Below are 288,358 nucleotides of genomic sequence, written 5' to 3' on the forward strand. Positions count from 1 at the left end.
GTATCACTACACAGCCATGTAAAAGGTCCCACTCTGTTTTGTAGCTCCCCTCAGGTACTGGAAGGCTGCAATTAGGTCAGGCTGATGCCTTCTCTTCTCCTGGCTGAACAACCCAAATTCTCTCAGCCTTTCATTGCAGGGGACATGCTCCATCCCTCTGATCATCCTGAGCCCTCCTCTGGAGTCACTCCAGCAGCTCCATGTCCTTGCCCTGTTAAACCTGTCAGGCTACTTTTGTACAATGTAGGAGACATGTTTTAGTGCAAAAAATATGTTCCAATCAGTGTTAAATGTTAGGTGTATTTAAATAAATAATTTTGACCATTACATTTTCATATTACAATGTCAATACATCAATATACATATTTTATATTTAGGTGGGATGTTGCACTAACTTTTGAAATGTAACTGTGGGGTGTTTTTGAGTCACATTACTATTTCTTTGAATTCTTGTCACTATTTCTCAGAAGTGTAAATGTTCAGGAGAAAAGAAAGATAAAGAAAGATCCAAAGAAATTCCACTCTCTGTGGACTGATAAATTATGGGATGACTAAAATGTGCAAATCCAATGGTGTTCAGTAACATAATTTTCTTTACTGCTTTGGTTCCATCTAGGTCTGTTTCTACAGACTTTTACTATACCTGCAATGCACTCAAGTCACCCACTGGCATGAAAGAGGTACAGAAATAGTCACTGGTGTAATAATTTATAAACTATATGTCTTTGAATAAGTGAAAGTGCACCTCTGTACTGTTAGTTTTGAAGTGGATATTTCAACAGGAGAAAAGATAAAGCCATCAATTCTGAGACTTTTTGCCATTTCCATACGCTCTGTGGCTGGTCAAAACTTCAAGTTAGTAATCACATGTGTGTATATCATGAAAGTAGAATAACACATGTAAATTGGAACTTAACAGATGGCTAAACAGAGCAGAGATTGTGTCATTAAAAATTTTTGACAAAACACATTTTTTCCCCAAATAAATTTGGACTTATATTGCATTTTCTACCTGGTAAATCAGGCTCCCGAAGACCTATCCCTGACTGGAGTTTACAAAACTGAAAGGAGAGAAATGTGTCTTTTATCTCATCCTAATAAGCACAGTCACACATGCTGTGCAATTCAGAATTCTGTGAAGGTTTTCCCCCAGTTCCATATGAAGAACAAGTAAGCAGAATAATGTTTTTCCTCTATTTTCTGTGCAACTGAACAGTTTACTAAATACTTGACTACTTGCCACACAAAAATAAATCACATTTATAAAATGTGAAGTGTCCTGCTGGATAAGACCCCTGTGTATTTGGAAAGAAAAAGTGGTGGAGTAGTTCCTCCTCCATTCACAAATGGCTGCAGGTATTTTAAAGCAAGAGCTGTAATTCCTGCTACTTCTAGGAACTGGCATCCACTCTGAAGGAAAACACCTTAAATAGAACTTTATGAGTTGTTTTGAGTGAAGCTTCCAGTCTAATGCTACTTTTTTAAACTTCTTTTGGTGTAGTTGTTGGAATTGAGGTCTGAGCATTCCCAAGTGATGATCCTGAAATTTCAGGTATCTGTAGGTTCCATAACATCATGTTTGTTTTTCCATCTGTCTGAACAAAAACTTGAGTTTTCAGGCAGAAATTCAGTATTTTTACTTATGCTGAAAACCCATGTTTGTTGTGTTACTGCAGCCATCACAGCTGCATGGTTTAGTGCAGCGCAGGTTGGCAACAGCATGTAACTAAATTGAAACTCTCCAAGGACTATTTCAGAACAGCCTTGAGAAAGCAGTTTAACATGTTCTGAACTTTTTAGTGGGTTTTTAAGCCTTTTACTCACCTCCAAATTCCTTGACTTAGTTCAGAAACGAATAAGTGTCATGGAAGAAATGATATTTTGTGAACATTTCAAAACTAAAAAGCAGTGACATCTGGTGGGAGGAAGTCTCATGGAATTCTAATCCCAATTTCTGGACTAAAAGCCACACAGAGCATAAACAGATACAGAGTATTTTCAATACAGAATTTGCTGTTTAAGGTTGGAAAGCACATAGAGGATGGCATGATTTTTTACAATTTCAGTCATTTCATGCTTAAAAAATTATTATTGAAATTGCATCTGAGATTGCAATCATTACCATACATCTGCATGGACCATACATACAGTTCTAAAATGACTGTGCATTATTTTTCTACCTTTTAGTACATTTCCATAGTAACTTTTTTTCTGGAAGAATAAAATCTCCTGCATGCATACAGTTCACAGCTGCATGTTTACACAGGTGTCTGAACAAATGTTGCCTATGTAACTTTGCTTTTCCTGAGCAAAAATTAGAACTAAAAAAATAGCCCATAAATTGAAGACTTGTAACAGTATGTTCAAAAAACTGTCATAAATGTATTTTTTGAACCAGGTGTTATTTCATCATAATGGGCAATTTTTTAATGTACAAAATTTGAAGGTCAAACAGAACAAGAATAAAACTGTAAATAATAACAAGGGCAATAATTGCTATTACCATTCTGGGTAAGTGACTATTTCTCCATTCTGCCCATTTTTAGTCTACCTTTGTCATGCCCTTTACACATAATTGGTAGTAGGGTGGAAAAGTTGCTGAACTGGAAATAGCAGTAATATATATATATATATATATATATATATTATATATATACACTGACTTGAAATGTAACCAAACAAAACCACCAGTTCATACAATTATTTCAGTTTTTCAATAAGTGTTTAGATCCTATTGGTTTTTTAGGTGCTTGATCTAAAATCCAATTTACATAGCAAATTAAGGGACCTCCTGTGGACTGCTTTATGGCATCTCTGTTAATTGATTAATATTATTAACTTGTTCAGTACAATTCTGAAAATAATAATAAAATCATGTGATTTGTACAAATTGACTAAAAGTGTACACCATATATACATGGAGAAGGGGGAGTTTGCAGCTCTTTTATTCTTAAAATATGCTGGTGCAAATATCACCTGTTGGTGGCAGCAGATGGGGTAAGAGCTGTCATTCTCTAGCTACTCCTATGAAGAAAGTGGTGCCTTAATATCCTATTTACTGAGTATAATTATTTCTGATCCTGGAAAATTTAATATAAATCTCCAGTTACATTCCTAGGAGAATCTTCAGTGCTTGAAAGCATTCAGAGAAGTCTCAGAACATGATGCTACATGTATTTTTATATCAGGAGGAAAAAACAATAAACCAAAACGAACATCCATAGCTGTCTGCACATTCTCACTGTGCAGCAGGACATTGTATAGCCCAGTCATCATGAGGCAGAAAGCAAAGGCAATGTTTTCCAAGTTACAGGGATTCAAGGATCTGAATCAGAAATATCCAAACCTGCTTATTCTCACATACAAGTAGCTTCTCTAGCTGTAGCCTGACATCTTTCTCTTCCATGCCAGCCCACAGATACTATGAAAATCAAGCTGCAGCCTACTGTGCAGGTGGTCAGGTTCTGTGATATCTGTTCTTACACTGCAGTTTGTTCAGGAGCCATTGTGCAAGGTAATCCTTGAGATGGCTTTTAGTACTCTAATGTGATCTCTTCACCACCTTATCTGTTGGGTCTTACAAAGAAGTTTTTGTATTTGGATGTCTCTTTGTCCTGTTATCATAGAATAAGAGTCAAAATCTTTGAGGAAGTCAGGACGAAAGAAAAAAGTTACCTGGATTAGGTTGAATTCCTATTCAGTCCTTGTTCCCTGTAGTGACACACTGAGCTTTCAGTCTATATCCTTCCCCTTCCCTTCCCTTCCCCTCATTCTAGCCATATTTTCTAGAGTTCTTTGTCATTTCTTAAGTACAGTTCTAATATCATCTTGTCCACCATGTAAAGCCTTAGAATGGAGAGAGGTGCTTCCCATCATAACAAGAGACTGTGTGCAAACAATCAAAACAACCTTATAATTTTATAGATTATGCTGAATAGTACTGACTTTTCCCTCCTGTGCTTGCCTTTAGGAAGTAAAGACTTCTAACCTCAAAAGTTTGTAACTGCAGGTAAGGTTGATCTTTAAACCAAGAGTTTTACTCACAACAGTTTGCAGTTTTGGGATTGTTAACTTATGTTAACATCTTTTAACTAGTTAAGCTTTTGAAGAAATAATTTTGTACCATGAATTTTCAGAGCCATCAAAATTTTTACTCCTCTTCTAATTCAATCTAATTTTGGTGTACCTGATCAAGTTTATGTCAAAAGAAAGCAGTGTATTATATGAGAGCTACTTAAAAGGGTAAAAACATTTGTCCCTTAATTTTGTGTGCTGTTGTCAATTGACTGATTACACAACAGGACTAGATATCTATTTTTAGCTGACCAGTAAATCAACGTGAGGTGGAGGATTTTATCCACATCATGAGTGAGGAGGAAAGAATAGTTATTGAAGCTATGGGTCATCCTTGTAGTACACCAAGTATTTTAATGTATATTAAAAATTAATCCCCAAAATAAAGAAACCATTTTACACCTCCCTATTACTGTGATAGCTGAATGTCTGAAACAATGGCATGCACGCATTTGATAGTGTGTTACTGACATGAGACACCACCATGAACCAAAACAACACAGCAGAACCTTTCACGAGCATGACTCAGTACAAAAAAACAGCTTCAGGTCCAAACAACTTCGTCTATTTCTGTGAATCTCCAAATTGAGAAAAAAAAGCAATTTCTTTGGTGTTCTTCTAAAAAAGACCTGAGAAAATATTATACTGAACAGCTAAATTATTTATAGTTAAACTTTACATGACAGTGAGAATTTACAGGGGCAGTTAGTCACAGAGTGTTGTCTCATATTACACAGAATACTGATTTTTGTAAGGGCTCTCCAGTCTCAACATCTGCCTTGTGCATAATTCCAAAAAAAGTAGCAGTTTCTCCAAAATTCTATTTTTATTATGAAAAATTTTTTTAAATTTAACTTAACAAAACTAGTTTCAGAAATGATGGCATGTCTTGTGGCTATTTTAATCTATTTTAACTTTAGGATTGGGGCTGGGGCAATTTAAATGCTTCAAGTTGCACTGTTGGGTCTGACATACTAATGTTGTGCCCTGAAGAATTCTGCAGGTAGATTGTTGTTGGTTTGGGGTTTTTTTTTAATAACTTTTCTACTGATTGCCAGAACATCCACCGTTTCAGTACCTGTAAGATATTTAAGGAAGAGGCTGAAATTATGGTCTTTCTGCTAGAGAAAGATGTAAGATGTGCAAGACAGTGAGACATTGGCCATGACTGACATACTTTGTACAGTACATGTGAGAAAGTTCTTCTTATCTGATCTATTATGAGGTCATATTGCTCCTTGATATATGTAATTAATTTCTTATAATCATCATCCATAATTAAAATGAATAATCTCATTTAGCCCCTGGAAAATTTTCTCAGAAAAAGAGTTAAGATTTCTCTGAAGTGATTAGCATTTATTTGCAATGAAACTGGAGTGTGAAATTGAAGTGAAACATTATTTTTATTTGCCCTAACTTTGAGCTGAGAGTTGCACCAGTTTCTTTCATTCTGCTGTGATAGGAGAAACAGCTCAGAATGTTCTCACTTATATCTCACTGCCTCTGTCTATACTGAAATACCATTTAAAATCCAGATTAATATTGGGCTAAGCCTAATCTTGATTTTGCTATCTTCCAATTTAGAAGATGTTTCACACTGTATATTGGGAGAAAAACTTTGGAACAAGACACCATCTTCTTGCTAGAGTAGTTATTATGCATCCTTCACCATCTGACTTTTGTAGCTGAAGGGAAAAATTATTTTATATTTGCAAGTATTTTGCTCACTCTTAGCCACTAGAATGACAAGAAGGACCAGGAAACACAACTGCTCATCACAATATGTTTGACTCTGAATACATTTCTCTGTATGAGTCTGGCACTACACAATTGTTTTCAATGTCTGTATATGTCGTAGTGTAGAATTTTTTTCTGATGTACCTCATGGCAGTTGTCTAGTGGAATAATTTCCAGCTAGCCTCCCTGCTTTTTTATAAGTGAGAACATAAAATTATATGAGCTAGGAGCAGATAAATTTAATGTACTGGTTTGGGCAAGACTTCACCTTTTTTGTGGTTGGATTGGTTTTTCTTTTTCACATACATAACTTTATATTTGTCTATTTAAGTTTAGTCTTGCATGTTATTGCTCACTTTTTTTTGCCTTGTGACATCTTTCATTTACTCTGAGTTTATATTTGTCCCAATACCTCCCACAAACCTTTTCCACCTGATTTTTCACCCATTTTTTCAGGTCATTAATCCATTTATTGAGAAGCATGGTGCGTAGCAGAGGTTTCTGTGAAACCCTGCTTGTGATCTGCATTTGCTCTTCATTCCACTGTTTACTGTATTCATTATTTATCCATTCAAGGACCTTCCTTCTTATGCCATGGCTATTTGGACTCATTTAACCTTTGGCACTGGATTTTGTCTAAAGCATTTTGTTGGAAAACACCAGTACTATGCTTTTCAGGAACAGTAGGGGAGGGTCCTCCTCTAAAAAAATGGTGTTGCCTCATTCTGCTACAGTTTCTACAAGTTTTCATGACATAAACATCATGTGAAAGGATCTGCAAAACCTTTCTTTACAGTCTGACATCCAAAGAACAAAGGAAGTTCCAGATGGAAGGTCATGCACACCCCAACCAGCAATTGGCCTGTTTTACCCATGGCTTCTTGGAGATTGCCTGGGTATGAAATGCCTGGACCTTACGGACTGTTGGTTTGTTTCATAGTCTCTCCTGCTAGGCCATCACTTTCACACAGATCCTTTGCTAAATACTCCAGTAGAATTCCCACTTTCCCTCATTTGCCACAATAATTTTCAGCTTCTGTTTGAACACTTGCCTTTGACTTCCACATTTTCCTTCACCTCATATTAGAAAAAGAAACCGTAAATAAAAAAGATTATGTTGGGTCATTGCAGTGTCTTAAATTCTGATTTATTCCCATAATCAGGAACTTGAATGGCCATGGTTGGATTTCCTCAGTTAAAAATTGATGGTCTGGCTTTGCTGCCATTAAAGCCTTGGGGGCAGACTTTTTAATGGACTTTAAATCAGTCACATTAAAAACTGTAATCATGATTCATGTTAGTGTTCATGTTTAATACTGGAATTACTGTGCAAGCCTCTTTGGTCTGTATCCTGAAGGAATTGAGGCATCATCCTGTTCCCTATCAGATATACTTTCTGAGAGTGTCATATACAGAATAGGAGGCTGAGCAGTCCTAAAAGAAAAATTGTCCAATTTGTTCAGAATTTTAAGTACAATAATAGGATAATTGCAAAGGAGGTATTTCTGAAACACTCTCACTAGGAATGATATGAAGAGAGAAACCTAAACTGGGTCCGTTAAAATTCAGTTATTTCAAAACTTTTTGAAATGGTTTTATTTCTTAAATCATATAGGAAATCAGCAACAATATCAGTGTAGCATGTGATATTAAATTCAATTTGCTCTATATGTAACTGACATGATATATTTCAGGTTTTTTGGGTACTGACATAATTTATCTTTGTAGTTGATACAGTTAATTGCATTTTCAAGGAAAAGTATAATGAGCCTTATAACTTGGCAGAGAATTCCTGAGATTACTGAAATGGAAAATACATTACAATATAACTTGTCTGTGTGAGACATTTGTTTTCACTGTATCTATTGAAGAAAATTCAGCATCAATGAGCTCGTTAAATCTGATGTTAAAATTTACATCATTAGATTTCAAAGTCATCAAGCAGACAAAATTATTTAGTGCTGGAGTTTCTCTGGGTTTTTGTGGCATTTTTGGGATTGAAATAAATTATTTACGTGGCAGTCAGGTGCCTGTATAGTGATTGTGGCTGATTTTAACACTATGTGACAGTAAGGGAAATTAGAGCTCATTAACATTCATTCGACCCAGTGTCTGCACCACTGATCAATGACTGGACTCCTCTGTGGCTTAAAATGCTTAATGATGCTTTGTTTGACAGGAGCTAACTGCTGCTGGAGGAAAAGGTGGATGATCTGATGTTGGCAGAGTGAATGTGGCCTGCAATTTACAGACAAGGGAAATGTGAACAACTGGGGAGCAGAATGAGTGCGAGAAGCCTTCCAAGGCTTGTGGTGATTGATGAACTGTATTGTGGTTGACACAGGCGTTCTGTGTTTGGTGTAAGAGTGGTAGCATCTGAGTGAGCAGAAAAGCAGGGGAAAGTGAGATTGTCTGTGTGATTAGTGGAAGGTAATCAGCCATCTGCTCCGTGTAATGCACTTACTGAAGATGAAGAAAGCAAGCATATGTGTGCATGTGCTTACACAGGATCTCTCACCTTTTATACAAGGATCCATGACAATGTAAAACTGTATATAAAGAATTAACACAAGGCAAAAAAATATGCTCATTTCATCTATTTTTTTTTTCTCCCACCAGAAGGGATGCAAGCTGGTAGCTGTGTTATACAGCTCTTAAATGTGCCCCTCAGCAGACTGAAACAGTAGCTTTTGAAGTGGCAGAAATAAATAATTGGAGAAGTATTTGTAGAAATAATGGTATCATAACTCTCAATCTGATGATGATCAAAATAAGGTTATGCCCTGCACATGTTGAAAGATTGAACCTTTTTATTGATCAGGACATTTGACATTGCATTTTCATCTGTTCACCGGCAAATTTAAAATCAGCTGGTTTGTATAACTCTTCTGGGTACAGAAAAGGTTTGGCTTAGAAAAAAGTCGGAATGTGATTTAGTATGGCTTGCCCACCTAAAACTGTCATTGATGCTAGCAGGATTTTGTGATGCACAAAATGAGGCTGAGCATAGCTTTTGAGTTTTATAAAAAAATTTGGAGTGATAAGGTCCTGCTTAGAAGGAAAGAAAATCCCTTCTTTACCTTGTTTCAAAAATTATTTTTGCAAGGTATCAAGATCACTTCTAAAAGAATTTATTCGGTTTTGATGTATTCTAACACATATTGTAGTGGTTTGCAATCCACTATTTGTCCATTTTGTCACAAAATCTGGAAAAACAATACTCCAGAAATATAACCAAATTTAAGACCAGCATTTAAATCAGTCACTTAAAATATCAATATAGGACCCCAAAGTATTGTTGATTTTTTCTAGCAGAACCTACTTCTGATCCCACAGTGTTTCGGCAAGTTTTATAACCCGTGAATTGCATAAAGTGGATATGTCCATGAGGTTGACTGTGCTGCTGGGCCTTGCTGTCTGCTATTCCGTACTCCAGCAGTGGAAATTTGTAAAAGCCCCTCTGCCGGGGGATGTCCCTGTGCTCGGTCGGTGCCCGGGGCGGGGCGGAGGTCTGGCTTTCCCCGCCGGCTGCGGGAGCTGCAGCGCCGCCGCGCTCCTCCCGCGCGGAGCTCCTGGAGAGCGAGGGAGAACCTTGCCCTGTTCCTTTCTCGCAGCACAGCTGGATGAGGATGCCTTCTTGTTCTGCCAAGAATCAGTATAAAGAAATGTGTGTGTCTTAGTGTTTGGATTCAGTCATTTATAGCTGCAAGTTTCTGCTTTCAAGAATTTGGGAGCTTTTTAAAGCTTTTTAAACCTTGCTAATTAGTGTCCACTGTATTTTATTATTTCGTAGATTCTTTTTTTAAGAAGATGAAAAGAATTATTTATTTTAACATTTCTCCGCATATTCTTAATTGAAGAGTTGCAACTTGCGATCTGGCAGAGAGGGAAGAATGCAAAGGACTTGACTGTAAGAGCTGCTGGGATTAAGGAGGCATTAGCTGTAATGCTGGAGAGGCACTCTTACAGAGTCAAGCACACCGTAACAAAAGCCAGGTCAGCAGGTTCCTAAGGGCTGCTAATTACCCACTCAGTGCATGAAAGCCAGAGGGGCGCTCTGCATGCAGCATGGAGCAGCTTTTGTTTGCTTCCGCAGGAGCATGGTTTCGTTTCTGTTTGCTAATTGCTTTAATGTCCTTACTGGAGCTGAGTCATACTGAAAAACTCTGCAAGAGTGCCAGGGTTGCTTTGTTTTGGTTTTTTTTTTTTTTTTTTTCTAGGAAGCAAGCACTGCTCTTCCTGTGCTTTGGTATCATTTAGTGATTCACAACTGTTTCTCTGGTAGGCATTTTTGACAGTAAACTTGCAGAAATAAGGACCACATGTGTTTCAGCGAAACTTCACTTTCAGGAGGAAATAATGTGAAGAATATGTTTAAAACATTAAGATAGTTTCAGCTGTTAGGTGAATTCTGTGCTTTAGAACTGGGGCTATGATCAGCAGTGTCTCAGACAATAATGTTATTACTCTGTTTTTTTTCTAACAATTTATGTTGAGTACTTATGGCAACAGAGTTTAAGCTGAAAAATAGGTAAAGAGATGAACTTAGGAAATACTCAGCACCCTGAAATGTTGCTTTACCCTAGCTTTGCTGCACAACTTTCTATTTAACACAATTTAATTAACAATTTTTCAAAATTTGAGCTAAAAGAGTTGGAAATTGTACAGCAGGCACTGAGAATATTTGGATTCTTCTTTCGCTTCCTTTGCTTGATTGCACTGACAGAAAATTTTGTTCTGAAGTGCCAAATTTATATTTAGTGTTAATATTTAGTATAACTTTAACATTTTGTTTTGTGAGTGTGATAGATGTGCAAACACTGATTTACTAAGTAGTGGTGGGGTAGAAAAAAAATCAAATTAATACAAAATATAATTTTTTGTCCTTCCTAGCTATGACAAATGAAATTGTGACTGGATACTTCTTTGGTACTCTCACTGCCTGCAGGAGTAGTCTCTGAATGCTGAGGCTCCTCTTGAAATATTTAGGAATATAACTCAGTAGTCATAGTGTTGATTTAACATTGAAAAGTCTGTTTTTCTCACAACCTTCTAGATTTTATGCTAAGCAAGTAAAGTTGTTTGGGGTTATTTTTTGCTTTGTTTGTTTTTGTGGGTTTTGGTTTTTTTTCCTTTTTTTTTATGCGTATAGGGTTTATGGAAACCTTCTTCATGTGTAGTACACAAGTAACTAGAACATACAGAGGAAGAGGTACAAAGTAAAATGTTTTATTTACTTTTTTTAGTGGATCTCATAAGTGAATATTGAAGACACAGCATTTGGCCTTTCATAAAGCCACTTTGTAAAATGGTGTTTTAATTTTAAGTACATGTTTTAACCTTGGGAATTATTATATCTATGTTTTGTTAAAGTTGTTGCTTATTGCAACAGTTCTTAATCTAACAAAATTTACTATAATCTACTATAATTTAAAGTTCAAAAGGAAAATCAATAAATCAACCAAGCGTCCTCAATAATTGCTTCAAGTTTGTGTGCAAATTTTTTGTTGTATGTGATCAATAGTCAGGTGGACAGTAGGGAAATTTAAATAAATCTTGAAATATTCTGTGTTTAGTCTTAAATTTCAGGCCAGGGAATATGGTCCAATGTGTACTGGTTTATGAATACCAGTCTTGTATTAACTTGTGGAGTTCAGTAAAGTTCTGCTGACTTTGTCAATGTTCATTTATTTACGTTACGGTGTAAAAAATCAGAAAGTATTTTTCATTAATGAAAACTATAATTTCCAAGGTGATTGGAAATTAGATGAAAAATTATGATCGGAAAATAAAATGAGAGAAATGCAGTATTTGTTATTTTTCACATAGAAGAATCGTGTTTAAATCAACAAGGTTATTTTGAAAAAATCTATTTGGTCTAGAACTTCAGTATAGACTTTTAGGGTGAAGAATTTATTTAGATGTGCAATAAATCTCAGACATCATCAATTCTTGTCTTTGAGCATTTTGTTGCTAAATTTGGTCTCAAAACAGCGGTGTGTTTTCTTTTTGTCTTTGCAGCTGGTTTTGAGAGAAGTATGGTTTAGGCTTTGGGGCGTCAGCCATGGATGTAGCACTTTCTCCCATGAGGACACAAGAACTGGATCCCATGCCATCTGATGCCTCTCCCATGCTCATAAACATGACTCCTACAGTGGAACAAGAAGGGGAAGGGGATGTCATGAAGGACCTAGACTCTGGCCAGCAGTATGAAAAGCCCCCTCCCCTGCACACCGGGGCTGACTGGAAGATTGTTCTGCACTTGCCGGAAATCGAGACCTGGCTGCGGATGACGTCGGAGCGGGTCCGGGACCTGACCTACTCCGTGCAGCAGGACTCGGACAGCAAGCACGTGGATGTGCACCTGGTGCAGCTGAAGGTAGGATGGGTTTCTCATTCAACTCTGCTGCTAGTAAAATCAACAAAAGGGCTTTTCCTGACTGCTGAAGCATATCTGGCAGCCTGTGTTAAAAAGTGAATAAATCCTTTTAAGGGAGATAATAGAAAGCACGCAATTATCAGATTTTTTGCAACCTTATTTGCTCATCACTTAATTCAACAGTCATAACCATATTCATGAACATGTTCATACTCCAAAAGCAAGCAATAAAACATTATCAGTAACCTGACTGGACATTTCACAAGTGCCCAGAAATATTCCCACTGATTCTAATGGGCTTCTGTACCTAAAATTCCCAAATAAAATTCCAATAAAATTCCAGTAAAAGAGGACACTCATTTAAAATTCAAGGCAAAATTCAAATAATTGGTGCCTGGGACCATAAGTGTATGTTCGTTTGCATGGGCTGGTTTGCTGCAGGAGATGAAGCATACTTTTGAGGGTAGCAGTCTCCAAAAATAGCACAAATGTTATCTCTTCAGAGTGAGCTGTCTTCAGAGTTGCATTCTGAAGCCTGTTTATGAGAGCACATTCTTCCTTCACACTCAGTGCATTGGTATTCTATTTGTGTTTATTTTGGGACTGTAGCTGTAAGCTGTCTTAAAATACAACACTGTGTACTAACACCAACCAGGGTGATTGTACTGTAACCAGTCCTAACCAAATAGAGAGCTGATCTTGATTTATTAATGGTCCCACCATTTTCCTAAAAATATTAGGATAGACATTGCCAGTTTTTGACAAGAAGAAAGGACTAAATCCACAATGTGCAGTAAGTTTTTAGCAGATACCGTGGAAAGACTTCTGCAGGCAGGCATGAGGATTCTCGCTGGGCTTGGTGCTAGTTCTGATCTGGAATTGCTTGTATTAATGCAGCACTGAGGTGAAACTGGAGCTCTGTGGAGCTTGTGGGTGGTGTTTGCACCCAGCTTTGGGCTGGTTCAGAGCACAAGCAGAACTGATTTGTGCCTGCTTATGAAATGAGAATGTTCTGTACGTATAGCTCACCCTTTTATGTCCACTAATACATTTTATTTCTAAATGGAAGTCAGTGAATGAATAGCACTCCTCATGGTTTTTCTTCTTTGTAGAGTTTATTTGTGAAGTCACATGAGTCAATGGGAGTTCATAAAATACTGTCCTAAGGGTTTTAGCTATGTAAACACATTAGGAAGACAGAACTTCTGTAACTTGCTGACCTGTAAAACTGTATACAGACAAAAAGAAATATGACTGTAGAAACAAGTGTTGTTAAATGATCTTATATGGTATAACACAGATTTTGGATACATTTTGAATAGTTTATCTACTATACAACAAAAACTAAGCAAAAGAGAAAACAAACCCAAAAAATCCAAACCAAACAAAAAATCCAACTACAGCTTGATACAGATATTGTTTTTCTTCTGCCCTCTGTTATTATTCCTTAGGGGCTACTTCCCAATGATGCGTGTCCTTCTGGAACTGTTGTGCCCAGGCTTGACAGTGGGCTCGGTGTGAAGCTTGACCATTGCTGAGTAGAGTGGAAAAAGTGTTTCACATATCTCTCAGACAATACATACCAGTTTAGTATTTTCTTGCTTTCCAAAACAGCAGGATACGCCTAATTCAAGTTCAGCTTGTAGTTCACTGCAACTCCCAATCTCCTTTCCCACAATGTGGTGTTTTCTCCTCTCTTTTATCCATGAAATTTTACATGTAGGATTTTACTTTTGTCTATTATTTATTTAAATTTTATTTTCTTTTATCTCATTCCACAAGTATCTTCTCCAAGCACTCTCATTGTTTTCATCTGCCAATTTAAGAAATCTTCTTTCTGCTCCTTTGTCCAAATCACAGTGAGAAAAAATTAATTATATGGACACTGATAAAAGTCTATAACATAATGGTTACTGAATAGAATTTTCAAAATGCAAATGTAGCAGTAATACAAACAATTTTTCATTTTCTCATAGTTTGTTTTCTTCAGCCAGGAGATGTCTGATTCCATTTTCATGAATCTTTCTATTTGTTTTGGATGCTTAGAGTTGATTTTCCTCTGGCTGTCAGTTGGCTTGTGGTGATGAGACTGGTTTGGGGATCCAGGCTACAGCAGATTCTTTGTATTATTCCTTGGAAAAATTGCTCAGCACACAGATCATCTCTTTATCTTATGAAAATTTTCTCAATATCTCAGTTGCAGATCTGTCTGTGCCTCTGCTCTTTCTGTGATCAAGAGCATTGTTTCTTTATTGTGGCTTGTTCCCTAGGGATTTTGGTGTTTGCTGCTGGTCTCTTTTCGTGCTACATGACTTTGGGCTTCACTAGCCACCACTGATCCTTTGAAAATTCTTGTTTGTCTCACTTTTGCAATGCCCTTTCTCAGAACTAGCCACATAGCATGAGTGGGAGGTTTTTCTTATATTGTCCCTTGAGAAATTTCCTGGAAAGCTCAGCTTCACATGAGTGCTTCAGGAATACAGTTGGATGAACTGTAACTCTTCAGATTCCAGAATGCCCCAATTTAGTCATTCATCTGGCATCACACTTCAGTCAAGCTGTTCCATGATACTTTTACATTGCTTTAACACATTCACTGTAGCTGTTAGCAGCTGCAAATATGGTAAAAGAGATTTTTAAAAATTATGAATTTGCTACAAGCAAATATAGAAGTGCTCTCTGTGTCCTTGTATTGTCTTAAAATGCTGAGATGTTTTCATGATCCATTTAGTTTTTATATTTTTAATAAAATATATTTGCTTTAACAGCAAAATCTTCCTTGGAATCCTTCTGAAGTGTAACTTGGATTCAGCTCCTGTTCTGCTTTACTTTATATACCTTAACTCTCACAAGGAATGGTCTGCTGTTTCAAACTATTGATAGCTGCTTTGTATCTTTTGGAGAAAAAAAAAGGCAATTTGGGATGATCTAGTGTAATATTCTGTATCTGAGATGTCTGTTAATTTATAACCTATTTTAGAGTAAAGCAGACTGGCTGTCTGCTTTGTGATTTTAATATCTGAACCATGTATCATATGTTGACCTAGAAACAAACACAGTTTATGCTATGACAGTGTCTTTTGTGCAGACACTTCTGTTGTCTCTCTTTCCTAGTAGAGAGGCTTCAGTCATCTTTTTCCAGGATTCCTGGGTCAGTCACAAGCACTTTTTGACTGAATCTCTCACCTTTTCCTCTTGACTCCTACCAGAAAATTTTCATGAACTTTGGATAGAGATCAAAAATCCTGTAACCATTATCCTTTCACTGTCTCTGTTTCTACTGTTTTGAGGGACAAAGACTTTTCAGCTGCTCTTTTTCCTTGAACTTAAATCCTGGCTAAGAGGACAGTGTGAGAAATTGTCAAAACAAGTTCTTAAAGATATTAAAGCATATTAGAGTGTAATATATCTACAGTTAGGTAGAGGTTATTCCTTTCTCCATTACACTATGAGCATTTTGAAAAACTGTAAAACCCAGGGTACAGTAGATCTCTTTCTCATCCCCTCCTCTTTAATTAGCTTTTTAAAATTTTCCGAATAGTTTAGTAGGCCTACATTTTTTTAAATGTTCAGTTTTCCCCTGTGGCTTGAGCATACTCCTTGATTTGGGAAAAAGTCAAGAAATAGCAGAAATAGATCAGTGTTTTTCAAATGTTATCTGGTCAAACAATCAGATTGCTTAGAAACCTTCCAGCTTGTCTGGCAATTCTACGGTCTTGCTCAGAGTGAAACTCTTATGGAAAAAGATGTGACTTGTTTACCACATCCTAATGTGCTCTATGACAATAACAGTGCACCTGTAAAAGCCATCTTGGTTTTGTAGCTCTTGGGCTAACTTCTCTTCTGCCTAAGAGAGGAAAAATCACGTTCCCCGCATCGCTCAAAACCTGTCCAAATCCCTTGTTATGTTTTATCAAGCATAAACAGAGGCTACTTCTGTGCAGAGGGCAATTCTGGGCTGCTCACTTGCCTACCAGGTCGGTGCCTCCAAGCATGAAAGTGATTACCAAGCCAATTTTCTAGGTACTAATTAACTTTACAAATTAGGTGCAAAGTTCCTTGTCTGCATTCATGGCAGCCTGAGCTCAGAAAAGCAAAATTTTAGGCAGTGGAATACTTACACTGAAATGAGCAACAGAGGTGTTTTTGTGGTGTTTAGAAATCTATAAGCTAAATGACAACTGAGCAAGATGGTGCAGGACTGCTTTGTATGAACACAGAAAGAGCAGATGTATTTTACCAGAGACTCAGTTGCCTTCTAAAGAAAGCTGGATCAAATTAAGTTAGAAAGCTGTTGGTTAGAACAAAATTAGAGGCTCAAAGAATTGGGAGCTAATGAAAAGTAGAAAAAATTGAGAAACAATAAGAGGTTACTATCTGTTTCTGAGTAGAGAAGTGAGTACTGTTTGGTTAGTCTGCTGTTATCTGTGTATCAAGGGAATAAAAATAGCTAAAAGCTGGAGAAGCCTTAACTGGTAGCCCCAGAGATAATGGAAGATCTGGCTTGCATAATTTATCAGGAGAAATGAATAATTAAAAAATGTTGCAGACGGCATTCTGGACCCTTTTAAGCTGGGACTATCTTTCTGAAGAGGCAGGAAAGGTGACCGATAAAAATTGTTGGAATTAGTGTTCTTGTGACGAAGGGATTTGAAAATTCTTTGGAGGGGTAGAACATCAGCACTGGATATTCCATCCAGGCTTGGGCAAAACAGATTAAAAAAAAAAAAATAGGAGAAAAGAAAATGCATAGGTTACCTGATAGACTGACTTGAGGTCACAGACATGGCCTTTGGAAAGGAATTTTGAATGATGTGTGGAGTATCTAAGCCCTTCCCTTAAAGCAAGGGACAATATGAATAGCTCCTTAAATCAACTTGAGTTTCTAAACACCTAACGACACACTGAGCAAAAATTCTGCAACCTATGATATTTTTTTTCCAAGGATAGAGATGCATTCATTAGTTCTTAGTGACATATTTGGACAGAGAAGGGTGATGTGTAATTCAGGGAGTTTGTAGATATGAGTACAGCAGCATCTGCAGTGCTGTGGAGGTGTTGAGGTTGTCCTAAAATAGACATTTAGATTGTTCAGCAGTCAGAAGACTGGGAAGAAAAAAGTGAACGTTTGCCTGTGATGAGGAAAAAAGTGGATCTTCTACCACTCACAATTTCTTCTAGTTCTAAAATAAAAACTCTGCAAAATCTCATTTTCATTTAGATATTTACACTTTTGAAACATACTTACTCCAAAATTTCTGTTGTAGATATCACCAAGACATGAATGCATCTAAGTGCACTTTGAACCAATACAATTATTATTTCTTCCTCTCCTCTCTCCATATTGCTCCTACATTAAAATATGTTAATGCTGGCTGTAGAAAATGAGCTAATATGCTCTACCAGTGGTCTCTGGAGAAATATTAAAGTGACTATCATATTCCAGCACAGATGTTGCCTATTGCAGTCTCCTCTAGCCAATATCTTAGTCTGATTAAAGTTTAAATATTTACTGGATACAATGCTGTAATGATATAAATTTCATCATGATGAAAAAATTTTGTATGTCAAGCCATTGGGAAAATTCATTAACTGAGAGAATGTAATTCATTTGCTGAGAGAATGTATTGTGTTGTTTAATATTTGTGTATGTGATGATTATGACACATGCTGATGTTCAGATTTCCTGGAAAACCATAAATTAATACTGTTTCAGTGGTGTGAGTAAGATTTAGAACTATCAAATTTTAAAATGAGAGGTCATTGACAGTATATAATTATCTTTATACAAAAGTAAGTGACAGGAATTTGTTAGATAGCTGTGATGGTTGCAAGAATTTTTAATGGATATCTATGCAAGAAGAGATGTGTGTGTAAACAAAAGCAGACACAGAAAAGCAATGCCACATAAATCCTAGTGGGGATTCTTTTCTTGATGATTTGTGTGAGTCTCTATGCTACAAGGTAGAATAATATTATGTATTATGACAGTCACCTGTTTCTGATCTGCATTGAGAACAATGATGTTCACAGGTGTTTTCTTGCTTTGTGTATTTCAGAAGTCTTTGTGGATGTATTTCTTATTGGCCATTATAGGGGCTGAGTTTCTTACTTTTTCAATTTATAATTATGTGTCACTTATAATAGATATCTAAAAACTCTCATATGGCATAAGGGAACAGTCACAGAAAGGCATAGAAAATTGCACAAAATGTAAGAAATTTTTATTTTTTAGTTTGTTACATTACACTTAAAATTTCCTTATGAGCTTTTATTATGGAGAGTTGACTGAAGAAATTTCAGTTTATAGGATGATTGCTGTCTGAATGCCAAGAATACAGCATGAATATCTCAATTACATAACAAACTTGTATTTTAGTAAGAACAGGTTCTGAAAAGTTGGTGATTTTTAAACAACCTTGGGTATTTGCCTCTTGCATTATGTGCAAGAATGAAATCCCTTTTTCAGTAGCTAAGTATTGGAAACCCTGCTGTGGATTGATGTGATTGCTTTGTAAGTCAGCAAAACAAACAGGTTCTATGTATTTTTTTTGTGGAGAAGGCAAAAAGAAAACTAATACCTGCCAGTTTCTCCCTGTAAATTATTCCCTGGAGAAATACAGCAGTTTTCATGCAGTCAGTTATGATTCTAACCCTTGCATTTCAAAAGATGGAGCTCTTCTTTTTTTTTTTGGACTTGTTTCTATTCGTTTTTGGAAAACACATGTAATTCAAAAGTCATAAAGCAGCACTGCATTACAGTGCTACTACTACAGCAATCACAGCACTCCAAAGTTCTGACAGAACATTTATAAGCTTTCACAAAATAGAAAATCTACTAGTAGTACATTGCAATGTTCCTTTCCCACTGAGCAGTGTACTTCCTTTCCCTAATCTGTGTTAGCAGAGAAAAGGCATCACACAAATGTCTGAGCCATATTCTTTTATTCTCCTCAGCTGGCTCTGGAGCCATACACGCCCTTCACTGTGGTTCCACACTTCAAAAGGGCCTTGAAGCAAGCTTCAGGATACAGCCTTCTCTTTTGCTGTGGCCTTTCATCTCTTTGTGTAGAGATGAATACACTTGCTACTGATAAAAAACAATGCAGATATTCCACAGGCAAGAAAGCAAGTTTCTTCATAATAGGTTCTGTAGATTTAATCATAGCTTATCTGCTAACGTATAGGGAAAAGATGATTTTAAACGTGCATTTCCAGTGTGATTGTGATCTGAAATGATGAAATGTTATTTTTATAACTGACATACATATATGGGCATGTGTAAGTGTATGACATACATATATGGGCATGTGTATGTATGGGCATGTAAGTTGTATGTGTATGTTTGTAGCACCATAACAGAAATACAGCGCCACTACTACCTCAGTGTTTGCATATGCACTTATTCCTCATGCACTTCTGGTTTTTCTCAAAAATTCTTCTGAATTACCTGCACTATAACACTAGAGAAACGATACTGCAGTTCACATTAGTGCACCATTAATGTTTGTAAGACCTCTGTGTTTGCAGTTGACCTTGTGCCTCACAGATATTGAGGGGGTACTCTGTGTCTGTATGTCTGTTTATATATACACTGATGTGATGGAATATGGTTAGTACCTTTTGGGAAAAAGAAATTATAGTCAAGGAGAAATGTTTTATTTTAAATGGTCCCAAGTATCTGTACTTTAGGGTGCAGTAAACTATCCAAAAGACCCCACAAAATAAAGAAATAGAATTGTATTTTAAGACCATCAAGCTGTGTGGGATGAGCGAAGTGGTTGATCATACAATCAGCCTGTATGGAAGGTGTCACCAACACGTTCTATGAAAAATCCTTTCCTTAGGATTTTTCCCTCCTGAGAAGCTGAGAGGCCTCAAGAACAAAATGCAAACAATTCTTATCTGCTGCTGTGGAATGCAACAGGTGGATCTGTGATTGGTCTCATCTGGTTGTTTCTAATTAATAACCAATCACAGTCCACCTGCCCAGACTGTCTCGGTCAGAGACAAGCCTTTGTTATTCATTCCTTTTCTATTCTGATGAAATCCTTTCTTCTATTCTTTTAGTATAGTTTTTAACATCATATAGATCATAAAATAATAACCCAAGCCTTCTGAACATGGAGTCAACTTTCTCGTTGCTTCCCTCATCCTAAGACCCCTGTGAACAATGGATCAGGAAGGCATGGCTCACATCTCTTTCTACAGCTGAGCACTGTCCAGCAGCCAAGCAGACAAAACCATCAAACAGAAGTCTGCAAAGTAATTAGTTAACTATGCTCTAACATCATGGAGCTAAGATCCTAAACTGAACATTCTTGCTCTTCCACGGCTATTTTGAGGAAGAAGACAAGGCTAAAATACTTTTAAATAAATCTGGGATTTTTAGGCCCTAAATGAATTTCACAATCTGGACATTTAAGAATATTATCAGGTACTGTAAGACTCATGATAAAACAAAGGGAAAAGGGCTATTTCCAAAGGCAATACAGTAGGATTTGTACAGACGTGGCACCACTGCAGCTAGCCTGTGTTTTCCTTGCTAAGGCCATCTGCACTTCTTTCATACAGTATTTAGGGGGACTTCCCAATAGTTCAGATGCTTGGTCTAACTGTTTAATTGTGACAAAACAATTACTACACAATTGTTTATCTGTTATCAGGTACAGGATCCCTTTTTCACACGGGACTAGAATCTTAACTTGAAATAGATAATTTTGATACATTGGATTAAAAGACCAGATTTTACACAGTAAAATGGATAGCCTCATATGTATTATTACAAATATAACCTTCTCTTCAAAGAGTACTTTGAAGAGTACTCTTTGAAGAGAGTACTCTTCCTAAACAAGTATCCACCTTGTTTAGGAATCTAGACCAGCAGTTCAGTAGAAGGAATTAAAACAGAGGTAAATTGAAGAACACATGGGAAGGGAGCCCACTCTCTTTTCTCCCAAGGAACATTGCATTTCTGGTTACAAATAGGATTGTTTGCTTTCAAAGACCTCTCAAAATCCTGAATGCTGTATTACTTTCAAACTTCAGAACTTCAGGTAGAATAAGATGTGATGAAGACATTTTTAAAGCCACATTACAATTTAAGTGATATGCTTTTGATTTTCGGCTGAAATCTGCAAGACTAACTTCTCAAATCTGTTAAAGATTCAGTTTTGATCCTAAGTATGAATGAAAATAGTTATAGTACCTGTCAATGTTGGTTTTATCTTTTTTAAGCTAACGAATAGCTAAATCACCAAACTGACCATTTGAGCAGCAAAGACTTCATGGTGACCTCCACTGCAATTTAAATTACTGTGCTCAGGCGTGTAGTTACAGTGTTTGGGTGTGATTTGTGAATTTTGATAAATTCCCAATTATTAGATGGATTTTCTTTTCTATTGTGTTATCTGACACAGGAGACGGCAAATCAGAATCTGTAAGAGCCACATCTGAAGTTATTAAAGAGGTTGCTTGAAAATTGCCAAGAAAAAGCCCATGTTATATGGGTGTCTTACAAAACATCTGAAAAATGCCTTTTCCTTTATTCACAAGATGTGTCAGATTCAGGTGCAGATTGGCTTGGGACTTTTATTTGTTAGGTTGCAAATCACGTTCTAGCTGTTGGTTACTAGCTTTAATTTCCAGCCTCTCTCTCCTGCTTTATTTTCCTTTCAGCCGTTTTCAGGTTCTCTCTCAAAGATTTTGTTTTCCAAAACTCCCATCTGATTCCTGTCCTTTTTAATTTTCTTCTTCCTGTTTGTCCTTGGCTGAAGCACAATGCTGAGTCATCTGCTGCCATGCTGAATGGCTGCTTCAAAAATCCCTGCTTCCTTCCCTAACCTGGACCAGCACCACATTCTGGGGAAAGAGCAGGAGTCTGACAGAGCACATGTTTAGGAATGCTTGCTGCACTAAAAGTGAAGGAGGGAAGTAGATGACAGTACTACACATGGATCTTCTGTATAGAGCATTTTTGTTTTAAAATCTGGTCTTGTGTAATGTCTATGACCAGAAAGGAGTGAAAAAAATCAGTTTAAAGTGTTTAATATGTTTTCTAGTATGCTCAAATCAATGAATGCATAGGTTATTAGGGTGCAGGACTTGCTTTTACTTCAGAGTTTTGAGTGTGGCCCTGGTATGTTCCTGCACCATCCTGGCTTTGTGTTGACACTGTCCTGCATTACTAGAATCTGACCTTGTCAATTTTATTGGAGGTTTTATGCTTAGTTTTGTTTGTTCCCCTATGAAAGATGACGATTCTGTTGTTATAATTGACTAATGATTTTGTTGCCTTGATGATTGAATAATTTGTCCTTGAATAGGAAATACAGCTTTTAGCATTTCTGGAAGGGAGGTGATTTAATTTTGGTAGTGAAATTCTGCAAATGAGAAGGAACTATAAATTTAACAGCTACAAAATTTCTGGGAATTCTTCATTAAACAACAATTATTAGATGCTTCAAGTCTTCTTTGAAGGCCTCACTTCATCAAACTGTTCCCAGCAAATGGACTGTGCTCTTTGCAGAACCAGTTGCAATTGACAAATTACCAGCGCATGGAAGTCTACTTAGCAAGGCCAACTGAACAGAAATAATAATAACAACAATAATGATAACAGCAACAGTAACAATAGCAAAAAATACAACAATAATTGTAATAAATTAAAAAGAAATACACAAAGTAAAAATATTTGCATTTAGTAACACAAGGAAAGCCAGAAAACTAATAAGGTTAAATATAGTTTTGCAAATGCACACATAGGGAACTTTATACTCCTGGGAAGCTGTTAAACTGTATGGAAGTACAGAAATGGGGAGTTTAAGAACACATTTGAATTACTTTTTAAATTGTAAATAATATATTTCTAATGATTTGCTTTTTTTAGTTACTTCTGTGACTAATGTATTTCATTGTATTTCTATTAGAAAAAATTACTTTCACAAGGTGAAAGTTTTGTGTCGTAGTATTTTAGGAATGTCTTTGCTATTTGTCTTCTTGGTTCGCTGTATAAGATAAAGTATCTAAGTGATAACCTTAAAAATTACTTTGTGTGTAATTAATTGTATTTATTATGTATGTCAATTTACTTCTTGTTCCTTATTTCTATTCTTAAAGCATGGGCAAGAAAACTACACAAAGCATAGGGTCCTAGAAAGCTAGAACTTATGTTAAAACAAAGAAAAAACCAGAAAAAAACAACAACATGAAAACCTGGAGGGCCTGGGCAATAGTATTTAGTAGCATGTTTAGTAACTTCAATATTAAAAAGAGCAGTGGGACATTTCAGGTCCAGCAGATGTCAGAGGCAGCAGGTTCTGCTGCAGCTGTGCTGTAGCACCATCTAGTGCTGCAGGAGCTGCCTGGTGCTGCTGAGGAGGGAAGAAAGAAATAAGGAGGGATGGGAAAAGTTTGCTGTCTCATGCACAGAACTTTGGAGCATTACTAATAGTGATTGGCAAGTTTTTAAAAATATTTATGTGAAGAAAATTTTCTTTACTAATGTCAGTTTTAGCATACTTGTGAAATTAAATGCTTGATCTTGTAGTGGTAAAGATGACATTGAACCCTCAGAGAATAATGTGAGCATTTATGTACATATATATATATATTTTTTTTTTTTTTTTTCTGCAACCTTGAACCAATCAGTATCTACAGTGAATTTCTGCTATCTTTCTATATCAGAAAAATACCAGCCTGGAAATACCACTAGCAGGAGACAGTGTTTAAATTAAGGGTGTCCCTGAAGAAGGAGATAGCTATAACCCAGCCCTTCCTTCTTGGATACAAAATTAAAGCTTCTTCAGGTTTCCATGGATTACTGGGTAACTTAATATTTTAGTAGGTTTTGCCTACTGTTTTGAAGCTGTTTACACGACACCCTCACTGTATACTTGATGCAGTGCAGACCACACAGGCACAATAGGGCTTGTAGGATGTCCAAAGTAAACTGGCAGGGAAATCAGAGGTAAGAGCAAGTTAGGGCAGTTCAACCCATCGTGAGACCACTGCTGTTATCACCCCTCACCCTGCCAGGCAGCCCCTAAGGCAAGCTCTGTCTCTGCAGCATGGTTCTCTTACAGTTCCAAATTTATTTAAACCGAAATGAGCAGTCAATGACCATTTTGTGGTAAGGGTTGTTACAAAATCAGTTTTCTGGAAGAGGTGTAGGCATCAATTTAGCAACATCCTAGAAACATAATGGACCCAGCATGATAAAATTTCAGCATGAGAAATGTCCTTATGTATTAAGGAGACTAATGGATTTTGTTTAACTTCCTTTGATAAGTTTAGGACCATCTAAATATCTATTATCTAAATATCTAAACTCCTTTCATCCAAACGTACTCATCATTCACTGAAAAAGCCAAAACAATCCAAACAAAACCAGTGAAAAAGATGGAAGGTAGGCTAAATTTGAGGTAGCTGATTATGAGAGCTGGCATGGATCTTCAAAAGTTGTCTGTGCTCTGTCTTAAAACTCTCTGTGTGAGTTTTCCACTCCTTAGTTTCTGTCTGTGAAGTTCTGTAAGAATTATCCTCCCATAGCACATACAGCTGTGCACATCAAATGCTAATAAGAAGCAATGTGAAATATGCAACAAAATACTGTACTGATTTTGTGTGTGGGTTGAATAAGGGGCTTCCAGTCCACTGAAGCATTGATAAGACCAAGATTTTTGTAGGCTTTGTTTTCTTTCTGTTGCTTTGGAACAATATGGGCATTGATTTAACTATGGAATTAAACGATTTGGTCTTCTGCACAGTTTCATTTCACTGCAACTCACATGGACTGAAAGAACAGCTGAATAACTTGATATGGAAAACTTACAGGTCATGAATATTGGATGTAACAGCTGTTTTCTTTAAAAAAATATTGAATGATGTAATCCCACTGCTTAGAAATGTCTAGAATGTGACAATCAATTGCTTGGAATAGGAGAAAGAAAACCAGTTTTAGCCAGCCTTTTATTTCCTAAGAAATATCATGCTTAGAGTTTGTCATTATTAAATCCTTCAGAACAAAATAGAAAACTGTTTTTGTATTATGAACTCAATATTTTTTATATAGAAGACTGAAAGTGCAGTCCTTGTTCAACCTATTTATTCTATTTGTTCTCTGTGAAATTTTAGAAATGCAATTTAGTGAAGTGTTCCTCTGCAGTAACCTTACTTATCTTTTGGTTTTTCAGGAGGATGATGAAATGTTATAACAGAGAAGTCTGACTCCACTTAGAATCTTTGAATTGCAGTATATGTCTTCAAATATGTCAGCTCATACTTTGTAATGATAATGCACTGAGGATTTTTTAAATAGGACTCTAAGCTTGAATTGTGTGAGTGAAATCTGCAGCCCCAACTGTTTTCAAGTTCAGCTGTTTGCTAGAATAACAAGGGAGTCAATGTGTGCACTCCAAGCTGGTCTGTTTAATTCCTTGTTTCCTGAAAGAAAGAATTTGAAAGTGTGGGGAGGAAGAGCTTAAACCTTCAGCCTGGCTGGGTACTAATGGAAGACAGGCTGCAGCCAAGGGGAACCTAATAGGTATGCAGTGAAAAAAGTGATTCTCAATGATTCTCCATTTAAATTACTGTAACAAAATTGCCAAAGGTGGTATTCACTATTTCCTTTGTCAAAAGGAGATGTTAGTGTCTGCTCCCTCTCTTTGTCTCACATAGGTGCCTGTATTTGCATATATTTAATATTCTGAAGATATTAAATAAATGCAAATACAGGCAATTGGACAAACACTTGGGAGAGATTTGCTGTTAAACTTTAATTTTTAATTATGGAGGTAGATGTCAAAAAGAGTATTTTTAAAATTTATCTGTTTTGCTTTCAATCTATTTGTTGTTTATAAGTGAGATGTTTTCCATTTCTGCTTATAATGACTTGGTGAGGTGTTTAGGGAAAATTTTAGGGGAAATAATAAAACTGTCTGTTAATTGAATCTTCATTAAGTTTGAACATTCCCACTTATGTATTTAGGCTTGCTTATATTACCTGCAAGAGAATAAAACCATCCTATTCTGCTATTTTCAAATCCATTGAATTTTATCTTAGATTTTTTATCTTAAAACTTTTAGAAGAAGACCATGCATCCAACATTTGTCTTGATACCCACCTTGAATTATTGTGTATAGGTCTTTGATGTACTCCAAGGATAGTTACACTTGTGTGATTCAGTAAATGACAAGTAGAAAAAAGACCTGAATTTTGGTCTATTTTATTGCCATTGAGAATCACAGAAATGTAATAGAATGTTGTAAAACAATTTTCAAAATCATGCACATTTGAGTCACCTATACAAAGTGGATATTATGGAGAGAAAGCCTATTCTGCTTTTGAGAAGCTTTTCCAGTTGAAATTTCTTAGCAAAATTTTGATTTAAATCAATACTTTTTTTTTTTCCAGTGAAGATTTCTTTAACTGGAAAGTTTGAAACTAGCTTAACTCTTCTTATCCAAGTCAGTTGGCTATACTTATAAAAGATCAAGTTAGTTGCAAACAAGGACTGCATTTTTAGTCTTTTATATAAAAAAATGTTGAGTTCATAAAACAAATTTTGTAGGCTGTCTGATTTGTAAAGCTTAGCTCAAGGGGAAAAGCATAGGAATTAAACCTCAAGCAAAAGTATGTAATTGAAAAAAGTTACAGTGATGTTACAAGTTTGAAATTAGAAGCCTTTCATAAAAGTTCAGAAATTTTTTCCTCTAAAATAACTGCCAACCCCCTCATTTTCAGCAAATAAATATATAAATCAGTAATAATAATACCCACACCCTCAGTAATTTCATTTACACTGCGTAAGTCAACACAAGTGATGAAATCAATTGTGGGTGTCACTTCATTGAGCATTTTACCTAACCCTTCCACAAGTGTGTTTGCATTTCAGGGAAAACATATGACTCATTCATTTATGCCAACCTCATGTTTTCCTTCTGGCCTTCTCTCTTTTCCATCTCCAGAATAACTCACTAAAAACATGTCCTGTTTTGCAGTTAGCAATAAAGATCTTTCAAAACACTTATGATGAAACCTTGCACCTTTGCTGAATTGTCTTCCTACTATGCAGTGTTTGTTATTAACATAATGTACATTATTCTGCTTGTATTCCTTTCACCATGGTATGATTTTATGATTTTTGTAGTTTTCCTTATTAAGATGGTTGTCCATTTCCAACTCCTCAGTAGTCTAAGTGCCTTTCTCACCCAACTTGACTCATCTCCTGCTCCCTCTTGAAACAGGGATTGCAATCAACGAGTAAAAACTACCTAGTAATGCAAATAACATTCTGAGATGTTTCTTGGAGTTACCTGATATTCACAAAAAATGGATTTCCTGCTAATAGGCAGGTATGAATCAAGTTTCAAAGGGAGAACTGAGCAATTCACCCTCAGTTATTCTTTCTCAGTATTTTACAATTTAAGCCCCAAACCAGAGGAAACCCTGGTAGAATCATAGTATCTCAATGTGTCACGCTGTTGTTTTCCATAAATAAAATTACAGTTTTAACTAATTTAGAGAATCTATTTCACATTGCTACAAGGATACAATCTACTGTAGCCTATGCAGCTGCCTGTTTAAACACTAGTAGCTGATGAAAGCTGAAGTTTTTCTAGGAAAGATACAATATTTCTAAAGCCAGATTATCTAAGCTGAAACTGAAGAAATTATTAACTGAAATTGTTTTAAATAATTTTGAGCAAGGATTTTTTTTTTAATTTAGCCAGAAATTGTTCTAAACTTCATTATAGTATTTACTGACTGAGGCAATGCTGCAATAGCAAGCCAATGCTTTAATGATGTCTTCAAATTGTTATGTTATGGTATTTAATAAGAAATGTTCTCTCATAAAGTTACTCTTCTGAAGGAAGGTAGTTATGTAATAATGTTTCTGATATTTATGTTTAGATTTCAGCCCTGTGTATGTGTTCAGGTGCTGTGTACTATCTGGGGTGACTGCAGTATCTTTCTGAGAGCTGACCATCTCAAAAGTATATGAATGGTCAGTTCATTCAAAAACTCCAGCTCTTCATCTTGTGATATATTTGAAGATTTTGACTGCTGCCTATATTTTATTTTGAATTTTGCTATTTGGGATATCTCTAATGGTTAGCTAGTTGCTAATTGTTTTGAGTGCCGTCTCAAGTTTGTACGTAACTCAGGATACCTTTGATATTTTAAAAGGACAGCAGGAGTTTATGTTGTTTTCACCATTGTTTTCTTAGTGCTTTAGTATTCTTAAAAGTGCATTTTGCCTATTTTGCCTCCAGTGAATTTTGCTACAACATCAAAGGAGTAGTTTCATTGTGATAAGTGATGTGTAGAAGTTATGAAATAGTTTGCAGAAGCAGCATCTTTTCTTAGATTTTGTTTGGCTGGTTGGTTTTGTAGTTTGTTTTTTCTTCTCTTAGTTTCATCTCCTTTAAAGGAAACTCTCTCATTACATAGCATTTCTGGTTGTAGTGCCTTCAGAACAGCTTCTCTTGGGTGTGTGTGCACACAGATGGAATGGCTGACCAGTACAGCTCCAACCTATACAGTCAGATGAGCTCCTTGTCGTGGCTCCCTGTGTGAGGTTAGGTCTGCCACTACTGGAAGTGTGAGGATGGGTGGGAGCAGGAAAGCTGATCCATGAATTAGAAAAAAAGAAAGGAGGGGGGAAAGGGGAAGGAATGGGAATGAACACTAAATGAGGGCGTGGAGGTATGACTGAGCCTTTAAACATGACAGAAATAGTTAGACAGCCAGAGAATTCCAAAGGAATCCAGGGTTACCAAAGGCCTGTACAGAAGAGGGAGCCCTTTTCAAAATAACCAAGGGGAAACTAAAAGGTATTGTTAGAGAGTCCAGCTGTAATAAGTTCAACAACTCAAACTTATTTTCTTCTCGCGTTTAGAATGCAATAGTTAATAATTACAAATATGAACATTGCAAAAGTAACAGTCTCTGTTTTGTAAGTAATGAATCTCTCCTTTAGGGAAGTAATAACTTCCTATTAATACATTTGTTCCAAGCATATGATCTACCGGGTCCTAAAATAAGTTCTAAGCTTCCTAATATGAACCAAGTAGATATTTCCACTCTTTCCAAAGCTTAAAAACAAAAGCTGAAGTAAATTTGGGGTCAGTTATTCAATTTTATGCTGTGAATTAGAGGGTCTCGTCTCCAAGATCAGCTTTACAGGGTTACCAAGTGACTGATATGATACTGGATTCCTTCCTGTCATAATGCCATAAACATTCTGCTGGAACTTAGGTCAGTGCCTAAAATAACCTTGCTAATTACAAGTCTCCAAGTGCCGGCTGAAATTTCAGTGAGGTGCCACACAGCAGATCTGGATGTTGGGAAATCACTACTGTAGCTCAGAACGTGCAGGGGAAGAGCAGACAGGCCTAAACTTGATCTGCACATCAACACAGGTAGAGGCAGCAGACAATTCTCCACATTTCATGTAGAACAAAAGCTGTTGACTCTGTGCTGAAGATGGATTGGGTTACAGATCATCTATGGCTTACATCTGGCTTTTAAACAGACATCTATTTTTTGAATTGCTGGTTGCATGTAACTCCTTTAGCTGAGGAAAGGAAATGGGACATTCTTTTTTTTTGCAAAGCTGATAACTGAAAACTCTCCTTCCAGTATAAATGAGGTAAGACCCCGTTAAGCTGAAATATTTTACAAAATTTTAAAAAAAGTGTGAAGCAATAAATTTTCAGTTAGATTTTTTTTTTATGAATCAGTTGGGTTTTCAAATTCTTTAGAAGTACTGCATGATCTAAATGAGTTTGATTTGTGTTTGATTTGTGTTTCCTGTGTACTGTGAATCTAACTTGCAAAATTGACAGATTTTTTTTTTCTCTGTAGTTGTAGCTTTCTGAATTCTTCAGTCTCTTTCACTCACTGTTCTACACACTGTAAAGTTTCTGCAATCACAATCTTAGGCTTGAGCAACTAAAACTTTTCACTTCTGAAGGTAAAAAAATGTTTGCCATGTTTAAAGTTCTTGGTCTCCCGTTTCCATGTGGAGATTTTAGCTTTTTTCTGGGTGTTGAGGTGAAACCTAACGCTCAGTCTTCTCTAGTCTCTTAGACATTACTCAGCTAACTTTTTATAGGTCACAGTATAAATAGAAATAGACACTTTAAGATTCTAATTGCATTACTTTGGCTACAATTTTGACCTATATTGTAGAAAGTTTTAGGAAACCATCAGACTGAAAATCATGTAAGTAATAAAAAACAAGGAACTTCATCATTATATGCAGATTTTACTAATTCTATTAGAACCTTAATAAATTCTGTAGCTTTTCATAAGGAGACCAAATGTCCTGAAAAAATCTGTTGCTTATCACAGTTGCACTGGTTTAGCAGACCATTTAAAAAGTATTCTGAGCATTGTATGCTTTCCAAATGCCTTTTGTTTTAGTTTTGTTCTCAGCTAACAAAATTCTGTGTGTGCCATATCCTGAGGAATATGCTCAGACTGCTCAAAAGCATCTGTTCTCTCTGAAAAATTATTCATTCTTTTGAAATTGTGTCTACAGGAAAAGCTCAAGAATTTTTTGGTTAGCCAAGGCTGTTTTCTTTAAAGATTTGCATTGGCTTAAGATGATAAAGGTTTTTGACTTCTCTGAAGCAAAAGTTGGCAGTGGATAGAGAATTGTTGATGTGTAGCTTCTACAAGGTGCCAGACGAATGGGAAATCAGCCCATAGATAATGGCAGCAGTTGCATCTGTTATTTGGATAGGAATTTTTCGTTGACTTTTAAAAGGTTTTTATTTTTGCTCTTCAGCTGCCCATGCATCAGTGGCCGATTGCTCTTGTTTAGACTTTGCTGGCTAAACAAGTTAGTACTTTTCATCTCTGTAATGGCACTTGCCATATTCTTCTCCAAAGTGCTATTTGTGAAAGTTTCATTTAGAGCTCAGAAAGAAGGAGTGGAAAATTCTGCTACAGCTTTATGTGCTTAAGACTAGGCTATGTGTAGTAGGTGCCTATTCTCACTCCATTTCATATCCTTTTCTGATTGCTGCTTCTGATTGCTGTTGAGATGTGTCAGTAAAGTAGGAATCTGAATTAATTCTATTCCATATAAGTAAAACTGGAGAAGGGTTTTTGCTCTTCTGTAGGCATGTCCATATTACCATTTTATTTTGGATTGGGAGTGTGATTTTGAAGTGGATCTGCTGTTTATCCCTATTCAGCACTCCTGGGTTCCCGCTGGAGAGCAGTCCCTCCATGTGCAAACTACTTGCTATTGCTCACAGTCCCTGCCATGGAGAGGTTTCTTTTTAAAATTTTCTTACTCAATTCCCTTGTCTCTGCTTATGTTTCATTTATTGTCACATCTGTGGTGATATTTTCTTTTGCCTTTCTTCTGACTTGATAACTTTCTGGGCAGTCAGATTTTGCATTTAATGTTGATGTGATTGCCTTGAATGAGGTACATAATTGGTAGGGTAATTGCCTCTTCCATATCTATTGTCTCTACTGAAAAGTGAAGAAACTTTCTCAGGAATGAATACTTCTCCTGGTTTACTATTTTTCACTATGCTTACCTCAGGCACAAAATCAGAAAGTGTAGAGTCAAGTTCAATTCTGATTATTACCTGAATTTCATTTTGAGTCTGAAAAATTATTTTCATAAATTATAAACACATTCAGCTGAAATTTATGAATTATTTTGATGATCCTGTTTCCATCTGACATTGTAAAAAACATAATGAAATATAAACAGTAATGGTAAATTTTGGAAATTCTTCATACTTTGAAATTCAAGGGATGGTAGGATGAATGTTTTGGGAAAGGGTCATTACAATGAGCAATTGTAATGTTCATGCTTCAGTCTTGGACAGTGATTCACCTCGGTTAAGGACTGTGGCCTCCCTTGACCCCTTATTAAAGGAGCTAAACAGTTGCTTTGGGTTTTAGTACCTCTTCTTGCTGGCAGTTAATTTATAGTAATGGCTGAGAGGAATCACAATGTTCTATGTAACATATTAATATTTGATTAATGTAGGACATTTTTGAATAATATTGGGCAGGATACTGAATTATAGTCAGTGGTAGAATTTTAAGAGAATGGCTGTAGAGGGGATATATAAATACATTAGGTTTGACAGACTTGCTGTTATCAATACTATTTCAAGAATTTCTCAGCTGACTAAGATTCCCATTAGCTCAGGGTGACTCAGTGTCTCACAAAATTCTTGATGAGGTCTGTGAAAAGGCCTCAATATTTAGGAGCTTTAAGAGAAATAAAAAAGATTGTTTCAGAATATCAATGCTCCTTTCGTTTTACTCAAACTTGCCAATATTGGCTGATCTGACTATGGTTTATCAAGAAAAGGAAAATATTTTTTTGTTTTTCTATAGCCTTATGGATTTCATGTGTTGATAGAACATCACCTGCACAGAAATATATTGTATTTTTGAAATGTGTTGAAAATTCAAAATGTTCTTTTCAAGATTGTTGCACCGTAAAACCATAAAGATTACTGTACAGTAAAACCTACCAGAATTAGACAGTCCCTCAGTGTCCATGGGTGTTTTCTATGACCTGTGCAGCTGGGCAGGGTGAGCAGGCTCTGGCAGGGCTGTTGGCTGGAGCAGTGCGAGCAGGGGTTACTGTATTTCCAGGCTCACATCCAGCCCCTTCAGCTCAGAGGAAATCTTGTGACCCAGCTTGGGCTCTGCTGAGCCAGCCCAGTTGTTACAAGTAGAATATGGAAATATGAATACTTGCAATTTATGTGCCACTTACCTTTTCTATTCCCTGACCACAATTCAGGGATCCAGTGCCATTTATTGTGCATCTTATTATCACAGGAAGATTTGCCTTTGTCTAAATTCAGGATTCAATTCAAGGCTAAATTGATGATGGCTACTTTTGCAGGAGATATAAATTTTTACACATGATATAAAGGCACAAACACACATTAGAAGTTTGAAGCCACTAGGTTCATTAACTTCTGCACAGACAAGTTTGACTATTGAATTTCAAAGGGTTGCTTTACAAGCCCAGGCATGGAAACAACCATTCTCTTTCTCATTGAGCCTGCACAGTGGCAAGAGTTACACTCATCACTGAAAGCTACAGTCTAGACAAAGATAATTTATAACTTATCTCTTTAGCTTGAAAATAAAATGGCACATAAAGAAGCCTGTTCAGGGATAAAACTGTTTACTGTCAGCATAAGAAACAGTTTATCTCACAGGCTTTCCTAAAGATGGAAAGGACACTGACTATGAAATGCTTTATAAATCAAGGATTCTATTCCAGTATTCCAGTTAGCAACCTGTAATAAATTTTTTTCATATATATATATATATATATATATATATGTATATATGTATACATAAAAATGAATAAATATTTAGATAAACATTGCTCATTTCCTCCTTCTTTCAAAGCACTCCAGTCCTCCTGTGTAGTGCACAAGTACTTTCTCAAGCAGCAACATCTTAACAACCATTAAGTTTGTTAGTGCTTTACACCAGAAAATTCTCTTGTAAAGCAAAAAATCAGCACCGTTAGAATTATCCTAACAGAGCACAAGCTGTATTCTCAGACTGTCACACTGGAACATGCCTTGTAGGAACTGGTTTTTGGAATGTGCTCTACAGCGTTGTAACATGTTTCTGAATTACAAGTAGCGTGTATTTTAATAGTTCTAACTAAAATATTATGTCTAATTTAAATATTTAGACCCAATTCTAGTATTAAAATGCTAATGTCTATCATGCTTATATTTATAAGCAGCTAGAACAAACAACTATTATTGACAGAGAATTTTAGTTTCCTTAGAGACAATTTTTTTGTAAAGAAGTGCTTTATGTTGCAGATATGGCAATTTTACTGTATTATCTTAGGAGAATTTCTGACCAATTTTCTGCAAATATGGTGCAAAAACTGAGGTTTTGATCATTCATATACAGCACACTTTCCTACATCTAAATCAAAAATTTGAGGATACTATGGACATAATTTTTTAAAAGACACTGTACACAAAATTTTGAATATACATCTGTATTAATATTATAGCCATGTAGGATGACAGTGAGATTTGGAAATAATCAGAGAGCATGAAATACTAGCTAATATTAGTTAGTTGCTTTTGTTTGTAAAGTCCCATGTAAGCATGTGGTTTGAGTGGTTCAGATAGCTTTGAATGTCATGCCAGTCCCATAAGTACAGATTTCCAGTTTAATCTCCATGATATTTCTTCTAAAAAAGCTTGCAAAACCCCCTACCCTAGTTTTCCTTTTATGAGTGTGAACTTGGTGGGGGTATGGAGGGGGTGTAGTTTTTTCTTTATTGCATTTCAGGTCAAAAATGACAGGAACATTTTCTGTGACATGTTAAACATATCGGAGACTAATGAGGAACAATTTTTAATGTATCATCTAATCAGAAATCACACAAATCATGATCATCAGGAACTGTAGTGACAAGACAAGGGGAAATGGCTTCAAATTGGAGGAGAATGGGTTTAGGTTAGATATTAGGAAGAGATATTATTGGGGAGGTGGTGGGGCTCTGGCACAGGTTGCCCAGAGAGTCTGTGGCAGCCCCATCCCTGGAAGGGTTCAAGGCCGGGTTGGATGGGGCTCTGAGCAGCCAGGGCTAGTGGGAGGTGTCCCTGCCTGAGGCAGCAGGGTTGGAATGAAATGATCTTTATGGTACCTTTCAACCCAAACCATTCTCTGATTCTGTGATGAGGGACTTGATTAGTCTGCCCAAAGAGTTTTCTCCATAATTAAATAAATAAACTTCATATGCAATTACAGAATTGAAATTAGAAAAAAAAGTCTTGTACATTTTAGATGTCTTTAAGACATATCTTTTTTTCCTAAAATCAATTTCTTTATTTCTTCATTCACTTAAGACATTAAGTAGGTAAAATAGCTTTCTTCCAGTCATTTGAATAGTTTTTCCTCAAAATAGCAAATTTAGATGGTTTTTTTGTTTGTTTGTTTAATTGCTTGGTTTTTTTATTGTTTTTGGGGTTTTTTGTGTATGAATGTTTTTTAATGTTGTATGTGGAGATTATCTTATTTATTTATTTATTTCTGGCAGAGCTTTATACATTCTGCCCCTGACTCTTACAATATGGTAAGTGATATCCAGAATGGAAGAATCCTCCTGCTATGCTGGGTAGGTGGTAGCTGTTTCAGAGTGGTTCAGGAAGTGCCTCCAGATGCTCTGAGTGCTTTGTAATTGTTACTAACTCATTGGGAGATCTTCAGTGGCTTTCCAACTGACTTCAATATTTGTCATTCAGCAGAGAGGGCAGGAAGGTCACAAAAATCAAGCAGCATGCAAAATAGACTCCAAGACTTCTTTTCCATGTTTCTAAACCAAGCAAAAAAAAAAATCTCAGTAATTCCCATAAGATTGCATTATTAAATACTAGCTTTTGGTCTTTTCCAGTCAAAATGATTCTGTGATTCATTGAACAACATAAAAGTGGACCACTGTGCCAATAAAGTGAAGTCTGGTAATAAAGACCAAGAGAGATTGTGTCCCTGTTGCTGTCCTAAATAATGACTGATGGAAAATAACTTCAAAGACATGTCACAGAAGCTCTTGGAGGCTTAGCTGCAGTGATATAAACAGCCACTTATCTTGAAAACTTCCTATCATGCTATCAATTTTCATTATAGGAGACCTGGCACAGATGGTAGTTCTTCACTTCTGACTCTTCATATCTCATTTGAGATGAGAGTGGAGTCTCACCATCGTTTATTAAATTGTGTTATAGTCACTAAGCGTCAGTCAAAGAGAGTGAATGGAGTTAGTATTCTTTGGCTTAAGCAAGTCAAAATATTTTGATTTAAATTTTTCTGTTGTATTCTGCATGCCTCTGCAGAAGGCCTGAGTTTTTCTCGTGTGTGAACTTGAAGTTCCTTTCATTCAGCAGTTCCATGTTGTGCAAAGTACTTTGTGCTATTTATGTAAGGACACATTTTGTTTGTAATTCAAAACTTCATTATTTCAAGAACAAGACTTTTTTCCAATATTTTTTCTCTTTTACCTAAAGTCTTCTCTTGAGAGCAGCTGTTTTCAAAGACCCTAATTAAATCTATTGAATTTAATAAAAACCTGAGTCATTCTAAAGAAATCTATAAACTGAAAAAATAAGATAGAAGCACCTATTTTGATTCTATGACCAGAAAATAGAACTCAGACAATAAAGAACCTACGGCCCTGCAGAAAGCTTAAGCAATTATTGAAATTTTCTTAGTCTATGGCAAGAGTAATTCCAAATCTTCAAACTGAAAATTATGAGAGAACAAGAGTGGGACACATTCAAAGCTGAACTGTCAGGGTTAATAATTTGCTAGCATAGATGTTTGAAGCTCACTATTTTCAAAAGGATAACCAGTTTTGTTGGAAAATTATTGAACAATTTGTGCACTAGCATTGAATTCTGCTAGCTACTTCATATTGTAGATAAAATGATAGAAATTATGATCAAATTATAGGAGTGGTCTTCTTTCTGATTCTTCATATAGCTGACATGATTTTTTATAGCATTAAGTTTTTGTCTGTATTGGCTGGAATGGTAGTTGGGGTTTCCTCACAGCCAGGAAAGTGTTCTCAACAGTTTGAGGTCGAAATCTGCCTCGTCCTGGCCAGGCTACCAGCAGCTGGTTGGCTTAGCTACAGCAGAGTTTAAATGTTCACTCTGAGGAAAATACACTTCCATTTGCATCCTCAATTTTTATTTCTGTGTGTTTATAATTAAAAAGAGTTAGAAATGCTTTTAAATTACACTTAGTAGATATGGTATACAGAAAGCAAGAAAGTGCTGAGTAAAGAGAGTAAAAACAGTAAGAATCAAAGGCAGCTATCCAGAGAGTTGGAAAATATATCCTACATTCTTCTATTATGGTAGAAAAAGTAGAGTTATGTGAAGAGGATGACAAGGTATTTGAAGGATGTTTTAATAAATCTCTCTTCCATTTAATAAATATGAATAGATATTCCATTTAGAGATATGTATATATAACTCATGATGAGTGTGCTTTGTGTAAAGCTAACTTTTTTTTCTTATTTCTTTGCAGTCTTAAATGATCAGTGTAATTTAGAAATAGATATATATATAATTACTATTATCCAATGAACTGGCATTTGAAGAATGTATTTTTTTTCCCAACTTGTCTCTACTACCACTTGGTTTACTAGGTTTTCATAGAAGTTTGGTATTTTTCCTTTTTTGTCAGAAGTAGCTGGAGACAAAACCTGCTACTCTATTGCACCGTTCAGCACTATTTATCTTCTTGTGTGAAGAACTGTTCTAGAGTACCCCTGCAATGATGCCTTCTAGAGTGTAGTGCAAAACCAGACTTAATTCAGCATAAATATGACATTTGATATCAAGTTTTAATTATTTAAAAATTTCAAAGTTAGGCCTTGGTAAAAATCAGTTTGCTTTATCACAACTGAAATAAATGAAAATTTGTACAGTTATGCATAGAAGGACTGTTATTCAGTGATAACTTTAATAGGAAAATTCTCCAAACACTGTGGGCACATTGCAGAGTAGAACCAGTGGAAGTTCAGGAATGTGAAAACAATATTTAGTTGCAGAGGTTACATCACTTCCCACAACAATTTTTTTGCTACATTCACCTTGGAATTGCAGTTTCTCTCACAAAGGTAATTCATGTCTGAGTGTTACCATTGTCAGGAATATCTCAGAAGTGGCTGGCCCAGACCTGTCTGCACAATTCTCTTTCCATACAGTTCTGATGTGCCTCATTTTATTGCCATAACTTTTCCTGTGACTCTCCAGTTTCACTGCTGGCCTTAAGAGTGATTTTGTGCTTCAGCTATTTGAAGATTCCTGGGTGATCCAAATACTTCCTTGTAATTAAGAATCTGGCCTGTGGTGAACACTGTCTTCAGAAAGTCTTTTTCCATTAAATTACTGATTAAATTTAGTAGGAGAAATAAGCATTTGATAGCAGCCTCTCTTCCCTGCAGCCATTCCCTCCTGCAGGAAAAGTGCAGGCTGGCCTAGGTTTGTAAGACAGTGCAGCTGGTCCTGGCAAGTGATCTGGAATAACTTCCAGCAGCAACTGCCCTGTTTCTGGACAAAAGGATCCTTTTGCATGTTCCCAGTATGTTTGATCCTTTGGCCCTAGCAATGGTCCATATGGCAAAACAAATGCAGATTGCTGGAATCCCAGCACAGGAGTTTCACCATTAACATTTCAGGCATTTTTCCTCAGCCTGAAGTGCTTGGCCAGTGATATCACATCTTTCTTCCATTCTTCTTGCTCATTTTCCTTGCAGAAAAATAGTCAACCAATGTACTTACACAACAAATAAACTAACAAAACACATAAACAACTAATACATTATCACAGAGACACTCTGTAACAGTTACATAGAAACCACTACTATTTCAGCAGCTCTGTCAAAGAACTGATGATATGACATCTTTTTCACATTATTTCTAAGTACAGGGATATAAGAATGTAACTCACCAATTCCTGAGATAACAAAGCACAGTTGAATCATGCCTACTTAGGGTTCACAAACCAAATATTTATTTTCAAAACTTTTTTGAGAATTTTTCAATTGCAATATTTGTTCAATAGAAAGTGGATCATCTTAGATTCCCCTTTCTGGAATTTTGCAATAATTTAAATGTTCCTCACTTAAAATAATGAGAGTAAATTAATAAAAATAAAAGCCAAGTGGGAAAAGAGAATAATGTGCAGAAAATTATGGCGGGCCAGGAAAAGAAACTCAGTAGCATGTGTGGTATCATGAGGGGGGAGCAGAAAAACTTTGGGGACCAAGGTATTTCCAAGGTGTCAGCAGAAGGCAAGGGTCAGTGGTCTCAGAGCCCTCCTGGTCGCTGCTTTCCTTTGCATTCTTCACCCAGTGTAATGCATTCATTTCCTTTAGTCACTGAGTGCCACAGCCATACAAGGTGCACTCCAGCACTTCAGGGGCTCTTGGACAGGCTGGTAACTCAAAGTCAGTCCAGGCCTTTCCCCTGCAGTTGATTTTGCTTAGTCAAAGTCTGGATTTTTCGTGTATGGTTATTTTCTTTGACTTGTTTACCTAAAAATAGCTGCAAAAAATTATATAATAAAAGAGAACAATTTTATTTTTATTGTAACACAATGTACAGCAGGTATGGATGAGAAAAATGAGAAAGTATTTCTTTGAGAAGTCAGAGTGCATTTTAAAGGAAAAATATCATTCTAAAAGATGTTCAGAAATAAAAATCTCTCTCTTTTCCTTTCTAATATATGCATAAGCATATAAGGGCATGCAGAGAGTTAATTTATAACTTTCAAGTCCAATTCAAGTAACAAATCTAAAAATTCTGTGTCATTTGTTCAACTTTTTTTTTTTTTCTGAAGAGAAGAATTTGTACATTCTGATTGGAATATTTGTCTTCTGAAGAATTAAAAAGCACTTAAAGACCAATTAGACATTTTCTTAAATCATAGATTATATTTACATGTGCAGCAGTTGTGAGATGCAGTACCAGTCTGTTTTTCCTGCTGAGGTTTTACTGCAAGATGAAGGAAAAAAATCTCCAATATAGCTTCTCTGTCACTGATACCAACTCTAAAGCAACATAGTCCAACCTTTCATCTTTCAGTAGTTTCTTATACATCTTAATACAATTTCTTAGGGACCAGAGAGAAAATACTTTTAAAGGTCAACATCAAAGTGGTTTTCATTGACTCTTGACTCTTGTTTATACTCTTTTTCTTCATCTACTGCAGTGTTTGCAATTCAGGTTATTTTAGTTGACATGGAGGGCTATGAGGAGGCTGAAGGATTCAGCAGCTGCAAATTACAAGATCAGCTGTCTGGAAGACTGAGTGAAGTGGGCAGTTGGCAGCCAAATGGGGTACAAGCCCTGTAGCCTTAGAAATTCCACAGTCAGTACTACAGGAAAGCCCATGAGAGGATGATAAAATCTTTACCTTGGTATTGCTATGAAACAGTGTAAAAATAAAAAAGCCTAGCTGACATATGAGATTAATGATTATAAAAATTGTTTAGGCAGTGGTGCTTTCTAAAAATCTAATTATATTATCTAAAAATTCCATTATCATGATATGAAACTATATACTATTAAAATGGGGAAGATTTTGTCTATATATGTATAGGCTTTATATTATTCCTGTTGACATGGAACTATGCTTATTTCCAAACAGATGCCAATAGATTATTACTTAAAAGTGCATGATTTATATTATCTATCTGCCACTTCTGGTAAGAGCAACTGGCACTCATGGCAGCATTTAGTTACTATCTCGTGACACTGCTGTTCTTTATTTTTAAATACAAAGTGCAGAAAGGCACAAAGCAGTGTTCTGCTGGTTTTGCTCTATCTAATGCTGTCACCTGCAAGGAGTTAGGAAGAATGAGTAGAATGAAACCACGTTGAACCAGGCCTTGATACTGAGCCTCAATAAAATCATGAACTTACCGTAATTTTACATAACTTTTTTGTGCACTATTTGAACTGTGTGAATTATTACAGAAAATTATTAAATTCAAAGCTGTGTTATTTGTAATTATTTAATTTTACTCAATTATATGTAAATCTATATATCAGGTACAGTAAAAAGAAAAAGTGTAACTAGAAAATGTCAACTGGATTTGACATTGCATTTTTTCCTCTCGATATGCTTGATTTGTGCCAGTCAAGTGTAGAGAAAAGATGCAAGTAAATAGGATGCAGATTTAATAATGCTGTTCTGCTGAACACTAATCAGCATTAACTTACATGGCAGAAGTTAGCATTTCTTTGTAATTATTTTCTTCTGAAGGCTAGCATTAACTTTTACACAGTTATTCTGTCATTGGCACAGCCTTCACCTTCACACCATCATGTGACAGCTAAAATCAAGGAAAGGGGTATCAGTAGGGCCCCAAATTCTTTTTTTACAAGCTTTATGTAAGCCACCCATACTGTCTATAACCTAAATCCTTTAAGAGCTGGTGCTTTGTCTTTTACTGACATGGTAGTCTTATATGATAAGACCAGAGAATGTGATTTGGGATGTGACCAAATTCGGGCTTAGGTCCTCTCCATGTTACTGAAGCTGTAAGGAGCTGTTAATTCCTAGTTAGTACATAAAGCATTTGGCTGTTGCTTTGTGCCACAGTGATCTGGAAGAAAGTAGATTTTGCTTTTTGAGGAAAAACGAGCAACTTCTAGCAAGCCATGCAAAAATTAACAGCATATGTTGAAAATCTACTTCTTTCAAACCTCAAGTGGTGCTGGGATTTGCATTTCAGTCCAAAGTTGGTTTGTCGTGGAAAGTTTGTCTGCTTCAGAGGCCAGAGATGCTTTTGTAGCTAGCATAATGGGACATCAAGAGAAAATTTATTTGAAGTGTGGGTCTGAATTTTGATTTAGAATATTATCTAGATGCATTAGCCAGTATTTTCAGTACGTTATCAAACAACTGTCAGAAGACACTTATTCATTGTTAGTTCTTCTTATGGCCTTATGTTTTCAACCACTTTGAGAATTCATGTGGTAGTTGAATTCAGCTTGTAACTGTATGTGTGAAGCTTGAAAAAATTAAAAACTTGTTTTGGAGTCTAGCACATCCTTAAGCTCGTTCACATAAATAGTCTAAATGGAGGTGTATTAAGTACTTTTCTGTAGACTGTATCTAATTTACAAAATTACTCTTACTGGACACAATCTATTTTTTAATCATTGAAATGAAAATGAAACTTATAGCCAAGAGGAAAAAACCATTAACAATCTTGAAGAAGTAAATGCAAATTGAGTTAAAGTAATTAATTAGAAATATTCTTTAAACATTTGAAGCAACATAGAATTACAGCTGTGCTTTTGAGTTGTGTATCAGTTATAGTTGGCTAAATGGATAATATGATCTTTTTCCAAAGCTCAGAGAGTTTTAGCTCTGTCTGCATGTCTGTAGCATAGATGTGCACACTAATCTGGTAACAGGAGTGTGCATTTACTCACCTGGAAGTGTGTGGGTATTGGAAGCCCTGAGCACTTGTAGCACTGCATGTTGGCAGGTGAGGCTGTCTGTGTTGTACTTGCAAACAGAGATGCTGATTGTTACAGCAAGGGACTGAGGGTACAGTCCCTTGCTGTAAGAGAAGGGTAAGAGATACTGCCTTTCTCTCAATGCATCTCCAGTGATCAGCTCATTGAAACCCCAAAGTTTTGTGCTCATCTGCCATTTCTGAGAACTACAGCAGAAGACTTGATGTAACTGCCAGTGCTTTATTAAAATGAGCCCTACCAATGGAACCTGATAACAGCTAATATTGTACTATCTGTTGAACAAAATTATTTAATATTATCTAGAGATTTGATTTTGGTTTAATTTCTTGCATACATGCAATTACATATGAAATACTTTGCCTTTACTTTAATATTGAAGATGCCAAATCTGAACTTAAAGAAAGTACTGTACTATATTATTAATTTAGAAATAATCAGGCTTTCTGATTTTCCTGTTATGCTACTGCTGTATAAAATGCCTAATCATCAGCGACATAAGGTGTCATTGTAATTGTCTGATAGAGTTGTTTCAATAGCAAATTTGAAATGCAAAATTATGATTATTTTAACTTTTATTTATATATACACATATAAAGGAGACTTCAGAAGGTTTGAATTAAATTAATTTTTTTAATAAGTAGCTCTTGGATTTAAATATTTTATTAAGTCACCTTAATCTTAGTCACCTTAAGTCACTGCCAGAGACATTGGATAAAAACTTCTAGGGTCCAGTGCCAATTTTTTTCAGTGTTTTTGTCACATTTCCTTGTATATAACATGCTTTTTCCACATAGTTTTCAAACAGAAGTGTTATATAGAGTGTTGTTGGCTCAATAGCATATGCCTAAATGTTCTTTAGCATTGTGATTTGTCCTTACACAAAGAGAACGAAGAGTAGATTGGAATTATTTTTCTCTGTATGCAACACAATCTTAATATTCTGTAACATTCATTTTAAATTTGGAGGACACCATCCTATACAAAGTTTAGCTTTGTAACCTGGTAACCCATATTTTCTTCCTTCTTTCTCAACATAGCTCTTTCCAGCTTCCCCGTTTCCCCTCTTTCTCCTTTTCCACCCATCTCCTGTTCAGTTTGGTGCCTAGACCAAAAGTCAGTGCCCTGTCACCACCACAGACAGCAATGGGTAGCAGAAGTAGCTTTTTCCCATTAAGTCTGTCCCAGACTTTTGTCCTTCTTGGTTTTAGAGGTTAGATTTAAATTCTGTCCAAATGAATTTTTTTTTGATCATGGCACAGACCAGGTTCTTTGCATTTTCACTAGTGGGTGTGTGTGTGTGTGTGTAGCAGAGAGGGAGATAGCTCCTGGCAATCTCATCACTTTCATTGCTATTGCTGTCTTCTAGGATGTCACTTTATGGTGTTAGTTTTCTGCTTGTGATCCATGTGATCTTGTTGTGCCATCCTTCTTTATTGTGTGCTGTCTCTGCACTTACTGAGCAGCACTGCCAAACAGGACAGCTGCTGGTACAGTTGCTGTAGCATTGCCATGAATTAAAAAAAAAAGAAAAAAAAAGTCTGGATGTAATAATTACAGTTTATTTCCTCTATGAAAAAATCTATTCTGCATTTAAGTAAAAGTACATGAAAAGTAGATCTGATCCATGAAAAGACCATGCCCGTAGCTAAATATCTACTTTATTTTTCCATTGCAGGATATTTGTGAAGATATATCTGATCATGTTGAACAAATTCATGCTCTACTAGAGACTGAGTTTTCCCTGAAGCTTCTGTCTTACTCTGTCAATGTGATAGTCGATATCCACACAGTGCAACTGCTCTGGCACCAGCTACGTGTTTCTGTCCTGGTTCTGAGAGAACGTATTCTGCAAGGACTACAGGACGCCAATGGAAACTACACCAGGCAGACTGATATTCTGCAAGCATTTTCTGAAGAGACTAAGGAGGTACAGTAACTAAATCCAATTTGAAGGGTTTTGTCTGTGTTCCAAGCACCTCATCCCTCTTGCACATTTAAAATTGGTAGGATGACAGTTTTAAGGATGACTTACTTCTAGATATTTTGCTAAATTGGTTTTAATTTGTAAAAAAAAAATTTAGCTGATACCTGTTATTTTGAACCAAATTAGTACAAATTAAGGTCAACTTTCAGAAATGTCATACTAGTGGCAATATTTTCTAGCAATGTTTCCTCTTGATTGAAATATTTTTCAGAAAGGATTTGAAAGACTTACAGAGGTGCATCTGTTCCAAAGCTAGTCATCATCTGGTCACTTGGATATTTAAGGTTTACAGCCAATTCAAAAGTTAATTTCAGTCTGCTGTGATTTCTTCAGTGAAAGTTTAGACATTTCCTTTCTGCATACACAAATGTGAAGCTTACAAAATGTTTCCAAAACTTTCCAGCTTAGGTCAACATTCCCCTATAGCAAGACGATGGTCTTTATTTGAGTGGCAATTCTGCATTATGCCTTTAAACAGTCATGCATTTTTTTCTGAGAAACAGTGATGCAAGAATCGTACACTGTTTACTCTGACCGTGTGCCAAATTTACATACCTGTAAATGGTTTGTGAAGTTGGTTCATTTAACTAAAATGCCTTTTCCTTTGAATTTATCATTACTAAATTAACTTAGTCAGAAGGACACTACTGGCCTACTTTTTTAAACTTAAAGATGAAGGACATTTTTGGTAGGGTAATTAATGGCTAATAGATAGGATGCCAAAGACTTATCATTTCAGTCCTAAATTTAAGATAAAATACTTTTGTAATTGTTAGGTGCATTTAAAGAAAGAGACCTCTAGGTCAGTGACGTGAATTCTGTGACCTGTGTTACAGAGGAAGTCAGAAGTCCCCTAGACATGTCCTGAGTTTCATATCACTCAAGTTCAAAGAGAATGTGAATACTTCTCTGCTCCATGTTGGGTTATATATTTTTCTTTGGCACAACGAAGGGGATGGTCCAGAAATCAATGCTCAGAGATGCCCAGGCCCATCTTTCACACCCCCTCTTCCTCGTGCGTACATACCTGGCTCTTTCAGATTCAGTTTCTGCTTTGCCCTTGCTGGTAAAATTCTGGCAGGGCTGAAGGAAATCTACTCTTGCCTTTGTACCCAGGTTTGCGACTCAGTGGGGAATTATTATTTTATGACAAGGACATGGTAATTTCAAGACATAAAGAAGCTGCATATTCAGATCCTAAGAAACAGGAAATGTTCCATCTGGATCTGATTGCAACTGCTGTAAAAAACATCCCTGCTATAGAGAGAAGGACTGACTGAGGAAGAAAAGATTATTTCTCAGTAGGGAAAACACATGTTGCCAGATAGGCTTACATGGTACTATGACATGAAATATGCTGACATTATTGTTTTATCCACCCCGATTAAAACATAAATAATATTTGATAAATTTAATGGCTAGCAATAGCAGGGACACAAAATTGATATCAAATTTCTGCCCTGTTGCTTGAATAGCTCCACAGAAATTGCTCTGCAGTTTCTAACCTTCAGGTACTCAAGCTTTTTATGAGTTATAATGATACTGGCTTCAGCTGATAACATAAAAAATAAATAAAATACAATGTAGGGGCAATTGTATCTACTGTTACCCATCTTTTTTTTTAGTGTTTGGATCTTTAAAGGAAGCATTACTATGTGTAAAGGAAAAAAAAAAACCTACGGCATTCCAATTGATGGCCATACAAATAAAAAATTTAATATTTTTTTGAGATAAAAGCAATAAAAGCATGATAATACTGGCATTAAATGAAATTCATATGAAGCACACAATTCAGAGGCTGCTTGGAAAATGATCAAGTAAGATGCTTTAATGCATAGGATTGTAAATTTTATTAATGTAAATAAACACATTTTTAAGAGACAAAGGAATGAAGCTCATTATTCAGAAAAAATAAAGGCCTTTAGGGCCTTGGAAAGGGTTTGATTTATATATGGTTTTACAGTTTCTAATAATTTCCTGAGATTAGAAGGACAATTCAGCTTGTGTAGTCACTATTTTCCTTAACAAATGCAGCTCTAATATATAAATTTGACAGATTTATAGAAAATTCCCCTTTTAATTCTGAGCTGTTGACAATGCCAAATTTGTGGCATGGGATCTACATCTGGATAGAATTTACTAAAGATACATGCAGTATCCAAGACTATGCCTGATAACTACCCTTCTAGTAAATTTTTCAACAAATATTTTTATCTTGATGATTTTGTTCTATTTTTGCTTTAAGTAAAGGGGGGGTGGATGGAGTACAGGGCTCAGATATTGTATGTTTTTATCTTTATGGGCATTGGCAAAAAATAGCCTTCTTTATCTATGTAATTCCTGTTCAGACCAAATCCATGTAGTTTACTGTGAGATGGAGAGATTACATGGTTACTGCAACTTCTTCAAGCATGATGCTAAGGGTCTTTAAGCTATGGATTTGGGCAGTGTAGTGAGACAAGTTGTTCCAGGGAATAATTCAGACATATAAACCTATCGCAGGTACTCAGGAGATTGCTTCAAAAAACTGTTATGAGAACAAACCTGGAAAGAAAGACCAGTATACTGATTTAGGCATGTAAAATTAGAATCCTAGAACATTAATTTTTCCCCTTTGTGATATTTTTATAAGTAGTCTCTATAAGCAAAAGTCCTGTGTATTAGCAGATCTACGGAAAATATGCTTTACACTGTATACTAAATATAATTTTGCTGTGAATGTTTTTTGTCATGCAGTTCTGGATCTTAATCTCATCAGATTTTTTTTTACTGTCCTTCAAAAAAAGACCACAATATTTATAAGCATTAATTTGGCTTTGATCTTAAAATCTCATTTACCACCAGAGATGGTCTCCTCTGGCTATGTCCATGTTTCTGAGACTGAAGGACTTCCATTGAGAAAATATTGACAAAGGAACATGTCAGGCTGGAGGCTTAACATTATAGTTTCTTTTCCTTGTGCCATTCTTCATTTGTGCTCTAAATATCTGGCAAATAAATCTTCAGGTGATAATGCTACAAAAAAAAAGTGAAATGTAATTAGCAGTCTCTATCTTATAATTATGAGGAAAAATGTCCATCATTGCTGCATGATGCTTGGAAAAAAGCATTCTTCCAGTCAACTGAAAGATGGTAGAACAGCATGGATTTTTGAGAAAACAAGATAACAAGGAGGCTGGTACACTCAGCAGCCCCCAAGGTGCCCTCCCTTCTGTTTGATGTAGTCAACACAGGAAATACTTCAAGTCTGCTGTATAGAATTTCTGAATCCCCACCTACACAGTAAGTAAAACTGAAAGCAGAATTAAATGAGGAAAATACCAATACAAAAGTGAGTTGCTGTTTTAGGTAACTTGCTGTACCAGACTGAAATAAAGGATTTTTCAACTTACTGCCATTTTTTTTTCCCAAATACTTCAGAATGGTTAGCTTATTACAGGGTACTGCAAAAAGACAGGTCAGTGATAAACCCTTCTCTAAATGTTAGACAGTGAAACACAGGAATTGGTTTTTAATTCATTACTTTGTGTGTTCTGTGCATGAAAATTAATTTTCAAAAAAAGAAAAAACAACATTTCTTTGTGTATTTCAGGATCGTCTTGACTCTTTAACTGAAGTTGATGATTCTGGACAGTTAACCATCAAATGTTCTCAAAATTACTTGTCCCTGGATTGTGGTATTACTGCATTTGAACTATCTGACTACAGTCCTAGTGAAGATTTGCTTGGTGCTCTGGATGACATGACCTCCAGTCAAGGGAAAGCAAAATCATTTGAATCCTGGAACTACAGTGAGATGGATAAGGAATTTCCAGGACTTATCAGAAGTGTGGGTTTACTTACAGTAGCAACAGATTCCATTGCTTCCCAGTGTAATGAATCTTTGGAGGAGAAAGAAAATCATGTACCTCTTTCAGCAGAAGATGGAGAAGAAACCAAAGACAAGAAAGCATCACATGATCTCTCACTATCATCTCCTTCTGGAAATTCCTCTCTTTCTAAAGGACCTTTCTCTGAAAATGGTGTTTTACCTACTGACAGCAAAGCAGTTTCCATATCAAAGAACCAGGAGTGCAATCCTCCACAGCACACTGGCGAAAATATCAAACATTCTCACTGTGAAAATTCAACACCTAAGAGGTCCATAAGAGACTGCTTTAACTATAATGAAGACTCTCCTACGCAGCCTACGTTGCCAAAAAGAGGTCTGTTTCTGAAAGATGATGTGTTCAAAGAGTACATGGAAGCCAATGATTTAAAAAGGCAAATCTCTCAAATAGTTAAGAATGAAATGAGTAGAAGTACACCCTCATTGTTAGATCCACCAGACAGGTCCAAGCTTTGCCTAGCTTTACAGCCACCATACACTAACAGTCCATCTGCAGTTAGTCAGTCATACGATTGCTTAAATACAATAAGTGATAAGAATCTTGAGTACTCAATAAATAATCACTTCAAAGACAGTCCCATAATTCTAGGAAAGTGTACTTTCTACAACAGTAAAGAAAAATCAAAGCACAAGAAGTCTCATGATTCTGCAGAGAAACTGAAAACTGACAGAACACCTGGAAGTACGTGTAAAACAGCTCCATACACCCAGGTCAAAAAAAGAGGGTGTTCTCTGCAGAATGGAATTACTTCTCATAGCTCTAAGTCTCTGGAGGAGACAGAAACAGATTCTTCTGCATCATCAGATTCTTGTAACCAGAGAGACCCAAATGGGCAATCACAAGGTAAAACCGAGCCCGTCAGCTCACCAACGCGTAGCCAAAACAGTGCTTCTTCAGCTGGTTCTGAGCTTTCCAGCTCATCCCCTCTTCTGCTGAGAAGAAAGAAAAATAAAAGTTTATCTTCAACACCACACTATACTCAAAAAACCCCTAAGGACAATGAGGTGTGGTATGGATCTGATGAATATTTAGCACTTCCTTCACATCTCAAACAGACTGAAGTATTAGCTTTAAAACTTGAAAATTTGACAAAGTTGCTGCCCCAAAAGCCCAGAAAAGAAACCATTCAAAATATTGATGACTGGGAGCTGTCAGAAATGAACTCAGATTCAGAAATGTATCCAACATACCAGACAAAAAAGCACAAAAAAAGGGGTAGAATTTCACCAAGTTCTTCAAGTGATATAGTATCCTCCTTAGGTGACAGTATTGAATCCGGGCCTCTCAGTGATATTCTCTCTGATGAAGATCTTTGTATGCCTGTATCTTGCATTAAAAAATACACTGAAGAAAAGGCCGAAAGGACTGCTGCCACTCAGCCCACAGGGAATGAGACTTCTCCTTCAAATAAATCAGCTTTAATCCATCAACTGATGCAAGATATACAACATCAAGAGAATTACGAAACCATATGGGAAAAAATTGAGGTAAGACAGTAATTCTATATTTTTTTACTATGTTCCTGAGAAGCCTGTATGTGGAGATGGAGCTGCTGGCAGGGATAAGGTTGCTTTTTTTTTGTTTTATTCTAATGCTGAAAATCATTTTATCTAGTGACTGCTGGGAGTAGAAAAGAGCAAAAATTATTGTAATTATAATGGAATGAACTTAACTTTAACTAACTAAACAGCATTTGCCTATATTATTTTATTTACATTAATGCCTTTAAACTTGGTAAAACATGATTTTACCAACAGCATTTCTCTTTGCAAGGATTGGTACATGACAAGTTATTTTTTGTAGGAAAGATAAAATAAAATTAAAGAATCAGGGATCTTTGCTGTATTTGAATGAAATTATATCGTCTGCACATTTTGTTCATTAAAATGATTTGCTTTAGTCCAAGAATAGGATTCTTGATTCCTGTCAAATTAGGTATAATAGCAACATTTCTTTTTAATTAGTTCTCTTCCCTTGCAGTGATTATTTTCCCTCCTGTGTTGGTGGAACTAAGCTTCACCTTATTTTTATTAACTTACATAATCCTTCTTAAATAATAGCAGTGTATTAGTGCAATATCCTAGAGCAATAATTGTAAACTATACCATTAAACTTCAGATGAGATGGGACTTCACTGAGAAGTCTTTTTTGAGAATAAAGATAAACTTTGGAAAGGGAGGTGAATTTGAATGAATAATCAAGTAAAGATCTAGCCATCTCACAAATACAATTCTTAGATTACATTCACAGTAAATGCTTCTTTCCGTTTTTTGACTAATTTGTCTTCCTGGCCATTGCAGAGAACTCTTCACCTCAGAACATTTCATGTCCATCCTCAATGGCATTTAAGCTTTTGGAAAAGAAAGCTCCATCTCTGTTTGATTTCAAAATGCTTTAAAATTCATAACACATATGTTAAAGGGTGATGTTGGCATCTAAATGCTAAATCTGATATCTGCAATATTTTCTGTGTTATCAGGTTGTGTATGAGCTGAGAAAAAAGGACTAGTTTCATATGGCCAGAAAGTCCCTCTTACCAAGCACAGTATCTATAACTTTTGAAGGCATGGGAAGTATTATGACTAGTAGGGAAATAGTTGAGCTAGAGATATTTGAATATAAAGTAGGGGTAGAAAATACAGAAAGAGAAATTTCTTCTAAAACAAATGAGGGTGCAGCAGCTGTCAGCTGTAAAGGGCAATGTGTAATGATACAAACTTCTCCCTCTGTCTTCATGGGTGAGGCTCATCTTCCAGATTTTGATGAAAGAACTGCCTTAGTAAGTGCAAATTGTTTCTGTCCTTGAGTCTGTGTAGTGTTGAAAATTAGTCCAGCTGAAGCTGACAGATATTGAGCCCTTCATTCTGTGAAAGCAACAAAGCCCATCAAAGCTGCTTGTGAATACATAAGATGCTGTTTTCAAATGGCACTTCAAGAGCCTGTTTAAGAATGGGATTGTTGAGTGTCTAGGGACCAGTGCCTTCCACTAGACACTGACTTCCTTTTGGCACGAAGCAGGAGGCAGAGAAACTTCTTGTATCATACTCTCAAATTACCATATTTGTTTTTATCTAACTTTTTGAAAAGGTAATTCTCTTTTGAGGGGCTGTCTTTGTGTGAGTCCTTGCAGCTGCAGTTCAATCCTACCAGAATGGAGGAGTAAGAATCTGCTGTAACAACTGGCTGCAGCTGTAAACACCCTCTCCTTCTCCATCCTTTCCTCACCTCCTCTGGAGAGTGGATTGAGCTTGTGACAGGAATTAAAAGTAGTTAGCTGTTCTGTGGCCAGGGTAAACCCTTCCAGCTAGTGACTCCAGCTGCTGCTCCTGTCCTTGAGAAACTTGACTGCTGCTGACACCGCACTTTCTACAATTTCTCATGTTTCTGGTTGTGATAAATGTTTGGAAAATGTTAATGTGGAATTTGAAAATAATCTCATGAAGTGTTTTTGGCTCATAGTAAAAGAAAGGCTTTAAACAGAAAGAAGAGCAGATGCAAAGAGGACTGCTAGGAAGAGAGAGCTCAGTATTCCATCAGCTTAAAAGTAGCTCATAAGTTTCATATTTCACTAAATGTGCTTCCTGAATAGTGAATAAAAATAACCAGGTGAAAATTTTTGAAATACTTGAGAAAAATGATACTATTTTAAAGAAATATAAGTTTTCTCCAAGCTGCTTATTTACCCAAGATTTTCTATTATTGCTAGTTATTAAATCTTCTTCTTATAAGACTAGTTAAAAACTGATTTTTCACTTTTTTCAAAAGCTCTGACCAAGGTAAATCCTGCCTCAGTGACAATATGATGCATTGCTGAGATACTTTAGTTTGACATAAGTAATAAGAAAATAGAAAATTCCTTCTTAATGTGATGCAATGAAATATTGTGAGCAAAGAGGAATGTAAAGAAAAATACCACACCTGTATCACAATTCAGTTCTTTCTTTTACTAGATCTCCTGTTTCACAATTCCCTAAGACAAGAATAAAAAATGTGTCATTGCTTTTTTCAATTATTGTAAATTGGCTCTTGTGTTAATTCTGTTATCTAAGAACAGGTATCCCACTCAAAAAAGGAGTTTCCTAATTTCACAAATATATGTCTTAGCAATAATTCAATACTGCTTTTGTTAGCAGTTTTGTGCTGAAGAAGTCAGATCTGAAAGGTGAACTTCATTTTGAGGACAGAAGAAGCATGCTTATTCCTATTAGTAATCCAATCCAGTTGCACTGCTGCAAATGTCTAGCATGATGTATTTTATTTATTAAGATTCTAAACAAAACTAAAGTAACTTAGTCTTGCATTTTGAGGTTAAACAACTGGAAGCCTCAAAATCATTGAAAGTAATATTTTAGCTAGGTAATAGGAAAAAACAAGTAAATTTTGGTATTTTATTATGATTATTATGGGAAAAATTTTGAATTAGTATAAATCTGGTAATAGCTTCAAAGAAGGAAATTTGTTGAAAATATGCTTAAGCATTTAAAAAAAGTTAATAATTTCTTAGTTATAGAAATGGTAGTCATGGGCAGAAACTGATAAATTATTTTTCATATTTGCAGATTAGGTTGATGTCCTTGTATAGGCATTATCATCCCATTTATATTCCTGTCTGTCTACAGATAGAACTCTGCTCAACAGCCCCATTTGCTGTTACATAGGGCCACTTTCTTGCTTTGCAATAAGTATTGCATAATCTTGTTATATTTTGTCTTCCACAGCAGGAAACACTCTGGCACATGTTTTTTGTACCCTTAGTAATGGGCACCTTTATTCTCGGGTGCAAAACAATTTATGTGGCTGTTACTTTTATGTTTCAGAAATTACTTTTTGGAGTTAAATGTGAAAACAAGTGATAGCAAATTCTGAAAGTTCCTCTCATTGTTTTAGTTCAGCTTTCAAGAGCTTCCCCCAATGAATTTTAGAATGCAGATTAAGCTCTATAGTTTCTGTTACAGTAGCTAAAGGAGGAACAGATATAACAGCAGCATTCTCACAGATAACAGCAACAGAATTCTTTGCTATAAGAATTTGGCTCTTTGCCACTTCTCAAATGTGACACTAGGACTTCAGAGTATCAGTTTGAGAATGCTTCAAGGTTTGCTTTCTGTGAGAAACCTAAGTTTTCCTTAAAATCATATTAATAATTGGGTTTTTCCCCCATTTTTATGTGCAAACCAAAAAACTGGGAGAAAAAACTTATTTTGGACTGATCAAATGGCAATATATTTTCAATCATTTTATGTGAATAAAATAATATAACAATAAAGTAACCTTGTTCAGGCAGTTTTATTTCTTTTTCCAGAAAGTGATACTAGATTAACTATACTGATATCCTTGTGCTGTAATATGTGGTCATTGGTAATTCCATCTACTTGTTTTTGGAGGGCACTATTAAAAAGGTTAGGAATGTAACCATTTGCAAGACACTTCATTTAAGTGAAGATGTGTTTGCTTTGTAGGCCTCAGGGTTAATTGTATAGAGCAAATAGCTGTTTTATTTTGGTTTTGTTATTGTGTTATTGTTGTTGTTGTTGTTGTATAGATTTATGGCTTGTTTTATCACAGGCTCCATTTTTGAAAGAGGCAGCTGAATTTCCTCTGCAAGAATCAATTGATCCCATATTTTCAGTACATCACATTTCATAAACTTGTCCTGAGCTCTATTAGCTCCATATTTTGTCTGTGTAGCCCAGTCAGTCTTAGCATTCTGCCTTCTGGATGTGATAAGGAGATAAAGTAATGCTGCCCTATGAGTTTTTCAGCTGTCATTTACAGCACGCCCCAGGGTTCCTACAGCAAAGAGATGGATAAAAATTTTAGTGCCTTCCAGGACCAGGCAGGGAGCACCTCAGCCTTCTGTAACCATTTACTGCTCCTGAACCCAGGATGCCCCAGGAGAGCAGAGATCTAAGACCCCTGTTTTAAATTGTGGTAATGGGAATAACTTTCCTGTTGAGGAGGATCTAAGGATCAGTGCAGCCTGCAGAGGAGAGTGCAATATCATATCTAAACTTGTTACTGTGACAGACAGCTGGTCAGTTGGGGTGGGAAAGATTACCATTTTTAGAGAATGTAAAAAGTAACTAAATGGTAGACTTCTGCAAGTGCTTAATGGACTTGGTAGAGCAAGTTTGTGTTGGAGATGTGGCTGGAAGTCCATTTGAGGAGTGGGAGAGACAGTTTGTTGGGAAATGGTTGGAGAGCTGACACAGAGGGGATATAATTTGTTTAGATTGAAAGAGGACAGAGTTGCTTCTGGAAAGAGAGTGGACTGAAAACACACCAGTATAGCTAAGGTAGAAGCTGGATTGCTTTAGGGGAAGTTCACTCATGTTTGGAGGTGATTAGAGGGAAAAGCTTGCAGAGAGTTCAAATGCAGTTTGACTGTCGGGCTAAGGTACTGAAAAACTAATAGGAACTGATAACTCTGATGAAGCTTGGTAACAAAGAGAAATGTGGAACTGAAATCAGTGATGTCAGAATGGGAGGAAAAAACCAAGCATAATCAAGATGGCACAGACCTGGCTTTTTCGAATTACCAGATAAAGGATTTTTAAAGTGTTGTAGTGCTCCCCTTATATCTCTTGCTTCCAATAACTTAGTGCTTCAATATTTGCTCCTTTAAAATAAATGGCTTTTCATAGTTTTCCTAACAGTATGCTTGCCAAAATCTGTTCATTTCTGAATCTTACTGCTTCATACAATTTAGATTGAAATACTGCTTTTGGTCGCTGACCAGTTTATAAAAAACAGTAAGTGAAAGAGGTATCAGATCCAGAAATTCCTTGGCAGCTCTGCAGTTTTCTCAGCAGTCTTGCTGCTTGGTGCAGCATAATTGAAAATGTCACTTCACATTTTGTTCAAGTTTGTGCTTTGCTGTTTTGAGTCTGATGATGCTCCCCTGCTTCAAAAGCCTTCAAGCTGGTTAAACCATTATTAAGCAATAATGTTGTATACATATGGAACTCTCTGATTTAGGCAGTCAAATAGAGCTTTGCTAGAAGATATTGAAATACAGTGAGCCCTCTGTTCCTCCAAAACACTTAGTTCTTAACAGTTTGCTTGAATTTTAAACAGCTCTTCCAAGTACATTCACTTTTCTTTGGCATTTGCTTTACCAGAAATAGTTTGAGCATGTTTGAAACCAGCAATTTCCAAAAAATGGCAGCTTCTTTCTAAGCTGTGAGTATTGTGCATTTTTAACTCGGCAACTGACTGCAGGAATTATGCTTCCTTAATGAAACATATCTATTGTGAAGCATCTGCTTGTTCAGAATGGTTTGAATTTCCACTGTAAAGACCTCAGAATGATTTGGCAGTGAGTAGTTTTAGATCAGGGATTTTTTACATTCATGATTTGGCAACTCATTCCAAATAATTTGTGGTGGGGGAAGGGAAGGGAGGAGGAGAGAGAGGGAGAGAAAGAAATAGAAAGAAATCTGCTCCCAAATAATTTTAGTGGCATTGCTTCGAGGGTATGTCTTCACTAGCATTTAGAACTGGTAGTAGTGGGTATGCCTATGTCCAATGTCTGGCTCACATCTGATGTGAGACCTTTAACTGCAAAAAGCCTCATAACTCTGTCCTTTTTCGTACATATTTAGAAACCACAGGGATGGCTATGAACAGTTTAGATGAACCAAGAAGCAGCTGCTTTGGCATAAATGTTTGTGAGCTCTCCATTTCCATTCTTCCACAGTCCGGTCAGCTTTATGTGACCATTGGCTTTATGACCCAGAGTCATATCCTAATCATCTATACCACAGCGTAGCCACAGGCCACAATCAGAGCATCCACATTCTTTATTTGTGAACTGGAAACTTTCTTGATATTGGTTGAGGATCTGTGGATCTCTGCTATTAGGCTAAAGGGTGTGAAAGGGTTGAAGGTGGAGAGATGGAAGAGTAAGACTGCAAGAGGTGAATTTCTTGCTCTCACTGTAGCCAAGGACAGGAGGAAGGTGAGCAGTGGGTACCAGGTGACATACCTGGACAGCCAACAGAGGCTTCAGATTCAACAGGGACACAGCAGTAATGACAATGAATCATTGGTGACTTCAAGGTGATCCTATGATATACTTGTTTCCATCAGTGCAGAGAAGCTCTGTCATCTGTGATTGTTTGGAGCATTCAGTTTTCTCATAAGGCAGAGAAAGACACACAGAAATCACTGAAGTAGGTTTGGAAGCTTTCAAAACAGAGTCAAATTGTGATTGGGAATTTACTTCAGTGTGAATGTGGTGGTTTAAGAAGGATCTTCAGTTATTTAGGATTGAATAATCTGTAACTGCTGTCTTACAGGTGCTGGTGCTGGGGAGAAGGTTGGTTCATTGTGAAGAGTGTGAGATAACTTCAGATCTGTCCTGTTACTTACTGTATTGATTTTATGGCTCCTTGAAGTGCCTCCATTATTAAACAGAAAACTATTACATTTGAAATTCCAGTTACTAATATTCCCTTAAAAATGGTAAATACAAAGGAGTGTGAGAAAAGGCTCACTGCCTTTTACATTCATACTGCCTTCCACAATGTTTTAAGGTCTAACTTACAATATTATGTTACATAATATACTTAGTCTCTGTGGTACTCATGTTTTATGTATCTTCTGTGAGGAAGTACAGGATATTCCAGAAACATACAGTATACTAAAATCACTATGCTCTATTCTAAATATTTAATATTTTAAATAATACATTGCTGCTAATTTTCACCTAAATCAAATTCCAGTCTATCTACTGTTAACACATCATTGCCTTAAAATGTGTACATGCTAGAGATGAGTCAGAGCAAGACAAATGAGCAAGGGTCTTGAGAGGATTAACCTGAAAGGAAAGATCAAATCCACTTACATAAGATTATTGCATAACTTCTCAAAATCTCTTAATATCTTTTTCTTCTTGTATGTCTTTATATATTTTGACAGCAACTAGTTTTCTGTCCTTCATCCTTTCCAGTACCTTATGATCAGGAATAAACCATTAAATCATGCAGACTCTCAAATCATAGTTGTCATCATTAGGCATCAGAGTGAATATAATTTGTGGTAAATATGGTCAGAAAACTGTCTCTCAGAGCCTTGTTTCTGACTGTCTGCTTGTGCAGTTTTTCTTTATTTATCTTGAAAGTAAACAAAAGGGCAAAAAATTGTTTTCTTGTATTCGCTTCACAGAGATAAACCTCACAAACAGCTGAGGTATTCTTCCTGTATCAAACTGGGTTGTATCTGAATTTGCCAAAATTCTCAATAAAGACTTATTTTGATCGCTGACTTAGATTCAGGTCAAGTAAGGTTTTCCCAAGCGAGAGCTAGATTTGCTTCTGGTTTCCTTTGTCAGTGTTTGGAGTCTCTCCAGACTAACACTGGGAGAACCACTAAGCAGACAGATTTTTGGTAGTAGACAGTGTAGTTGTTCAAGTCACAGTAACTTAATATTACCAAGTGCTTTTTCTCTGCTGATGCCAGCATGTGACTACATGAATGTTTCCTCATAGAGCTATATATGACTAAAGATACCCAGGGTAATTTAAAATCATCTGTTGCACCATTAGTTGCCAGACAATTATAGCAGCTAACCTAAAAATGTCTCAGGTAAGTCCAAACTAGGCTCATGTATTGCAGTTCAAATCTCTTGCAGCTTTGTTGAGCTAGAGAAAGCCAGGAGATAAAAAGTGAATGTGTAAAAAACCAGAAAATTTTCTGCAGTTGAAAATAAAGAAGACAAAAGGAAACAAGTACCAAGATTTTAAAAAAAAATTTGTTCCATAAATATGTCCAAATCTGTGGATAAAAAATGTTTAGAATTAGGGTGTAGAAGAAGGCCCCCTAGAGATCTCTAAAAAAAGAAGCTTTCTAAAATGGAAAGTTGATGAATTAGGAAGCAAATGAAAAGAAGTTAATGGAGGAACTAATAGTGACAGGATTTCTTTGGAGACTGCAGGTGAACAGGAACCGGGTGCATAACAGGAGGCTAAATGAGGAAACCAGAGGAATAATAATGGAGTAAAGAGAAGAGGTGGTGAATCTTAATCTCTCCTTACTGTTGCCATATTTAACAAAGAGTGGCAATCACGATTTCCCTTTTTAAAAATTCAGGAATCTTAACTGCAAAACAAGTTCATGGGTCAAAGAATTACAATATCTCTTGTGAGGTGACAGACTTAACCTCTTCTAACCAATTAGCCTTGAAAAATAGGAAATGCTGAATTAAACGTTCTGATTTCGAAAAGGAATGGTGGTCATTATATCCAAAGTCATGTCAGTGATACAGCAGAGGTCAATATATTTAGCACTTGCCCACAAGCAAACGCATCTGTTCTATTTTAGTAGAAAGTGATTTTTTCCTTCTTTTTCGAAAACTTTTCAGACGTGGTGATATATTGCCCTCTTGAGGGAAAAACTGCTTACTGCACTTATTTTACAGCTCTTTGATTTCCTTTTCAAACGAATGAGCCCCACACAACTTTACAAACGTGGTTGTTAGAAACTCGGAGAATAAATAAATCATAAGCTAAAAAATTTCCTCCTTGTTAATATAATTTTTTTCTCTAGTGTAGTCTCCAAGAAACTTTTTGCTATGTATTTTATCCCAACAAATTTAATGTTGAAATAGAGAACTAGAGTAATATTATCTAAATAAACAATGTTTGCCCTGGCTTTGCAACCATCAGGTCAAGAATATAGTGTATTTCTTTCTTTATCTGTCACTTAATGTCTTACTTACTAAAAATTTTATGTAAAAATAATGAACATAACTTTTATTCAAAAGTCACTGAAAATCCCATGGAATTAATTTTGTGCTATGGTGTAAGGGTATAAAATCTGACTACTTTCATTCTTCTAATGTGATATATTCTTTGTTTGTGAAAATGTAGCATTTTTGGGACTTCACAAAGCATGGTATAATTGACATAATTCCACTCAGACTTGAGGCTACAGGCGCAACATGGTGTGTGTATATCATGTGTACCTTTCAAGGAATTAAATGCTTGGGGAATGAGGTTAATTTCTAGCAACTGTGAGATCAAAGAGGAAAGAAATGTTGGGACCAGTTGTGGGGGTGCCACCATGGCTCAAATTGAGTGTCTCCAGTGCCCAACATGCACGTGCAAGGTAGCAGCTGACCATCAGCTGGAAATAGCAGCTGCACAAGGGCATTCCACCCCCAGTCCACTCTCTGAAGCCCAAACACTTGGTATGTAAACCAAGGAATGATGGCCATCCATAACTGCCTATTTTTCAGAGCAGAATACAGCTTTATATTAATCTACTACGTAAAGGATGTGATATGGATAAAGCTGTAAATGGAGATTAGTTTGTCTTTTGGATGCAGTTCATCTCATAATCAATACATACATTAGCTGTAAAAAAATCTGAAAATAAATTATGTTGTCAACACAACATTTAAAATAATTACATGAAGAGGAAGTGCAGCACTTCCAAGTACCCTTACCTCACTGTAAGTTGCTTCAACATCCATAGTTATATTGGCAGCACTTTTACACAAAGCATCAGGCCAAGTCCTAAATTTGCTGAAAATTAAGATCTTATTTAGAGACTTCCATTATCATTAGACTTTGATCTAGGTTTCTGAGTAACAAAAATTTCAAATTGAAAGAAAGGGAACAGTGCTTACCAGGAGACTTGGTTTTAGGTTTACCCGTAGAATAAATAATAAATGTGTATTTTCAAACAAGAGGTCCTGAACTAACTTCTATATTTTCTGTTCTAGTTGAGAGTGCACAAAAAACCCAGGGAATTTGGGACAGTGAAGTGGATGTGAATTTACTACAGTTTTGTGCTACTATCCTTTGTACAGTATATAATAGCTCATTTTGGTGTCTGGTATTTTTACCAAAGACAGGCCCCTCTCCTGTGCTGCTGTGCTCATGGTCCCTTCAGAATTCAGACACTCCTTCCAGCTGCTGCTGTTGCAGAGTTGAAGTCCACCTTTCTGGGAATTACTGGCATCATCTTTTGTGGCTCAGGCAGATTTATTTGCTGTTATCAACCTTTTCTTGATACATCCTTGGCTACAAATTTCTGGAGACATTCTCTCTCTCTAGTTTACTGAGTGAAACAAGAATATGTGACCTAAAAACATTCACATGTCTTAGCTGATCTCTGGATATGGCCATTGACTTAGACAGGATCACATAAAAAGTATCAGTGAAAAAGGCTTTAGTTTAGTATATTTGCTGCTGTGATACATAAGACAAAACTTATCCTGTATTAGATGCTTTGGGCATCTTTCTTTGTTTGCTAGATGCTACTTAGACCTCCTGAATTTTATGCAGAAAATAAATTACTCAGAAAAAAAAGTTGTTTTAAGAGCAGGGAGACATGACCAATAGAAGACATTTCTCTTTGTAAATAAATATATTTTCAGAAACTATATGTCAATCCTAGTAATATGATGTGCTTTGAAGACCAGACTTGTATGATACTTCAGAAATTTGTACATGACTCAGACCACTCAATATCATGACTTCTCACTGTTCCACTTTTAACTCTCAGAGCTTCTGCCTGCCTGTTTTATTGCCAAAGACCATCACACTTCCTTTTTTTTTTAAACTAACTATAAATAGCTATTTTTTATTTTCCTTGTATTTTTCTCCCTGCATAGACCCCATTTCCTTATAGTTTGTTCATTCTGTTTCTGTCTCATTTTCAGGGCTCTTGGTATCTTTCAACTCATGGGTTTCTCCTTTCTGCTGCTCATACTATTCACTCCATAGTTTCAATCTTGTTTCCTAAGGAACTTTTTTCCAGTGTACCCCAGCAATTTCACCCAGACTCAGAATGCTGAACGAGTTGAATGCTAGAAACATTTTAATATAGATCCACACTGTAGAGGGTTTCTGACAGAAGCCAGTGCTGATTAGAAGAGTGGAAAACTTTTGCTTCTTCAGCTGATACCTGTGTGCCTGTATAAGCCAGTGAAGATGAAGCTTGTCTGTGTACAGGGATGTGTTTTGGTCACGGTGCCTCCCCCTCTTCCCGATAGTTCAGCAGTGCTGGCAGGGGGCACGTGCTGCCTCCACCAGAGGGCTCATGCCCACTAGCCCACTTTGAAAAGAACTGGAATTCAAAGTAGAGGGCATGATAACTTAGGATGCAGACAAGCAAAATTATTGTCTGTCATCCAGAATGTGAATGCAGATGTAGGATTTCTCTGTACCATGAAGGAGGTGCTCATTAATTTACTCAGTCCCCAGGAGTGCTTTGAACCTCACATTGCTTTTGAGGTACAGCACCCATATTTTCTCAGCGTGACCTCAGTCCTTACCTGAATCAGTGCAGGAACTTTGGCTCTGTTTCTGTTAATGTTACATCTCAGGTGGGAAGCATGGCCATGTCAGCATGCAGAAGAGGCCCGCAGCCATTGCCATCAGAGCAGAGGGCATCTTTGGAGGTTTACAACCAGCCCATACTGCTCATACCAGAGGATTCTTTAAATGATGGAAGCATCAGGTGTTCCTGTCTTTCTGCTTCCTTCTTACTGCCAGTCCACCTTGCTCTTCAATCCATACAAAGCCACAATGACTCTGGCTTTTCCTATGCTGCTGTATTGCATTCCTATGCACAGCTCCCTTGCCTCATGGCTACATGCTTCTCCCCAGCACTGTCCTTCCAGCCCATGGATTTTGTTTCTGTGGTTCTGGGTGTTCACTGGTCCTTCAAAAGGCTGGGGGAAATGTTACTGATGGCGTTGGAATCTTCTCTGCTAATCTAAGAATTAGAACAGGGTTCTCTGGAAGCATTGGGTTAGTTTTCCCATATCTATCTTTGCTCCACTGTACTTTGCTCCACTCTACTTTGCTCTGCTGGTACTGAGAATCCCTTTTTTAGATCTTGCAAGTTTCCAACAGCAGTGAAGGCCTTGTGATAGTACTTTTAAAGAGAAAGTAGATCTTCACCTTGAGCCAAAGGTAAGACAATGCAAGGGGTAAAGAAAGAATTATGTTGGTAGCATCATAGAAAAGTTTAAGTATCTACAGAGGAACATTAAAGAGTGAATTGTAATATTCAGATTACAATAACCTGCTTTTTTGTCTAAAAGCAGAAACAAAGTCAGCAGTCCCACTGGGGCGGTGAACTTTCTATTGCACAATTGGATGCACCATTGTCAAATATAGCTGTTTATAGTGGATTAGAAAGTAACACTTAACACGTTTCTCTTCACTTTTCATGCTTTTCAAGCAAATCCTTCCTTTATAATTGTGGTTCTTTTACCAAAAGGCTTTAGGAAACTGAGAAATTAAACATCTTTTTTGCTATTCCTGCTATAGTCAGAATACAGTATGGAAAAATAGCTTGGACTCTAAACCCAGGAAAAATAATGAGCTATTGACTATCCTGTGGTAATGGAACAGAAAGTTCCATAACCATATAATTCATGGCCTATTCAATAGATGCCCATTAGAGAAAATGCATTTAATAATAATTTCTGTGTGTTGTAGGTGGGTACAAAGCCTAGAGATGGCACTCAGGAAAGATTTGTGTAATTGAACAATCTTTGAAATGCTTAACTAGACAATATATGGAAGTAGAAGTTGTCATGTCTTTACGTGTCCACTAGGAAAATTATTTGATCTTTACCAAGTTTGGAGGGAGCATTTAAGGCACACATTCGATAAACTGTGGTTATTGAGTAAATGTGGTGCTTCTTTAGGAGAAAGCCTCCAAGTTCTATTTCTGAATTGTTTGTGAATATATCCTGAACCTCATTTAATTATTTCCATCCTATGGATGTGTTTGGTCAGTTTTATGTTTCTGTGAGGTCACTGCCTGTCACAGCATCTTGACAATATCACACAAAGAATATTTTCCATTGTGGCATCTTGGTTCCTTTGGGATCCCTAACATCTGTATTGCTAATGGTTTTATTGTTGCCTCTGGCTCTACCTCCAATTAAATTGACCGTGGCAGTTTGTTGCAGCCTCATCCTCTTGAGTACCTGGATATCTCTGACTTACCTTTGCCTATGAAGAAAGCACACTTTTATCCTTTTGAAAATAAAGTCCATGGGCAGGAATGTGTTCCTCCTGAGACTAATATGCAAGTCCTTTTGTGGTTAGATAAAGGGTTTTCTTAATGTATTCTGTGATAGAAGTGCCCTAAGAGCCAGCCCATCCTTGTACACAGACACCTCTGTGAGCTCAGTCTTTTTGTAAATTGGGAACAAACTTTACAACACTGCTGGCTTGCAACAAAATTGGGCATTCATTTTTAAGCACACAGCCTCATAACCAATTCTTTTAAGAAGAGAACTCCCTTTGTGTAATAAAAGGGAAGGCAGAAAGAAAAAAGGTCTGGGGTAGTGATTTAACAAGCACTGTTGTCTGGTGCTTCCACGCTGAGGCTTGTGGAACAGAGTAGACCTTCCACCATCAGACTTAGCTGTCATGGCAGATAATTTTAGTATGTTTGCATTTTATGGTTTGGAGTGTTGCTTTTATTCTGATTTTAATCTTATTTTAGGTCCTTAGAAGGGCTTTTTACTTTTAGAAATGCAATAAGCAAAAGTGTCTTAAGTACAAGCCAGAATACATGTAAAATGAAAATGTAAGAGTAATAAATTGAGTGGTGTTAAAATTGCATAGCTTGAAATTACAGGCCAAAAAAATATTGAAATAAATTTGCTACCCATGACATGTAGGCACAATAAATCTGGGATTTTTTTCCTCAAAATGGAAACCCAAAATTGGATCTAGGATCAGTACTATAAAACTTTTCATAATGATGCTAGTTGGGTGTAGTTGCTTCCTCTGTTTTATGGCATAATTTTGGTGATATTAATTTTGGTATGTACACTTTCTTAAGTGTGTATATCCAAATTCCCCATCTAAAGGAATCCCATATGAAAAATCTACTAAAGGCATATAAAATACTGCTACTTTTAGTGTAAAAACAATAAAAAAAGGTTGCATGTTTCTACATTCTATTTTTTGTTAACCCTAAAAGTGCTTTTGGACTAAAGCTCTAAACTACAGAACTGGGCCTTGGTTTACTTCCATTCTAAATGTGGTCCAATAAAAGCTGGAGCTGTAAAGTGATAGCTGCAGCTGAGATAAAAACTGCCTCTTTTCCTATTCCATTCAATTAATGAAAGCTGAACTTCAAAGTCTAAATGAGATCATTTGAAGTGCTAAAATTATTGAACACCAGAACTGTTTACTTTCCTATGTGACTAAAAAAAAAAAAAAAAGGAGAGCTTGTAATGTAAAAGTAAAATTAAAGCACTGCCATGAAGTTAGGAAACTTTAAAATTTCTAGTGCAAGAAGTAGTGTTAACCTAGCTGAGAGGCATGTGTGCAAAGTTTTAAGTGACTCAATGGCCAACTTGGTTTTTTCATGACTGTGATGGTAAAGCTTTTCTGGGAGGTCTTAGTTGTGTGCTGCTAAGAAAATTGCAACCCAATGAAAAGATGTCTGAGCAACACCCCTGACAAGAGTGACAAGCATGAGAACATGCAAAGATATTGTCAGGAGCTGGAGCCTTTCTATAATCTCATAAGCACTTCAATAGTTACCACTAGCTTTCTAGTTGTTATCAGAAGTTTTTTGTTAGGTCAGCTCCTTGTTACTTTGCTGGCAGCCCATAATGTTTCTCCTGGGCTCTATTTTGTCCTTTTAAACCATGAGCATTGGCTGTCCCACCAACTCCAGAAGCATAGCTACGACCAGCAGATACCAAAGCTTATTTGATTGACTCACTTGGTGGCATTAACATCATTGCTGGTCTGTTATTGCAAACTAGGAAGTGGAAAGTTAATGGAAATATATTTCTGAAAGAGGATGGATGGTCTTTGGCCAGAGATGGGGTGAACTTCTGAAATTCAATGGGAAAGCATAGGAGGGGACTGTGGAAGTTGGAGAAATACAGGGAGTGAGGAAATCCTGGTCCATGCCAAGAGGCAGTAGTGGGGTGCAGGTAGTGAGCAGTGAGGTGTGCTGAACAGTCATCCTGACTAGGGAGGAATATCTAAACAGAATCCATCAAACAGGAGGAAGGGATGGAGTACTGTTTGGTTGCCAAAGGCTACCTACTTCTGTGTCCATTAAAAATATTCTACTCTTATGATGCACATTTGGGATAGAACACACACAGAGTCCTATTAAACGTAACAAATTGCATGTGAGACTTGTTCCACCTCTGGAGGCCTTGCCCCCATGCTCCAGGGTTTCCTCCACTGGTGGCACAGCACTGCAGCTGCTCTCCTGCTCTGTTATCCCACGTGCCAGACTTAACCAGGCTGCCTAAACCAAGATCCTTTGTGCAGCTGTACTGGGTATAGAGAGGCCTGCAGCCCTGTGCAGCAGGTGGGGCATCTGCATCTCCCATATGACCTTATGTTCAACAGAACAAGGGTAGGAGGCACATTTCCAGACACATCCTCCCTCAACCCAATATCTGTGCATGCCTTTGGCCTCTGAGCATGCCTTTGCATGACTCAGCAAATGAATTTTCATTCTTGTGATTCCAAAAATTTGAGTGTTCTGGTCATTAATAAGGAAGTGTCAAGATATTTTGTCAAATCCCATCAAATTTATATTTAATACTTCAGTTAATTAATTAATTCCTTAATTGTGCAGAACAATTGAATTAAGTATATTTTCATTTTATAAGATAATTAAGCAGACACACTGAGTTAAGCTTCCTCCCCCCTGCAATACTTAGAATTGTCTGTCTTTTTCATTCTTACCCATCCAGAGAAAATAGAATTAGACCACAAAAAACCCCAACTTTCTATGTGCTAAGTTTCAAATGAAGCCATTTTTGCTCTAGCTTTTTTTCAGGGGTGTGTGATCAGGACTTTCTTCTTCCCCCTTGGAGAATCTGTAAAATTGTCATGAAACAAAATGGAAAGCTGAAGGTTTTAAAGGTCAATGTATAAAAATTTCCCATGTGAGGCATGGCTTTATCATTATCTTCAAACTTTACTACAGAAGCAGCTACAAATCATCCAATAACAACCAGAAACATTTGTTACTCTACTAAGCAGTGTAGACTAAGAATAATTTTATGCTGCAGGAGCTCAAGTTTTTATGTCTAGCTTGCTAGCACAGTGCGAAACTATTATATTTGCAAAACTGAACCAGCTGCTCTAAAGGCAGAGACTGGATTATATTGGTGTGTCTTTTTTTCTGTTCGGTTCCCTTCTATTCTCTTTGAGGAATTGTGCAGTAATTTTTAGATTCAGTGTAGCCAGCTATGAGTTTTCAACTTCCAGTAAATTTTGATAGAAAATACAATGTTTTAATTTCCTGTTAATTTCTACCAAAGTTCAAGCTGGGTAGATTTGACAGTATTTTTATTCCTGTTTGATGTTGTGTAGATCAGACCCTTACACAGGAAAAATCAGCATACCTTTACTGAAGTTTTTACCTGTTGAAACTTCTTCCTTTTTCCCATCTTAAAAATTATGAAGAAAAATATCTAGAGAAAGAAAAACATCATCTCAATATTAAAAGGCAGAAAGGTAAGTGTCTAGAAAGGGACGTAAAGTGTTTTCATGAATGTCTTATTAAATGAAGAGAAAAAACAATTTCCTCTATTGGTTAAAGTTTGTCATCCTATGAATTTATTTATCTCACTGAATATTCCTGGACTAGGATTTAGAATTATCTATTTAGGTTGTCTATCCTTTATTTTAACATAATTTATCTTGTAATCTGTTTTCAAGAATATCTCTGTGAGAGAGTCACAATAGATTTTCTGTGTTGTAAGACAATGTTTTCCACATTATTTTTTAGAACTGGTTTTGTCTTCGCCTTTTATTTAAAACGTGTTCTGGGAAACATTTGAGATGGTAAGGAGAGGAACTGTTCGAATGCTGTTTGTGACCCTGACGACATGCACATTAATTGAACTCTAGTTACCTCGGCCACCTTGATTGCACAGAATTGGCTCTGTGGTGGTCAGTCTGCGGAGGGGCAGTGGCCTTTCAGTCAGGGATAAGTTATGTTTTCGGCTTCCACTCTGTTATGAGCCTTAAAGGGATTAAAGATCCGCATCTATACTTGTGACAGGGAGCACCGACACCGCTCCTTCTCTGAGCGTGGGAGAGCGGGCGGCGTTTGTTCCTGCCTTTGGCTGCCCAGGGCAGGGTCGTTCGTGCCAGGGCTCGGCCATAGCCGGCGGCGAGCGCTGGCCTCAGCCTCAGAGCCTGTGGGAAGGAGCAAGGGCCGCTCAGGGTCCGGCCGGCTCCGTGCCTGCCGAGCCGCTGCCTCGGGGATCCTGGCACGGGGCTCAGTGTCCGAGCCGGGGCTGCTCCTCCCTGCCAGAGGGAGCCGCGGCGCTGGCGGCTGGCTCATCAGGGCGGCTCCTTCCTTCCCCCCTGCCATCAGGCTGTTCCAATACGTAGGATGGAATCCTTGGCACGGCAGTGAAAAAGAGAACCCGGGGGCATTGTTTTGATCACTAATTCAGGGCGAATGAAGTGGGACCTGCATAGCTGAGATTTAATCTCACGTACAATTTGCGATACAAATAATTTTCTATTTCTCACGCTCTCTAGCAGCTGCAACCGGACCGTCTGTAATTTGTGCCGGGGTATGCACAGAGGGGTGTCCCTTCGTGGGCACGCTGGCGCTGCTGTCCCCGCCGCGCTGTCCCGGCGCCGGGAGGTGGCGCTGTGGGCCCAGGCACGGCGCGCGGGCGGGCGCGCGGCGCTCCCTCAGCCGGCGGCCCACGCCGCCCGTCCCGCCCTGCCCTTCCCGCGGCCCGCGCTCCGCCGCGCTCGGCTGCTACAGATGTGCGCTTGTGAATGGTTTCAATAAAATTTTATAGCCGTCATTTGAAAAATGGTAGGATTATTGTGATTTGTGCAGCCTGGCAGAAGACAGCCCGCCGGGGCTGGCCGCGGCCGCTGCTCCCCCTGCCGCGGGCTCCCCTCGGGCACAGTGTCCCCCGCCGCGGTCCCAACGTGCCAGGTGGCACTGGCGCTTCCAGCCTTTTTCTTTTTCTTTTTCTTTTTCTTTTTCTTTTTCTTTTTCTTTTTCTTTTTCTTTTTCTTTTTCTTTTTCTTTTTCTTTTTCTTTTTCTTTTTCTTTTTCTTTCCTCAGATAGCGTGTCTCATGGTGGTTTTGTAGCCGACTGTCTCTGGTTTTTCGTCCAGGCCTCCAGACGAGGCCCCCGTCATTCCCGGCTCCGCACTGGGGCCCGCAGCCCGCCTGGCCTGGGCGGTGTGGGGACACCCGAGGCTGCTGGAGCTGGATGCTTGCAAGAGTCTGAGCACCAGCGGGAAGTAGCAGACATTGCAACACAGGCAGGTTTTGTGAGAGGACAGAAGTAATTCCGTGGCTAATAGCTGCTTTTTATACTGCTGCAAGTTTTCAGTGTTTCCAAGCACCCTTTTGAAGGCATACAGACATTGAGTACTGCCAGCAGATGTTATACGTGTCTGTCTCTGTAAAATACATGACGCATGTACAAGAGAGAGCTTTTTTTTTTTTTTTTTTTTTTGCTTACCATATCACCTTGTCTCTCAAGGACAGCACATTGCTAAAATGCAGGCAGAGATTTATTGGAGGGACAAGAAGTACTTTACTCCTCCTGCTCTTCTCCTCCTCAGCTCACGTCTCCCACTCCTCTGCTAGTCTGGCATCTCATGCTCTACTGTGAGCTGTAGATTGGCATGAGGGAACCTAGCTCCTGTGGTATGATAGACTGCTGTTGGGAGACAGCAGATGTAGTTGCCTTCATCATTTGCCCCAGAATAAAGGCACGTTGTCTCAGTCACCATAGCCACTGGATTGCTTTCCCAGTCTTTCTTGCCTCTTTCTGGAATGTCCTGGAAAATAGCCTACCATGAAACCTGCACAATACCAGTTTTCTTCCTTATAGTGGTTTGATATACAGTGGATTCCATAAATAGAGACAGCAATAGTCTGCTTATCCTGAGGTCTTGTGTGGAGTCACATAAAAAAGTCCTCAGAGTGCTGAAGTGGATGCTATCATGCCTGCAATATGCACTGCAGCTTCCTGTCAGACTCTAGCTTTGGTTTAGAAGCACTGCTGTTTCACCTGGGTGCCAAGAGTTGGTTGCTGGACCCTGATTCTTGGCAGTGCTGGACCAAAATGGCTCTTCTGCATTGAATGTTGAAGGAAGTGTGATTCTGCTTGGTCTCGGTTATTACCTTTGCCCCTTTAAATAACATAGCTGTGCACCTACTGTTCAGTCTCAGACTCCTTCTTCTGCCTTGTTTAGAATTCCAGTTTCATGTGCAACTTTGGAAAAGAGGATTTGGGCTCCTGAGACACTTAGGAATGTTTAAAAGCAAACTAAAACTTAGTTTGCTTTTAGCCATCTGAGTGGACTAAAGCAGAAATCATTTAATAGAATGGGGAGACTGAGGTACTGAGTGTATATACTGTGTTGTTACCCAACTGGAAATTAAAATTCTCACTATGCTGGAAATTTGTAGCTAATGACTAATAATATAACCAGTATTAGACCTAACTTAATCTAGTCTTACAACACTTGTAATAGATGCACATTCCTCTTCAGAGTTAATTTTCAGGGTGCTTATAAACATCACGGTCAGTTTATTCCATTTACTCTCTTGCTTTGTGGTGGATAAGACTTCGGTAAAATTATCTGTGCTCAGTATGTGCTGATAGAATCATCCAATCATGTAAATTCAGGGGCACTATTTTTAATCAGACAATATAATTGGTACTAATCTTGAAATAAATGGTGCTCCTGAGAAGCAGGAGCTCCTGTCTTCTCCGGAGCACCATCTGTGTGGCTCAAATGCAATCAGCAATATTTATATTAAATGCTATATATTCTGCCTCATCTACTGTTTGATTTCCTCTCTCTGAGTCTCATGCTATGAACCAAAACAGGAATCACAACACCCAAGTTCTGACAAGTAATTTCTTCCCTCGGTGTGCTGTGTATACCTTGTTAATACAGCTTTGTTCAGTCCTTTTGTCAACATTCAGTGCTCATAGTACACCCAGTCTGCTCAGTGCAAGGTCTTAAGCTCAATTTTCATTATAAATTCTATGAAGCTTTTTATACATCTCCCTCATATTATCTCAAACTTTGCTGTTTTCTTTATTGCATTACAGTCATATGGATCTCTCATTGTCTTGTCCCAAAATAACACATTGGATTATTCCCAGAAACACTGTTCTGCTACTCAGTTACCAGAAGACCACTCTCTAATTGTTTTGTTTGTTTTTTTTAGGTTGTAAGAGGTAAAATTTACTCTTTTGGCTAAAAAAATATAATAAAATTGAGCATACATTTTTCACATTGCCATTTTACTAACCAGTGCTTTACTTGTTCTTTCTTTTTTCTCACATGGTAAGGGGTTTGTAAGCAAGCTGGATGAATTCATTCACTGGTTAAATGAAGCCATGGAAACAACAGAGAACTGGACTCCTCCTAAAGCAGAGACAGACAGCCTGAAACTGTACCTGGAGACACACTTGGTAGGACAAGATTATGCTATGATTGCTATCCGTAATTGAAGTGTTCTGCTGTGCTTTTTATTTGATTATTGCTTTTTAATTACTAGTGTGCATCTATATTTTAATGTAAGATTTGCAGCATTGCAGTTTGTTTTAATGAAAATGCCAACAAATTATTTTAATGAAGATACCAACAAATTATTTTCTGTACTTGAAATATGTATTGATAACTTTATAAAAATTAAACTGCTCTAGCTGGTAAAAAGAAAAAAAATGTACAGGAAATTAAACTAAGAAATTTCCTCTCTTTCTGCCAAAATCTTAGATTCTTACCAGTATGAAATGGAAGAAAATGTGGTGATAGCACTACTCTGAGCCAATGACCTAGACACCCCACTTATATGAAACAATACACTAGCTGAGGCCACATCTGATCATAAACCCCCAAAGCTCAGCCTCATTTCCAGTCTCTGATAATATTATGGTAGAACATATTTGACAGTCCCAGGAAGTCACATGATGCGTTACAGGAAAAAATGTCATCTTAATCCCTACCGTAATACTGGAGTCACCATTATTAAATTAATTAAGTATACATCAACTACATATACTGTTAAAACCAAGCTGAAAACTGTCTTTGGGGTTTCAGCTATGCAGAAAGCTCTTAAACATTTCTATTGTAGTAGTGCCTATGGGCAGTCACTGGATTAAGTGCCTGTCGTGGTAGTCTCTCCAGTGTGGTATGAAGACACTTCATTTTTCCTTATGTTGCAGATTTTGTTTTTTGTGGCAGTGTTCAGATTTTTGCCCTGCCTTCTGCACACACTCAGTCCCATGATTACCATTGTGTTTACAGGTGCTCTGAAGGCACAGAGCACGTCATGAAATGAGACCTCAGAAAAGGCATTGGTCACTTAAATTTGTTTTCTTTGTACTCTGCAACATGAAACTTCTGATGAGAAGCTTTTATGAGTAGAATCGCAATTTCTACTCTTGCCTGGATAAAAGGAAACATATTCCAGGTAACAGGGCAATCACCAGGCTGAGTAACTCTCACTCTCACATTCAGTTTCTTTTCCCCTTTCTTCCTTGGAGAGGAGCACAGTAGCTCATTTGCAGACAAATTACTTCAACTTTGCCATGTGGTTCTTGGGGAGGTGAGATCAAACCCATCTATATCAGAACTGGAATGCAGAATAGTAGCTCAGAGGCAACTCCATCATGGCTAGAGGTAGTCCCAAAAAATGGGGCACTTGTACTTTCCCCTGTCAGTAGTTAGGCTCCTAGGTGCCCTCTGTGTATCTGGGCTAAGAAAATCCTCATATGCTTTCAGGATCATTACGTTATGAAGCAAGATGGGAATTTTTTACTTCATTGCAGAAGTAAAATATCTAAAGAATGGTTCCTTTTCTATTTTATATTTGATAATGTTATAATTATTTAAGGGCATCTATATCCAGTGAAAAACTCACTGCATAACCTGAAAAACCATAACTGAGTTTTGTTTCTTGGATTTCAGAAAATGTATGCTATCATTCTAGTTTCTACACAGCAGAAAATACAGAGCATTTTGTAGCCTGGAAGATAGTTATTTATATTAACTAGATTGTCAGCCTTTCAGTGGCTTTTATCTGTCAGACATCCTAATCTGTGTTTAAACAGAAGTATATGAACTTCAGTTCATGTTAAGCTCACTGTTGAAATTTTCCTTAGTTGAGCATTGTAAGGCCGTGGTGATCATGGCTTGTGTGAGGGACTTATACTTCTCATTTTCTTCTTTTGCCAGTCAGGTTATCCATGTCAGACTCACCTAAGATATGCTGAAGTAAAGGATTTGGAACTTTACATGATTAGGTCCCAGATTTATGGGTTTATAGTACAGACACTGGTAGTAAGCTAGATGGGAAAACAAAGAAAATGTCTTGGTTGTTTCCTGTATAGTGCATCTACACCAGTATATCTCATAGCTGTTTCCTCACTGGTGCAGGGTTTCTCATCACAGAACGGATAAAAACTTGATGTAGTTGATTTTATTGGTAGGGACATATCCTTAGCCTTTGGCACAAGTTACCAATTTAATGAAATGTGATACTGTTTTCTTTGAAATATATTTGTTGTGATGACAAAATTAGTGCCATAAAGAGAGAATATTTTGCATTTATGAATGAAATATCTTCTGTCAAAATTTAAGAAAAGAAAATAACAGGAACAAGAAAACACAAAAATGCGCTTGTTCCCTTTGTCATTGGTTGGGAAAAGTTCTGCAGAGGACACAAGGAGAAGGTTGTGAACATCTTCCAAATTTTCCAGTATGTAAAATTATAGGCTGTCACTTTAGGATTTCAATGTAAACTGTTGAAAAAGATTTGAATTTTAAAATCTCTCCCCACTCAGCCTTGCTTTTCTTCATCTTTGACATTTCAAGAAATGGTGTGGCACAGACACATAAATAGAGTGTGTTTAAAAAAAAGGCATCACAAGAAACCTATAGCATCAACTTATGAAAATCTTTCCATAAAGTAATGCTCATGTGAGGCGTCAAATCTCTTGAACAGGATGGCAGTTCAAGTGTGTGCATGACATCAGCTTAAACTGGTACAATTCCTCAAACAATTGTTCTTGTTAATTCTTATACCTGGCCGGGCAATACTGTCCACAAGGATGTTAATCAATACTTTGAAACACATGAATAGTGTTTGTCTATTGCTCTTGGCTCAGCAAGAGCTGCATGCAGAAGAATCTTTGTGTGTCTGAAGGTTCTGCCTGGACAGCTCCTGAAACAGTGAAGCACACTGTGATGAAGGTGGAAGGTAGCCTCTCCTCAATTTGGTCTTTTTTTTCCAATTATCTCATCTGCACAGAGACTAGCTGGGGAGTTCCTGGGCCACCAAGGGAATTCACAACTAAATGCACTGTGTGTGCATGCAGGCACAGGCCTGATACCAAATACACCACAATTATAACTAGTAATTGTAAGATCTATTGGAATTTCATTCTTAAAATCACAGTTACAACTTACACTCCATAGATTTTGCCACGATGAGAAATCATACATTTTGCTAAAGAGTATGATTTTTTTCTTCAGACTGAAAGGTATTCTGCATCTTGAATGTGTGCTGGAATAGACAATTTTCAGCTTGGAGAACAGTTTTCTTGCAAATTTTAAAACCTAGCTCCCTGAAGTTGTGCAGAACAAAAGTTGCTATATGCTTCATTTTAGATAACACCAAAGCACAAATCTATAAATTGAAGTGCTCTCAGAGATCCCTGAAATAGTGACTGAAATTATTCTTTCAATTTTACAGGTCTTCACAACTCAGTAATGTTGGTTAAACTGATTTGGGAGCTGTGTGCTTCCCATTCATATGGAAGAGCTGACATGGAGCAGCCACCCCTTGAACATCTGGCACTCTGCAGGCAGCCACCCAAGCCAGCAGATGTTGAAAACATTAATATGTTTTCATAAAACAGGCGTGTTTTTCAGTAGAAATCTACTTTTCCACAAAGGTCTTAGTCAGTCCTACTAGAGAGAAAATGAAGCAGGTTTTAAATTTTTGAACAATTAGGTTAAAATCAGTTCCTAATGAAAAGATAGCTTCATTTGACTCACCAAAAAGGAACTTCTGAAAATGGTTCCTGATTCACTTCATCTTTTGTATCTCTCCTTTTCTGTTATGCTGATTCTTGCCCATTGATGCCCTGATCAAAATCAACTGCTAGCACACTCTCTGCTTAGACTTGGTGGTATGCAAATCAGTTTTCATTAAAAACAGTATCCTGAAGGCAGCTTAAGAGCTAAAAGCATCTGTCTAGGTGGTAGTGCTGTGCTTGTGAAACCAAGCAGACTTTCTAACCAGTTTGACAAAGAAGAATACACCTTGTATCTCCTGACCATTTTAGTTGGCTGAAAAAGACATTTAACTTTATCCATGGCCTGATAAGATATATTGTTTTAGCACGGTAAAGAAGTGAGCTTGCTGCTATGAAGAACCGCTGAGGAAAAGATTTAGACAAAAGGTACTCTATATATTTGCTGAGGCCTGGAACTTCTATTGTTTTAACTTTTTCCTTTGCTATTAACACAGTACTTTGTGTTTTTGTTACTGCACAACTCTTGCTTTTGCTCTGTAGTGTGGTGTGCTCTTAGGTCATTGTACTAAGCCATTTCTGTGTCTGGAATCATACCTAGGGCTAGGGAACGCAAGATATTTAAATGGGATCCTGCAAATGAAAAATAGAGTATCTTATACTTATTTAGGTGTAACTTTTTAAATACTTCTTGCATTATTAGTTGATGTTGGCAAACAATATTTTTTTCAGTAGAGATAGAACTAATTAAGGTAAAGTCTTGTTAGAAATTTGGAATTAGTAGTCAAGCATTTTTCTCTATTTTCCTCCAGTAAGACTGTTCTTGGTTCTTGGATATTTTAGGCAAAAATATGTGTTCTGTTTAGCTGAAACTAGAATAGCAAATATTGTTCTGTAAAACCACAGGTGGTGAGGATTGCAGTACAAAATGTGGTTTGGGTATACTAGTATACCCAATAACTACTATATGTAGTTATTGCAGTACAAAGTGTGGTTTGGGTATACTAACTGGTAATATCCATGAATAGTAATTTCTTAGTTTTCTTTTCAGATCCCTGTCAGTAATATTTACTCTGTTCTAGTCACAAGCTTTGTGCCACATTAAAATCCTTTTTAGCCCAGAATCAGTTCATTATATCAACCTTCTTAGTCACCATATTTACTTTACTGGTTAGAGTCTTAAAAAATATCATAGTGCAAGCATCATTAGTATTTCAAAGCAAATTAGACAAGTTGATTCACACTAGCATTTCCTTTCCTTCTGTACGTAGAGATATCATCTCCATTCAGAACCAAATTCTTCTTAAGATACAGGGGGCTTGAGTTTTATTATCCAAAGATAAATGAAATAAGAATTTTTCTGTCTCTGTTATAAATGTTTCTGGCCACATCATGGCTCAGCAATTTCCGAGCTGAAAATAGTAAATGCCTTCATACAGAAAATAGATTGTATTTTCACATTTAAGAAATTGTGTTGGTGAAGTAATGATGCCTCAGTGATATTTCATGATACCTGATTGTCTGTTTGTAACAAGACTGCTATGTCTGAAAAAAAAGATCATTCTCATCTCCCTGGAAAATCTCATTTTCTGAAAAATGTCAGTTTAGAGAAGTATTAAATATCTATTCTTATTGAAAATAAGGTTAAATACACATGCCTTGGGCTAATCTACCAACTGTCTTTGTAGTAGCAGTGGTAATGGTAATTTTATTAAAGGTATTAAAGCTTCTGAAATGGCTAAGTTATGTATTGTACTTTTGCTATATGGGAATTTCCAATGTGCACTGCAGCTAATTTAGATAATTTCCTCAAAATATAGAATACTTTCTTCAGGATCAAGGCACTAAAGAGTGTGCACCATGTGTGGCCTAAAATTTTGTTTCTCTAAGGATTTGGATTTGAATTTGTTCAGCCTACTATTATTTTTAATTTTTAAATTTTATGGTTTTTTTAATCTTGAAAGGTGTTTTGAGTGTGTGTGGCTTCCTGAATGTCTGTCCTTTTCCACTGGAAGCAGTCTGCAGAACATACTCATAAGAGATATAGACTAAACTCAGCAGATTTCATAGGCTAATAAAATGATTTAATAGGAAGTAAGACAGCAAACTTAAACAAATAGAATACAAGTATATTGTCAGTTTTGACTATTATTCAGCTTTCAAAATCTGTAAACCAAATAACCTCTATGTAAACTTTTCTGTTTCTTGAGTTAAAGCATAGGAAATGTTGCTGTCATTCCAATACATTTGGCTTTACCTGTATTATAGTCTGAACCCAGAGAATGTAAGTTGCAGACTGTGGGAAAAATAGAGGTTTTGGAACTGTTTGGACTATTCTTCAAATTTAAAAAACATTTTTGGTGACTAAGGAAGAGTAAAAGCAAGCATATAAGAAAGAAAATCCAGGTATATTGCCCTTCTAATAACAGCACTGATGTCCTGACCAATATAAAAATACTGCACATGATCTAAAGATGATTTCCATAAGGTCATGCCATGAAGAAAATCTGATACAAATCTTTTCTTTGTAAAGGAGAAAGAGTGGGCCATGGTTATTGTTCTAGGAGCACATAAGTAGATCTATTATGATTTGGGTCAGTTATTACTATATATGTTTTTAGTGAAGGAAGAGAATGTCCATTTACTGTTTTCCTGTACACATAGTCCCACTCCAGAGGTTTGTTTTGTGCAAGCTTGTAGTGTAAGAAATAGTTTCTTTGTAATTTTCCTAGAGACTTCATACTCTTAAGAGTACTACTTTTTTTTCTATCCTGTCTTTCAAATTTGTAAATACTTACCCTTGTGTAGGTATTTTATACAGCTGCAAATTAAAATAATATTGCATTTATTTTGGTTTTGGATGGGTTTGAACCTTCCCAGGACAGTCTTTGCTATCCCCCCAGATTTACACAGTTTTGCATAGGAAGGGGATAGGGCCCAATAATAAAATGTAGGTCTGCTGGGCCTGCCTGTAACATATTGATTGTTAACTATCTTCATGAATAACTGTGCCAGCTTTTCTAGTTGTGAGAGCTACGCTCATCTCTGGACAGAGGAGGCTTTAAACCAGAGGCAGAGCATATTAGGATGTCATCCTAAAATAGCTTTGCTTCTTCTACTGAAGGAAAAGAGAAATTGTAATGTTCAAAATCTGAACTCTCACTTGTGAGAATTTTGAAGTCTTGTATTCTACATGTATGAAAGTATAGCGTGTGATCTGTGCCTCAAAAACAAACGTGTTGCTCTCTTGTTTTGGTTTTTTTAATGCATGATATTTGAGGTTCAAAAAGTTAGAATTCAGACTTTGTGAAACTTTTAAATTCATTTGCACTTGTTGGTAAATCTGGGAGAGGCAGGATGACTTGATTTGGCAGTGTTGCAAATGTTCACTCCCTCTCAATTCTTAACCAAAACTGTAAAACTTTTAGGTCCTGAGGTATCCCAAAAAGGAGATATTGTAAGTCTGAGTGGTGAAAGGGATTCCACTGGGTCTGTTGGGTGTTTGGCCTGCAGAAGATATTATTTGCATATAGGTGATTCAGAGACTGAAATAATACAAGGAAATCAAATCACCACTATAAAATACTAGGCACTAACCTAAAAAGAAAATTTTAGTGAAAAGTATTTCACATAAGTTGTGACTTAGAAGCTTTGAAGCTTTGTGTATGACAACCTGGTCATTCTCTTTACACAAATTTATCATAGTAACTTTTGAAACACCTTTAAAAATTATTTGAAATTAATGTTTATTTTACTGATAAACTGCATCATGCTTATGTGGGAACTCTGTTAACTGTAATTTTTTTGTCTATTAAAATGCATGCTATTGCCTAAAATTTTAGTATTGTTAAGCTGGTATTATCAATATAGATGTAGTCAGTAATTTGTTTTTGGAAATGAAATTAAATTTATTTTTATTAAATTTGGAGATTGCAAATAATTAAAAAATATAATGCCAGCATCTCAGAGGACAAACAAGCACATTTTCAGCAACATTTAAATAGATGCCAAGAGCTATTGACCACTCCCATGGTTCTGTGCTATGTTACTCAGAGGCATAATATCATTCACATTTTAAGTACTCAAAATAGCACAAATATTGTCTGTGTTTTGGTGTTTTCAATGCTAAAGCATTCAGGAGATACACAGAAAATCCAGGAAATGAATGGAGGTTGTGATTAGTAAATATTTTTATTTGCATCTCCTGTGATACTTTTTTATCTTTCTTAATTCTACAAATTAATTTGGTTAATAATCTGGGATCTGAATTTATTAGTTATATTTTGCTAAGATGGAATTTTAGTTTACCTTCAAATTGCATGAAAACTTTTGTCTGTAATATATAATACAAACTGCATCTCCTTCATATTCCCCTGAAACTAAAGTCCTTCAAAAACTCTTTTAAAACTACATAGCGTTATTTAATTCCAGAGAGTACATTTTGGTCTGATAGTAAGTAAATTTAAATAAGATTTAAATAATATACAACTGTAAGTTATTTTCCCTTTGGTAACTCCATATTTGCCAAGTCTTCTATGCCCCATGAACGCATCTTTGGTTTCAAAAGCTGTTATGTCTTGGTTGGCTTTTTTTCTGCATGTGGTTGGGCAATACAACTTGGACATATTTTGATTAAATAGTTTTTGGACATGGTGTGTCTCTGGGTAGAAGAGATGTACCTAGAAATGTGTAAGATAAGACAGAACAACAAGTCAGAAAACTGTGGTTTCTGCATATTATTTTCTGAGTATCTCAAGAAGGCAAGAAATGATTAAGGGCAATTGTATACAGTGGGCTGCACGTGCAATTCACCATGATTATGGCAACTTAGCAATTGTTTCACTGTATAGCAATTTTACTCATGCCATCTCCTGCCTGTGTTCTTCCCTCATTGTCTCTTGATAATAGACAAACGGAGATTCAATTTAGGAAGCCTCATGTGAACTTTTTTTTTGACAATGAAATATGTTTGGACAGACACAATCAAAGAGAAATTTACATAGTGAATCACAGAAAAAAATAAATTAGAGCTGGCAGCAGAAGAATTTAAGTGAATTGAAACAAAAAATATCCGTAAAAATAGCCTCTATGTCTTCTAAATCTGCCAAATAGGCATCCTGGAGAGTAGGGCTAACTATCATTTTTCTCAATGTCTAAAATTATGCATTCAAAACTTGGCTAAATTACCTAAAAGGTGGCAAACACAATGAAGAGTGAGAAACAGAAATTGAGAGACCTAAAGCATTTAATGTGAGGAAGATTATGTTATTCATATTTAAGATGTAACAAGGGGAAAATCGCCACTGATTGTTTAATATCAGTATGGGAGAAGCTGTGACAGAGAAGAAACGGGTGAGGTGATTTTACAGAAGTATGAATTACTATGGGACTGCTGGAGTAGAGCCTGCCTCTTTGTATTTGGTTTTGCCCACCCAACACAAATTCTGTGGCCATGTGGTTACTGCTCTGTCAGTGCATTTGCAGCCCTTACTCCTACATTTTTATCCAGTCTCCATTTAATGGTCTCAAGGGATCCGGGCTTTCACTGTTTCCCTTAGGAGGTTATCATAGAATGTAATAGATCTGACTTTCATGGGAAATTTCCTATTTGTCTTAAATTTTCTCCTTCTTAATTTAACTCCATTAGTCCTATCTACTATACCTTCTGATACTGTGCTAAGTCTTTTTCCTGCTTGGTGTTCAGATTTATGAAGTATAAAAAAAAAGCAGGACCTTTATTTTAATCAACACTTAGTCTTGTTTATTTCTTATTTGTTCCACATTTCCACTTTTAAAGAGATTTTTCTTGTTGTTCACTAAATACCCAACAGTTTGTCTACTTGTAAATGCAGTTGATTCCAGACAAAAAGTACATTCAGATCAAGTGAAAGATGGAGAATGCATATGAATCATCAGAAGGTAAAATCATTCCCAGGGTTGCTATAGTTAGCTCATTACTAAGCATTTTGATCCCAGAATTTTCAGTTAATATTATGTTTAGATGAATGATAAACTTACAGAGAGAAATTATCTGAGCAGTCAAATGGTCTTACATCTGATCTACATCTACAGTAGCACAATGCCCATATCACATGATGATTATGGGATTTCAGTAGTGAGGTTCCCAGTTTTATGTCAATTTTAAAGGCATTTGAAATTATAATCTGGTATTGTGAACCAACATAAGAAGTGAAATATTTTGCCCATTTTTATCTGCCTACAGATGCCAGTGGAAGGAATTGCCCCCAGAAAAACTCAAAAAATTTTATCTTTAAAAACTTCTCATTGTAGCAGAGGCTAGAAGATGAAATCTGCGTTCCACTAACTATTCACTCTTAAAAAAATATCTAACAGTTTCCAGTGGTTACAGAAGAAAATGTGTGGTTCATCTAAGGCAAATGATGGTCATGTTGTGTTAGGCATTAAAGGTTTATTTAGCATTTGGTGATAATTTGCCATCATTGCTATAGGGAAGGCATGTTCTTAGTTTCAGAAAGAGAAGAAAAAACACATAGTGGGTGCTGCTGCTTCAGAGGAGGGTTCATCACTCTCTCCTTAAAAAGCAAAGGTAGAATCCCTGCTATTTTAAGGCTAACCTTGCCTATGGAGCTGCATAAAGCATTTCCATAGTGCTTGTGTTCCTTTTAGCAGGTGGAGTGTCAGTCAGATGAAAATGCAGCTTAAAAGAAAAGAAGAAAATTAAAAACTCTTTGTAGACACCTAGGTTTTATGGAAAGCATGAACAAAGGAGACATTGACTGAAACAATTTCACATGTAATATTTAGTTCCCAGAAAACATATCCTAGTGGTGCTTATTTAATAATAAGTAAGCTTAATTTAAAAAGTGAGGCTTTAGTAGAAGCTAAATGTGTAGCCATTTCCATGTTAATATAAGGACAACTTACACAGAAGTTCTTTTTTTGATTTACTGAATGTCATTGGAAGTTAGTAGTCAGGAATCAGAAAATACCACTAGGTTATTACATGGCTTATTAGGTTATTAACTCAAAATATTATCCTAAATTATTAACTCAAATTCTTAAAAAATAGGCACTGTCCAAACAGAGACTTTTTGTGTCATCAAAAATGCTGAAGGAAAAAAAAAGAAAAAGAAGAAGAAGAAAATAGACAGCTGCCATTGCATGACCAAAAACTGAGTTCAGAACTTGATATCTTGGTATTTTATCATAGAAAATTATTGGAAATAACTGTGCAAAAAACAGGAGCAATACAGCTACTTGCAAAAGTGCCTGTATATTAAGCATATAAAAATAATTTTTCAGGAATTGTTTCAAGTCATATTCCCTTTAAGACAAATGAAGTGGGCATCCCATATCTTATCTACCAGCAACTGTTCCCATTACTCTGAAATTTCACAATTGAATTATATCTGTCACAGTGGGTGTTATATTAAAAGTGCTACATTCTTAGCCAAATTATATATACAGCTATACCTAAATATAGAAGTCCATATTTCAGTAGTATAGATTTCTCAAAAACTCTATTAGGAAATTTTAATTAATCTTCCTTTTTCAAATTCTGACACCATAAAATCCAGGACAGATAATTTTTAATTGTCTGTACTATTGTTCTAAGAAATAAACACTCTAGAAAAAGTAATATTATTCATAAAGTTATTTAAAAATATAAAAAAATTAACCTCAAGAAAATTCTCTTTCAGGGTACCCCACTGTACCACACATTCTGATAGTATACTGAACTGAGAAAATTGAGATATTTCTTTTAATACATTGTCTTAATCTGACAATAGGTGTAAACTGCTGTGTCATCCAAACTAATCTATATTTATGTATACATTGTAGGTTCACATGATACCTAGTTGCTGATTTGTGTTTCAGAGACAGTACACTAGAAACAATCAACTGATACATTATGACTTGAAAAAAATCATGCTTATAGTAAGTCTCTGTGCCTCTGGAAAGAAACAAACAAAAAATTCTAGTTACCTGTCCTTACTGCAGATATAAACAAGTAAAGACCTGGGTGTTTTACCAAATTATTAAGATTTTCCAAGAAGAGAGGGGGGAAATGTTGCATATCAGAGCTCAATATCTGTACACAGTGTAGGATACCTACACAATAGAAGCATCCTAACTTTAAGTGTCTACAACCATCAAATAAATCCTCTGAGGAACTCAAAATATATTTTTTCCCCACAATTTTTTCTTCCCCTACTTTTACAGAAAAGTAAGATATGAAGGAGAGATTATTATATTCTGAGAAAGGGCTCTTTTATTTTTAGTGTTTTCAGAGTCCAGCATAGATCAGGAGGTGCTGCTTTTTTAACCCATAGATGTTCTGCACAATTGTAATCTTCCGGATCAATAAGTTTTCTGAAAGTCAGGGGACACCTTCATTTTGTGAAGGCTGGGCTCCTTTGCCCCATGCCATCAGCAGAAGATAAGCACTCCTGGCACCTTGTATTTACCCTGTTTTAATTTCATTTATTATAGTCGTGCAGCTTTTCTAAAACTGCATGATTCCTACCTCACTTTTCCTTTCTTGCTAAATTAGGGCAGTTGATAGTTATATATAGGTACATGATGATCACAAAAAGTGGAAAGAACTTTGTAAGGAAATTTGGCTTGTTGCAGCTTGTAAATGACATTTTATACACTGTAGTTCTAGGGATGACATTAATGTGTTGTTTAAAAAGCTGCTGTCAGGCCAATGCACATGCATTTTCCATAATGTATACGTGCTCATGTGTGATATTTAGACTGCTCTATAGCTGCAAATGTGCCTGGAAAAATGGCTTTGATTAATTGACTTCCCTCCTCTTCTTTCCTCTCTTCACGTGCAAAGGCTCCATTCATTATCAGGAAAGATCAGAGGAGGAGGGGAGCAGAGTACCTGGGTCACACGCTGTTAGAGTTACAATTTTCCAAATGCCATAAGTAAACGGTAGGGAACAGGAAATATCCAGGATGGGAGAGAACCTCTGTGTTTGAAGGTCTTCCTTCATTGCAAATATTTGGTCTGATTTCATCTTTAGCTGTGCAAATTTGCATTTCTTCATTGTATATACATGTAATACTTGTTATATTTTCAACTCTTGTCTTTTTCATGTGTCACATTTTCAGCCCCTCAGGTATGAGAAACCTTGAGCATTGATTGAGGCTTTTCCTTCCACTCTTCCTTGTCCAGTTATTTTTCCTTAGGAAATGACTAGGAATTATATATACATTTATAATTCTAAATTCAAAACTCATTGTGAACTACCTCAACATTTACTTTTGTTTATTTATACTTACATGAATGGTTCTCTCCTTTTAATGTGTGTTGATTTTGGATGGGATAGAGTTGATTTTCTTCATAGTAGGTAGTATGGGGCAATGCTCAATTTGTATTGATAATACAAGAATGTTTCAGTTACTGCTGAGCAGTGCTTCCACGGAGCCAAGGCTTTTTCTGCTCCTTGTACCACATCACCAGCAAGTAGGCTGGGGGTGCACAAGGAGTTGGATAGAGATGCCGCTGTGACAGCTCTGCCTGAGTGACCAAAGAGGTATTCCATACCATATGACATTATGTTCAGTACCTAAATTTGGGGGAATAAGGAGGAAGGAGGGGATGTTTGGAATTACAGCATTTGTCTTCCCAAGTCACCATTATGTGTGATGAAGCCCTGCTTTCCTGGAGATGGCTGAACCATAGGAAGTGAGAATGAATTTATCATTTTGTTTTGCGTGTGTGTACAGCATTTGGTTTTTCTATAAAACTGTCTTTATTTTAACTCACAAATTTTCTTGCTTTTACCCATCTGATTCTTTTCCTCATCCCACTGAGTGAGAGGCTTGCTTAGTGTGTGTGCTGCTTAGTTTCTGGCTAGGGTTAAACCATGACATGCTGCCTCACTGCTGGGAAAAGTTATTTCTGCTAAATTTCATGCATGTTCATGACATTTGTGCCACTCCTAATTTATCCATAAAATAAGAATTTTGCACAAGGAGAATATTGCTAGTCAGAAACCAAAAGTTTGGCCCCATCTTTATTCATCCTATTTTGCTTCTTCAGTTTAACGTTATTACTGGTTAATAGGTGCACCTGAAAATCAAGCTGTATTGTGGTAGCTGGTGCGTTATGTTAAATGAATCTTTTCTAGGACAGCAAGTCTCTTTTTTTTTTCCTAATGAAAGAGAATACCTCATCTTTTCCAATTTTCCTATCAAACACATCCACATCATCTTGAGACACTGCCACATCCAGCTGCATCTATACTCAACTTCAATTACATGAAATTACACAACCTACTCTCAGGTCCTTTAGGTTCTCTTTGCTGTGTGAGGCACACGCATAGTGCATTTCCTGTGAAGTGCATGATTACAAACTATTCAGTACAAGCCTGTTTTAAGTAAACAGTAAATTAAATATTGTCAGTGCTTGTTCAGACACGCTGTTATGAAAGAAAAAGAACTTGAAAATTTGGGTTCATAAAACTCTAGATTTAAGAAAGGGACAGACATAAACTAGGTATCTCTTTTCCTTCTTAACTTCTCTTGACTGGCCCAGTTGTTCAGAGCTGGTACAAAACAGTGTATTCAGATGTCCCTACAAGGAGAATTGGGCTAGTAAAAATGCTAAAGGTAGCAAAATTTCTGTTTATTGCTCTTTTTATGAATGGAAAATTCTCAAAAACATTCTGTCACTGTCATGTACAATGCTGCCTGAAAAACTGTTAAGACTCTGAGCAAAATGCCTTTTTCAAGCATGAAAAATTACAGTAGAAGTACTTAATTTTATTACTGTTCTGGCAATTTTTTTTTTTTTTTTTGCTATGCCAATCAACCTGACTGCAAGGGCTAGGAAGAAAGAAAATGGTTTCTTCCTTAAGAATTAAGGGCTCTTGAGTATTCTGTGCTACCTATCACTCCATTTCCAGCATGGTCACTACCATTTGAAGTATAAAGTTTTATAAAAACCAGAAGCTATGAATGTGCACTTGCAAAGTCTCCTTTCATCTCTGCCAGTTAACTTATTCCCAAGAGAAGGAAAAGCTCTTTTTTTTCAAGTGGTCAAATATTGTTTCCATTTATTCCATGGGCATTTCAAAGAGAAAATATGTTGCCTATATGCGTTTTAGGTCTGCACACAATTTATGATTAAATACAGCAAGTATCCTGTTCTCTATTGTATTGTGTTTCCCTTTCTTACAGGCAAGTATAGTGAGAAGGTCTGGAAAATGATTTAAAAATTTATCTGAGTTATCATTGGTGTATTAAATAGCATAACATATAGTAGATCATGTTTCCAGTTCCTTTATTACTAGATCTTAATACAATTTGTAAAAATAAAATAATAACTATTTATTGACTGTTAAAACAGAGATCCTTTGCAGACTACTAAAAATATTAGGAAAAAAAAGGTTGAAAATAGTTGCTTTAAAAAGTAAGAAGGCAGAGATCTGAAACAGACTGATTTGTTCTTTGAAAATGGATATGAATGTTAACTCAGGAACACAATATTAATAGATTTGTATAAGTGCACATAAGGCCAATATATTCAATGTTGTAATTTTTTTATGGTTTCATAAATAGTGCTATCACCAACATTTCAAAGAACTCTGAAAAAAACAGAGCTCATATGTGGTGGCATAAATTTAGTGTATTTTATAGAACACTGTTACTCCAGATATAGCCTACGGGTTGTGACTTTTCATAAAACCTAATGAATGTCTAGATTTGTCAGCTGTTTCAACACAGATGCACTTTGCTGATCTAATGGAAACATTTTGAGCCCAGATCCAAAATATCAATAGCTTTTAGTATCACAAATTAGTTTGGCTATTGGGTGAATTGGGATGTGGTTCTTGATGAAAACCAGCAAGTAATTTTGTATGTGTGTTTTATGATAACTGCCTCTCCAATGTCTGATGCTGAGGTTTCTTTCCCTCCCTCTTTTTTTTCCTTTTATTTCTGCAGAGTTTTAAGTTGAATGTAGATAGCCACTGCGCTTTGAAAGAAGCAGTGGTAGAGGAAGGACGCCAACTTCTTGAGCTTATTGTATCTCACAAATCAGGTAAATCCTTCTGAAATATTGCAAGTCTTTATGTCTCCAGACTATTAAAGAATGAAGAAGCATTGCTGTAAATTACTGCATATATTCACTTCCTTATGTATTATTAATATTTACATTATCAGATTGACCTTCAAGATTTATAAATGTTTCATATACTGCATACAATGCAGTGATACTTATAAAATGAAATACTGCCTGCAAATAGTCTGTTCATTTTATTTTGGTCTTGCTGTTCGACTGAGTTTCAATTGAAATCACATCACTGAAAACTTCACACTGACATATTCTTTGATGTAGGTGCTATGGAAATAACATTAAGATAATGAACTAGGATTTCAAATATATATATGTATTTACATACTCTGCATTGGTAAAGCTTTTTTTTACCACTTTAGCTAATTCTTACATTGATTTAAATATATTTATGAGGACTAGATTAAAATTAAAAATACCTTTTTCCTTTGGTTAGGCTTGACTTTTTCTTCAGAGGCCTTAAATTGAGAGGAGGGAGAGAGATATTCTTATTTCCCTTTATCCCTACCACCTCCTATATTTTTAGATTTTGCGTGACTTGTCTGCTAATAGGGTTTTAATCAGCATATACTGCTATGGAATGCCATCTTAATTTTGGCCTACTTAACATGCTTTTCATCCAGGTTGAAGTTATTCTTTGCTGTACTGTTTTCTCATCATGTTATATGTGTGCCTCTATTGTTTCACAGCATCAGACATATCTGTGTAATGTGAAAGCTATAGGAAATTACTGACTTCTGTGTAGAGTTTCAAAAAGATAGAGAAGCCATAGCTAAGGAAGGTAGTGCTTGTAATCACAGATGTAGGAAAAGGTAACGTGTAAATTACAGGAAATATTTAAAGGAGTTGGAGGTAAAGAAAATGTCTTTGGAGGATTACAAAATGTTTCAAGACAAAGCCTGGATATTTGAGGGAGAGATTTCTCTGCAGTGTTCCTGTCTGTGGAGAAATGACAGTTTATGTGGAATTTCTCTCTTGAAATTGTCAGCTGAAACTCAATCAAAATTTAACATGCTGGCTAAAAGAAGTGTTTGTCTCTATAGCATTGTTTTGCAGGCTGAACAATATTAAAGCTTGGATTTATTGATGAGAAAACACATTAAAACTCTTGTTGCATTTATTATTTTAAATATCCTTCTAATTATTTGAATAAAGGGCAATATTTAAAGATGCTGTTGAGTTTACAGCTTTTATTTTTCCCCCTTCATTTTGGAGAAGGACTGAAGGACATGCTGCAGATGATTGCAAGTCAATGGAAGGAACTACAGAGGCAAATCAAACGGCAACACAGCTGGATTCTTAGGGCTCTGGATATCATCAAAGCAGAGATACTGGCTACTGATGTGTCTGCAGAGAATGAGGAAGGGACTGGGAGCCCTAAGGTAAGTGGCTTGAAGTTTGCCTTATTTCCTCTTATTTCCGTCTTCTTTTGAACTAGGCACCACTGAAGTTTTCTTTCCACCCTAAGGCTTTTCATTTCTACTGGGTAAACTTTTTTTTTATAAACAAAATGAAATGCCTTACTCTGAAACAATAAAAAAAAATCTTAGAACTTTCAAGTTTTCCAGCAAGACCTGTCTTATTGTGTGTAGAGGGGCATGAGGGGAACATAAAACATTTAGTAAACAAAACATAAAGCATCTTTAACATGAATAATCAGAATGCTTTTAAATTGTTTTGTTGCAACTATAAATCACTATAATCAGTGCAATCACTCAGCTCTGACATCCATTAGCCGCTTGGTTACAGCAAATTAACAAAGAAGAGAGAAAGTGATTCATTATCTCATTCCTGTTAATGACTATCAGATGCATTGCTTAATTAGGGGATGGCCATTGTAGTAGGAAGAAGGTCATATGCCTTTCCACAAATCTTTTTGCTCCAAGTTTAAGTCATCCATAATAGTACTTGTGTTGAATACAAGTACATTAAGAGTAAGTTATTGACACCTGTCATAATTCTGTGGAAATTAATTATTAAAGGGGGCTATAGTAGTTACCAATTGCCAAACCTAGAGCACTTTAAATAAAGACCAGGCTTATTCAAATTGATGCAAGCAGTGTAGGGATACTGCACACAGTAGAAACTTCTGATTTAGGGTCCATGACCTTTCATCACCACCAATTGTAAGCAGAGCTGTTTCTTAAGTGAAGAAAATGCAGGAGAACAATCCAGTAACTCAATATCTTGGCACACATCTCGCTGAAATGTTTAGAAAAATTCATGGCTTTCTGGAAATTCTCTTTCTGGAAACAACAAAGATGATTGTGCTGAGTGGATTTTCTGGTTCTGATGCTAGACAGTTCTTAGCATTGGTATTCAGTGCTTCCAAGAGAGTAGTTTGTTGAGTGACTCTTGGCTATGATGATATGAAAAGTTCTGGTGATGTCTTACTATTATTCTATGTCGCAAGAATGGTCTTAGAGATGGAGGAAGAATCAAGGAGAAAAATGAAACAAAAATACAGAAAAATACACATATACAGGAGACAGAATTTGAACTGATATCCCTCATCACTTGCATGATAGAAAGTGCTCCTAGGCCATATAGCTCCTCCTTTATAAAGGAGGTTGTTGGAGTAACACTTGATTTCCTAATAGGATCTGTGAAACTAAACAACTAGCCCAAAGCTGTTTTTAGCCTGCCAGTAATATGATCCCATATCTCTGAACATTTTGACTCATCTAAGTCAATGTGGCCAAACGTTTAACAGCTTAATCAAAATTATCATGTAACAAATATTCTAAAATCCAGCTGGATTTTGTGATGAAAATTGTGGCATCCCTAGCTTGTAATGATTATATTCAAATCTTTTCTTGAAAAGATAGAAATGAAGGCAGGGTTTGTATTGCAGTAAATTTCTCATATATATAGGGGATAGCTCCTTGCCCTGAGCTTTTTATCATAGATATAGGAAACTGAAGAAATGCTTTTTTTTGTTTGGTTGGTTTGGGGGTTTTTGTTTGTTTGTTTGTGCCAAAAAATAAATTTAAAATAAAGTAGACCAAAAAAAGTAATCAAACAAAAAAATATGTGCAGGTTATTTCAGTGATGTAAGTATGTGCAGTAGAGCGGTTGAATACCATCTACTTCTTCACACTAAAAGATTAACTAAAACTAAAATATAGCTAATAATATAACTGCACATTTCAGTTTGTATTAGTTTCAAAAACCAAAAAGAGCCCAAGAAGTGTAATAGAAAATTGAAAGATTATACCTGGAGGGTATTTTTATTTTTGCCCTTTTTGAGAAACTACAGGAACAGTGTTGGTGTTAGAAATCTGTAAAGAAATAGGAAAAGGAGAAATTTCAAAGACCCTAGGAAACTTTTCCCTTAGGACTTTTTAAAACATGTTTTCATAGCACTGTGGCATCTTTAATGAGAAAAGTGAAGAGTGGGAGGGGGAAAGGGATGTCATGAACTATAGAAATATATTGTCCACATTTGTAGTAAAGAATTCAGATTTTGCCTAGGAAATTTTTCTCTTTTTTTTCATATGAATGTTTCCTAGTGGCTTAGAGTGATTGCCATAGAAAATTTAGAATTGATTTTAAACATTTCAGATACCTAATCTCTTCTACTATATTGTGTCCTCTGTAAAATCTTAGGAAAACAGTGAGTTCTTTAGGTATTTACTACAACTATTTTCCAGTCATTTTTATAAATGAAGAACTGATGACTGTATTCAGTTTAAATTGAAGGATATAAAGTTTTGCCTTCTTACTCCATTGAAAAGTGCTTTTAAAAATGACACAGTCCAACAAGTACTGATCTAACGATATGAGTAGTACATGAGATGTAAAATACACGTGACTGTCCTTTTGAATCTTGAGGCACTTAGCTGCAGTGTATGTTTCTTTTGATGGAAATCAAAATAATATTCAAAAATATCTGGAAAATAGGAAGAATGGTTTCATATATGTGTGTATTTTTAGTTTTTTTCACCTTCTGAAGATGTCTGAGACCACTTGTTTTGTAAGTGATCTCTTAAATCGGGTCACTTCTCCATCACAAAAGCAATACTGGAACAGTATTGCTTTAAATAAACAGTAAAGAGTGGTATTGAAAAATAACACAATTTACTTTCATATCTAGTGGCTGTGAGTGTAAATACCTGAATGTTACCCTGATCTATTTAATTCATAATTTGTTGGAAAAGTTCATTGCTTTCTGAAGAGCCTGCAAATTTGTCTTGTAACTGATGTCCTTTAAAAGCATACAAACCTTAATAGCATTTGCCCACATTGTACACATTCTCCTTCACTGAACATTGTATGGAATAATATTCTTAGTGTCAATTGCAAGTTCTGCTCCCAGCATGCATTTGTGCAGTTAGTTCTTTACTGTGATTTTTGAGATCTGGATATCTTTCTTCTGCAAGTAAATGTTTGAATTAAGTTTTATGGATTGTTTTGGTAACAGTTCAGAATATAACATCAGAACTTAAAGGCTGGTAGGTCAAAAGAATAATGGTATACTCTGCATATATATATACATACACACACACACACACACACACACACACACACACACACACATTGTTTCTCATTCCAGCTTCAGAAAACTAAGCATGTAACTGGTTAAGACTTAAAACACAGAACACTGAAATCTGATTCAGTTGTTCTAGGTAAAAAACAGTCTTGGGAAGAATGTGTTAGCTGTAAAATGGACTTGTCAGTGGGTTAATGATAAAAGCAGTCAGGATTTGAAGAGTATCCTACTTGGAGGAAGAGGTAAAAAAACCACATTTAACAAAATAAATGGAAAGTCACAGAAATAGTAGGTGGCTCAGGAACATAATTTGAAGTGTTTAAACAAGCCTTTGTATAAAGGGGAAAAGAAAACTCTTGTAATTTTCTCTTGATATGTAATTAAACATCACATGCTTCCAGGATCATTTCCCACTTAGTTGCATATAATTTTACAGCTTTTACAATCATTCTAAACAAACAGTCCGCAGTACACAGAAAAGTGATTTTCATTTAAAAATTGGAAACTTGGTGAAGCTGTTTTGTATTGATCACTGTTTGGGATTCTGGGAATGCTGCTTCACAGACAGGTTTATAGTGACACTGGTCTCAGTCCTAGTGGGTGGACTAAACACCACAGCTCGGAACAATTCTATCCTGCTCAGTCTTTTCATACAAAGATGAATTTGTGAAATGGGCAGCAAGGCAGAGCAAAGTTTAGAGAACAGTCTTTTTTACTTCAGACTTGTAACTTGTCCTGGCCATCTAATCAGGCTGCTATGACTTCCACATTTAAATTAATACTTTGATGTAAAAAGAATATACAAATGAAGTGTTTTGGCATCTTTGTGATTAGTGCAGAGAAATATCATACTTGTGAGTAGATAATTTTCTTTTCCTCAGTGTCTTTATCAATTCTGTATTTCATGAGTGTGGAGCATGGGCTGTAATATTAAAAGCAACATACCAGTATTTTTTTCTGACGTCTTTCATTGTTTTAAAACAGGGGAAGTTAATTACTGAGACAGATTTAAATATTATCAACAGATAACAGAGACTATGATTTCAGAATCTAATATTTTTACTTACATAGCCACTTTGAAAACTGGTGACCAATATATGCAACTGGAGTATTGCATATATTATTGTAGTGGGTAGGGCTTTGAAGTTGTCAAATGGCGAATGTAACTGGCCTTCATTCTCTTCTCCTTCACTTGCTTCTGGTGGAAGGGCAGGAATAACATATGCTGGAAAGATCATTTTACTTAGCTTGCTGGAGTTACTTAGATTGCAGCAGAATTTTAAAACTTTGCATCTCAAACTTAATTTTTTTGTTTAACTTACAGTCTCTCTTTCTCAATTTTTCAACATGCAAAAACTCAGGATCAGGCTTGTGGATTAAATCCTACATCTCACGTTCATAATACTGTGGAATAAAATGTCAAATAAATAGCCTTTACTTATTCAATAACTATTTGAAAAAATAATGAAACGGAAATAAGACTTTCCTCTGTGATGTACAAACATATGGAAAGGGTTTTCATCGGGTGATGCACATGCCATTCTGGTCTATCGTCTCATGGCTTAATCAAGTCTTTTTTTTTGGAAAAGAAATGTACAAGAAAAGTTGGTGTTTGTGCTTTAGAAGAGGTAATTTTTTCCTCTAATGTGTCCATAATGAGCCACATTCCCATCTAAATATGAGAGAGTTTTATCTCATGAGTGCAACACCTCATAGATGAGACATTAAAGTGAAGTTCTAACCACCTTTACCCAGGCTTACTTCCAGTATTGGTAATTACCATCTGCCGCCTTAATTCTTTGCAGTTTCAGTTGAATGTGTTACTTTCTTCTGTTCAGACCAACTGGATAGTCTTGGGCGCAGTTAAATAGTTGTTACCTTCCACTGGTAAAAACAATACTTTATAATATCCTGCAACGTATTTCTGTGCTGAAGAATATTACAGCAAATCCACAGTTCACTATTCACTACTTCAAAGATGGTTATAGGGAAATGCTTTCCGTTGATTAGAACTGAGGGCTCTGATATGCTCCCATTGAGCCATAGTCTCATATTGTTGAATATTTGAAATGCTATCTGTACATAAATACTATTGTTGTGCCTAACAGCTGAACAATTTAAAAGCAAAATGTGACATTTCAATTCTGAATCTTTGGAAACTTTGGAAGTCTAGAATAAAGCTACTGTCATCTCAGTCATAAGTACAAATGATGCTGTTAATTCTACTGTAATAGAAAAAATTAATTGCACTTACAATTTTGCTTGGCTTTAGGTATTTATTTATATGACATGACAGTAGTCTTGATCTGTCAGCTTCTTTGGTGGGGATTTGTACCATGTATGAATTGGCCAACAAGATTAAAAGGGTAGTGGTATTTACAAAATTTTCTGGAAATCAACAGATGTAATTTTGGTTTTGCGAGGAATAAGCCTGTCTTTTAGTGCTTTTACTGGATATGTGAAACATGACTAAGTTCTTTTGATATTAATTGTTATCCAAATACAGGATTGAAAACATTCATTAAGAATTTCCAAGCTAATCAAAACAAGCTATGTTGATGTAACTGTGAAAAGGACATAAAAAGGAAGCAAGAGGAAGTAAAGTGTGTGTCTTTCAGCACAGTTAGACATTTCACGTTCCTCTGTTTTCTGGGTTTTGATACCTTGCTTTATAAGTTATGTAATTACAATGTTACAGACATTATCTAGACTGTGCACAGACCTAGCTATCATTGTAACAAAAAGTATCTTCAAAAAGGATTTGAGAGATGACACCGTAATTCTACGCAACATTTTAGAGGGGAAGAATAAAAGGAAAGAGAAAGATGGTTTAAAATAAGTTTAGAAGGAGAAACTAGAATTGCTAAAAGGAGAGTCTGAATATGGATTATTGAATGGGACTGACTTATAGTGAGTCTTTGTTGAAGAAACAAGAAGAAAGGGTCTACTGAAGGATAAAAAGGATGTGACTGTGGCAACTGAGTAGAAAAGCTTTGTTGACTGTAGTACTGTGTTGCGCTCAGAATTAACTGAAATATTTTGTGTGATAATTTAAGTACAGATAGAAAGAAAACAGCTTTAGTGCTTTTTAATACCTTTGTGGTACAGGGCTCGTCAGGGCACAACCAGTGCCTTGACAAGAACATGTGACTCATCATGTTTTGAAGCAAAATTTTCTTCAACTGAGCAGAATCTTTCAAAAACCCAGGCAAAGCTATAGTGATCAGGTAACCTCTCATGTACAGTGTGTTTCCGTTAAGCTTCTAAATGTATATAAATTTAAGGTTATGTTTCATTCAGAATAATAGTCATAAAAATGCCATGATTCTTCTGTCTTGTATTTTATATCTATCCTTGAGTAAAGGAATTATGTAGCTGAACAAGTTCTTGCTTTGTTACAATACTTTACCTGAGCCTGTAATTTTTGGGTGATTTTTACATTTCCATGCTGATAAAATTCGAATTTTTGTGTTATTATACCATGGTCTTTTTACCAAACATAGGCATAAACAAACTGAACCTTGGTCAGCTCTTTTACAAGGGCTTACTCCTCAGTACACCCTGAGGGAAGCAGGGGTCAGAACTATTGTTTCTTTTCCAGAGGGTGAATGTTGCGTTTCATATGGCTGTTCAGAAGGATTTACACAGCTGAGATCTTCCAGGAAAGGCTGTAAATCAAATTATGTCATAGGTAGCCTCCTCTTTTGTCTCTGTGAGCCCATTGTGGATTGTGGTGGTGGTTGGCTGCTTCATAGGGAAAGAGGATGTGGGTTCTCCCCAAATGCCTTCCTCCTGATTGGCTGGAAGTCACAGTCTGTATTACTGAGGCCACCTGGGATAAATCTAATTCAATGTTTTGAGAGTAAAATGTTGCAAAAATAACTAAATTTTTGTTGTGTGATAATGCCTGGCTAAGGATCAGGATTATGCAGGTGGGCTTTTAAATGTAACACTAGACCACTGCTTTTGGAAGTAATTTTCAGTTGATAGATTTTAAGTGTTACATTTCTACAAAAGCTCTATTTTGAAAATGTTTCTGTTGTTCAAATAGTCATAGTTTTTTTCCAGAATGATTGAAGCAAAAGCATCAAATGTGCACAAAAAAAAAAAAAAAAAAACCAAACCCAAAAAACCATCAGGCTGTTAGATGTGTTGTCAGGTTCCACGTGGGAGATTAACTGTTTTTTATTGGAACCTGTTTCTCATGATTTCCTAATTGTATGCTTTTTAGTGGGCAGGAGGAATGATTTTGTGTTCAATTTAGAACCTCCCTTCACTGAAAAATGAATGAATCTAAGCAGTCACTCTTTGGGCTGCAATAAGACAAGACAAATGAATAATAACTCCATCCTCAACCTCATCTGTCAGGTTACATGAGCCCTGGTAAAACTTCTTTATATCACAACCTAACTAAATATTTTTCTAGTTTTTCAAGTAAAAACTAGAAAAGACTAGTCTTGATCAAACAAATCTGGGTCCCATTTTAAAACAGAGATATAGTTTTCTCCTATATCCATCAATCTCTTGCAAATTCTATATGACAGTATTGTTTTCATAGCATCTAAAATAATTTTAATAATTTTTAACAAGCAAATTTCTGAAAAGTGGTGAAGGTCCTCATTTTTTTCTTTCATTGAATCTGACAGTAATCTTATCTGTGGCTTATTTAGCTCACTACCAGGTTTAAAATTGGGAGAGCCACACTTTTAAAATCTTTTTTTTTTTTTTCAGCTAAATTGCAGCAACTATTAAGCACAATATTCAATCCTGTTATGAAACATAGGTGCTTTTAAAATCAGCATATTATAAAATTTACTACAAATATATCAAAAGTTATATTAGAACTGAAGATGTGAACAAGTACTCTGAGGTGTCTGTGGTACTTACAATATGCTTCTACAATTTTTACACTTTAGTGATTCTAAATATTTTATATTGATGACTTTTAGCAGATATTGCCTTGTTAACATCCATCTCTGTTAGTAGAAGCAGTTATGCTTACATAGTTAGCAAAGAAATTATGACTTTTTACTTCAGGAATAAGAAGGGCTACTTTCTATTAAAACATAGATCAAGTTCAGTTTGAAAGATATTTTAAATCTAAATGTCTCCTCTGAGAACAAGTACAGAATAAGAAGTTGATGAGAACAGATATTTAAACCAGCATACACCCAAGGGGCTTATTTTATTATAATGCTATTTGAATTTCAACATTATTACCTGGAATTCTGAAAGTAAGTTAGGCTGTTGTTACTTCACTTGCATAAGTGGACCAACTCTGACAAGTTTTATTTAGGCAAAAAATCCCATTTGGGTTTGGCCTGTATTTGAAAACATAAAAACAGAAGGGCATTGACTATGTGTTCATATGAACACATTTTCCTTAAGTGACATAAACAAAGTATTAACCACTCAAGGGCCTTGATTTCCTATTTTGCCAGTATTTGTTCATTTTGCTCTCTCTTCACAATCATATTGTGGCATTTTTGTTCTTTTATTTTTTATAGAACATTTTTCAGAATTGGTGGAAGCTTTCATGTATTCATATCTGCCCCATTGTTTCATGTGCTTAGTAGATTTCTAGAAAAATATACATTTAATAACTTTTAGTAACGTGCACACACAAATACAGACTTATTTTATTGAGACGTCAACGTCTCCCAGTCTACAGCAGAAATTTCTGGGATATCCTGTCAGAGCTATTACTTTTCTACTTCTCTGTAAGGGTTCAGAATCCCATGTGCTCATTCAAGGTTTTAGAACACAGCAGAAAGAGAGCTTTTTAAAAAAATTATTTTTGAGTTTGAGTTCAGAAGTTGATGGAACACAATAAATTAATAAATAAACAAGTGAAAATAAGAAAGCCTAGCTGACTAAAAATGCCTTGGTAAAGCAAGTTTGTGGTTGAATTTAAAGACCATGATCACTTAAAGCAAATTAGTTGAGATTCAGATCTTTTCAGTTCAGTTTCTCATATCTTATTCCTGCTCCCTCTCCCTCCATGCCATCTGTTGCTCCTCCACACAGTTCAGGATTTCAGCAGGATCACAAGTGAAATATAGGACAGGAGTGTGTGGGGAGACTCTCTCCCAGAGCTCACTGGTGGCGGTGCATGGGGACGGAACATCTGGCGCTCGCAGGCATGGTGTCTGACTTCTGACAAACGCGGTGCTGCCCAGATTGAGTGAGAAAGCTTGAATGTGTCTTCTAGCCAGGTGTTGTTTAGCAGCCATCACAATGATCAATATTTTTGACTTGATCAGCTGATGTGGCATAAGATCTAGGTGTTGGACTTAAAAGGTTATCTTCTATTTCCACTAGTCTGTTTCTTTTCTAGCTCTGGTAATAGCAGTGCAATATCAACTCATGCCTCTCATCCTAATTACCTCTGGTAATGCAGGATTTAGTGGCTTAAGCTAAGATTGCCTTCTGTACTGAGATACTTTCTTCTTTTCTTTTTGTGCCAGACTGTACCACCATGTTTTTCTTTTGGAAAAAAAAATCATGTTTGAAAATCTAATTTTTGCCTTTTCATATAGTCTGATAGAAAACTTGTACTTTAAATAGGACAGCTCAATAGGGATGCTGTTGTCAATTGTCATCTCTAAAGATTGTTGCTTCTGTTAATAACATTCTAACTTTGCCATTTTATTAAACTTACATTACTGGTCTGAAAACAAAAATTACTGCTTTATTCTAATAAAGAGTGACTGGCATGGCATGCCTCTGATCTTTAAAAAGAAATTTTACTTTCATTGTATTTGTATATTAAATTAATGCTTCTATCTACAGAATGACTTCTTATAAATATGATTGTGCTTAATTATCAGTTAGGTATTTGAGTTTTTGCTGTTATGGTTGATGTCCAAGAGTGATTAAATGTGTAATAGAGAACAAAAGAAACATTGATGTGAACAAAGATACTATGAGATAAAGGTAAATTTTATCTTCTTCATGCTTTTATTCTTTTAAAATTATTTTAATTACTTCTATACTCAGCATGATTTGATGGCGTTTCCCTTTATTTTTTTTTCAATTTGCTTCTTATTTTAGTCTTTCAGAACATCTAGCAATGATTTAACTTGTAGTATCTTTTAGTTCTAGCCTCAGCTGTGTACTTTAAACATCTATTCTTCATTAGGGAGGTCACAAAAGAGAAATCAGTTAAAACAATGTTTGTAGGAAAAATCTATTTGGACATCCTGCATTTTCAAACTGATTTATTCTTAAATGTCTCGTGGCATAGTATACTTTACTACACTTAAACTTTAAATGCAAAGTGATGTTACAGATTTTGCTAGTTTTTTAAGCCAGTCTATTAGAAGGCAACAGAATATGGTGCTGAGAATATATGTGTGACCTGATTTCTTTATGTGTATTTACATTGCGGAGAAAAAAATAATTCAGTAGAGCATTTGGTGAAATGTAGACTAACATTAAAAAGCCTGCAAGATGCTTATGTTAAAAGCATATGTACATTTGTATATCAGGTCTAGTAACTTTTGGGTTATACCTTTTTGTTTTGGTTTGGGTTTTTTTGTGGGTTTTTATTGTAGTATTTTGCCTGGCTTTTAAATTTAGCCTTTCTTAAAGTATCTTAGATGTTTTAAGATGCTCATTTAATTGGTAATTATACTTACCCAAAGTAATGTAACTAATGTGGGATATACAATGGAGACTGCATCACATTTAGCACTTTAAACTTGTTCCTTAAACACCTGGAAGTAACTGCAACAAAAATATGTGTGGTAGTGGTGTACTTTGTCATATCTCATGGGCAGCTGTAAATGTTAATTACAGTTAACCTAAGATGGCTTTAAATGCAAAATGGGTTTTCTGACCAGAAGACAGGTGGTATGCCATATTCTTTTATAATCGCCCCATAGCATGCTTTATGAACCATCATCACACCAGAGAGAAAGAACAGCTCATCTGGGCATGTACACATCATTTCTTCATCCTATTTTCCCTCTTTGCAGTCATGTTGTAGAAAGAAGACAGGCATTTAGCACAGAGTGCCTTAATCCTTGAGTTTATGAGCCCTAAGAAAATCACAAGTATGGTTGAAGCTGACAGTCTACATTATCCCTTACAAAATGAAGAAAAATCTTGAGAAAAGAGAAAAAAATTGCAAAGGAAAAAGTTCAGATCTGATTAAGGGCTCAGCACCATGTGTTCTGAAATACTTTGACTTAAAGCTATGATACACAACAGAAATTTAGAATGGTGCAGTTATGACTGCTTACATTCAAGGATTATCATTTCAGTTTGGCAGAAGGAGAAAAGAAAGGGATTGAGGTCAGGTCAGCATGTCTTTTCTGTCCTTGCTGTTGATTTGGCTAATTTTCCTGGAGACAACAAGGTTATTGAGTACCTCGTATTACTTTGTACAGTCTGCCCTTCCTATCTTAGATTTGAGGGGCAAGCAGTTAAAGCATTGCATAACTACCAAGTACTACTAGAACTGCAAAATACAAAAATAGATGGAAAACCAGGGTAAATTTACCTTTTAAAAATTCTGTGTGTGGTAAGATGAAATGGCCCTGAAACAAGGAACAGATGTATGTGCTCAATTTTTTTTAAATATGGCAATTAATGGGTTAGTTTGAAAATCTGTGTTTTTTTAAATATTAATTAATCAAGAACAATAAGGTTTAAAATTTCATACTTTTCTAATGTAATAAAATGCTTGTAGACAATGGATAGGAAATGTATTAAGTAAATAAACAGAATAAATATAAGTTCATCTTTTTGCTAGTTCATTTATTTGGGCATTGATTCTTACTCTTCAGTATAGGTACTGTATGAAGCATCCATATTTATCTCAGTAGACTTATTCCTGACACGTATAGCTACAAAGGCTTTTGTTTGTAGAGTATCAGCTAATTAAAATAAATCTATAATTAAACATGAAAAATGTTGATTTCCAATTCAGTGAATCCTAGCAATATTAAAATAAGTTTGGTTTTAATTCCCGAAAAACATATTAAAATTAACTTTTCTCCCATTTATGTAATGCATATAACTAAACTTCCTTCCTACTGTGAGACAGTTTCATTTATTGTTATTTGTAAACAGCTTAGTAAAGATGCATAGTGGATTGGTCTAGAAACTCCTTGAACAGTTTCTTTTGAAATAACACTACATACGTTAAGCTCAATTACACATCCAAACAGCCACAACACACTTTTGGTAATTTATTCATTGATTTAACATAGTACCCAGAAGAGTCATGCCTGCTGTCAATTTTGTAATATATTATGTTTTAAATATACTCATGCTCACCCATGCACGCCATTAAGGTGTGCATAAACCTGTGTTTTTCTCTCTTGACAGCTATAAATGTTTGTTATTATTACACAAAACATATGTTCATGTTGTTTTTGTCTAAATTATTCTATCTGGGGCTATAAAGTTTTAATGTTATTAGTTGCCCTTAGAATTTTAATGTTTCACTGCTGTAACCTTCTTAGGATTTCTCTGCAATTAAATAGAAACTATTTCACTACAGCCTGGAAGAACAATATATTTTATACAAATAAAAAAATCCTTCTTGCTACATTTTCTTCCATTGTAGTAAAATGTCTAGCTGACAAGGCTCTATAGACTACAGTCCTATCTGTAGTATTTTCTGGAACTGAACAGAATATTATTCTTTCCTGTGGTATTGTCATTATTAAAAATCCTAGCTTAAGTTGTCTAAGATAGAAGGCAAGTCATAAGCAGTTTGCTTTGAAAGCCCTCTCCCTGTTGTTCTCTGTTGTCCTCTTATTCAGAAAATAGAGAGGAACCTCAATCAATTTAACACTTATACTATGAAAAAAGCTAAGTCTTCAGGAGATGGAATATTAATGTAAAAAAATAATTTGGAGAATTTTCTCTTCTGTTTTCTTTTAAATAGCAGAAGTGTTTGCAATAGGAAAATGGTTCCCCCACCTTTCAGTTTTAGAGGCCTTTTTTCTAAAGACAGAGCAGATGGGAATTCATCTGAGACATTAAAGGATATTTATTGCTTTTAAATGAGCAAAGGCCTCACTTGGGCTATTCTTTTCTGCATACTGTTAAGGTATTATACGGACTTACCTTTTTTCTGGTGTTTTGGACCAAAATAGAGGAAGTAATGTAAAATTGTGCCATGCAGTCTTTAACCAGCTGACATTTTCTATCTTATCTATAAATATAGCACACTGGTATTTCTACTAGATTCTTCAGGCTTTATTCCACAATCTGACCATAACACTATTCATGTGAAGAGGTGCAAGAGTGGTCAGAATATTCAAAATAAACCAATTAGAAAATGCTCACTCTCTTAAATTTGTTAGGCAAGGTTTGTTTTAGGAAAAAGAAATAAGATATTTCTAAGTAAATTTGTGCAAAATGCTTGAGATGTTTGAGCCTGAGAATTTGAATTGGAAGGTGTTTCATGAATTTTTTATTAAAAACTGAGGAAGAAGACATGCTTAATGGCATTAGTAACTATTAATGCTTAGTATTTTTGAAGCACAGCATATGTAAACATCACAATGCCTTTTAAAAAAAGGTAATTTTCACAGAGAAACGAACAGAGGCAGAGAGGGGGAAGAGCCTTCCCCACAGCTACAGTGTGAGTTGTTAGGCCAGCTGGAATTAGAATTCAACAGTTTTGTCTCCCAGGTTTGTGTTGAGCTCATTCAACCAGTAATTCACACTTCTACAGTAACATCCTTTAACATTTAATGCTTCCAGGACTCTGCCAAGAAGACTTTTCTTTTTATGGAATTTAATTCTGTGCCCCCAGATTTAATTTGTCTTGCCTCTTTTCCTTGCTCTTTATTTGTTCTTCCATTCACATTTTTTCCTTTGGCTTCCATTATGCTCCCAAATATTTCTGTCTTATTATAATTAATTCTTCCTTTTCCTTCTTTTTCCACATGCCATTAAAGAATTGTGTCTTTTCATCCCCTACAATATTTCTTGATTTTGTTCCTCATTATCCCTTGGCATCTCAAACCTACCTTCAGAACTGCTCTGCTTTGCAGGGCCACAGTTGCAGCTCACAAACATTATTTCATAGCACCCTAATTTTCAAGATTTTAATTATATCTGAAGTTTTGCCAATTATATTGTGAACTTCTGCATTGGAAAGAATAAGACCACAGGCTTCTATACTCAGAACTGAAAAGCCTACAATAGAAAAAAAATGTACCATTTGTTGAAGAATAGAGATAACGGGGGAAAAGCAGTGTGTCAAGGTACTTGGTTAAACAATAATCTCTTACAGAGCCCTCATTACTGCTAAATAATTGCCTGTGTTGGGAGAAAGGTTTCTATGTGAAGAGAGGTTCAAGAAGGTCAGTTATCTAGTGGTAATGACCGTAGCGGTCATTAAAGGGTATTAATGTTATTAAGAACAGAACTTTAACTTTTTATTGAAGTTTTTATTTAAATTATATTAACTTTGATTCAACTTTTAATTGAGGTGCAACCATCCAAATTCTATAGTCAGGAACCAAGAAGTAATGAACATAAAATTACATGTTCTTCTGATAGGCTGATGAGTCTTTAATATATTATAATTTCAGGAGTCTCTACAGAGCAGTTATTAGTATAAAACTATTCAGAGGTATTCTATTAGAATTAGGGCTGGGTGACTGATTCAGGAAAAGATCCCATCTTGACCCGTAGCAAATGTAGCCAGTATATTTTCTGAATCAAAAAGAACTTCTTTTCATAAAAATAGTTGCATACAATCTCAAAACACTTGCTAAGTTAAAGCAATCCTCTGGTGCTTAAAATTATCTGGTTTATAAACCTGATACATGGTGGCAGCAGCACGGATTTCCTTCTGAAATTTATAGTTCCATTTTAAGTTCAGTGCTTGTTGTACAGAGAATCTCATACTGAAAGTCTGTAAGGACAGTACTACTCTTGTCCTTCCAGACACTACAAGAACCAGAGTCAGGGTTTGGCGGGGGCCCCCAGCAACCTGAAACAGCAGCTACTACATGGAAGAGGTGAACTAGTACTCAGTATTCCTTCTGGTACAACAAACTTCTTTTGTTGTATTTTTCTCTAGGACATTTCAGGACTAGGCTACTGAGTTAAGTCTAAAGGGCTGAAGTACTAGAGAAGAGATGTGAGACTGGAAAATTACCTCTTAGGGATCCAGAGGAGTCTCACTTGTCATACCACCTTCTACTCTTGCAACAGAATTTTTTGTCCTTGCCTTTCAAACCTGCGGATACAGTAACATGCTGTAAAATAAGAAATCAAACCCATCATGCTACCAGACCAAGATACTAAACAGTGCTTCATTCACATGGAGGAATGATAGGCAAAAGCATGGCTGATGTATGTTAGGAGTTAATCACATTGCCAAGTGCTTGTCTGGGCAGGTGCTAAGAGACTTGGGTAAGAAAGGAGCAGCATAGCCCTCTGAGGATTGCTAGCTGAACAGAATCCTCAATGCTGTCATGGCAACTTTTCAAGGTACTGTTTCAGAGCCAAAAGCTATATTGTATTTATGAAAACCTATGACATTGAGAGATCTAGCAGTCTTACAAAGTTGCAAGTAGGAAAGAATCTCAGGTTAAGGCATTTGTAACAAAGGAGAACATGCTATCCAAAAGATTTTTTGCTGCTTTTATGTTAGCACATTAGATAAAGCAAATGATGTCAAACAGTAGGTATTTATTGCATTCTTAGCTAAAAGGTTTTGATTTGCAGTGAGGAAAAGTGCCAATTGACCTTACTAGAGGAAAAAGAAGGTCTGGGTTTTGGAAATGTTCTGCGTGTTTCCAAAACTTCCACGAAAATATTAAACTTTCAGTTCCATTGTTGATTATATATTTCTGTAGTTTCACCATGTGGAGTTATGTACCTTTCTATGAAAGCATCTTCTACTTCTAAAATCCTTTGAACTTGTTTTATAATAATTACAGACTTGGGGAATACTTTGTATTAAATTGCTCTACTGTCATTTTCTTGCAGAGAAATTTACCATGGGAACAGATTATGGCTGTTTTCCTCTTTAAAAAAAAAGTAAGGGGCTTAAATTTTGGTGGGAAGCCAGGTTTGTGTCATTTAGACATGTCACATCATTATGAAAACATCATTCATCATAACACAATATAGCAATGAGATCTACTGAGCTGCTGACTCCTCTTGAAAAATTGGAAAGTGGCATGTGCATATTTCCATGCAAAGAACTATTTCAGTATTATAGAGCGTTTTCCTGGGGCTACCTGGTGGAGTGGTCTAATGTATTACCCATGTACCTGGCAGAAGATAGGTTCTAAAAGTGATGTGCAAGTCTTTGTGGTTCTAATTCATAGGTACATGACATTTACAAAAAAATCATAGAAGAAAGTGTTAATAGACATTCTGTAAGGTCATTTAGTTTTCTGCCCTGCCCAATGCACAAAAAGTTAAAAAGCATCTGAAATGTTTCTGCTGTTTGTCTGTTTTCTTACAATCAGCCAGTTGTGGGTATTCTGTGACATCCAAAACAATTTCTTCCAGTGCTTAGCAAACTTGAAAGCTTTTTCCTGCTCTCTTGACTATAAGACAAGTTGTTCTTGTCCTATCCCCAGAAGACAGAGAGAATTGTTACTTTATCCTGTCTGGCAAGCTCTGATGTATTTGAAGATCACCATCAATTTGATATTATATTTTACATTGTATGGGCTTGTTCTGTCAAACTATAATCAGAGTATGAAACTAATAATAAATGAAGGCCAAGATAACTTCCGTGGTAAACACACAAAAAAAAGAAGTGTTATCCTCTAAGGTCGAAGGTGTTTTAATACTTCACTGTTCAAAACTCCTATTTTCTTTAGTAGACAAGTAGACTTAGGACAAAGTTTCTTTTCCTTTGCTGAATGTGTGGAAATATTCCTTGATTGTACAAAGAATGAACCCCTGCATTTAACTTGCTAGTAAACAAATGTTTACTCAAGGAGTTGTACACTTTCTCTCCTATTCCTTTTTGTTGCTTTAAATTCTCCTCATTGTGTAATGTACCTTCTTCTGGACCTTGCATCTCATAGGAATATCTATGTTTAAAAAGGTATTTCTACTAGGTTCTTTTGTTAAGACAGTTGTTTTTAGTTTTTACTGTGTCTTGAGTAACTTCCATGTCAGTAACAGTTAATTTCTTTGGGATGTTTCCTCCAAAGGCTTATTCCTTTGAAGGAGACCTTAATTGAAGACAAATAGATGAGTAGGTAGGGAGGGAGGTGGAGCACTGGCCAGATAAAAGCAAAAATACTTTATAGTATTATTCACTGAAGTATTAGCACATGCATTATCTATGTATGATCTTATTAAAGATAAAGATTAACTTAAGTAGAGCTAAGAAAGTTCTCAAAGGCTGCCATAGTTGTGATGTCTGTATAAACACACCATGATTAAGGATAAAAAAAATTGTTGGTAGTAGGAGTTTGGAGAAATGGGGGGAAACAACAGTAGAAGGTGTACACATTCCATGTGTGCATTGTGGTAGCTAAAAGTTAGGGGTCAAACTCATGTTTGAATATTTGCAGTCCTTTCTCATTTGCCTGTTAGAACAGTAGTCTAGAGCAAAGAATTTGTGGAGAAGGAAGATGTCTGAAGCAGGCTGAATGTGTTTAAAAATTGAAAAGGTAATGATAAAAATATGAGGAATATAAGCAATATAAAGCAAAATAATGGGTCAAAAAATAAGGTTGCTGTCTTTTCTTGTTTAATGACTAGCCTATCTAGGCAAGAAAGAGGGCTCTAAGCTTGATGGAATCAGAGCTGCTCTGCATTACCTGTCATGAATGGGTACTGTTTTTCAGAGGTGGTAAAACAATGGGGAACATGCCTGACACCACCAAATGATGCTGGTATGAATGATACTGAAGATGTATCTGGAGAAGTTACAGTTACGAAAACACAGCATGGATGAACAGGCTAGGCAGACCTAAAACTTATTTCACTGGTGCAAACTGATGCTGGGATCAGGGCTTTCCTGGAAAAGCTCAGCTCCTCTCAGAAGCTCTTCCCAGAGGAGGTGGATATAGGGGCTGTATGAGCAGTCTGGAATGAGTAATAGTGCCCATCCTGTGGTAGTACTATGGCATGTGGTGCATTTAATGTTTTCTGGGTTTAAAGTGTGCTATGAAAATAAAAAAAGGCAAATTTTCATACCATCTAGTTTATTTTGAGAATTTTGTGAAAGATCAGCTTGAGTAGAGTTCCTTCCTTATAAGAGCACTAATATCCCCAAAAGACTGGGAAAAAACACCTTTAAAACTCATTGACTATATGAATAAATGAGTCATATTTTGACAACTCTCATATGAATTGCACCGTTAGGCTCACATGTGCTACGTGAGCAATATTGTCAGAAAAGTCAAATGACCACAAGTATTGATTTTTAACTGTAAATGAAATAGCTTATTGTCACATGGTATCTGGTTCCAATTTGTGACTTTGATTTGTAGGGATTGTGAACTAATTGTGCCATCACATGTTACATTTGTAAACCAAAGTTTTAAATTGTGCTGATCAGACATATGTAGAAAATCACAGCTGCACTGCAGACTTGCACCTGCAATTTCATCTTTTCTAGTCCCTATTCAGAGCACACATGTAAGCTATGAGAAAATTTATGGTGTGGGAAACCTGTATTAGTAGTATGTGTACCAGGAACAAGTGAATAGGAAGTAAGATGTAGTTCTGTTTTATAGTCAGGGAATCAGAGGCAAAGAGATGGCAGCATGATTAAGAAGTTCTCATAGCAGGTCAGAAACAAAGCAAAATCAGATACATATGTCCTGACTCTCTGTTGCTCTCTGTGACTCTTCAAGTCCAGTCTGCTTCAATTTCTAGCCCAGTGGTAGCTACCTAAACGTGGTAGAACGTAGTGCAATTTATCTTCAATTAGCAGAGAGTGCTGGAAGAGCTCCCACAGGGAGTGGTCAGCAGTGATACTGTTTCTTTTGCATTTAAAAGCTTGTTTACACTGTGAGCACGTAGGAAATCTTACTAAATTTATGAAGTTATTGTGCAAAAGTTAAAGAGCATTAAATTCCCATATGGATGTTATGAAGTCACTGTGGCTTGCTCTATCTCCTTCGAGAAGGATTAAGCTACAGGAAATTAAGACCACTTTAGTCCTGAATGAGTGTCCACGAGTGTTAATGCACTTTAACTCACACACATTAGTTTTGAAGCATTAGTTAATTAATCTTCCAAGTCTTTTTCCCTATTCTAGTAAGGGCACAGAGAGCTTCCAGAGATGTTGCTTCCCAAAGCAATAGTGAGTTTTTTTTTTTTTTCTTCATCTCTCCTTATACGACATTTTCTGAAGGCACATATTCTTAAATATTTCAAGTTCTGTATTTAAACACTTAATTTCTAAATGTGTGGTTTTATTATTTTGCTTATTTAAACTTCAAAAGCTCCATCTCTAATAGATTATGTCTGTTGACATCATAATTGTGTCAGAGTAGAACTCAGTACAATTCAGTAAATGGCAATCATTTTTAAAATGGGAAATGTCACATAAAAATACAGAGTTAGGTATACATTCTCCACAAAATACTATGATTTCTGATAAGTATAAAGAGACTTTTCAATATATCCTACACCAGGCATACCTGTATTTAGAACAGAAAACTGATATTGAAAATAAAGAATGAGTTCTAGTAGGTTGAATTGTCACTACCCATAATAAAAATAATTCCGTTAAAGGTGTTTGGAAGCTGGATGTTGAAAAGTAGCCAAATGGACATTAATTTAAATGGAGGCACTGTAAGAATGAAAAAAATGACAAATTGGTCTGAGTTCATTTATCTGTGATTATTTTCTTAAATGTTCATCTTGAGTGCAGCTGTTTGAATAGGAAGCTGTCTAGCTATAAAAAGGGAACTTTGAAAATGCTCTGGGTTTTTTTTTCTGTTGCCTAACCTAATACTGTGTAATTGATAAAAGTAACCCTGAGATAAAACTGCTTGAAAAATATGCTTGTTTTCTCCCGCCCAGACCAAGATAGATCCAGAACATTACTTTACAAAGCTGTTTATGTTGTTAAGCAGATATTAATTTATCCCCTTGTATACTTTGTTGCTCAGATTGTGGACCATACAGATAAAAACCCCAAAAATGAACAGAACAAAGCCCTAAAACAAAACCAAGATAAAGTCTCAAAGGGGAAAAGATAACACTTTATTCATCATGCATGCAGAGTTGTCTGTTCATTAAAGTATACCTATAATTAAAAACTTAAGTTAATTAAGTTTTTGGTTTTTTATATTCTCATTATCATAAAAGGGAAGAAAAGTCTGAAGGGATCTTAATGTCTCACAACTGTTGCTAGTTAGAAAAGATCCCACCTTTTTTCTCACAGAAAAAATTAGAGCGTGGTTTTGCAGGATGAAAACTGAAATGTTGTGGGTCACAATTTATACTAAAAAATGGTTATAAAACATTGTTGTAAAGTGCTTTTTACAAAACAACAAAATATATTGGTAAACAATCCAAGCAACTGTCCAGAAAATGAATACACAGCGTGACTTCTTGCTTTGTAGGCTGGTCCTCCATATACTTTTGTGTCCTAAATGATTTTTTCCAGTCCTAACATTGTTTTGTGCAAAGGAATAAATCAATTACTGCTGGTGACCATAGTTTGACATATGGAAAAATTCTATCTTTTCACCTCTAGGATTTAATCTCAATGATGAATGTAATATATTTGAGACTCTGTATGTTTTCCAAAATATATTGTTTAACACATTGAAAAAATGGAAGTGCTGGGACATTATCTACGTGTTTTACTCAGCATTCATTGCATTCAATTATTTTTAAGAAGTAGGTGTGAATGGGTTTGGGAATAACTGCTATTGACCAATTTGTACTTAACACTAGTAGCAGATTTTGCTGCCTTTTGCACCCGAAGTTTCATCAAAAAATCTTTCTAATGAACTTGCAAACTCAGACAATTTGTGGAGAAGGAAGTCAAGCTGGTTTCTACAGATCCTTTGGGAATGACAGTGTCGAAAGGAAGTCCTAGTTTTGAAAGCTGTCATTTATATACTTTATATCACTATTCAGCTTGTGATAAATCAGGAAAGGCAGCTATGTTTAAATTCTTCTTCACTTCGAATTGTTTAACAAGTAATCTTTACTTTTTTTCTGTGTGTTAGGTGTTCTGGTTCCAAAAATATAAAAGAAAAAAAATCTATTACATGTTGCAGAGTTTAAGTGCTCTCAAATTATTTAAAGCAAAAATGGAGATGAATGAGGAAATTTGTTTAGTTTTGAACTGATTTGTCTTCCGAGTATAATAAAGCTTTTCTGAGTGCAGGCCATTCACCAGATGCACACACAGGTGGACACACAGACACATCTATGGACACACATGCACATGGAGACACACATGCAGAGATACATTCCCATGAGGAATCAAATCCCTCAATATGAACAGTCCTATTCCAAGTGGCAATGGACAAGGGTTCTGGGATGGTGGCTTCAGCAGGTTTGTATGAGCTCCTCAATGTGCTGCTGAATTTTTATAATTAGCTGGCCCGTGGTCCCATGTGTGAAGGGGCCATTGCCACCAATTATTAGCAATTAGGTATAAAACATCTATTTGTTGTCTAAATTATGTACAAAGGAATGTCTTTCTGCATAAGCATTTCTTCATCTGCAGAGACAGTTTCTACTGACTATTTACAAGTGTATTATTTGTGTCCAATTCGGTCAGATATGCATCAGGAACTGCTGGACAGCCTCTGGTCCTGCCAGGTTATCCACCCAGGATGCAAATCAGCACTTTGAAGTGTACAAGTAGTATCTGTCAGTTGGTCTAGGCACAGCAGGAGCTGCCTGCAGGAATTTCCAAGACTGAGAGTCCCACCTGGAGAGCTTATGAAACAATTAGCGTAGCACTTTTTTGTGAAGGTGGCAAGGCAGTCAGGCACATCTATGGACACACATGCCTCTTAAGTTGGTCTGTTGTCTGCAATCAACCCGTTATCTCTCTTCAGAGACTGGGCAAGTTGTTCCTGGGCCATCCAGGAATTAATGACTAAGTGCCAGACCCATGAGATCCTTGATTTCCAGCTGCACCACAATTGCAGCTTTAGCAAAAGCTGAATTTTGTCCTTATATTACAACTGTATCTTAAATTCCATAGCCCTTGCCACAAATCTCTGCTGTGAAAGACTAATTTAATGTAGGAAGAAATTAAATATTTCTTGCAAAAGTATGAAACCATGAAGAAAAAAGAATTACAGAGGTGTTAGTACATAAGAAACAAAATTCTTTATTTTGTCATATTAAAATATAAGCATGAAAGAAAGAGGATTTGTATTTGTGTATTTCATTGTCTTTTTCTATTTAGGTATCTGTCACTCCAAAATCTGGACTGAGCGCACAATAGAGATTAATTAAAATCAGAGTTACTTCAGAAAGCACTTCCTATAATAGAGCTGTATTAGTAAATTAGTTGTGACTAATAGTCTTTTGTAGATGGATTAGAGGAATGAATTAAAATGTAATCTGAAATAGCATTGATAGAAATTATGTCTGATAAATCCAAGGTAACTTCTATCCTTGGCTGGAAATAGAATGTCATTATGCCATTGTGTACTCCTACAGCAACATAGACTACAAAATGCAACTGTGGTCAAGGCTGTTCATTTACAAAAAAATCATTAACAAGAATAATCACAAGCCCAAAAAATGCCCACTTATTGATTAGCTGAGCCTATCTTTGGATTCTACACACCTAATGCCCTCTGCTTGTGTATTTATACCAAGGCACAAATTAAGCTAATGTTATATGTATATGTATGTGTGTACATATTTTCTATTTATAATACAGTGTTTATCAGTGTCTAAGGGGTTTTTATGATTTAATTCATTACTTTGACTATTTATTACTACTTATCTGGTCTGAAAATCCCAAGTAATTTTTTAGAAAGAGTTCTATTTTGTAGAGGCAGATGAGGTGTTCCTCTTAAAATTTACTACTGTAGGTTATTACCTGCAGGATATTTTTCAGATTAGTTTCCATGTGAGAATAATGCATGATATAATAATTTTATAAACATTTTTTTGGGATATAATAAATCTGAGACAATATAATAAAAACCTCCATCCATTATATCTAGAAATACTTCTAAATTAAGAAACATTTCTGTACATACAAAGATGACTAATAAAATATGCAGGTTGCACATATCAAGTTTCTGAAATACCTTTCACAAACTAAAGCTGTTTGCACATCTCAAATTAATTTGCACGTTTTCAAGGTCTGTTTTGAATGACCATCATGAAACTAGTAAGTTAAAAGCACCTTGTATCATTAATTCACTGTTTGAACACCAAAACCATAGTTTACTTTGGGACACATACAAAGTTTAGCAACATTTCATTGTTTCCATGGAAGGCTGTTTCAGACTGAGCACTTTTCAAGTCCCAAATGCATTATGTATTTAGACATTGGAAGCAAGGGTGATTTTTTGAAAAAGATAGGTTTAAAGGGAGATTTGTATGAGGATTCAACTGCTGCTTGACACATAGGATTTGGGAGGCTGATGAAAGCGTTAAGAAGTAGTACGAAGAAAGTTTAAAGCTGGGAGTGGGACTTGATAGAAGATGAAATTCACTGCTATGGGAAAGGCCAGCACAAAATCTATACATCACTTAGATCTTAGTTAATCCCTCAACGTTGGGGTTTATATAGCTATGAACTGTTTGAAGAAATTATGATGGAGCTTAAGGAGGACTCATGCAGAGCACTGATCTTGTGCCAACTCACTGCAAAATGAGCACTTACCATATGGAGGAGGATTGTGGTGAGTCTTAGGATTCATATGGAAATATATATACATATATATATATATATATATATATATATATATATATGCTGAAATGAGAGTACAGGTATAGAAGGGGTCATGATGAAGACTTTAAAAGTATAACAGGATGAAAGGAAAATATATTAGGAAGTATAAAGAAAATAATATTTCAAGATGTACCTTCTTGAAGTAAATGGCAAGTTATGAGTCTCCTCTGACTAACATAAAAATGAAATTAAAATTTAAAAAAATATGATCTCTAACACCTATCTTGTTTATACTAATCAGGGTTAGCTTTATCCTAATCAACAATCTTAGATTAAATCTGAATAATATTTCATTAGCTTTTCAGATCTACCTTTCCTGTCTAGGTCTAATTATATCTAATGGAATGTAGCTCAACTCACTATATTAAATCATTAAAAAACCCTCATCATTTTAAATGATTATGGGGCCTTGGGAAAGAATCGTCCCTCCTTCTCCTAAGACCTTAAGGGCTTGCCCCAGATACTTGTCATCATTTTTCTCCAGCCTGTTGTATGTCTGGAAAGAAACTTAATATTTCCATTTTCATTTGTAACCATCTATAAACAGCCACATGAGTAAAAACATAAACATCTGTTCTAATCAATCCTTAGAGAAGGTTATTTATTCATAGAATTCTGCATTCTCTTAAATTGAGAGATTTGTACAATTATAATACTTTTATAATATACATTTTTGTCTGTTTAGTGTCTTGCATATTTTATTATTTATAAAAGGATTAAAACATGCCTTGACCTGTATCCAAATAAGCTGTGTATGAAATTGCCAAAATAGTCAGTACTGTTCACCTATGCTGTAAATATTAGAAATAGAGACATAAATCACTTAAAGGATGTTTGCCAGAGCAAGATATAGTATAAAATAATAATCTAAAAAAAAAGTTCAAAATATTTTAGAAATAATTATTCCTAGGCAGATTAGAAGTCTGTACAGTGACAAGGAATCCTTACTGGAGAATGCACAGAAAAACATAGCATACTGGTTGATCCCATGATATATCCTAGATACCTAGGAGAGCAGTGAAGCAGAAGTTGGAGAATAGTGGAAGATGTTTGAACCTTATCAGACAGGTTTAAGAAAATGATACATCTGTATTTCATCTCTTATTTTTTGAGTAGCTGCTAGCTGTGTCATGTTTTAAGGGCTAAAAATACACTTCAGGAATTCCCAAGAATTTAAGGAATTCAAGGAAAAAAAAGATATTGCAGGTTTTAGCACTGGTTATTTATCTTGCTGGCAAATATAATTCTGTATGTGTGACTGCTGTATTGTGAACCTGAAAGAATAAAGCAGTAAAACATAGTAATTCTATATTTTTATGTGTTAAAGTTGGAGACCAGATGCACAAATCTTAAGATGGGAGAGACCCAACTGTGTCATTCTAAGAAATCTTGTCTTGAGTTTAGAAATTTTATCTGTTTATGTGAAGAGGCACAGAAGTCATGTTAAGATATTTTTGCTGAAAAATGTGTTTCTAGCTCTTTGACCATTGAAGAGTTTGGCTCTATCATTAAGAAAAGAATTGTTTAAGAGTAGATTTCTGTAAATGTGCTATCATTTGTAGAGAAGAACAGGAGATCATTAATAGAGTCTTTTTATTTGAGAGAAGCTATTCCACAGCATAAAATGCTGTTCAGCTAGTTAACTAGGTATCAGTATTACTTTACTTAGGATTTTATTCATGTTTGAAACTAACTTTACTGTTATTTTGTTCTTGTTATATTTAGATATATATTGTTGATAAGAAAACAAAATTGAGATTAAAGATTACAACACAGTTGTTGGGTTTATATTTTGTAACTTTACCATTGCCCTTTTGGAGTCTTACCCTTATTCTGCACTTGCATTCAGTAATAGGCTTGCAGTCAGAAACTTTGTATTTGCAGTTTTGCCAAAACTGTTGTAGTTGGAAGAATTTTGTTTCTGTTTAAAATTTTAATGTAACTACTTGCCTCCCTCTTTCAGTCCAAAGGTGGGGTTTTTTCACTGATACTTCCTGTCTATAGCTGTCTATTTTTCTCATAGATTTTAATTGTAAATTTAATTCAAATAAAATGCAAAAAGGAAATCCTTTAAATTAGATATCTACCTCTAAAATAGATGGTACCAATAGCAGAAAATTGGACCAATGCCCATGCATAAAACTGTAGAAGTTACTTTTATGTTATACTATGTGAAAAGCTGTGTCCTGGCTACATGTAAAAGTGAATAGTTAAAAGTTGTTGAATAAGTCCCAATAAATTTATAATGAAGCCATTAAAGTACTTATAGTACTGTGATTACACTTCCCATGGTAAATGCATGATACTAGTAGTATACATTGGAAAATGGTCAGCTCAACTATCTTTTTAGTCTTCATTGTTTCATTTTTTTTTGTTAAAACAACCACAGCTGACATGAATTAGTGTACATACAAAGCTGCGAATATGGTTAAAGAATACATGTATGATATATGTAATATATATATTATCCATAACAATACATAAAGAAAGGAAGGAGAAATGATAGAGAAAATGCTCTTTCACTCTTGAAAAGGAGATATTTTAAGATTTTGTTTCTGTTTGAAACATACCTTTTTTTCAAAAATTCTTTGCTGAAAAATTACTATTGGTCTCTAGGTTGGGCCAGGAAAACAGGCTCTCTTTTGCTTTTTTTTCTTTACTCACAAGATTGTCCTTCTCACTGGATGATAGGCGGGCAACTCCCTTCTGCTCTGGCACCATGAATCCCACATTTCTGATTCTCACTGCCCAGCTTCAGAAGAAAGAGCAGACAATGCCTCTCATGCAGTCTATCTGAACAGTTACTATAAGAAATCAAATCCCTATTTTCAAGAGAAACGCTGTAATTAACAAGCTATCAAGAAACAGATTAATTGTAGCAGCTCCAATCCCAGATTTTTTTTTTCAAAGAAAACAGTGGTCTACATTTCCTGTAGAGCAACCTAGAGGGATATCTTATATACATTTTCTATGTTCAGGTGGCATTTTACGGTCTGAATTCCAGACCTCTGTGACCTCTATCTGAGGCTTATAGGTGACAGCAGGAAATTTGGCCTTTCTTCATCATTTCCTATTGATTCCATTTTTAATGTTATGCTCAGTACACTGAATGTCAGAAATCCCATTTTTGCTACCTAGCTATCTCCATGCTTTGCAAGGAGAAGTTGGCCACCTTGCCTGTACTTTGAACTCTATTTCTAAATTCTCTCCCATGTGTGTTTCTTGATCTGGGTCTGATATGTCTCTCTAATTTTACACAGCTTTTAGGTACATGCTATTTAACATGTGTATAAGTCATGGCAAATTCAGGATTTCAGTTACAACTTTGGGCTGAAAAAAAGATTAAACAGCAGGGAGCCTAATATTAAAGTGCTGAATTGAGTAGGTGTAAGTCAACAGAGAGTTATGCATAAAATTTTTCCTGACCTTGGAAAGGTCACTTAAGTAAAAATATTCAAACCAAAGTGTTTAAGACTGCATACTTAAATCAGCACTTCAATGCCTGAGTATCTCAGGCTTTTTTGGAAAGAGCTAGGGCTGAGAGGGACTAGTTCTGACAAGCAGGCTATTTATTGTAACATCCAGGTAATATTTTAGCTATATAATTGTATGGCTGAATGTTTTTATCTTATTATCTGTATCAGATTGTCTCCTGGAAAAAAAGGTTTTCCCTCTGAGGTCCTCTAGATCTCTTTACTGTTTGTTGGGCTGAAGTTTAATTTCTCTGCATTCAAGAGGAAAAGAAGTTAAAGAATATGAATCATAAGTATTCAAACAATATACAGGGACAGCTATATATCAGCTATGTATGTGCATATTGTTTGTAATCTTCTTAACTATTATTAGCAGTGGCTTTTCCTGTCAGCCACTGTATGAATAACTCATGGTTATTCATAGTAACACACCATCAAAGTTTATCCCTTTTCCTGTAGACAGTCCAGGGGGTTACCATAGGAAAGTACTCCTGGACCTAGCCTTCCATATCCTAATTTATAGTTTATAATTTTAAATTTGCTCTTGTTGCCCCTCCAAGTTGAAATATTTGCTACATATAAATCAGACTGTCTCCAAGATAATGTTCATTTCATAACCATACCTTTTTCTGATAGTGAGTAGGAATTACTTTCTGTTTTCAGCTATACAGAATCTGTCCATTTAGAAAAAGAGAATATCCTCCCTACAGTGATCTGGTCCTCAGGAGATCAGTAGTTCAATTTTATATTCTCTTTTCCTCTAGGAATATTCAAATGTGTACTAAGCAAGATGCTGATCTTCACTACTTTTTAAATATACTTTACACATCCTCCTCAGAATTCCATTTTCCCTGATTTACTTAATTTTATTTTCACTCCTCTCTTTCTCATAATCTTATGATGACATTTTCTTTGACAAGGGGCTGGATACTCCTTCACTTGGAGACCAGCTGAGAATGTCTAATGACATGAAAGGTTTTCTGGGAGTTATCATAGGGCTGCCAGCACTGAAGATATAGTTAGCATAAGCACCACTGTATTCAGCTGAAGAAGTCACAAAACAGTCAGCTCTGTTAAAGATTTATTTTGTGTGGCAAATACTGAAGCTAAATCCTTTATTATTATCTTGATCATAAAATGTTCACAAGCACATTACTTATATTTACACAGTTCCCCTATAAAAGAAGATCTGCTTTCTCAAAAGACTGTCCTTTCTAAAGGTCAAAAGAAGTCACTACCATTCTGACACTCTGCACCAAAAAAATAGAGCAGAAAAAGCTGTTATTAATTCCTATGGAAAAATCTGTGCACATTTTAAAAAGCAGTAGTGGCTAAAGCTTATTTTTAGCAGGTGCCATGTCATGCTAACGCTGAAAAAGTTCCTTTCATTAAAATGACTAGAATAATCAAGAATATTGTTTATATCTCCCTTTGCAAGAGTGCAAATGCCAAACTGCCAGTCCGAATCCAGACAGTCCTACATTCTGGAATAGGTTCTTTTTTACAGTTATATCTTGCCACATTTCTATAAAAGGCTACAAGAGATCTCAGTAGCCAACTATCACTATTTTTTCTCTCATGTTTATATATATTTTTAATTATATTTATTTCTAGTTACTATCTCATGATCCCCAAAGTATGCTGCAATGCCATAATCCTGTGCATTTAATATTACCTTTTGGGAAAATTAATTGCAATGAAACAGTGAGATATAATATAACAAAAAAAAAAAAAAGTGGCAGTTTTCTTAAAAGAAGAAAAGTTTGCAGGTATATATTGTGGTTGATAGCAAGCATAAGAGAGGAATTCAGATAGTCAAAGAACATATAGTTTTCAGGCTTCAAAAAATACTATGGTGCTTCAGTCACTGAAAGAGACAGTTGCTGAGGTACTTTAATGCCCAAACATCCCAAGGGTCTACAAACCTGTAGATGCTTTTTAAAGAAGTATCTGTACAAACTGGGCATTGATGACACCCAGAAAATGATGGGAATTTGGACACATGTATACATAGTTGTGAGTTTCTCAGTGTTAAAATCTTCATCTTGCAACTACTTATTCCTGAGCGGATATCTACTGATTGCAGTGGAGCTCTCTATACTGGGGTCCAAATGGGCTGGTCTGTCAATTTGTAGCAGACTGCAGGAACTGAAGATAAAAATTAAGGCATTCAGTCTCTGGGAAGTTCTCACAAAGGAAATTGAATTGAGGTGGTAAAAATTTGGGCTGATTAAGATCAACCATTTTAAAAGTATAAGTCAATATGGAAGAATAATAAATAAGAATTGGCAATAATTATGCTCTTTCTTGGTGTATAAAAGTTAATGTGGGCCTAAGTAGCTCTTAAATGATTGAAAATGCATTATCAGTAGAAAGAAAATGTTTCAGTGTCAAGAGCACATCAATAAAGACATGGAAACAGCCAGGGAAACTTGACTGAGCAAAAGAGATTTTATTCATCCCCTCAAATGAACAGGTAACTTTACCTGACACATTTTCCCTTACCTCTTGCATAAATGCTCAGAAAGAGACTGTGGCATGAATTCAGTGAAATGCTTAAACATGCACTAAACCTTAAAGAATATATGTTGCTGCACTGACCTTGCTGAAGCTGCTCATGAGTCTAAAGTTCCTCACTCCACTGGGGCCAACAAACACTGCACTTGAAGGACTGATTAAAGACAAAGGTTTTAGTGCAGCCTTCAGTTCTGGGTATAGTGAAGGTAGTTATATTTACCAATGGTAGTTAAGCTCCTGGGTGTTCCAGTTTCTCCAGAATAAGGAATTTTCAAGTACCAGTGGTACAGCCAGAGATGTGTCCAGTATTTCAAAATCCACTTTCTCTTTAAAATCTTGGCTTCGATTATTTAAGAATAAAAAAATTGTTAATGCAGCACCGAAATTATAAATAGAATAAATTATGACATATAACTGTTGTAAGCATTAAATCCTCTTTGATATTAAGCTCACATCTGTGTCTGATCATGAAACTGTTAAAATTAAACAGAATTATCTGTAAGACAGGTTGGATACTTTATAAAATTTAACCCTACTAGTACATGCATTTTGAATTGTATATCTCTACATCTGCATTATGGAATGTCTAAATTCCTTGTGCGTGTGTGTTCAGCAAAATAGTAAAGTGTTGTGGTGCTCTTGTTTACAGAAAAATCCTCAACAAAAACATAGGTACCACTTTTTCCAGTGTTCCTTTTGATAGTGAACTAAATTGTAAAGTTTTATGTTAGCATCCTGTGCCATTAACAGCCATAAAATACATTTTCCCACAGTTAAAATGAAAAGGCCTTAAAATCTTCTAGCATGCAATCCCTGAACACAGGTAGCCTAAAGGTCTCTCCTGAAGAGTGGGCTTTTATGCACTGGACCCTGAGAGGAACAAAAGGCAGCCTATACTGTCTTGGTAATAAACAAACTGCTCAGTGTTGAATTGCTACGTATCTACTGTGGAAGATGGCTGAGACTCTGTTTGGGTAAGGCACTGTCACCTTTCTTGCAGCTACTGTGCTAGTCCAGTACATTTAGAAAAAATAGGGTAGAATCCTTTTTTTGGTTTTGAAAGAAAGTTACTCCTTTTTTGAAGGAGCTGCAAATGTAAATTTTAGCTTTCACCTAATCCTAACTGCTTTCAAAATGCTTATGCATTGCGATCCAGAGTCTCAGTGAACATTTATGGTAAGCAATACCTAAAAAACCCATTCTTCTAACGTCTTTTAAATTAGTTGCCTTTTATTTCTGAAAAGCTAATATCCAAAATAGCAACAGTAAAGATGTCCAGGTTTCAATGAAATATATTTCATAAATTAGCTTATCATTGCACTGATTTAGCATGCCTAGCAGGTGAAAGACAAAAACATGTGTTATCTTCCCTAGGGAACCTTCAATGAATGTCATTCTAGCTTCATATGTCTTTCTTCTCTCCCCTTCTTGAACTGATATAAAATTCTAATGTGTGCCCTCTGGTTCCATCTTCATTGAAATCTAGCAAAACCGCTGAAGGTAAGATAGTGGCAATGGTGCATGAAAAAAGGGAAAAGGAATACAGTGCTTCATAGCATACTTGAAGAAAGTTGCAGTTGTTAACAGCACTACTTTTGTGTGTAGACAGGTTAAAATGTGTCATATATCAGTGTTAAAAATAAAGTTATTCATCTTAGCTATTTTTTCAAAGTTTTGGAAAAAAAAGCCATAAAACCTATGCCATGTGCATCTTTAAAAATTATTTCACATATCTCTGAAAACAAACAAATTCACTTGCTCCCAAAGGTGACAATAGTAAAGGCAGCATTTTTACATGGATTTGGTTGTGTAATTTCTGTAGTTTTGAATAGTGATTGCTCTTTACCGAACATGTTCATGTTTTCAATCCTTTATTGTCCACAGACATGAGTTACTAGTATTAAGTGACATACTTTTAATTTGAATTTTTCTTGGAAATCATAATTGAAAGTAGATGTGGAAAGCAATCAATAGATCATTGTCAGAATTTTAATGTATAGCCACCACATTGACAAAAATTCTTGCTTAACTTAATAAATTTGCAGAGTAAAGTAGAAAATTTAACCAAATAAGGCAAAATATCCTGTTAAAATTGAGCAAATCAATAGAAGAAAGTTAAATGAAAATAACACTGTTTCCTTGAAAACAGAGAAAATACTCTGTCTCCTTGCATTCACAGTAATGAAAATGGAGCAAGCAATAAAAGAGTAATTCAGAAATGAAGTGCTATGACCAAGTTCTTTCTTCCTTCTGTGAAAGAGGACAGGAATGTGTCTTGGTACTTGGTATGTCAAAGAAATGGAATCTTGATCAAAAGATTTGACAGGCCTTGCTGCCTTCACTGGTACAGGCAGAGTCTGTGGAAGTTGGCTGGTCCAACTTTACCATTCCATTTCACAGCTAGAGCAAAAAGTAGTAACAGCCTCATCTGGCAAACCTATACCTGTGGAAACAAGTGATCACTGGAGTAGCTGCCATGGATCTGGAAATAGGGCAATAGGAATTTTCTCCATTAGTCCATTTGTGGAGTCTGACTTGATGTCTTGGAGTCTGGCTTGGAGTCTGACTTGGAGTCTGACCTACTGAACTTGCACTGATGTCACAGAAAACTGCACATGTTAAACCATAGGCAGTGCTTTGAAAATATAACCGTGAGCACATCAGGGGAGTAGGACATCCAGTGACTTCTGACAGGCATTACCATGCTATTCATCTTCAGCTCCTCAGTTGAAGTCTTCTGCAGCTCACAAATGCACAAGCTGGTTTGGGGGTTTCGTCACTCGCTTTTCTCTGTTATTTGCTAAAAGCCAAGGATGACTTTTGGACGGTAAATCATTGAAAAGATCTCTAGCCATCCCATTCTTAAATGACTAATGACCCTATAAAAGCCACTATCCCCTAACTGTATTTCAGGCTTTCATGATATTTTAGAATAACTGTAAAGAAATGGAGGTCTGGAGACAAATATTTTGAATAAGGATATTTTAATTGATTCATTGGACTTGCAATCAGGCTATTTAATTTTTCTTCATTAAACACTTGAGGAAAGAGCAGAGAAATATAAACTGTACTGACTATGTGAAATAGGTCATTAATGTGTTTATGACAAGACTAAGAGTCCAGTGTCATATCTGTAGAGGAGAGCTTTCCTCTTTTTCAGACATGAAATAAAATCACCTACTGCAATTAGTCTTTCCATAATGGTGAATTTTTTCTTAGATTTTAGACCCATATTTAAGGAGGATTCAATTCACAAATAAATAACTCAAAAAGAAAAATAATAGATGTGGAGGCCTTGAGTCACCAAAACTTTTAAGCAAGTCCATGACTTGAAGCAGTAACTATGGAAATAATACTATTGCACTTCAATGGGACAGATGCATGCTTGAGGGTGTTTTACAGAATTAGGGTTTTAGCAATTTCATTTCTGTTTTTATTAGGAAAGTACTGTCACTTTTCACAGACAGTATTTTAGATCATATACTTTATAGCTAGCAAGTGGTAACAAACTATGCATTATAAGACCACATTAATACCATATCCTTATATGGTATGAAATTATGCAAACCAGTTTGATTTTAATCACTTTTTCACTAAAAGAAAAAAAGTAGGTTTTTCAGTGGAAAGTGGTCCACGTAGAAACCAAAACTTATATCAGCAAGACTATTGGATAGGAAAACAGTGAAATACACATGGTAGATAATTTTTTAAAAAAATATTTAAAATTAGAATTTCTAATATTTATTTGCTAATTATAAATTGAACTGAGTCCTTTTTATCCAGTAATGCATACAGAAAATAAATATTTTGCAAAAGGATTCCAGTTCATACTAAAAGTAATTATGGACACACTGCAGAGAGTTTGGTTAATATTAGTAACAATACATCCAAAATACTTGGAGGGACTCACTCCATCTTTGTTAGATTAGGGTTTCTAAATGGCTGGTAATGGATTCAAGTGTACAGCCAAATGAAGCTGCATTACTCATAAGCATATGTATCCTCATATTCAAATGTAGTAAATCCAGTTAAGCTTCAGCCCTTCTTAGTTTTTCATTCATGAGATGATACCTTTACAGCAAAAGCAAATAAGTAAAAAGTTTCTTTTACCCCAAATTAAAAAAAAACACAACATTTTTTAAATATAAGTTTGAAGTTAGTCTTCCACAGATAGCCAATTAAATTATGCTAAAAATGACATTTTTAATTAAACACCAAGGTAAGCATAAATGGATTTCAAAATAATTAATCAAACATCAAAAAATTGAAACCTTTTTCTGCTTGAGCAGCAGAAATGAAAGAACCAGTCTTCAGGTCTCATAGAGATTCAATCTAATTTAATTCTCTGTCTTCTCTAAATAAACATTCCTAAAACCTTTTTTTCATCTGGGGGAATAAGGATGAGAGGGGTAATCAATATTTCTAGCATTTTAATTAAAACCGTTAGTGGAATAAATCCATTTAATTATCAGTTAATGAAATACAAGGTCATTTACCTGACAGGAACTTTGAAGGTGGATTACTAGCTGGAATAAAGTAGAAGAACCCAATGTCACAGCCATTTAGCTTCTGTCAAATTTAAGGTTAAAATCCTTTTAGACTATTTAACCTATTCTCTACCATTTTATATTATGTATGTCAATTGGCAAGAAGAAATACATGATCAAAACTGGCCTATCTTTAATTATTTTTCTCCAGTTTCTGCTAAATTTCTAGACATCCTTTTCCTTTTTTTTTTTTTTTTTTTTTTTTTTTTTTTTTTTTTTTTTTTGTGTCTAGAGAGATGCAAAATGCCAATGAATCCTGGGGTATTTTGACTTATTGCAGGTCTTGCCCTTGAATTATATTAGCATACTATGCCTAAAGATTATCAGGAAATTATTATCAATTAACAAAATAAACACAGATGTAGTGTTTATATTTGTCATCAAGAAATATTGTGCTTCTCTATTTTTTTTACCTTATGTAGTAAAGAAAAAAAGGTAAGTTTTTTAAAGAGCCTTCTTACTGCTGATGTTCTCATTAGATGGGGAAGAAGGAAAATGGAAACAGAGAGTGTTCTCTTTCAGTACAGCAGCAAACTTCCCATGCTCCTGATAATGTTTCAATAGGACAGCAAATCATGTGGGGAACAAAAGTTCTGCCAGAGGCACAAATAGTGAATGCCAGCATTGGCTATCAGGAAGACCAGCACAGAAAGAAATACTCTTTCCAGGATCCTGGGACAGCCATGCAAACACAAGGGGGAAAAAATCAGCATGTAAGTGGATTGCTTCTACTTTGTGGTATGATGTTTAAGTTCAGGGTTGAGTTTATGCAATTAAAAAGGGTTATGTGCAACTCAGATATGAATGGGAATTAGATCACACTTCTCTGCTATCTTTAAAAAGTGTCTATCAGTGTGACTGTTTTTGATCTTCCAGTGTCTATACTATGACATTTTAAACATAGAAAAATAAAATGTAGGATTTAAAAATTGGTTTAGTAAGCTAACTTCCAAGGTGAATTCCCTTATTCACTGTTACTTTTTTAAGTGTAAGTCACATTCGCCAAATTAGTTATTAGCCTTCAAGAAACAAAAACAATAGTTATCATTCCACTTTATAGAAAATGTTAGCTATGTATTTTCATAGGCTAAGAAAAGTAGTGGTTCTTAACAAAAAGACATTGGGTGCTATATTGCACACACTTTTAATTTTTAGTCACTACAGAAGTGTTCCAGGTGTGTTTAAAGTTGTGCTTCAAAACATGTCAAACCCTATAGGGTAAAAGATTGCTCTAACTTTGGTGTGTAAGAAGTATGAACCATAGATAGGGAGGCAAAGTTTAGTCTCTTTTATCAGACCACCTACTAGAGTCAGAAAAAGGTAAGAAATCTTCAGGGATGGCTCTCAGTTCAGCCCAAGGTAGGTGGTTGGTTGTGCCAGGGATGACCCTGCTGTTTGCACCTCTCTGTGTCATGGTTCACCTATAGCTACAAATGACTAATTTGTGTTGGAAGGAGTGGCAGCTAGTACTGGAGGGCAAAATCCACTTCCCATAGGGAACAAAATAGATTTGGTATCCCCAGCCCTTCCTTCCTGCAGTATTGGAGGAGCAAGGCTGATATTTCAAGTTCTAGCCCAAGTCAGTAACTGAACATGATATTGTCCTGTTTATCTCATGATAAATGTGGCCTACATTATTCTTAGAGATGTGAAATTCTGACTGAATTTGCTGACTTCTCTGAATTTGCTTTCAAACTCGTATCATAACTAACCCCATCAGTTATGCAATTATATGAATTCCCCATCTTGAAAATGTGTAGGATATTGGTGTCCAGAATCCTTTGAAATTATGAATTTAGATAGATATTTATTTTTGTCACATGATTTGTAGGAGCATGTTCTGAGCTTGCTTGAAACAGTAATAATAAGAAACAATAATAATAAGAAAAATTCCATTGAATTTGACAGAATGCAACCCATTCTTCATTTTCTAGGTTTACCCAATTTTGTTAGGAGTGTTAGAAGATTTTTTTGCTTAGCACTTTAATGACCTCACTGGGGGGACAGAAAAAAAGGAGAAACATTTCAAGATGTCATGAATGCAATGCATTTCATTCCTTTCGTATTTATACTTGTGGCTGAAAACTTCTCTGAGGCAACTGTTTTTACAGAGATCACTGTGGTGAAGAAGGACATCCTACCTATAATGCTGACCAATCTGAGAGATTAATTTCTATATTTTAAAGATGATAGCTTTAGCAAATTTTGAAGTAGCATATTTATAATATTGTATGACCAGTGTGTGTTTTTACTATGTTAGGACTGTTTTACCCAGTTCATTTTTTAAAAAGGGCCTGAAAAAATTTGCATAAGGAAACTCAGAAATGGTGGAGCAGATTAATAAAGATTTGATATTTATATGATAGAATTTCTGGGTCAGTCAATCCAAATTTTTATTTTTATATTTAAAGGGGAAGTGTGCCTATTTCAACTTTGTGGTAATAGAATGAAGAGTATAGTGTTTGTAAAATCCAGCACCCAAACTTCATGCTCGTGGAAGTAGCAGCATGCTGTAAAAGCAAAAAGAAACCCTCCTTCACCCAAACTCAACACCACTTGCAGATTACTGCAATCAAGATTGAAGTATTTAATTGTATCTTTCTGTTGTCCCCATTGCCCAAAAATAGGGAGGATTCCTCTGAAACAGTAGAACCAACTATTTCATTAGGTTGTAATGATGACCCGAGAATGATTTTCTGATGGGGCTGTAGAGGTTCTGGCCTTTTGCAGAATTGGATTGTTCTTAAGAGGAACAGGAGCTTCTGTAGCTCCTTGATCGTTGTGTGGTCAAGACATTGTGAGTTCTCTACCTCAGGATAAGTCTATCTTGATTCTCATTGTGTTGCTTAGAATTTTTTAAGGTTGGTTTGACATATTTTATTCTTGTTTCTCTGTTACTTACCATGGGAAAAAATATATAGTCAAATTCAGTCAAGTAAATAAAAAAAATATGTATGGATTCATTCAGTATTACATGTAAATCTGAGTATGCACAGACCTGGAAGAACTCTGTGTTGTGAAAATCACTGTTTTTAATATGTCATCACATTGCTTTATAAGAAATATTTTTTTTCTCATCACTGTGAGTTTCTCAGATATAAGTCAGGACAGATTTTTTGTTATTTATGTTGGTTTTGGTTTAGCTGTGGTTTTGCAGGTTGTAAATTATGGTGAATTCAATGGGATGCCATGAAAAGGACACAGCAAAGTATTCTTTTAGCTGTAATACTCTTTTACTTTCAGGGAGAATTGTCAAAATTCCACAATATGTCCTGCAGACTCCCACAAAATCTGGCAAATTGCACCAAACAGACCTAGTTTTTTTAGCTGGAAGCATTTTACATTCAGTATCTGAAAAGCCTTACATTTGAGATGTGTGTGCGTATGTGCTACGAATATGAAACACAATGTAAGATTTCCTCCCATGGAGAAAAAGTGCTTAAAATTGCTTAAGTGAATCTTTCCAGTTTTAAATATTTTTTAAAAGTTGTGTTTCTTTCATTAGAAAGTTCTTTCCCATTTAACAAAAAGAAACAGAGCCCTGATGTGACATTGATGTGGAACTTGTAAGGAGCTTCAGAAAGGACATACTCTTTTCTCTGCACATGTGCATGCTGTCTTTGAGATCTTCAGATATTTGGATGCAATATGAATAGAGTATATATTTGTTCTTTAACATCCACCATTCCTTTCACTGCCAATTGCAATGGATGTTCAGAATGTGCAGAAATTGCAGAAAAGGATCTAGGTTTAAACTGACTATTATTCGAACTGACACATCTAGCATTCTGAGAATTATATAAAAAGAATTAATACATGTACCACCTGCACATATTAAGAAAGAAAACAAAGGAAATAATGTCAGTAGACTGGATCAGAAATCGTCTTTGTGATAATAATGAGTTTGTAGGAATGGAGCTTACTATGTTTAAAGCAAAGCTGTCAGGATCAAATGGATAAATACATAGCAGAAGGAAAGGATAAGGAAGTTGAAGGTATCTTTGCTTTATTTGGAAATGTATTTTGAAAGATACTGATGTTAAATTTTATTTCAATAATTTTAAGCTGGAACTCTGCAACATTTAATTTCATAAACTTGCAAGGAATTTCTTTATGTTGTATATGTCTGTAAACATACTATGGTTCTAAATAATTTTTAATTTTAATCCTGACTCAAAAGGAGATTGTCTGTATCAAAGAAAAATTCCTGCTTTTGGTCTGAAAGCATGAATTTGTTCCCTGCACTTGTTCCCTTCCTTGTGGAACTCCCTTGAATGCAGAGCTTGTACAGCTGTAAATGGGAGCTGCTGTGCAGAAAGGCTGATCTGGAACCAGCTCAGTGGTATCACTTCAGCTCTCCAGTTACTTGATGTCCCAGAGGTGATGGCACTCCACAGTGGGCTTTATGACACAGTTTGAAGCAACAGGCTAGTTCTTGAAGAAGTTAGCCAAATGTATTCACACACATTTGCAGTCATGGCATGATAAAACGAGCATGACTGAAACAAAGCTGGTGCTGCTGAAAGGACATTTGTTTTCAAAATACCAGTTCTGGAAAATGCTGTCTTGGATTCCACCTTAGAGTTAGAAGTAACCAGTGAATCTGATTACAATTGAGTTATTTTAATTTATAAAGTAACTTGATACACACGCGTACGTAATATTTATAAATTGCAGGCAAAAGTTTTGAAGTATTATGTGAGCTTACTTCATATTTTAGATATTCTTAAGACATATTTTCCACCATTTAAAATGTTCTTTTAAAACACAGGTATACATTTTGTATGTCTATTTTTATTTTTAAAATATCTTGATGTATTTAAGGAAAAAAAGAATTTATACGTTGTATGATTTACAGTCTTGGAAAAAATAACATAGTCATAACTCTACAGTTTTTGTGATGCATGAAGATCAGATTTTTTAATGTTGGTTAATGCTTTACTAATTAAAGTGTGCATGTTAATTAAAGCAGAGGCTAATGTTAATTACCTATATTAATGGAATCTCATGTAGCACCTGCCTGAAGCAATGGGTTCAATTTTCAAAATATCTCAATTAAGACTGAAACTTTTGATTTGCATCTAGTAGGGTTTCAATTAACTGCATTGCAAACTTAAATAACACACTTAAAGGGATAATATCACCAATCACATCCAGCACAGTGGAATTGGTCGGTTCAATTATCGACTACGGCTGTGAGAGCTTTCACAGTCGGTAGGTAAGTACTGTGGTATTGGCAAGTGATTATTGTCTAGGGCTGTCATCACTTCTGTGGCTGTTGTAAGAGAGATGTTAAATTGCTGTACTTGGGCCGCACAGCAATTCCATTGTTGAGGGAGACAGAAATAAAATGATGTTTTCTCACATCCAGCATTTAATGGTGAAGATTCAGCTTGTTCCTTTGAAATAAATGACCACTGTTCCATGACATGGTAAGGCATTTTATCAAATGGGAAAACAGCATTTGTGATAAAGTGCACATGTTGCAGAGTACTTCTCAGCCAAACCATGAGATGTGATTGTATTCCCAATCTGTGTTTCAGCCACCACAGCATTACGTGTTGACATAGGAGCTTTTAATGAGCAGCTTCAGGAAGCGATTAACAAAGCACTAGAAATAGATGCAATCATGCTGATTGGAAATTCTACCTAAGCTCCATAAATAAGACCATAATGTCCTGCTACCATACAACTTTCTAGGATAATTATTTCTGATAGCTCCAAGACTTGAACTTTTAATCTGAGCCTACTCCATTGAAATACTGATGGTTCAGTTACAAAAAAATCAAGATGCCCAAAAAAGCATGCTAAATTTTTCTGGTTTGGACAAACAATTGAAGAATAAGTGTAGGGTTTTGTGGTTGGATACAAATTTTGTATGTACGTGTAATGCAAAAGTACCTCTAAGCAGAATTTCTATGTGGCATCTGTGGAAACAGATTACTACAGAGTCAGTTTTCAACCATGCTCAGCAAAGAGGACCTGGAGCACAAGGTTACTTGTGTAGCTGTAATCTCTCACCAGTGCCTATCCATTTCCTGCTAAAAATACCCTTAGGCTTTAGACCATTCCACTACATGGGTCCTGACTTCTCTGTGTAATAGATTGCCTGTGCTTATTAATAAAATCTCTAATATAACCTTCCATTGTAACACTCAGGCTTAATGCCTGCATTTTAATTAATGATATGACAAAAGCAAAAGAAAATTCACAGTATCAGTTAATCTGTTTAAGAAATTTGTGAGACTATAATAAAGCCTTTTTACCAAACTGCATTTAAAATATTTATTTTTAAATATGTTAATAACCCTTGACTTATCAGTTTGTGACCTCTCTTAGGTCTAGATTAATCAGTGTGTAATGATTCTTGTCGATAATTTCACTTCTATAGAGCCTGTGTCCCACACCATTTTGTAAGGTCATTAGATGGTTTAGAACTCATGCTTGTTTTTGTCTCTGAAAACAGATTACTGTCTATTGTAACCTGAGTCCCCAGAATTCCCACGCAGTGATATTCAACTTTAACAGTTTAATGTAAAAATGTAATTTACGGCCTTGTTTGTGGTTACTGGAAATGTGCATCTTTTCATTAAAGGTTTCCCTTGACATATTTTTTGTAGTAATTGAACTTCAGATTCCTCGAATCACTATTCATCTTCTTTTAACTGCAGAAAAGTCACATTTTCATGGGTCAGTGTTAAACTAAAAAGATGCAGCAGATATGATTATTATACTGGGCTATGTTATTGTCATCTCAGTTATACTTCCGAATGTTTGAAGGAAAAAAAAATCTGTAAATGTGTAGTCACATGAACATTTGTTACACACATCTTTGGACATTATAACTTGAGAAGGGTGATTTTGCTGTTTTTCAGTCTATTTCCTTTTAATTTTGAAATGAAAATGTTTGTTCATATCCATTTAAACAGCTGTCTAAACTTTAATAAAATAGCTAAATATCTCCTTTTTGTTGACTTTCAGTAACACAGAACTCTGTCATAATAAATCTTATAATAAATAATATGGCAGTTTTAACTGCATTCTAAATGAGAAAGAATACAGCACCAAACAGGCAGAATCTCATGTAATGGTCATGTCTTTGATGAAAATCTGTTGAAATCATTGTATTTACAAGATTACTGAGATTAGGTCTCTCTGGGTATTAGCTGGCCCAAAGGCACTTAACCAATTAAGGCTATTGAAAAAAAATGAAAGCAATCCAACCTGAAGCTTTCTAAAAGGAATCTTTAACACCATTTATGTCTCCTGTATAGGGACTATAATACAACACTTCCAATATCTTGAGCATGCTTCATTTGGTTTTACGTAGCTGGAGTGTTTTTCTAAGTATGAGACAAAAAAAGTTTAATTTCTGTTTAAATTACAAAATAAAATTACTTAGAAAGCAAGCAATAATACTGAACAAGGAATGCTAGGGTATCATCGTATTAGAGAACAAGGAAGAAGGTAGCTATGCAAATTTGGATGGCTTTTTATTAATAGTGATTTGAAAAGCAGACCTGTAAAACTCTTATTCTTACATTTTGGCATTTATACTCCTCCTGGAATGCTTTCTTTCTAAGTTAAGAGTTTGGGTGCTTTAGCCAAATCAGCTGTGCAGGTTTGGCCTCTGGAATCATGACAAGCTTGTAACAGAGGCCTTGACAAAGAATAAAGCCACAAGTAAACAGAATGCAGTCTGTTATACTGCAGCATTTTCAACAAAAATGGAAATAGAATGTTGGTGAAGTCACATTAGACATGGGCTAGATAGGACAAGTGGTTTATTTTTTGAATATATAGGGTTCACCTATAGCCTTTGCTCGGCAAAAATTCCCTTATACACTGTGGAAAGCTTGCCTAAATAAAGCAGCTAAGGAATTTGAGTACTGGATATTGGCTTTACTTTTAAAGTTATTTTTGGAACTTTGATACATATAACATAGATGTGAATCAAAATCTACCTTAAACTGCTGAGAGAAAAGTTTCCACTGTATTTTGTCTTGCTAAGGCTATAAAGTGTTATCATACTGGAATTGTCAAAGTAAGGTGTCAGATATGTTTCTGAAAAGGCAACATTCACCAAAAAAGGGCATCTTTTATTGTTAGAAAAGGATGCCTCTTTTTGTACAATTTTGGGCTTTAATTATTCTGCTACTTTGTTTTAGCCTTGAATAGTCTCTCTACATGAGTGAATCTTATCTTAGTATTTTATATGTCTATATAAACACACTATTAAACATTTTTTTATCGCATCTGGTTTTACTGCATGTTGCTGCATGTCTCTAGAGGCATACAGAATTTTTATTTTCAAGCAAATTTATATTAGTTACAGTCTCCAGCTGTTTTAGATATAGAATCATTTCCTGTTGGTACAGTTTCCAGGACAATTCCCTTTTTTTCTTCTCGAAAGAATGAGAAATTTAATTTAACAAAGACATCCTATAATTGCCTTTGTATCTACCAAGGTATCTAGCAATCTAAATATTTTATTTTATTTAAAACATCTGTCTACATAATATCATATGACTGTACAAACCTATATCAGCCTTCTGAAAGACAGCTGCTGCCACTTTTATTTCATTTATAAGAGACCAACAAAATTGCTCAAGATAAAGCCCGTCAGCCACTGAGTCATATATAAAAAAACTTTGCAAGATGAAAAATTGCTTGCATTTACAGTTCTTGTAAAACTAATCTAGGTCTTTTACAAATTTAGAAGCATCGTTTTTCCTTTTTCCCTGTTCTCTTACCCCCACCCCAGTCACTATGGAAACATAGGAGTTTTACATATACTTTTTTTATAAACTCTTTTTTTTTGAGATTGTAGGCCCATTTCTTTGAAGGATGAAATGCAAACTAAAGTCATATCTTAATTGCCCACTTGTGGGATCTGTTTATCTCCTGCTATCTTCATTGTCACAAACATTTGGTGTGCATTATATTGGTTAGAATTTTTATGCAGTTTTTTTATAAAATATATAGGGGAAGTGATAATGTCAATATAGATCTTTATCTGCTTTGTGCTGCTAAGCTTTACTTGCAGTGATTGTAAACTGCTCCTTTGTATGTAGCAACTCATTTTGAAAAGAAAATATTTAATGGATAGTTTCAATATAGGCACAGCAGCTATCCTAGAAAAATAGACATAGGCATTTTAAAGTATGTCTAAATAAAACAAGTTTACCTTTTTCCAGGGAAGTAATCAAAATATTCCTTTTTGGAGAACTAAGAGTATGAAAGGAAAATGTTTATGGTTCCCTACTGGCACACAGTTATGATTGACAGGAAAAACCAACATGAATGCCACATGAGACATCTTGTTCAGGAACTTTCAGGAGGGTAGTAAATTGGTGTTGGCACAAACACAAAAAAAATAAAATGGCTTGATTCAGCAGTTTTCAATTCTAAATCCCCAGGCTCGAAAGAAAGAAGTAAATATTCATCAAATGATCAAAATTTATATTGATTTTTATTCTGCATTAGCAGCTCAAAGTCAAGATTCTTGACAGGGTGGATGTCGGTTTGAATGATTCTCTTTGAAATAAGGATACGGGCACTGGGCTGAGTGCTACTGTGCATTCCTGAACCATAGGAAAAGACTATTAGAACCCTAGGAAGCTAAATTTTTTAAAGAATAGTATAAAGGCATGCTTGTTCTGTACTGTTTTGATAACTAAATTGTTGTTATTAGTATGTAAAGTGATTCTTGTTGTTCCTGCTTTACTCCACCATTTCCATTATCATCTAAGGACAACTTTTTTTACAGTACTTCAAAGGAAACAGTACTTCTTGCACTGTAGTAACGGAGTTAATGCCAGTGCTTCCCAAAAGAAGCGCATTAGAGAGCTAGTCTGGCAGAGAAAAGGAAGCAGAGATTGTAGCTGCACATTATACATCTGTAATTTTGCAGTTTCTGCTAGGGAGTAAATAAAGATCTGAGGGAGGAGAGGAGGGAAGGAGGGTGGAAATCCAGGGAAGGAGAATGTGAGTGGGGATGAAGCACAAATTTGATTGTGATTACCGAGCTGTGAGATTTAATGAGAAAGCCTGTATTAGAGTGAAGTAGAAAATCATAGCCATCACCTCTAGACTATAGGAGTATAATTGGATCTCAGCCCCAGCAAAAGTAAATAGGTAAGTTAGTGACATTTTAACAAACTTAAATATATTGAGAATAAGAGGGGAAGTTATCTCGATTACTGTACTGTTGCAGTATAGTTTTTTTTTAAGTTTCTCAGCTTGCACTAAAAAGAGATTCATTGTCATAAAATGAAAGAAAATAGTGTGTTTTTGTGAGGGGATTAAATAAGAAGCAAAGTAGGGCAGAAATACTGTAACTATCACAGCATTAACAAATTTCCCAAATGTCCTAGGTGCTTACAATTCAGTAAACATCTTTAACAGCATAGCTTAAAATTAAATTTTACAAACATTATGGGTAATGCTTTAATAGTATGCAAATTGCAATGAAGTCAGCAGCAGCAAAGCTGACCTCTTAGCAATACAGATATTTTATGTTTAAAACAGTTATCTTTTTACAGTTCCCTCTACCTCAGTAAGTGTCAGGTGCGTCAAGAGGCTCCTCATCAGAGGAGCATAAATAAACTCAAAGGAGCAGCAGCCTGTGCCTGATTTTTACACATAGCAAGGCAGTTGTACAAATCAACATTTTAAGCTATGTGTTTTGTTTTTTTGCTAGAATAATTGCTAATATTTTCTCTAAAAATCATCTATACATATGGATAGGAAAAGTTATGTAAAGAGGAAAATGCTTAGCCTGCATTTCCCTGCTATTTTTAAATAAATTAATTGACATTAGTTGACATATCCTCCTTCAGAGTCTGACTATTCTTGCTTAATTGTGCAGTGGAGACAGAGTAGTGTTCATATTGCACAATTTTATGTTATTAATAGTTCAATATCTAAAAAGCTGATAAAAATTCCCAGTAATTTCTTCCTGTAGGAGGAAAAAATTGTGTAGTTAGAAAACATTCACATCTCTAGGGGTAACATAGCACCAAATAGACTATCAAGGCATGGAAAGAATCTCCTTCAATTTCAGAACATGTTAAATAAGCATTCCATGAGTGTCTTTCAGGAACACAGTGTAGGAGTTTTGACTTCAAAATGTTTGACACTATTGAACCTCTCAAAATATTTGACTCAAAACATTGAATCAAAAGAAGATTTTAGGTCAAAATTTCTGCATTTTTGTGAGTTGATATGTCTAGGAAATTTTGGAACAAGTTATTAAGCACAAACATATTTTTAATTATTAGGTTAATAATATGTAGCATTTCTCAAGCATATAGAAGTTTAAAATGGACCTACTAGGGGAAAAAATAAGATGCATTTGTGCTAGTAGTACAGCATGATAAAATTGCCAAGGAAAAGGCTGTAACATTTTTATGTTTGCTCTGCCATGCCTTCCTGGGCTGTTTTGCATAGTATTCCATAGGAAGCATTGGTTTTGAGACACTTACCTTTCCTTGCTATTTTTAAGTAGACATGTATGTGTCAATCTGCTGTGGGAACGGTGGGGTGGAATGTGCACCAGCGCTCTGGAATTTCTCTTGCACAAGTTGTGCTGCACTAAATCCTGAACCAGGGTAGCTTTAGCCTTAAGAGCATGGCCATTCTGAATGCCCAACCCTACAAACTGAGCTAGGTGCATTGCTGGTCCATGAGATTTGGTACAGAAGCCCTATAGAAATATGTGGCTTTTAGATGTATCTGTACATTGGATGATAGACAGACTCTTTAACCATCTTTTTTTTATGGCACTGCATTGCTTAGAAGTACAAACACAGAAAATGGTAGGAACAATAAGAACAGTGCAAACAATGGAGGATTTAATTAAGTAAGATTAAGTTTATAATTTTAGCACATTCTTTGCAAGACTAGTCTTTCCTCTCCTTGACTGTTTGAGGGTCCTGAGGCTGACACAGAAAGGTCTTGAATTGTCTTTATGTACAACATATTTTTCTTCTGGCCTTCTATAACAATTTTTTTTGTCTTCCTGACAGGGAAAAAAACAAGGTTGTGTTGATTAATTGCTAATTTAATAGGACAATTTCTGGGTTTGTAAGAATTGGGCTGTGTGGGTTTACAGTTGTTGTGGCATATGAAGAGGTGTCACTGAAGGAGATGAAAGGCATGTGGCAGCTACTCTATTATGTTGATGGGTTTGGCTGGATCTGCATCCTTGTTAATTTGTGTCTTCCACATGTCTTTAGCAAACACTGTTCTGTCATCCCAGCTCTTTCCACTGTCAGAGCAAGGCTGTTCCCCAGCTGGCCCCCAATTTTTAGACTTTCTGCAGGTTGGAGATGCAGGTCTGCATGACAAGAAAAGTAGAAAAGAGTCCCAGCCTTTGTTCGATTTCCACTCTTACATGAACTTTTTTTCACCTGGAAATTTTGGGATGCTGTTATCAGAAACTATTCAGTCTTAATTAACCTCTGGAGAGGTTAATTCTTTCATAATTTTCTTCAATACTTTTTGATATTTATGATGTCGAGAACTTCTCTGGGTTTATAACTGAGATCTGTATAATAGACAGAGCATGCCATGCTCTTGTATTGTGTTTAATGTTACCCTGAATGGAATGAGAGGCAGGTGAATAGTCAGGAATAAAGACACAAGAGGTGCAGATTTTAAATTAGCAGCATGATCATGGCATCTTCATGGATTTGGTCAGACAATGCTGCTGAGGCCACGCTACTGACTGCATTTGCACTCCCCAGTCCTGAAGTCACAGGTGATGGATTTCTGAAAGCCAAGGGAAACCCTGAAAAAAGGTATTACTATTATTTTATAGGCTTTCCCCTACCCCTCCCCCCACAATTTCTGATGGCTCTGAGAACTGCCTGAAGTTCTTCTTGCTATAACACAGCCCTAAGTATCTAAAAATTCATTTTAGAATATAAAGAAAGACCTAAAATTCACTGTGCTGTTACTTAAACTCTACATGGAGTTTAAGTACCTTGATATGTAGGAATGTTGTTGTCTTGTAATTTTGCTCATTCTCTGTGGCGGTTTCACATTGTTGTGATGGTTTTAGCACACTGAAAAACAAAGCAATAGCATTATTCTTAATATAAAAGCATTTCTGAGATTTGTGACAATAGAAACACTTAGCTAAGATTTTAACTGGTAACAAGCATGCCCTGATTAGCAGAATTAATTTCCTGCATGATCAAAACACAGTGTGTTCTTTTAAATAGGACTCTTAAATATTCAGCTCAAAGTAAACATATTTCATGGTACAGGATTTAAAAAAAAAATTGATTCAGTTCTGAAGGGAGAGTGCAAGTTGAAGAGTTAAGGAAGCCAAAAGCAGGAAGGGTAACAGACTAAGAAAGTATTCAATAGCAGCAAGGTCTCTGTTTTAATTATGCAGAGTAAGGGGGGAAAAACAAATGCCAAAACTTAGGGTAGAAGCAGTTGCTTGAAGTCCAAGAAGCTTAATGCTGCCAAATGATGGCCCAGTGGTCTTAAAGGTATTTCCAACCTAAATGATCCTATAATTCTGTTATACAATGCTTTTTAAAATGCTGGTGTGTCTTCTTGAAACTATTCCTTCCACCTTAGGTATTTTCTTCAATAGAAGACCTGTTGGCTGGGCATAGGGATAGCGTGATGTATGATTAAGTCTGTCTGTATAGAGTTTTTGGACAAACGCTTGCTTGCCAAAGAGTTTGGATGATTAAGTCTGTCTGTATAGAGTTTTTGGACAAACTCTTGCTTTCTGTAATCTACATCTTCATGGAAGATACTCTGAGCCATGAAATTCTCCACATCATTTTATTCAGTAGCTGTACTGGGACAGAGCCAGGATCTTTTTTGTGTTCTGTAATAAAGCCTCCAAATAAATACGAGGACAAGTATGCAGAATATTGTGACAGAAGAAAATGCACGAGTATTTAAGCACATAAATGCTACTTTTATCAACTTAATTCTGGAAAGAAATTATTCTCAATTTTAAATCTCAAGAAATTTCACCAATTGCAGATGTGCAGAATGACAAGCTGGAATGTGTATCCTTTTAGAAAGGGACATCTGAGTTTGCAGTTCTTTAAAATATACATACGGGTGAGTATTCTAAGTCTACCTGCTGCTTGGGGCCACCCGACCACTTCCTTGTTGGCACAAACTGGATCGTGTGTTTTAATTTCAGAGGCTGTTTTTATTCAGCTTAAGTTCTAATAATGGCAGCGGAACAAAATGTCTGTATTTCTTATCTAATTCTCACTAAAGACAATGTAGTGTGGCAGAAGTAAAGTTTCTCTACAGAACTGTAAAGAAAGGGTAATGCAAGATTGGATGTTTTCATAATTTAAATTTAATTGAATGTATTATATATAATTTGTATATTTAAAACAAAGAAGTATTTGCCTACAGTAACATGGTTCCTAACAAATCACTTTTGCTCCCTGGGCGACACTTTTGAAAATACTTTCCTTTAACACCAAATCAATGATATTTATTCTAGTAAATTCCAAAATAAAAAAAAAAAAAAAAACTGTTGCAGAAAATCACTGCCTCTGAGTTCATATCTCCAATTTACATTGTTGTAAATTTTGAGTCTCTTGTTTGACACATTATACAATATAACCTTTCTGTCTCCTTCCTCCTACAGTAAGAGTCATTATCCCTTGTCTTTCTCCACTTCAGAATTAGGTCATTCCAACATGTAGGACTAATAAGAAATACAATGTATTTTCATTGATTTGTATTGTCACTGATTACTCCTTCATGTTATATAGTGATCTGTATAGTAAAGGACATTTTATGTTGTCATGCAAAGCCAATCTTAAGGAACAGATTTGTACCCCAGGCTCTCCCGATTTATTTATAAGTTCTTGGTTTTTAGAAAATGAGCTTTAGAAAATAACCCTGAAATTATTTACCATTATTAATCAATCACTAGAACTGAGTATTAGGCACTAGTCTAGATTTGTTTTCACTTTTTTACCCCAGACTACAGTTTCTTCATAGTCTTGTTCAGAGACTGGTTCCCTCAGGCTCAGGAAAATGAGAGAATTTTGTCATTTGATTATTGGAAATATTTCTGTTTAATTTACAACAGAGTATTTTAAACTCATTCCATCCTAGTAGGTAGAGAATCCCTACAAGTGTGTAACAAGACTGTCATCAGCATCTTCATTGTCTTTTTATTGCAAAAATAGTCACTTAGAAGAGGAATATGAAGTGGAAAACTACTGCTGTGTATAATTCCTTGCCATTTTTTTCCTTCGTGTTCAATTTTGCACATATTCAGATACACTACATCCTCAAAAAAATTAAGGAAATGAATTTCAATTCTAAGATGGGGCACTAGGAGTAAGTGAATGATTACCTCCCACCCGATTTCTGTTAGCGATATTTGGGACTATGCATATCCAGTAGACTTTCAGAGGGTTTGCTAGATATCTGTGTCCATAAAGGTGTGTTTTTTATAGAGATTGTTCTTGAAGTTTGTGTTACGTAATGAAAATTATATGTAGGGAAAACTGAAAATGCACATAGTGTAGATTTAAATGTAATCAAGTAGCTTTTCTATATTTGATTAGGAATTTATGAAGTTGTTCCTTTATTCTCCCAGAATATTGCAAAACTAGTCCTTCATTACCACTAAAGATTTTAAGTTGCAAATAAACTACAGTAGGTTTATTGCATACCTTTGCTCTGTAATTTTTTGTGTATTGTGCCTTGTACCTTCTAGCTCAGTTGTGTAAAATGTAGTTTTTTGAGACTTAAACTGATCAATACCTACTCAAGGTCTTCAAAGCCTCTTTGGATTTGCAGTTGATAACAGAGACAAAAAAATGCTAAAGTACAACAGTGAGATAGATGAATACATAGAAAAAAGAAATCAGAGAGATCCATCTGAAACTCTGTGCTGTCTGAGTCTGAGTTGCTGTAATTGTTCACGAACGTTGAAGATAGAAATTGGGTTTAAAAATAAAAATAGTTGATTTATAGAGACATCATATTTCTGAAGTGAAGGAACTGGGTTGTATTCAGGCTTTGTAGGGTATGATGTTGATGGAGTTCATAATCCTTAGTATAAGAGGGCCTTATAGCTGCAAGGAAGAAATAGTGGATTCTTATTTATCACTCTTCATATATTTACATGCCCTTTACATCCTGCTTTTTCATTCCCCCACTATTCAATTTAATAATTCTTTTTCTTCTCCCATTTTCCATATTCATTATTGGTTTCCCTACAAATATTTTTGCAAGTGAATAGGGCACGACCAACCTGTGAAAAGCTGCTACCTTTATTTTTACCATTTTTTATTTTAAAATATTGAGGAAATTATAGGACGGGGAATTAGAAAATACAGGGGAAAAAAAACTATCTAAATTATTGTGATAGTTTTGCTATTTAAGAAATAGCCTATGTTCATACAATTCAGGGCTCAGTTTTAATTATGATGTGTGATGTTCCAGAGCTTAGGCTACTCCCTCTTTATAAAGTCTTGGGTTGGGAAGGGATAAGGAAGGTTGTGTACACAATTTCAATAACAGCCAAGAAAACCCCAAAACCTCTACCTAAACTCCAGCCAAAACCCATAGCTAAAAAAGTAGGAATTTCTTATCTTGATTTACAAACCTTTCCTGAAAATAAGGGAATTTTTTGCTTCAAGTTTTCCACAAGATTTCCCCTCTAGGCTTAAAACACTCACAGATTTTAACTGATAGATCTAATTGTTTTAGATAATTACTGGTCACTGACAACAGGGCTTTAGACTGAATGTCATGTCAACATATATAACAGAAATTAAAATTATAACAGTGGATTACTGCTTTGTGGTAAAAATAAATGAGCACATTCATGGCCTTATGTGCACAATGCAAAATACTCTGCTGAAAGATTATCCTTACTGGTGAAGAATCCTTCCAAAAAAAAGAAATTTGTTCGGGAACCTCTGTATACTGTGGAAGTGGACTGTTTATCAGTTCACAGGAAAATGCACTTGGGGGTAAAAGGGGAACAGGAAGGTGATGCAGGTTATTTGGTGGTGTGGTTGTTTCTGAGTTATATAAATGGCAATTTTAGTTATAGTTTCTGAGAAAGCAGAATAGTTTTATAGCTCTCTCAAACCTTAGCATTTTACTCTAACTGGACAGTTCCAGCTGGTTTAGATAATGTTTCTTCACTGGTAACTTCTGTGATTTAATTTTCCACGATTTTAAAATAGGTATGAAAGCCTTGAATTATATTTAAATACACAGTGAATGGCCTGCGTGGACTAGTCAGAATTTTTATCTTCTATATCCTTGGAAAATTGCTAGCATTTTCTGTATTTTCTAGGTTTTTTTTAACATGTTGGTTTGATTTTAGATTTCTCAAAAACATATTGGAATTTACTGAAAAACATAACTAATTTTGCTGTAAGAAGCAGTTGAGAGAGAAAGCTATAAAAGTTTGAATGAGAAATTTTAAAAGGAAATGGAAGTTCCAAATCACTTACATTATTTTTCAGCAAAAAATTACACCAAGCAAATATAGAAACTGTTATTGCCACTAGCTTATAAAGACATTCCAGTCTTCTTTCAGACTTTCCCTACTGACATTCTTCAGTGCCTGTTTCCCTTCACTTGCTTGCATTTTTCTTACAATTTACAGACTGCCCTTCTCTCTGGCCCTTTCACTACTTTCTCTTTATGACTTCTGTTGTTCCACAGATTGGTAGCTCTGCTGTGCTGTCAGCAAACAAATAAACTCCTTACTTCCCCGCCTTGCACAGCAGAAAATACAGGCGAGTCCTTGCACAAAATTTCCTCCATGCCATTTGCATTTACTTGCCAAAGCACCAAATAGTTAAGCAGGCATTCCACTCCTAATGGAAATAGCAGTATGTAGTTACACAGAAGTAGTGATTTTCGAAGCATTATCAGAATTTGTAATGTGTTTTTCTTTCAATGAAGTATATGAAAAGAAAACAATGGCATATCAGCCCCAAAGTGCTTTTGAACTTACTCTATGCTCTGTTCTTTCTGCTGTTCCTAGGGGCAAGTGTGGCCAACAGCAGATTTTATCCTTGTGTCATCTGGTTCTCTGAGCCTCAGAAGAATACTGATCACCACAGCTGCAATAAATAAAGTGTCTATTCAATAAGTTATGATGCCAAATATTATTCCACATTCTTCTGGACAGGCACAGTCTGATGAAAAACAGCACATCTCACTTATTGCCTTTTTCCTTGCAATTAAAGTTGTGGAGTAATCAGTCTGATCCAGATACAGGAAAGGAGAATGTGAATAATGCCAATCTGCTTGGGTTTGTTTACAATTACTGTTTAAAGGAAAAATACCTATAGCAATATGGCTTTCATTAATTATGAAGCACAGACAGTGTGTTAACAACATAAATCTTGAAGCCTGTAAGAACTATAACTTTATGTATCTACCTGTTCTATCACGGTGCTTGGTTTCTAATATATTTTTTATTCATGTCCAGACATTTTTATGCAGCATTTGATTGGATATACATCTCATGGAATATATAACACATTCTCTGATAGAAACTTCAATAGTTCATTTCTAGCATTTGGGATTATGCTGTAGTTCTTTGAATTAATGGTTCAGCCTTTTTCACTATGACATACAAAGAGATAACCAGTGGTGTGAATAATTTGATTAAAACTGTTGCAGTCCAAAAATATTTGTTTTAAATGTATTCTTTCTGAATTATTTTTTAATGTTCTGTTTTGTTTTTTCCCCTCTTTGTTTTCTTTTTCTAGGCTGAGGTTCAGCTATGCTATCTGGAAGCACAAAGAGATGCTGTTGAACAGATGTCCTTAAAACTGTACAGTGAGCAGTACAACAATAGTAGCAAGCGAAAGGAAGAGTTTGCTGATATGTCAAAAGTTCACACAGTGGGAAGTAATGGGTAGGGAACTATTCTTTTTGTTGTTTTATTCTCACTGATCTGTTTTGGATTTTTTTACACTATATACTTTTTCTTACTACTAGTTAACCAGGTTTTTTCTTCCTAGGCCAAGAGGCAGGGAAAAACTGTTTCTATTGCTCTCTTTTTTTTTTAATATATGGATGCAAAAATAATGGGCTCTGGATAATTTATCCAAATGATGGTTTGTTCATAGGAATACCTAATACTATCTAATAATAAACTGTTACCTAGATTTAAAAAAAATTATTTTGTCCTTTTTCTTTAGGCTTTTCTTCTCCAGTAGCTTCATTTATTTGATTTCTTAACATCTTCCAAGGAAGAATCTTGATAGTGTAATCGTATCTCTGCAAGACCTCTATAATCATTGTTCTCCTAGTGACTAAGAAATATGAATATGAAGCCATTCAATTGTTGTTCAAACATCCAGGGTTTTGTACTTCAAGAAAGCATTTATTTTAACTGTTTTGACTTTTTTTAGACTGTTTTTCCTCTACTTGTTTTTTCTTTTAATTAATGTTAGCACACATATACACGTGTTTATCATATATAAAAGTGTGCATTCAACAGCATTCTTTCTTAATATTTTGAACAAATTAATCACTGTAATATGCTAAAATGAGTTCTTGCTTTCCTCTCTTTTTCACAATCAAGGAAACTTTTAGTTCTGGAAGAAGACTTTTTCTTTAAGGTCTTCTGAAAACCATATCTTCCAACTACTAGTGCCCCAAAATGAACGTGTGGGATCATAATAGTGTAGGCAGGTTAAAGGACCCAACTAGTACTCATTGTTCGGGGATGCTCTCATCCTGATGGAAGTTTCCTTGTAACTGGCAAATAGACTAGAACTTTTGCCTGCAGTTTCCTATGCAAGAAAAGTCACTGACAAAGGTGTTCATGAGTTCTTTATCTCCAGAAATCCAATTGTTAACTCAATGTTCAGGTCTTGGAAACACAGTTTTATTAAATTACCAACTGCAAAGATAAATGAGCCTTGTAAACATCCCCTCTTATTATACAGAAAGGTGTCTGTTTTAGAAAAGTTGATGTGGGCTAATTATGTAGGATTACTGAGATCTTGATTACATATGCAGAAATCTGTCAGATTCTCAAACACGCCAGCACAGCTAGTGCCAACCATAAAAATAATTTGTTCAGGATTGGTGTGTATATGTATATAAATGTACACTGAGGGCTACATGTTCAAAACCAGCTTCTAATTTGGCACCCATCACTGAATGTGAGCAAGGCTTAAGGTTGGAATATCGAGGAGGATGTAAGACACATCAACAGACACTTGATTTTCCTGAGGGGAGGGGTTGTAACATGCTTCACAGAGAAATCCAGTTTGTAACTCTACATACCATATGTGATAATCAAATTCTTTCTTAAATGCACTTGTTTTCACTTGTAATTATATGCTTTGAACTAGAAATGACCATCTGCTAGTATTTCAAACCTTTTTAGTGCTGTGGCCACCTTTCCGGGCCCATAAGGCCATCTCAGACCTTAGAGCCTCAACAGTGTGTTCAGGGGCCAAAGGGCTGGAATCAGACCAGTACAACACCACTTTTTCAGCCATTGTAGAAACTAGTGGGGACTAAATTCAGCTGGAAAACTCTTAGTTAAACCCATCTGAGGTGCTGTGTTGAAAAAAATGGAAATTACTTTCAGCTATTTAAAAATATAACTCGTGCAACATTTCCTTACTGCATAAAAACCATGGACAGAAACTCCACAGTAGCATGACCTAACTAGGGTCCAAGATCTCTATAGAGAAGGGGACATTTGCACAAATGAGGGTATCTATCCATTTGTTATTGTGGAAGTTTGATTAGGAAAAAAAGAATGTCCACAGGGAGAACAAGAGCTATTTTAAACTTAAGAATTTTTTATATGATGAGTGCTTGTGTGTATGTATGTGTGTGTAGGAGATTTGGGAGATGACTTTGTGTAGGAAATAACTAAACTGAGATAGGTAGGGTAGTATTTGCAGAAAAGTGTGATTCTAGTGGGTGTGTAAGGAACCAGCGATTTCCTGCAAAACAGTAATCTTGTTAAAACAGCAATAGAGAAGGTTTTCATGTATTAGCATGAAAATGGCCAAAGTGACAAAGAAAGAGAAAAGAATGAGTATCCACTGCAGGAGAACACCAGCTAGCCAGGAGGTAAGAGGTATCCGAGAGTAGTTTAGGGCAGGTGCAAAATGTTATTGCAAATCGGGCTGGAATTACTGTATCCCCTCAAAACTGGAGATGAGTGCATTCAGGTCCTGTTGGGACATATGGACAGCGCCATTGCACAGCATGAAAGCCAGATCCTATCATCAGTGTGTATTGGGCCTTCCTTCATGAGATTTTGAGAGAAATGCATTAGAGGGGGCTTTAAGTATGTGCTGAACATTGCAAAGTTTTAAAACTGTTAAGGTGACAACTCTGAATTTGCCTATATCTCCCTAATAAAAACATGTGAAAAGAGTTCCATGAAATTATGACCGGGAAACTTGAAGGGACATTGTGTCTGGCTGAATTTTTTGGTGGGTGTACCAGTGTGTTTACAGTACTTCTAAACGCCGTGTGAGTTCTGCCATCAAAGAAATACTACAAACTGGAAGTGCATGTTAAACATGGGTGAAAAGGCTGATGGAAATAGCTTCACATTCCTTTTTATTTATTAATGCCACAGACGAACTGGTTTTCTCATGAGAAAGGTGCTCATGAATTTTCATTCAAAATAATAAATTGGTGTCCACATTTTAAGAAATATGTTTAGGGTTCAAGGGATTAGACATGCAACTCTGCATATCTGATTCCTGGTTTACCAAGACAAAATATACTTCTCAATGTAATTTTAGTTATTACACAGCTAATGGTTTTAGCTCATTAACCAACAAACTTCATCAAAGAAGCAGTTTTTACCTGCCCTTTAACTAATATTATAGCATTTTTGTTGGCAATGTTTGGGTACTTTTAATAGAGGATTTTTTTCTTTTTCAATAAACAGATGAACTAATTTATTCCTTTTTTAGTGTTTGGTGAATTCATATAATTAACCAAAATTGGATCTTTTCTGTGATAATTGTATCTTTGACACACATCGGTATTTCAAAAGTCATGCTTTCCCTGGTTCTGCCTGTGGCAGTATAAAAGAAAGATCTGCTAAGCTCAGGAAAAGTAGATTCTGAATAATAAAGAAATATTACATATACCCCAGAAGTACTGACAGATATGTTTCAATCTTAACCTCTCTCTAGTCCTACAAGTTCTTGATTTTTCTGAATATCTTTTTAGCAGCTTAGTAACTTGCATCCTCTTCCAAACAGTAATTTTATAGCGATCACTAAATTAATTCATTTAGATGCAAGATATTAATTTTAAAAAATCTCTTTTCAAAAATATGTACCAGAGATATTCTAAAACCATTGAAAGTATTGCAAACATATTAAAAAATATTGATGATGCTCTGTAGTCTTTGCTATCTTCAGGGTCAGACAAATTTCTGCTGTAGGCAGTTGCTGCTTAAAAACACTCTTAGATGACTTGACTTTATTTCAGAAAACAAGAAAAAACAATAAAAACCAAAACAAACAGACAAAAAAACCCCGCCAAAAACCCACCCCCCCAAATGAAAAAAAAAACCCCAACCAACAAAAAAAAAAAAAAAAAAAAACCAAAAAAAAAAAACCACTAAAAAAAAAAGAAAGAAAGAATAAGTCCATTATGTAAACTATTAGGAAGAAAACCAAATCTCTTTTGTCTTGTATCCCCTCCTGGGTTTTCTCCAGTGAATCCCGTTTCTCTTGCTCTTGGTTTTGTGTTGAGTTTCTGTTTAGAACATTACTTTGAAATCAAATTATTCAGTTGTTTTCTAATGCTTATCTATGTTTTATAAAGGTCAAAGAAAAGTGTGTTTCTGTTTCTTTAAAGGATTGGTTCATTTCAATACACAAATAAATAGACCAATTTGGACTGTAGGTAAGATGTGGATCTTTAGACACAAAGCAGATGTTTGGATCCAGCAGATCTCTTGCCTATTACAGAAAAATCTAAGTCCACCTCCTAGTGTATTTTCCAAAGGCATCCCAGCCATTCTGTATGTAGGCTTTGTTTCACATCATCTTCATATATTAATTTAGGATTTTCACTGGTACCAGTGAACCATCTGAAACCATCCAAGTCCAACTGAATACCGATTTACAAGTTATGAAATCTAACATCCTCTGTTAAAGAATATATGTTTTAATAACTGCCTGCCAGGTTTACATCTTTGAATAATATTTGGAGTAGATGGAAGAGAAGAAAAGGAACAGTAGGTACTGAAGATGCAGAATGGTAATACTGCTTTCTGAGGAAGGGATAAGATTCAGTAACACTGCCAAATACACAATTCAAAATGAGTTTAGTTTTATTTTAGTTTCCAAATGATATCTGTGGCAAACACCTCCTGAAACAGGAAAAAAGCCCTGAACTCTAAGTGAGACTTATATTTCAATAATAGTAACCTGATTTTTTTTGCTTGCTCTTCTTTCTTTATGGTAACACTGCTTACCTTCTTGGGGCAGCAAGCAGTTTTAAGTAAGTGCACCTCATAAATTATTGAGTAAAAGTATACTAAGTACAGTGGATTAAACTAGAGGGTTACTTCAGAAGCAGGACTCAGCACTCGTGCATTATACATTACTTTCTTTGTTGTCAATTCATTGAAAATAATACCACGGAAAGCAAACGCTTTCTTGGGCAGAGACAGTTCTGCTTGTCACAACTTTATCTATAACCTTTCAAAATTACCACGCACGTGGTACTCTCATTAATAGCAACTGAAACTGCAATAGGACTAATGACATTACAAGTCTGTTTAGCTTATTGTTTCTCTGTTGAACCACTCCTCATTTTTTAATGGAGTTGCTAAAAAAGTTCTTAATAATTGGAGAAATTAGTTTTAGTGGAACATGCGCTATTCTTTGATCGGTATGGGAGTTTTTTGATACTGGCAAGGCTTTTGTTGGTTCCAATTTTGCAAATTTGAAGATCCCTTTTCAAGAGGTATCTATTTGATGAATGTGCAGTTTTTCAGCATGTACTTTCTGTCTTGTATCACAGTGTTTTAGAAGAATCTATGCTTTGCTTATTCACTAGGCTTTCAATAGAGAATCACATTAATCCTTTTAAGCTCCTTATTCTAATGATTTATTTTGTTGAAAACCGTAGTGATCCTCCTTTGAATTTTAATGATTGCTGGCTATTCAAGGATTCATTGTTTTGACTTCCTGTCCTTACCTTTGTTTCTTACATGTCTGTAGGGAACACCTGTCTAATACTGTATCTGGCCTTAGTTCTCACTGGCTTACCATATTCACTCAAGCCTATCTTAAGGCATTAAGTTGAAATGCTAGCTACTCATCCATGAAAATAAATGTAGGATATTTACAAAGATAGGCAGATAGACAGCAGAGGGATGGCTGAATGGATTGAGTAATTTTTTGATGTAAATATTATTTTCATATGAATTATATCAAGGTGAACATTACAAAATTTGCTCAATATAAAGCTAGCACTGTAAAAATAATTAAACAACACCTATAGGGGATTTATATTTCAAAATTTTTGAAGCAAATGCAGTGTGCTAACAGTTGTCAGGATTTGGCATCAGCTGCTGAATTTAGGTCATGGCACTGGCTTAAATTGGATTTCAGGTTTCATTTTCATCCGCACTGTATAAATACAGAATGTCTCTTTAGAAATATAACTTGGAACATCATGAGTTTTCAAGAATATATTATTCTAATACAAGATTTTAACAACTACACAGTATTTATGCATAATACATTTTGTTCCTTATCTACAGCCTTTTGGACTTTGATTCAGAATACCAGGAGCTCTGGGATTGGCTGATTGACATGGAATCCATTGTGATGGACAGCCATGACCTGATGATGTCAGAGGAGCAGCAGCAGCATCTTTACAAGGTTAGCACTACCGTTACTGCCTTTACCTAGCTATAGAAGATCTGATTAGCTTGACAAGTCTTTCTCTCACAGGATATCGCTGCGTTCATTGTATGTATCATGGTGTCTATTAGAATTCCCTTCCCTGTCCCCAACCTCATTTCCATCCCCTGTGCACTGACAGGCTGCACCGACATCATAATTGCAAGAAAGTTCCCTTTATCACATTCTATTTGGTGTAATTCTATAGAAGGACAAAGATTTGTCTTCAAGATGAATAGAAATAAATGAAACTGCATTAATAAATAGACTGAAACAAAATGAAGGAAAAAAATGAAATGGGAACTTTTAACAAAATGTGTTTTGATTGGAGCTTTCAGCTGGATTTTTATCCACCTTTCAGACCTCATCTGGAAAGAAAGACATTTGCCTTGATTTTGGTTTGCTGCTGCCAGGATTCAGGACTCTTCCAATTTAATTTTTATTAGTTACACATAAAGTATATATTGTCATGTTAAGTCTTCACACTTGGTTGTGATTTGAGCAACATGATTTTGAACTTGTAGGGTGAATCTATAGGGTCTAATTCTAGCATATATATTTGTACATATATGCATGTGTATATATGTATATATGTATATGTACATACATGCATATAGACACACATGGTTTCTTTTATTTGTCATAGCAGTCTTAACCCAGATTTATCATTTCTTTAAGATAGATAATACTTGTAAGAACTTCCTCAAAATGTGTGACTTGATCCTAAAATTGATTCAGGCTTCACTGTGTGTCTGAGGAGCTATGGGTCTGAAGGGTGGGGGTGCAAGGAGGGGCTTTCAACAGAAATATCAGGCTGCAGTAAATCTTCCTCATTTAGGCAATTTTTATTGGAGTAATTCTGACAGTTGTCATCCTTGAATTGCTTTGAGCATATGGCATATTTCAAAGAGCAGATTGTGAATCATAAAAAATAAAATTAATAACTAACCACAGAATCAGCAACACTATAATGACAAGAAACAACTACCCTCTAGCTTTTTTTTATTTCTTATCAAATAAATGGTACATTCAAGGTCAAATAGAAGTTGTTCTCTTTCTCCTATGATTGCATGATTTGATAATTTCTTAACTACAATGATTTTTTTCTTGCTTTGGCATCCTGTTTTCTTGATAGTTTCTTTGAATTTTATTCTTTCTTATTTTAGTTATTCTATTTAAAATGCCCAGTAAGAAGGGGTTGTCATGTGAGTTAAAATATGTTTATAAATGCAAATACAGTTTGGATCCAAACTATTTTAGGCTGTGAGTTTCATTCACTGGCCTCCATTTCTTGCTTTGACAATTATCCTTTATTTTTTGCTATTGTCTTTTTCCTAACATGGTAAGTACTAAATCAGACTTAATTGCACATTAACAGACCTGGCCTTGGTCAGGCTCAGAAATAAACAATGTCAGAAATGAGTAAAGGTTTTCTTGTGACTCTAAAAGAAGGCATTTTGGTAGTTAGTTCCTGTCCGTATAAGGCCAGATTGTAGCATGACTGATTTAACCGCTAGTTTTAGACCTATACTAAAAAAAAAATAATTGATAAATATAAATTTTAACAATCCATCCATCAAAATGAAAAGGAACAAAGATTAAGCAGCCAGTTCAAGTATTTTAGATACTATTTAATATACTTCCTTTCTTATTTCCAAATGTAACCCCTAAGAATAATTATAGATGGTAAGGCTGAGATAATAGTGCATGATGAGAAGAGTAAAAAAGGGCAACAATTTAATAATATGTGCAGTATAATATGGTGAGAAAATGGGTAATATTATATATGCAAAATGGGAAGAGTTTCTTAATATTATGAAATTCTGAACCGTGATAGACATGACACTTCTGGAAGCAGAAAGTTTGTCTGATAGAGTAGCTCAGTCTGCAGCCTGTGCAGCAGAGACAAACCAGAAGTGATTCCAAAGGACAGGCAGCTTATTTTTCCTGCAATTTCTGCCAAGAGATCACAGGCTACTGTACCAGATTTGAACCCCTATCTCAATGCTGCTTATCTGGTGCTTGGTCACTACGAAACCACTTGAAGAAGGGTAGGAATAGACTCCTTGCCCTCCTGCAGTGAATATTCACTGCATTTACCTTTCTAGTAAGAGCAGCAAGGAAATTTTTAAGGACTGAATTAAAGCCCTAACTAGAGATGTGGAGTTTGCTTAAGAGTTAACTGAGAAGTGTCCACAAAGCAAGAGGAATATTTGCAGGTAATGTAAAATTCTTAAGTGCATTGCATTTAGAGTGATCATTCTTCCAAAAAAAAAAACCAAAAAAACAAAACCCAAAACAAAACAAAACAAAAAAAAAAAACAAGAAACCTCCAACACGACAGTGAGCAACCTCTCAAATTGTTGAAAGCCCGATAATTTCAGACATTTAAAAGTAGACAAAGGATAACATTAGCTAATGGAATCGAGGGAACAATTCTGCACTAGCAAAGGAACGACCAGATAAATCACTAGCTCTTTACCATCCCTAATTTTAGAGATTTGTGTGACAATGAATCATGCCCTCAAAAAGAGTATTAATAGTTTTATAAAACTAACCTAGTAAACCTCTCTTTTAATCAGTGGTGACACCCATTTTATTCAGAGGCTTTTTGAGAGTCGTGAATGGTCGAGTGCTCATGAGCACTGTCTGCTCTTCCCAGAGAGTGCAGCCGTTCTGGTCTGCAGGGACAGAAACCCAGGCAGCTATTATTGCCAGAGCTCCTCAGTGACGTGGGGTTTTATGAAAACACAGGTCTTGCTCTGGTTTCTCTTTATCAATTACAGCTTCAAACGTGAACCTGCTAATTGCACTCTCTGCATTTTCGTGGATTCTCCTAAAACCACAGATCTCTCTTCTCAGTTGCTGAGCTGACAAGTAATTGCAGCTCAGAGCCAGCTCAGCAAGCAGCCCCTGCCAGGGAACCTGCTGTGGTATCACTATTACCAACAGTAATCATTGCCCCTAAGGAGTCTATGAATGGGAAGGAGCAATGATGAAACAGGTAATTCAGAAGGGGCAAGCATACATTAAAGCAGCATAACACAATATATAAATGCTAATATTGTATATAGGAAAATGAAATATATTTTCATGGTTAGAGTATTTTCACAGTATCTATTTTCAGAGGCAATATATACTTAAGTCAACTCTCAGCTTAATTTTTTTTTCCTAATATTCCAGGAACTTCATAGTTTTTTACTAGGATCCCTGTTATCTCTCTTGACTAGGTTTTATTTTGGCCTTATAATAGGGAGAGCATAGCCATATTTTTTGTAATACTGAATATGAATATACTACTTTCTCCAGACCTCCTAGATTTCAGTTCATAGATTTAAAAAAAAGAGAACATAGACCTAAATGATTTCTGCGTTATAGCCCTAAACTAGCTAATGATTTTGAAAATCAGCTAGTCTTTGATAAAATGGCAGTAAAAGAATGAATTGATGACAGTTTATTTTTCCTCTAATGCTTTATCTATTAATTAAGAAAAAACTAAAAGGAACACTTCCATGTTTTGGATTCTTACTTCTTTGTACTTCTATAGCAGCTCAGTTTGATGCCAAATGTATCATGTTTATTTCATTTTAATCTACTGCATGTGAGCCTGATCTTATAAGCTCTAAGTACACAAAACTTGCATTGACTTCAGCTGTATTCATATGCCGTTACTGGAGGATCAAACCCAAAGAATTTAAACTCTGCTAATTAGCCCTTTAGTAGGAACTTGAGTGATTCTGTACCTTGAATGTTCAAAAATGAAGCAAATCAGTATTTACAAGAACTGTTGAGATTAGAAGTGAGTATACTGGCAGAAAAGTTAATGATAATTCTTTCCATTTTCCTCTGAAGATTAATTACAAAACTTAATTGTGTTAGATTAAAACCCTATTTAAATAAGTACAGTATGATTGTTAAAATTGTTAGTATGTTCAGAACAAAATTAACCAAGCATTTGAAAATATAAAATAAAATAAATATTTCTTTTTCTGATTACAAGCAGTGTATGGTGGATTTATTGCAACCTGCATAAGCCACAAGTCTTTTACTAGTAATTCTTCAGCAATGATTATGATAGATGGAAAAAGATCCATATGTACTAGTGCAAAGATTTTGAAAGCATTTAGTTGGTACAGCTTTTGAACAGGTTAACTGCTGAGCTCTTTCATCAAGGGGAAGTGGTCCACGGTATTAAATAACACAAAAATGCACATCAAAAACTAAGGATATATTTCAAAAAAAGTTGAGGGGGAAAAAAATCTCCCAGCAGTTTTTGTTTCCCTGCTGGAAGCTCTATCCCTGCTTGGAAGGTGCAGTTAATTTCCTCCTCTGGGTGTGCTGCTGCTCCATTGTGCCTTTCTCGCTGGCTCAGTGTGCTGTGGCCCGGAGTGGATCAAACAAACCGTGGTGAAAGTTTCCCTCATTTGCATCACTTCTAGACAGCCCTGTCGTACTCTTTGCTGACAGGAAATCACTGTCTTTGTCACCTTTTTTCAGTGATCTCCTTTTGGCAGAGATTGGCCATGTGACCAGGATTAATCACAACAACAGTTCTGGCTCAGAACTCAATGACATGTTTTCCTCAGCACTTCAATAATGGTGTAGAGGAGTCAGTAGGAAATGACTACATTAATTTCAGAGTGAAAAGATAATTAACACTTAAGGACTAGTGCTATAACCTATGGAGCTATTATTCAAATTAAAACTAATTTATTGCAAACTTGTGAAAAAAAAACCCACAAAAAACCTGGTTTTTAATGCAACTGTTAAAATAATCTCGCAAGAGTCCCTGAGTTTAAAAAGAAGCACAAACTATATTTAACGTGGTAATATAAATACATAAAGATTTCAACATTTGAAACTGGAGGCTAAAGTATGTAAAGTGCTTACTTAGATGATATGAATAGGATACTGGCAAACAAAAGCAGCAGTGTGCTCCTAGAATGCTGTGCTTCAAGGAGTTTCCTTGGCAACAGAAATGCAGTTCCAAAAGTAGACAGAACTTTCCTCAGAAAACATACTATTAATAACAACCTTCCGGAACAACTTGGAACAATTTGACTACTTGGCAATAAAATGCCAAGTGTTCTGCAAATTAATCTAACACATAAGAGTTATATGTTTCTCTTGCCCATAATTCTCCTGAACTGGGGGCCTGAGTTCTCTGCTGTTAGAGGATACAAATGTGCAAAGCGGTTCCAAATGCTGCACAAACAGAGAGACGGCTCAAATAGCAGCAGCCTATAAGGATCAATTAATGTTCTTCGTATCATTTTAACTTGTAAACCAGATTAGTTTAATTGGATTACTTTGTTCCATTTAAAGCAAGTTCTGTGTACCTACTGAAGCTGCATTGCAGTTCAGTCTTTATTTCAAGTAGATTTTCCATATAAAGAAAACTTATTAAAAGATTAAAAGCCTGCAGAGTGATATATTTGGACAATATGCTTAGGGGATTGGTTATAAACTATAAAATGTGAAGATATTTGCTCCTAAGCTGCATATTCTGCACAGTCCAGGATTCTTTCTGTCTGTCTGGTAACCCATCAGTGCCTGCATGGAATTGCTAAAACAGTCAGTTTTCGTCAGAAGAAAATGATGGTTGTCAGTTTAGAAGAAGCTCTCAGCACACGTCAGGATTGAGCACCTTGTAGGGAGTAACTACAAATCTGCTATGCATGCAGTATTTTTAGGCATGTCATAATTTCTGCATGAGCCAAAATAATTAACTAATTTCAGTTTTTCCTTGCCAATAGGAATCATTAGAATTCCACTAAAGGCCATAAGTTTACAAGACAGGAAAGGTAGGCTGTGCTAGTGCCTCGACTTTTCCTGAATTCTGAGCTCTAAAGGTTAAAAGTAATCAATATCTCATTGTGCAGCCTGATAATAAGTAATAACCATGATGTTAAAATCTAAATGACTGCAGATAGCACTTAGGTGTGTTGACCCATTTGGAAGGGCTTTTTAATTGCAATCAGAATAGTCATTATAGTTTGCTAATCAACTTTTAGGCTACCTTGCAAAAATCACTGCCTTTATGAAAAATTACTTTAATCCTGATAGCAAATTATGTCCCAAAGCAAAAGCTTTTATTTTATCTGACAAAGTTTAATCTGACAAAGTATGTGCTAAATAATGTCCATAGAGATACTCATTAACAATAGTATGTCTATTACTTAGATAATAGTATGTCTGTACTTAAGTCTACATACATGGGTTGATACATGCCTCAGTGGAAGTTAATCTTTGCTTCTTACACTGTAGTATGTTTTTAACTGTCATGTGTTTTAAAATGGCTTTGCACAAAACTGGCTTCAGTTACTGTTCTTCACAAAGTTCAGTAATTTTCATGTACTAGGCTGGATTTTTTTCCCCAGCAGATTAAGAACCCCAATGACTTTGTTCACTAGGTAGGAAAATCATGTTTTGTATGAGAAGTATCAAAAATGCATGATATACCAAACAACAGTAAAAGTCTGACTGCTATTACAGTGTTAACTAAATGAGTTCAAGACCTGACACAGCAAAGTTTCCCACTCTCTTATTAAGGGATGATGAAATTGGTTACATTTTTCTGCACATGTATTTTCACTTCAGTTGCACTGGGGAACAGAGTAAAAATTCCTTTGTCACCCATCCTATAACAACTAGTTCATTTTTCAGTGGTTCATATGTTCCTGTAATAGGATTAAATTCCTTGCTAATTCTGGCAAATTTTGTCTTTTTCAAAGCAGAAAATATAAATATTGTTGGGAAAATTCTTAAATGAATGTTAAGAAATAATGTAATGTAAGAAAAATGTTAAGTTTTAATGTCTTATATAATTACAATAGGAAAATACCGATTCCTACATCTACAGAATTAAAACATCTAGAAATTGAATACAAAAAGAATGTGAAAAATATTTTTACATTTTCTTGGTTGCTTTCACAATATATTTCAAATGTAAACAAGCATTTTGAAGACAGTGTTGTAATTTCTATGAAGCAGACTCCCTGTATTTCTGCAAGAAGTGGCTTCATGCATTTCCCAAGACTAAGTAGGTTTCTTCCACTTTTTCCCAGCATGATGTTGACGATGAACTTCACATTGTAGCAATGCAGTATTTACTGAGCTTGTAGCAAAAACCAGCACAGCTTTTTGGAGATTAAAGCAGTGTGTCTAGAATGAAAGAGGCATTTGACTTCAAACAAAAGTAAATGTGTACCACATAGCTGTCATCACCATTCCTTACTACAGCTGCAAAACATGGACAATTTACAGTCATCACGTCAAGCATCTTAGTCAACTCCACATGCTCTCTGTTTGTGCCCTTGCTGCTATAAAATAGCAAGATAAGGTCCTAAGCAGTGAGACTTTAAAGCTGCCTTCCACTGGTCTCTCCAGTTAATATATTGAAATAAGATAAAACGAGGAATGTTAATAACACAATGGTGACATGACACTGATTTTTTTTAGCAGCTTGGCAGATCCCTCTGTTTTAAAGCAGTGAAGATAAAAATATCATGCAAAAATTATAGGTGGCAATAGTATTATTACTCTATTCCTCAAGTTAGTTGCCAATTTTTTTCCCCTATTTTTCCACATCATAGTCCAGGAGAAAATATAAATTTTTTTAAACTCATAGGGACTACATGGTTTAGCTGTGATATTTTGCTTCATAAACATAATACAGGAACTACTATTTTCTTTCCAAATTAGTCCTCATCAGTATACCTCAAAAATAATCAATACTGTAATATTTCTTTCATAAAAATAAACAAAAAACAAATGACCACAGAATAGCTTTTTGGCAGGTTTTCTAGATGAAACCCAAATTCACTAAATCTCCATAAACTTTCAGTGGCAATATATACAATGAATTTATGTCTAAACGATAAAAAATAAGTTGCAGTGAAGTGTACCAGTTTATAATCTCCTGAATTTTTATTTGTATATGTAGTGTATTTTTATTTTTATAAATATATATGATAGACTGTATTTATATATTGAAAATATGTAAAATCTCAATATAAATTATTTATGTGTATATATTTGAAACCTTTTTACATACTTAAGGTTGGGTGATATTTTTACTTTGTGTGTATACACTTTTGATATATTGTACCAAAAAGGGCTACAGCATTTTGTCCAAATTTCTCATTCTAACAAGGTAAAATAAGCACTCTACTTTAATTCATAATTTTTTGCAGTTGTGGCTGCATTAGGTCCTGTGGAGGCTTAGGGCAGGCTGCAGCCAATTCCTGTGGCAAATGTGAAATACTTGTGGTTCTTAACTTCTTGTGGGTGCTGTTGTATTGCACAAATCATGGTTGCTATAGAATCCCAGTGATCATGAAACTGTGAATATTAAAGTTGGCTCTATGAAGAGATGCTTTTGGGGGGAAAGAGCTGTAGGGTCCTTCACATCCTGTTCTGGAATGACAGGTGCTATTACAGATGTGAAGGACATGTGCTAGCTATGTCACAAGCTGCAGGGAAAACTATGCAGAGGTTGTCATTTCCCCAGTAATACACTGGGACAAGGAGCCATGTGTGAAGACTACTTTAACTACTCTGGGAGCAAAGTAGAGCAGCCCCTATCATGAGGAGTTTTCTCTAAGGGGTAATTCAGAGCAGAAGCTTGTTAAGTACTCTGAAATATTTTCAGGAAAACACTTTCTCTCTTACCTCTTTCTCCACTGTTTGAATAAAGAGGCTATGAAGATCAGACTCTCTAAATTTACCACTCACTCATTCTGATATCACAAAAAGAGGGTATTTTTTTGTACCACTGTATAGTGTTTATGCAGTGCTCCAGTTTGAAACTCATTTGTGATACACCCAGATTTTGACAGACATTGCACTGGACTTTGATTATCTCTGCTTTACCCATTGCTTTTTCTCAAAAATAGGCTACATGTATTGAGACTAACATGCTTAGTTTTTGATGGCCTTCTTCCAGAAACATTTTACTGTGTCTACTATGTAGGTGGAGGAACAATAATTCCTAAGAACTCTAAGCTTGTTATAATGTGTTGAAAGATCAGTTAAACTCCATCAGAAGTCAGAAGTGGACAGTCCTGTGATCCCAGTTTATTGCCTAAAAATTTAATTGCTATTATTTTGGTTTTTCAGCAAGAGTATATAATTCTTACCCTCTAAGAAGACCTGGTCAGGGGGATACAAATAATGAAAAGTAAATTAAAAGCTATAAAAAGTTTTCTTAACCAAAACCAGAAACAAAAAAAAAAAAAGGGATATGGTAAGGTGCCAGGAACTAGAGCAACTGTGTGTAACTAAAGACATGAAACATTTCCTAATTTTATCTCTTTGCCAGGATCACTTGTGAAATACACAGTTCCCATTCAGTGGGAAGACATTAAGGTAAAACCAATCTAATATATGTCTCCAAACAGTGGGAGAGCTATCCGGAGAAGTGCCAGAACAGAAAGAGCAGAACACACATGTAGATGTAAGTTGAAAGAACCCATGAAGCAGGGCAGATGCAGACTGGCTGAAAATGTTGGCATTTCAGTGCAACATATTCAGTGTAACAGGCAACAGAAAAAGTAGAAATAGAAGTGTTCTTGACAAAAAAGAGGCAGGCAGCCAGATTGAATATCACAGTTACCTTTGAAATTAAAATATAGTGTCTGAAACCATTGACAATTTAAGGTTTTAATGAAGAAGTAGATATTGGTAATGTGGCTTGAGAAAATGTAAAGATTCTCAGTGCTCTGGCTGAGAATGTAAAGATTCTCAGGCTGCCAGGCATTCAATTGCTATATTTGCAACTATGCTATTAGATCAATGACTAATTTGATACCAGCTGGATTATAGAGTCAGCTGCAGAACAACACTGATAAGGAGCAAAATTAGACTGGAAAGATGCAACCAAGCACTGCAGATGGGCAATGAAATCATGATAAAACCAGTGAATAAGTGCAGTCAATCAACAAACAAGCCCTGAAATAAGAGATGCCATCTCTTAAAGTTTACTATAGTTGTTTTAGAAGAATTCTACTCACCCAAGCTCTGGTTTCAATTGAAAGACAATAATCAAAGCAGTACCTGAAAGAAACAGGAAAGTCACTGTGATTGCTCCCTGGCATTCCAGCTGAATATAACATATCTGAGGAAGATAAGCGCTTACATGGGAAATGGAAAATCCCCCAAATCACCCTAGAGAGAAGGAAAAGGGAATTCTGTTAGCCTAGTAAAAGTGCTGGAAAATGCAATGTGGCAAAGCAAAGACCCTGACCCCACAAAATGTAATGGACCGAACATTTACTATTGGTCAAAAAATCCTGTTATAAACTGATTCCAAAATACTTGTGCAAAATGCCAAAAACATGGGATATTTTACAATTTTTTTTCCAGGGCAACAGTGCTCACCATGGTGTCAAAAACTTATTTTGGAACAGTGATCTGAAAGAACAGCAGAGCATTCTGTTGTGCATTTTGTCAGGTATCTGTAGGCTTTTGTGCTCATCATTCTGATCTTCTAGGGGTATTCCAGTGTAACATGGACCTGACACCCTTCCTGTAGTGAGTAGCTGATGTCAGTCTAAGCATAGGAAAGAGAAATGTCAAAGAGGAGGCAATCCATAAACAACTCTTAAATGGAAACCTGGACAGGAATATTAATCTAAATGCAGAAAACATGAAAGAATGTGAGTCATTTATGGAGGCCATATGTTGATTATTGAAGGACTTTGCTGCTGGCCAGGAGAAACTAGGAGTACCCCAGGAAAACAGGCAGAACAGCTGGCAGACAATTCTGTCTTAAACAGACACAAACAAAGACTTTTAAAAATTTTTTGCACACTTGGCAAAAGCCTATGGATTTTTGCCTTGGTCAATACAAAGTGATGAATAAAACAAGTTAATGGCCGAGAGAAAATAAAAAAGAGGAGGGGGAGAGAGGAGAAGAGGGGTGGGCAATGCAGTAAGATACCAGTCATTTAATAGTACAAGTATTTGAAGAACTGGGCAGTAGGAGAATCTTCTGATGATACAGAGCTCCTGTACCAGTTTCTCTATAATTTTTCCTGGCACCATAGCAGAAGTAGTGAATGAGTATGGGATAAGTTGGAATTACAGTGGATTCCTTCCAACTGAGACCCTCAGAGAGCTCTGGTTTCTAAAATCAGTGAAACTAGAAATTTCTGTCTTGCCTGGAAGCAACAGCACAACTTTTCCCTTCTTATGCACATTGCACTTTTCTTCCAGGAGAAATAATTCCCCATGAGTTACCTGGTGGGCAATAGCTCACCTTTAAGACACCACCAGCTGCCTTCAGCTACAGACAGACCCACATCCTACCTGGCTTTTTTTCTCAATTGAAGTGCTGGATTTATCTCTACACATCAATGATCAATACTCAGTCCTCCATAAAATCAGATTAACATATTCAGGAATTTAGCATAGATGCAAAGAGAGAATATAGCTATTTAAAGAAGTGTGTTCTCATTTAGCTCAGTTGTGCATAAATATATATATATGTGTGTGTGTGTATGTATTTTGTTTAACAGCACAAATGCTAAGTAAGTGAGCTTTGCTCTTCTTGGCACATTTCAAAGTTACTCAGCATATTCAATATTGAGCAATAAAATGTGCATTTCATGGGAACATTTCTGTTTGGTTCATATTAATTAAATTCAACTCTTCCTGTTTGAAGCCAAATTAAAAGAGACATTGAATATTGCTGTCCAATTGCAACAAGCAACAGCAAGCATTGCCTGTTTTGCAGGGTATATGGGAAGAGTTTTTTGCATCTCTTCTAAAAGCCATGCCTGCCACAAGCTGTATCTTGTGTATTGGGCTGACTAAAGAACAGGGTATTCTCTCTGTGACCTAACCATTTTCATAGACAATGCTTTTTACTGCCACGGTAGGAAATCTTGCCTTTAGTGCTGAGGTATGCTCTAATGGTAGCTAAAATATTCTGATTTGCCCCTGTATGTTTAAATAGTGAGGAAAAATATTTCCTGTATTTTACCCTAGTGAATTCATGCCAGAAAATTAATCTTCTACCATTTTCCTGTTTCCTTCCCTTCAAGACATTCACTAGAAATATACTACTATAATAACTTGCACACTATTCAAAAACTGTTATGGTTATTGGTGCCTATATGTGTCATGAACAACTCTCCAAACTGGGAGACCCAGAGTGATGGGAGATCTGATGCTTCAGGTTTTGGTTTCATTAAAATCAGCATAGACCATTTGGATCATAAATATGATATTTTTTGTGAATTTCATGTAGAGGTCTTGTGAGGAAAGGCTTTTCTATTGATGTTAATGGTTTTATAAGGCTAAATATGGCACAGAACCCACACTTTTCCGGTCACATGCATTCTGCATTGCACTCTTGTGCTCTCTAAATTCTTCCATTCAAGAGCATAAGGTCAATTTTCCAGATTCTTCAGAAGCTGCTGCATCTTTGAATTCTTTTTGTAGCTATGTCTTTCAACTTGCTAACTTAACCTGCCATGGCCAGAATTTGTTACCCTATTGCTGCAGATTTTAACTCTACCAGATTCTGATTGAGTAAATCTCAAAACCAGGCACTTTCCCGTGTTTTGATCTCTAGTTGTGAGGTCATCCAGAAGTTGAGGGTCTTGCTGAAATTCTGAAAAGCATTCATCTGTTCAGGCATTTCTGCAACTTGTCAGTCCTTATATTTCACATGCTCTTCTTTTGTGAGTCTGAATGCACAGTGTGGTCAGTACATTGACTGTTGTCCTTGCTTTGTATGGTTATATTTGGATCCAGACCCATGGGCACAGTAGGCTTAGCTCCTACATCTTTCTAAGGAGTGACGCCAGCCAACATATTTTTGTTTAGCCTGTCTTCCCAGGGAAGATGCTTGCAAACCATATAGGATTTTCATATCCAGAGTCTCCTCTAGATCATTCCTGAGGAGCTGGCTGATATAGTGTGGCAGATGACCTGCCATGGAACCTTACTTTATAAAATGGTGTGTGAAAGCCTAAGAACATAGTTACTCTGTGTTTTTAACACAAGAGACCATTACTTCATCAATTGGTATCCAGAGTCAAGTGGTGACCACTTTTGGAAAACCGAAAATAAGATGAAGAATCACTCCCTTTTATATATACATTTATAATAGTTCCAATAGTCTTTAGTTGTTGGGGTTTATGCACTTGTATGTTTATCTCTTCTTTGTATGATCCTCTAATTATTAGATGAAAATTGCTAATTGGCTGATTTGGCCAGCAGGTGGCTTACTACACTGTGCTGTCAGCATGTGCACTGACGTCCTGAGAAGGGTCTGCAGTAACGTTTATTAGGATTTCTGATGTTCAGTGGTGTTATTCCATGAGAGCAAGTGTGACATTTGTACTCTGAACGTGGTCTTTTTTGTGGTACCAATCAAGTGTAAATGTATTCATACTAGTGGGACTTTTTCAGGCCTATGAAATGTTGGAAAATTAAAAACAAATATAATGTCCCTAAAGAATTTTGCATGGTTTAAATATTTGAACTTTTTTCTTAAGAGCTTAAGAGTTTTACCAAAGGACAGTTAAATCCTGCTTCTTCCATTTCTTTCACACTTTATTAAAGAAGCATAGAATAAAATCAATACAATGACAATTCTTCAAACATCAGTACCAAATGCCAATCACCAATGAGCTGTAAAAATTAACTTTAATAGGGTTAATGTACTGCTAGTGTAGTAATTTAATATACAAAAGCTCCATGGCCTGTTCTAAAATATGTATTCATTACTTCAGTTTCTTTGGACTTCAGTTCTATAGCAACATATTCTAGCTCTAGCAAAATAGCAAACAAAATGGCCTAAAATAGTTGACATAGACATTGATTTGAAAAAAGGTAGTGTAGTAGTGTTAAGGATGTGGAGTATTCAACAAGGTGTACTTTTTAATTTTTAGAATTGTTAGTAATTATAAAATGATTGTTAAGATAGGAAATACAGCTACTTAAACCTAGAAGTGAGACCACTTTATTCATGTTACTGAAGTGTAGATATCATTGACCAAAGTTCTGTCACCATAAAAATCAGTCACATATTTTGCTGATATTCTCAATAGAAGATAGTCCTTAAAATTTTTGAAAAAACACAGAATAGGAAATGGACTCTTTTTCTTTATCCATCATCCTTTCTGATTTGTTTTCTTACATTTTTCCATCTTTCTTTGGGACTACTAAATTCCCTACACATATTCCCATAACAAACATCTATTCAACAGACAGCAGTTAAAGTTGAAGATATCAATACACATTACTGTAAGCATAGATCTTTTTTTTAATGGCCACAGATCTTTTCTAATTTGTATTTGAACAGCCGGGCAGCTATTGTGGCATGCATGGTTACCAGAACAGGCTTTCCACAAAGCAGGACCAGAATCTCTTGAGAGAATGCCAGGAAGACAAAAGTTCATGTCTTCCCTAGGATTCACTATAGCTGATGTACATTCAAAATATCCTAAATTTGCTTTGTATTATATTACTTCTCTACCGGTTTTGTGTCCTGGTATTTCCTGCTGCTGCAGTCCTTTGAAGCATTTTTTTCCCCTCTCAGATATATGCATATCTTTTCCTATTTTCAAGACATGTCCTGTTTCATCTTCTAGAATTCAGACATTAAAATAGCAATAACTTACTTAAGTCTCTAGCAATAACTTAAGTCTCTATAGCCACTGACATTGCAAGTGTTACATAGATTTAAATATCAATGCTATAGCTATCAGTTTATCACTTTGTTTAGAGCACAGTTTAGCATTTCATTAAGACAACATAAGTCATCATAAACTTGTGATGGTTTTCTGCTGAAATCAATTTCTGCAATTTTTTTGCTGTATCTTTACAGAACTATTTTTTCTTTTAATTGTCTTAAGACAGATTCTTTTACTATGCGGGTGTTGTGCTGTTCATTACAAAGGGCTAAACACAAAGGGCAGATTCCTTGGTCTGTCAAGATCACTTTGCGTTCAACTTGACAGTTTCCAGAGTGAATCTTGAGCAGTTGATAGTGCCCAGAAGAAAATACTCATGTTGTGGATGAAACTCTCATTGATTATTAGGATTTCTGATGTTCAGTGGTATTATTCCATGGGAGCAAGTATGGCATTCATACTCTGAATTTGATCTTTTTTGTCATCAACTTCACCTGCTGCTATGTTCTCTTTCTCCTGCTCCCTATTCGCCTTTCCAGCATGAATAGCATCAATCTTTAGTGAACCAGGAGAATGCAACAAGCATAAGCCAAAATGGAAGTACAAGGCAATGCTGTCCAAAAGCACAAATTAAATCCAAATCCATAGTTTTTCATTTATATTAGGGCCAAGTTATCAAAAATTTGCTTCCTAGGAAAAACCACGCACCTTAAAAATCTCCAAAATGTGTGTATTTGAGTTTACTAGCCTCTGCAAAAATTGTTCATCTTCTCTATGTTATGGTTCTATAAATTGTAATCCCAGAAACACCAAACACAGATAACTCAAGATCAATGCAAGTCATCTATTTTTGTGTTTGATTCTTGTAGTGACTTCATACTTTCACAGACATCCAAGCTATTGGCAACTTTATAAGAAGATAAAACATCTGGAAGTTAAAAGTAAACAAGTTAAACCTAGGAATGAGGCATACGTTTTCTAACAGTGAAATAAGCTAGTTTATCATTTTACCAAGGAATTCTGTGAATTTACTATTGTTTGTGTCTTTAAGTACCGATGAAATAGCAAAAGATTTTCTCCAAGCCAGAAATCCGACAGCTTAATATAGGTCGAGATGATAAGATTAGGGTGCATTTTATACAAGTGGGGAGGCTAGATTATGACAAGTTTTGAACTTCAGATCTGTGAATCAACCCAAGTTTTGTCAGAGAATATTTTGGCAGAATGCCATTAGAGATGAGAAGAAGCTTTCAGCTTTCATCATGCCAACAAATAGCAGAGTTCACGTATAACAGCACCATAAATTCTTGAGAACAGACACCTGAATTGAGAGAAATAAAACGAATCAGAGGGAAAGTTTCTTTTATATCTGTCTCAATAGTTGTTCAGTCACAAAATGAGTTCAGTGTCACTACATTCTCATACTCTTTTAAAGGTAACTATTAGTGTTAGTTCCTAAATATCATTGAGAATGTAAGAATGTGTAGAGCTATTTTCTGCAGTGAATAAAATATACTGTAAGTGCTATAACTACTTTTTTTCTTTTTAGTCTAGTGTGAAACAGAGTGTTAACTAGTTCTGAGCTCAGAAAACATTGTCTTGGACAGAATAGTGGAGTGACTATGGGAAGACTTGTGTTCCCACATCAGAGATCTTTGCTCCCTGGGGCTGTACATGGTGTCCATCTGTACCTCAGTTTCCCATTTTTTATCAAAAATAATATTTCTCTATCTCACATGACTGGTGCAAGTCTGCAATTCATTGAAACATAGCAAGCTTGAGCCTGTGAAAGCCTGCATTAGGTATACCCTTGTTGGTGGCCCCTTGAAAGAGGCAAAGTGTCTCTCCTGGGCACAGCAGCTACTGGAGATACAGAGAGATGCTTTCAGCATGTCCTGCATTTAGTGTCCAACATTCCTGCACAGACTTGAAGTCCATAGTTGCATCTCATTCCATCACATCACAGTATAACAGCAGCAAATTTCTGCTTGTGGTGGTGTACAAGCACACTTCACATGCCTCTTGGAAGATACAGGGGTCTAAGAGAGCAGGCCCAATGCCTCATGCAGGTAGCCAGAGGTAGAATTTTTTTGTCTTTTTCCCTTTTTCCATTATATATGTGACAGTTCCTCTTATATTTATGGCTTTAGTTTTGTCTGTCTTAAATTATTTAAAATATTGAAATATTATTACATTCAGAAACTCCATTTTTACAAATGAATTCAGAGTCTAATTTTCAAAGACTCTGGAGGTTAAAAATAAATCATACAATTTATCATTTATATTAGCTTTTAGAAACAATGGCCACTGTGATATAGGCCTTTAAATATTATTCAGCAAATGTAGTGGTGTTGTTAATGTTCTAGAATTGGAATATATCTTGGAAAAAGTTCTATCACCTTCAGAATTCTGGTTTTTGCTGAAGAAACATAGTATTGTCCTGTTTTGATCACCAGTGAGAAAGATGGAAAGCATCTGTGTTAAATACTCACAGGTCCATCAGGGTGTTATCAGTCTCAGGTATCCTGAAGAAGTCTAGTCCTCAGTTCTTGCTGCTCAGTCATCTTTATATGCTTAGTTTGTTTCAGGGACTATTGAACTTCCTATTGATAAGGCTAAAAATGATCACTGCTGTAGCATTTGCTATCAAAGCTGTTAAAAGCATAAAAAATGAAATATTTTATTTTAATTTAAAATACTCCAGTGACATTTGTGAGGTGTACAACTTCTTGCCAACTCTTCTAATTTAAAACATTATCTGTTTGAGAAAAACATATGTTAGAAATTTTTAATTCAGTGATAGGAAAGACACTAATGAAATATGCATGTATGAATTTTGTATTGCATAACTTTCCTCTTTCTTGAAATATGATTAAAAGCCAAACATCTGGATTCTGTTTAAAAAGCTTGAATTTCCAGTTTTCAGAGAGATTCAATCTATATTGACACTGTACACTTAGCCTTAACATTTTCAGCATGCTGTTAACATTACTTGATATTGTAAAAAAAAAAAGTTCAGGTTTAAACAAAGTTGGACTTCTCCTATTGCTAAAAATGTTTTCTGAAATAGCTTTTTCTGCAGCATTCACACAGCCATACTTTAAGCTGTGTCAGCAGTTCTGTTATATATTTGCTCTTGAGAGCAGTTTGTATTTGATCATAAAAATAACATTCCAAATTGAGAATATTTTTTCTTTTGTATAAAAGTACTATGTTTTTTCCTAGAATAATACGAGAAATGAAATACTAAGTTCTTAACAACTTATAAAATTCTTCTAAAATGAGATTATTTCATTGTAAATACTAATAAGGTGGGGAGGTTAGGGTGCCAAATTTCTCCTTTTGTTTTAGTAACTAAATTAATCTGTACTAGAAAAGAGAATCACTATTGTTTGCTGTGTCTCTTAAAAGGTTCAGAGTATGGCTCTCTGCAGATGATCATAAGCAGTTAACTATAAGACTAACTTTTTAATGTGTTTTGCAATAGTTTTGATATCACTGTAATGGTATTGCTGTAACAGGAATTGCAGCATGTGCCAGTGTTTTAGATAGTGGAGATCTTTTTAGCACTTCCCATGGACCTGGTGCATGTCCCAGCTTTGCCATAGCACAAGGGACATTATAAGGAAAAAAATCAAATAGTACATTGTAAAAGCTATAGCTTTTGCTGTATTTAATACAGTACTGGATGAACATTTAAAATAAAAATAACATTTTTCATTACAACTGTAGGGAAAATTGAGAAATCTGCTGTCAGCACCCTTTCCAATCAGCACTTGGATGGCCAGTCAAACAGGTGTAAGTTCTGTTGTGTAGGAAAAGGTTCAATTACTTTAAAAATCACATTGTTACTCTAGATACTACAGGTAGTGGGAACTGAGATCCACATGGTCTGAGGTTGGAGACTGAGCAAGCTGATGCAGAGTTTTTCTGACCTTGACTTGAGGTCAGTCATCAGCCTGTGAAGACTGTAGGGCTGTTGTCACAGGCCAGGGATGACTTTCTTTTCTCTGAGTTGACAAGGTCTGGTTATTTGCATTACTAAAGCCACTGTGCCTGAAGCAGTGTGTGTACAGATCTTTGTGGAATTACCTGTGCCTTGGTGGAGACTGAGTTCTGCTTCTGTTGATCTGAGGAGCTTCAATTTCCATTTGGATGTTTTTCCAGCAGGGAATCCTCTTCTCCCATGAAAAAATATAGCAAATAGGTAAGAAGATGAGGATCCAGAGATATTCTACCCCAAATACATCCCAGTAGTGTTGCTGGAAGAGCGAACAACTTATTTGTGGATTTTCAGTCAAGCTTCTCTCATGGAAGGATATTACTGATCACCATTAGCAATCTAGTGGGGTAACAATGGAATAAGGACTTCAGATGAGCCAGTCTGTGAAAGATAAATGCACAAGAACATCCATTTCAAAACAGAATGATGCCTGTAATGTACAGCCTGACAATAGTAGGTGCATTTGGAATTAAATCTTTGTGTAGAAGAGTTCCAATTTTATGTTTCATGCATACTGCAACAGCAGGCACAGCAGAAGAGAGGATAACAGGTTATAAATTATTTTCTTTGAATATCTCCAAAAAATCTCCATAATCTTACAATGTTGTATTTTAGTTTGTAAAAATGTAAATGTAAAAGTGCATCAGTATGAGATTTCAAGAATATCCAGCCAAGGATGGAGCTGCAACTATACCTTTTTGGTTTCCAGGCCAAAATTTTTCTCCAACTTCAATTGCATTTTCTGCTCAATAATGGACTAACTGTAGTAATACACTAGTATTTTGGAATCTCCCTTACTCTTTGGAGATTTTTTTTCCCCTCAAAAAACTATACCTGAGCATTAACCCAACAGTATAGTAGCTATTAATTTCTAAAGAGCACCATTTAAAAAATTTTAATATCGATTCTCCAGGCAACTACATACATGTAAATTTAGCTGTAAATTTACCCTGATATGTTAAGCATGACTGTTGGTTGCATCTGTATTTGCCTGCACCAGAAGTCCCACCTAGCATTGTTGAAATCAGCGCAAGACCAGTCTCAGAAATTCCTTCATAAAGCAGCCAAGGATCCCAGTAAAACACATGGTTTACAAGATTGTTGGGTTGTTAAACATTAAGTGTACCAGCTCTGTGGCCTTACCTGCACTATAACCTGTGCAGTGGCACCATGTTCTAGCATACCTGCCAGGGTTTGCCTTTATTTGTAGGTGGGTGGCCAGCTGGATCTAGTGAGCTCTTATGCACCTGCTGCTGGATTACCCTCACCATATGAATTGAAGCAACTGTATTTTGGCTATGGGTTCTCAGAATTTAATTATGTTTAAAAACTGGTTAATAGAATAGTAAATAACTGGTATTGCTACAAAATTGCATTCTGAAGGTAATGGGATTGAAATTCAACGCAAGTTGACACTCAATTACAATTTCCATATATCTAGTGAATAAGCCAGTTCTTGGCTGCTATATTAGGGTGGATGTCTTCCTGCTTAACTGAACACTGTGCAAGACAGGCCAAATGCATACTAAAGCCAAATCAAGGCTTCATATACCCGCTCAAATTTTTTATTGTTTGTATAAAGTAGTAAGCTTGCAGAACAAACCCAGGGATGTGGTTTCAAAAACATTAAATAATCAATATTTGAGCAAAATTCTGCTATATTTAGAATAACAAAGCTTAAAAAAAAAGAAAAAAAAACCCAAAACAACCAAGCCTTTTAAACTTCTTACTGAATTACTGCCATCAACCAGTAGATCCATGGGGCTTGTTCGGCTAAAAGCCACAACAGACTTTGTAATGCAATGATGTAATCTTGGCTTTGTGTCATTTATATTCAACCTAAAAAAACAATTTTCCTGAATAGACAAGCTGACAACAATATTGTTCGGTGTTGGTTTTTATTTGGATTGTTTCCAAATGATTCATATGCCTCCACAGCAACACCCCATGCCTGCTTGAGTTTTTAGTCTGAATTCCGAAGTTTCCCCTTTTTCCTCAAGTTTTATTTTGCTTTTAAAGTCCCAGTTATGTTTGTGAAACTAACCAGCTCGGCCACAAAATTAGGATGTATCTTGCAGAGTGCATTCATTTTACTTTTTGCATATTTTTCCCGAGGTCATGTCAAGGTTAGTTTGAATTCCATCCTACATTAAGACTTCTTTCACAGCTATTTAGCTCTGCAGCCTGCGCCCCGCTGGGGTCTGCCCCTTGGGCACGTCAAAGCTTCAGACCTGACAAATCACACACAGATGAAGCTGTACAGTTTTTTAAACAGTTTCATCACTAACGTGGGGTTTTTTTGGGGTTGGGTTTTTTTTTCCTTTACACTACAATTCTCCCATCCCCCGCCCCCACCCTCCCCCCCACTGGAGTTTATTCTCTGAATTGCAATATCCTGAAGACTGATTTCCATATGGAAAATTCCCTTGCTCAGGCGAGTTGTAAAATAGAAATGGCGTTGTATAGTATGTGCCACTCACAGATCCCCAGAAACTGAAAGCGCTGCAGATCCTCTTTAATAACAAACTATAGCTCCTTGTCTGATATCTCTAATCATATTGTTAATGCCTATTTGCACAGAAGAGCCTAACACAATAAAGGCTGATAAATACTCAAAAATTGTCATCCATACTGTGAACCTGTTAGTTATCCAGGAGACCTGTTAGTAGTTCACAGGAATAAACTTCTGTCATGCTTGGGATTACTCAGATGAGTAAATGTTCATCGGTGTCAAGAAATGACGTTGTGCTTCAGCAGCAATCCTTAGGGGACTTAGGAAATTTTAAGTGGGTGTATATGTGTGTGTGTGTGTGTGTGTGTATTTATAATTAGCTTCACAACTATCTGCAGGGCTTTCACCACCTACGTTCATGCACAGACAGACCCACACACTCCCCATGTATATGTCGCTGCATAAAAATGGTTTGAAATGCATAATGCAGTTTGCAGGTTAAAATAGAATTTCTAAAATTCTTAACTGTAGTCTGCTATCTGTTTTTTAGCATTTTGTGAAACTAATGGTGCAACACCATTTCCTGTTTAATTGATGAAGTTAAAATGCCTGGCTGCTAATGAGTGTATTAGCAAACAATATACCCTTAACAAGCTTAAGCAGCTCAGGATTTTAAAAAGCAGCTTACTGTCCTCCTCATTTTTATAAGACAAAATGTACTGCCTTCCACAAATTGCTTGATCGACTGATGAAGTACTATAATTATAGTTGTATTGCAGTTTTGACAAAGCCACAATAACAGATTGTAGTTTAGTCCCCACTCTAGGCACACAACTCTTTGCATTACAAAACCCAGTTTTACTGGTCTAATTCTTTGAGAGAACAAAAGGCACCTGGAGATGTTAACTATATACTAAAAGAAGACTTGGAATCTGGGAAATAATAATATTGAAGCATGACTTTTCTTCTCGCAGTTAGTTCATTGGGAATGGTATCTAATGAAGACTTGTCTAAAGGCTTGCTTGTTTGGAACTAATTAAAGACAGATATCCTAAATAGAAAAAGGATCATGGGAATTACATTAGGTGTCTGGAGACTTGTTATTCTTTTGGTACTCTGAGTAGATTGTGGAAGTTGTTAGGGATTCAAGAAATAAGGCAAGCTAATAAAAAGTTCTATTTTTCTGGTTATTGGCCAACTATTGTATTTTTGTTTGCAATAAGATTTGTGCCAACAGGCTAGGGGCTTGAATAAAACATTTAAACATTTGTGCATTAACACATTATGGTGAAAAGAGAGTCTTGTGCTTTCACTCGGTGCATTTCAGCCTTCAATTAATGTGAAAGCACTACAATGCCTATGCAACTTCTCTTGCCTAGTGGTGCGCCATTTATCATTGCAGTTTTACATTGACCTTGACACCCACTTCATTAGAATAAAGATTGTCTACCATTTAGGTTACATTGTTCCTCTGCACAGAGACCCCATGCAAATTTCTGTTCAGATAGAAGAGCTGTGAGCCTGTCAGAGGTCATCTGCATTAAATGATTGCAGCTATTTTCCAACTGCTTCTTTTCATTCTACTCAATTCAGGCTAGGAGGATCAATCAAGCCCTCTGCCTGAAACAGTGGGACTGCTGGGAATATAACTGTTTTTGGTAGTAGTGGATATGCCCTAAACAGTATTAAATATTTAATATAAATTCATTAAAGGGCACAAAAAGTCTTCAAAAATATTACATATATAGTAAAATTTAAAGTGTTGGGATCACTTTTCTTAAAAAAAAAAAGGCAGAACAATGAATACCAACTGCATCATTTTTTAATGTAGGCAAAATTCAGTTCATGAAGTTGCTTAATATTTCTTTCGATGTGTTTATTTCTCAAGCTGCCGCAGAAGGAAATGCATAGCAGACGTGTAATCTGCATTTGTTACTTTCTGGAACAGAAAAACCTCAGGTGTCTGTGGGGGTTTAAGATGAAAGTGCTAAGATTTGTTTTGTCTTATAGGCGTGCGCCCATATGCACATGCACTCTCACACAAATACATATTGTGCTGTTGTGCTTATTTGTAGGGGAAAAAGGCAAATGGAAATAAGTTAACACTCTCCTTCTTGAGTTTTCCAAGTGATATAATTGGAATTAAATTATTAATGGGAGATACTTAAAAAAGATTGGTTTATGATCTTCTATTACAGAATTTGCAATTCATTTTAATATTTGTAGTTTGATTTATATCAAAGATAATGCAATCTATGTCCAATTAACAATACATAGCCAATGTAATATGATTTCCAGATCATGCAAATGGAATAAACTAGAAGAGGAAAAACTGATTCTTAACCTCAGATGTAATTTGCTCTGTGAGTTCTGGCAATTTTAAATGACATTGCACTTTTTAATTTTTCCAAAGGCTCAGCAGCAAATTTATCCCAATCAAGAAAGCCTATTATTAATTTACAAGGACAATTGTAGGAGTCTTTATAATTTCTCTGTGCAATTATTTGCCATAAATTGCTAATGCAGAAATACATGAAGTTTGAAAGAAACAGAAACCGCTTTTCATCTAGACAGATCACACTGCCCAGATCTTGAATGTTGTCCAGAGGTTCTAGTGCTATTGACAACATAAGAAATATAAGTAAGCTTCTGGACAGTGTCTAAAATGTTTCACACTGACAGTACCAAAAAGGTAGAAGCATTAAGAGCTATTGTGAAGGGTAGGCTGGCCTCTAGCAGATTCCTTCACTTTGCTTGTATACAGCTGAGCTTTGGACCCTGGACTTTAGAATAAAAAGACTCTTTGTTCACCACTGAATGGCATTAGGCATGGGCTTCCTAAGGGGCCACCATGAAGCCTAGCATGAAGAGTGCAAACATTATCCAGAAAGCAAAGTGAGAATGTGTGTGAAGAGATGATGGACAAATATTGCTATGTATGCATATATATGTGTGTGTGTCTGTGTGTGTGTCTGTGTATGTGTGTGCGTGTGTCTATATCTATATATATATATTTATGTTATGTATTTGGTGAATTTGCTGCAGAAAATTATTTACTCAATTTTATGCAGGCAGTATATTTTGCAAATGTGAGCCATTGCTGACTGTGCATCCACATGCAGCCACCGAGGGTATATGTCTGTATTTATTGGTGTCTGCCACAGTCAAAACACCCCAAAAGGCAAATCTTTAAAATTTAGAATTGCAATGCAGGTAAAACTAAGGCTGCAGGGCACTCAGTTCTGATCTCAGTTGTATATCCTACAGTGCCATGTGACTGAAGACACTTTGTTAGCATGTGAATGATGGAATGCAGAACATCTACAAATAGCACACCCTTATTCCAGTAATGGAGAAAGTTCATTGGCTTAATTCTTCTGTACTTCGTAGCCATAGCTCCACTGTGTGTTCAGTATGTCTGGTCTCTTTTCACTATAACCAACAGAAGCACCATACAAAAGTCTTACAATGGATGTCTTAATCTCTCTGTGTGCTTTTAGAGCATTATTTTGAATTCCATCATGCAGGCTTTTTTTTTTTTTTCTTTTCTCTTCTGAAGTTTTATTACAACAACAGAATTCCCAGGGAGCTTTAGGGGCAAGGTTCGCATAATATTGCCCTAAAGTTTTGCTCAAGGGGTGGAATCTGCTGATCTCCTGATCATCTTTTTGTGGTGTTTCTCTTTCTGAAAGATGCTGTGCGCAGTCTTACAGAGTTGTTAACTGTGTACAGATTTTTTTATTGTTTACCAGACAGTGCACATCTACGAACCTTTCATGATGATTTCTTTCTCTGACCTCTCAGTGACTAGGCATCTTGTTCCTTAACACCGAGGGAGGCTGAAAAATGCTTGAGTTGCTCAATGTGTGCCTTCTATACCAGTTTCAAAATGGCTTATTCTTCTGGTTTCCATGGTGACAATTAACACTGTTACAAGGCATTGTTCCAGTCTCCATTTGGACAGAATTTTCGGGTGTGATTTTTCACACAAAAAATGTTTTATATAATTTTTAAAGAAAATTAAAAAAGAGAAAAAAAGACAGAGTTTAGCATAAAGTGTCGAAAAATGTGTCTCAATCAGCCTGCCTGGATTTCTTAGAATGTTTTTATTAGAGGAAATAAGGTTTTAACTTGCTTTGTTTTGGAATTCAACTTCTTTTGGCTTAAATATTTTTGCCAAACTTCTTCATGGATAAATGGTACTGCATTTATTTTAATTCCTTTCTTTGTGCTTCTAGAAGTATTGATCTTATTGAGAGAGAAGGAATAAAAGGCCAAATTCTTTAACTTACGTAACAATGTCTTGGATTTATTTAGAGTGTCCTCGGGAACACAAAACCAAGCACACATGCACACAGCTAATCATGCTGTAAATATTTTGTAGCTTTTACAGTACATTTTTGTTTGGGTTTTTTTTCCCAGTTTATATGACAGGTGTTGTGGGAAATTAAATATTACCCATTTATTTATTGTTGTGGTTATTGCAAGAAAACTGCGACCTTAACTTGCTTAATCTCATTTTTGACTATTAAACAGTAATCTATATCATAACATCCACAGACTGTCACAATAGAGCAGTCTTTGCTCACTTAAAGCTGAGGAAAGAATGAATCTGAAGATTAAATTATCTTCTCACCACAGGATTAAGTAGTCCTACCAGACTAGGGTTGTGCAGCACTGATAGAGCCGGTAGCTAATTTTTCCATGCAACTGCTCAGAGTGTAGGTGTTTAATGGATTAAAAAATAGCATTAGCAAAAGCATCTCATGCTATCAGTTCTAAAACCATACCTCCTGTACATTAAGCTCTTCCCTTAACTTAAAGTATGCACTGCATATTAAATATCCAGGAGTGAAACAATACTGACTCTCAGTCATATACCAATACATCTGATAATCAACTGAAATCTCTCATCTTTTACTGTTACTGTATAATGCATTTTCTGTCAATCAGCAATTTTGTCATGCTTGTTTATACAGTAGGTTACACGGTGACAAAGACAGCACGTACATAAAACCTACCTTATTTAGTTTTTAATGTAATAACCTTTTGTAACATCTGTCACAGTGTTTGGATTATGCAGTGCTGAGTTATTTTATCTAGTCCAAAATTAAATGAAATGTCTTCTGTTTCTAAGTTAACAAGAGCATTGTAGTTATGAAACATGCAGTGTGTTTTATTTCGTCATCAGTCCGGCACTGCCCAGGAACATCCCCAGCCCAGGCAGCAGCCAGTGCCAGGCTGGAGCAGGTGATGAGCAGTCACTGGCTGTGCCTGCACCAGTGACACACAGCTAGAGGACTCCCTCAGTCTATTAATTCACTTGACAAAAGAAAGGGAGTCGCGCGTACTGGGTTTCAGCGCCTAGCAAATTGGACTCTGGATTCCCTTTGATATTACATGTACTTATGGAAATAATTATGCAAATCCTTTTCGGCTATATCATCTTTAAATAGAAATCAGATTACATAAAGAAGATTGTAATCTCCTCCAGCAGCCATTCTAGCCGAGAAGGCAATAAAACAGGACCAGGAATCTTACTTGTTGAACACATCAGTCGAATAAAATGGTGCTGCCTCTTGGGGTCCAGCCCTAGTGCACAGCCTGGTGTAGGCACTGCCTGCAGTTGTACACATCTCAAACCTCAGCCACAGCACAGCAAGTGTCAAAAGGCAGGTTCTTCATAAACAATTCCTTGGGTTTTACCATGCATATTCATGCAATTTTGGATACGCAGACACCTGATCAGTGTTCATTAATAATGAGAAATGGTTTAAATCACCTCATTTAAAACATTTGCTCTATGATCCACAAATGACTAATATTTGCTGAAGTTTACATAATACAAATGATGTGCATGTGTTGTGTAAATGAGAGATTAAAATATGAAACTAACAATATGCAAACATATGCATGGAAATGCTGAGAACCTGTTAGCTGAAACAGTGATTTCACACCTTTATTATTTTCTTTAAGCTGTCTGCAATTGTATTTTTGCTTTGTTTTCCTACAGAGCATACTCTTGGATCTGGCAAAGGCACCCATGTTTTAAACATTCCTAATTTTGGTTTAATTTTTTATATTTAGCCCAGTTATTAACATTTTCAGTAAGAGCTGCAATAGCAGTTTTCTTGACTGAATTTGAAGCAAAGAAAGCTTAATGTTTAGGAAGCAATTTTCTAATAGCTTTGCATAATTTATGTAAGTCTTGTAAACACCTTTGCAAGTATATGTACTGAACCCTCTTCTTTCAGTAAAAGGCACATTTTTGGCCATATCAGAAGTTTCATTTCAATGAGTCTTTTCACACTTGATTAGCTTAACTATATGGAGGGTATGTATATGTGGATGCCTATGTGTTTTTGGTTTTTTTTTTTAAATTTACTGTACCAACTATGAAAACATAATTAACCACTATGGTAACCTTTATATGTAATAGTTAGGTCAAGTTTTCAGAGAATACAGTTTTAAGAAAAACATTTATTTTCTAGTTGATCTGTATATTAGAGTACATTTTTAAATACTATGTAAATAATATAGACCTAAATATTTAGAAATTTAGAAACTCTTATTAAAGAATTTCTGAAAGAAGCTTCTAGTTTTCTCTGGGTGTCTTTTTTGTTTTTTTTTTAACAATAAATAACAGTGCACAAATAGAAGGTATTTTCAACTTGAAGAAACCATTGGACAGTATTAACATTTTGGCTGTTCTCATTTGTGTGCAAGTTCACTGTTCCTATTGGTTGATGCAAGAAAACTCAAGTAACTGCTATTGTGTTTTAGGGGAGCTATTTCTAATTGTTTTTCGAAGGTCAAACTCTCACATTTTCAGGCCCATGTGTGACACAGAAACCACAATGGGAGAGAGAATAAATAAACTCTAGAGGAAACATAAGTATGAAATTATTTCCTTGGGGTTTTTGTTTCATTTTGGTTTGTTTTCCATGAAGAACCTCAGTGTTACTTGCTGAAGCAGCATGTTTTAAAAATAAGATACCACTAACCTGGATGAGAAAAAGGCAGATCAAGATTCAGATGGGAGAGTGTTAGTAGATATTATTGTACAAGTGAATATTGTGAGAGAGTGAATATTACTATGTGCAATCAATTGCTAACCACCTGCATAGATGTGCCACCCAGGACTCTACATGCCTGGTGCCCAAATCTCTTATGATATGTTATGAGAAGGTTTTTTTGCTTAAAAAAAAAAATAAAATGAGAAAATGTCAGATGGAGCACGATCATAACCGGGCGCATACAATTAAAGTTTATTTTTCTATGGAAAAAACTCTCTACAGCAGCTAATACTGTACATTTCTTTTCCTTTTAGAGATACAATGTAGAAATGTCAATCAGACACCCAAAAAAGATGGAACTGCTTAGTAAGGTTGAAGCTCTGAAGAAAAGTGGTGTTTTACTACCAAACGATCTCCTTGAAAAAGTGGATTCAATTAATGAAAAATGGGAACTGCTTGGGGTATTTGCATTTTTATTACTGTTTGTGGGTTATGTGTACATTTTTGTGTGTTGAAGTACACTGTCTGTCTGATTTCTAATTTGGAGCACAAATATCTCTCTCTTTCAATCCACCGCGTATATTTCAAACAAGCTACTCATTCTATTATAAAAACTCCATAGCCTTTTCCTCTTCTGTTGATTTTTTTTTATTCCATGCTTGTCTCCTGTCTGGCTTTAATAATTTTAGTTCTTTAATACATAAAAAATGTAAGTAAAATATGCCATGTATTATGGGTATGCACCAAGTCAACTATAATGCAGTATATCTGATATACACTGACTGTCATGCTTGAGTGAATGTTAATAGAATTTATTCTGAAGGTACATGTTAGAGACATCTACTGTTTAACTATTTACTATACCTTTAAGATGAAAAGTGGGGTTGTCACTGCATATTTCAGGTCACACTGATGGCTCAAAAACAAATACACAGATTCAGTACAAATCTGCATACCTGAAGCTGAGAATACAGCCAGGATATGTTTCATGCTGCTGTATTCATCTCACTTTTGACAAAAGCCAAAAAAGTTTCATGTAATTCATTTCACGCTATGATGGGCTGGGTCTCAGCCAAAGAGTGAGATACAAGAATCTGGCAAAAAAAGCAATATAGGGATTCTGTTACCCAGAGACCGGTGATGGCACTGTGCAGGAGACACTATTGTCCTATTGTTGTAAAACAGCTGAGAGAGAGAGGTCAAACTATATATTTTTCCATCCACTTCTCTCCTTAATTGCCTTCACTTCAAATCAAGGGTAAGATAAATTTATAAATTACTTTAAATGATTAATTACAAATGTGTGATATTAGCAATACAGTTACATTGCATAATTTTGCATGCTATTATCCTACTTTAAAAAATATTTCTAATATATTATGAGTAAAATATACATGCAGCCTGCCAACAGCATTTTAAATACTGACTTAAGTCACTTTATGTGATGTGGTAATGCAATAGCCATTTCAGAGGGTGGGGCTTTTTTAGTTAAGCAGAGTTGCTTCTAATCTCTTGATTCTTGAAATGTGCAAGTTGTCAAAAAATGTTAAAATTTGCCTTACGAGCAGTGATCTAATTACTTTTAATTTTAATTTGCAGCATCAACATAAGCATTTTGATCTTGTTTGATTGTTAATAAATTTACTGATTTAGAAAGGACTTACTCAACCAGTCTTTTGCATCTGATCATGACAACTTGTTTTTTTAAATAATTTTAGATGTAAGCCTTAAATTTATGAAATTCAGTGTATTTAATCAGCTTAATTCCCTGGCACTGATTAAAGCTGGTAGGATATAAAACTATGAAATAAGATCATAATTCTTGAAATCTAGGAAAACTGTCTTAAAAAATTTTGAAGCTCTTTGCTTCTCAGTATGTTAAAATCAAAATAAACCTCCATATTAAGTTTTGCCATTAATTTCAGCATTTACAGAAAAATAAAATGTGACTATTACAGTGTTTCTGCTAAATGCAGTTTCATGAATAATAAGCAGAGTTTGATAGAGTTTTGTTTAATTTAATAAAAACCTCTGCAGAAACTAACAGCACTAGACATACTGTTTTAATTGGCATGATTACATTTTAATTGGCATGAAAAAAATTAAAGACAAGGATTTTAACTTCTAACAATGGCAAAATAGAGGGATATGGTTTTTAATATTACTTTCATCTAAGGTGAACACTGTGGAATGGAAATACATTAGAATGAAATGTCAGTGGTGCGTACAGTTTAATCTGTGAAATTTTGTCCCCTGTGCTGAATATTACTCTGTCTCAATTGCATATTAAACAACCCTATCAAGGCAAGCATTGGCATCTGCTGTGCTGACACAAATTGTGAATTAAATGAAATTGATGTCCTCTGTCGTATATTTATGAAGACGGACCATTCTCTGAAGTATTCTGTTTATGAAGAATTTATGATTGCAAACTGTTCCAGAACAAAAAAGTGGCAATAAATTCTTTTTTGTGACCCTACCCTCCAAGGGCATTGATTTCACCTCCTGCTGCTACTTTTGTTGCAGCATAAAAACAATAGCTAGTGCTGGATTCCACTGAGGGTCTTCAAATTATCAATATTTGCACCATGAAAATGGAAGGGTGTTGCCAAGAAAGCATGTTTTCAGTTATGATCTCCTAAAGATGTGATTTACAGAATGCCACATAGCAGATTAATATCTGTTGCTCTAATTTTATTTGTGTTTTAAAGCTTATTTTTGGAAGCTAATTTCATTGTTATAAATTATATTCCAGTAACTTTTATCGCATGCGCTTCCAACAGACAGACATACTGGATCACCTAAAACTGTATCTGCATGTTACAACAATTAACCACCACTAATTATTAGTTTAAAAGGTTATTGGATGTGAGTGTCAGTGTATATTCAATATTCTACAATCAGTAACACAGATCTAGTGCTTATAATAAGTGTCAACCTGACAGCCTCTTATAGGTCAGATAAAATACTGCTTGGCATAGGAGAAGCAGGCAACAGCACATCTCTCTTCTGATGTTAAAGGATTGCCTTTCAAAATACTGAAAAGGAAGATAACTTTCTATCCCTAGCCTCTTCAGAATATTTATTAAGCACCCAGTGTCCACTATCAAAATAATAGTCAGTGATTCTGTCATTAGAAATACTACTTTGAAAAGCTGGAGTAAATTAGTTTCATTAACAATAGCAGACAAACGTTTCGTCTGGTCCATTATCTCAAAGTGGCTGCTTAAGACAGAGAACAGAAATTCAAATTTAGTTGCCTAAAAAATTGGCCTTATGTTCAGGAACAGTGAGGATTTTTGGTGTCTGAATGAGTTCAACCACTTAAAAACAAACCAGCTTTTGTGACCTAACTGTTTCTCTATACAGCCTCAGGGATACATGAATGAAAATTATAACCTAACTGTTCAGACCTCAAAAAATATCTTAGTGTTTCTCCAAAAATTTAAATGCTACCTTGGATAGGAGTCTGGTGAACTCAGTAATTGTCATATTTTCTGTTGCTGCCTAGAAACCAGTAACTCTTATACTGGTTATATACTGGTATATACTGGTCTTATACTCTTAGCCATAAGTGTCTGAAGTCATCGACAAATTCTGTAGACTAACTAGTTGACAAAGTTATGAAGAATTTTGCTGCCTCTGTCCTTAATTATTCTTAGTAAACACTAACTTATAATCCTTCCAGCAAAGTCAGTGACCCAGAGAGAACAGCATAAGTGAGAAACAAGGGTAGGAAAATTGAAATGCATTGAAACAAGGAAATAAAGAATTAAATTGATTGATATTAGTCATAATTATTAAAAAACCACATCTCTAGTTATTTAACAGATCCTTCTTGTTGCACATTAACCTATATATGTTTTGGTACATAAGACTAATCTATGTTTTTTTTTTTTTTATCTGATGCATTAGAAAACCCTAGGAGAGAAGATCCAAGACACAATGGTAGGGCACAGTGGGTTAGGTCCACGTGACCTGCTCTCGCCTGAAAGCGGCAGCCTGGTAAGGCAGCTGGAGGTCAGGATCAAAGAGCTGAAAGGGTGGCTGAGAGATACAGAGCTTTTCATCTTCAATTCCTGCCTGAGACAAGAAAATGAAGGAACAATGAATGCTGAGAAACAACTGCAATATTTTAAGGTAATAAAAAAACTATCATAGCTTTTGTAGAGAAATTCTTCTTTATGGTGGGATAAAATATTTATCTTTTACATAACATGATGCAATGCTTGTATATATTTAATTATATATTTTCATCTTCATTTACATGTTCACTCATGTTTATTTTATTGAATTTTTACAATAATATTTATAAATATTTTTTGCAAAAGAGGTCTTTAGAGCGCTAATTGCACCACAATTGTAAAAGCAATAGTATTCTTTCCTTCTGTCTCAGTATAAAACATAGAATCATAGAATGGTTTGGGCTGGAGGAGACCCTAAGATGATCTATTTCCAACCCCCCTGAAATGGGGAGGGGCAAAAAAAAAGCAGCTGAATTTTGTCTCAGAAGTCTTCACTCTGAATTTCACTCTCAGCTTAAGGTAATAAAGGTCTTGTGTGATCATCAGTTTAATAACATATATCTCTGCACATATGAGTCAAGAACAACTTATCTGAGGTAACAATTACAGTGAGCTAAATTTAGCATAGATGAGAAAACATTCAAGGTTGTGGTGATGAGATACGTGGAAAAGACATATACACTATGAGATTTGCATTAATCTAGGCCACATCCTAAGCCTAAGCCTGAAGATTTATAGAAAAGAGGGAAAAGATTGTAGTCACAATGCTTTATTCAGATAAGTCCTTTCAACCCAAGGCCAGTGTTCAGCTTTGCAACTGACTTAGTGGAGGTTGCATGTTTTGTTCCATTCCCTGTAAGAAGTGGTAGCATTCAAGAAAGAGGGGTAATTTAGCAAACACACCTGGTAGAACTGTGCAATTTTCTTCTCTTCATACTTTCTAAATAAACCCTCACCCAAGTCATCATTACAGGTCACTTTACTCTGCAAGTGATCTTTGACCAAAGAATAAGAAAGGAATCACAAGTCATTGTTGAGCTTTAGAGGTAAAGAGGTTTTTTTCTCTTCCACTAGTACACCAGGGTGTCTAGGGCAACTGCAGTCCCAAGGGGATGGAAATTTCTTAAATATACACCTCAAAGAGTATGTTGCCAACACTTCTAAACGTACTTTGTTTTGTACAAGCATTGAAGAAAACAACAGCAGAAATATTATTTTCTTCCTGTGAAGTCATTTCCTTAACTCTTCATTTTTCAATAATGATGATTAGTGAGAAGGGTGTGTCAATGTAGATAAAGTCAGTGATTTTCAGGTTCCTGAACCTGTCCATTTGAAAGCAATTTCAAGTTTTCTTATGACATGAATACTATTTTTTAATATTTATTTAGATTTGCATTCTTCTGCTAATGGGGAAAAAAGTCATGGTGATTGTGTTTGATCTATCAGCAAACTTCAAAGCAAGTGATTAGGAAGGACTGTTGGTAGACCTGCAGAACTTCACAGCAACAGATGCATATTTTCCATAGGAAATGCTGTACGTTTTTATTCTGGTAGAAAATTACGGCATTTATTTAAGTGCAGAACTATGTACTTAAAAATCTAGTTTCAGGCAAGCTTTTTTAAAATAAATATTTTTAAAATAATCATTTATACACACACACACACGCACACACACACATGTAGTAGAACCATAACAATCTTACATATTTTTTGCATAAATCTCTCAAATTAAATCCTTTTATACATATATGATATGATATGATATCATGCCAAAAGCTCTAGAGATGTTAAACAGCATAGTATTATCCACCATGATGTAGCCAGAGTATTTCCTTACTTGGTTGATTATCTATTAATTACACAAATAATACATTAATTATTTTCAAAATGGTAGCCATTAGAGTATAAAAAATAATTACCTATCAAAAATGGCAAGAGCACATCATTTTGTCATATACATTGAACCATCTTTGTCTCATTAAATCTGAAATTCACTATAAGTAAGTTTTCCATTCTTCACTGATCTCCTGGGGAAGTGTATAAAAGAGAAAATGGATATAATTAACAATACTGCAATGTATAATACATATATTTGAGAGAGAACATTTAGAACATTTTCAAAAACATTAGCTATGCCACTAGTAGAAAACCTGCTGGGGTTTAGTTTGACTTGCTTTCCACTTAAGAGTTTAACCTTATTACTGCTTTCACTGTGGTAAGTGAATCATTGTTTCTTAATGGAAATTCACTGTGATGCACCATCCCAATACACACAGCCACTGTATACAGGGAAGCATTTTTAATAAAATAAACTCAACAATGCCATTGATTTTCATTCCATAATGTTATGCTTTAAATTACAGTTATGCCTTAGGAAAAACCACTGTTCCATTTTTGAGGTGTTTTCCTTCCATTTTGCAATTGGAGGCTGAATTGAATGTGTAGCTCCCATGCAGTTGGGACCCAAGAGGAGAGTGATGTGGGAGGAGTGATTGTTAAATTCACTAGTAGGAAACTATTTCGACTTCTTTGTCTTTTTCCTAGAAAATAATGCCATATAAATTTGAGTGTTCTTTTTATTAAAGAATTCACTACTGCATTATTTTCTTTTAGAATACTCCTGTGTAATAACAATACCTAGAATTTCTATAGTACTGTCCAGTCAAGGAGCTCTACATGCTGCACAGACATTACTGAACTAAGCCTGTCTAAACAGTTAAGGTAGCTATTATGATCATCCCCTTTTTGGAAATGAGGGAAATAAAATACATGGAGATTAAATCACTTTTCAAGGTTTTCGCAGAAATTCAAGTGTAGCCTCACCACAGCTTCTGTTTGAGAAGGGAGAAAGAATGAACACAAGTTACTGAGCTGTAAAGGGGGAAGCCAGGATGTCTGCCTGCAGTTATTTCTTCTGTTGCAACAAAAAATGTAGACTAAAAAAATTTTTAAAAATATTAAAAATTACTTCAAATTCTTGAGCTCATCCTAGCTACAAATAGATGTTTATTTTATTTATTCATGCTTTTTATTCATGTTTAAGTCCTTTGAGTTCATGTTTTTTAACTTTCCACAGAAAACTATGTGGATTTCATTTACTTTTTAAATGAAATCCAAAATGCTCAAGTGAACACATAGTTCTAGCCCCTGAAATACCAGATATAATGAGACTAATAATTGGCACAACTGATTTTCTAAGCTAACAATATGCAGCTATTTTGTGAATCAGGAGAGATTTGGAACTGTAAAGAATGAGAAGCAATAATAAAAAGAGTTTTCATTCTTTCATGAAAGTTTTACCAAGTTTCATTTGAGTAAGGTCTAGCCAGAAATTTATGTGCCTCTTAGCTTGTCAGTAGAAGTGGTTTGCCCCGTTTCTTTTATGTGTCTGTGACTTCAAAAAGCATACTTTTTTATCTGCAAAATTCCCTCAAAAAGCAGCAAGGGAGCCTAAATAATTGGTCATATATTTTTGTCACTTGCAATAAAACTTAGGATATTAAGTGTTTTATACAGAGAAATGATCAGCTTTCAAAAGTTGTTTTGGGTTTGGCTCACGGACCAGCTACTCGAGAACAAACTTAGACTTGTGAGTACCTGTCTGTCTCAGAAAACCTTCTCAGTCATGTATAACTGGGAAAGCCTCTAGTGTTTCCAGTAGTAAGATTTATAGAGGAACTTGTTCTCTTCTCCAAACTGGGATGGGGAACAAGATTTTCCTCTTCAGAACAGGATTTTAGCAGACATTTTCTGCTAAATTGTGTTTGGCAAAAATAATGTTGCATTTCATGTCATTTCCTGATGTGGTTTTATTTGAAGCAATAAGCAACATGCTATGTAGAGTCATACCAATCTCTTAAATCTTTATTTGTGTCTTTAACAAAAATAGTCTTGGTTTTCAGTAGTACTGAAGTCTTGTGGTTTTCATTCACTTTAGTAAATATATCCATTAAACAAATCAGACTACTTAATCATACAAAACATGTTGAAAATTTTTCCTCATTTGAAATTTCTAAAAGTCAACGGTTTATTGAATTCCAGCTAGTATTATTTGTTGCCATTTCTGCTTACCTTGTAAACAGTGTAAATTATGTGCTGGTTTTAACTATTTCTAATGACTAGACCCACTCAGAACTGTAAGTTTTCATCTTCCACTACGTTTATGACTTGAGCATACCAGATGATGCAGCATACAGTGATGCATTTAAAAAAATAAAGTATTTCTCAGCAGCATCTCTTCTTTCTCCAGTTCCTAAGGCAACTGAACTTTCTGATTAAATAATACAGGTTGCATTTGTAATTAATAGTCAATATGTCTTATGATGCTTTTTGTATTTACTGAAAAATTTGTAGAAGAACACTGTACATCATACAAAAAAAAAACCAGTTAAACATACTTCAGTCAAATAAAACACAAGTGAGTTTGGAAGCATTTAAGATTATGGCCAAAGTGAAGTATATTAATGTTGAATAAATGTTTGGAGACTCAGAAATTAAAGAAAATGCTGTCTGTTCCTACTGGTGGCAGGAATTGCTTTCACCATTGCATTCTGGATCCTTTACAGTTTTTAGAATGATGTTTCTGGCAGAGCTGCAATTAAAGAATTACAGAAGTTGAACATGCGTGTAACAAAATTATGCAAAACAGTCTGCCACAGAAATTCCAAAAGAAGTCAAGCTGGATTTAATCCTTTTCATACCTCCATGATGAAAAAAAGTTTTAATAATTTTCTCAAAAGGAGTGTGACTTCAGAGACCTAAAATTTTTCACAGATGAAGAATTGTTTACTGAGATTTTGTTTGGATTCAATTTTAGCAAACACAAAGGCATACAGTACTAAATCGTACAGAACCAGGTAGGTTTCTGAAGTTGAATGTAGCCTAATGCCTCTTACAAAGGTTTGAAGTGAATTTAGACTGAATTTTCATGACCCACCATCCCAAAGTAGCCCTTCTGTGGACCACTGAAATGGGAAGTTGCATCTTTATAGTAAAGCAGCTGTACATACATATTTTTTGGCCCTAATGCAATACATGGTTATATCTCTAAGTTGATTTAATTTACTAAAATATCAATGCACAATACTCTGTATATTTGCAAATATACATAGACATAAAACATTTAGATATTTACTGTACCTCAGATTTTTATTTAATATACTTTAAAAAAGTTCACTTTTCAGTAAGCTCTCCCTCCTTAAGGTAACACTGATATGACATCAAATTCCCATTTAAGAATAAATGCTTTGCTGAGAGAGCAGCTGTCATTCCATCATCTCATTTTGGCTTGAATCCTGAACTGTAAATTCTGGGGTTTTTTTTACAATGTTACTTACTTTCTGATTAATCAAAACATCATAATTAATCTTAAAGAATAGCTAGTTGTCTAAACCCTTTTTTCCCTCTCAATTGCTCCCTTTGCTGGGACAAATGGAGAGACAGAAGAGTCTCTGAACTAAGACTGGGGTGTGGGATAAAGCTTTCTCTAGTAATAGGAAGAGCTGAGCTCAGCAGAGCTAAGATACAGCAATATACTGAATGATTTGGTGAACAGAGAATGAGAGACTGGCTATTGTTAGGGTACAAATTTATATTTTACTTACTTCTTAGGTCTATTTTTGTGTACTGATCCCTTATTTCTGATACACCAAGATGTTTGTCCCACAAACAGTATAGGTAGAGGCATGTTAAAACAAACTAGCTACAGGGCAGAGATCTTCTCTGAGTTTCTTTTCTAGTAATTGGAAGGGAGAAAAGTACTTTTGGGATGCAATTAATCCATTCTGGTTTAGGCATCAAAAAACCAAAAACTTGAAAATTTAGGCTATGGACGTACTGTACCTCACAATACCTGCTTCTAAATTACTGTCTCAGGCTCACATTTTCCATTAGTTCAGATGAATCCCACTCAAGAAATTATCAGGAGTATCGTTAGGACACAGGGACTTGGGGATGAGACAGTTGCAATTCCAACTTAGAACGATTTACTTATGTCTGTGAGGTTCTTCTACTCTAATTACAGTTTTTTTTATTCTCCAGAAAGGTTAAGCCCAAATTCATCTTTCAGACCTCCTAGATGTGCAATAGGCTGCTCATTTGAATCAGCTTATTAATGGGAACTGTTGAGGAGGCAGTTGAGCCCTTGTCCTTGTCTTTCTTACTGTACTGAGAGGATCTATTTTTAATTCTTTTGTCATGGGTAAGCTTGAGAGACTTGAGGTCTCACTCAATTTGAGCAATACAGAAGACACTGGCTTACAGAGGAAGCTGTTCCAAACTGGCCATTACAAAGTAAAGCTTGCAATTTCATAGTTACAAATGGCTTACAGTTCCTTTCCCAAGACTTTCATATCAATGACACCTACAGACTCGGAGCTATATTTCCACCGCTAAGTCATGGCCTCTTGAAGACTCATATGTGTAGAAGTGAAAAAAATGGCAGCTTTTGAGAGAACATTCTTGGTTCTATCACTTATTATTTTCATTATGATTGAAGATATAATTGGCTTCTTTTTCTTTTGATCCATCCAAATGACTCCTTGAAAATAAGACTGCTTATTGTTCTGCTGGTTCCTTGAAGACTTATTTACTGCAAAATCAGAATCATTGTCTTCTGTTACTATCAACCTGGAAAAGGAAAATGAGAAAACGAGAAAAAAACAGAAGATGAGAAAAGAAAATGAGAAAGAAATATTTCCCCTAAAAATCAGCCAGGATATACTTGCTCAAATTTACAGAGAGGGTTGATACTTTGGTTGGCCTCAAAGCTTTACCTTTGTTACTGATACTATGTAGAAAAACAAGTAGAGCATGGACTGGAAATATAAGACAGTTAAGAAAAATTCACTGCACTATCTCCATCAAAGTTCACTTTGTACTACTGCCTGTGAATAGATGATTTATTTGATTGTCTATAACTGCCTCTTTGGAGTCATAGCATTTCATTTTCAGGTGCAAATCTATCCAATATTAGTGGATTATTGATTGGATAGTGTCTCTGGAGCCATTTAAATTCTACTAATGAGGTTTTTCTTTAATTGGTGGATCATACTGGAGAGTTTTTCCAAGTTTTGTCTTTATATGTAAGTTAAAAGATCATAGTCCCAATGGGGAGTACTTTTATGGACTGTATTTACCTGTATTAAAGTAAGTACCTTTACTTATAATGAAAATAATTTCATACTGCCAGGAAATCTATTGATTTTAGTAGAATTTGCAGGGTGAAGTGTAATTTATTATGAGTAAGAATATGAGTGTCAGAGAACAGGTCCTCTGCATACATTCCTTCATGTTTATTGCAGTCCTTTTTAGGTAAATTATGTATCACAAATATGAAATGTCAGTCAGGAATGGGATTTGTAGACTGGTACCATATTTCTAGGGACAGGAGAATGGCTTAGATAATACTTGCTGCATAAAGTCAGTGGGGAAAAAATATAATGTGTAGCTTCCTGTCCTTTGAAGGACGTCTCCTTTACTGTTCTCTTAGAGAAGAGGTACATTTCCTTGTGTCAGAATAAAACTGAAGGCCTGGCCCCTAATCTGATGGATTTTCTCTGCATTTTGTCAATGGCTGGTGTTGCAATGCCATTCTTATGGAACCATCTTTCCCTTTGTCACATTGATACTTATTTTCATATTTTGGTCACAATAAGAGGAACCTCATAATTTTCTAAGCATTAGTGAAGGAAGAAGTGGAGGGCTCTTTCATGGCCCCTTGTCTTTCACCCTATCTAGCCTTCTCACCCCAATCTTATTGTCCAGGCAATGGAAAAATGGCACTTGAAGGCACAATGCTATGAGTACCACTGAGTCTCTAAGACCATCACAGCAAGCAGTCACCATAGCCAGGCATTTGGTTTTTGATGACCCTTAGCTTTTTGATTGCCATTCACAGTTCATCTTGACCAAATCACTGCCTCTGTCCTTCCTTCTAATTTAAGCCTTCTTGTAGTCCTGGGACTACAGACATGACTGACACACTAAATTGTGTGTCAGTCATGTCTGTCTAACTGGTACAAGGGGCAAGTTAGTATTAATTTAAAACGTAGCATATTTATAGAATCACAGAATCATAAATTTTAGAAGAGACCTCCAAGGCCATCAAGTCCAACCTTTGGCTGCATACCACCATCTCAGCTAAACCATGGCACTAAGTTCCTTTCACCTGGTCATACAGAGTGATACTCTGAGCCTCTGTTCCTTCAGGCTGAACAATTCCAGCTCCTTCAGCCACTCCTCATATGATTTGCCTTCCAGACCTTTCACCAGCTCTGTTGCCCTTTTTTGGGCATGCTCCAGCAGCCCAATGTCTTTCTTGGAGTGAGAGGACCAGAACTGGACACAAGACTTGAGATGCAGCCTCACCAGTGACATGTAGAGAGGGACAACTACTTCCCTAGTCAATGTGATTACTTGTCTTAATCTTATTTACCCAGTTAGGTACTGAGGGAGCTACCCTACATCTGAGAGGGGTGAGCCTACCCCACCATAGTGCTGCCTGGGTCTGGTTGATTCTGCTCTAAGTAGCTTCTCTTGTTGGGGACTTTTAGTTTCTTCTTGAACTGAATCAAAAAACTGTGGGCATGACTGTAAATTTATGCTTAAGGTAAGGCAAAAGAATGTATATCCACCCTGAGGATGCACTGCTTTTGGAAATAAGATGAACACAATTTCTGGAAAAGCATGTTTGTTGCCCCTTTTCCACAATTTCTGGAAAAGCATGTTTGTGCATATGCAGATAGACATGAAAACATCACACTGTATTTTCCTGAGTTTACCCTGGCACAGCTCAACCTGTGTGTTTTTGTATCCAGGCAAAGTTTACTTCGTTGACATAAGAAAAAAGCCAGAGGAAATATCTTTTTCCTTACTTATTACATGTGTTTATTTTCCCTTTCCTGTTCTGAAGTCTCAAAAAGAATAGTCTAATCTATTTTATGTTTGCTGCTTTCCCATAAAAAAGGTAAAACCTATACACTGCAGGACATGTTTTTCCACAATTCAGAATAGGATCTAAACTCTCACTATATTTTGGAATATACTAGGCCCATTGCACAAGGACAGCAAAAATACATGTCTACCACCTATGAGGGAACTAGATTAAGAAAGGGAGTGAGTACACTATTAACATCTGAACCTCAGCTTGAGATTTACAGGTATTGATGTACACACATGCAAGGAAGTTTTTCCTTTTCCAGTATAGCTCCAAGATAGAATATGAAGTTTTAACAGTTTTAACTCTCCACAAAAAAATCCTGAAATTCATACCTACAGTTTTTAGCCAATCGGAGGTGGTTTCTTGGCATCTAATATGTGATATATGTGGAGAAACATCTTGATTTCTTTTAAAATGTAATTCTAAATGAATTTCAAAAACTGGAAGTCAAGTTGAACCTAAATGATTTTTAAGAAAAGTTTCCATCTGTACCTGAATTTGTTTACTGTCTTGAATTTATGCACATTTCATTTGAAACTCTACTCACTGGGGTGATCTAAAAAAAATTTCAAGTATGGGTGAACATATTTTTGATCAATGTAGTTCAGGATCCACCACAAAAGCAAAACACAACACTGATATTTATGCTACCTGTCTGATGATTAGCCAGCTTTTATCTTAGCATTTTCTGGGGCCAAAAAAAAGGAACTCTTGAAAATTGTGGCACTTCCTGCAATATTTCTCTTTTGAATCTTTTTCACTGGAAAGATAATTTCTCAAATTAACTGAGGACACAAACCAAAGGTATTTACAAACATGATGCTAGACTAGAAATATGAATCCTCCTGCCATCCCCTCTGTCTCCTCTGGCTTATTCCCTGAAAGTGAGTTAACCCCAACTTCAAAGTGGGCTGTATATAACTCTAAAATACTTCCGTTTGAAAATGAATCAAATTCCCTGCATGAAACACAAGAAAAATAAGTCTTGGAAAAGATTTGTTTTATTTCTGTAGGGAAGATTCATTTTCATCCAACAACACTTTACTTTGATTTTTAAAAGTTATATTTCTGTAATTGCACACTAGTTTAGAGTTAAGATAGGAGCATCTTAACAATAATGGGCCCTTTTTTTAACAGATTATTGCCAAAAGTGCATTCTTTATTCCAGGGAGACACTGTAATAGATACCAGCGCTTTCGTAATGATACAAGCAATCTGTAAGCTATTATAGTTTCTTTTATAGTAACTTAATCTTCATATTGTTTTATACGTCTGGAATTTTAATAGTGTTTTTAATTTATGAAGAGGAGTATATTACATATTACTAGTTACATGGGAGTATGAGCTAAATAAAAGACCATTGAATGGTGTTCTTACAAGCAAATATTTTGAAGTACTTAAACAGGCATAAGGAATAGAACAAAGAAGTGAAAGAATGCCATACACATATAATAGTAGCTTTTATGGAATGGGTCCAGAACTGTCTAATCTGAATTGCAACTGTTTTTAATGCATATATTTTACTTCTACAGAAAAATGGGAATGCTATTTAAAAGTAAATATTTTACTCTATAGAAATATATTTACCTATTTAATGAATTTATTATTAAAATAATAATAAAATATCATATAAATAATGTATTGTGTTATTAATACATATAATAATAAATAATTCAATTATTTATTCAACTAAGTACAGGTGCCCATGTAACTTTTTAAAGCTTATGAAAAGAATTCATTAAATCCTTGCTTATATGTAGAATGCAAACCCCCATGTACATTCCTAAAGCTAGTGCAAAAATGAAGTCTTTTTCCTTCTAGTTCATTGTCATTTTTAATATGTCTAGAAAGAGACACAGTTCTCTTGTAAGAGAAATATCGTAACGCTTTGCAGTGAGTTACTGAGATATGATCAGTGTAGCAATTTAGTGGTTGTAATACTATTAAAAGTAGGGCTTTTAAATGAAGAGAACCAGTTCACTATTTTGAAAGAAGTGATATTCTACTTTAAACTGTCATTCTGTATTTCTGACTTGCAATTAGATGATATTTCTAAAATGCCATTCCCAGATTCTGTTGTGACTGTGATCATAATAAAATGTGACAGGAAAGATATTATATCAATACTTTTTCCATAATTAGCATTACATTTCTCTCAAGGGTTAAGTACAAAGGTTTTTCGCTGAATGGTCTGCAAGCTTTGTGCCTTTAAAATCTTTTAATATAGGAAGACTGGTGACAACTGGGAGACAGATCTATGAACAAACCCGTTTGGAGAGAATAGTTTTGTGGTGTGTGATATATGTTACGCAAATGAGCTTATTAGGGCTCTCATCTATTTTATTATTGGTGCCCAATTTAATAGAGGCATTTAAAAAACAATATTTCTGCCTGCGTCCTTGAAATGAAGAAGATACATTGATATAATTGAGAGCAAATGATTGCATGTTGTGCCATTTAATCATGTCATTTTTCAATTGCTGTTTTTTGCACTTCACTGCATACTTATAGAATATTTAGCTTCAATATAGATTAAGTCACACAGTATGCAACTGAGTAGATTTTCCACATTAGGTGACATATTCTTTTAACCTTGAAATCAGCAAAAGCTCACAGGTTTGGCAGTATTTTTCTAAACAATGACAAGTAATCATTCATTTTCTATCTTTGTCATTTAGCTTTTTTATTTTAAGGAATTACTCCCCTAATAATATTTTTTGAGAAATTGTTGATTTTATTTTTTATTCGAACCAAAAATTCTTCTTTTCACCATCTGTCCTGCAAAAATATTCTCTGTCCTGCGAAGTTCCAACAGGCATTGCCATTTCACAGACAACAGTGAAAACTACATTTTACCCAAATCTTTCAAACATTTCCTCTTTTATTTTTCCTGTTTTTCTGTTTCTTGTTTATCTTTATTGATTGATTATTTCTGTTAGTTGTGATACTTATAAAATTTACATTATCACTTTTAAAACCTGAAATGCTGCCCTAGCCAAAAATCAGGCATAAAAAGGCAAATAAATTCTAAGAGTTGTAGTTTGATTGGCGTACACAGAAGAGTGACTTCCATTCTCAGATCCTGCCTTAATTTCTGCATGTGATTGTTATACTAAAGAACAGCAGATCCATCTTCCATCACAGAACAACTGGTGCAATCAGAAGTGTATCATTCCCTCTCTCACATACGCACATTATGCAACAAGGAGGAAGAGTAAGCCCTTAAGAGACCAAGGTTAGACAGACACTTCCTCTTAGATCTGGTCATTTATCTGCAGCTGAACTTCTTTTGTGTTCCTAAAAACAGCCTGTGTTGCCCATGCCTACACAGAAGCCCAGAAATAGCACTTATCTCAGTATACCTTGGCATTTCTTCTGGACCTGAAAGCACCAAAAAAATCCATCTGTTTAAATTACTGTTTGTCATAGTCCAACTATTTGCAAAACTCTGGCCATGTCTACATGAAAATTTAGTCAAGTTGTAGAGTGAAAACAAGAAGCTTCAGATCCCATAAAAATGAGTTCTCCAAACAATATGTTATAAATGAGGCTATGAAAACATCTCAATAATCTGTGTGGTGAATGTGTGGATTATGTGGATTTAAGGCAACTCAACTAATTTTACAATGACTTTTAGACTACTTTTAAGCATAATTAGTCCCACTGAATTCATCAAAAGTCTTAAATAGTTATTATCTTGGTCAAGATTCTTGGTATAACATGTTTCAGTGGCCTACTCATCTTACACCTTGTGTGAGAAAGCTGACTTCCCATACAGGTCTTTCAGTCATGCAGAGCAGGTGGTGCAGCACATCTCATATCCTGCTGATATGCTGCAGGAAGGCTGAGGGATGGAAATTCACTGGGGCTTGAGGAGCAGTAACATTCCTCAACTTCTCACCTTTGTATGCCTCTCATGTGCTCTGGTGGTGCCTAAAGCTGCACACATGTTTCTGGCCATATGCCACTCACTTAGGAGTCACACCACTAAGGCAGGCACCTTCTTTTCAGATCATGGCCACTTCCATCCCCATAGATAGTGCCATTAGCCCTTGGCTTGGAAGGAGTGTTTTATGTCATTTGACTCAGCAGGGGCTTTTCCAGATGATTTAAGCCATGGTATTAACAAGCTGTGAAAGTAGATTCAGGTAGCCCTTTTTAGCTATGCGGGTGATAACTTCAAAGCACTGAAAATGGGAGTAGGCAGGGGGAAGTAAAGCCTTCCAAGATTCTAGCAGCATGGACAGGAATCCTCAGTATGGCAAGCCATGACCATAAAAACATTCTAATGACTAACAGCTCAATGATATCAGGGTATCTGTTGTGAAACAAATGACTCAGACGCAAAGTCAACTTCATACACAGCAGTTGCATTTACTGTGTATACTCTTAGCCTGCAGCAAAAAAGTCAAATACATTTATTTAAGTCTCACTGCAAATGGCCTAAGTGAATATATTTCTCCCACATTTGCAAAGATTTGGATCATGTTTACATTTACCACAGCTCAATGGACACATGATTATATGAGGGAACAAAATTGTGAGTGTTCGATGTCTTAATCTATGCCTCAGCAAATCTTCTGCACACACAGAAGACTAAGTGAGCCTAAGTGATGCACCTCAGTGTACAGTTAGATTACATCCTTATTTTCTGAACCTTCAAGTGCCCAGTAGCTTACAATAGCAGCTGTAAACCATAAGGCTCTAGGCTCAAGAGAGGTGCTCATCATATTTCCTTACTCATCAAATTTTTAAATTAATTTACTTTTATCAAACATGAATTATAGCTTCTACATTCACAATGTACCTTGCAAATAATTAATTAAAGTAACTGTCATTCTGGAAGCATATTTTGCATGTGCAATTACTGTATTGACAGGTTTTTATACAAGGATGCCATTTTAACAGTAGCAAAACCTGGATGGATATACAACACCACAGTGTATATATTATGTTGTGGGCTATAGGCAATTATTGTGTCCCTTTAGGACACTGAACACAAGACCCTAATACTGCTTAAAGTCATTATTGCTAGTGCTATTATGTAGGGCTTCAAGATGTCTTTACATGATTAAGTTCTCTGGGTTTTAAAGTATTGTTTCTATAGCCAACTATTTCAATACACTGTTAGATACAAGCACTTCATTCTTCTCCTATTTAATATTAACCATAATATCATGTAATAAAATTGAAACAAAAGTGCCATAGGCCTAATTGTACTGTCACAGCCATGTAAATCAGAAATAGCTTCAGTAAAGCTACTGTTATTATGCTGGTGTAAAATTGATATAAATTAGAAATGACTTGGACGCTGTAGCTCTGCTTTCAGATAACACAATGTAAAGACCTCACTTAAAGTCCCCTATAATGGCTTATGAATGCAATTCTCCTTACCTCATCATGTTAAAAGGCATTGTATCAGAAAAGACCAATATTTATAAGGGATGACTTAATCAGATAGATCAAGGTAAGTTAATGTTATGGAGCCTGATTCTGAGCTGTATTGACTTCTATGAAGTTAATGCAGACCTACATAAATTTGTCTGTGATTGGTGTATACCTCACCATCACTTCCAAAAAAACCTGAATTGCCTAGCTGTTATAAAATGTAAAATAAGAACACTGACTTTAGATAGATTTTTGGTCTGGTTTGGTTGGCTGGTATTTTTCCTGATCTGACATTAAGCTAATGAACAGCATCAGAAAGGAAATGTGCCAGACGTTGTGGTTACATCAAGGACCATGAAGGAAACTAGTAATGAACTCTTGGAAAATAAATAAGGGCAAGTTCAGGAAACGCAAGTGAAAATGCAGCTCTGGTATAAATTGAATAATAAAATTCCTGGTCATATTTTGCCATAAATAGTGGTTTGGGAATTTGTCATTCACCTTATTTAAAATTCAGAAATATTAAAGGTACAGGGTTCTCTCATTACAGAAGTAATAGAATTCTAGCTATTATAGAGTTAGGGTAATTTAAATAGCTATAGAATGCATTATATCAATAAGTGGAACATCTGTATGAAATGTCCACCTGCTACTATACTACTCAGTGTACTTTACAATGAAATGTACTTAATCATTTTAAGATGTCTTCTAATGAAGGCTTATCGGGAATAACATTTTGAACACAAACACTTTTAGGCACTAAAACTTCTGCTTTAAATGAGATTGCATTGCCTTGTTTACCCTTGTTGATTAATAAGCAATCTGTTAGGATGGCCCAATTGTGCTAGTGAAAGTAGATTAGTAATTCAGCTATGTTTGTGAGTTTAATCATCATTTCTCTTGAAGGCTTTAAAAGAAATCCCTCTCTTTTGCACACCATCCCTATGCAAAGAAAAGATACATGTTTTTAGATGTATATACCAACCTTTTGGTTCACACTTTCAGCTTGATATTATTGATTAAGAGCAGCAGCAAAATACTCCTTTGAGTTATGACATTTCTAATTATAAATTTCAATTTTTAAAGAAACAGTGACACAAAAACTGGAACTAGAATTCACTTTTTTATAGAATGTTTTTGTTTAACTAATAAAATTAAGAAAGGTGATCCTGGTTTTTTATCACTTAACACTTCTGAAAAGCTTTGAGAGATGTTGTGGCTTTTTTTTTACTTGCTTCTTACTATTAACTGGAAGTTTAGAGGCAAATACCCTGTCTTCAAAAAAGATGATAGTTCAAATTTTCTCATGGGGTCATGCACTTTCATCTGTGGTGTCCCACAGAGGGAAACAGATGTTGGCAAGTCACAACTCAAATTGTCTGTAAAGCTCCCATGTGCAGAGCACAGTCCTGTTAAATTCAGGAGTAGTACATCCCTATGATAATTATTGAATACTTGAGCTTTGCAATGTTATAAAAGTAAAGGATCTCAGAACCTGGGCTGAAGCAGTCATCCTCATGCGCATTTCTGTCTTCTGTATCCCAGCTTCAAATATATTATTATTAAAATTTGTTATGAATTTAAAAAATCCTGGTTTGATGTTCAGTGACAGTAGAGTATAATCATGGATAAAACCATGCTTGGAAGCAACTCATGCCATTAACTGCTACTGGGTGGTAGGCCTCGCTCTAGTCCTGCCATGTAGGATGCATTATTTATTCTGCTGTTTAACAAGATTCTCAGTACAGTTTCTTAGGGTTTTGGTGAGGAACCAACATATCCTGGCTCCCATCAAGTTTCAGTATTAGGGCTTAGCAATTGTCTCCCATTGTCCAGTTAACGTCAGACTGCATTCTCAGTAGCACTGGAAACAGTATATGAAGTAAATGCTGTGAATTTATCCTTTTCAGGGATGATACAATTGTCACAGTTTTCCTACATTTACTTGAATATGGAAATACCCTGAAAATATTTTATGATAACAAAAAACATCTGTATACAATTTTATACTGAATTTTCTCTTTCTGTAATGTTTCTCCTGTGACAGGGCACATATGACCCATAATTTCTATTGTTTTTTCTAAAAAGATACATATTCTCATTGCATGACTACAATTTTTCTCTCTAATTTTTCTGTAGAATTTCTGAAGCTGATTACTGTCAGGGTAACTCATTTCAGATGTGACCCAGTAGAATGAAAAAGAAAGGAAGAATAAACGAGTCTACACCATAAAACTTTCAGCATTATGGAGACAGTTAGCTATGTATGGCATTTGTTTGAAGAAGACTGAACATACTGTTAGTCTGTCTGTGCTATTAAGGTTAAGACTGTATTTATCTGAAAATAAAACACTAAGCTTTGACAGAAGTACAGGAATTTATGGAAGACTGGAAAAAAATATTGCAAGACAGAGACTGGGCACCGCTAAATATCAGATAATAATTAATATTTCAGTTTGAAAAGTATTCCTTGCTGACATCTGCTGTTTGTCTGTCCTTCAGTCTCTGTGCTCTGAGATCAAGCAGAGGCGCCGTGGGGTAGCCTCTGTGCTGCGATTATGCCAGCACCTCCTGGATGATCAGGAGACCTGCAACCTAAATGCAGATCACCAGTCCATGCAGCTGATAATCGTAAACCTTGAGAGAAGGTGGGAAGCCATTGTCATGCAAGCTGTCCACTGGCAGACCAGGCTACAGAAGCGGTCGGAAAAAGACTCGGTGAGTGATGCTTGCTTTAAAAAGGTCTTGTGGGATTTCATTCTTCACAAGAAACCCTTTTTCAGCACAAGAAAAACATATCCATCTCTGTGTGTTTTCTTCTGACAGAGATGCTATTCTTAGTCTTTACTCTCTACAAGTAAATCTTCAGTTTTTCACAGTTTTGTATGGACAACATTGTTTAATAATATAAACTCACGTATACATATTGTATTTGCTGAATATTTAATCTCATCGTATCTGATCCCACCCAGTATTAAAATCCAATCCTCTCCTGGTGCTAAGTTGCTCAGGTCCTAACAGAACTGGGCCCAGAGACATATTTCACTGATTGTAAGAATATTTTAGAAAAAGAATTTCCTGTGTAACTAAAACTGGTTTTAATTAGCATCCCAGCAGTAGATGTGTATTTCACATAGAATGCCATAGGTATGTGATTAATATACAATCCTCTGTTATTTGAATATAAGTAAAATGTAGTAATTTGCTTTTATCTCAGGGAAATGATTCCTAAGAGGCAAAATAGCACTCAGCTTAAACCATCCATTAAGTGGCATGAATTAGATTGGTTTTCTACAGCATAAAACTATATTACAAAGCAGGGGGAATAAAATAATCCCTACTGTAACACCGTCGACTGTAACGGATGAATTGGCTCAGCATGTCTTGTGCAACTATGACACTGCTGCAGTCTGTATGCTGCAGCTGCATTGACAGCAATGTATATAGTTCCTAGGTAGTTCATATACTGGAGAGTCTTGGTGAGATTTGGGAATAAGTGATATATTTTTTTAGGTTTTTATTAAGCCAAGCAAAGGAAAAAAAGCTAGACACTTCTTTCTTAGCAATTATCTGACTAACAGTGAAATACTAATTTTGACTTCTTTTTTTTAAGGTTCCTTTACAAAAACATAACAGAAGCTATAATTCTCTGGTTCAGTTAGGGTCCTACAGTATGAATATATATAAGGCATTGTTTAGAAACTCTAGCAGTTCCTGAGTGAAAATCCTATTAATCTAAACAGCCCAAGAAAAGGTGAGTTAGTGAGAAGGATGCTGTGGACAAGTTGCTTTCCTGCCTTTTTCAAAACTTATAACATAGGAATGCTCCTCTACTAGTTTGTTTTTCTGGCTCTTTTGCTTTAGGTATTGATATAGAAATGGGATTCAATGAAGGAAGAGGTTTGAACAGTCTGTTAGGACAAGTCAAAAGGGGCTCTGTACGAGGCAGCATGGAAAGAACTCATCTCTGAAAGGCAGATGTGGTTTTAGTGTTGGTTTTATAAGCATGGGATTAGTCAACTGGCAATGTCAAAAGTGAAGATAACTGAGATTGTGAGAAAATATTACAGAAATTTCACTGGAATTAAAGAAAAAAACAGAATTAGTGAGGATCCAGAAAGAAGTTCTATGGAAGTTGTAGGTAGGAGTTTGAAACAATACATTACATTTAATTGAGAGGAAAATCAAGAAATAAAAGACTAATGCCATCTCAACAGTTGCAGAGAGTTTGGATGGTAATGAGTCTGGGAGAGCAAGAAATAAGAACAGACATAAAAGAATTCATCAATGAAATAGGCTGGGCAAGTGAATGGGTTAAAAGATAAATATGAGGCTGAGGAATAGAAAAGATTGAAAAAGAAAGAAAATACACTAGCAGAGATTTTTAATCTCTTGAGAAATGCTGGTTATGTTCTTGTGATAGTTCCATTTTAGGAATATTTTTAGTCATATTACTAATGTGTTGCAGCAACAGCTCTAATAAATTTGGTTAGTGCTGCACAAAATGTTTAATGATCTGACCAGCAGTAGAAGAACAGTTGAACTTTGGAGAAATAAGTATGTGGAGTATTTAGGCAACAACCAAACAAAAAACCAGGTCTCAGAATCCTGATTTTTTTTGTTAGAGGCTGAGTGTTGTTGGGTCTGTAATAGCCCAAGAGGGAGTGAACCACATTCTAGCTGTGTTATATTAAAGTACCACAAATCAGCAGGTTTGAGGGGTTTTTTTTAGTAAATGTGTATCTCCTATTTGACTTGGAACAGAAAGAAGTTGCATTTGTGAGATACATTAGAGAGTGCTGACAGAGGTCCGAGTTACTGTAATGAACACATATTGCCCTCTTTTGAGTGTGGGAAGTTGCTGCATGGAAGCAGTTGCTCTAAATAAACTGTTGGGAGGTAATTAGAGCTTGGTGCTGCTCTTGCAGCAGGAGTGAAGTCTTGTGTTTCTGTTTGGGATTGCAATCAAACAGGAGTTGAGGCATGGTGAGGATATGAGTTCAGAATCTCACTTGATATCTGGAGGCTTGGAACTTTGCAAGGTACCCGCTGCTTTGTTCCCAGTTTGCCTGGTGGTCTGACTTTCACTGGCTGAGGGGTGTGTCATCCTTTCTGCTGAGAGATAGCAGCCATTTAGATAGCTGCTCATGGTGCTCATCTAATTTTCACTGTTTTGTTGTGGAACTCTCATCTTAGGCTGCTTTATAATAATGCTTCTTTTAAGTATGTCAGTATCTACAAGTTTCTCTTGCTGATAAAAGTATCCATATTCTCAACATTTAAATATGCTCCAGCCACTGCAGGATTTCTTTGACTTTCCTTGCCTGAGTTGGCATGTTCTAACCTTCCTTTTCGCTCAGTTCCTGTGCAGTCATTTCTTGGGTAGGTACCAGAGCCATTTCTTCTGCTACCGTATCTCTCTGTATTTGATGGTGTGCCAGTCTTGGCACACAAGCTATATCCCTTGGTAACAAGTCTGTCTTTGTGGTTGCCCACAAAATACTGTAATTTATGAAAACAAATGTGATGTTTTTATAGCCTGATGGCATCTGACTCATTCATGGCATCTGACTTGCTGACAGTAAATAAGATACCCCAGATAATTGTACAGCCTCAGTGCAAGAGTCACTTTCATCTTCTACTGTTTTCTAATTGTGTACTGGGATCTTCCTTTGTCCCCTTTCTGCCCCTTTTTACATTCAGTCACTTATCTGGGCCACTTAAAATGTTACAAAGATATTCTGGTATTAACCACAGAAAACTTTTATGTTTCTTTTTGAATTGTCTTCATTTATCGTCTTCAGCAGTTTTAGTTTTCCACACCTTTTGCAATAGTGGACACCATAAGATTACAAATAACAAGTTATTAACATATACTTCATGCTCCTACGGTCAGGTAAAAGCTCATAAACAAAAAGTTCTATGTAGAATGTGAAATTACCAATAAGAATGGCTCCAGAAAGATGAAATATGATTAGATTCAGTAGGTTAATCTAGCTATACAGAATGAGGTATTCATAAAGTGAAAAAAATCTCAGAAAACTGGAAGCAGTCCTAATTTGTTTCAGCAAAAGAGGTTTTTATCTCCCCCATCTGTTTGTTTTGGTGTTGGGTTTTTTTGTTGCTTTTTTTTTTGGGGGGGATGGTGGGGTTTGGTTTGGTTTTTTTCTAGTAAATTCTTTTCATTCAGATTTATCATTCCATATTTTGCTGATGTAATGTTATATATCACCTTAAGTTTTACTTCAGGATTACACAGATGCCTTATAGCTCGTCTAACAAGACCCTGCTAGCAATCATCTTAAAGGAAAGAGAACACTGCCTGGCAATTGCAACAGCAACAGCAACAATCTTCATTTAACTAAACTCAAAATTGCCATCTAAAATTCCTGCTCAGCAGCTGGAGAAGCTTAAACTCACTATGCACTTTCCTTTAGAAGCTACAGTCTACTTGGAAGACTGAAAAGTTAAAAAATGGTTTTGGGACAGATTTGGTCATAGTTGTGCTCGTAAATTAAGTCAAAGTGCGAATATGTAAGTTGTTTTCTCCAATTTTTTTAAACTTCTTTGCTCAGCCAGTGGTATACCCAATGCAAATTATGTGTTTAATCTCAATGGATTATCCCAGCTGCTACAGGGGATTCCAATTTGTGTATGTCTTGCCCATATCAGGTATTTCTCTGTATAGAAAGCTGCAATGAGGTGACCGGGGAAATTCTCTTTTTTGGGACAGGGAGAAAAAGAAAAAAACTGTGGTTTCTAGTGGATTTTACTTTAGCTGCCATTCAATATTCCTGCCTTTTTGGTGAGTGGAGAAGCTGCTTTTTATCCAGAATGCTCATTCATTGAATGAGAAACATACCTGTTTTATGGAGCAGACAATTTCTTTTCTTATTCAACAGAGAGGGCTAATTATTGAAAGGACAGTATTACTCATGCATTTAAAATGGAGATTTTGAGCTAAGGCGATTTGGGTTAAGGTGCCCTAATTCTCACATTGTTCTGAAAATGTCTGAAATATTAATTTGTCTGATCACCAAGTTCACTACTACGCCTCATTAAAAAAAAAATTATTTCTCTTCTTTTCTCTTCTTCTGAGTCATCTTATGTGTACATTACACTGAAAGTCCAGTGGAACCTTCGTCTGTATTGGCTTGAAAGTATGCTGTACATCCAGCCACATAATTGAAAATAATAAGGCCACAATAAATGGGATGGCCTTGGGGTATAACACCCAAGGGATTCAATTGGTGTCGCTTTGTATCAATGTCCATGCATCATGGTAATTGAGGTAACATAACCAATTACCACATTTTAATTAGAGTTGCAAGGACTTGGGAAAATCTGCAATGGTGAGACAGCTCACTTGGAAAAAAAAGAAAAAGAATAAAAAAGAAAGGCACTTCTTTCTACAAGCTTGTTCCTTAGGAGGTAAAGAGCCTGCTTAAATGGCTGTTCAGGATTTTTACCCGACAATCTCCAGGTTTCCTTCTTTATAATGCATTTGGAAAAACAAATTGTTAAAGTATACTATATTGCTTCTGATTTAGTATCTTTATTCTTTACTCTATTTATAATCTGTTTCTGTGATGTTTTCTGGGAAAGAAAACAGTTTTTCATAATGTTAGGCATGGTGTCTTGACTTCTCTGTATTTACTTCACTGATGCAGTATTTTTTCAACCCATAGAATGACACTTGTTCTAAGCTTAAAAAACACACACAAAGCCCCTTGTTTCAGGGGTAAAAAATGAATCTGTCCTTGTTCAGTTATTTGCTAGATAGCTTCACTAAAAAAAACTTGGTTTCTAAAAGTTTCTTATTTCATCACAAGCCATCATTTTGTAAGGTGGGTCCTAGAAAAAAATCTTGCGTAAAATTTAGAAGTTCATAAGGAGGGTCTAGCACAGTGAAGTGCTGAGAGATGATTAACTTAATTGGATGAGAAGGGCACACTACATATTGTAAAGTGCTGAACACCCATTACATGATCTAGCCATTACAAATTATTTAATGACTTATGTTTTTATTTTGGTATTGGACCTGTTCCATATAGTCTATGACAGTACTGTCTTGATGGCTCGCTTTGGTGCTTCCTTAAAATATTCAATTTTCAAGTGAATGGATATTTGATTTTAAGTGATGCACCATCCTCATACCTGAAGTGTGTATGCTTTTGACCTTCTGGGTTGCATTGCATATCTGATTTGTGACATGAAACAATTACCAGTAGGATCTAAAATAGGTATGCAGATGCTGAACCTAGGTCTAGATTTTTCTTGAACTTATTTGAAGATAGGTAATACATTCCACATTCTTGCAAGAAAGTCTGTGTTTCTCATAATTTTCTTGAGGACCAGCCATTGTTATGAGGGCAGTCATCATGGCAGTGCACAGAGTCAGGATGATCTGATAAAACAAAGCTGGGAAAACCCTTGTTGAGCAGATCTTAGTAAAAAATTGCAGACCCAGTCAACTTTAGTCAAAATTCAGATAAATGTTATGTTATATTCTTGAGAGAGTCTCCTGAGTGGTCACCTGCAATGGTAGGTTTTTTAGAGTGAATAGAAGGAAGAAAAGAAATATATTTAAGTCTTTCAAAGGAGGGCTCCATCCTCAGATTCTGCAAATCTTTCTGTCACAACTAAAAGTATGAGGTAAAAATCCAAGGGTGAAATACTCCCTGCATTTCACCTATCTGCTATATTATTCCACCATTTCCCTCACTCTGGCAGATGTCAGGTTTTGCCATGGCTTTTTAAAATTATGAGAAGTTTAAACTCATAAACACAGCCAAACCAGACAAATTCTCAGGAATAATCAGTTTTAGTGGGAAAATAAGTGATATTCAGAAATTGGAAATATGATGTTTCCAAAGCACGCCGATGCCGAAAGAGCTGTCAAACACCATTTAAACAGCAAAAATACCTCATTAAAAAATAAAAGCTAAAATGATTAGGTTTTAATTTTCAAGGACAATGGTCTTCAAAAGAACTCACTTCCTATTTAGACACTTAAGTACAGGGTCAGATATTTAATAGTGCTCAGCAGACACTGACTCTCATTGCAGTACATTGAGTTCAAATTACAGTATGAAGTCAGTGTTCTACTTAGATGCCTAATATCCACTAATCATAAGTACATGACTCAGGCCAGGATTGTTTAAAAAAATACAGTTAAGGGAAATATGAAAGTCACAAACTTGTGATTTTTTGGTTAATTTAACGACTTCTTGCTCTGCATATCTAATCAATCCAGTTCTGCAAGGAACGGTATATGAGTGTAACTGAGGCTAATCTTCAGATCTTTTTTTTTAAAGAATTCTCAAAGAAAATATTTTTTAGAAATAGAGGAAGAAACCTTGTTTTCTGATAGGTTGAACTTCAGTTTTTTTCCCTCTTACAAGGGCCTTCCATATTGGATGAAAAGGCCATAATACTTATGCTACTATTGAAATATGTTTGCAGGATCTTCAGGAAGTATATGCATAGTCAGTATCTCATTGTTCACTATTGTAAAATATTCTAGGAGTGGCACCAGCTCTAAGCAGACAGGAATACAGTTAAAAACTATTTTAAAAATAAATGAAAATAACTAAGGTACAATTATTTATTCTTTTTTCTTAACACACAAAGGAATAGGTACCCAATAGAATTATCAGGAGACTTAATCAAAAGGGAATACTATTTTCATGGAGTGCATAATAAGAATGAAATTTGTTCCTACAGGATGTGGAGGATAGCAAAAATACAAATGACTTAAGTAAGAAATCAGACAAATTAATGGTGGAGACATCAGTTAATGCTTATTAAATTCCAACTCTGAAAGTCCCCACAGGCTGACTTCTCAAATTTGAGAGGGCAGCTTCTACATCCTTCTATGTGTTTGAGGGTTTTCTAACTTTTCCATAAACATTCACTACCAACTACCTCAGGAGATGGGCTCAGCTGAATGGACGGTTGATCTCACCTAAAATGACTCTTGCTGTTTAAAAGCACATGAACTTGTAGATTTGGAGGCCTACCTATGCTTTATGCACAGTAAGGAAGTTTTATAATATGCCTAGAGAGTTTTCATTGTATTTGGAGGGCTTTTTGCTATTTCCAAAAGCTGTGACTTGGCCATTTAGGTAGCGTGCTTTCACCAGAATAAAACTGTCAAAAATGTACCCACTTAACAGTTTACCAAGACATTTCTAGCATAGTTTTTCTGTAAAACATACAGAAATTATAATAAATACATGTACTTATTATTTAAATATGCACATACATTTAAATCAGAGGTACTGTAGTAAGACTATAATACACATTAAATAATAAAATTTAAATCATGAGCAAGCATGATCTAAGTTTCATTTCTCCTTATATATAGGACGTTTGTGTCATTGTTGTAGCTCTATAATCCATGTCCAGGTCTTCGTGTTTGGTGTGTGCAGTAATATGTAAATTACCTAGCCAGCTGCATTAAGCAATGTTTGTTTATTCTATTTCTTTTGGCATAGCATACAACTGAATTTCTGCCAAAAATGTGGCTGCTTCAGGGAATACTGCTCAAGTCGAAGGAAGTTTTGAAAGGAAAGATATATCATGAGTCTTTACGCTGTGAAACAGTATAATCAAGAGAAACTCTGTTCATAAAAAAAGACCTGTATTAACGTAAAATAATGAGTTTGTAAAATACAATGAGCAAACAGAATCTTTTTAGAACACTCTGTTTACATCAACTTTGTAAACAAGAATACAATACCAAGAGGCAGTGACTTTTTTCATGCGTGGGAAGCATGACTAAAAGTGGTGAAATGTGAAAATGGAAAGTTTAAGAAAAATTATTTTTAAATGGCATGTTAATATCCCCTAACACATAGAGTTAAGTGCATTTAAATTTAGAAACCAGTGATGTTTAAATGTTAAAAAATTGCATTAATGATGCGAGAACTATCTACTTACACTTGCAGTCCTTTCAGTCTTGTCTGACACTTCCTTTTTTATCCAGCCAGCTAATTTCCCCTCCTTTGTGAGGAGTAACTGTTTTCACACTAGTGCTTACCCAGCAAGCCTCCTCATTGTTTCATGGTTAATTATCTTCTTGAGCTTCACCTTCTCAAGCGAAGGGAGAAGGACTGGGCCTCCCCACAGCTCTAATGAAAGCTAAGTTTGAGAGATTCACTTTGTGAATAAATGCAGTATCTGATCTACAAACATAATATATGAGTTCCTAAACTTTATGGAGTCACAGCTCATTCAGCAGGTTTACTGGTTTGCTGAACAATCCAGAAAGACACTTTATTCTAAAAATCCATTTCGATTTTTAGAAGGGAATATTGTTTCAGTGTGAAACAAAATACCATAAACTGTTCCAAAATTTCTAAACACTACACAAAAAGTACATGTCAAACATAAAGTTTCAGTAAAAAACCTGAGCAGCTGCATGAAAGACTTAGAGCTCTATACAGCATATTAACAACACTTCTACTGATAACATTAATAATAATAGCCCTGAGCCCCTCAGTTATTACTTTGTAAACTCTTAGTATTCGTTGGACTTTTTGTGCCTCACCAGCACTGAAAAAAGTCATTGTGGAGAGACTGAAATCTTCAACTTATGTTTTGATTTGAGCCCAAGTTTAAACTGCATAACATTTACAATAAACTCACCTGTAAGAGAAGAAAGTTGAATAATGGCAATACAATGATTTTGTAACAGTAAGTTACTCCCCATTGTAATTTTTTGACTAAGACAGGCATGTATAAACCCCTCACAATAGCAAGATATATTTGTCTACTACTTTGGCTTCTTCCAAGTGAATTTCTACAAAGTTTGCTTATATCAAATAATTTTGCAAGTGACCAAATCCAACTGTACACTTGAGACACTGTACAGGACATATTCAATGTACTAGCTTAGATTGAAAATTCCAATCCTTTTTTTCCAGCCAGCTCCAGAGGTGTGTTGACATCTATTATGTATAGAGAGAAGTATAAACATCATCACTTACCTGAGAAAGTGAAAAGAAAATAATCTGGAAGTTCAAAGATGAGATGATCTTGGTGAAAGAGCTCTGCCTACCTAGGGACTGCTTATATTTGGAGATTAGGCCAGTGTTTCTATATATTGCAACATTTGAAGAGCAGCTTTTCTTAGATATAGGCTGTGTAATGGCAAGGAGCAATTGTGCTGTTGTAGCCTCAAAGTGCTTACCATTGTAATTTTGATTCGTTGCCAGAACTCCCTGCCACTTACTGACAACTGTGGTGTTTAACTTAGCACTTGGAAATCCATAGGTGGGCAGACTGTGCAAGTACTTGTAATATACAGTATTCTTCTAGCCTTTGATTTAACAATACTTGCTTATTGTCTCCCGTCAAGTTGATATCTTAAATTTACAAATGGTGAATCAATTGCTTCAGGAAATGCCAGAGAAATTGCATTGAAAATTTAAATAAGGGGGACAGGGAGTCCATTCTCATTGAAAATATGAATTTGGTGGTCTTTCAACTGATTCAAAAGAAGAAACTGATGATAGGGGTGGGTATTTTTCATGCAGTCCTGTTATTCATAAATAATAGATAAAGTCTCCCTTTCCAGTATACTGGAAGAATTTTTTATTTAGAAATTCAAGTCTCTCTATTCCAGCTCTTCATGGGAAAACTTTCTTTCTAGGTTTCTCCTAAGGTCAAGATCCCAAGGGCTTGTGTCCTGCTCTTGTGTATCTCATATCTGTCCATGTTTCTATGGTGATTCTCACTCTACAGAGTTTTTCACAAACACTCATTTCTGCTGAAACAAAGCTCTTTAATAAGCTGTGATTTTGGTATCCTGATGCGTCTGCTGTAGATTGGAGATGGCTATTGCATCTACTCAGTCCATTCATAGGATCCACTGAGTTGTTCTGGTTTAACTGAGAGTAGACTGTTAAAGGAGTACTGGTTCCAATGTAAATGTTACTAAATTGAAAGTATTACTAACAGAATAGCAGACCTCTTAACTAGTACAAAGAGAAAGCAACAGTGATTTTATTGTGCCACTTTGCTTTGTTGGTACAAATTTGTTTATGAGCATCTAAATGCGGAATGCAATTGATTTGACATTAATATGATGTTCCACAGGTTCCCTGTTTTTTCTGGATATTTTATAGTCTTAACTATAAAGAAACCATTTGGGTCAAATTCTGAGACTGTGCATGGCTGAACTCCCACCAACTTGCATGGGCATGTATGTGAGGTGTAGTGCCAGTGTTTGCTCTGTTCTGAACTATGTGTGCATGGAAACATTTTGGTTTTAGATAAAGCCAAGAATGTTTTTCTAAGAGTTTCATAAAGGGCTTGTGATGGATTCTTGAACAAAGAAAAACATATATTTCTCTGAAGTAAAGGTGAGATATGAAATGACATTCAAGGGCAAAGAATCCTGTCATGTAACCTCTTGACAGATGAAAAGAAAGCTACAAAGCAGTAAAAACAACACTTGGTAAAATATGTCATGTAGCCAGGCTTTCTCATCAGAAAAAAAAGCCCAAATACACAACTGGGGATATAGGTCTGGGATTGTAAACCTATTTGGATGACAATATTAGTCAATATAAAAATGTTATGGATGTTCTTCTTTCTAGTAACATCTAAAGGGATTCTTTAGCAAATAAGAAACATAGGTGATAGGATATGGTGGCAAAAAAAAAAAAAAGGCAAATGTTTCTTTAGAGGATGGAAAACAGATAATGGGCAGGTCATTAACAATGATCCTTTGGACACAGAGCAGGGACTGAACTCCTTGAGTCCCTGCTTTACCTTGATCTGTGATCAAAGTTAGTTCCTGCAGGCCTTCTGCTGACATGGCTGGCCTTCTGTTTCAGCCTGGCTTGTACACTCCAGTGGGGTGTGTGAGTGGAGTGTGATGGAGAGGCTGGAGCCTTTCACTCTTTTGTCCATCTGACACTGCAGGCAGCTTACCAAGGGAGTTAGAATACCCTCACAGGACTCCTATGAAGGCACAACTGACCCCAGAATTTCATCTAGCATCAAGTGACATAGAAATAGCAGAAGAATGCTTAGAAAATGGACATTTTCCCTGACTTCTAAAACACTTCTCCTACTAGTAGGAGTTAATGGTTTTCAGCTGGGCATCCTCTTAAAATGCCACTGCAGTTATTTTACCTGTTGCTGAGAAGATGTGCCCACAAAGCTGCTGCCATGATAAGGAAAATTACCTGTTTTAAAACCTAGGTATGAACATAGTAGTCCTTTAGACTGCTACCTCTGAGCATTATCAGAGAACTTCAAACATCATCATAGAGACCTGAGCAAAGGTGGAGTCTCTGTTGTTCCCAGCTCACACTGAGACCCTTGCAGGTGACATCTGTGACTGCAGAGGGCAGAGGCAAAGTCAGTGTCCTTCCTGTGGTACAGGAATCTCTGCATACAACCACCCATGGAGGACCCTGGCACTACGTGTAAGCATACATGACCCCTAAAAGAGCAGGAGGAACTCTGCATGTGCAGGATTGAGCATGTAATGTCATCGAGAGATGCAGTAATAACTGTAAAATGCAGTAAGAGACTGCCACAGATTTAGATCTTATTTTCTCAGGAAATAAATATGTACTTGCTTTTAATTGCAATTGTAACAAATATGTAAGTTCGTGTATGTCTCTTTCATGCTCTGTGATAAAGCCTGCTGCTTTCACATATTCTGAGAATATGTTGTAATGTGTAGCCCACTTCCGTGTTATGCCCAGGGAATATTACGCATATGCATATGATTATGCATATTAAAAATTGGTGTTGGAAAATGGGGATAGTTTTTTTGATGACTGTGATGTAGGGAACACCATTTAGAAAATGAGTTTAAGTGAGGCAGAGGTGAAGTGGCACTGTACACGGCTATTTCCCTCAGCAGAAGTACTTGGCATGCTTGCATTTTTCAAAAGACAAAATCATGTTTGTCTTCCTTGAATGTGAACACATTCCTGGAGGTGGGGGATGGATTTCTGTCCTTTTTCTTTTTTCCCTGGCCCTTAAATGCAGTTGAGTTTGGATAATTTGGCCACAGCAACTGAAGGATATGTTGCAGGGAGGGAGGAAGAACAGAGTTTGTATTTATTATTGTAAAAGCTCTTTTTTTCATGTTAATTCTTTTAAAAAAATATAATAGTACGTAGGGGTTACATTACAGGCCTGTTTCACCAACACAAAGTATCTGTACTGGAGTAGCACATGCAAATGAAGCCAAAACAGAGAATCATTGTTTTATATATTTACTTCAGAAAAAAGCTAAACTATTCTTGTTTTAGTAAAAAAAAAAAAATTAAAAATTTCATTTTGACACTTTTCCTTAAAGAGAGTTGGGGCTGATGAAATGTCTTTATTTGCCTTAATAACCTTATTTCTTCCCATTAACATTTTCTGCAGAGTAACTGGTTAGCCATTAAACACCAACTCTAGAAGGATTTATGCACATACCTAATTGTGCTCACAGGAGTTATCCCACTGAAATGGGAAAATGGGAATGCTTTCCTGAGCAAAATAGTTCTGGTTTCAAAGGAGGAATAGCTAAAATCCTTAAAGCAGCACTTTCAAATACTTTAGAATCAATTTAACCTTTCACTCTTCTGAGTCTATAATTTGATTGATTATTCACTTAATCATACTTAAAACTTTTCATGCAACAGTATATGCTTCCTAAGTGTTGTTTATCTAGTGGTAATATGCAAAAAAATAGGAATATACATAATATTGTGCATCTTTTGATTCTTGTTACATTGAGTTTTTTTACTTTCTTGGTCAAACCTATTTGCTGTTTCTTGCTTTCTTACTGATCTTAGAGATCTTCTCTAAATGTAGTGGTATTTGTTGACTTTATAATGTTAGAGACCACTCAGACCTACTTTAAAACTACCTATTTTTAGAAAAATTAAATACACTTGGTACTCACACATTCCTTCACATATAAAAAAAAGTTTCTGAATTCCAGGAAATTTAGTGCCATCAATTAGATAAACCTGTATTCAAAAAGTTTTTCCCAGACAGGACCAAAAAAAAAAAAAACCACAAAAAAGTTTTTGCCAGACAGGACAGGAACATTTTGTTGAAGTCTGTGGCAACATTTTGCCACAGACTTCAGCAAAGCCAGGCTTTAAGAGTCAGCCTGTGGGGTTCACTCCATTGAAATGTGATGTTCTGTAGCACACTCCAGGACTTTCTTTAAATATGGTCTGTCTTACATGAGGAGATCAGCATGTCTGTCTGTGAGAGATCCCTTCCTTTTTGAGTATTTGCATTTCAAGAAGGGATCATAGAATCAGGGAATCATACAGTCTGAGAATGGTCTGGCTTAGAAGGAGCCTCAAAGATCATCTAGTTCCAATTCCCCTGCCATACACAGACTCTTTTCACTGGACAAAGTCACTGAGATACCTTGATCCAGGCTCGGTAGAACTTCCTCTGGAGTCTTCCTAGAGAGTCAAACTCTCTAGGAAAGACATATTCTTGGTTAACTAAAACAAATAAAAACCATGCTGCAGCTCTTACACAAGTAAAGCTTTCCCAATTTTAAATGGCAGCAGAAGATTCATCTACTTTGTGTAAAAGATTAATTATGCAGTACTATAGAGTTCACTCAAATGAAAAACATAGAAGAAGAAGAAGCAACACTATTTTTCCCAGTAAAGTGAGCAAACAGAATTTTGGCACTATCTGACATTTATCATTTGAACCCTCCTCTGTATAACACCAAGTAAAGGATAAGGTTGGCGAATTTTAAACATTCTGTTGGCAAGACCTAACAATCTATTACTGACATGATAACTCTAATCATCCAGCATCCTACCTCTGCACTGAGCAGCCTGAAAAAGAGATATCTGATATCTGATATGATAAAAATGGTTCCTAAAAATTCCTGGGTTTTTACCTCACTACTGCTGTCAGTGCAAATGTAGGCTGGAGTGACACCACCTTCCATTCTTCACTCCAGAGATTTATTCCAGAAGCTATGGTGTGGCACTTCCAGAAACTACCTCAATCTCTGCCTTGTTTGAACAGTTCACTAAATTTTGTAAAAAAATATAGGGAAAATATATACCTGTGCTAAAAATGCCAAATACAAAATGTGTGTGACTTAAGCTGAGTGGCTTGTTTCAAAGTTAAAACTTTTCCTGTACTTTGGAAGTGCTGCCAGTGTAGCTGACAACCACTAAAGTTGTATTTCAAGGGATGTGATATTTATAACTACAGTAGTAATTTACTAATACCAATTTAGTCAGTTCCTTGGAGAGAGCAAGCTATATTAGTAAAATGACCATATCTACATAAGAGTGTTTACAAGTATAAACAACAATCAGAAGGAAAATAAAAAAAAAAAAAAAATAATAAATAAAATAAATAAAATAAAATAAAATAAATAATAAATAAAATAAAATAAATATAATAAAATAAATCCCCTGCAATCAAGCTAAGCCTGCAAAACTTCTGAGTATATGCCAGGCCTCAGAAAAGCATGTGCATTTTAAGAATAAAAAAATAGGCTTTGAAGTGGGGAGCACTCAGGGAAGATGAATGGGCTGAGGTCACAACTCTACATGTTTTATTGTTTTAGTCCATCTGACTTGCTGAACAAACAAGCAGCCGAGTGCTGATTTACAGAGGGAAGGTTATCTTCCTGACCAATGAGGACCAAATGTTTTGTTTTGAAACAGAATCAGATTCTATGGAACATAAAATTCTTGGAACCTGCTGCTGATTTCCTGCCTTCAGTAATTTCTTCTTGCAGCTGGCAGAAGCTTAAAACAGTAAAATCAAGCAGTTTAGGAAACTTCCCACAGCAATGTCTTCCTAATGCTGATTATGACAGGGTCATAAAACATAACACAGAGAAAGTGAGCCATTGAATCTGATTTATTTTTTTAATCTAAGAAGTTTTCAAATAATTATATTTTCTTGCATTTTGCTTAAATGTTAGTTAAGGGTCAGCTGCAGCTGGGAAGCTGAGTCCAACTATGTACAAACCAGGAGCTTTTATTAAAACACCACAAACTGGCAAATCCAAATAAATATTTCTGGACTCCACAACCTACAGAACTGCTCTGATAGCCATAACTGTCTAGCAAATGGGGGTTTTCACAGGAAGTTTTCTTTAGCCAATATCTCATGGGGGGGGAAAAAAGAACTCTAGCAGAGATACTCTATTAAAACTTTGGGGTAGGTAGATCCACAGAGAGACTCAAACCTTCAACATTAGTCGTGACAGATTCACGAAATACCAAAGGCCTTCTCACCTGCCAGGAATGTAAAACTCCTTTCACACCTCAGTTCTGCCCATTATTATATGTGATATCTTAACACAGCTGCAGGACTCAGGGATCTACATTACAGCTAAGCCCAATGAAGCACGAGCACACAGATTTATCTTAGATGGAGAGAGTCTTGATTTATCAAACAAGTTAATAATCACATCACCCCGTTGAATGGTGGATAGCTGCCCAGTTTGGGGGAAATAATTCTGCCTGATTTCCGTTGACTGTTTTAGCCCTTTGTTTACTGGACATACTGGGATGATATAGCCTTGTTTCTTGCACAGAAACAATGCCACCTATATCATAATTAAATAGGCACTGGAGCAGAGATTTGGCACTATCTGTGTCTGTGTCTCTTGCTGGTTAAACATGCCAAACACAGCACTGCAGGACAAAATCCTCCTCATCCATCTATGACCAAATTAATATTTGTTTTATGCAAAATTACACAGGACAAGAAAGCTTCTTTTAAGAAGTGTGTGTAGGTAGGACTTCTCCTGAGAGAATAGCTTGGTTCATATCTCTTATGCCCAGTCTGGCAAAGTGTCCCAGTCCAAAAACTGTGTCCTAACTATGGAGCTCACAAAAGGGCTGTGAAGCTTTAGTTCCTACTTCAAAGAGAGTTTCCAGCTGAGAATTGAAGTCAGAAGTACGTGCCTTTCCCTGCACAATTAACCTTGGCCGGGTCTTGATGAATCTAAGTCAGTAACTAAGTTGTGCAGAACTGCACTTTGTTGGACTACAGAACTGCACTTTGTTGGACCACTACTATATTATCTGCTTTATATTTGCTGGGATTTGCTCTTGCTGTTTGGCATCATGTCAATGCTGTATTTTAAAAACATCACTTGCTCAAAGAAAATTGGAGAAAGCAGAAGATCAGAGTTGAAAGGTTTCTTGGAAGAAGTTTTTGTGTTTCTGGATACAGTGATCACTGTTCAGCTGTTCAGATGATTTAAACTAAACAATTCTACATTAGTCAACAGTTCTATTACAAGACTCCTTGTAAAAGCAAAGCCTTCTCTAATATGGAGGCCACTCAGGAAATAGAATAATAAAGTGAAATTAATTTGTGCTCAGCCCCTAAATCAGGGACAATTTCAGTCTTATTTTCAAGGGCTTGAAGTGGTTTGGTACTTTTGGCCACTTGACAAATCACATCTGAGTGAGAAAAGTTGTCAAGGTGTTCTTCCTCTTCCACACATGCTTCTGAAGGAACAATTCTTGTTATCATATGTTCTGAGTCAAAATAACAAACATTGCTGGAAAGTTACAATTATTTTAAAAAGAAAATTAGGTTTCTCACACTTATTTATCAGTCCTTTTTCAGAGAAAGGTACCAGAGCAGACATTATTTGAAACTCATGTAGTACTTGATCTTTCAGCTGAACATATCAACATTCATTAGTCTTACTTACTGGTCATTTGTACTGCCTTCATTATCAAGTAAAGAATAAATAGAGATTCTTGCAAAAATTCATCAAGGCTTGGGATCTGTTGTTGTAAGGCTGACTACACATAAGTTTGTTATAAACAATTCAAAAATCCTCTCATAAATTCTTTACATTTTAACTATTTTATACTTAAGCAGGCTAAGAAATTTTTTCGTATATCCAACATAATTGCTTGTTTTTCACTAACACACTCCTGTTGTGATTCCAAATTAAAACTTATTATATATAAAGTGACTAACCACAATTAATATATATTAAAGTAAAATTTCTGTACTATATTTTAACAGCAAATAAAAAGAAACAAAGAAGTCTAAGAAATCTTTGAAAATGTAATTAGTTTCATTTTAATTGATCATTTTAATAGCACACAAGGCGTAACAAAATTAAAAGCCTATTAGTGATCATTGTTCCAAAAATGCACTTTACTTCCATTAACTTACAAGATTTTAGTGGGAGCATATTTAAACTACAGCTGTAAATATTTTTAATCTTTGACTTTTTCTTTTACAGGAGCCTCTAAATGTTATTGATCCCAGTTTGATGGATCTAAATGGTCCAAGTGAAGATGCACTAGAATGGGATGAAACTGACATAAGTAATAAGCTCATCAGTATTCATGAAGACTTAAGTGATCTTGATCAGGAGCTCAACAAGGATGATCTAAACCAGAAACCTGCTTCAGAAGAATGTGGTGATAATGATGTGAATGAGGATGAAAGTATCAGTAATCATGGAATTCCTCTTTATTGTCCCAACATTACTTCCCCTCCAAATCCTCACATCTATCAGGTCTATAGTCTTCATAATATTGAATTATCAGAAAAAAAACATATGCCTTTTTTGAAAAAAACATCCAGACTCTCCAATGTAATGCAGTCCAACATTTTAAACAAAAGTCTCAGTAAAGATTCATCATTTTCATCTACCAAATCCCTGCCAGATCTAATAGGAGGTACCACATTGGCAAAACCATATAACTGCATGTATCAGAGTGGGAACATAAGCAGGCATTCTGAGAGTGAGAGTGGGATAGTGAGTGAATGCGATACAGAAACTACAAATAATTCAGAAATTTTTTTGCTAAATGATATTGAAAGCAGTCAGAGTAATCCTGAAATTGGGCATGTGGAAATCCAAGTGGATAATGTAATAAAACCAAAACTAAATCAAGATGAAGAAGATCATACTAGTCTTTCAGATGATTTCCAATTGGCTCCTTCTGCATGCTGCGGAAGTGAAAATGATGAGGATTTGGACAGCATTACTATGTCTAACCCTGGTTGTCCAGAAGAATTGCAAGGAAAACATGATGTGTTTACATTTTATGATTACTCATATCTTCAAGGCTCCAAATTCAAATTACCAGTAATAATGAAGCAATCGCAGATTGAAAAAACACATACAGAGGGTAGTTTGTTTCATGACTTTTGTTTTGACAAAATACCTGGTAAATCCGAACATAAGTCTGGAGAGTCACAACCAGATGGGTTTACTCTGGCAAGTATCTGTGGAGAATCAGATCCCAGTTCTGGTAAATCTGCAGAAACTGTAAAAAAATTACCTGTTACAGAGAATACAAGACAGGTTTCCACTTTATCTCATGATTCTTCTTTAGAATCTCTGTCGGTAGTAGGTGATTTGTTCAGCTCAGGTATTTTTAAAAGTGGAGATGGTCTTCAGCGAAGTGCCTCTTTGGAGAGCTGGCTTACTTCCTACAAAAGCAACGAAGATCTTTTCAGTCATCATGGCTCTGGAGACATAAGTGCCAGCAGTGATTCTGTTGGAGAGCTCAGTAAAAGGACATTAGATCTTCTGAATCGCTTAGAGAATATCCAGAGTCCTTCAGATCAAAAAATAAAGCGCAGCATCTCTGATATGACACTCCAAAGTAGCTCTCAAAAAATGTCTTTTACTGGACAGCTGTCTGTAGATATTGCATCTTCAATCAATGAAGATTCAGCAGCTTCTCTCACTGAACTCAGTAGCAGTGAGGATCTTTCTCTCTGCTCTGAAGACATTGTACTACACAGAAATAAAATACCAGATTCAAACGCATCATTTAGAAAACATCTTAATAGATCTGTAGCTGATGAGAGTGATGTCAATGTCAGCATGATTGTTAATGTCTCCTGCACTTCTGCTTGTACTGATGATGAAGATGACAGTGATTTGCTTTCAAGTTCCACCCTTACCTTAACTGAGGAAGAGCTAGGTATCAAAGATGAAGATGACGACTCTAGTATAGCAACTGATGAGGATATTTATGAAGAATGCAATTTAATTTCAGGACTTGATTATATAAAAAACGAGCTTCAAACCTGGATTAGACCAAAATTTTCCTTGACAAGGGAGAAAAGAAAAAGTAACCTCAGTGATGAATTTCAGCGCAGTAAAGAAGTTAGTAATGAGACATCAAAGGCCACAGATACATTAAGCATTGAAACACTATTGAACGGCTCAGTGCAGAAAATATCAGAAAATAATGGCAATAGTAAGAATATACCATGTGATCGTGAAAAAGGGACAAAGAGTCACCCAGTGAAAGACATCTCTCAGGTTGTGAAGGATCAGCTTGTGGATGACATGGAGAATGGCAATGTCGAAAATACTCTTGGCAGTCAAAAGGAAGGTCTTGTTAGTATTGCAGCAACCCCCAAAACTCATGCATCACTTGATGTCAGAGAAGCTGAAAATGAGTGTGGTGTCTGTGAAGCATTTACAGACAGTTCAGATGATTCACATATGGATGGCAAGGAGACTGTTCTTTCCTCAGCTGGATCCAGGAACCCTCCAAGAGAATGTCAAAGTCATCTTCAGGCTGATCATCACTCTGTTGCTTCCTCTCCCGCAAAAAAGCCTTGCCTTGAATCTTCCTCAGAAATTAATTCTGTAGGCATACAAGATACAGCTTTACAGCCATCCTTACCTAGTGGTCAACAATATAGAATAAACACTACTGAAAATTTTCCCGATTGCTGTGCAGCCTTGAAATCCAGTGAAGCAGAATGCAACTCATCAGCCAATGGTTTTGATTTGTGCTGTAACTGTGAATCTGCTGATTTTGATAAAAAAACCATGGAAGATGGCTCAGTACATAATTTTGTGAGGGAGATAATAGACATGGCATCAACAGCTTTGAAAAGTAAGTCACAACCTGAATGTGAGTCATCTGCTCCAGCTTCATTAACACAGATCAAGGAAAAAGTGTTAGAACACTCTCACAGACCCATCCAGCTAAGGAAAGGGGACTTCTATTCTTATCTTTCACTTTCTTCTCATGATAGTGACTGTGGAGAGGTAATCAAATACATAGAGGAAAAGAGCAGCACTCCTGTGCCACTGGACTTCACAGATGAGAGAGAAGACATTGAATGCTTCTTTGAAGCCTGTCCTGAGGAAGAACGGGTTGAGCAGCAGCAACAGCCTATTTCTAATGGTTCTTCTGAAGCACAAGTTGAGCAGCAGCAACCTATTTCTAACCCTATTTCTGAACCATCTTCAGAGTCAATAGGTGAAGTGACTCCAGAGTCATTAGAATTAAAAACTTCTTCTGAAGGTAGGGATTTATCTTTCTTATGTGGGGATGACAATTTAAATATTCCAAATACTAACAAAAAATGTACATCAAGCAATTCAAAAAATGCTGATGATGATTTGCTGTTTTCAGATGGACGAAATGAAAGTTTGGAAAAGAATTCTCCAGAGGTTAGCACTAAAAAGAGTGGTGCAGGAAAATCACCTGGAACAGAAGAAAAAAAAGGATGCATTGCTGCTTCTGAAGAGGCTTCAGCTACAGAGTTTCAGATAAAGCCTGGCCATTCACAGAAAAAGGATGGTTTGCATCAGAACAGAAAAACTCTTACCTGTGAAGAAAATCTCCTGAAACTTCATAAGGAAAGACATATAAATATGCACAGATAGAATGTAACCCTCTCCAGGCACATAGATTATTCTAAAAACAGGTATGTACTTTACAAGTTGCACTTTTTTTTTTTTTACTTTTTTTTTTTTTACTTTTTTTTTTTTTAACTTTTTTTTGTACAATAAAAGGAGATGAATCATTAGCCAGGGCTTCTGTTTCATGATAGTGCTATGTAATTTGTTTTGATTACACTATAATCCCAGTTTACATGCCACTAGTCAACAAATGCAGTGAATACAAATAGCTTTTTGCCCTTTGGCTTTGCACTGACTGGAGCTGCTCCCTTCTGGAACAAGTCTGTTATCTTGCAGAACCTGGGAATTCTTCCAACATAATATATCAGCCTCCATTCCCTCCTCAGCTGAGGGAACCAGAAACCATCCCTGCTCATTGATGCCTTTCTCTGCAGACAACTGGTCTCAGGAGGGGTTCAAAAGCACTTGATAAAGCTGAACTTCCATTTGTACAATAACTAGCTTGTTTGACTAGTGAGTTGGAGTTCTACAATAGTTCTAGACAAACCATGAAGAATGGCTAAGCAGACTGGAGAACAGAGAGATTAAAAGTAACCTCCTGATACCAGTTTACCATTATTTTAATTCAGTAAGCCATTACTAAGAACAGAATTATTAAAACATAGCACGAGGCCAAAAGCTGAGGTTTCCAAAACAGCAAATCTTTACAACATCATGAAAGTATACAATGTGAGGGTAATGGAGATGGAAACTGGTGACTGTCCAGTACCCAGCAGTACTGCAACCTTCAGTTCTATTTTGTGGTAAGCATTTTGAAACATGAATAATGTGATGGAACCCAAGGCAAAAAGGTGGTCCTGATCTCTACCAATGTTTGAAAGTGGTTCAGATCTGGAATTTCTGACCTCACATAAATGTTGAACAATAGCTGCACATTTAATTACAGAAGAGGATCTACAAAGCAACTTTTGGATCAGTTCCTAGCATTCAGCACTGCTGTTTTGAGTCTCACTAGTTTGGTGACCCAAAAGCCAGCACAGTTCTATCAAATGCCATTAGTCTTTGGAAACGCTCCTCCAGCAGACCACAGCCAGAACAGCAACTCCAAATGCCAATCTCATTCCAAATGCTGCTGCTTGCCAGAAGCTGTAGCAAGGGAATTTACAATAAAACACAAGGCTAAGCATGGGGCAGATTTCCTTGAGGAGTTCTTGAATCTCCACCTGTGGAGATTTTCAAAATTCAAGTGGATGTGGCCTTGAATAATCTTTTCTACCTTTGAAAACAGGACTTCCTTTTAACAGGAGGTTGGACCAGTTGATGTTCAAGTTTCCTTCCAACATAATTTATGCTGTGATTCCAAGATGTTGGCAGGAGAAAAGGCTGTTATTCATCAATGCCCATGGAAAACATTAGTACTCTCCTATGGCAAACTATGTAGCTGTAGCAGAGGATCACATCTGATTTATACAAAATAGAATTCTTTGCTGCTCTTAGAGATCTAACTTCCTCATTTTTGATTTTGTTATGTTATATTTCCAAGCTTTGGGCTTTCCATTTATTGGTGGTTTACCCAGCATTCCCACATTCACAAATATATTTCTAGCAAAGCCTTTAGGTTATGACAGCAATAGTCTACAGCTTGCTGCTATCTCAACACATCTCTGTTTGACTAATTCTTTATCTTGGAACCATCATAGCAAAGAGGATATGTCTGGAATGGCTTTGAAATAGGCAATCATGACCTGCTGGTTGCCAATTAGGTTAATACTTGGACACATCCAAACAATTGGAGAAGCAATGGAAATTAACTATTTACAAAACTCATAGATAATTCTATGTATTGAATTACAAAACTCATAGATAATTCTATGTATTCTAGAATTAAATTAAATTTATTATGTGTATATAGAAGTCTCTATTTGGATATTGAGATGATGACAAAAGTCTGAGATTATTAACTGAAACTGATATACACATAAGCTTTCCAAGTTGTTGTTTTACTAGTTTTCTCATTTTTTCACTCATTTTTATAATATTATTTTGAGGAAGAATACTTGCTGTAATGAGTGTGGTTTTATCCTTGTTCTCATTCTTTCACCAATAATGACATGTCTTTTCAATTTGTTAGTATTTTTGCTCTGAGGATCTCAAAATACTTCATAAACTTACCTCACTCTTCAGAACTTTTTAGTTATTTGCATGGTTGCCAGGTATTTTTTTCTGTAAGACTGGAAATAAAAATATGCAGTTTGTGTGAGGTCTAAGATTGGACATAGAGGATAGGTTTAATAAAAAATGCCCAACAATGCAATAAAATATAATGCAGAATCTGGATACAGCAACCTAATAGGGTTGTGTTATAGCTTCCACTTTTGCCCAGGTGCTGACAAATTATTTTAAGAGAACAAAGCTCTTCACACTACATTCCCACTTTTTATATGTAGGAAGATACCCTGGTTCTTAACTTGTACATATAGCACTACTTCCATGGAAACTATGGACTGTATTAGTCCCAGTAGTAAAGTTCTAGAATACATATAGTTTATCTCTGACACACCAACAATGAAAATATGAGCTGCTAGGTTTGGTTGTACTAAAGTCTGAGCACCCTTCCCCCATTCACAAGCTTGATGCTTTAACTTCATCTCTCATGCTATGGGGAATGAATTACAGAAGCAATCTATCCTAATTTGTTAACTTATTCAAATAACAGTTATTATACTTAACTATGCTAAAGATTATCTTTTTGGTGGCAGATTGTTTATTTTTTGATGAGGCTAATTACTGATTTTCCAAAGGTAATTTACATTTATTACTAATACATCTTTTAAAATGTGACAGATAAATGTTGTTCCCATAAGTGTATTATGAAAAAAGTTACTATTTAAAAACACATTATTTAATTTGAAAGATAAATGGCAAACACCATTATTTTTTCCTGAAGCACCTGTGCTGTAAGCTCATTTAAATGTGTAATTTCATGTGTAGCTGCAATACTTAGGAAAAAAAATCTATACTATATGTGTACCTTAAAAGCATACTGAGAATTCAAAGCTGAAAAAGACATGATTATTTCAAATGTAGGTTGGTTTTGTACTATTTTAGTATTTATCCTGGCTTTAGAGGAGAATAAAACTAATAGTGAATAAATAGTTTTGTCAAATGTCGCAATCCTGTTGTTTAACAGTGTGCTACCAAAAAAAAGAAAAAAGACTGTTGTGGAAAAATTATAATAATTCTATGGGCAGACTCAAAATACCTCTGCCAGCACTGACTACTTCTTCACATGAGCTGACACAGAGTTCTTCAACAGAGGTGCTCATAAAGCTGCACTGATTTTATTTCTCAATTAGGGGTCACCTTGAAAGATCTGTCTGTACATGAGATCATGTGATCTTCTGCTGCCACTGTGACCCATGACTCACCAGTGGGATGGGAACTTTTAGTTACAAATTCAATATGCATAGAGATCAATACATTCAGGACATTTATGTGTTCTACCCAAAGTCTTTTCTTGAGGATGCCTTAGAATCCTGTGCTTAATCTGTTAAATTTTACAAGTAAATCCAAAAGCTATTATCTTACATCTGTATTTTAAATTTAAGTTTTAACTTAATTTAGGGCAAAAATAATTTACTTGCACTTAAGAAAACTAAATTGATTTTATCTGACACTGCTGCAATATTAGATAGAATATTCTGCCACTTACTATCACCAGGAGAAACCCAGCACTGGTGCTCAAAGCACCTGACTGTTATTTCCTGCTCAGCAATAGATATTTTGTATGACTTCTTCCTTCCTTATCTCATTTTTTTTTTAGCAACAAAATAATGATCAGTGAGACCTAGGAAGAATAGCTTATTTATTTAATACTTAAAAGTATTTTGAGATCCACAGATAAAAGATGATACATAAATGCAAAGGACTGTTAGTTATTTTTTTCCTACAGGAGAAGAAAAGCCCAAGTTTACATAATAGTTAGTATATAATAATTTACTTTTAGGGACTGGAACTACAATAATAATCTAAATCTTTGCTTAATTTTTTTTTCTAGAGATTTTTATAGGGAAGTAAATAATATAAATTTTATTTATAGAGTTTAAAGCAGTCTGACTTTTTAGCTCCTTTCAGTACCTGACTTTAAAAACGCTAAATAAACAGAGAATCTTATATTGAAATCTATAAATTACATCATTTTTGAAAAATCCATCAGCGAGACTTTTCTTACTCATGCCAGAATTGTAGAAAACTTTTGATACAATCTGCCACTTTATTCAGATCAGTTCTTCATTAATATCTAAACAGAAGGTTGAGCTTTTCAATATTTTCCAGTAAGAATATTTCTTGTACAAATGGGGAAGGATGTGGTCAGTTACAGCAGAGAAGATCAAAGGAGATGGTAACTGGATAGATCCAGATATTCCTGCTTCACTTGGAAGGCACATAATGCATGTCTGGAGTGCCTCCTAGGAAATGCCTATGAGATATACTTTGCACTAATCTTTGAGCTGTATTCTGACAGTTATTTCTTTATAATTCTCATCATAAGCCCATGCTCTTTGCTGAATAGTGTAACCATAAACTCTGAGCTGGATAATTCTATAGCAGGCAAATTCAACTCGTTGCTGGTATTAGAAGTGTCTAAATAGTTATTTACAATTTAAAAATGCAGTGATGACACTGACAATTCTATTCACAGACCACTTCTGTGACAGTCTTTTCCTCTTCTCCATTGAAGTCTCACTATATATGTTTGCAAAAATATTAAAATAATTGTTGGATAGATCTTTTTGTTGCTTGACTTTTGAAAATTTCCATGTTTTCATTGGTTGGTGCACTTCTGTGTGCTGGAGATAAGTTCACAGGTAAAGATGAGGACAAGATCCAGGGAAAAGGTCCAATGTCATGAACACCCTTGTTTCTTTAGAAGCAAAGTCTTTATGAAAATCAGTGACTTTTCTATATCAATTAATTTTTTCACATTAACTTGTACCTCAGGCTGTTAAAAGTAATTTTTTGCCTACTGTATGCTTTTGCATTAAAGACTCTGGCATGTGACCATTTAATGGCTATCTATTATTGTTCTGAAAGACCTATGTTTTGCAAATAAAACTTCATTTTCTGTAACCTACTATTACTTTTCTGTTTCCTTTTAGAAACTTGGCTGCAATTCAGGTGCAGGTTCATCCTGTAAACCCTGGGATGACCTCCAATTCCATTGTATCACTGCCCTTCATTAAACTGACTCCCAGGATAATTTTTTTTTTTCCAAATGTGGTTTGTCCATGTTGGCTTTGGGGTCAGGCTGCATATGCTAGTCCTATTTCAGTGATCATTTTATTTTGTAGCAAGGCCATTTGCCTTTATATGGATTCCTCTCCCAAGCTACCTCTAATGACCTCCCTTTCCTAAATTGGATGCTCCTGTACTACTTAGCACTGGTTCTGTTCTTTAAGGTACTATAGAATTCACAGTCAGTCTGGTTCATCTTTTCAGAATTGTACCCGTCAGTACTCTTCTATTTTATGTATCAGATTTAATATTTATCTGTATAATGCATAAGTTTATTGAAACTATTTTGCTTTTAAAGTGACTATTTTGTTGGATTGCAGCAAAAAGAAGTCATTGGTCCTCCTGATTCAATACATCTAAAAATTAAGCAATTTAAATAAATGGCATTTTATTTATTTAATTTAAAAATTTAATCTATGCAACACTTCAAGAAACAACTACATAGTGTTGTATATTAGAAACTGTTGACATTCTACTGAATTAAGTATAACATTTTGGGTTTTTATGCTTCTTGAGGTGGTAATGAGAAAAAAGTTTTTAAAAAATGTGTGCCTTGCTGTATTTCTTATACCATTTATTAAAAAGCTGCTTTCACAGTAAAATTATGTTGGTTTGAAAGGAGGAAATAGCAAGGTTAAGATGTGTGAATAATTTCTGTATATATGTATAACCAACTGCAAACATTGATGTATAATGACAGTATAAAATGCTTTCATGTCTGTGATGTCCAGTGATGTGGAAATTATAAGCCTTAAAACCATTAGATTGCATGGTAATTAGAATTGGCACAATAAACATAGTTTATTGGGGAAAAAAAAGCAGAATTGGTGATCTGTTTTACCTGCGTTCCAAGCACAGGATGCTTTGTCAAAATTCCAAAGAATATGGTTTTCCTTGCAAATAGTCCAAATATTGCAACTCTATAACTGGTATTTGTATTATCTAACTCACAGGTAAAGAACTTTGTCATTAAAGATTCTGTAGGTCTTTTGGGCCAAACCAGGAGACACAAATATTTAGCATCTCATACAGTATTTTATAGTAGATCTTTTCATGGTTTGTCAGCAACAGTTTGTTGTCCAATTCTTAAAATTTCATTCATTTACATAATCATATTGAATAAGCTCTATCTAGACACTCTAGCAGTTGGCTGTTTTGAGGACTTAGATTGTGCATTTCAAGTGCTTTTTGCTAAAATGATATTGAGTGGCCAAAAAAAGCCAACCAGCCATCTTTATAAGTTACCTTGGCAAACATGGCATTCATCTCCTAAAAACACTATTGGGAAGGAATGTAAGGAAATTTAAGACAAGCAGTGCCCTCTGATGCCACCTTTAATCATATTTCCAACGATATAAATGTTTTTATAAAAAGCTTCAGCATTCCTTCTTTAAAGCATGGACATCAGTTTGACAAGCTTAGGTGTAAGCAGAAAGAAGCTACACTGACCAGAAGATATATTCATGCAGCACTGAAGGAACAGATATTTAAGAACAATCTCATGTTTTTCAAAGTATTAACAGCTTCCTATTACTGCAAAAGGGAAATTATTTGTCTCTTAATTTAAATTTCCACAGTGTAGCCTTAGGCAAGGTATGAGATTTTTAGGGCAGCAGTAACAATGCTTATCTTTAAGTATAAATAAGAAATATTTGTTATGAGAACCTTTTGAATCTGCAGAGGTTTTGCACATGCATATCTTTTATCAGGTATAAGTCTAACAAGTTAACCAATAATTACCTAAAATGTATAATTAGATAGCTGAAGACCAATTTAGTATATTTTAAACATTTTTATACATATACATATATATATACATAAAGTCATTCAAAATATAACTCCTAATTTTATTTGCAGTGACAATTATGTTTATTTATGAGTTATCTCAACCATGATTTTTTAAAGGGTCTTGACAGAGGAATTGAGTTAATAATTATTCTTCTTTTCTCCCTAGTATTTTCTGCTTTATGCTATCTTTTTTTTTGAACTTACTTTGACTGTGGTCATGCCTTGCACTGTGACAACAGGCAAACTAATAATTCAGAGGCTTTTCTGATCTGTCATCTCACCCAACAGACTGTGCATAACTCCATCAATTACTTGTACCATTCTATTAGGCCATTTGCCACAAATCCACTTTTTCCTGGGGGAAAACAGCATTACTTGTCAACTCAATAAACCACATATTCATCATACAATATCTGGAATACTATATGGTCACAACTCAAATTTCTGTGGTTCATCTCTGAGAGATTGGAACATTTTAATTTGACTAGTAATCCCAGATCTATATTATTTGGTCTCATGAGATAAAGTTACAATTTTTAGGCTTTTTTGGCTAGAAAATTTACCTTTTTACAATTTTTGTTCTCAAAATTGACTTTGTTGTCAATAAAAATAGATGTCTAAGTGAAACACTGATATATATATTCCACAGGACTGTTTCCTCTCTTAGTGTAAGTCATGCTTATGGCCATATTGTGCTGGAACTTCATGCAATTTCCTAAAGGAAAATATTGGTATGGTATAAAACTAATGTTGATATAACAAGAGTACCTTAAGATCAGCCCATCAGAGTCCTGTATAGAACTCATTCCTGCTGGTGAAATTCTTTTTTGGCAGAGAGGAATGCTGCAAGCTTTCTGCAGAATTTATTCCCTACTGAAGTTCCACAGGCTGCTTTTCATTCCACACACTCCCTGGCTTGTGCTTGAACAACATCTGCAATGTGTGAGGAGGCCATTTGACAGCAATGGCCCTGACACATGGATCTCCTTTTCCTGCCTACTTCACATTTCTCCCACAGCGAGCCAGAGCTCTCCAGCTCTAAGCAAGGGAGTGCACACTAACACTAGTGCTAAAATACTTGCCTGGGACTACAGTTAAAAATGATTTCTTCACTCACATTAGTTTTAAATATGGATAGCCTTCTAAGCCATGTCCCCAGCCTTTCTCACGTAATGGTTTGCATTTTTCCCAAGGTAAGTAAAAGATTTTTAGTGATAGAGTGCATCTGTACCACTGTACTGGTAAGAAAGTCAGGTGGTGTCTCCATGTTCTTACAGTTGTTTGTGCTGTTCACTGTAAACATGTGTACACATCAGCATGCCAACACAAGGAAATATTCTCAAATTGTTCCTGTTTGGTTTGCAATAAACTCAGATAAAGAGTTGCTGTCATTTAGACAACATCTTGACCTTCCTCCTTGGTAACAGGAAGCATAGAGGACATAGCCTTCCACACCACATATTTTAGCATTCATTGCAATTCCCCTGTGTTGATGAAAACAACATAGTTTGAATAACATGTATCTGCTAAGACGTCTGCTTTTGTTTTTTAGGTCCTTTTTTGTTTGGCCAGAAGGCATTGGGAACAATGTTGTAAATTTTTCTGTGCTATTTTGCACAGAAAAGGGGTTATTAATGTTTAGGCCAGACTGTACTTGGCTCAAGAGGATTAACAGGGATGTCAAGTTCTTAGCCAAGTCAATCTCCTCCACTGACAAGTTATAACAAACGTATTCCTAATAATAGCATCACTTTGAGAGGGGTTTTGGCCAACAAATGACATCTGATCTATTGCCTTCAGTGCTGTGTGTCTGATTTTTCAGTTGCCCTGTCTTTTAAGCATTTCCTACCAACATTTTTCATATGACCACTGTTTGCTCAGTAAATACATGTTCATCTCTGATATTAGAAATGTGTTAAGGACTGTGCCATAAGTGAACTTGGCAGCACTTTAGTCTGTGTACTAGAGGTATTCTAAGTTCTTCAGTGCTTTAAAAATGGGATTTCCCTTGCACTAAAAAGCAGTATTACTCTATTTCTGGTGAGTGGAGAAATAAGCTAAGTTAAAACTGAAGTTAGAAGTGTAAAAATCAGTAATTTTAGATTACAAATATTACTGTGATAGCATATTGTCAAACTAGTTATTAAAATTGACAAGAATTACAGAGTTATACAATGATTAAAATTAAATTAAATACAGTATGAAGAGAACAGTTAGATAAGTAAATATTTTTACCTCTGCCTTGTGTTGAGCCCATGTCTCTGTGGCATTCTGGAAGTGGAAGGGAAAATAATTTTTAAAATATATGAAATATTTTAAACATTTTTCTTTCTTGAAATTAGAGTAAGGATGTTTTGAATGCAGCAAAGATCTAATTATAGCATTTTACAAACATTATTAGAGTTGCAGGGAAAGGCATATTTCACAAGATTTCAATAGTGAAAAAGACAAACTATTCTTGATGCACTTCATTTACAGAATGAAAAATAAAATGAGACTTTGGAAGAACTTCTAGTGAACATCAACCATATATTCAAAATAGTTTCCTTTTTTTCATGTGGAGATAAGTAGTACTGAAAGTAACATGCCCTTAGGCAAGGTGGTATGTCAATTTCTCATACAGGCTATGGTGCATATATACCTGAATTTCTGCTCTGTAGCTCTTGAATAAAAAACCCGATCATAGAATTCACTTTGGAGGCCATGGGTTTTGTTGTTTCTTCATAAGGAAGTGGACCAAATTTAGGCTGAGGAAAATCTGTCTCTAACAAGCTTCAAAAGAAATTTTAGCAAGCAAATTTTAAATACACAATGGCAGAAAAAAAATTATGAAAGGAAAAGAAACCAAAAAACCAATCATTCTATCAATCCTAGTAGTCCCTGCCAGTAGTTCAATCAAGAATATTCCAAGTTCAGTAGCATTATTATACTTCTATTAACTGATCCTTATTTATCCTGACACACTGATGTTAGACAAATCTCTACAGTCTTTGCTTTACTTACCTCAAAGTAGGGCTTTTCAGAGTGCTGAAAAGGTTATGGAAATGCCATTTCAATGGTTGAAATGGTGCATGAATCAAAAACCCTGACATCATAGTTCTGTTGGGTTGCTGTCTGCGCCAGCTGAGCTGATCAGTGCTGCTTTTGGCCATATTTTGTGGAGGCAAAGCCTTTAAAAAGCTTTTCATGCACATAGACCTCAATTTTCCACTATTACTGTGACTACTAAAGAAAGCTTCCTCTGTAAGGAGTTTGCCTTAAATGACAACATAAATGTTTCTCATATCTGCTGCTTCTCATTGTATATATTCCTGCATCTTATCCCCTGCTCCTCCAGGCTGAACATTTCTCCACTCATACCTTTTCTTCTTGCACAGCTCAGAAAGTAAATGAAGGGTTTGCAACTTAAGTTTGTAATAGACAATTTAAAGATAATACTTTAAAAGGTGGGCAAGTAGCACCAGAGCCATAGTGGCTTGGAGTGAAGAGACAGTGGCTGGCAGGAGGAATTTCCTTTCAATAGCAAGCAGTATTATTTTATTTCTGGAGAGTGGGGGAATAAGCTAAGTTAAAACATGAAGTTAGAATTGTATAACTCAGTAATTTTAGAGTACAAATATTACTGGAGATGCATGATGCTGAAGCTGTGCCAAGGAGACTGGAGGGAGGATTCAGATCGACAAATGTCATGCTGGCTGATAAACGACAAGGAAGAGAGAAGCAGAGGAGGAGGTGGAGCTTCAAGGATGGCTGATGGGAACTAGCTTTGGTTTAAGTATTTGTAGAATAATAGGAGCATACACTGTTTTGAAAGAGATTTATCTCTATTGCTAGACTTGTTATTGAAAGTGTAAAGTGATCCTATTCATGAATACTCATTTTTCTGAATCTGCTGTTCAGCTATGCCAAGCATATCAATCAGGTGTACCATTGTCAGTTAATTAACATTTGATTGCATTAAACACGGGGTGTTGAAGAGGAGGTTTCTTCTCAGAGGGGGAAGGATATCTGTGTGATTTCTTTGGAGGGGGAGGGATGTGTTCTTAGTAATTATTGTCAGCTGTGAGAAAAGTCAAATTGTAACTTGTTAGTACATATTTTTGTGCCACTCACCACTCTTTAAGACCGCAGTAAGATTGGAAGACAAAGGCAGCAAGTGTATCAGCAGCTTAGTCCTCAACCATGTCATATACTGCATCTGGAAATGTAAATGTTGCCTGTGTAGAAGTGAAATATGTGAGAGGGAAGGGAAGGGAAGGGAAGGGAAGGGAAGGGAAGGGAAGGGAAGGGAGGAAGGGAAGGGAAGGGAAGGGAAGGGAAGGGAAGGGAAGGGCAAGGGACGGAAGGGAAGGGAAGCAGGAAGCTGAGTTATGCCTGTAGTATCTAACTATTTGATAGCATTTTGTAACATAATAAACTAGATAGCATTCAAAATAATGAATGATTTGGTTAAGAAAAATCTTTCTTTCTTCTTCTCCTAGTCATAATAACAAGTCACTCATGGGAACGGACTGATAGTGAATTCAGACATGATGGAAGGAGATACAATACTCCTTCACATGATATAGAATTAATCTATGGAATTTCATTTTGTCATTAAATTGTTGAGTCAAATAGCTTAGTGAGATTGTAAAGGAGTGTAAATAGTCCAAATGAATGACAGTGGAGAGCAAACTTAATTCTCCGTGATGAAATCTGTTGTCTGCTGACAGGACAGGGGGAATTTCCCAAATTCAATGCAAAAATGTCTAAAGCAAGATAGAAAATTTCTGTCTTTCTCTGAGGCAATCAAAATTGAGCCAATGACACACTCAAGACACATACAAAATGCACAGAAAATGTCTGGGTATCTTTTCCTTACTCACATTCCACTCTTGAAAATGAAGATGTGGAGTCAGAACCAAATTATTTTAATTCCTTGACAAGCCATTGTGTTGCAGCATAAAAACCATCACAAGTATGATTTTGTGGATAATTATACCAGTTTTTCACATGTTGCATTTAATATACATGTTTAGTTAGATGGAGTTGACTAAATAATAAATTATATTTAAAAATAAATAATTTATTTAATTATTTAATTATATTTAAAAATAAATAAATTATAAATTTAAATAAATTATAAATTATATTTCAATGAAGGAAACACTCATATTTCAGGCCAGTTGGGTAACAATATTTCAGAAGAATATCCCTTCCTTAGTCACATACTTTGATGGAAGAATGCTCATGAGCACATCAGTTCAACTCAATTCTTTCCATGGGGACTGACATCTTTAACTGTTCTACACAACAACTCACCTTGTCAAATAAAGTGCAAACTGGAAAACTGTTTTCAAACTCATCTGATATAATGACATTTACAATAACATGTTTGAGGTGATACACCAATAATAATAATAATAATTATATTTGTTATATAATTAGACTTTCATGGTGCTTTGAAAGTTTTATGCAATAATAGGATTTTTTTTTCATTGAAGACAATTCTGTACCAGGGCTTTTACTTTATGGGTCTTTAAATGAGCCCGGAGAGAAACTATGTTTTTCATGCAACTGGAATTCTTAATTTAAAAAAAATTTGTTAGGAAAAAACTTATATAGTTTCAACAGCAAGCCAACTTATATACCCTCACACAAAGATTCAAGTGGTTGTTTTAGAATGTGGTATACACTAAAATTATTTTTATATGTTTTTTCAATCATGATCAATGGTATTTATCTTTATTGATTCTTACTGTGGCAGTAAATACACTAAAAAATATATCTCAAAGTATGTCTTAAGCTTCATAAAATTAAAATGATGATATGATGAAAGTTTATATTAATTTTAGGAATCTACATTTTAATAATTATTTTTTATTGTATACTCATGAAGTTTATGCAAAGATGAAAAATTTCAGGAACATACTTCCTGTCACTCTTGCACTGCCAGAAAAATGTTCTTGGTTTGCCCTGTCTCACCTTCTGCAACTGGCACCTGTGAACAGAGGCTGAGATTTCATCAAAACAGATCTGCAGCTGAACCCTGGCTTCTGTGAACAGGAGCTGAGATTTCATCCAGCTCTTCTAAAAAGAAGTTTGACATGACATTTTTAGAGGAATTAGAACTGCAGTTATTTAGTGTCTGTAACAAACACATAGATCTGGTGCTGTGGAAAAATGGGCCTCTGGGGAAAATCTTGACTTTCAGCACTGAATATAAGTGTTGAGCTGGAAAACAAAGGCTCAAAAATGTGAGAGAAACTTCCCAGACACCCTGGTGAATGGCAGCTGACAGTCTTTAATAGGAAAGAATGAAATCACAGATCAGTTCTTTGAAAAGTAGAATTTTATAAATGATGTATGTAAGCTAGCACATGGAGTGGAGTGATTTGGTGTGGCTTCTGCACAACAAACGAAAACATTTCTCAAGGTAGGTGTGGGCTACTAAAAGAACTATTGCAATGTCAACAATTGTAGACTTTAATCTAAAAAAACTATCCAGTAAATATACCATCTTTACAATATTATTTGCTGAAGCATCAGTTTGGATAAAAATGTCCTTATCTTATGCTTCATTACCAATGAGACAACATGCCAAAACATTCAAATGAACATCCTGTTTGAGCAATTTTTCCCAGTCCTTCTCTTGTGACTATATTGTTATTTTTTCCTTGCACTAGAGGTAACAATACAATAGTTTTTGGGAGAAAATCTGGTTTTTATTAAAAGGTAAAAATAAACAACCCCCACAACTTCCTCTGTACTCCTTCTCTCAAATAAACAAATTGTTTCTCATCAGCCAAATTTTAAAAAGAAGCAAACCTTCATAGTATAAAGTTCTTCCATTTATGCCCATCCACTTTTAAAGATAGGTATGAAGTCTGTAAGTGTAATTCAGTTGTGACAATCTTAGTGAAGAGAAGCCAAGCTGTTCCTACACAAGGACCCCTAAATTGTGGTTCTGAAAAAGGAGCTCTTGCTGCTTCATGTACTAGTAATGCCTACACCATAAAGCAGGCTACAGACTCTCATGATTTGTTTGGCATATTAGGAAATTCTGTTCACAACACAGAGAACATGGTTAGAGTGAAAGTGGAAAAAGATCATGTATCAATTATATAATCCATTACCTAGCTATATATTTTAATTTGCATTGCAATTGGTGATCATCTCTGCCAAAACTAGATTTTGCAGGATTTAGATCCTTTTCACAATTCAAGCTGCTAAATGCACAGTGTAATAACACATGACAAATTGCCCTTTAGTACTGGCTAATGACAGAGACCAAGTTTATTTGTAGCACACTATGTGTATTAGAATATAAACATGAAAAAAAGGAAACAATTACAGGAAAATATCTTTAAGTGTATCTTTCCAATATTTCTCCTAGATTAGATTATGGGCTAGTGCCTTGATTTCAATTCCTGGCCACTTGTAAAAGACTAAGCTTTTAATATTTTTTAAGACAAAAATGATAGTTATGGCACTATTAACTTGTTTTAAAACCTAAGAGTTAAGAGTATTTATATAAGACATTTCTGAAAGACTTAGTTTTTATTAGTGTAAAAACAGAAACTTTAATTTTTTTATATTTAATACTCTGTGTATTTCTAGTGTTTGTGTATAAACTCTGGGCAGCTGAATAATTTAGTAATCCCAAAAAGTGCAGTTACTTTTCCTGTCCCAGTCATTACTTGCCTCTCTGCTCTCACCATGGCTAGACAAGCCCATATTTTTGCAGAGAACAAAAAACTCTTATTCCCCTCCCTTTTGAAAGGCACAGAAAGCTGACCATAAATATATGGAAGAAAGTGTAAAGAAAAGTGTCTCTCAGTGTGGGGCTCCACAACAACAGTCTTTCCTTACACTGCAGCAACCTTGAATTTCCTTAAAATCAGTCCAATAAGGCCAATATCCATGTTCTAAGGCTGCCCAGAGGAAAAGGTTTGCCAGACTGTGATCTTTGTGGAAAAGCTCTTCCTTGACCTTTTTTGCCACTGTATGTCTACGACAGCACAGGGAGGTCAAAAGTGCACTAGTTGTTAGAACCAAAGATGAAGCTTAACCAGACACTGAGAGCAATGATTGTCAAACGGCTCCATTTGCAAGACAAGAAGTGTATCCTTAGCAGAGCAAGAGGGATGAAAGAGATTATTTTCTAGGGGTCACATTTGTTCTTCTCTTTTGACCTCTCTCAAGTTTGCAAAAGAGGCAGTGAGAGTTTTCTATAGCAAAGAGGTGCAACAAAGAGAACGGGACTGTGCTTTCCTCGTCTCTTCTCTGCTGGTCTTCCAGCCTCAGCTATGCCTCTCTTTCTTTTCCATAAGAGCCAGTGAAAGCATAATAACTGAATACAGAAATTAAAAGGACAATTTCAAGTGCCTATAATTTTACATTTTGAAGCCCTTCTTAGAACCTGGATCTGAATTTGGAGTAGGGTTTGGAGTCCTTGTTTGCTTCTTTTACTACCTCCCCTGTTTCTGTCTTTAGTACCAGTATGGCCATTGTACCTAGGAGCCTTACCCGTGGGTGTGTGAGACTCTAGAAAGGACCAAGCTGTTTCTGGTTTTCATTTTGAGCTCCCCTCTGTTTTTTATTGACTATTGCTTGGAATAAACTAACTCAATTTAATTGCTGGTTCTCGTAAACAACTTCATTCTGGGTGCTGGAACATTACAGGGGACTGGCAGGTTGCAAAGCCATGCGTATTCCTGCCCTGACTGGAATTCAAATACAGGGTACCAATACAGAATGTTGCATGAAGGCAGACCCTTAATAGGTGCTCAGAGTTCTGAAGACACTGCTGTGGTAAAGCAAGTTTTAGAAGTATTTTAGCTGAGTTTAAACTGTTTTGATTCCTCTTAGAACCAGGCAAAACATATCCAAAACCTATTCTAATTCTAGAACGTTAAGGTCTTGAACTTGAAATAATAAATAAAGTTTTGACTTAACACTCAAGTCTTCAGGTTGTTATATATTGATAAGATGAATTATTTTTCAATCAAAATGATGACTTTTTAAAATAATTAGTGAGTATGCAACTCATTGCTTCTCAACTCTTTGATAAAACATCAAGATGGTGGATAAATGAAGCAGTTATTATAAGGCACAGTATAAAGTAGTTACTGATTTTTGTACTTCTCCACTGTGACCTGAAATTCAAGTTTGACCCCATTTTTAAAGATCAAGGAGAGGGGAAAGAGAAGTTGTAAGCAGAGGTGACTAAGAAATATGTTTCAAAGCAATTGTCTGGAAATACAGGACAAAACTCCCAAAGTTACCACGAAAAACAACTATTAATTACACTTTCAAATACTCCCATCTTGACAGAGTGGTTAACAATCAAGATGTCACTTGATAAACTTCCTCATAGTGGATAGCTCAGGCTATGGCCAAGCACTTCATAGCTATGCAAAAATAGTTTTTAAAAATGTGGCAAGTCAAATAATATCTTAGGCTAAGAAAAGAGAAGAAATTCTGACAGTAATGAGCTACATTGTTTACATTCAGATGGGATTTCATGTACCTTTGGAAAGTTCTCTATCATAGGAATGGATTCTGTGATTATTTTTCTTATGACTTTAACTTATGTTTTACTGTCAGTCATCAATGTTTGTTTAACACGTGGAAAAGTTCTGTTTAAACATTCCCTCAAACTACTTGGCTAAACTTGCTATCCATTGGGTGCCTCAGAGGATAAATTATTGAAATCTTAGCAGAAAAATACCTTGTGCTTATTCCCATGGCTAACACAGAATTTTGCTGTTGGAACGAGCTTTAAGCCAAAATTTTATTCAATGGAAAACTTTGCCTGCCTTATAAAGTAAACAAGTTCAAGTTGCCTCTCAAGCTGGGAGGAGCCCTTAAGAATCCCTAAATGTGGGAAGGATAGGCTGGTTGTCCCTGTGAGCCCACTGAGCAGCTTTTCAAAGGCGCTTTTCACAACTAAAACTTAAGCAGGCAGCTTCCAGGTTACAAGGATAACCTAGGAATTTAAAAGATCTTTAGAGGTGTTGCATTTTGTTCTTGAATTTATTAACATCAGACAACAGTCTTCTGAAGGGAGTAAAGTATTATCTTCAATGGGACAAAACTGTCACTACTTTATTCCATTTCTGGTCTTGTTCAAACATTGTTTTTCTGATAGTTAGAAACTTTCGGATTCATTTACTATGAACAAGAATCTCTATCAACAAGTTACTAATGATGTCCTCAATCTTTTAGTTGCCACATTTCCTTGATTCTATTAATCCTTGCCTTGTCTAAAAATTGTGCCCTACTTCTTTCTGTCAACAGCAACTATTCAGCTCACTGTTTACAATTCCTGTTAAAAGCTCTGATGATATAGAATTTGTTATCAAGGCTCACAAAGAGACTTTTTTCCCCTCTTCTTAGATAGGTATCTTCTAAGAAGTTTTAGAACTTCACAGTACACCTCTAGTGCCAGAAAGCACCTTAAAAAATATCCTCTTGTTTCACTTCAAGGGAACAGGGGGAAAAAACAACAGAAACTAATCCATTCTTCCAAAAACAAGATCTGAATAGAGAAATGCCCATGCAGTGCTGCTGTAGACACTGTTGGCTGCCTCCACATTCTCTACAGCTCTAAAAGAAAGAACATCATAATCTAGTGCAAAATAGCTGTATGTAGGTCTCAAAACTGGAGTTTTTAATCCATATTTGAGTCTTGAAACATTAGAAGTTTTTTTTCAGAAATTCTGATCGCCCCTATTTAAATGACAGATTTCAAATTAGGTCATGTAGATTGAATTTAAGCTCCCAAACTTGAGATACCTAATTTAGGTGTCCCAAAGTCATTAAATCTGATGATCTGAATGCTTTTCAGAGCTCTCAGAAAGCTTTTAATTATAAAGGCCTATATTAAATATAACGCTTACAGATAATATGGCTTGTGGCTCTACCTCCTCAGTTCTCTTTCACTCTCTGTGCTTTTGAAACTAAAGATCATCCTTCATTGTAGCAGTGCAGTTTTAAGCAAAATTCAACATACCGCTCAATGCCACTGTAATACAAACTGGCTGTGATATGGACCAGGCTTCCAGCAGTGAGTACAAAATCCTATACTTAGTCCACTGTTTTTCTTCTCTTAAACCTTCGGCCAAGCACATTTTAAAGAGCAGGCATGACCTAGCTCATTGTGCTCATCATGTTTTACAAACTCAGCAGAGATGTGGAGAACACATACAAAAAACCATGCAGCTGCCTTGACATAAATCAGAAATAGTCAAGACTTTCACAGAGTTTGACCTCTGAAATAGCATTATAGATGTATATCATGGACCAAGCCAGGATATGTTGTAGTTTAATTACTTCAGAAATATCTGAATGACAAATAGCAATGATTCATTTAGCAGCAAAAAAGTTATGCAAAACATATCAAACTTAATGAAGATCCTGCAATTATTTCCTTGTGCTTGCTAAATCTTTCAAAATCCAGATGCTCTTCCAATAATTAATTGCATAACTTACCACGCTTCTCTGATTTAACTTTTAATTATTTCCTTTGGAGAAAGGAAGTACTCAAGTTGGTTTGGGTTTTTAGGTGCCACAGTAGCTTTTTAAACACAGAGGTTACATCTTACATTAGCTTTCTAATTATACATTACTCTCTAAAAAGTAATTCATTTCACAAAATTCAATATAATTGGTTACTCCGCTCCCAGAAGGAGTTGGTGTTGTTGGAATGAATGTCTTGCAGTGGGATAAAAGTAAATATGTTGCCCAAGAAATATAGACTTCATGCAAAGAATCAATGATATGTTTGGTATTTATTATGCACACTCCAACAAAAGTAAAAGCATAATATGATACGAGGAGTGCAACTATAAGGCCAGCTTGTTCTGAGCTGGAATAATGGTATATGATACCATAGGTAATATCATGACTGCATATAAACAAAGTCATTGATACCAACAATTGGTCTCTATGGTCTATATTTACAGGAAGGACTCAGAAAACAGAAAGAATGTGCATTGTCCTCACAGGCACCGGTGCCATTCAAATTTCTAAGTCAGCACTTGATACTGGGTGATGTTGATGCTCTAGTTAGAATGTGCTTGGAGTTAACTCAAATGTTCAAGGTGTTTCTGTTTCAAATTCTCTAGGAGTTGAAAGTTCAGCTTTAAAATCCAGGGGGAAATACCTGCTTTCATTGAACTCTTATTAAAAAAGACTGAGGGCTTAAACCCAGGTCTTTTGTACTGCATCCGCTCCAACAAGTGTCTGAACTGGTGCAGAGCTACGTTCACAGTCTTTGTCCTTGTGAATATTTCATATTTTAATAGACAGGAATAACAAGGATTTCCTTTCCAAAATCCTTGTAATCTTGTGGTTGCAACACGAGCCAAACAATTGAAAATTAAGACTCAAGTCTCCTGAGGCAGAGTAATTTAAACTTTTTGCCATATTTGAGGAGCACTCTTATCACAAAGATATTGTAGATAGGATGGTATTTTCTTTAGAAGGAACACCAGTCATCCCGATGGTTCTCAAGTCTTTAGGGGGATAAAATGATTTCCTAACATATCATAAATCTTATTCAGTTTAGAAGGATGGTGTATTAAACTCTCCTTTATTTTGAAATACTTTATTCTAAAGGTATTTGTACAGTTATATACCAGGCTATTAACTGAAAATATTGCCATATTTGCTTCAAAATTAAAAATGCATTAGGCTTCATGGTTTTTCTTTCTATTTCTTCACAAAGTTGCATATTTTATCCAGATGAGATAAATTATTTTTGGTGGACAGGTAAAACAAGTTACAGTTTCTTTTTCTAGTAATGTTGTGAGGAGTTTCATTTTGGTTTGTCTGTTTTGGTATATTGCTTGTTTATTTTAATTAATCACTTTGTCATTGTTCTGACAATGCCAAGAGAATAGAATCTATTTGGAATATTCAAGAAGATTTTGTAAAAGATTTTAAAATTGCTTTGAAGTTCTTATTCAGAGCACAAGTTCATGTGCAATGGTACACTGTCAGAGTGTCCAAAAAAGCCACTGCAAATGGAATGCTCTTGCAGCTTAATGAAACAAGCAGAGTTTATAATCTTATTAAGCTGATGGCCTGCCTATATATAAAAGCTTCTCATGGCATTTGTATATAAATTCGATATTCCCTCTACCAGAAGAATATTTACTTTGCTGCAGTTAGGCCTCTTTAACAGAAAGGGAAATAAAGCACAAAAATTGGCATTGGGGAATGAATTCATGAGCAGTTGTACTGAATCTATATGAGGTGAGCAACCGACAGAACAGCTATAAACAACACTCAGTAATAAGAAGAGAGTTTTACATTAATGTTTCTTGGCCTGCTTTTGAGGAAGGCTATGTCAACAATCTTAATGGCAGATTTAGTCTCTGTCCCTGTAAATCACTCTGGCTGTAAATAAGAATCTGTCTATGTGGATGTCTTCACTGAATTCGGGACCACTAAGTGTTGTATTTTTGCTGGAAAGATTAGGAGTCAGTTCAAACTGTAAATCTGAATAAATTTGGGTACTAATGAGGCAGCTCCAACACCAGCAAAACTCTCACTGACTTGAAGGGAGTTTTGTACATGTATAGAACAAGATTAGCCCCTCACATAGTTATTTTTTCAGAGGAAATATTAGTGGAATGATACACAATGCATTTTTTTTTCTGGATTTAACATTATTTGTTCAAAATAGTTTTCTCCTTTTTGGCATTTGCACATGAGTATAAACTCTTTGTGTTATTCTATACATCTGAAGTCCACTGACTTAAGGATCTTTTTTATCTCTTCAAATCTATGCCATAGAGCTCAAAAATGGCTTCTGATCTCTCTTGATATTATTTCCCAGATATTTTTATCATGCTATTCATTTATCATTAATGAGAATAACCCACAACAGAACAGCTGTGACACAGCTGCTTCTGAGAACTGCATGCTGATGGTACCTTAAATTCACTTAGTGGGAATCTACACAGAATCTGTAGATCTAGTGTATCCATAAATGACAGATGTAGCTCCACTTCCTGGCTCATGCCTTACCAAAGTCAACGAAACAAATGAAAAGAACTGGTATCTTCCTTGTTAATCTAAATCAACAAAGCCTTTTCTAGACAGAAAATTAAAGCAATGATAGAAAATATCTGATAATGCAGGTTAACAGCTACTATATTAGAGACTCATGTAGGTAAATACTTAGCTAACTGAACTAACACCACAGGAAAGAAGAGATTTGAGCTCCAGCAATAATATTTATTTCATAAATACATGAGTATCATGTATTTTATTCAAGTGTAGGAAGAAGACAGTAACCATTGCAGAGGTCTCCAGTCTGAATGACAGTTTTTCTCTGGACAGTCAATCCAGTCAGTGAATTGGACAAGTAGTAATGGGCAAAATTGGACAATTATTACTAATTCTGCTGTGTCACTCAATAGAAGATTTCAACCTCTAAAGTACCTTTCAAAAGTACTACTTTACCTTGAAAACAGAGGATTTGATTCATAGCATACTTTGAGAAGAGTAGGTAATTGGAAAGCTGTAAAAGTTATCAAAAGGTTTTTAATGTTTTAAGTGTGCACTGGCTCCCTTACACCATGCCATATATCTATAGACATGCTGAAAGCATGACTATCACATGAAAAACTAACAGAAAACTTCAATCAGTGCACCAAAGACCATTGCTTATACTACTATATCAAAAATATATTATGAGAAAAAAAAATTAAAGCATTGCTTTATGTGTACACAATGAAGAACAACTTCCCTGTAATTCTCTCCTCCAATAAGACGTTTCTTACCTCTACCAAAAGTGCCTAAAATAAATGTCTGTTTCCTTTCAAAGCTTCCTGAAAATTTTAGTTGGAGTATCTCTGGTTTCAAAGGAGTAAAATTATTACTTTGTACTCTTAGGGGAGGCCCAAAAAAGAATACCTTGATGCACTTTGCATCATCTTGCTGCAACACATGTAGTCAATGCCTATCATTGCCCCATAAGCTTTATTCAGTTTCATCATGTTATCTGCTCACCCTGTAATACCATTAATTCTTCAGAGCATTTTTTTCTTTCATGTGGAAAAATAATTATATCATGCAAATATTGTTATTCGGGTGCTAGGCACTTTATATTTCTGTTGGAATTTCAAGAGAAGGAGTGTAAACATGAGCAACAATTATTGAATGTATTTCCTTGCTTTAACATTACTTAAATTAGTCCCTTTCAAATGCTTTGAACAAGAAGTCAGACTAACTCATGTCAGATCCCTCTTTTTGCATAGCCTGGAAAATGCTGTTTGCTTAAGGGTTTTGTGAGGAAACTGTAGCTAAAAAAGCCAACCCTGAGTCTGGTTTCAAATATGTTTATTGATCCCTTTTTGGTTGTGGCAAGAATATTGCACTCTTGATGGCAATGGAATAATAGCATCTGCACAGCATATTCCTTCCTGCAATTAATTCTTATGGATGGGTATTGTGGCAGTTAGGTCCCCAAAAATTACTGAATGAGTGTAGACATATAGCTTTGTGTTAGCCTTTCTGCTACTTCCCATCTTTCTGAAATCTGAGCCAATATCTGATGAGGAATGTCTTGTCCACACAGGGTTGCAAGGCAATTCTGAAAAAAAATAGTGTAAAGGAAGTTCTTTCTTTACCTGTTTCTCTCGTATCTCAGAGAAAAATCTTGTGTTATCCCCATCTAGCAGAGCCTTTCACATCAATGGGAAAGTGATGGAAGAAAGAGACATGAGGAAAAGGTGTGAAGGAAAGACACAAAGGTTACAAGTGGTCAGAATTAATGTCCATGTGAGGATTTACATTTTATGTATCACTTGGACTCATTTCCTTTCAGTCTCAGAATCACCTTCTGAACTCAGATCCAAAGGTGTTTTATTATAGACATCAGTACTACTTCCACATGAAAACATCAAAATTTAATGCAATACTCTTGATAGGCAATTTAGAAATTGAGACATACCATTCTGTGTCTTAAACAGGTTTCTAATTAATTACAGCGCTAGACTAGTTGGAATTGCATCCTACTATAGAGTAGAATCTGAATGGAATCTCAATTAAACCAATTTTACACCAAATCCATCAACTTCCACATTTCAAATAATAGGAGAAATATATGACGAAGGAAAAAAGGGACTCAAAAGAATGCTAACATAAGGAACATAAAACGTGAGGTTTCAATAGCATAAATAATTTTCTATAATCACTGCCCTATGACAGACTCTTGGTGACATCAAAATACACCAAATCTGCAGTTAGTTGTGTTTATATTACAATGAGATTTATTTCAGGGATGTGATGCCATGGTTGCATCACTTAAGGAGTTGTTTATCTTTATGGATATGAATGTGGGATTTGTACCACAGATTCCTATGCTGCCACTTACCCACTTCCTGGTCAAAAATTAGCTGCCATATCTCTCCCAATTGCTGATCATTTTCTTCAGAAGTTTGCCTACAACCTTTATAGCCTTAATTTGCCGCAGAACATTCATATTTTAGATGATTTATACTACCATTTTCATTTGGATTCAAAGCATGTTTTTGAGCGTAGACCACAATGATTTCCACTTTCCAGACTTTGCTTCACGTTGCAGGTGATGTGAAAGCACACAGCCTGCACTGCTCTCAGGTAAAACATTTTTAACCTTATGGCCCAATGCCCTGATGTATAGGAGCTGTATCACACAGCTCTGATGTGCAGCACCAGAATAAAGCAAGTTTGAAAGAATCGTTTTCCCATCCTTTAGGTGGATATACATTAGAAAATTCATGGTATGAGTGCTGGATCTTCAGCATCAGATGTTTCCCTCTAGAGATCTGACTTAGGCTGTGTTTATACGATGAAGTGGTGCAGCCAAGAGAAGCAGATTTGTAAAGGAAAACAATTCAAAACAGAGCAAAGAAACTTCCAATTTATATGATATTTTGGTGTTTCATTTGACTTTTCCTGAAGTAATGCCAGTCTCCCTGCTGATTTGAGAGCTGATTCTCTGTGTCTAATGAGCTGTAATTAAAAATAGCAAACATTCTCCTCTCCCTCCTCCAAAATATGCCTGTTGCTCATCTGAAAGCTTTCTTTTCTCAATTTGGTAATTATCCCTACTGTATTTCATGATTACTTTTTACCTTCAAAGAGCAGTGCCAAAAATTAGGAGGGTGTATCAGTCTCAGTAACAAGGTATTCACAGGCTGCTAAATCTGCTTTGTAATTTCTGAAGGACAGTTGTCTTTACCTGCCTGGCAGCCAAACATAAGACACGAGGTGAGCTTACAGTTGGAACTCTGCCCAGAGGAATGAGAACTGAAAATCAGAATCCTGCTATTCCACATAGTGTTAACATGAAAAAAAAAAGCTGGGACTTGTGTCCTGAGCAGGAGCATCTGCTGATGGTGGGGGAGTCAGCCAAACTGACTGTCAGAAAACCAGTTATTTTTTTCTCACAGTCTGATAGTTAAATTACTTGTAAGGAGAACTCTACTCACTTCTAGAGGAATGATGTTCTACAATAATTTGTTGCTTTCCTAAAGGATTATTATTTTAATGCCTTCTATATACTTTGACATTTTCTACCTTCAAAGAATGAAAGAAATAGGCCACCCTAGGAGGACTAGTCTAGCAGTAGACTAGTCTACTAGACTACTACCTAGTCTACTAGTCTACTAGTCTTCTACAAGAAGGTGCAATATCCCCCCTCAACATGGGTTAAGTTTAGACACTGGTTTGTGCCCTGTGATTCCAGAGCTTAAGTTCAGTCACTCCTGAGGCTGCCCATGCAGTCGTGACCGATGTTTTTAAGAGAGCTTTAATGCTCAGAAAGCCTATTAGAAACAGACTGCTTTCAATCTTCTGTGGTTTTGCCTTTTGTTTTTGATATTATTTTTGTTTGTTTGTTCTGAAGATTCACAATCATTCTTTGCCACTTCAGGGGTTTTTGTCTGAAAGTTATTCACCAAGGTTTCTTGAGTTTATTTCAGTTATTCCTTCATCTAATGTACCAGCTGTCTTACTTCCTTATTTTTTTACAACAAAAAAGAATCTACTACTCCTTAAATGGATGGGATCAGAATTTGAAGAGTGACTACTTTGTATGCCATGGAGAGGAGGAACAGGGCCACTAAACATTTAGATGACTAAGTAGTCATGCAAAATACTCACTGTGAGTGTAAAACTAGTAAAATTTAATGGTTGAACATGATTTTGTTTTTTCCTGACAGAGTAACTGATCCCCTTATTTGATAAGGAAAGGGATGGAATGTCTGTAAGAAACTGTCTGGAGGAACATGAAGTGAAGTTTATAATGCTGGCTGCGCTACATTTGGATTCTGATAAAACATTAAACTCTATTTACTACTAGGTTTAATAAAATTCAGATTACTTTGATTTGGAAGATAGTTATCACTTGATATGACAACCTGGATGACTGTATACATAAGGTATTGATATAAAGCATCACAGTCAATGGCAGAGAGAAACCTACATTACCACAGAAATCTGTATTACACAAGGCTCTGGTTTACTACATTCAGAACCCCAGAAACTCAATAAATAAAGCTAAGAATTTTCATAAACTATGTCGAATTGGGGGGATCAAAAATTTCCTGTTAGCAACAGAGAAATAATAGCAGAGGAAATCTAGAAAAATTAGAGTCGTGAATTGAAGGTAATCAAGTCCCATTTCATTACAAAAAAGAAATGAAAGATAGCACAGTTAATACAATATTCCTAAATGACCTAAATCGAAGAAAAAGACCTAAAATGGTTCTTTCATTAAGACAGTAAGTTATGGTGGGAGCAAGCTAGATACGAAGGTACTGTTTGATAGGGTACAAAAGAAGGAGCCGGGCAGATATGGCCTCTTTGTGCATGTCTATGGTATCAGGAAGCCAGGAGGCAACATCCTTATAAAATATCCAATTCAAAGCTCACTGAAGCAAATGGAAGAGCTCCAACCTCGTCAATAGACTTGGATCAGGCCCTAGGCATGTCTGTGTGAAGTCACTTGGAACATTTCATTCCCTTTTTAGGCACAACCATTACCACAAAGACGCTGAGAAACTAAAGGAAGGCCAGAAAACCCTACTACCACAGGCACAGAGACTGGAAAGACTGAATTCAGGGTGGAATGATTTAAATGAGCACACAGGAAGCTTGGATTTGTACCATTGAATATTGTCTTGTTCTGCATTTGTACTTTATTTTCCTTAAGAAAAAGTTTATTCTTCCCAGTAAATGAGCAGTAAAACATCTTGATAAATAATGTTTTTAGATCCCTTAAATTTTAATTTCTTTTACTGTTTCATTTACAACAATCAAGTATATTTTTATAAACATGGTTTTAATTTATATCCGATTTTACTAAAGACAGAAAGAAGTGATTCTTTTTAGTTAAAATGTCCAAGATTTTATAAATAATCCAATTCATTTCCCCTAGTTATTATTTGTAGACTAGAAGAAGAAAAAAAAGTTTTCCTGCTTTTTAAAAATTTCAATCAGTTTTACAGTTTTGAAAGAAGTAGATAATGAACTGAACAGGTATAAAAACAGAAATGAAGGAAGTATTTTCTCTGAATCTGTATGCAGGGTTGTCACCAGAAGGTGGTTTAGCTTTCCAACAAACTCTGGCATTAGGTACACAGCTACTGGCTTTCACCAAGTTCAAAAGGCTTTCTGTCTGTCTTTTGAACTTCCACAGCAGAGAAATACTGTATGTTTAAAATTAAAAACTACCTTCAATTTAAAAAGTTGAGGTTTTAAGAGGCTTTCCTCAGAGAGAATCAAAGAACATGATGGGTTGGAAGGAACGCACAAGTCTCACTGAGTCCAGCTCCTGGCCCTGCCCAGGACACCTCAAGAGTCACACCCTGAGCCTGAGAGCAGTGTCCAAACCATTCTTGAACTCTCCCAGGCTGGCACCGTGACCCCTTCCCTGGGGAGTCTGTTCCAGTGCCAACCACTCTCTGGGGGAAGAAACTTTTGCTACGATCCAACATAAACCTTCCCTGACTCAGCCCCGTGCACTTTCCTTGAGGGTCACAAGGATGGTGAAGGGCCTTGAGGGGAGGCGTTATGAAGAATGGTTAAGGTCACTTGGTCTGCTCAGCCTGGAAAGGAGGAGATGGAAGGGAGACCTCATTGTGGTCATGAGGGGAAGGAGAGGGGCAGGTACTGATCTCTTCACTCTTGTGACCAGGGACAAGACTTGAGGAGACTGCAGGAAGCTGAGCTAGGGCAGGTTGAGGTTGGATACCAGGAAAAGGTTCTTCACCCAGACTGTAACTGAGCGCTGGAACAGGTTGCACAAGGAATTTGTCACAGCACCAAGCCTGTCTCTGTTCAAGAGGAGTTTGGACAATGCTCACATGCACATGATGAGATTCTTGGAGTGCCCTGTGCAAGGCCAGGAGTTGAACTTGATGATCTTGATGATACTTGATCTTGTTCTCCTTCCAACACAGTGTATTCAATGATTCTATGATTCTGCGACGAAGGAGAGAACCAAGGAATTAATGTCAGGATGGACCACCTTACAGCTACAGCTGCTCTGCCACCTGCTCTCAAGAAGTCCTGCCAGAAGGCTTTTCAAAGTGAGCCTCTGCACCATTTAAAAATATACACTCGCTCCAAGAAAAATTTCTTCAGAATGGTCTGCATAATGAGCTACTTACAAACCATAACAACCTTGCTGGCATTTCATGTGACAGTAGTGACAAACTTCTGATCTAGCCACAGAACTTTTTTATAGACATTGTTCTAGCTTTTCAAGCTCAAGATGCTAAGTGTTCATTTTATATCTATAATTAGCTTTTCATGAGAGAGTGAAATTTACTCAAGAGCTAAGGACCTGAACCAGCCTCAGTGAACCAGTTTACTGTCTGATGACAATAAGAGAGATTAAAATCTCTTGCTTTTAATGGTCACTGACCTGCTGTCTTTAGCAGTACTGGGTGAAATTATATTTCATTAAGTCTTGAGCATTCCTTTATTGTGAGGAGAAACATTGTGCAAAGTGACAGAAAATAAAGAGATGGTGTTGGGATTTAATGTTTATGTTGCTCTGGTTGCAAATATTAAATTTAAGCGTCAGTTGTTATATAAGCAGCATTTTATCTCATTTTGGACTTTTGAGAAGCTGGTCTCATCTTGGCTTCCAGGATGTCTTGTCAGAAGGGCATGTAGCCACATAGGCTGTAGTCTTTCCCAAAATTACTCAACATTTGGGTCTTTGTGTTTCAGAGTATTAACGAGATTACAGGTCATAATCTGTAAAAGCTCCCCTGCCACTGCTCTGCTTGACTCCATTCCAGATGAAATCTCTTCAAATAAATCCTGGATCACAATGATACTGCTTTGTATGTCTACAGCCAAAAAGATGAGAGCAGAAAGGAGGGGAGGAAGGGAAAAAAATTCTATGTATATATATAAAAAGGCATTTCCTTCAAGGGTAAAGACCTAAATTAATGAAGTTCTTCATTTATCATCTCTGGAATTTTTAAGTATCCATTCTTGTATGAGAGGCCGATTACAATATTTTCAGTAAAGCAATTAATCTAGTGATCTCTCTTCCATTTGAATCTTCTTAATTCCTTATGTCCTTTTCTGTGGATCCACAATGTGAACATACCTAGGCAGGCATCTGTTAGTTATGGCAATTTAGAGCAATTACTTAATTAACTATGATATATGGTTTTGTTTTACATCGGAGGTATTAGACCTGTTTTCTTTTAAATGAGAAAAGAAAGGCTAGGTGCAGACAATACACATGAATGGAATTAATTTGATTTGTTGCACTGCATTAGGCCATTTATTGTTTACTATTCAAGACAGCTAGGGATCCAGCTACCTGTTCTAAATCCTTCATGAAATGAATTCTTCATCCACTTCTTCCCTTCATGGCAAAGATGTTACAAGTGCACAGGACAGAGAAGGTGATGCTTGTAGTGAGGAATGTAATTAAAGTAAAATGTGTTTGCAGCCTCTTCTGTAGTATGACTCCCCACACCATATGACTGCTCCATCCTGGATTCATGGCTGTGAGAAGGTAAAATTTAACATCACTGGTCCCATTATAAGAAGGACAAATTTCTACAGTGAAGAAGGATGGAATAAAAAGCTTTTTCAGGATTATTCAAGGGTTCTGTAGAAAAAAGATTATCTGAAAACTTTTCATCTCAAGTACTACCTTACTGTATCTAAAATCTAGACATTACCATTCAAAGAAATGGAAGGAAAAAAGAAATCAGCTGGCAGTTTTATCTGCACTCCTATTGGTAAAAGCAAGGGTTTAACATTAAATCCATTGCAATATTTGTAAATAATAGAGGTGTTGGTCTCACGCTCAGAAATGATATTTCAATCTCACTGGTTTTTCTTCAGTGGCTTTTTTAAGCTGAAACCATTTTGGAAAACAAGACTCAAGAGCCTAAGTCCCCAGTGACCTTGAAAGAAATCTGCTCTCTACAAGATGAAGAAAGACGGAGTTGCAACTAAAAAAATCTTTTGGTTACTTGTTAAAGGAAAAATAGTGGTTTGCTTAGATGTCATGCTCACACAAAAAAAGTCCAAAATTCATTATCTAATCCAGCAATATCTGCACTATGGTGGAGTTCCAGATCAAATGTTACACCAGGAAGAACTCAACAGTAAGTCCAATAGTACACCAAGTATTTTATAGCAAATCTTAGCAAGGTCATAAGCATCAGATCTGGGTTTGGTTTCTCTCCTACATCCAGGGTGTTCCAGATGTTAGCAAAGAAAGTTAAGGTTTTTTAGGTTTGTTGATTTTGGCTGGCTTTTGTTTACTTGGAGTTGGGGAGGTGATGTGGGTTTCCCCCCACAGTTACTAGTTTTTTTGGGGGGAAAAATCTCCATAGGAACCATCATGCAGTACTAGCAGTAGTACTACCAGAAGTATTACCCCAGACTGCTCACTCTTTGGGAGAAAAATGCATATTGATGCTTCATAAACCAATGTTAGTTTTTACCCTATCTTGGTGACTGTTTTCCAGACCTTGAGCACCAAGAAAGTCTTGTATGTGAGATGCCATTACTGAGACTGCTAGTGGGCTGATCCTTCCTGTTGTCCTGTAAGGAGCACTGCAGAGTTAACTCCTATTAGTCTGAAAGTCTCCCAAGAAAGTAATTGTAGTTTACATAAAGGAGGGTACCTAAAATGTCATTGATATTCTAACATGAATTCTCTTTGAATGTGTCTAGCTGGAGGAAAAAAAAAAAAGAAAAAAAAAAGATATTTGTCTGAGGTGGAAATGAGAATGTCAGTGACCATTGTTTCTGATAAAAATCACCTAAAGAAACTCAAAAGAAAAAGTGCAACAAATTAGAAAACCTGAAATCCAGAGGCTTGAGAAGAATATTGCATTTCTCAGAGCTGGCAGGAGCCATGGAGGGCCACCCACAAGGGTTGGGCTGCTTACCTTGTTAAACATTGCCTGGTTTCACCTGACATGATCTGTAAGCCTGTAAAGCAGTCACACTTCAAGTGCCTTTCATGTGCACTTCAAATCCTTTTTCTTTTGAGATATTCTTCACTAACAGGATTTCCCACTTTGGAAGGCAGGACTGTTTCAAAAGGTTTCAAAATGTCTCAAAAACACAACAAAAATGAACAAAATAAATACAGGTAAAAAACAAAACCTGTTTGGTACAGCCCTAGAAGGCAATGTTAAGTACAAAGAACTTCCAGCTTTATTGAACAGTTTTATTACCTTACATGATTTTTCACTTTAGTATTGCTTAAGAGATTGTTTTTCCGGTAATATATACTTTCACAACAAATTATATGACTGAGAAAATGTGTTTGAAAGTGTCCTTGCATCCTTACCATTTGCATTTTTAACTGCCCATGTGGGTCATACACATATCACAAGGCTTGCTGCCAAGGCATTCAGCTACAACACAAAATGTTTTCAAGTTCAAAGCTTGTATCACTTTTCACCTCATTCTTATGTTTTTACCCTCACTTCTATTATATCTCTAGATGTTTCCCTTGCATTAATAAAATTCTGAATACTTGCTCACTTTTAAAATGTGCAAGCCATAAATGAAAAAAAGGAAAACAGCTGATACATAAAGATAAAAGATGCAAGCTTTGTACAGCTGATATATTTATCTGTTTTCAAGCACTCAGTGTATTAGTCAATGTATCAATGCATCCAGAAAGTTCAATTAACCCATCCAGAGAGATATTATTGCTCAGTACCTTTGTGTCCCACTCCAGAGCACGTCTGCAGATCCTGGTGCCAGGAGGGTTCCACACAGGCCTGGAGCTTCAATGAGAAATCTCCAGTTGCAACACCAGAGCCTTTGTACTGGCAGTCAATGGCAGAAAATATATATATTTTTAAAAATATAGGTCAAGTTACCTGAGTATGCTCTACTTGCATATAGTATCAGTGGTCATCTTTCTTTTGTATGTTTCCTGGTAATAAATTATTCCCTTTCTTAGTAAAGGTTTTTAAAAATAAATAAATATATAAATAAAACATGATAGAGCTGCTTTTCCCCTCTCAACAGTCAGGTTTTCTCTCTTGAGTGCTAAGTGGGGAGGGGGAGTACAAATCTTGCTTTGAATTTCTTGATTGCATTTTTGTCTATGTTGCCAAAGTTTTTCTTTTCTTTATCCTTGTACAGTCACAACAGAGACTTGGTATAAATTCTACTTGGAAAATACTTTTTAAATGCCCAGAAAGTATCTAAAAATAAGGTTTATGATTGCGTGGAATATAAGAGCAGTAGACAAACATCTCTATGGTTTCTCAAAATTATTTGGATTTTCAGATCCTCTTTATTTATTCAGCAATACGCACAGGACTTCATTGTGTCTCATGACCTCTGGCACCTGGGATGATTTACAAAAGTTAAGGATTACAGCTGCATACTCACCATTCTCATGTATTGTACACATTTTTCTTTGTGTTTCTACCCATTTATTTTCAAGAAGGAACAACCTCACAGTCACTTGTTGATTGCTGGACTCACAGCCTAGAAGATCACGTTAGGATGCGCCTGGAAGATCACGTTAGGATGCTTGTTTCTTACTGAGTATGTTGTATCTCACTTGAAATGGTGGCGTGGCACAAACACAAATCAATAAAGAAAGGTACACAGCAGTCTGTGCTATGCTCTAAGAACAGATTAGTGTGGTGATTTGGGGCATGCACTCACAGGACAAGCAGTGTCACTGAATAAAGCCTGTTCTGAGTAGACTTCATTACTCAATCCCACCCAGATTCTGTCATGAACTTTAAAAAATCCAATCTATCCTACTAATTTGGAATAAATTATTTGTATCACAGAAAGAAAGACTTATTGTCTCTCCAAAAATTAGAAATAAATGTTTAACATAAGGATATGGTGGAAAGAAATAGTTTTCACCTGGATGAAAGTCTACATTTCAGGATGACAGCCTTCAACCACTGTCTGGGTATTGAGTTTGAAATTTTGCTTGCATTTAACTCACTGTAAACTTCATATGTGTTTATCTAAAAAGAAAATAGGTTCTTCTAGAGCCACTCCAAACACAAGGAAATACTGCAATAACCTTGCCCTTTTTATTTTTTAGTGAGGTGAAATGCTTTGGAAAATGTTCTGTGAAGCACATGTTCAATTATTTCAGTTTATGTGTAATTTTAATGAATATGTCAAGTTATGTGGCTCAAGTTAGCATGATGAATCAGAGCCTATGAATTTTGTAAATAGAAGGTTCCCTGAAATTCTGGAACTGACAATTTCAATTACAGAAGAAAAGGAAAGGAAAAATGCTGACAAATAGGTCAAAACAACTCCAACAGAGGGTCTTCAGAAAGAGCAGGAAAAGGGAACGTTGATGAGGAAGAGTGTACCCAAAACCTGTAAAATGCCTGCAAAAGTATGCTCTTGGCAGAACAGAAATAGTTAGTGGCAGAAGAGAAATACAGAAATTAGTGGACCAAAGCTATGCATAGTATGGCTTACAGAAGAAGCTGCAAAACTGCACTTCCTTTCCCTCCTCTTCACTTTCTGTCCTTCCTCCCCTCTTCCCCATCCAGTGTTTACAAATATGTCTCTGGAAACAATCTATTGAGACTGTAAATTGAAATAGAGCTGTGGTACCAGCTTCAACATTCCACTAGCCTGTCCAGGAGGAAGATGAGTTGACCATCATCAGAAATTTAGGGCACAACTCAGTGCCCAAACACAGATGGGTTGCTGTCACTATTGCTACCCAAGGATATCCCACCTGTGCTGTAGCAACCTCTCCTGCAGCCCTTTGGTTTCCTTCAGGATCTGCCATCCCCGTGTCACTGGCTTAGGTACCACAGAATGACTCAGGGGCCTAAAATGCCATAAGGCACCCAAACTGTACCCACATTCACTCATCATATTTTTATCCAGCCTTTTGTGCTATTGACAACTAGTTTCAATGAATGGTCAAAAGCTGCATGTAATGAATAATCATGCATCTGTGCTAAAAGGTCAACAGTGGGAAAATGTACAGCTGAAATGGTAATTTTTTTTTTAACCATGCCCACATAGTAGAATTAACGCTGTTCTATTTGGTGTAATTTAAGGCTGCTTCAATGAATATTATACATGGTTCTAATGTCCAATATCTCAAATTTCAACTTAGGAAAAAAAATTGCAAATGGAGAATGTCTCTTTACTAATTCCAAGAAAATACTTAGAGCTCAGGACAATCACTGGAACCTTCAAGGTACCAGGTTGTGTGGGTCAATGTCAAATGTTAAACTAGGTTGTACAGTCAGAGAGCTTTAATGCAGACACTACTGTGTTATGAAATTTCTGGGAAGTAATAAACTGGCACTGGAAGTGTAAAGGAAAAAAAGCAGCAATATGGAATGGCCCCTTATTCAGGAAACTTTGAAAATGTGCAGCCATAATAGCCGTGGTGAAGTTCCCTTAAATGAGGCCTTGGTATGCTGTGGAATAAAGTCAAAATTGGAGATTGTGGCAATCCAAGTCATACTGAATAAATGCATACATTGGGCCAAATTGTGATCTTACTCACAAGGGAACATTTTTTCCCCCCTTTTCAATAAAGAAAAAAAAAAAAAGGAGCTGAGAACACTTTAAGATAGAGGACACAAATGTGTAATTATTCTTGGCTAACATGGTAGCTGTTGATCATTTAATGAAACCATAATTACCATATAATGGCAGGGTATTTATATGACAGATTACTACATTATTACAGGGTAAGTGTGTGATTATTTCTGTCCTCAAAATCAGAATAAAAACACATGGAAGTGGAAAAATAAGTTGAAAAAAGGGAGAAAAAAAAATCTGAGTTTCCCAATGCCACTCCCATATTGTTACTCTATCCGCACCTCAATCACACAGTGATGGCAATGGCCACCAGCATTCATGATGAAGCCAAATCTCCTCAGGAAACCCATGGCACAGCACAACAGATCATAGGGCTCTTTGCCAAATGGCTACAGCTCTAGGCTTCATTGTACTCACAGTTCAACTGATTCAATAGCAGTTTGGTTGCTGGTCTCTTGTCCTCAGAAGACACTATACTCCTGCTTGTTTAGAGGCATCTGTGCATGATGGATGTAAAAAATTGCACTGAGAGGTCCTTAACTCCCACTTCCATGCTTTTAGGCAAGAACAGTGAACTAATGTGGGTTTCAAAGTAATACCACTTTTGTCCTGGGTGGGTAAGTTTAATTTTTCAGGGCTGAGCACTGTTTGCTATGGTTTGATTTCAGTCAACACGGCTGGTGTTCACTGGTGAAATTTTGAGCATTTAGTAAGGATTGATTTAAACTGTGGGAAAATGCTTAAATGATTCCATTTATGGGGAAAAATGTGATGACAAGTTATGAATTTATAAAGTTACAGGGAGAGTTTTATAAGCTGAACACAGTCCATCTCAAGCTTTATGAACAGCATGGCAACTTTCCACGTAGGAGGCAAAATCAAATTGTAAAGCCAGCTGATTCCCCAAGCCCAGCCTGGGTGTTAAAAGGGACCTGCACTCATGTGCTTCACCTGAAATTTGCCTCTGCATCTTCGTGGTGCTACTTCAGCTGTGTGGGAGAAGGTGGCCAGCACTCCCTGCTTCCAAAGAGAACTTGCTGAGCCAGTATTCTAAGATACCAGTTATTGTAAATGAAAGGCTTTGGCCCTGAATCATAACTTTGGAATTTTACGGAATTCTTAAATCTGGGTTTCCTAGATTTTAATCCAAGAAACAGTATTACTGTAGCTATTTTCAGTCCTTCCTTTTTTTTTCTTCTGGAAATTCTTTAGATTGAGGTAAAATGGACTTAGTTAAAAGCAACCTACTGTTATGTTTGCTCAGGATTTATTCTGTAAGTCTGTGAAAGAAATACAGTTTGGAAAAGAAAAGGATTTGGAGGCACTAAGAAACCACTCTGTGTATATTTATTTAGAAGTTAGCTGTAATTGCAGTACCTTTGTAAATAGCTTCCTTAATAAACTGGTTATTACTCCAAATGGTCAATGATTGTTCATAACTCACTGCTGCTAGTGAACTTCACTCTGCACAGAAAAAAACCCCACTCTGGTCCTTGAAAAAAGAGTTCATGCAAGATGTAAGGGGGAAAGCAGTTATGTTAGAACCTAAGGCAGCTCTCTCTGAAGCCAAATGGAGCTCCAGTAAACACCCAACAAGCACCAGCATTCATTCATAAAAGGCAACAGGTAGGGAGAGGATGTATTTGGCCTGGAAGAGTAACAAGAGACATCTGTAAACTGCTTCACACTAATTGTATTTATGAAATCTTGTCATCAGGTGCTGGTTCCAGTGGACTTCAAAAACCAAGACATTCAGCAGCAGAATATGAATATTCCTATGCTTCTTCTTTTGGGAATAGCGATGTTTTAATTATTAACATTCCCATTAGGAAAAAAAAGGATGAGATTTTCAACAAATATAGTTTTTTAAAAATTCTCAATCACTTAACAGGACATGAGGAAACATTTGTCCCCTCACTGACCCACCTTATGCCTAATGTTAAGTTTTTAAAATATCTTCCAGCATTTAAGTCATATGTTACGGTGGAAATCCCTTTTGGCCATTATAAAGTTGTTATTGCACCAGAAAGGACCCAATCCTTTCTGGTGCAATAAAATTTTGGTGACTTCAATCTAAAACAGTACAACTTCAAAAAAGTCTTATGAGGATGGGCTTTAAAATGCAGTTGAAAATAAATTGTAATTACTTCTTATAAATACATACTATTTTCCAGGTATTGTTATTTGTACATCTTCTCTCTCATCCATTTCTAAGCAAAGGTCATATATTAGTCATTTTATTATCAGATTCTTCTGGAAAAAAAAAATCAGAGGCTCAGGAAATTTTCTCCCAAGCTAAAATAAGTCAACTTCTAGGGTTTCAAATTCTGGCAAGCTAACTTCTCCAAGGTCTCGTAAAAATTCTGGGCTGTTATCTCCATATGCCTGATAGTTTTTTGGGATTTTTTTTTTTGTGATGGTAATTAAAACCGTCTGTCCTTTCTCTGTGACTTCAGGAGAATGGCAATGAATCACAAGAGCTCCAAAACAGATAGAAGGATAGAGGCTGAGGCTGGCAGCTCAGAATCACTTAATCTGCTGTATTTCAGCCATAGAAGTATAGATCCAAAGCATTGCCTCCTAATTCCAACAACTTCAGAAGAAGTCACCCTGGCAGAAAGCTGTCTCACAGTCGTTACAGGGAGATGGAGGTAGTCCTGGGTTTGGATTAAAGCATAAAGAGATGCAAAATAAACTAATTTACTTGATATGGAACATCACTACCTATCAACACTAGCTTTAACTCTTCTTGTATCATCTGTTAGAATTTTCCAGGAATCTTTTCAACAATCTCTCAGTAATACATGTTTTTTGAAACAGGATTGTGTGAAAAGTGAAAGAAATTTGTGAAGCACAAAAATGACACTGAAACCAGTACTACAGTCTTATCAAGAAATACTTAACCTCCAAAATATAATTTATAAAATTAATTCACTATGTTTTCATATTCTGTAGTATTTGACACTACTCTTTCTTTCTTACACTTTGCTATCCATTCTACAATTTAAATTTTCATGTGTTTTTTGAGAAGTTTTCTGGTTTAAGATTTTTTTTTGTCGTTTAGAAGAAGAATGCTCACTAGGTGGGTCATGCCCCCTTCTCCTAGAGGCATTGTCTCCTTCCCTTTTGAAAAGAGAATGAATTTCAGCAACAAATTGATCTGATCTCAGGACTGGAGATCTGGAAGATACAATCTTAATGAAAGTCTTAATAAGCTAATGACATTCCTGAAGATCTCATACGTTGGTAACCTGTTGCTCAGGGAAGTAAAGCAATGTTTGACATGGTCCTTCGAAGTCCAGGTCCTCCCCATGAGTCAATTTCTAATGCAAAACTAAACAAACATTCATGTGCTCTGCTCCCATCGTTCTCAGGCTATTTTCAGCCAGCAGCTTTGGCTCCCAAATTCAGGGGAAAAGGCTGAATGTCATGTGAGAATGACAGCATATGTCTGAAGCATCAATATGCTGGCTGCCTACTGAGACTTGATGACCTTGGCACTTACTGAAGTTCAGAAAATCAAGTATCACTGAAGATCTAGAACTTAGGTAGTATCACTTTTTCATTTTATAAAGGAGTTGGGTACATAAAACTATTTAAGAACATGGATCTAAGCACTCCACAAGGTAAAGCTTTTTTAAGTAGAATAAGGTTTGCTGATCAGAGACTGGTTTTCTATCATTGCTGATCAGAGACTGGTTTTCTATCAAAGTGTGCAGTGCTGTCCTAATAAAAAAAAACATGCAACTACCATGAAACAAATACTCTAAAAGGAACAGATGCATCCCTGGTATAATTCTTTTGAAATCAGCAAAAGAGATGAAATTAGAATCAACCTTCTTAGGGAAAAATCTTTTATTTTTATTAAACTATATTTGTACAGCACATAGTAATTTCAAAAGTCTCTTTTATCAAATTTGTTTTGATTTCATGAAAACATGTACAGGTATTAATATAAGCAGGCGTATCAGTCCAATTTCCTACTAAATGTTCTTTTCTGTTAGTTTTCTTTATTTTCTTTTTTGTTTCCTGCTTTATCATTCAGAAGGTTTGCACTGTATTCCTGTACATATTTGGTTTGGTGCCCAGAAATGTATTATTTTAACAGGGCTATTCATTAAAAGTTATTACTTTACAGAGGTTCTACCATGCATACATAATTATATATATGCCCTTCTACGATGAACACTGTGATAAAGTTACCATAAAAGATTTTTCTTTTTAGGGTTTATAGTCTCTGCCATTTCATGTCACATTGATTTGACTAATCCTGGCATCTAACTTTCTAACTTCAATTATTTTTTCAAAAGGTACTAAACTGTCAAAACATATTTTTCATTATTTTTTTCAGTAACATTAATTCTTTAGAAAGTAATGGGATTGTGACTTGTCCTCCCTTTATGTTCTCCAAGGAAGAAGTGAGCACAGCTGCTAACACACAGAACTTGCCTTGGCCAGAACCAGTAAGCCAGTTTTCAGTGACCTGCCCAAGACTGACTCTGATGCTCTCCCAAAATAATTTTTGATTATCACATATTTCAGTAAGTCCATGAAGAGAGTTTTTTTAACAATCTCTCCAGATATACAATATAGGTTAGGGTGTTTTCTTTTTCTTTTTTTAAGACAGAAAAAGTTTTAAATGACCACTTTTATGATGAAAACAATCTAAGAGAATGTTTAAGATAAAAAGGTAAAAAGCATGGTATTTCCTTGCAACTACCTGTTTCTATGAATCTGCATCACAAGGCCAAGCAAGAGCAGATAAAAATTCTTCACAACCTTTGTGGAGAGCTGGCAGCAAAAGGGAGCTGGCATCAGTGTGAGCAGTGTAGCAGAGTATTGTACCAGTGTAGCTGGTCAGGAGCCAACAGTTCCAAGTGGACCTGAAAAGCATGCTCCATGCTGGTGTGACTTTCAAGTCACAGAAATGTCTTCAGTACTGAGATATCTGATTTGCTTCCAGCAGCTAAGGCAGAATGAACTAAATCACCTATTAGAACTGAAGGAGACAGAATATTTAGCATTTTTCCTGCTTCATTCTCATCACTGCCCACCTGGAGTTTGGGAGGACAGATTTGAGACCTAATCTACAATCTGATTTAGACTTTTTAAGTCCTACATTGCACAATGCTTTGTTTAACTTTTGGTACCCTATACACATCGAAGATGGCTTATGTCCTTTGTCCCAGTGTGGATGAGACATTAAGTAATGTTTTCACTCCAGGGGTCCCACAATTACAGAATTATTCTGTGCTGCAAAGACATTAATGAATATAAAGACTTAAGCATCCAGTGAAACTTGGAATTGCTGTACTTGTACTAAAAGAGTTTGTATTATGATATTTAATTGATAGGAAATAAATCTAGAGTAGAGAGAATATTTTAGATTTGTGGAGGAAAAAAACCCCAAAACCTAAAACTGCACATAAATTATACAATATGTAATCACTTTGAACTCTTTACTTACCTTCGTGTATCTGATTCATGCTTTTGTATATTTTTCCATTGACACAGTTTTCTGCTGTAATGTGGTTATACAGTGGTGCTTGCAGAATGACAGGATCCATGGAATGGTAAAGCAAAGAATGTCTCTCATTTTGGACTCATACAAAACATAACAGCTTCTAGTTGTTCATCTGCTGGTTTTACTTAAGTTCCTCTGAACATTTTTAGAAGTTAATTGTGATTATGTTAAGTTTAAAAAATTCTGAAGACTGCTTTTCCTGATAAGCAGCTAAATTTATTCTCCATTAATTAAATGTTGCAAACCCTCTAAAGCTTCACTAAAGTAGAAGGTAGTTTTGCTCTCATTTCTTTAGTTTTCAGAGAGGGGGGCAGTGCATGCATCTTTTTACAATTGCAACCCTCTGGATGAGACATCAGAGTCCTTTAGCTTGATTCTCATGACTATCTAGCAAAAGCCAGAGCTTGGGGCACTGTTCAAAGCATATAGGACATGGGATATCTTGCCTAATATTTTTCTCTTGAAAGCATGCTGTAGTAGTATGTGATCAGTGCTGTTAAGTGGTATTGTGCAATTATCCTAAAAGCCTAGCTGCACTAGTTACCTCACCATCCTCTGCAACACTGCCCTAGTGGGTTTTTCTAACATATTGTATGAAAGTGATACTCCAGTCTTGCACTTAATAAAGTGGTTTATTCGCCACAAGATGAGGCTACATTGAATGTAATTGAGCTGTGTGGGGTTAACTTTCTGCAACCTGCTACCTTTGACTTCAGTGACTTCACATAAAAAAAATTAATCCCCACAACTCCAATGAGACTCACTTCTGATAATACTGGCCCATTGATTCCAATGAAACACTATTAAAAATTACTCTTGATTCACTTTAATAGTAATTTTTAACAGCATCTGGCCACTCATTCCACTATCATGCTTTCAAGACTGAATGTTTAAACACCTCAGAAAGACAAAAGCAAACATCAATACACTTCAGTGAAAACTTGTTTCTTGTGATTGTAGTTAACTAACTGATAAGCAGTACTGAATATTACCTCATAGGAAAGAAAGAAGCATCTTCCAGAATCTTATCTAGTACTCTCCTATAAAATTTTTTTGGGGTGGCATAGGGAAAAATGAAAAACCCAGAATGAAAAAACCAAACGGATTAGCATTCCTCCTTAATCTTCATGAAAGCCATTTGAAAGGTTCAATGCCATGTAAGTATGTATTTTGAGAATGATGTTTTGTTTTAGGGGTTTTTTTTTTGATGACGCTGAATTTTGTGTGGAGTTCTTTTTTTGTTTTGCTTTTGTTTCATTTTGCACTTTCGTTTGGGTTTTTTGCTTTTTGATTTTTTTTGGATGGCTGGTTGGTTGGGTATTTTTGTTCAGTTTGATTTTTAGGAAAATGCCGGATTTCTTTAATTTCATCCTTGAAACTAAACTGAAAATGGAGATGTTTGAGAGACAGGGTATATGTTTCCATTTGCTTCCTTGCTTGAAACAGACTGCATCTTCATTACTCAAATTCATGACTGAATCAGGCTTATTGAGAATCTAACCACTATGCTGTACTAGAATGCTGTTCTTATTCTTGTTTTTTCAGAGGGAAAGTATCACCCGACCTTTATTTCTCATCCATCCATATCTTAGGTTTGTCCTCTGCTCAAGACATACACGTGTCTTCTGATTTTCATGTATTAAAATTTGCTTTGTTTGAGTTCTTGGGAGTTTGTTATTCATTTGGATTTTTTTTTTTTTTTGTTCTAACCTCTGATTTAACTTGAAATCTATCCCTCTAAATGCAAGACAATTTTGCCATTTTCCTTCAGAAGCCAGACAATTTATAGATGAGCTCAGACCAAATAAATCAGGCAAGATATATTTATAGGTATAATATACCATATATATTAATATATATTTTTAATCAACATCACACTGTCACTCTGCAGAAATAATTAGCTGTTAGGAAGGCACCCACTGCTGCTATCCAAAGCAGACACTGTTGCTGGTATGCAGGCTGGGACACCAGAGCAGCCAGAGATCAGTCAGCCACTGCATACAGCTTGTGTCCATTAGTGATGGAGTGAGTCCTCTTTGTTTCCCTGCATTAATTCACTTGAATGACTGTGTAACTACAATCATCTTTAGATTGAGCAATTTCTCCACAAGAGAACATCTACAATAATTCTGCACAAAGAAACAGAGACTCAAACGCACATTAGCTTCAGTACTTGGTGGTGGGAAAAGGCATTGAGTCATCTTTGCCTCCCCTGTTCTCTTCTCACAGCATGCAGCCTCAGGAAATCCCCAGTTTTACTCTCCAAACAAGGACTGAATCTCAGATAATGGTCTCCATTCTGGATTGACCAGACTTCTGAACACTTGTGCATGAAAACCAGTGGTCTAACATTCCAAGGTAACAGGAGAGTCAAATCCTAATGCCTATATATGACAGTGAGGCTTCAACCCTGGAATCCTTTTGAAATATTAGTATTAATTTATTACCTTGCAGCATCATAACTGGACCTAATAACAAATCACTAGGCATCTGCTTGCAAAATGATGTTGTTTTTTAAATTATGGAATAATGTATGTACGATATAATCAACAATATCAAAATAAAGTTCCTACTCAGATAAATATTCTTTGGTACTTATAAAGGTACATTCAAGTTAGCATGCACATAGCATGTATAGAGTATGCTTTATTTTTCTTTTCTCTTTTCCCCCAAATGCTGGTTTTCATTGTAAGCCATATTAAGGGATATTCTTTCAGGTTTTAAAGATCTTTCTAACTAACAGTGAAGACAGCAGATATTTTAAAGTCAATACATTAAATAAATTAACTCCAGACATGTGTGACCCACAAACCAAACAGCACCATATGAATGCATGTACACAGTCTCCTACTGATATCAGAACTTACATGTAAAAGGAAGACAGAATGATTGGCAATTGTCAAGCATCATCTGCTATAACAATGGTTTGAAGAGTTTAGAGTCTCTCAAAAGTCAAATTATTTTGCATTATTCCCAGTCACATACTCTTCTTCACCTAAAAAGCAGAGGTAAAAGAGCAGTGCTAGTGAAAATAGCAAGGATTCATAAGAATATTCTGAAAGTTAAGAACACTGTTGCTATTTAAATGGAAACATTTTTCTTCTCATCTTTGGATATGCAAACTTTGAAGTATTATTAATGCATACAATAAAAAGTGTAAGGTGTACAATGAGTTCAAGAAACATCTTGACCTTTTGTTTTTTTCTTCAGGTGTTTGATATATCAGCTTTAGACATTTTATTAATTCAAGACTTTTTTGCATATAATATAATCTTTATTATGCACATTTTCACCCTCTGTATTTATTTATAAACTGAAAACAGTTGACTAAAACTGATTAGAATCAAAAGTTCTGCCTAAGAAAGAGTAACAGATTACAGTACATTCTAGATAAAACTAGCCACTGTGTTTGGTTGGCATATAGAAAAGTTGTTATTGAACTGACAGCACAGAAAATAGCATGGACTGTTTGTAACATTATCCAACGCAAACTGTAACTTTTTCATGAATTAGTGATTGCATTTGAATTACTCAGAATTATCAAAATCTCAGAATTACTGCTATATTATCAAAATTTTCAAATTTTACTTCTACCTGTATGATAGCTTTTATCTCCATATGGTTTAATTACTTTAGGGAAAAATATTGATTAGGTCAGTTAAGGGAAGAAATAAATAGTGATTATTACATGTTGCAATTATAAATAAACTCTGACATTACACAGATGTTGTTGCTGTTGTCATAATACCTATTTTTATGGACACTCTGATATTTCTTCTTGTTCTGTACTAAAAAGCCCAAACCTGTATCAAATTAAATGCTCTTGAGAACCTGTAGGAGGTTTTTTCCTGAAATGAAGAAGCACAAATTAAAAAAAAAATGATAGTTTGCTGGAGGAGTTCCTGTTGTTTTTACTTCTGTCATATGAGTGGAGAAGAAATAAACCATACCATCAACAAGTAATATTTTTTACCAACCTGTCCTATTGAGGTACTAGTAAAATGCATTTTGTTCCATATTGGGTCAAAAATAAAAAAGGTACAATAAAGCCTCTTTAATGAATTTTGAATTAAGAGAAATTTTAACTCTCTTTCAATAGACATCTATATATACCCAAATTATAGATACTCTATAGCCAAATATATGTTGCCTCAATTGTGTAATGAAGAGAATAGTGGCCTAATTCTAAAATACCTAAAACGTATATTGACAATGAGAAAATCACATTTTCTGTTTCCTTCAGAGTGTCCAGAAGTTCTCTATCCAATACATTGCCAATACCTAATCTTGTTCGAGTCTCAAAAGTCACAACGATGTTTTCTGTGTTGTCCACTCATTAATACAAAAATGAGGTAAAAAGATACACTGGGAGTGAACAGTCAAGAATGTTAGGTAGCCTTCTTGAATAATTTTAAACAAATGGACTATTCAACCCTTATTTAGATACAAACTACAGTCTAGACCACTTTCTGATAATGAAAATACACTTTGAGGTGGTGAGAATTCTTACAGCCAAAGAAGAAAAAAAGAAACTAACTCAACACATACCAAATTTGGTACAATTTATGGACAGTTGGTGGGATACCCTACCTTTGAGAAAGAAAATTAAAATCAAGGTCTAGCAGTGGACTAAGATGTCTTCTAACCAATTGTTTTCCAGTTTTGTCAAAATTAAGTCCCCAAGAAAAGAATTTTGAAGTATGAAATGTAAGGACCCTTCTCAGGTGCTGCATATAACTTCAGTAGTTATTTTCAATAGTTATTATAGTATGGGTAGCAACAATAGAAATGCAAGTAATGTGGATGGAGATCCATCTTTGAAGGGAATAAAGCTTCCTCTTTAAGGTTTGTGATAGACCATATAAGCATACTAGGAAGGTTTTGTTGGTTTTTACCCAAGAGAAATTTGAAATTGAAAGAGTAAGATTAGATATATGTTTAAATTTTGAAGACCACCTGTGAGTATGTTTGATGCTTGAATTAAAGTAAAAAGGAATGAAAAAATTTGGAAAATCATCTTCATGGGGTGAACTGAAAACTGCAGAATAATAAATAGGTATAAATAAGAACAGGACTCCATTAGAGATTCCTATGTCTGCACAATGATGCATTTTCAAACAGGCTAGACTGCATTCAAGTTTTTGACTCATATCTGCATCCTTATAAGTTTTAATTATTTTTAGAGAAACACTAAGACCAAAGATCAAAGTATTTATTTCTGATTCTTATGTATGCTTGAAGTTTCAGAAACTGTTAGCAGAGCCACAGATGTACGTGGCTGCCCACCTGGGACTGCTGCACAGGAACACAATGCACTGCCTTCAATGAGTGGAAAAATAATGTTCTAATGAAACAGAAAAAGCCCCATCACACCAGCTATGGAGAAGCATTTGAGGACCTAGCACAGCTTTAAACTGCACTGGATGCAATTTGGACAGTAGGAGATAAGACACAGGCATGGGAATATTTTCCTTCAATGCTCATTGCTGCATGACTCAGCAGAGCACTAGCAGCCACCTCCAAAAAAGAAAGGCTGTGTTGGACTGTATTAGGCTTGTCTGAAGGAACTCTGAGTGAAAGCTCATTGCTTTTTTTGCTTTATGTATCATTAACTTGGATTTGTTAATCAGAAAATAATTAGGAGAAAGAGAGAATGTTTGGTTTCCATTCCTTCTGAATAAGAAAAGACTGACCACTTATTAAGGGAAGGAGTAAGGATCCTCCTCTACGTGCAGTCAGAAACCTGGAGCTGTCTTTTGATCCTGACTTTCCAGGACACACTAACAGGTGTTTCTGCAAATTAATTTGTTTAGGAGCAATGGCAGAGGCTACAAATAAATGTAAGCACATAGATAAAAGAAAAAAAAAAAAAAACTGTGTTGGCTAGCTCTGTGTTTTTTAAAGTTTCACTTATCTTATGGATGAACAGGACCAAAAATCTGAATGTGGTGAGAACATAGGATAGTATGATGGCATTTCTTAGAAGCCCTGGAGATAAAAAAACACCTACTGGATTTGTTTTTCCACTTTTTCCAGTAAGGCTTCCTATCAGGCTGCGTGGCATGAATGAGGCTTTTGAGGAGGTGGAAGCAGCAAAATTTAGTTGTGGTCTCCATAGTCCTAATTTGATGTCAGTGAAGTAGCAGATTACTTTGGAGGCATAAGACTGATCTTGAAGAGATGGGAAATGAAAACATAGGTGCTAAAACCGCCTGGAGGAACATCACAGATTTGCAGAAGAAGGTAGAGTCTGAAAAAATGAGCTGGCTGCCTCTCAATCTGCTCAAGATGCTAGAAAATTTGTGGGTGATCAACACTGCAGAAAACCTCTGGTGCTAAGGGATAACTCACTCACTAAAATTTAGGGCCAGAGCTAAGTACACAACACCAGAGAAATTGACTTTAGCACTGATGCTCCAGCCTCGGAAAGTGACCTGTCCTTTGTCATTACATGGTGGGCCAGCGGTGCTCCTTTGCTTTCCCACAGAGAGTAAAATAAAACAAACTGATGGTAGGGAAGACATGATACTCCTTCCTGAGGCAGCTTCAGCGGTCTGAGCACAGCCTGGGCGCACACTTTGGGTGTGAGAGCAGTGTCTCAGCCTTTCTGCACTGCAGCCAGCCGTGCTCACAGGGCTCCCAGCTGCCAGTCCCAATGAATGAGATCCTAGGATTAGCCTCAGACCTTCCCTGAGTTCTCCCAGCGGCAGCGCAGGGTACTAATCGCTGAGCCACTGGGATAGCCCTGTAGGGCATTCTTCTAATAGTTTTTCTAGTTCTTCCACTGATGTCCTTATACATCTTTTATGATTTCAATAGTGATGCTGTGTTCCCCAGGCACTTTCCTTCTATCTTACTCTCTGCCTGCTTTTTTTCCTTTTTTTTTTTTAATACTGGGGCGGGATGGGGGGGAAGGGGCTACCTTAAACTTGCCCTTCAGTCCTAGCAAAACCTTTCAGAAAAGACATTTCCCTTATCCATTTTTCCAACCATGAATGCATGTCAAGCAATGGTGAAGATGGAAAATATTTGGGAACTTTCACTTAAGTTGTAATGGTCTTTTTCCTGACTTCCTGTTCTATTTAGAGCTTTTTCTTCAAAACAGATGAACAGACGGTTCTTTTGGATTTAAAATTAAATTTGGAATATTTTCTTTAAACTGCACTCGTTGATTTTACAAAGGATTGAAAACAAAATGCAGCACGTGACATCATTTGAAAAGAAAATTATGTTATCTTATATAGTTCTAGAAATAAACTGTATTTTTTTAACTGTGGCTCTTCCCTAATGTGCACTGCTGATAAATAGTAAAAAGAATTTTTTTCCTAACTATATATTTCTCTCACATTATACATATATAAATTCTTCTGGGAATAACTTGAGCAATATAACTTGAGATAGGAGGTAGCTGATATATGTGAGGTATTAATATGAAAAATATTTTCACTGCTTGTATGTTATAAAGCTCTTGGAATATTACAGACAACAAAAGTATAGGTCAGTTAAAGAATTTCCCTATCCCAGTTCTGCCCATAATTTTTTTTTCCTGCAGGTCCATTTTCTCTTGTTTTATTCTCATCTGTTATTTTCATTTTCCTTCTCATCTTTCATTCTCTATTATACAGGGCACCTTTTGAGGAGCTTCTTCTGCTTCCCACTGACAATACATACTGGCAGCAGCAACCGAAGCCTCAGTCAGTGAACACTTGTAGAGATGGTGAGTTGTAAAATAATAAATCGAATATTTAATACTTAGACAGAAGATGTGGACTTTATCTACACTTAATGGGTGGGGAGGCTGATTACTCATTCATAGCTACACCACTTGTGAATGATGAGGTCACCCCTATCTCAGGAAGATAAATGCCATATCCTGTTATGACATATTCCTTTTATATAAAATTAGTTCAATTTTCTCACTAGTGAGGAATCAGTATAACTAAAAAAAAATCACTTCAAGATAAAGGCATTTTTCTACTGTAATTCATTATATATCCTATTTTCATTTTATTTCTGTTCTGTTTTGTTCTATCTTATCCTGTTCTATGTATACTATTTTACTCTCTACCTAAATGATATCTGACTAAAGTGAAGCAAAAATTAGATGATACAATGAAGCTTTGTAGCATTCTCTCTCATACCTGTCACAGGCTCCTTCCAACAGCAGATAATGAAAATTCAAAGTCAAACCATTTAACTTTAAGTAAATGGAAATGAATTTCCAGAGAAGAGATATTTTTTCACCTGTGAAAGGAACAGTAGTATACCGACAATGCGAATAAAGATATAATATATAATTGTGATAGAGCGGTATATGAAAAGCATAAATATTAAATGTTATTGTATTACATATTGTCACGTAGTTTTAATTTTTATTTTTGCTATGTTTTTGCCTGAGAGCAAAGTCTAGTGCACATAGAAACAGCAGTACTCAATTAAAATATTTCTTTGCTTAATCAATACTAAAGCAACTTGCAGCATATATTGCAATAGTACGTGGTATTGAGACAAAAACTATGTCACTCGGACACCAGAAGCTGTCAATAATTTGACCAAAATGAGAAATAAAGTAAATTAAAAATATTGGGGTTTATTCTCATCTCATTTATGCTTCCACTCTGCAGCAAATTAAGTTAAATCCATTATGGTATGTTGTAGCACTGGTGAAATATGTGGCAAATTGGGTCCACACTATTTAATAGGGCACAGAGCATAAGCTTGATGATGGTCATTTTCATTGGTGTACAAAGTAAGCCTCAGCAATTCCTACTGGATTTTACCATCATGATTAATTTGGGGGAAACAAAAGATACAAACAATCAAAATGGAGTTTTCTTCAAGTATGAGATAATATTTTTTATTTGGTGTCTTTTAAGAGCTACAGCAAAGAAAATTATTATGTATTCTAGACATTCACAAACCTACCTTTGAATCCTGCTTGTCTTCTAACATAGAAAACTATTTGTCAGTACTTCCAGTGACTTAGTGGGTCTACTTGCACAAGCAAAGTTATCAAGACTGAACTTTTAGTTACATTAACACTTAAGATATTAATCAATACTCATAAAAGATCTTATTAAATATCGAGAGATCCTGGCTCTGCCTACATGGATGAAAAGTAGTGACTTTCAAGACTAAGCTGAAGCAGCCTTGGCTAAAGGCAGCCTCTCCATCTTGGCTGTCTCTTTGAAATGTGAAAATCTGTTTAGAGTTGCCAATGTAGAGCAAAGAGTGACAATCAATGGATGGGTACTTCGACATGATTACATGCACTCTACTGCCTGGCCATACATTGACAGACAAAACTACTGTAATGGAGTGATCATTTGGAAAATGGCTACTGCCCACATTTAAATTCCTTTCAGTGTTATTCCATAGCCAATTAGAGTGGTAGTCCAGCCTATATTCATGCCAGTCTTGTACTATAATGTAAGAAAAAGGAAAGGAGCAGCTCAGAAGTCTTTAATTATTCCTCCAGCCATTTATTGACCTGCTCTCTAAAGGCCATATAGGGGCCTTCATCTGCATGCAAAATTCCTATTGACATCACTGGGAGGGCCACAGGCAGATGGAGAGTACTTTGTAAACCTTACATTTTAAATATGTTGCAGGAGAAAGGCACAGAATTTGCAATCCTTTAAAAAAGTGAGCAGGTTTATCTAATATTGGTCTTTAAACATGGAGTTTGAATAACAGTTTTCGTAGCAATAACAACCCCCCTCTTTTCTGCAAGCTATCTAACCTACACGTTTCTGTAAAGTCTTCATATTTAACACTCAAACAATTGATGTCCCTATAGTATAAACAGGATAGATAATGAATATAAGTGGGATAGAAAATTAATCCTACTTGCGAGGAAAGAGAGTCATAATTCACTTAGGCTTCTCAGCTCTTACGTTATGAGGTCTTCAGCTAACTCATGGGATCCATTCCACATCCCACAGATGCTCATTATGAATTCTTTTTATGTGCAACATGTGGGGACTAACCAGTTTCATATCTCCTGGTATTAGCTGCAATCCAAAGCATTTTGTATTAAAACAGAATGCAAACACAGATGCTATTTAATACAAAGGATTTGAATGCAGTCTCTGTTTTAACATAAAGTTGGTGTGTCTTAATTTGCTTTGAAACAGCAATGGGAAGAAAAGTCAAGATGAGAGGATATTTTTAGATTAGGAGCCAGGCTTTGACGCTAAAAGGCACACAGTTGCATGGAAAAAGGGGAGACTGGCTCAGGTGACTGCTTGATTCAGGGAAGGTTGCAATGCCTTTGGAGCGAGGGGACAGCCTGGGACCTCTGCCCATTTCTGAGACGCTGTCATAGCCTTTCCAATACCACACACATTCCGGAGTGCTAGTACCTGCGTTCTGTCCCATGCAGCTCCTCTTGGTATGAGCCTCGGTTTCCTCAGAAACGAGTTAGCAGCACGGCTGCTGTTTGTGTAAGGTGCAGTAACGCAGCGTGTTACTTTCTGCTCTAGCTGTCCACTCACTGGGCTGGAGAAGAGTCCAGCTCTCCACAAGCACCACGCTTTTTAGCTCCAGCAATCAGCAGCTTGGGGCTCCAGGTCCGTGGTTTCAGAGGCGCCCCCAGAAGCGAGGCGATCTGGTGGGACCCTGCTGCAGGAGGGAGTTTTTCTGCCGCTCCCCTGCTGCCCCGACTGGGCACAGCCGCTGGGCTCCCTGCGGGACGGGATCCTCGCCCCTCATCTCCCACTGCAGCTGCGGGAGGAGGGAGCAGCCCGCGCAGCACTCGCCGAGCACCATGGCGAGGAGGGCTCGGGTCTCCGCGTCCCCTCCACCGAGGTCGCCCACCCCAAGGCCGGAGCGAGGCGAGGCAGCCACCTGGGCAAAACCGAGGAGGGTCCGCCTCCGACCCGCACTAAGGCCCAACTTTCCGCGCTTCCTTCCCGGCGCCCCCCCCCGCGCAGCACCGCGGCCAGGCGCGCTCGGCGGCGGGTGGCCCCGACCGGGCAGGGGCGCGGCCCCGGCGGGCCGGTGGAGCCGCGCAGCGCCGCGTCCAGGGATAAGCACTTGGCGGAGATGGATGAGGCAAACGCGCCGAGCGAGGCGGGGGGCTGCGCGCAGCCCCGGGTGGCACAAAGGCGCCGCGGAGTTGCGGCCGCGCGTCCCGCGGGCGGCGGAGCCCGGTTCCCTCCGCGCCGCTGCCGGGGCGGTGCGTGCCGCACCCCCGAAGGGAGCTCTGCGAGGGGGCTCCGCGCAGCGCTCGGCCCTATAATTGATATGTTGAAGCAGCAATAGGGATCAGTGCGTGCATAGACAGCACACACCTTACAAGTTTGACTCGCAATAACATTGCTGCACACTAGGAGGGGAGGAGAGTCAGCTCCCTAGAATAAGGAACAAACTCTGCCTTTGCACAAAAGCGGCGCATTTCCTCGCTTGTGAAAACCGTCCCTTCATAGCGAGAAAGAAAAGAGACGGAGGGGGGCTGCGGGGTGCCTCTAGGAGAGCAAAAGCAAGTTACCAAGAGCGAGAACTTGTGCTGGAACAATCCTCCACTCTTCCTCTTCTCCTCAGGACTCTGGGAGCAGGGATATTCCTCCCCTTCCCCCCCCGCCTTCCCACCCCCCCGGCCCCCCCGCACACTTGGCGCTAGCCCAGACTGTGGTCAGCCGCCTTTATTATTACTTCATTGAGACAGAGAAATCCTCTAAGACTTGCATTTTGGGTGGAGGGTGGGGGGTGGAGGGACGAGAAGGAGGAGGGAAAAAAGGCAACATTTGCTGCTCATCATTTTCACTGCACCGCTAAAGTAATTGCGCCCCCCTCTCTCCTCCCCGTCCCTCCTCAGCTTGGATTTTTCGCCTATATCTACAGCTCCAGTAGTATTCGACATACCTTTTTTTTTTTTTTTTTTTTTTTTTTGGTAGCTCTGATATTCCACTTCGCTTCTCAAATCTTCACGCGTTGCATGTTTGCAATTCGGTAAATTTCCCACCCTCCCCTTTACCCCTAGCCCCCCCAAACTCCTCAATCTCAGCCCAGCCGCTCACATCAAAGCGCCCGTCCTCACTCACAGTGGCCGCCACTCACTAATGGGATTGCAGTGTGCCTGGCTCTGCTGCTGCAGCCGCCGGAGGGAGAGTCGCTGCTGCTGCACCTCTTCGCCGACACTCGCCGGGTGCTGAGCCGCGGGGATGATCAGGATCTTCCCGGATTTCAGCGTGCAGGTGACGGCGGCGGCGGCCGGCGGGGCGGCCGGGGGGGTGCCGGCGGCGCCGGGCATGGGGCGAGCCGGCGCCGCGGCCAACGGCAACCCGCAAAACGTCCAGGGCATCACCTCCTACCAACAACGGTGAGCACCGAGTGGGAGAGGGGTGTGCGGCTCTTCTTGAGGCTCCCTCACTTGCTTTTTCTTTGTGCTTTTGTGTTTCTTTGTTTTCCTTTTTTTTTTTTTTTTATCTCTCCTTTCTGTTTGTTGGGGCGGCGGGGTGGCGGGGGGTGAGAGCTTGGTTGGAGGGGAGGGTGTATTTTTCTCTTTTTTTATTTTTTATTTCAAAAAAATACAGCATCTTTTAAAATGCACTGAGAAGTAAACGCAATCTCCTAGTTTTGTCCTGGATGAGCTGTAAAGCAACAATAGAAAAAAAAAAAAAAAAAAAAAAAGAAAAGAAAAAAAAGTGAGACCCCGGCATCTTAGCTTGGCTGCTGCAAAGTTTGGGATCCCGTCCGCTCATCCTTTCTAAAGAGGAATTTCTCAATGTCAATGCCTTGTGCAAATCCCAGTGTGTGGCAGCCAGGGGGATAATTGATCATGGTATGCTGATTGATAATTTTCTTTCAACCAAGAATGAGTACAATTTTCACTTGGGGTTGCACACTTGCAATTCCACATTGCAGTTTTAACAGTTTTAGCATGTCACCTGTTACTACAGGGAAATATAGCCGAAACTCTAAGTATACTCAGCACTGTTATTTCTTTTTTTCATCTTAAATGCATTCTAATGCAAATGCAGGAAATTCACAGAGAGCGCCTTTAGGAAGCAAAGCGTAGAAAGTTGGCAGTAAGTCATCATGAAGTTTAAAGACATTCCCCATTTGCCTTAACAATTCATCGATATATGCTGATACTAACATGAAGCTTAATTAATTACCTGACATTTCTTTATGTTTCTAAACCTGAAGTCTGAATCTGTTAGTAAGTTTTATCATAAGCTTATACTCGTAGCCGAATCCTCAAAAAAAAAAAAAAAAAAAGTAGACAACAGATCTACTGAAATCAGAACAAAACGTTTACATGTCTCTAAACTCTAAAAAGGGCAGAGTATCTTGCTTTCCACTATTGCATTAAATTAAATACCGAGAAAAATGCTGTATAATCTTAAACGTCCAAAGTAAACATCCCTACGATGTAAAAGAGAAATAAAATAGGAGACTTCAGCATAATATTTCAAACTTAATTAGTTTTGTAGCCAGATTTAGATAACTGACCATTGCCTGCTCTGTCGTTCAGCAACTTTTGTGTTGCTTGCCATAGTTTTTGATGCCTGTGATAGAAAACGTTTGATAGTAACTTTTGAAGGCTTTATCAAATGAGAGTTAATAGGGAGCTGATACTCCTGAAAAAAGCTCTGATGATACCTAAGGATGTTCTTAGCTAAGAAACATTTGAAACTAAGGAGGCGTCTTGTTTTGCTCAAGCAAACACACTAATCCTTCATATACAAAAAAAAAAAAAATCTTGAATGTGAAAGTTATAAAGAACAGATTAAAGTTTCTATCTTTTTACGGCTTCTGTATGATTTTTGTCACTTATGAAATATTTAAATTACAATGGAAACTGACGGACACTTTAACGAGGAAGTACAGGCAGCAATCACAATAGTTTAGTCTGTGAAGTGGGGAAGTCAAGGGTCAGAAATGTCAGATTGGCTTTTAGACAAATGAAAGAGACCTCTGGAGACTTTAAGTTAAACAGAATTATGTAGAGAAGGCAGCATACAATTTTTTTAGTACTTCGGGTTTAATAGTTTGCTTCTATCAGTCTGTAATCAGGAAGAAGTTATAAAAGCAATACTTCTCTGACAAACTACTAACACCTCTAATCCAAACAGTGCTTAATAGATATTCAAGTACTTTTACTACCACGAATCCAGACCAGTCTGGATGCCTCGCACACTAACCTACGACAGGAAACATTTATGCACTTCTTCCAAATTTTCACTTTATATTATGGATGAATCAGCATGGTTTACGTCGGACGATTTTTCTTCGCGCTTTCTCAAAACGCTTAAAATACGGCAGACACGACACCTCCTTATTCTCCTTATTCTACTGCCACAGCCAAGGAGACACCTGTTAACTTTTTTTTTTTTTTTTTTTTTTCCTCCCCTCATTTCCGAGGCGAGCAGACAGGACTGCCGGCCGGGAGCGGCATCTGCTACTTTGTGTAGTCAGAGCCCCCCCCCCCCCCCCCCCTCGCAGCTCCGGTTGCCCACCTTGCAGCCGCGGCGCCTCCCGCCGCCCGGAGCGCAGCGCGGCCCTGCCCGCCCGGTCCCGCCGCGGGCTCGCGGCTCTCGAGGCCCGCCGGCCGCCGCCGGCCGCGCACGTGCGCAACGGCCGCGCGAAGGCCGCACGTGCGCGGCGGGCGGCGGCGGCCCCGAACCGCGGCCGCGTCCCCGGCCCCGCGCCCCGCGCCCGCCGCCCCGCGCCAAGTGACGCCGGCCCGGTTGCCTCCTGCGGAAAGAAATCCCTCGGCCCCCGGTGCGCGGACGGCGCCCCGCAGCCAAACTTCCAGGTGTTCCGCTAACTTCTTTCCCTTGGCTCTGCCCTGCCGCTCGCACACGCTCTTGGCCCCCAGCCTCCTCCCCTTCCCCCAGAAAAACTTTTGGAGTAGTCGCGGAAACGTTTCTCGTGAATAAATGCGGCCGACCTTCGGGGCTTGCCCCTTTCCCCAAGGAAGCCCGTTCGATTTTCCCAGGGAGCGGGATCAGGCCCGGGCATTTGTACTTCCAAGGGAGCAGCAGACAGCCACAAAGTTACCTTGGAGATGAAAAGCTTTTAGCGAACGAGTAATTTCTTCTATAAGGGCTATCAGCGCTCGGGTTCTCCCGGGGTCCTGGAAGGAACGATTAAGGTAGCGGTTTCTTTTCCCCGCTCCTTTACTTCATGATTAGTTTCATGATTTCCAATAAAACCGCGTGAAGTGCTACACCCTTTGCCAACAAAGCGGGTCATCATTCTAAGTTCACATTTCCAGCATTACCCCTTTCTGTCTCGCTGGTACCCGATGTCCACTTTCAGGACGTGAGGGCGCGTTCTCGGGGAGGTGTCTGGGGGATGCGGGGGTTTCCCCCGGCCCGGCCCGTCCGGGCTGGCTCGGGGCACACCCGCGTACGGCCCCGTGGGTCGCAGGGCCCTCGCATCCCCCGGCCCGCTGCTCCCACCCGAGCCCGTCCTCCACCGTGGAAGCCCACGGGTGACACGCTGCCTGTGCCCAGTGTGTTCCCGCCGCGTTTCTGCGCCCGCGGTGTTGAAGAGACAGTCCCTGCCTCCCCCTGCTCCTCTTCGCTGCTGGAGCCCAGACTCCAGAGGAAGAAAGTGTGCGAAACTGCAACTGAGTGGCGTTGTTGCGCCGGCAGCAGAGGCTGTGTCCCCTGCACGCAGAGCGGGAGCGGAGCTGGGAAAGCAGCTGGAAAATGCCCAGAAATACTTTCACAGCGGTCAAGCCTGGAGATCCCTGACACCCCTCCTTCCTTCCCCCGCCCCCGCCCCGCTAGCCCGATGGCCGGGCACCCCGCGTAGCCCGGCCCGCGGGCGCGGGGGTGTGTGTGCGAGTGTGCGAGAGAGTGCGTGTGCGTGCGTGTGTGTGTGAGAGTGTGTGTGTGTGTGTGCGTGTGCCGCACCTGCCGGGCGATGCCAGCGGCCGGGCTGCCCGCCGGGGCTGCGCCGCGGCTCGCTCTTCCCGCCGCCGCCGCCGGCCGCCGCCGCTGCCTGCGCTGGGCATGTCTCTGGGGCCGGCGGGGCCCCGGCTCCCTCCGCTCCTCGGCTTATGGACGGCGGCAGCGGCAGCAGCAGCGCTAGCAAGCAAGCGAGCAAGCAACCTGCACCAGGACTGCGCGGAGGAGTGGGAGCCCGCGATGCTTTGGCCTCAGTACTTTTCCTTAGCCGGTCTGGCTAACCGGGGCCATTGCTGCCGCCGCTGCTGCTGCTAGACACACAACACACACCAACATCAGGAGGGGGAAAAGTAAGGGAGAGAGGAGAAAAAAAAAAAAAAAATCCCAGGAAGATGGCGCCCACCAAGCCAAGCTTTCAGCAGGATCCTTCCAGGCGAGAACGGTAACACTTTCTCTTTATTGAACCTGCAGCAGCAGCAGCAGCAGCAGCCGCCGCAGCAGCGCCGGGCCGGGCCAAGCCGCCGGCGCCGGGGGCCGGGGCTGGCTGCCATGCCGGGGTGGGGGGACCTGCCGCCGGCACCCGCTGCTCGCACAGCCGGGCACCGTGAGTTCCTCGTAGTGCGCACCGCCAGCCGCCCGCACACACACACACACACACGCACACACACACACGCACACACGCACACACACTCGGAACAAGCCGCGCAGCAGCGGCCCCGCTCCGGTGGCCGCACCGCCGCGGCTGCCGGAGCCGGTGCTTGGCGGGGCGCGTTGTGGAGCGGGCGCGTGTGCGTGTGCGTGTTTGTGTGCGTGTGTGTGTGTGCGTGTGTGTGTGTGTGAGTGCGCGGGACTGGGAGGCCCCCCCGGGCGGCCCCCGTCGCTCGGCGGCCCTGGGGCGCCGCGCCAGGCCCGGCGTTCCGGGCGGAGGGGCCGGCCCCGCCGGTGCGGTTCAAGTGCGGCTAGGCCGGAGCGGGGGGGGCGCCGCCAGCTGCGCCCGCGGGGCTGCCCGGGCCGCCCCCCCCGCCCCGCCGCCGCCGTGCCGGCCGCGGGTGCCCGCGGCCCCCGGGGTGGGCAGAGCGGAGCCGGTGCGCGGGCGGGCGGGCGGGCGGGGAGGCAGGGAGGCGGTGCGCGGGGTCCGGGGAGGGAGGCGGGGGGTGATCGCGCTGCCCCCCCGCTTGGTTCCCGGCCCGCCGCCTGCCCCATGTACTTTTGTTGGGAGAGAGTGCTTGTGATTAATGTGCTCTGCTGGTGACACGAATTGCCCGTAGCGGATTTGTTCTAGTAAAGTGAATCTTTCTAGAAGTGACTGGTAGGAGACAAGAGTACAAGTTCATGTGATGTTACTTTGTGATTCTTACAAAAGTATTCAAAGCTCCGTTGCTACACTGCGACGAAATATATGCCCAGAAGAAGAGCAGCCAGAGGGTTTGGGGTGGGCTCTTTCCCTTCCGCCCCCTTTAGCGTTACAAGTGAACTTGAGTATGAGGGGTGAGGAAGGTTCCTCGCTAGTTGGAAAAATGGAAAATACCATTTAGATAGCCTTTAAAAGTAGCTGGATCATGTGTTAGTCGGTCTATATTTCACAGCACAAATAAGTCTGAAAAATATTTAAACAAAAGTACTTCAGCCTTAATTTCATACTTGCGTATTTTAGAATGATCAGCGTTTGTAGTACAACTTCCAAACCCCACAGATTTTGTCTAAGTAGCTGTGCCATTTTTCTTAAGAAAGCAGACTGCGTGGCATAAAAACCCTATATATCTCATATTCACCACTGAAGTGTTAGTGTGTTTGTCTTAGATGCATTAGTGTTAACTGTTGCACTTTGACGAGGCTATGTTGATATGTAGCAAAATTAGGAGATACACGTAATGGGAAAACAGTGCATCCTCATATGTCAATGACTTAACTACAGATTTTCATTTTCAATTATAAACGTTTTTTTTCTTAATCTTCATTCCAGTGGCTGCAAAGGTGTTTCTACTGTGTTAATAACACTTAAAGCAGCAGGTTTTTCTCCTGCAGAATTCTTTGTTGGAAAAACAATTCATATAAATAAGTCCTGTTCCCCCACAACAAACAATTCTGCTGTCTTCTTTCTGAGAATGTTACTATATTAGTGCTAAGTGTATTTGCCAGGGTAGCTTCAGTAATCTCTCCAGCAGAAGCATATTTGTGTGCCATTTTGGGAATTTCTCTGAGATAGGAATCTTGAAGATAGAATTAATTTCTAGGGGAAACTTCATAGCCTGTGCATGAGTGCTTTCTTTATCACCTGTCTCCATTTGGCATTCGGAGAAGGTAAATCAAAGTGCGCGATTTGTTATTCTGCTCCACTTGAGAGCTGAACTAAATAACACTTGGTCTGAAATTCTGATTGAAGTTGTAGGAGGATATACTGTATTTAATTTAATGCCCTTTAATAGCATCTTCTTGTTCAGCTCTGATGCTGTCATTTTAAAGGTTGGATCAGAGTAGTTTTTCCCTGTAGGGAGTGGGAGGTGTAATCATTTCAGGAGAAAAAGGTAGTCTAAATTCCTAGAACACTAGTAGCCACAAACTTGGCCTAGTGTCCAAGAAGTTTTTTGCCCTCAGGGTTCACTTTGTTATCACTCTGTACAGTGTTCTGGATAGTTTAGGTATAAGCGTTGCATGTAGAAGTTGATGACATTTTTTGTAACAAAAATAACGTTAGTCTGTTTATTCCTTAAAGTTTTGGAGAAAATGGATCAATGCTTCAATAAACAGATACTGATGTACATTTTATTAAAAGTTGTGTAATGTGCTCATGAAGTCTTGCGTGTAACTATTTTAGCTGTCTTTGTACACATCCTTTCATCTGTGGGAACCAAGATATTTGAAATACAGGAGCATATCACTTATTAAAAAGGGTTTTGCAGTCTCTTAGCTACTGCTTCAGTAAACTAGTTCTCGGGATTAAGAAACCTCTAAATTAACTTTGTGTACATTGTTTTTTTAGTCTTCACTACCGCAAGTATTTAGGTAGATTGTGTTACATTTTTTTCAAGCAAAAAAATGTGCTTACAAAACAGATGTAAAAAGCTGTAATCTCTGATGTAAACTGGCACTTGAATAGTTTTGAAACTTTTTTCACCTTTTTAGGATTTTAAGAGGATATGTGAAAAGTTCCACACTTATATTTGTTTGATTTTCTTTTAAACTGTATTAGCAAATTTTACAGTTACAGCCACAGTTTAGTTTTTTTCAACTGCGTGGATATACACCCAAGAAAATGAAATATACGGAAGTGTCATGCATATTATATGCCAGCATTGATTTGTATAGCATATCATAATATTAGAGTGCTATTGGTTTAAAGTGAAAGAGGAAAAAACCTTTATTTTGGCACTTTTTCTAGAGCATGAGCTTAAGCATAGCAGTGATAAATGATGATATGCATTGTCTAACACTTGCTTTTATATAAATAGCTCCAGAAGATTGCTTAAATGATAATCGAAAATATGAAATAGGGTGGCCTTCATATCACAAGGCCAAGGGTCTACAAATGGAAAAACTGAAATAATGAAATATTTCCAAGGCAACAGACTGTCAACAAGAACAGTAATGCATGGGCATATCATAGAGCTACCAGAGAGGATATTAGATCTTATAGCTCTAGAGCCAGGAGTTATAATGACCTTTATTAAATAGAGCCCTCCCACATTACAACAATCTTTCTGATTTCTGATTTATGGATTAGCAGTCATGCTACTCTTCATAATTTGAAACATTCTCCCACCATATTTGATTTGCTGCATTTTTCTCCACTGGAATCATACATTATTTAGAGCTTACATGAGAGTATTGATCAACAAAACTTATATTAGGTATTTTCAGTAACTAATGGGATTCTGTATAACAAGGTTTTGTCTGCAGCACCGTTTATACATTCTTTACATACATAAAGCACAACTAGTTTTTTCTTACAAACTATATCCAGTTTGCTTGTTTTCTAACAATTTGATGGCATGATATTCTAATGCCATACTATAAATAAGTTACAAATAATTAGAGAATTTTGTTAACAGATTAGTACAACACTTAGACCCATAGGTGTTTTTAAGAGAATATTAGAATCTATTGTCAGTACCCATCTCTTTTTATTAGGATCTCACTTGAATTTCAGAGTCTAATATACTGGCAATTTCAAATCACATTTGTTTGAAACTTGGCACACAGGTTGCCAGCCCAGATGGGAATTTTACTGCAATAGGGATGTAAAACAGTTGTTGAAAATTGGCATTCTATGTGTTAGTTTCGTCATACTTCCTAAAAAGTAAAGAGTGTTTAATTTTTTTTTCTGTTTCATAAAATGATCTTTATAACAATATCCTCTTTACTGGAAAATGTATTCTAAGATAAGAATTTTGAATAACTGATACTGATCATGAAAACTACCTGTTACCATTTATTAACATTTTTGGAACGATTCTTTCACCGAGGTCATTAGAATGAAGCCATTTAACCAACGTGGCAGAAGTTCATTTGTTAGCAATTAAGTAACTGTTTACTGTTATGAAACCATTTCCTGAAATCTCATCTCATGTGAATAAACCTTACATTCAGTTATTCCATCAGATCAATTTTATATTATTATCAGCAGTAGCTCTTGCAGGTTTAAAAGCACCTCATCTTGTGTTTTCAGCATGGTCACGTCAGCATAGTCATAGCATATTTTATAATGAATCAAACAAACTTGTTCTGCAGGATGTCACCCTGAAAATTTGTTTACATATCCTTAACATAGGATATTTTTAAGGTACATACTAAAGACTGCATTTACACCCCAGTCATTTGTTTCTTTGTTTATGCTTAAGGTTTGACTTTTTTTTTTTCAGAAGCTGCCAAAGATTTAAGGCCATGAGATGAAATGTTTTGAAAATTCATTTCAAAAGAATTACATTTTTTCAGAATAGGCAATTTCTTTCTATGTAATATTTATAAGGCTACTGTATGTTATCTTTAACATACAAAATCCCATTAGTGTGAATGAGGTGTGCGACTTTTTGTTTAATAGGACTTTGCATAATAAAGATAATTTGTAATAATATTGTATTTTGCTGCATAAGAAGATGTGCCATAGTAAGAATATAATAGTTGCTGCCATGTCTTATATGACTAGAGCATTGTTCTGTGACTAGCTCGAGCAGTGGTTTTGCAATACACAAAGTCCTAGTCAAATGAATAGGACCGTTGTGCCATTCATTTGAACAGGACTTTGAGTAGTACAAATATTCGTTAATTTTGTATGCCAAAGAAGTATATTACACAGGACAAAGAAGGTACAGTAAGGGAAGGATAGTATTTGTGTCTCTAACTTGGCAGAACTGGACCCTGTCTTTGGAGAATATTAAGTTCAAGTCGTACCTTAATCTTTAGAAAAGTCCTAAATGAAATTATGTACACAATTAAAGTATACTACAGAGAATCACAAGCAAGGATAAAAGTATTTTTAACATATAATTTAATAGATGTGAATTTTTCGTCAGAGACATAGCAATGACAAATATACTTAGTGAGAGGAGGAGTGAACTTTGCCTCTGTGTGTTATTGTAAAATGCAAAAGTCTCGAGATTGTCAAGTAAAAGTGGAGTGATTCTCAAGGAGATCCTGATCTCAGCCTGCTGCAGCTAGATACTGAGAGTTATGCCAGCACTACATGCAGGTGAGAGCCAGGCACGTTAAAGAACAAGTGATATGTTACAAAGAATTTGAAATGGATTGCTGAAAAGAGAGTTGTGAAGATTTTCTTGCTAAGGCTATTTTCCCAGACTTACTTGTATGTTGCAATTTGGACTTTCACTCTTCTGTCCCGTTCTGTCATTTGTCTGTTCTGGGAAACTTCTCACTGATGTCAGCCAATGTCTGAAGAAGACTTTAATATTAACACTGAGTATTTCTGTAGATATGCTTCTTTATTTGGCTTCGCATGCTTCGAAAGGTCTGAAATCGCTGTTCTACATGTTTTACTGATGAGATAGTTACACACAAAAAATTCTTGAGAACTAGCAGAAGTGGCAAAAGATGTCAATGTTAGCATTAGGAATAAAATTCCAGCCCCCATTTTGACTGTGTATTCAAAGATTACACTGCCTTCATTAGAGGGATTTACATTTCTTTTACAGGCAAAACCTCCACTGAAATAAAGTGCTTTCAGAGAATGGCTTGATTGCAATTTAAAATTAGCTGTTAGCTTGATATATAATAGAAGTTCAACACTTATGTTAAATAATTTAAGTGGAAAAGTACTGTTCCATTACCTGCAGGCATGTTAGGTTTACATATGTATATAGTGAACTTAGGGGATATAGTCAGAATAATATGTATGTATGTAATCTACCATAATGTCTCAGGGGCTTGGATTTTCTGAAGAGCCTGTTGGATTTAGGCATTCAACACATACTGCATTTTAGTGAAATATGGGCACCTCAATTCTATAAGCTCCCTTTAAAATACTTGCCTGGGAATTTTGTCTCCAACAGAAATTTAGAATAGGCTTCATTAGACATTACACTGTTTTAAGCTGAATTTTATTGTGTGATGAATAGTCTTTGAACAGTTATTTTGGATGAAACTCTAAAGGGTTGTACTTTTGCTGAAATTTAGGCATAGAATTGTGTATTTATATATTAGAACTCTGTATTTACATATTAGAATAGGGGGTGGGGTGGGGGATATTCTTTCCCTCTTGCTTAAATGCCATCTTTGAAAGTCATGTGCAAATTCACATTTACAATCAGTTTACTCACAACCTAGGCTTATATGACTTAGGTGCCAAAGCTGTAATTCATTTAGCAAAAGTATAATATACCAACTTTTATAAAAAATGTTTGTTAAAAAGTTGTTTTTTCTTGGAGATGATGGGAAGCAGAATTTGTTGCTTTGTGGGGAAAAAAATGTAAGTGGGCAGTTTTCACAGGTCAAGATTGAGGTCAATAGAAAGAACTGAGTGACTGAATCTGTACAGTGCTGGCAGCAGGTTTAAAAAAGGGAAAAAGTACTGGAAAAAAAAGAGAATAGCTGCCAGTGGTACTTATCCTTCAACCTTCACAGCTGAAAAAAAAGTAGCTGATTTTATTTGTCTGACTATAGTTAGGTGTAGGATTGGCATGTTTGCTTCACCTTTGCATAAATTACTAACAGTCTGGACAGGAAGTTCTTGAAAATAACTGCATTTTAAAAAACAAACCTGTTTTCTCTTGCTAAGTAACAAACAGAAGATGAACGTAAAAAGAAAAACAAATACTTTGGGCTAATGTATCTATTCATTCCTTCCGTGCTGCTGTTCAGTTTTAAAACAAAACTTATATTTCTTGGGATAAATCAAAAGAGCAGTAATTTTTTCCATTGGCTGAATGAGCTAGATAAATGGTACTCAAGTAGTTGTTTGCAGAATCCAAGTAGTTTACTAAAGTATCTTAATTAATTGGATGTTCACTTTAATAGTGAGGTTTCCGTTTGTAGGCAGTGCTCTGTAACAAGAACATATATTTGATGCATAAATGATACATATGGTTTTAGAAGGCCCATATTTATTCAAGATCTATTTTTACTAAACAACTGTTTCAGATTAACAAACAACAGGAAATATATGGAGGTGACAGAAAATAGACTTCAGATGAGAAGCATGATAGAGAAGATACAGCTGATTCCAGATCTGTCAAACATACATGCTGTTTCTTTTATCAATCACTCTATTTACGCTCAAATTTCCCAGCTAAGAGATGCTGTCTTTCCTTTTAGTTGTTTTTTCTATCCTGATTTTCCTTTTCATTCCTTTTAAATAGGAAGAAAAATGCTTCTCTGCAGAACTGCACTTTTGAAACTGATATTCCATGCTTTTTAAGAGTAGTGTTTCAAATTTTTTTGTATCACTTCCAAAAACCAGAACAAGAGACTGCAGGATGTAGCAAACATTGCAGATCTCCTTTACTCCTTCCCCACAGATTATTTGACATACTGAATGTCTATCTTTAGGAGCAGCCTATGATTATGGATTTAGAATGCCTTTAGGAGTAATTTAAAAAAAAAAAAAAAGTTTATTATGGTACTATTGCAAAAAAAAAAAAGTTCTATTCATGACTTGTTTCTTGTGGTAATTATAATTTATTGCAATATTTGTTCAATTCAAATAGGAAAAAAGCCCAAAGTGATTAAAGGGAAAAAGTGTGTTTTAACTGACAGAAAATGGAAAGATACTTTGCCTGAAAAGCTAAATTAGAGTTCTTCAATATTTATTCTGCTTCTTACTAATGATGGAGAAAACTTTAAAGGATTTTCCACTGAGTTATATAAGTGTATACTGCAAAGTGCAGGCATGTGTTGTATATTAGATAGATACAGAATATGTTTTAGCATGAAAGGAAATAATTCTAGTTGCTCATCTTCAGCAAGCTATGTCTTACTTTATCTAAAGTTAAATGTGAATACATGTACTGGAATGGAGATTTTCTTTCCCTCTAATGCTGTGAGCGAAAAGTAGGCTCATCTTTTTTTTTTTCTTTTTCTTTTTTTCCCCTTTTTTTTCCTCCTCATTTTTATTGTTCTGTGTAAATGTAATTTGTTAATCCTGTGAAATTTGTCATAGATAAATTTGCTTGGATTATCTTGTCACCACCGTATCTGCATTCTTTTGTTCATTGCTTATTCATAATTTAACAGTCTGGCAGTGAGCCTTTTTGGGATGCTCACAAAAGATATATGACCTCTACCAGCTGCTACTATAACCTGCAGAATGCACAGCAAGACATTAGAAATGTGAGGATTCCTCTACTGATTAAAGTGCTCTTCATTTAAACAGTCTGTTCATAAGAATCTCAGGAATCTTTGTGGATAGCAGTCTTGATTTTTCTTTTCTTGCAAAATTATTTCTAACATTTTCTTCTGAAAGGAAAACTAACATTGAATCTTAAGATGGTGATGCTTAGCTCTCAGATGGACTAATGGAAATTAAATCCCTCATTATATATGCCTGTGTATACATAAGTGTCTGTGTGTATTTACACATTTTCCCATACCTGTACCAGTTTCTATCTATGCATGTGTACATATATATCTATTTCCTGCAGTTTTACAATGGGAGAAATTAGTGCCCATGTGTGCTGTTTTAAAACAAACTCATCCATTAGGATGTTTTTCAGCACATATTACTAAGCAGTACTAATTTACAGAAGAGTTATCCAATTTAACCCTGCTTTGGCCCTAGTGTCTTACAGACCCTATTGTGTAAATACTCAGCATTATACAGTATATGAAAAACATTAAATATAATGTTACTTGAAGTGTAACAACATTTTAGATTTTCATTATTCTCCTGACTCAGTTTAGCATATAAATTTTTTCCCTTTTCACTTATTTTTTCTTCTTATCTGCAGATCAGCTTGTGAGTAATGGCTAGTTTTTACCTCCCCTTTGTGCTGGCACATGATTATAGTTCAAAATAATTCATGGCTAATCCATGCAGTATTGGTTCATCTCCATCACTTTGTTTTGTGATTAGAGCCTCGGGCCTGTAAGAACATCCTTCTGCACAGTTTCCTATCCTGATTTTCTTTGACTGCATCCCATTTTTTAACTAGTTCTATCATTACTGCTCACCTACCAAACCTATTTAATTTTAAAAAATGCATCAGTTAAAAGAAATTACTATTTTGTGGGGTTATTTTTCCAGGGTTTATGAAAAATATTTGTTTTCTGCTGCAGTAAGTTTCCAGCAGTCGTGTGTATAGGTTTTGGTTCATCTCAGCTGATGATGGAAATCTGACTTGAGTTTCTCATTTTTCCTTAGCAGTCTGAATTTCCTCTCTACTTATTTACATTAGGTGCCTCAAGAAGTCCAGAATCTTAAAAAGAAACACTGTTTCTTTCTTGAAACAGACTACAACAGAAGAGAAATTACTGCCTTGTCATTTTCAACACAACATTTCAAGCAGAGCTGGTGTAAAATAAAGCTGACAGAGGAACTTTTAAAATATATAGGGCTTGATCCTCCTATGATCACTCTGGTTGAAGTTACTGTTTATTGGGTCAGATATGAACAGATGTGACATTAGAACTGTTCTTATGTGATACAATGATATTGTACTTTGATCAGATTTACATTGAATATTTCCAGATTTTGAAGAAAATCCATAATTTTATTTCACATCAAAAGATGCTGATTTTATGAGAAGGTCATCTAAAAGATTTTTCAAGACTTTGTTTCAGCATTGAGTAGTCCTGTGTTCCTTTTAATAATTACTTTCATCTCATTGTAGCTGTGTGTTTGAAAGTGTAGGTCAATAAGGATGATCGCATTCAGAATTTCATGATCTGTGTAGTGGAACAAATTGAAAGCAAAGCCTGTATCAATCACTGTGAAGGGAGGGTTAATTGTTACTGCTTCTCAAGCCTCTGGACAGATAAACCAGTAATGAAATACTTATTGCTCTGATATGTGAATGGTTAAGGATGAAACAATGGAAACAGAAGCAGTCTTCAAAGATAACAAAAAACCAAACCAAAGCAAAACAAAAACCCCTCAAAAAAGAAAAAAACCACTCAAACAAAAAAAGGGCAAAGGAAAAGAATATTTTGTACTAAAGTAAGATACTGTATATGCTGTGTATGAACATTTTGAAAGTAATTTTGTTTTCATCTAATAGAGCCTTCTAGGAATGGTGTAAGACAGTAGAATGTATAAGGTTTCTAAAGCAAAAAAAACCCATGATTTTTACAGCTTTTATTATGCAAACAATTTAAAAGGTTTTACATTAAGCCTGGACCTTAGGTAAAAGTAACATTTCTACGTTAAATGTTTTCTTTTCTTTTCTCTGTTTTAATTTGCAGTACCTTAAAGTGTTTATTTCTTTTCTTTCTTTAAAAGCACAGCTGTATTTACTAAATCAAGTATGTTTTGTTTTCATGTGATGTTGTTTTAAAGCATTTTGCCTACAGCGAAGCAGGACTCTAAAAGAGTGTTTAAAGATAGAAGCAGAAAAATAAAATAAGTGCAAAACCAAATTACGATACTGCAGTAAATATTTAACTATTTCTAGATTGTGAACTTAACATTTTAAACATCTGTTAGTTACTTATATGTTGAAATATATGCAAAAATATTTAGCCAAATTGAAGTCTTAGGCCCATGACAATCATCTCAACACAGTGGGTAGTTCTGAAAATTAATGAGAATGATAATACTGTAAAGACTGTTCCAGAGTTTGCCCAAATTCATTATCTAAGACTCTTGTTAAGAACATCTCAAAGAATTTTAACCAGGAAAATATATTAATGGTTCAAAAGCATTTTTCAAAATGGTGATTTATAAAAGTATAATGGAATTATATATGCAAGAGCTGTAGTTAGAAACACAAATAACACAGGAGCAGCACATTATGAAGGAACATTTTCCAATAGCTAGAGTACTTGGCTTTGATTTTGTCCGTAGGTGTCAAGGCTTCCTTAACAATTTATATTTTGAGATGAAGGAAACAAAAAAGTGTAGGCAACTTATAAAAAGAAAAAAATGTTTGTCTCATTGTTAGCTACTTAATGAGGCCTAGAGCTGCTTAAAAGCTGAGCAAAATAATTAATAATTTTAGAATTTGTGTAAACATCTTTTAGCACTTTGAAACATCGAAAAGCACTTTCAGGAGGAAGGGTGATGAGACACATCTTTAGATTTCTCTTCAGAATGTTAAGAATTTCCTGTTGCCTGTTTCCTGATGGGATTGACGCAGCTGTGTATCATATGGAATGAAAGAGGAACCAAGTGCCTGACTTTGTTTTATTCAAGCCTTCACTTAAGAAAATGTATGTGTTGATTTTAGCTCTTTTTTCAACACATCACTGATATGAATGCTATACACAAAATTGTCCAAATGGGAGCTAATTATAATTAATTTATCTTTTTTCTAAGGGACAGAAAATGTTAATAAATAAAGTATATCAGTTAGAATAGTGGTGGGTTTTGTTTTTTCCCCTTTTTCTTTGCTGTGTAATGAGAAAGAGAGAGCTTGGAAGATTACTGTTATTTCCATTTGTATTTTCAGAAGTGGTTGGTGTATAGAAGTATCTGTGAGTATTTGCATGTGCACGTGTCATTGTTGGAAAACAAGTTAGTTTATAGAGTTTCGTACTCATTTTGGCTGTTGTGCAATCACATAGCCCATCTACAAAACATCTTTCATGGGAGATGTGAATGCAAAATAGAGAGAAATAGGAGGATCAAAAAAAATTTAAGTAGTTATTTTCTTCTAGCCTGTGCCACTTCATGGACCAATTCTTTGAAGACAATCCAGGGTGGGAAATGGACTTGTTAAATTTTTTATTAATTTCCTCCTCTGGCAAGAGAAAGCTTAGCAGAAGATGGCAAATGTGTTTGACTGATCTGGGAATGGGTCACAAAGGTGATGCAGATCCATAGCAGTGGGGCCACTCTTCAGCTTGTGTCCTGGATCCTGGTAGAGCCTCGTAAAGCTGTGTGCTACTCACTTCCAGTTGGAATTCATTATAGCTCAGGTCAATATGATCTTCTTCTCAAGGGCTGTATAAGGCAAATTCAGTTGCTAAATGAAAGCCCTGGGTATTGCAATACTATGAGTAAAGCAGCTTCTCAGCATCTTGCTACGGCCCTATGCTACTGAAGCAGGAGCAGGCACAGTGCAGAGTGCGTTGCAGCAATGGCAGTCGTGCTAAGGGCATGCTGAAAGGCAGAGCAGAGGCGCATGTGAATCACTTCTGAGACTGTCCCTCCAAGCAAGATATGGACTTCTAAAGATCACTTTAATAATTGTAAATTGCACTTTAAATCTGGAGCTTTGATTCTCTCAGTCTGCCAGCCAGCTGTGAAAACAGTTGACCATGTCCCTGTTCCTTCTGCCCTGTGACTTCTTGGCAAATGTCATCTTTCTGCTGCTTTTGGATACTTTGATCACTTCTTCAGCACATCCTTTGGAGGATCTTTCTCATTCATTACCCAGCTTTGTGTGGGAGTTCTGCAACATGCTGTCTCTCAACCGCCCCCTTTTTTCCCCCCTTATTCTGCTCTTCATCTTTGCATAATCTTATGTGGAAAGACAATTTAAGTATCATCTCTTTGCAGATGATTCATAGGCTTATGGTATATCTATCTCAATGAAAATGTAGTCTTGCTTCTCTGTCATCTCCTTATTGCCTATCTTAGATTCCCTTAGTCAAAACAGATCTCCTAGAGTTCTTTACAAGCCCTCCATCTACTTTTCAAGTAACACTGCTATATTGCCTGTTAGGAGAGGTCTGTAATTTGGCACTCTCACTGATACAGACCTCTTCCTCGTAGCATAGTAGTTAAAAAAGCAAGTAGATTATTTGGTGTGAGTAGGAAAGAAATAGAAAAACAAACTGAAAACATGAATGCCAATCCATAAATCCAGTGTGTGAAATCTATCTGTGGCGTGTATTTTTGTTTTTATCATTTCAAAAATATACTGTAGTTTGAGATAAGGGTATAAAGGCTGAGAGATTGATGGAAAGAGTTTTGTCAGAGGAAGAGTTAAAATAAAATGCTTCCTCTTGGAAAAGAGATGACTGAGCAAGGCCTCAAGAAGGCAGTTGGAGAATACATATTCATTAACTTTAATATTATGAGAACAAGAAAACATTTTGTGGAATTCTCAGCACTTTTAAAACATTAAACAGAAGCTGTAATTTTTTTTTTTTTTTTTTTTTTTTTTTTTTTTTTGGTTTTCATGGCTTTTCTGTGTGCCTCCCTTCCATCCTACCATGTAGCATGCAATTGAATTGCTCAGTGGAATTCCTTGCCAAAGGGGGTTTTAGAGGTCAAAATATGAACAGGCTCAAAAATGCATCAGGCATTACTCTGTTACATCTCTGAGGAGCTGTTAAGTGTGATGGTGATGATGCAACTCAACTTCAGGAAGTTTTTACACAGCTGAATGCTAGATGCTGACATGGAATATAATGGGAAGGGATGCTCTTTCTCTGCTATATTGTTTTTTAGTAACTTTTGTTCTGTTCTGAAGTTCTTTGCATTCAGACTGAGTGAAAGTCTTGCAGGCTTTTTCTGCCTACCATTCCTGCTGTATACTCTCCTGCCTATTCTTCAGTTAAACACTCATCCTCAATACCGTTGAGAAATATTTTTTCTCCAGTCCTAACTATCCAGAATTGTCTTACAGAGACAATTTTCAGAGTGACCGACAGTCACACTGACCATGCCTATGTCCCCCCCTAACATCTCTTCTCTGGTGCATGAAATATTAGTATCTTGCCCTAAGTTTCAAGTCATTCTTCACCCCATACTAATTCTCACTATCAAGGCTTCCCTTCAAGCTGTAACACCAACCATGTTGCCCATTTACTATTTTGCAAACACACATTTGTTTTATACCTTGTGCTTGGACTAGAATTCCTTTGTAACATCCCCTTTTAGATTCATCTTTCTTCCCAAGTTGTTCCTTACTTGAAATGCCTACAAAAGCATCAAGCTCATTCTAACTAGATATCATTTCTTGTGACGCTAGCTGCTGTTGTCTTACTGCTTCTAAATATTTTCCTATCTCTTATTTGATACTTGCTCCCTAGGATTTTGGGGGCTCAGGGCAGAGGTTTGTCCTATGGGACTTGGTTACATAGTGGATGTGTTAGTACTGCTGCTACTGCTGCTAAGATGAGTATTTTATCAGAGTGCTTTGTTGATCTGGGATGATGAGTTCCTGTAAGAGAAGTGATGTCTTTTAAATGTGTTAAGGTGTGAAAAGCTTTTATGAAATTCAGAGGAGATGGAACAAATTAATGACAGAGTAATCCAGTAATCCACTGAATATTCCTAACTGCATATTTATTTGAGGAAATGCCTGCACTGAAAATGATTGGATGGAGACTTTGGGTACATACTACATATGCTGTCACTTTTCTTATGTTGTTCCTTGCAGCTACTTTTGAGGGTTGTTGGAGATGGGATACAGGAAACACTGGTCTGACCCAGTACTCCTGTTCTTGCATTGTTGTGTGGAATGCTTCTGGAAGCTGTAGCAAGTCTCCTTGGTGATTCTCTTGCTTAGAAAATTGTTGAAGACAATGGTCTCAGTTAAATAGTTTTGGCTACTATAATTTTCAGTGCATTTCATGAATGGATATGAGATGTGTCACAGCTTAATTACTCTTCCTACCTAATGTGTTTTTATCTCATGTTGATATGATTAAGGAAGACCTTATTTGGACTGTATGGACAAGGCATCATACCATACAATGCCTAGAAAAAAAAAAAGAGTGCCTGCTTTGAAGAGTTTATAGTTTTAATTGGTGTTTATTCTTCATTTGTTGGAAAGGGTTTGCTGTAACACAGTTAATTTTACACTCCTATTTGAAGTTTTATTTTTTTTTATGCTCAAGCAAAGTGCATATTAAACAGATTGAATTCAGAAAAATTAAATGCTTGAATATTATTTTTGCTTGGTGAAACCCCAATGGCATAAAATTAATTGCGGTGCTGACTTGAAAATTGCAACAAACCTGTGTGAACTCCAGCATGTATTATACTTTTAGACCAGGATGCAGGCTATTTTATACATGATAAAAGTAAACTAAATCAACTAGTAGTGGTATGGGCATTAGCTTAAAGGATGTGTAATCAAAATATGCATTGATCGCTTTTGTCAAAGGTATGCAGTATTGGACCCATATAATTTCTGTATGCTATTTTTTGAGAAATAACTGATTTTTAATAATTGTT

At 36.3% G+C, this 288,358-nt stretch overlaps 2 protein-coding genes across 3 annotated transcripts in view; both read left to right on the forward strand.

Annotated features, from left to right (window-relative positions):
* Positions 1-11,842: 11,842 nt before the first annotated feature.
* Positions 11,843-223,180, forward strand: AKAP6 (A-kinase anchoring protein 6). Its single transcript, XM_050975869.1, has 13 exons — positions 11,843-12,190; positions 43,914-44,165; positions 47,815-49,599; positions 70,437-70,559; positions 86,070-86,166; positions 87,418-87,581; positions 140,844-140,992; positions 146,855-146,975; positions 175,430-175,576; positions 179,031-179,255; positions 195,969-196,184; positions 213,712-217,163; positions 222,258-223,180. The coding sequence occupies exons 1-12, from the start codon at positions 11,876-11,878 to the stop codon at positions 217,120-217,122; spliced, it is 7,005 nt and encodes a 2,334-aa protein (XP_050831826.1). The 5' UTR covers positions 11,843-11,875; the 3' UTR covers positions 217,123-217,163; positions 222,258-223,180.
* A 49,557-nt stretch (positions 223,181-272,737) lies between these two features.
* The window catches only part of NPAS3 (neuronal PAS domain protein 3), a 591,794-nt gene continuing 576,173 nt past the window's right edge, over positions 272,738-288,358 (forward strand). For both annotated transcript variants that reach the window (XM_030240757.2, XM_030240756.2), the window contains exon 1: positions 272,738-273,064. In XM_030240757.2, coding sequence (XP_030096617.1) covers positions 273,015-273,064 — 50 coding nt within the window. In that variant the 5' untranslated portion in view covers positions 272,738-273,014. The remainder of the gene's footprint in view (positions 273,065-288,358) is intronic.

The sequence above is a fragment of the Serinus canaria genome, chromosome 5 (genome assembly GCF_022539315.1).
Source record: "Serinus canaria isolate serCan28SL12 chromosome 5, serCan2020, whole genome shotgun sequence".
Taxonomy (NCBI): domain Eukaryota; kingdom Metazoa; phylum Chordata; class Aves; order Passeriformes; family Fringillidae; genus Serinus; species Serinus canaria.

Coding starts and splice junctions, on each gene's coding strand:
- AKAP6 (XM_050975869.1), top strand. CDS start 11,876: ATGGATGTAGCACTTTCTCCCATGAGGACACAAGAACTGGATCCCATG. Junction 70,560..86,069: donor TGTACCTGGAGACACACTTG/GTAGGACAAGAT, acceptor TTATTTCTGCAG/AGTTTTAAGTTGAATGTAGA. Junction 179,256..195,968: donor AACAACTGCAATATTTTAAG/GTAATAAAAAAA, acceptor TCTGTCCTTCAG/TCTCTGTGCTCTGAGATCAA.